Source organism: Pseudophryne corroboree, chromosome 7 (genome assembly GCF_028390025.1).
Source record: "Pseudophryne corroboree isolate aPseCor3 chromosome 7, aPseCor3.hap2, whole genome shotgun sequence".
NCBI lineage: Eukaryota > Metazoa > Chordata > Amphibia > Anura > Myobatrachidae > Pseudophryne > Pseudophryne corroboree.
In genome coordinates, this window is record NC_086450.1 from 264,309,148 (window position 1) to 264,597,505 (window position 288,358).

Below are 288,358 nucleotides of genomic sequence, written 5' to 3' on the forward strand. Positions count from 1 at the left end.
AACAATTCCCGGTTACCCACGTCATAATTAATCTCGGCAGGCGAAAATTTACGGGAAAAGTAAAGCACAGGGATGAAGGCGATTATCAGACACCCCCATCTGAGAGAGCACTGCCCCAATACCCATCTCAGAGGCATCCACCTCCACCACAAAAGGACGCTCTGGATCTGGGTGTCGCAGCACCTTGGCCGAGACAAATGCCCTTTTGAGACGGGCAAAAGCCGCTTTGGCCTCACAAGACCAGTGAGCAACATCCGCCCCTTTCTTAGTGAGTGCCACCAAGGGCGCCACTATAGACAAAAATCCAGCGATAAATCGTCTATAAAAATTTGCAAAGCCCAGAAAACGCTGAAGCGCCTTCAAACTAGTGGGCTGCACCCAATCCAGGACTGCCTGTACCTTGGAACCCTCCATTTGGAAACCTTCTGGGGAGATAATATATCCTAGAAATGCGATTTGCTGAACTTCAAATTCGCACTTCTCCAGCTTCGCCCCAAGCCGGTGGTCTCTGAGTTTCTGGAGGACTAAGCGTACATGCTTCCGATGTTCCTCCAGGGAATGGGAGAAGATTAGGATGTCATCTAAGTATACAACTAAGAATCTATCCAAATATTCCCTGAGCACATCGTTCATGAAGTCCTGGAAGACTGCCGGGGCATTACAGAGCCCAAAAGGCATCACCAAATATTCATAATGCCCTGAGTGGGTATTAAAGGCAGTCTTCCATTCATCCCCCTCTCTTATTCGGATTAGATTGTACGCACCGCGTAGGTCAATCTTAGAAAAAATGGTGGCAGTACGAAGCTGGTCAAACAAGACCGAAATGAGAGGCAGTGGGTATGAGTTTTTAATCGTGATACGGTTCAATTCCCTGAAGTCGATGCAGGGTCGCAACGAACCATCCTTTTTACCCACGAAGAAGAACCCCGACCCAACTGGAGACTGTGAAGGTCTGATAAATCCCTTAGCCAAGTTCTCCTGAATGTACTCTGCCATAGCCTGAGTCTCAGGACGTGACAGGGAGTACAACCTGCTCTTGGGAAGCTTAGCATTCGGCAACAAATCAATGGCACAGTCATAGGGGCGATGGGGAGGTAGTACCTCTGCAACTCTTTTGGAGAACACGTCCGCAAAATCTGCATAACATCCTGGCAATCCTGGCAAACTTAGCTGCGAAAGCCTGACTGGAAGGCTCAAGCAACTCCTGAAACAATCAGTACCCCAACTAAGAATCTCCCCAGAGACCCAGTCAAATTGAGGATTGTGGGCCCTTAACCAGGGTAACCCCAACACCAATGGGGCAAAAGTACAGACAGTCACATAAAAGGACAATTTTTCAGAGTGTGTGGCTCCAATAATCAAAGAAATCTGGCTAGTGCAAGAGGTAATTTTACCCTGGGATAATGGTTCCCCGTTTAACCCACAAATCTCAATTTCCGATGCCAAGGGTACTAAGGGAACAGAGTGTTTCAGGGCGAATTGGCGGTCCATAAAAACCCTGTCGGCCCCACTGTCCACAAAGGCCTCAGTCTTGACAGTTTGACCGAGGATCTTCAAGGTCACCGGAATGATAAAAGTCTTCTTGGGAAATTCTGACTTCTGGCCTGACAGGATATTTCCCATCACCCTCAGGCCCTGAAGTTTTCCGGCTTTTCTGGGCATGATACTACCACATGACCTTTATTCCCACAGTACAAACACAACCCCTGCTGTCTCCTCCGCGTCTTCTCACGCAAGGAGAGGCGGGTAGCCCCAATCTGCATAGGCTCCTCGGAAAATTCCTCAGAGTCTGAGGTTCCCTTGGGAAAGAAGGAAACCTCGGTCTCCCTTTCAAGCCTGCGCTCTCTCAGCCGTCTATCCACCCGAATGGATAACTGCATGAGCTGATCCAAGCTATCAGGCAAGGGATATTGTACCAGTTGGTCTTTTAACTGGTTAGAAAGACCTCTTCGGTACTGGTGTCTCAGGGCTGGGTCATTCCACTGGGTATCATGGGCCAACCTCCGAAACTCCGTACAATAAACCTCAACTGGCCTTCGCCCTTGCTTAAGGATCGAAATCTGAGCCTCGCTGAGGCCGTCTTGTCAGGGTCATCATACAACATGCCCAGTGCCGTAAAAAAAGCATCAACACTTTTAAGCGACGGACAGTAAGGCTGCAACCCATATGCCCAGACCTGTGGGTCTCCTTGTAGCAAGGAAATAACTATGCCCACCCGCTGAATCTCCGACCCAGAAGACTGAGGCCTAAGCTGGAAAATAAGAATTTACTTACCGATAATTCTATTTCTCGTAGTCCGTAGTGGATGCTGGGAACTCCGTAAGGACCATGGGGAATAGCGGCTCCGCAGGAGACTGGGCACAAAAGTAAAGCTTTAGGACTACCTGGTGTGCACTGGCTCCTCCCCCTATGACCCTCCTCCAAGCCTCAGTTAGGATACTGTGCCCGGACGAGCGTACACAATAAGGAAGGATTTTGAATCCCGGGTAAGACTCATACCAGCCACACCAATCACACCGTACAACCTGTGATCTGAACCCAGTTAACAGCATGATAACAGAGGAGCCTCTGAAAAGATGGCTCACAACAATAATAACCCGATTTTTGTAACAATAACTATGTACAAGTATTGCAGACAATCCGCACTTGGGATGGGCGCCCAGCATCCACTACGGACTACGAGAAATAGAATTATCGGTAAGTAAATTCTTATTTTCTCTGACGTCCTAGTGGATGCTGGGAACTCCGTAAGGACCATGGGGATTATACCAAAGCTCCCAAACGGGCGGGAGAGTGCGGATGACTCTGCAGCACCGAATGAGAGAACTCCAGGTCCTCCTCAGCCAGGGTATCAAATTTGTAGAATTTAGCAAACGTGTTTGCCCCTGACCAAGTAGCTGCTCGGCAAAGTTGTAAAGCCGAGACCCCTCGGGCAGCCGCCCAAGATGAGCCCACCTTCCTTGTGGAATAGGCTTTTACAGATTTTGGCTGTGGCAGGCCTGCCACAGAATGTGCAAGCTGAATTGTACTACAAATCCAACGAGCAATAGTCTGCTTAGAAGCAGGAGCACCCAGCTTGTTGGGTGCATACAGGATAAACAGCGAGTCAGATTTTCTGACTCCAGCCGTCCTGGAAACATATATTTTCAGGGCCCTGACTACGTCCAGCAACTTGGAGTCCTCCAAGTCCCTAGTAGCCGCAGGTACCACAATAGGCTGGTTCAAGTGAAACGCTGAAACCACCTTAGGGAGAAATTGAGGACGAGTCCTTAATTCTGCCCTGTCCGTATGAAAAATTAGGTAAGGGCTTTTATAGGATAAAGCCGCCAATTCTGAGACACGCCTGGCTGAAGCCAGGGCCAACAGCATTACCACTTTCCATGTGAGATATTTTAAGTCCACAGTGGTGAGTGGTTCAAACCAATGTGATTTTAGGAACCCCAAAACTACATTGAGATCCCAAGGTGCCACTGGAGGCACAAAAGGAGGCTGTATATGCAGTACCCCCTTGATAAACGTCTGAACTTCAGGAACTGAAGCCAGTTCTTTCTGGAAGAGAATCGACAGGGCCGAAATTTGAACCTTAATGGACCCTAATTTTAGGCCCATAGACAGTCCTGTTTGCAGGAAATGCAGGAAACGACCCAGTTGAAATTCCTCTGTAGGGGTCTTCCTGGCCTCGCACCACGCAACATATTTACGCCAAATACGGTGATAATGCTGTACGGTTACATCCTTCCTGGCTTTGATCAGGGTAGGGATGACTTCATCCGGAATGCCTTTTTCCTTCAGGATCCGGCGTTCAACCGCCATGCCGTCAAACGCAGCCGCGGTAAGTCTTGGAACAGACAGGGTCCCTGCTGGAGCAGGTCCCTTCTTAGAGGTAGAGGTCACGGGTCCTCTGTGAGCATCTCTTGAAGTTCCGGGTACCAAGTCCTTCTTGGCCAATCCGGAGCCACGAGTATAGTCCTTACTCCTCTCCTTCTTATGATTCTCAGTACCTTGGGTATGAGAGGCAGAGGAGGGAACACATACACTGACTGGTACACCCACGGTGTTACCAGAGCGTCCACAGCTATTGCCTGAGGGTCCCTTGACCTGGCGCAATACCTGTCTAGTTTTTTGTTGAGGCGGGACGCCATCATGTCCACCTTTGGTTTTTCCCAACGGTTCACAATCATGTGGAAGACTTCTGGGTGAAGTCCCCACTCTCCCGGGTGGAGGTCGTGTCTGCTGAGGAAGTCTGCTTCCCAGTTGTCCACTCCCGGAATGAACACTGCTGACAGTGCTATCACATGATTTTCTGCCCAGCGAAGAATCCTTGCAACTTCTGCCATTGCCCTCCTGCTTCTTGTGCCGCCCTGTCTGTTTACGTGGGCGACTGCCGTGATGTTGTCTGACTGGATCAGCACCGGCTGACCTTGAAGCAGAGGTCTTGCTAAGCTTAGAGCATTGTAAATGTCCCTTAGCTTCAGGATATTTATGTGAAGTGATGTCTCCAGGCTTGACCATAAGCCCTGGATATTCCTTCCCTGTGTGACTGCTCCCCAGCCTCGCAGGCTGGCATCCGTGGTCACCAGGACCCAGTCCTGAATGCCGAATCTGCGGCCCTCTAGAAGATGAGCACTCTGCAACCACCACAGGAGAGACACCCTTGTCCTTGGTGACAAGATTATCCGCTGATGCATCTGAAGATGCGACCCGGACCATTTGTCTAGCAGATCCCACTAAAAGGTTCTTGCGTGGAATCTGCCGAATGGGATTGCTTCGTAAGAAGCCACCATCTTTCCCAGGACCCTTGTGCATTGATGCACTGAGACTTGGCCTGGTTTTAGGAGGTTTCTGACTAGTTCGGATAACTCCCTGGCTTTCTCCTCCGGGAGAAACACCTTTTTCTGGACTGTGTCCAGGATCATCCCTAGGAATAGAAGTCGTGTCGTCGGGATCAGCTGCGATTTTGGAATATTGAGAATCCAACCGTGCTGGCGCAGCACTATCTGAGATAGTGCTACTCCGACTTCCAACTGTTCCCTGGATCTTGCCCTTATCAGGAGATCGTCCAAGTAAGGGATAACTAAAACTCCCTTCCTTCGAAGGAGTTAGGTAAGCATCTTTGATGTCCAGAGACACCATATAGTCCCCTTCTTCCAGGTTTGCAATCACTGCTCTGAGTGACTCCATCTTGAATTTGAACCTTTGTATGTAAGTGTTCAAGGATTTTAGGTTTAAAATTGGTCTCACCGAGACGTCCGGCTTCGGTACCACAAATAGTGTGGAATAGTACCCTTTTCCCTGTTGTAGGAGGGGTACCTTGATTATCACCTGCTGGGAATACAGCTTGTGAATGGCTTCCAATACTGCCTCCCTGTCTGAGGGAGACGTCGGTAAAGCAGACTTTAGAAAACGGCGAGGGGGAGACGTCTCGAATTCCAATTTGTACCCCTGAGATACCACCTGAAGGATCCAGGGGTCCACTTGCGAGTGGGCCCACTGCGCACTGAACTTCTTGAGACGGGCCCCCACCGTGCCGGAGTCTGCTTGTAAAGCCCCAGCGTCATGCTGAGGACTTTGCGGAGGCGGGAGAGGGCTTTTGTTCCTGGGAACTGGCTGTTTGTTGCAGCCTTTTTCCTCTCCCTCTGCCACGGGGCAGAAATGAGGCGCCTTTTGCCCGCTTGCCCTTATGGGGCCGAAAGGACTGCGCCTGATAATACGGCGTCTTCTTAGGTTGAGAAGCTACATGGGGTAAAAATGTGGATTTTCCAGCAGTTGCCGTGGCTACCAGGTCTGATAGACCTACCCCAAATAACTCCTCCCCCTTATAAGGCAATACTTCCATGTGCCTTTTAGAATCCGCATCACCTGACCACTGCCGCGTCCATAAACCTCTTCTTGCAGAAATGGACAGCGCGCTAACTCTTGATGCCAGTCGGCAAATATCCCTCTGTGCATCACGCATATATAGAAATGCATCCTTCAAATGCTCTATAGTCAGTAATATACTGTCCCTATCTAGGGTATCAATATTTTCAGTCAGGGAATCCGACCACGCCAGGCCTGCACTGCACATCCAGGCTGAGGCGATTGCTGGTCGCAGTATAACACCTGTGTGAGTGTATATACATTTTAGGATATTCTCCAGCTTTCTATCGGCAGGTTCCTTTACGGCGGCCATATCAGGAGAGGGTAGTGCTACCTGTTTAGACAAGCGTGTGAGCGCTTTATCCACCCTAGGGGGTGTTTCCCAACGTGCCCTATCCTCTGGCGGGAAAGGGTACGATGCCAATAACCTTTTAGGAATTATCAGTTTTTTATCGGGGGAAACCCACGCCTCATCACACACTTCATTTAATTCCTCGGATACAGGAAAAACTACAGGCAGTTTTTTCTCACCAAACATAATACCCTTTTTAGTGGTACTTGTATTATCAGAGATATGCAATACATTTTTCATTGCTTCAATCATGTAACGTGTGGCCCTAGTGGAAGTCACGTTTGTCTCCTCATCATCGACACTGGAGTCAGTATCCGTGTCTGTGTCTGCCATTTGAGGTAACGGGCGTTTTAAAGCCCCTGATGGCGTTTGAGACCCCTGGACAGGCACAAGCTGAGTAGCCGGCTGTCTCATGTCGTCAACTGTCTGTCGTAAAGAGCTGACACTGTCACGCAATTCCTTCCATAAGCTCATCCACTCAGGTGTCGACTCCCTAGGGGGTGACAACTCTATAATAGGCAATTGCTCCGCCTCCATCTCATTTTCCTCCTCAAACATGTCGACACAATCGTACCGACACACCGCACACACACAGGGAATACTCTGATAGAGGACAGGACCCCACTAGCCCTTTGGGGAGACAGAGGGAGAGTATGCCAGCACACACCAGAGCGCTATATATAGAGAGGAATACCACTATAAAATGTGCTTTTCCCTTTATAGCTGCTGTTAGTATCAAAACTGCGCCAAATTAGTGCCCCCCTCTCTTTTTTACCCTTTTCTGTGGTGCAGGACTGCAGGGGAGAGTCAGGGAGACGTCCTTCCAGCGGAGCTGTGATGGAAAATGGCGCCCGTGTGCTGAGGAGATAGGCTCCGCCCCCTTCTCGGCGGCCTTTTCTCCCGCTTTTTGGTGAGTTCTGGCAGGGGTTAAAATACATCCATATAGCCCTGGGGGTTATATGTGGTGTATTTATGCCAGCCAAGGTGTTTACATTGCTGCTCAGGGCGCCCCCCCCCCTAGCGCCCTGCACCCTCAGTGACCGGAGTGTGAAGTGTGCCTGAGTAACAATGGCGCACAGCTGCAGTGCTGTGCGCTACCTTGTTGAAGACTGATGTCTTCTGCCGCCGATTTTTCCGGACCTCTTCTTGCTTCTGGCTCTGTAAGGGGGCCGGCGGCGCGGCTCTGGGACCGAGCTCCGAGGCTGGGCCTGTGTTCGGTCCCTCTGGAGCTAATGGTGTCCAGTAGCCTAAGAAGCCCAAGCTACCACCACTTAGGTAGGTTCGCTTCTTCTCCCCTTAGTCCCTCGATGCAGTGAGCCTGTTGCCAGCAGGTCTCACTGAAAATAAAAAACCTAAAACTAAACTTTCACTAAGAAGCTCAGGAGAGCCCCTAGTGTGCACCCTTCTCGGCCGGGCACAAAAATCTAACTGAGGCTTGGAGGAGGGTCATAGGGGGAGGAGCCAGTGCACACCAGGTAGTCCTAAAGCTTTACTTTTGTGCCCAGTCTCCTGCGGAGCCGCTATTCCCCATGGTCCTTACGGAGTTCCCAGCATCCACTAGGACGTCAGAGAAATATAGCTTGCAGCTCTCCTTGAAACAAAAGAACTGCGAGCGATCTCCAGAAAAACGATCTGGGAGATTTACTTTCGGCTCCTTAACCCCTGAAGGTACTGCTGCTGCGGGAGCTCCGCCAGCGGCCTGTGAGGTGTGCATTTTAATGGACAAATCATTAAATTGTCGAGTCAGGACCTGCACCTGATCGACCACCTGTTGCAAAGTATTTTGAGGGGTATGCTCCATATTCCCACAAAATTTCACCAGGAGTATTGGGCTGCTGAATATGTTATGCACACCAGTGCCAGCAGGAATGTACTGGTGTCTGAACGGTGAGGGATGCAAAACAAATGAACTCACAGACAGACTGGGGATTATGACATTACATACACAGAAGGTGATAGGGTAACAAAATAAACACAAAGTGAACAGAGAAGCCCAAAGGCTAAGAAACTGGGTGTCTCCCTAGTATTAGGAATGCTCAGATGGAAAGAAGCGAGATGTAGTGATTTAATACGTAGAGAACCCGAAATGCTGTTGCTAAGGGCAACAGCAAAAACCCTAAAGGGTTACCAACGGGTGTGGCAGTAAACTCCTTGGTCAGAGATGGAATAATAGACACAAGGAGAGTCTCCACAATCCTAGTCCTCACTTGCAGTGCACTGGTTCAGCTTACTGCCACTAAACTGACACCTGAACACCTTGCACAGTGAGAAAGGATTTTGGCAGGCAAGTCTGAGAATACAGCCGCAAACTTGCTAGGTGCACAGAGTAGCAAAAGAACCCCAGCAGGTTAAACGACTGACTCCAGTCTTACTGCTAGGTCTGGATTGGCAGAGTGTAATACCAAATCCCAAGGCCTATTTGCAGTAAGCAACAAACAAATACAAAGTTTACACAGTACTATCTAGCTTTCAGGAACTGACTAACCAACAAAGATTCAGCAGCATCTGCCTAACCTGAGAAGAGGGTTTATATAGCAGGTGCTGTCCACGCCCCACTCAGACCTCACAGACTGTGAGCACAAAAACCAGCACCGGATCCCCTGCCGTGCACAGAGCCTGTAACCACTGCACAGCAAAAGACCCGAACCGGAGTATCAGCTACGCTCAGGTTACTCCACTAGCACTTGTCTCCCGGTTGCCATGACGACGTGGCAGCACAGAGCAGGAGACCCTAACAGTTACCTAGTTCTTTAATTAACCTTTGGCTTGCAACTAGATCTTTCCTAGGATCAGGGAATTCAGACATCATTGTTCTTAATTCTGTCCGGGAAAAGGGACAATGCATTGCAATGTTCCTGACGGGAGTGATTCCCGAAGTGTCAGTTTTTCCATTTGGGACTGCAATTACCCTGACAGGATTAAGTTCAATCACATCACTCTGGGTTGATTCTACAATGTGTGGTGTAATTGTTTCTGCATAATGTACAGTACCGTACTTACCTGCTGACACGACCTCACCTGTCCCTCCACTAGGGGCCTTTGCTACTCCTCTTACTGGTTGGGCCGTGCCCACTGTAGTCTCTCGTATGGTGGCTGCTAGAGAGAGTGCCGATATTGTGGTTGGCTCATCTTCCTGGTCGCAGTCCTGAGGGAAGTTTAAGACAGGATACAACTTGCACGGGTTAGCATTAGCATCAATACACTTATCTATTTTACTCTTATCATTAATACATTTATTAAGTGTACTTTTATCATATACCAGTATGCCATTCTCTGTAGCCACTTTCTCTCCTGTTATGTATGGTGGTGGTGGTGCTGTAGCTATCAGTTTTCTGATAGGATTGGAACCAGCTGCTTGAGCTAATCCTCGTTGTATCTCACCTTCCTGTTGCCATAACTGTAAATAATCATAATGTCTAATCCGTCGCTTCCCGGATTTTATCAGACATATCCTTCTCCTTAAATTTTGCAAAACCTCAGGATTAAAACTGCCTACCCTAGGGAACTTCTCCCCATCGTTCACAGTCATACGTTCCCACTCATTGCATAAAACCTCTGCGTGTGTTCCATATTTTTCACACATTATATACCTCGCCGACCCTACTGGCTGCGGAATCATATCAACCTGAACCTTGGTTGATCGTCCCTTACTTGAGCAACTGGCCCCCATTCTTTGCAGGTATTGCCTTCTCAGCGAATTCCTACAAAAACCACGTTCTCAGAGGTAAGGCAACGGTGAAAGTCCAACGAGTGCTCTCACCCATGTCGGCCAATACGCCCACACACTGTCCGCAGCGCTGGCGTACCCAACCCAGGGCCCCTGTGTAAACTCTATTTACTGGGGCGTGTGGGAGTATGCTACCCTTCCCAGTAAATATCAGTTGCTGGAGAATTCCTGAGTGAACAGCGAAACTCCCTTAAAATAAAAGAAAAACCTACACAAATCACGTCAAAGTGTACAAATAGCATTTATGATCCCGCAAAGCGTACGCAAATTGCGTAATGGGTATCAAGGTAACCAACTAATGCACACAATTACATACGGTACAGTCGCACTGCGTATAAGTAACTATTACTTATCCACTGAACGACCAGCGGAAACGATTGTTTAGGCTGCGAAACCTTCAGCAGGAGCGTCTTCTCAAAACGGGCCTATATGGGTACTGCGCCAACCCCCGGGGCTGCGCTCACTACCTCTGACCTTTCTTAAGTCAGGGTCTTCAGAGCTTCGTTACTTACCTTAAACGGATTTCTGACTCTCGCGGACCTTTTGGTCTGCTGTACTACTAATTGCTCCTTTTACCTTATACACTGGTAACGTGAGATGGCCTTCTCCCACGCCACCACTTGTTCACTTCACGGGTGTCCTTCGACGAGATCTCGATTTCCGGGGTTCACAAAACCTTTATTTGCATACACACGCTCTTTCACTTCATATATACTTTGATTTTTCTGTACAGAAAATTTCTTTCATTCAGGTAACACAGGCTAATCCCAGAGGTGTTGCAACGAGAGAAGGATCTTTTAAACTAAAATTTTGGAAACTGAACAAATCTGTGCTATTATCTCGTGGCTTCCGTATCGCCTACTAGAACAATGCTATCGTGTGATTTGTATTTAGTGGGCGTATCTGTACGCACGTTGCGTAATTTACGCCACGTGTGTAGGCCTTTGCGTTGCGTACGCTGTCTCGCACTCGGTCAGAGACACGTGTACACAGGCCGGATACTCCCGCAGTAACACAAATAACACGCTTCTATAAATGCAAACGATATTTAACTATAATCGTTTACCAAGCACCACACAGTATCTCGTGTATAACCTTTATAACTGGGTCAGGCTGCGTGCGTGTTTTACAATTACTCCCTTAAGTATTAATCTTTTAACTAAATAGCAACAAATTTTCTCAGCATGTGATCAATGCTAATGGCAAACAGGAAGGTAGATATGTGAAAATACACAAATGAAAATACAGGTGTATGCGTGTGTTGCGTGTGCAATTTGCACCAAACAGAAATTAAAACAGATTTAAAAGACAATAGCTTAACGTGCTTACCTTTCGGATCCGGATCCCACCAGCATCCCTTCAAACCAAGCGGAGCAGACGCTTATCTAATCAGCACTACTGTATCCCCGACCACCAAACGGCTAACAGGGGGATACTACCTTCCCGCCCTTTGCTGATGGATAAAGTCTGCCTTGTCCTGCTAGGTTGCGGATATGAGGAGGCCCGGACGATTGCCCCCAATTGATAATGTCAATTATTACCTTTAAACATAAGCTATATACTATTTACGGACTAAGTACGCTATTGGCGCACTAGGTACCGTAAGGGTACGCACTTAGCGTAGCAGACGCTAGGCCGTGGGCGCGACGCACGAGCGACACGTACGCTCACGGACTCACGCTTTGTATCGAGCACGCTATAGGCGTCCCGAGTACCGTAATGCTACGCTATTGGCGTAGCGGACGCTGCACCGTGAGAGTGAGACACGAGCGGCGCAGACGCTCACAGAATGATACACAGTAAACCTTATTAACAACACACAGCAAGGGTATGCTTATACTCTAAACCTTGGCAATGTAATACTACAATGATGTAACGCTTATTAACCTTGATAATGTGTAAGCTGTTTGAGCGATTGAGACGCTAAGAAAAGCCCTTTATAGAAACTAGTGAAAACACAAGACCTGGTTTGGATTTAAACCACTCCAAAAAGGGTGTGTGGCTTCGTTGGAATGGGCGTGGCTTTGCATAAAGGGGCGTGGCATTGCAGGAAAAGACTTCCTTATACCTCAGTTTTGCAACCTGCATGCCCAGACGTTAGCCACCACAGGAAAGAAAAATAATCCTGATTCATGCCCCTTACATTATTTGTCATTTTTCCTCCTTATAGTAATGCCCAGTATACATTATGCCACATACTGCAATGGCCCTTAGACATTATTCCACGCACAATAATGCACATGACACAATATGCACACACCATAATGCCCCCGACACATTATGCCACACACCGTAATGCCTGTGACACATTATGCCACACACCGTAATGCCTGTGACACATGACACAGGAATCGCAATGCCCGTTAAATATTATGCTACACACTGCAATGCCCGATACATTATAGCACATACAATGTCTGTGACACATTATGCCACACACTGGAATGACCCTGAGACATTATACCGCATACCACAATGCCCGTGATATAGTATACAACCCACCGTAATGCCTGTGACACATTATGACACACACCGCAATGTCCGTGATACATTATGCCACACTCTGCAATGACCCTGAGACATTATACCACATATCACAATGCCTGTGATATAGTATACCATACACCATAATACCTGTGACACATACCGCAATGCCCGTTATACCCTATGCCACACTGCAATGCCCCTGAGACATTATACCACATACCACAATGCCCGTGATATAGTTTGCCACACACCGTAATGCCTGTGACACATACCGCAATGCCCGTTATATATTATGCCACACTGCAATGCCCCTGAGACATTATACCACATACCACAATGCCCGTGATATAGTATGCCACACACCGTAATGCCTGTGACACATTATGACACACACCGCAATGTCCGTGATACATTATGCCACACACCGTAATGCCCATTACACATTAGTCTTACAGTAAGGCTTCTAATTACTTTTAAATTACCTGCTCGTTGCCAGGGGTTTCATGCTCTTGGTTCCATGCACAGTACCAGGGGTTTTCATGCTCAGGGTGTCATGCTCATTGCCAGGTGTTTCATGCACTGGGTGTCATGCTCGTTGCCAGGGGTTTCATGCACTTGGTGCCATGCTCGTTGCTAGGGGGTAGTGCTTGTTGCTAGGGCTGTGCTCCCAGTGCCACATATGTCCCCAGTGCCAGATATTCCCCCATGGTGCCAGGTACTCACGTGCCCCCAGTGTCAAATATAGCCCCCCCCCAGTGCCACATATGCCCCCAGTGCGAGATATTCCCCCACAGTGCCAGGTGCTCACGTGCCCCCAGTGCCAAATATAGCCCCCCCTCATGTGCCAGGTAAACATGCATTGCCATATATGCCCCCTCAGTACCCCCAGTGCCACATATGCCCCATCAGTGCCATATATGCCCCCACAGTGCCCCTTCAGTGCCATATATACCCCCTCAGTGTCCCCCAGTGCCATAAATGCCCCCTCAGTGCCCCCTCCATGCCATACATGCCCCCTCAGTGCCCCCCAGTGCCATATATGCCCCCTCAGTGTCCCCCAGTGCCATATATGCCCCCTCAGTGTCCCCCCCCCCCCGCTGCTGTGAAGGAGGGACAAGGAGGGGACAGCGCGCGCCTCTCTCATGTCCATCCTGCATCTCCGTCTGGTCTAATAAATTAAGTGCCGGTTCGTGAGCCAATCAGAGCTCACGAACGGCACTTCCATTATTAGACCAGACGGAGACGCAGGATGGACACGGGAGAGGCGCGCGCGGCGCGCTCTGCCCTTCGTGTCCCTCCTTACAGCAGGGAGGGAGAGGAGACAGCAGATTGACATGCGGACGCTCGTCCGCATGTCAATCTGCTCTAAATCAGTGGCAGCGCCCCCGCAGCCCCTCGCCCCCAAGACACCGCGAGGGCAGTAGTTACGCCACTGTCCCCTCCTCTCCCTGTCACCAGGCTAATCCCCCTCCTCTCCCTCTCACCAGGCTAATTCCCCCTCCTCCCCCTGTCACTAGGCTAGTTCCCTTCCCCTCCCTGTCACCAGGCTAATCCCCCTCCTCCCCCTGTCACCAGGCTAATCCCCCTCCTCCCCCTGTCACTAGGCTAATTCCCCCTCCTCCCCCTGTCACTAGGCTAATTCCCCTCCTCTCCCTGTCACCAGGCTAATCCCCCTCTCACCAGGCTAATTCCCCCTCCTCCCCCTGTCACTAGGCTAGTTCCCCTCCCCTCCCTGTCACCAGGCTAATCCCCCTCCTCCCCCTGTCACCAGGCTAATCCCCCTCCTCCCCCTGTCACTAGGCTAATTCCCCCTCCTCCCCCTGTCACTAGGCTAATTCCCCTCCTCTCCCTGTCACTAGGCTAACCCCCCCCCCCCAGCATAACCCCCCCTCCTCCCACTGTTCAGGCTAACCCCCCTACAGACATATCACTCTTCCTCCCCCTGTCACCAGGTTAACACCCCCCACCCCCTCCCCTCACCAGGCTAATCCCCCCCCCTCCCTCCCTCATCCGGCTAATCCCCCCTCTTCCCCTTGTCACAAGGATAATACCCCTCCTCCCCTGTCACCAGGCTGAACCCCCACTTCCTCACCAGAACACCAGACTGTTCTTCCCCCAATCTTTCTCCCATCTTCCATTGTTCCTCCCCATATCTCCTGCTGTTTTTCTCCCATTTAGCACCTGATCTTCCTTCCATCCCCCTTCTGCCTCCCATCTTCCCCTGTTCTCCCTCCCTTCTTCCTGCCACCTTACCTTCTCTCTCCAATCTCCTACTGTTCTTTCCCCTGTATCCCTCCCGTCTTCCTCCCATCTAGCCCCTATTCTTCTCCCTATCTCTCCCGTCTTCATCCCATCTAGCCCCTGTTCTTTCTCCCATCCCCCTTGTGCCTCCCATCTTCCCCCTCACCTGTCTCCCTCCCTTCTTCCTGCCATCTTACCTTCTCTCTCCGATCTGTTACTGTTCTTCCCCCTGTATCCCTCCCGTCTTCCTCCCATCTAGCCCCTATTCTTTTCCCTGTCTCTCTCCCGTCTTCCTCCCATTTTGACCCTGTTCTTCCTCCCATCTTCCACTGTTCTTCCCCCTTTTTCCTTCCCTTTTAATAAAATAACTATTGTAATATAATAAGTAAAGCGCTGAGATTTTTCTGTTTCAAACACACATACATACATACATACATACACACACACACACACACAAAAATATATACAGCGCTGTTCACACCCCCATACCAGCGGCCACCCCCCCACCATGCTGGTCACACCCCTTGCGGTGGCACACAATAGGCCCTTCATAGATTTCAGCTCCAGGACCATGAGGACCTTAATCTGGCACTAGGTGTCCCAGAGAACCCGGCCCCCGTCTGCCAGTAGGACCAACACCTGGGCATGGAAGAGGAGGCTGCACTGAGAAGATGACAGCCGGGTCCGTGGCTGGCAAAGCGAGCTGACATCTGCGTGAAGCGGCGCACAGCCGGGGGGTTACCCTCTCACCTTGTGTTAGTAAGTGGTGTCTGTTTAGTGTGTTTGTGTAAGTAAGTGGTGTTTGTGTGTGAGTAGTTGGTGTCTGCATTCTTGTCAGTGAGTGGTGTCTATGTAGGGTGTGTGTGTCACACTAAGTGGTGTCTATGTGCATTTGTGTCAGTAAGTGGTGTGTGTGTGTTTGCGTCAGAAAGTGGTGTCTGTGTGCATTTATGTCAGTAAGTAGTGTTTTTGTGTGTCAGTAAGTGGTGTCTGTGTAGTATGTGCATTTGTGTCAGTAAGTGGTGTGTGTCAGTAAGTAGTGTTTGTGTGTGTCAGTAAGCGTTTGTGTCGGTAAGTGGTGTCTGTGTAGTGTGTGTGTGTGTGTCAGTAAGTTGTATCTTTGTCAGCAAGGGGTGTCTATGTACATGCCAGTAAGTGGTGTCAGTAAGGGGTGTACTGTATATCTGTAAGTAGAGTGTGTGTGTGTGTGTGTGTGTGTGTGTGTGTGTCAGTAAAGGGTATATGTCAGTAAGTATCTGTGTCAGTAAATTTGTGTCAGTAAGGTATGTCTGGGTATGTATATGCCAATAACTGGTGTCTGTCATGGGTATTTGTCAGTAAGGGGCATCTGTGTCAGTAAGAGGTATCTGCCAGTAACTAGTGTCTATGGGGTCTATTCATGCAGCAGTGAAAAGCCCTGTTTTGCGTTAAACAGGGCTTTTCTCTGCTTACCGCAATTCACAGAGCCGGTTACCGTGGAGAAGTCTCTGACTTCTCCAGCGGTACCCCCGCTCTGTGCCTGAATCGCATCACCATACCTTTGTATGGTGAGTGCAATTCATGAAGGTGCGGAAAGCTCTGCTTTCCGCTTCTCCATGGAGCTCAGGTTCGCCATCTAAGGACGGCGTAACCTGAACTGTAGTGCGGAGACGTCAGGGAAGCTCAATGCTTCCCTGATCGCTGCTCGGCACCTCGCGCTGGCTCCACCCCCCGACCTCCCAGCAACCACTGCGTCCTGCCGGGAGGTCATCAAGCTGCGCATGCGCAAAGGGACCCGCCGCTGGACTCCGCGCATCGCAGGAGGGACCGCTGGAGAAGACCTCACCGCAGGAGCCCCAGACACCGCAGCGCATCGTCGGAAGGGTGAGTATACATGAATTGCTACTTATCACAGCTATACATCGCATCGAAGAGATGCGATGTATAGTGATAAGTAGCAATTATGTTTTCGTTTTCTACATGAATAGACCCCTATGTCAGTTAGGGGGTGTCTGTCAGTAAGTATGTATGTGCCAACAAGTGCATACCCTCCAACATTTTACACACAAAAATCGGTTCAAATTAGAAAAAGGGGCGTGGCCACGGGTAAAGGGGGCGTGGTCACGCCCCTTTTCCTATACTTTCAATGGTCCTATACTTTCAATGGAAGTTTGGAGAGCCAAAAATAGGTACAGACCATAAAAAAGGTACTGTACCTATTAAAAAGGTACAGTTGGAGGGTATGCAAGTGATGTCTGTGTCAGTAAGTAGTGGTAGTGTATCTGTGTCAGTGTGTTTGTGTCAGCGGAATTTGTGTCAGTGAGTATGCTCTTTTTGTTATTCTTTTATTTTTTACATATCAGGGACGTGCAGTCAGGGGAGGCAGTGCCTCCCCTGTCATTAATGAGTAAAATAATACAAAGAAGATACTTATGACACATAAGTATCTTCTTTATTATTTTACCTATGTGAAAATCAGTTTGGGAGGCACCGATCGTGGTGCCTCCCGTAGTGATTAGGAAAGGTATGGGGAGCGGGGGTGGGCGCGGGCGGGGCCTAGCAGTGGGCAGGAAAAGCCCATTGAAATAACATGGGAAAGCGGCACCATTAGTGGTGCCGCTTTCTTACAGGGATGTGCTTTCATCCTATGAAAGCACGTCCCTGTGAGTGAAGGCACAGTGATTGGCCAGCGGATCCGTCACTGGATCCGCTGTCAATCACTGTGTGGGCGTCGGTACCTGCGGAGGTGCGGGCGGCGGAGATGCGGGATGCGGTGGGCCGGGCGGCGGAGGTGCTGGCGGCAGAGAGGCGAGTGGCGGTAGCGGCGGCGGGACGCGGCATTCAGACCCCTTGTGCAGAGTTTGGCAGCGGAAGCGGTACCCATTTCAAAAATGGCGCCTCAGCGTCATTTTTGAAATTCAAGATGGCCGCCGCGAGCCAATCATGGCTCGCCGCGTCATCGCCCCGCCCCCTCCCGCTGACTTATATAAGTCAGCGCGAGGCAGCGGCTGTCAGTCCGACGGCGGAGGAGGAGCGGAGAAGAGCTCCTGAAGACGCCGTGGAAGTCCTGGATGGGCGGCGGCTATGCAAAAGAGCTTAGCAGCCGCCGCCCACCAGGTGAAGATGCTGGAAGTCCTGGGAAGGCGGTGGCCATGCAAAAGAGCTTAAAGGCCGCCGCCTCCCAGGTGAAGACGTCGTGGAAGTCCTGGATGTGCGGCAGCTATGCAAAAGAGCTTAGCAGCCGCCGCACACCAGGTGAAGACGCCGGAGGAAGACCCTAGAAGCCCTGGGGAGGTGGCGCCCCCCCAGGTGAAGACGCCGGAAGCCCTGGGAAGGCGGCGGCCATGCAAAAGAGCTTAAAGGCCGCCGCCCCCAGGTGAAGACCCAGTTTAATAAAGGATTTTTTAAAGAATGTGTCTTGTTTTTTTTCAAATATTTTCTTTACAGGTGGACTACAGGTGCCAGCGGGCCCTTTATGTCCGGGCATGCTGGCACTTGTGGTTCTCCAAGTGCCAGCATGCTGGGGCAGGCTTGCTGGGACCTGTAGGCCACCTGTAAAGAACAATATTACTATTCTTTGCAGGTGGACTACAGGTGCCAGCGGGCCCTTTATGTCCGGGCATGCTGGCACTTGTGGTTCTCCAAGTGCCAGCATGCTGGGGCAGGCTTGCTGGGATTTGTAGGCCACCTGTAAAGAACAGTATTAGCATACAATGAACCCCGCACCCACCGCCACCAAGGGTGCGGGGCATAGCACTGGGCTATCAGCCCAGTGCTGGTTGTTGCTCGGGAGGGGGGACCCCATTTAGATTTTTTGGGGGCCCCACTTTCCGAGGAATTCCAGCCCTGGGCTGACTGGTTTGGGGGGTGTTTAATGGCATGGCAGGGGGACCCCACACTGAGTGTCTCCCCTGCTATGGCATTATCCCCCCTGGCTGGTTCTGCCTGGTGCTGGTTTTAGTGGTGTTGGGGGACTGCACTTTTTTTTTCCCGGGGGGGGGGGGGGTGTTTAGCTGCAGTGCCTCCCCAGGCCCGGACCTCACCGCACGTCACTGTTACACATATATATATATATTTTTTTAAAGACGGTCTCATTTTGACAGCTGTGGAACTTCAAAGAAGCCACTGCCACACTTTTTCCTGAGGGGTGGGTGTGGGGGTAGGGGGGCAGCAGGCAGAGGTTTTGCCTAGGGTGACGAGAAGCCTTGCACCGGCACTGGGTATGATGTAATTGTTGTGTTTGCCATACCATAAGCAATGCCAGCGGCAGCTTCCTTTTCAGCTAAGTCCTCGTGCTCGACACTCGGCGAGAGACTCACTAGCGTGCACTGCTCAGGAGAAAGCGCGCGCTCCGAGCACAGGTTGTAAAATACAGTAACCAGGGAAGGGGAGGAGCGTGTGCTGGGCTACGGTTACACACAGTCATATAACACAGTCGTCGTCCTCCTTCGGTTGCCTCTTCGTTTCGTGTAACTGTTGGACGAGCACCCGTCGGTCGGAAAAGAACAGCGAAGATGAGCGACAGCGGGGAGCAGAATTATGGAGACCGGGTTAGTAACATGTTACGTGCGGGATTATATAGACGGATGCAAGTGGCGAGGCCGGTTACAGGGACCCGTAAAGGTAGTGGCGGCCTTTCTATCACAAACGGTCCTTCGTTACGTGCGGTGTTTGTATTTCTGCGTTAGGCATTTTAGTACATTCTTCAAGCAAAACAAGTTGTTTCTTTTTGTTTTTGTTATGTAGCAGCCTAGTGTTATCTCTTCCGAGCGGCCTAGTGACCGCGTATGCGAAGCCGCCGCCATTTTGTGCGCGTTTTCTTTCTAAAATGGCTTCGAGGTGTGGTGATGGGAATGGATTGGCCTGAGAGAGGTGCTTGAGAGTACTGTGGCTACTTGCTCTTTGCTGTGTAGCGAATGGGTGGCTGTGCATCGTGATCTTTCTATTAATGGCGGTGAGTGATTACAGCGTCGTGATCTGTCCGATAATGGTGAGGGTGATGTATTATTACATCAGGTTCCATTTGGAAGTCAATTCCGCGCTCCTCGTGACCGCGGCATAAACTGATAGCGCCACGGATGTATCACAGCTACGTCGATCTTGGCCGTTTTTCCTTTTAATGTTTGGTCTAATTGCGAAGCAGTAGTGTTTTATCTCCCACGCCCTCCTCCCCTCACCGTGTGTACTTATACGTAACCGTGCATGGATTCATACTGTACCCGTAGGAGAAAATACTTTCATACCTTTGTTCTAGAACTTTGCTAAAATGGCATAGGATAATAACAATATTGTACCTGTAATCCGAGTGGACACACTTTCACAACATTAGGACCTGAACATTTTTTAGTAATTTTGAGCAACCGCAAACTCTAAAATCTTAAGTTTTTAGGGCTCTATTCAGCAACCATTTCCCCCATATTTGTGTCCCCCCCCCCCCCAATGCTGCAGTCCCCACTCCTCTTAACTGACCATTTTTTTTCCCCCAAAAAAAATCGCTCTGAAATTGTCTGGGTTTTTTTTTTTTTAGTGAATCGGGCGTAGAACATTAATTTCTCCTTACCCAAAATGATTTTAGTAAAAAGAGTAGAGATACAGGTTGAGTCTCCCTTATCCAAAATGCTTGGGACCAGAGGTATTTTGGATATCGGATTTTTCCGTGTTTTGGAATAATTGCATACCATAATGAGAGATCCTGGTGATGGGACCTAAATCTAAGCACAGGATGCATTTATGTTACATATACACCTTATACACACAGCCTGAAGGTCATTTTAGCCAATATTTTTTTATAACTTTGTGTATTAAACAAAGTTTGTGTACATTGAGCTATCAAAAAACAAAGGTTTCACTATCTCACTCAAAGTCTGTATTTCGGAATATTCCGTATTTCGGAATATTTGGATATGGGATGCTCAACCTGTACTTTAGTTTTTAGAGCCCAGAAAGCTGCCAGGTACACTTGGGGGTGTTGGTTTATACTTGCCCAGTGGTTGCCATTGTCTGTAGCTGCTGGGGTTGGGTGATCCTGTCGTGCTGACCGATCAGCAGTGATAGTCATCACTGGGGGAGGGTGCAAGGAGGCAGAGTGACCTACCGGTCTCTACAGCAGCAGCGGAGGGACGTTTCTCTACCCTACCGCTGCTAACACAGTTTATCTGACTGGTTGCATACCGTGCGACCAGGTCAGATAAAACACTGCCTGGTGTGGTCGCATCTGATGCGACAATGCCGTCAAGTGGTTTAATGGGGACTACAGTCTAATTCCTATGTAATGAGCCCCAAAAAGTTTTTTTTTTCCTTTGTAGCTGGGTTTTACAGTTTGTGATAGCCTTTTATGCATATGGGTGCATTTTTGAAAAAGATTGATCTTGCAATCCCACTCTGAGTCTGTGTCCTCTAGTAAAGCTTTCAGAAATTGACATTGGGCCTAATTCACTAATGCCTAGTACACACTGGGAGATGTGATCAGTGTGCTGAGCGATCTAGCACAGACAGCTCAGCACACATATCTTTCCCGTTGTGTGCTTGGGGGGGGGGGGGGGCTGCCTGCTCATTTTACCCAGCAGTGAAATGAGCTCTGTGCTAGATTATGTCTGCATGCAGGCCAATCTAGCACTGGCGATATATCGCCGTGGGGCATACACACGGAGAGATCCATGCTTAACTTTTAAGCAATCTAGTCACATTGCTTAGAATTTAAGCATGGATCTCTCCACGTGTACCCCCCATTAAGAATTGCAAAGCTGTTTGCAGCAGCTTTGCTGCTTCAATTTTAGCACTGCAAATGCAGGAGGAGGTACACAGCTGATTGTACACCATGGAGTTAGTGACCGATTCACCCACTACCAGGGCCACAACTCCACTACTATTGCATACTGTGAAGTGAAACTTTACAAGTTCTACATATATACCAACTTTCATGCAACACTTCGTAAAAATCGGAGATGGTAAAGTTGGGACGATTTTCAAAATTGGTTCCCTTGACAAGCATGGTTATCTTTATAACCTGGACTGTTAGGGTGTCTTGAACAAAGTTAAGGGCCCTACAGACTGGCAACCCGGGTGGCAGGGGGGGAGGTGACGGGGTCACCTGGCACCATAGCCAATGCATGCTAATATGGACAATCATCATATTGGTCTGCATGCATAAGCAACGGGGCACCAACGATGAACGAGCGCATCGTTCATCGTTGGTGCCTACGCACTGCATGATATGACCGCGTTCTCGTTCATATCGTGCAGTGTTATCTGCCAGTATGTAGGGCCCTTTAGAGACTGCAAGGAAGTAAATATGAGGGTACAAAACCCCATGTTTTCTCTATTTACAGTTGTTAAACTAATTCTCACCTTTCTCGAGTCATTTAAGACCAAGAAATGCTACTTGGTCTATATTGAAACATTAGACTGCGCTGGGCGATTCAGTTAAATATTAATATATACTTGTTCACCAAAAACACACAATTGGCTTCTCTTTAAAAATGTACAACTTACTATAAACATGCATATCTAATAGGAATAGAACAAAATTCTCTTCCTGTTACTTAATTGAACAGGAACATAGGGGGTCATTCTGAGTTGCTCGCTAGCTACTTTTAGCAGCTGTGCAAACACATAGTTGCCGCCCACGGAGGAGTATTTTTTGCATTGCAAGTGTGCGAACGCCTTTGCAGCTGAGCGCTGCAAAATAATTTTGTGCAGTTTCAGAGTAGCTCTGGACTTACTGAGCCCTTGCGATCACTTCAGTCTTTTTGGTGCCGGGAATTGATGTCAGACACCCGCCCTGCAAACGCCTGGACACGCCTGCGTTTTCCCAAACACTCCCAGAAAACGGTCAGTTGACACCCATAAACGCCCTCTTTCTGTCAATCGCCTTGCGTTCGGCTGCGCGAATGGATTTTTTGCTAAATCCATCGCCCAGCACAGATCCTCTTTGTACCTGTATGATGCACCTGTGCATTGCGGTGCATGCGCAGTTTTGCAGTTTTTTTGCCTGATCGCTGCGATAAACTTGAAATGACCCCCCCCCCCCAATAGGCTCAGATATTTTGTATATTCTCTACAAAATATATTGTTAAAGTGATATAACTGCACATATGACCTTTAGAGAGTGTTCTTAATTAACCTCTGCAATTGATGACTGTAGTTTCAAGTCATGGATACCTCTGATCCTTTTTTCTTACGTCCTAGAGGATGCTGGGGACTCCGTAAGGACCATGGGGATAGATGGGCTCCGCAGGAGACATGGGCACTTTAAGAAAGACTTTAGGTCTGGGTGTGCACTGGCTCCTCCCTCTATGCCCCTCATCCAGACCTCAGTTTGATACTGTGCCCAGAGGAGACTGGGTGCATTACAGGGAGCTCTCCTGAGTTTCGGTCAGAAAGTATTTTGTTAGGTTTTTTTTATTTCAGGTAGCCTGCTGGCAACAGACTCCCTGCATCGAGGGACTGAGGAGAGAGAAGCACCCCGACTTCTGTGAGTTTCAAGGCACTGCTTCTTAGGCTACTGGACACCATTAGCTCAGAGGGATCGGTACGCAGGTCTCACCCTCGCCGTCCATCTCAGAGCCGCACCGCCGTCGTCCTCGCAGAGCCGGAAGATAGAAGCCGGGTGAGTATGAGAAGAAAAGAAGACTTCAGAGGCGGCAGAAGACTTCATGATCTTCACTGAGGTAACGCACAGCGGTGAAGCTGTGCGCTATTGCTCCCATACACCTCACACACTGCAGTCACTGTAAGGGTGCAGGGGGGGGGTGCCCTGGGTAGCATATGAACCTCTTTGGTAAAAGTATATATGTATACAGCTGGCCACTGTATATGTATGTGTATGTATGTATGTAATTTTTAGTGTATTCGAGCGGGACAGAAGCCCCCGCCCCGTCGAGGGGGCGCGGGGCTTCTCCCTCAGCACTCACCAGTGCCATTTTCTCCACAGCACAGCTGAGAGGAAGCTCCCCCGGACTCTTCCCTGCTTCTACCACAGTGAAAGAGGGTTTTAAAGAAGAGGGGGGGGGCACATAATTAGGCGCATATATACATATATACACAGCGCTACTGGGTAAACATATATTTATTGTGTTTTTTCCTGGGTCATATAGCGCTGGGGTGTGTTCTGGCATACTCTGTCTCTCCAAGGGGCCTTGTGGGGGAACTGTCCTTCAGATAGGAGGATTTCCTGAGTGTGTGGTGTCGGTACGCGTGTGTCGACATGTCGGAGGTAAAAGGCTGTCCTAGAGAAGATGGGGAGCAAATGAATGTGGTGTCTTCGTCGACACCTGACTGGATGGATATGTGGAATGTTTTAAGTGCTAATGTAAATTTCTCTATCGTCCTAAGTGGATGCTGGGGTTCCTGAAAGGACCATGGGGAATAGCGGCTCCGCAGGAGACAGGGCACAAAAAAGTAAAGCTTTACTAGGTCAGGTGGTGTGCACTGGCTCCTCCCCCTATGACCCTCCTCCAGACTCCAGTTAGATTTTGTGCCGAACGAGAAGGGTGCAATCTAGGTGGCTCTCCTAAAGAGCTGCTTAGAGAAAGTTTAGTTTAGGTTTTTTTTTCTTTACAGTGAGTCCTGCTGGCAACAGGATCACTGCAACGTGGGACTTAGGGGGGAAAGTAGTAAACTCACCTGCATGCAGAGTGGATTTGCTGCTTGGCTACTGGACACCATTAGCTCCAGAGGGGATCGAACACAGGGCCCAGCCGTGGAGTCCGGTCCCGGAGCCGCGCCGCCGACCCCCTTGCAGATGCTGAAGCGTGAAGAGGTCCGGAAACCGGCGGCTGAAGACTCCTCAGTCTTCATAAGGTAGCGCACAGCACTGCAGCTGTGCGCCATTTTCCTCTCAGCACACTTCACTGGGCAGTCACTGAGGGTGCAGAGCGCTGGGGGGGGGCGCTCTGAGAGGCAAATATAAACCTTATACAAGGCTAAAAATACCTCACATATAGCCCATAGGGGCTATATGGAGATATTTAACCCCTGCCTGACTGGAAAAATAGCGGGAGAAGAACCGCCGAAAAAGGGGCGGGGCCTATCTCCTCAGCACACGGCGCCATTTTCTGTCACAGCTCCGCTGGTCAGAACGGCTCCCAGGTCTCTCCCCTGCACTGCACTACAGAAACAGGGTAAAACAGAGAGGGGGGGCACATTAATGGCTATATATATATATATTAAAGCAGCTATAAGGGAGCACTTAATATAAGGATATCCCTTGTATATATAGCGCTTTGTGGTGTGTGCTGGCAGACTCTCCCTCTGTCTCCCCAAAAGGGCTAGTGGGTCCTGTCTTCATTAGAGCATTCCCTGTGAGTTTGCGGTGTGTGTCGGTACGTGGTGTCGACATGTATGAGGACGATATTGGTGTGGAGGCGGAGCAATTGCCAAATATGCAGATGTCACCCCCCAGGGGGTCGACACCAGAATGGATGCCTTTATTTGTGGAATTACGTGATGGTTTATCTTCCCTTAAACAGTCAGTTGAGGACATGAGGCGGCCGGACAATCAATTAATGCCTGTCCAGGCGCCTCAAACACCGTCAGGGGCTGTAAAACGCCCTTTGCCTCAGTCGGTCGACACAGACCCAGACACGGGCACTGATTCCAGTGACGACGGTAGAAATTCAAACGTATTTTCCAGTAGGGCCACACGTTATATGATTTTGGCAATGAAGGAGACGTTACATTTAGCTGATACTACAGATACCGTAAAAACAGGGTATTATGTATGGTGTGAAAAAACTACAAACAGTTTTTCCTGAATCAGAAGAATTAAATGACGTGTGTGATGAAGCGTGGGTTGCTCCTGATAAAAAGTTGATAATTTCAAAAAAGTTATTGGCATTATACCCTTTCCCGCCAGAGGTTAGGGCGCGCTGGGAAACACCCCCTAAGGTGGACAAGGCGCTCACACGCTTATCCAAACAAGTGGCGTTACCCTCTCCTGAGACGGCCGCACTTAAGGATCCATCAGATAGAAAGATGGAAGTTATTCAAAAGAATATATACACACATGCAGGTGTTATACTACGACCAGCTATAGCAACTGCCTGGATGTGCAGTGCTGGAGTAGTTTGGTCAGAATCCCTGATTGAAAATATTGATACCCTAGATAGGGACAATGTTTTACTGTCGTTAGAACAAATAAAGGATGCATTTATCTATATGCGTGATGCACAGAGGGGATATTTGCACACTGGCATCTCGGGTGAGTGCTATGTCCATTTCAGCCAGAAGAGCCTTATGGACACGACAGTGGACAGGCGATGCGGATTCAAAACGTCACATGGAGGTTTTGCCGTATAAAGGGAGGAGTTATTTGGAGTTGGTCTATCAGACTTGGTGGCCACGGCTACTGCCGGGAAATCCACTTTTTACCCTCAAGTCACTCCCCAACAGAGAAAGGCACCGACCTTTCAACCGCAGCCTTTTCGCTCCTACAAAAATAAGAGAGCAAAGGGCTTGTCGTACCTGCCACGAGGCAGAGAAGAGGGAAGAGACACCAACAGGCAGCTCCTTCCCAGGAACAGAAGCCCTCCCCGGCTCCTGCAAAAAACCTCAGCATGACGCTGGGGCCTCTCAGCGGACTCGGGGACAGTGGGGGGCCGTCTCAAAAATTACAGCGCGCAGTGGGCTCACTCGCAGGTAGACCCCTGGATCCTGCAGATAATATCTCAGGGGTACAGGTTGGAATTAGAGACGGATCCTCCTCATCGTTTCCTGAAGTCTGCCTTACCAACCGTCTCTTCCGAAAGGGAGAGGGTGTTGGAAGCCATTCACAAGCTGTACGCTCAGCAGGTGATAGTCAAAGTACCCCTATTACAACAAGGAAAGGGGTATTATTCCACTCTATTTGTGGTACCGAAGCCGGATGGCTCGGTAAGGCCTATTCTAAATCTGAAGTCCTTGAACCTCTACATAAAAAGTTCAAGTTCAAGATGGAGTCACTCAGAGCAGTGATAGCGAACCTGGAAGAAGGGGACTTTATGGTATCCTTGGACATCAAGGATGCGTATCTACACGTTCCGATTTACCCCGCACACCAGGGGTACCTCAGGTTCATTGTTCAAAACTGTCACTATCAGTTTCAGACGCTGCCGTTCGGATTGTCCACGGCGCCTCGGGTCTTTACCAAGGTAATGGCCGAGATGATGATTCTTCTTCGAAGAAAAGGCGTATTAGTTATCCCATACTTGGACGATCTCCTAATAAGGGCAAGGTCCAGAGAACAGCTGGAGACAGCTTTAGCACTATCTCAAGAGGTGCTAAGACAACACGGGTGGATTCTGAATATTCCAAAATCCCATTTAATCCCGACAACTCGTCTGCTGTTCCTAGGAATGATTCTGGACACGGTTCAGAAAAAGGTTTTCCTTCCAGAGGAAAAAGCCAAGGAGTTATCCGATCTGGTCAGGAACCTCCTAAAACCAGGAAAAGTGTCAGTACATCAATGCACAAGAGTCCTGGGAAAAATGGTGGCTTCTTACGAAGCAATTCCATTCGGCAGATTCCATGCAAGAATATTCCAAAGGGATCTGTTGGACAAATGGTCAGGGTCGCATCTGCAGATGCACCTGCGAATACCCCTGTCACCAAAGACAAGGGTGTCACTTCTGTGGTGGTTGCAGAAGGCTCACCTATTAGAAGGCCGCAGATTCGGCATTCAGGATTGGATCCTGGTGACCACGGACGCCAGCCTGAGAGGCTGGGGAGCAGTCACACAAGGAAGAAACTTCCAGGGAGTATGGACGAGTCTGGAAAAGTCTCTTCACATAAACATTCTGGAACTAAGAGCAATCTACAATGCTCTAAGCCAGGCGGAACTTCTCCTGCAAGGAAAGCCGGTGTTGATTCAGTCGGACAACATCACGGCGGTCGCCCATGTAAACAGGCAGGGCGGCACAAGAAGGCAGGAGTGCAATGGCAGAAGCTGCCAAGATTCTTCGCTGGCGGAGAATCACGTGATAGCACTGTCAGCAGTGTTCATCCCGGGCCGTGGACAACTGGGAAGCAGACTTCCTCAGCAGACACGATCTTCATCCGGGAGAGTGGGGTCTACATCCAGAAGTCTTCAACATGTTAATAGACCGTTGGGAAAGACCAATTGTAGACATGATGGCGTCTCGCCTCAACAAGAAACTGGACAAATATTGCGCCAGGTCAAGAGATCCACAGGCAATAGCTGTGGACGCACTGGTAACTCCTTGGGTGTACCAGTCAGTGTATGTGTTTCCTCCTCTGCCGCTCATACCAAAGGTATTGAAGATCATACGGCAAAGAAGAGTAAGAACAATACTAGTGGTTCCGGATTGGCCGAGAAGGACTTGGTATCCGAACTTCAAGAGATGCTCACGGACGAACCGTGGCCTCTACCTCTGAGAAGGGACCTGCTACAGCAGGGTCCCTGTCTTTTTCAAGACTTACCGCGGCTGCGTTTGACGGCCATGGCGGTGAACGCCAGATCCTAAAAGGGAAAGGCATTCCAGAAGAAGTCATTCCTACCTTGATTAAGGCACGGAAGGAAGTCACCGTGAAACATTATCACCGCATTTGGCGAAAATATGTAGCGTGGTGCGAGGATCGGAGGGTTCCGACGGAGGAATTCCAACTGGGTCGTTTCCTACATTTCCTGCAATCAGGATTATCTATGGGTCTCAAATTGGGATCCATTAAGGTTCAAATTTCGGCCCTGTCAATATTCTTCCAAAAAGAATTGGCCTCTGTCCCTGAGGTCCAGACTTTTGTCAAGGGAGTACTGCATATACAGCCTCCTGTGGTGCCTCCGGTGGCACCGTGGGATCTAAATGTAGTTTTAGATTTCCTCAAATCCCATTGGTTTGAACCATTGAAAAAGGTGGATTTGAAATATCTCACATTGAAAGTGACTATGTTACTAGCCCTGGCCTCTGCCAGGAGAGTATCTGAATTGGCGGCTTTATCTTATAAAAGTCCTTATCTAATCTTCCATTCGGATAGGGCAGAACTGCGGACTCGTCCGCATTTTCTCCCTAAAGTGGTATCAGCATTTCATCTGAACCAACCTATTGTGGTGCCTGCGGCCACTAGCGACTTGGAGGACTCCAAGTTGTTGGACGTTGTCAGAGCCTTAAAAATATACATTGCAAGGACGGCTGGAGTCAGAAAATCTGACTCGCTGTTTATATTGTATGCACCCAACAAGTTGGGCGCACCTGCTTCTAAGCAGTCGATTGCTCGTTGGATTTGTAACACAATTCAACTTGCACATTCTGTGGCAGGCCTGCCACAGCCTAAAACTGTAAAAGCCCACTCCACAAGGAAGGTGGGCTCATCTTGGGCGGCTGCCCGAGGGGTCTCGGCATTACAACTCTGCCGAGCAGCTACGTGGTCGGGGGAGAACACGTTTGTAAAATTTTACAAATTTGATACCCTGGCAAAGGAGGACCTGGAGTTCTCTCATTCGGTGCTGCAGAGTCATCCGCACTCTCCCGCCCGTTTGGGAGCTTTGGTATAATCCCCATGGTCCTTTCAGGAACCCCAGCATCCACTTAGGACGATAGAGAAAATAAGAATTTACTTACCGATAATTCTATTTCTCGGAGTCCGTAGTGGATGCTGGGCGCCCATCCCAAGTGCGGATTATCTGCAATACTTGTACATAGTTATTGTTAACTAATTCGGGTTATTGTTAAGGAGCCATCTTTAAGAGGCCCTTTCTGTTGTCATACTGTTAACTGGGTTTAGATCACAAGTTGTACGGTGTGATTGGTGTGGCTGGTATGAGTCTTACCCGGGATTCAAAATGCCTCCCTTATTGTGTATGCTCGTCCGGGCACAGTACCTAACTGGAGTCTGGAGGAGGGTCATAGGGGGAGGAGCCAGTGCACACCACCTGACCTAGTAAAGCTTTACTTTTTTGTGCCCTGTCTCCTGCGGAGCCGCTATTCCCCATGGTCCTTTCAGGAACCCCAGCATCCACTACGGACTCCGAGAAATAGAATTATCGGTAAGTAAATTCTTATTTTCTTTAACGTCCTAGTGGATGCTGGGGACTCCGTAAGGACCATGGGGAATAGACGGGCTCCGCAGGAGACTGGGCACTCTTAGAAATATTTAGTACTACTGATGTGCACTGGCTCCTCCCTCTATGCCCCTCCTCCAGTTAGAATCTGTGCCCGGACAGAGCTGGGTGCATTTTAGTGAGCTCTCCTGAGCTTGCTAATAAATTATTTTAGTTAGGTTTTTTATTTTCAGAGAGCTGCTGCTGGCAACAGACTCTCTGCTACGTGGGGCTGAGGGGAGAGAAGCAAACCTACTAACTGCGGCTAGGTTGCGCTTCTTAGGCTACTGGACACCATTAGCTCGAGAGGGATCGAACACAGGAACCTAACCTTGTCGTCCGTTCCCGGAGCCGCGCCGCCGTCCCCCTCGCAGAGACAGAAGCCGGCGGGTTGAAGCAAGAAGACGTCAAAATCGGAGGCAGACGACTCCTGTCTTCATATGAGGTAGCGCACAACACTGCAGCTGTGCGCCATTGCGCCCACACTAACCCACACACTCCGGTCACTGTAGGGTGCAGGGGGGGGGGGTGCCCTGGGCAGCAATTAAGTACCTCCTGGCAAAAGCAGCATATATACAGTTGGAAACTGTTATATGCATGAGCCCCCGCCATTAACTTTACACAAAATCGCGGGACAGAAGCCCGCCGCTGAGGGGGTGGGGCCTTCTTCCTCAGCACTCACCAGCGCCATTTTCTCTCCACAGCTCCGCTGAGAGGAAGCTCCCCAGGCTCTCCCCTGCAGACTCAGGGTAGAAAGGGTAAAAAGAGAGGGGGGGCAGATAAATTTAGCGCATTAATGATATATACAGCAGCTACTGGGTAAACACTAAGTTACTGTGTGATTCCTGGGTCATATAGCGCTGGGGTGTGTGCTGGCATACTCTGTCTCTCCAAAAGGCCTTGTGGGGGTCCTGTCCTCATATAGAGCATCCCCTGTGTGTGTGTGTGGTGTGTCGGTACGCGTGTGTTGACATGTTTGACGAAGAGGGCTATGTGGAGGCAGAGCAAGTGCAGATGAATGACGTGTCTCCGTCGACGGCACAGACACCTGATTGGATGGATATGTGGAAGGTGTTAAATGATAATGTAAACTCCTTGCATAAAAGGTTGGATAAAGCTGATGCCTTGGGACAGTCGGGGTCTCAGCCCATGCCTGATCCTTCAGCGCAGAGGCCGTCAGGGTCTCACAAGCGCCCACTATCCAAAATTGTTGACACAGATATCGACACGGATTCTGACTCCAGTGTCTATGACGATGATGCAAAATTGCAGCCTAAAATGGCTAAAGCCATCCGCTACATGATTATAGCAATGAAGGATGTATTACACATATCAGAGGTAAACCCTGTCCCTGACAAGAGGGTTTATATGTATGGGGAGAAAAAGCAAGAGGTGACTTTTCCCCCTTCACATGAGTTAAATGAATTATGTGAGAAAGCGTGGGATTCCCCCGATAGGAAAGTGCTGATTTCCAAAAGGTTACTTATGGCGTACCCTTTCCCGCCAACGGACAGGATGCGCTGGGAATCCTCCCCTAGGGTAGATAAAGCTGACACGCTTATCTAAGAAGGTGGCCCTGCCGTCACAGGATACGGCCGCACTAAAGGATCCTGCAGTTAGGAAGCAGGAAAGTATCCTGAAGTCTGTTTATACACATTCAGGTGCTCGACTGAGGCCGGCAATTGCGTCGGCCTGGATGTGTAGTGCTGTAGCAGCATGGACAGATAATCTGTCTGAGGAAATGGATACCTTAGACGAGGATACCATTTTACTGACCCTGGGGCGTATAAAAGACGCTGTCCTATATATGAGGGATGCCCAGAGGGACATTTGCCTACTGGGCTCTAGAATAAATGCAATGTCAATTTCTGCCAGAAGGGTCCTGTGGACTCTGCAATGGACAGGTGATTCCGACTCCAAAAAGCACATGGAGGTGTTACCTTACAAGGGTGAGGAATTGTTTGGGGACGGTCTCTCGGACCTAGTTTCCACAGCTACGGCTGGGAAGTCAAATTTTTTGCCATATATTCCCTCACAGCCTAAGAAAGCACCGTATTACCAAATGCAGTCCTTTCGATCACAAAAGGTCAGAGGTGCGTCCTTTCTTGCCAGAGGCAGGGGTAGAGGAAAGAAGCTGCACCATACAGCTATAGTTCCCAGGAACAGAAGTCCACCCCGGCTTCCACTAAATCTACCGCATGACGCTGGGTCTCCAACAGGAACCAGGAGCGGTGGGGGCGCGTCTCCGAAATTTCAGCCACCAGTGGGTTCGCTCACAGGTGGATCCCTGGGCTATACAGATTGTGTCTCAGGGATACAAGCTGGAATTCGAAGTGATGCCCCCTCACCGTTACCTCAAATCGGCCCTGCCAGCTTCCCCCATGGAACGGGAAGTAGTGTTAGCGGCAATTCACAAGTTATATCTCCAGCAGGTGGTGGTAAAGGTTCCCCTCCAACAAGGAAGAGGATACTATTCCACAATGCTTGTGGTACCGAAACCAGACGGTTCGGTCAGACCCATATTGAATTTAAAGTCCCTGAACATTTATCTGAAAAGATTCAAGTTCAAAATGGAATCGCTCAGAGCGGTCATTGCATGCCTGGAAGAGGGGAATTTTATGGTGTCTCTGGACATCAAGGATGCTTACTTGCATGTCCCCATTTATCCACCTAATCAGGAGTACCTCAGATTTGTGGTACAGGACTGTCATTACCAATTCCAGATGTTGCCATTTGGGCTTTCCACGGCACTGAGAATATTTACAAAGGTAATGGCAGAAATGATGGTGCTCCTTCGAAAGCAAGGAGTCACAATTATCCCATACTTGGGCGATCTCCTCATAAAGGCGAGGTCCAGAGAGTAGTTGCTAATCAGCGTAGAACACTCTCAGGAAGTGTTGCAACAGCACGGCTGGATTCTGAATATCCCAAAGTCGCAGCTGATTCCTACAACGCGTCTGCCTTTTCTGGGCATGATTCTGGACACAGACCAGAAGAAGGTGTTTCTCCCGGCGGAGAAGGCTCAAGAGCTTGTGACTCTAGTCAGAGACCTCTTAAGACGGAAACAGGCGTCTGTGCATCCCTGCACGAGAGTCCTGGGAAAGATGGTGGCATCATACGAAGCCATTCCCTTCGGCAGGTTCCATGCGAGGATCTTTCAGTGGGATCTGTTGGACAAGTGGTCCGGATCGAATCCCTAGATGCATCGGCTGATCACCCAGTCTCCGAGGGCTAGGGTGTCTCTTCTGTGGTGGCTACAGAGTGCTCACCTTCTCGAGGGCCGCAGGTTCGGCATACAGGACTGGGTCCTGGTGACCACGGATGCAAGCCTCCGAGGGTGGGGGGCAGTCACTCAGGGAAGAAACTTCCAAGGATTGTGGTCAAGTCAGGAGGCTTGTCTGCACATAAATATCCTGGAACTAAGGGCCATATACAACGCCCTGAGTCAAGCAGAGCCTCTGCTTCGCAACCAACCGGTGCTGATTCTGTCAGACAACATCACTGCAGTGGCTCATGTAAACCGCCAGGGTGGCACAAGAAGCAGAGTGGCGATGGCGGAAGCCACCAGGATTCTTCGATGGGCGGAGAATCCCATGCAAGCACTGTCAGCAGTGTTCATTCCGGGATTGGACAACTGGGAAGCAGACTTCCTCAGCTGGCACGACCTCCACCCGGGAGATTGGGGACTTCATCACGAAGTCTTCACTCAGATTACAAATCGATGGGAACTGCCACAGGTAGACATGATGGCGTCCCGTCTCAACAAAAAGCTACAAAGGTATTGCGCCAGGTCAAGAAACCCTCAGGCGATGGCTGTGGGACGCACTGGTAACACCGTGGGTGTTCCAGTCGGTCTATGTGTTTCCTCCTCTTCCTCTCATACCCAAGGTGCTGAGAATCGTAAGAAAAAGAGGAGTGAGGACAATACTCATTGTTCCGGATTAGCCAAGAAGGACTTGGTACCCGGAACTGCAAGAAATGCTCAGAGGACCCGTGGCCTCTGCCTCTCAGACAGGACCTGTTGCAACAGGGGCCCTGTCTGTTCCAAGACTTACCGCGGCTGCGTTTGGCGGTTGAACGTTGGATCCTAACTGAAAAGGGCATCCCGGATGAAGTGATTCCTACGCCTGACTGGGTGGATATGTGGAATGTTTTAAGTGCTAATGTAAATTTGTTGCACAAAAGGTTGGACAAAGCCGAGTCCAGGAATTATGCAGAGTCAGGCCCTGCCTGCCCCTATGTCGCAGGGAGCTTCGGGGTCTCAAAAGCGCCCACTATCCCAAATACACATGTATAAGGGAAAGAAACCTGAGATAACCTTCTCCCCCCCCCCCCCTCACATGAGTTGAACGAATTATGTGAAAAAGCTTGGGAATCTCCAGACAAAAAACGGCAGATTCCCAAAAGGATTCCTATGGCGTATCCTTTCCTACCAACGGACAGGATACGGTGATAATCCTCCCCTAGGGTGGAAAAAGCATTGACACTCTTATCCAAAAAGGTAGCGCGGCCATCTCAAGATACAGCTACCCTCAGGGATCCTGCTGACTGCAAGCAGGAGATATCCTTGAAGTCCATTTGCACACATTCTGGTACCTTTCTCAGACCGGCAATTGCGTCGGCCTGGGTTTGTAGCGCTGTAGCAGCATGGACAGATACCTTTATCAGCGGAAATTGAGACCCTAGATAAGGATACCATTTTATTGACCCTAGGGCATATAAAAGATGCTGTCTTTTATATGAGAGATGCTCAAAGACGCTATGTCGACTTCTTCTAGACTAGTCCTATGGACCCGGCAATGGACAGGTGATGCCGACTCAGAGGTATATCGAGGTTTTACCTTACAGGGGTGAGGAATTGTTTGGGGAAGGTCTCTCGGACCTGGTCTCCACAGCTACAGCTGGTAAATCTAAATTTTTGCTTTATATTACCTCACAGCCTAAGAAAGCACTGCTTTTCCAAATGCAGTCCTTTCGATCACAAAGAAACAAAGTACGAGGGGCGTCCTTTCTTGCCAGAGGTAAGGGCAGAGGAAAAAAGCTGCACAACACAACTAGTTCCCAGGAACAGAAGTCCTCCCCGGCCTCTGCAAAATCCACCGCAGGACGCTGAGGCTCCGCTAAAGGAGTCCGCCCCAGTGGAGGCACGTCTTCGAATTCTCAACCACATCTGGGTTCACTCGCAGGTGTATCCCTAGGCAATAGAAATTGTTTCTCAGGGTTACAAGCTGGAATTCGAAGAGGTGCCTCCTCGCCGGTTTTTCGAATCGGCCCTGCCAGCTTTTCCCCAGGAAGGGTAGATAGTGTTAAATGCAATTCACAAATTGTATCTTCAACAGGTGGTGGTCAAGGTTCCCCTGCTTTCTCTAACGTCCTAGTGGATGCTGGGGACTCCGAAAGGACCATGGGGAATAGCGGCTCCGCAGGAGACTGGGCACAAAGTAAAAGCTTTAGGACTAGCTGGTGTGCACTGGCTCCTCCCCCTATGACCCTCCTCCAAGCCTCCGTTAAGATTTTGTGCCCGAACGAGAAGGGTGCAATCTAGGTGGCTCTCCTGAGCTCCTTAGAGTAAAAGTTTTAAATAGGTTTTCTCTATCGTCCTAAGTGGATGCTGGGGTTCCTGAAAGGACCATGGGGAATAGCGGCTCCGCAGGAGACAGGGCACAAAAGTAAAGCTTTTACAGGTCAGGTGGTGTGTACTGGCTCCTCCCCCTATGACCCTCCTCCAGACTCCAGTTAGATTTTTGTGCCCGGCCGAGAAGGGTGCAATTCTAGGTGGCTCTCATAAAGAGCTGCTTAGAGAGTTTAGCTTAGGTTTTTTATTTTACAGTGATTCCTGCTGGCAACAGGATCACTGCAACGAGGGACAGAGGGGAGAAGAAGTGAACTCACCTGCGTGCAGGATGGATTGGCTTCTTGGCTACTGGACATGAAGCTCCAGAGGGACGATCACAGGTACAGCCTGGATGGTCACCGGAGCCACGCCGCCGGCCCCCTCACAGATGCTGAAGCAAGAAGAGGTCCAGAATCGGCGGCTGAAGACTCCTGCAGTCTTCTTAAGGTAGCGCACAGCACTGCAGCTGTGCGCCATTTTCCTCTCAGCACACTTCACACGGCAGTCACTGAGGGTGCAGGGCGCTGGGGGGGGGGCGCCCTGGGAGGCAAATGAAAACCTTTAAAAAGGCTAAAAATACCTCACATATAGCCCCAGAGGCTATATGGAGATATTTACCCCTGCCTAAATGTACTAAATAGCGGGAGACGAGCCCGCCGAAAAAGGGGCGGGGCCTATCTCCTCAGCACACGGCGCCATTTTCTGTCACAGCTCCGCTGGTCAGGAAGGCTCCCAGGTCTCTCCCCTGCACTGCACTACAGAAACAGGGTATAACAGAGAGGGGGGGCAAAATAAATGGCAATATATTAATATAAAAGCAGCTATAAGGGAGCACTTAATCATAAGGCTATCCCTGTCATATATAGCGCTTTTTGGTGTGTGCTGGCAGACTCTCCCTCTGTCTCCCCAAAGGGCTAGTGGGTCCTGTCGTCGTATAGAGCATTCCCTGTGTGTCGGTACGTGTGTGTCGACATGTATGAGGACGTTATTGGTGTGGAGGCGGAGCAATTGCCAAATATGAGGATGTCACCTCCTAGGGGGTCGACACCAGAATGGATGCCTTTATTTGTGGAATTACGGGATAGCGTCAACTCGCTTAAGCAGTCGTTTGCCGACATGAGGCGGCCGGACACTCAATTAGTGCCTGTCCAGGCGCCTCAAACACCGTCAGGGGCGGTAAAACGCCCCTTGCCTCAGTCGGTCGACACAGACCCAGACACAGGCACTGATTCCGGTGGTGAAGGTGACGAATCAACCGTATTTTCCAGTAGGGCCACACGTTATATGATTTTGGCAATAAAGGAGATGTTACATTTAGCTGATACTACAGGTACCACTAAACAGGGTATTATGTGGGGTGTGAAAAAACTACCAGTAGTTTTTACCGAATCAGAAGAATTAAATGACGTGTGTGATGAAGCGTGGGGTGCCCCGATAAAAAACTGCTAATTTCAAAGAAGTTATTGGCTTTATACCCTTTCCCGCCAGAGGTTAGGGAGCGCTGGGAAACACCTCCTAGGGTGGACAAAGCGCTAACACGCTTATCAAAACAAGTGGCGTTACCCTCTCCTGAGACGGCCGCACTTAAAGATCCATCAGATAGGAGGATGGAAAATATCCAAAAAGGTATATACACACATGCAGGTGTTATACTACGACCAGCTATTGCGACTGCCTGGATGTGCAGTGCTGGGGTAGTTTGGTCAGAGTCCCTGATCGAAAATATTGATACCCTGGACAGGGACAATATTTTACTGTCGTTAGAACAAATAAAGGATGCATTTCTTTATATGCGTGATGCACAGAGAGATATCTGCACACTGGCATCACGGGTAAGTGCTATGTCCATTTCGGCCAGAAGAGCTTTATGGACACGACAGTGGACAGGCGATGCGTAGAGGAGTTATTTGGGGTCGGTCTATCGGATTTGGTGGCCACGGCTACGGCCGGGAAATCCACCTTTCTACCTCAAGTCACTCCCCAACAGAAAAAGGCACCGACCTTTCAACCGCAGCCCTTTCGTTCCTTTAAAAATAAGAGAGCAAAGGGCTATTCATATCTGCCACGAGGCAGAGGACGAGGGAAGAGACAGCAACAGGCAGCTCCTTCCCAGGAACAGAAGCCCTCCCCGGCTTCTACAAAAGCCTCAGCATGACGCTGGGGCTTCGCAAGCGGACTCGGGGGCGGTAGGCGGTCGTCTCAAGAATTACAGCGCGCAGTGGGCTCACTCGCAGGTAAATCCCTGGATCCTGCAGATAATATCTCAGGGGTACAGGTTGAAATTAGAGACAGAGCCACCTCGCCGTTTCCTGAAGTCTGCTTTACCAACGTCCCCCTCAGAAAGGGAGACGGTTTTGGAAGCCATTCACAAGCTGTATTCTCAGCAGGTGATAGTCAAGGTACCTCTTCTACAACAAGGGAAGGGGTATTATTCCACTCTTTTTGTGGTACCGAAGCCGGATGGCTCGGTAAGGCCTATTCTAAATCTGAAGTCCTTGAACCTGTACATAAAGAAGTTCAAGTTCAAGATGGAGTCACTCAGAGCAGTGATAGCGAACCTGGAAGAAGGGGACTTTATGGTATCCTTGGACATCAAGGATGCGTATCTCCACGTTCCAATTACCCCTCACACCAGGGGTACCTCAGGTTCGTTGTACAAAACTGTCACTATCAGTTTCAGACGCTGCCGTTTGGTTTGTCCACGGCACCTCGGGTCTTTACAAAGGTAATGGCCGAGATAATATTTCTTCTTCGAAGAAAAGGCGTATTAATTATCCCATACTTGGACGATCTCCTAATAAGGGCAAGGTCCAGAGAACAGCTAGAGATGGGTTTAGCACTATCTCAAGAGGTGCTAAAGCAGCACGGATGGATTCTGAATATTCCAAAATCCCAATTAATGCCGACAACTCGTCTGCTGTTCCTGGGGATGATTCTGGACACAGTTCAGAAAAAGGTTTTTCTTCCCGAAGAAAAAGCCAAGGAGTTATCTGACCTGGTCAGGAACCTCCTAAAACCAGGAAAGGTGTCTGTACATCAATGCAAGAGTCCTGGGAAAAAATGGTAGCTTCTTACGAAGCAATCCCTTTCGGCAGATTCCATGCAAAGGGATCTGTTGGACAAATGGTCAGGGTCGCATCTTCAGATGCACCTGCGGATAACCCTGTCGCCGAGGACAAGGGTATCCCTTCTGTGGTGGTTGCAGGAGGCTCATCTATTGGAGGGCCGCAGATTCGGCATGCAGGATTGGATCCTGGTGACCACAGATGCCAGCCTGAGAGGCTGGGGAGCAGTCACACAGGGAAGAAATTTCCAGGGAGTGTGGTCGAGCCTGAAAAAGTCTCTTCACATAAGCATTCTGGAACTAAGAGCAATCTACAATGCTCTAAGCCAGGCGGAACCTCTGCTTCAAGGAAGACCGGTGTTGATCCAGTCGGACAACATCACGGCAGTCGCCCATGTAAACAGACAGGGCGGCACAAGAAGCAGGAGGGCAATGGCAGAAGCTGCCAGGATCCTTCGCTGGGCGGAGAATCACGTGATAGCACTGTCAGCAGTATTCATCCCGGGCGTGGACAACTGGGAAGCAGACTTCCTCAGCAGACACGACCTTCACCCGGGAGAGTGGGGACTTCATCCAGAAGTTTTCCACATGCTATTAAACCGTTGGGTAAAACCAATGGTGGACATGATGGCGTCTCGCCTCAACAAAACACTGGACAGGTATTGCGCCAGGTCAAGAGATCCGCAGGCAATAGCTGTGGACGCGCTGGTAACACCTTGGGTGTACCAGTCGGTATATGTGTTTCCTCCTCTGCCTCTCATACCAAAGGTATTGAGGATTATACGGCAAAGAGGAGTAAGACTAGTGGCTCCGGATTGGCCAAGAAGGACTTGGTACCCGGAACTTCAAGAGATGGTCACGGACGATCCGTGGCCTCTACTTCTGAGAAGGGACCTGCTTCAGCAGGGTCCTTGTCTTTTTCAGACTTACCGCGGCTGCGTTTGACGGCATGGCGTTTGAATGCCAGATCCTAAAAGGAAAAGGCATTCCAGAAGAAGTCATTCCTACCTTGATAAAGGCAAGGAAGGAAGTCACCGCGAAGCATTATCGCCGTATTTGGCGAAAATATGTTGCGTGGTGCGAGCAGCGGAGTGCTCCGATGGAGGAATTTCAACTGGGTCGTTTTCCTACATTTCCTGCAATCAGGATTGTCTATGGGTCTCAAATTGGGATCTATTAAGGTTCAAATTTCGGCCCTATCAATATTCTTCCAAAAAGAATTGGCCTCAGTCCCTGAGGTCCAGATTTTTATCAAAGGAGTACTGCATATACAGCCTCCTGTGGTGCCTAAGGTGGCACCGTGGGATCTAAATGTAGTTTTAGTTTTCCTCAAATCCAATTGGTTTGAACCACTAAAGAATGTGGATTTGAAATATCTCACATGGAAAGTGACTATGTTACTGGCCCTGGCTTCGGCCGGGAGAGTATCTGAACTGGCGGCTTTGTTTTATAAAAGCCCTTATTTAATTTTCCATTCGACATAGGGCAGAGCTGCGGACGCGTCCGCATTTTCTCCCTAAGGTGGTATCAGCGTTTCACCTGAACCAGCCTATTGTAGTGCCTGCGGCTACAGACGACTTGAAGGACTCCAAGTTGTTGGACGTTGTCAGAGCCTTAAAAATATACATTTAAAGGACGGCTGGAGTCGGAAAATCTGACTCGCTGTTTATACTGTATGCACCCAACAAGTTGGGTGCACCTGCTTCTAAGCAGTCGATTGCTCGTTGGATTTGTAACAAAATTCAACTTGTACATTCTGTGGCAGGCCTGCCACAGCCTAAATCTGTAAAAGCCCATTCCACGAGGAAGGTGGGCTCATCTTGGGCGGCTGCCCGAGGGGTCTCGGCTTTACAACTTTGCAGAGCTGCTACTTGGTCGGGTTCAAACACATTTGCAAAATTCTACAAGTTTGATACCCTGGCTGAGGAGGACCTTGAGTTTGCTCATTCGGTGCTGCAGAGTCATCCGCACTCTCCCGCCCGTTTGGGAGCTTTGGTATAATCCCCATGGTCCTTACGGAGTACCCAGCATCCACTAGGACGTCGGAGAAAATAAGAATTTACTCACTGGTAATTCTATTTCTCGTAGACCGTAGTGGATGCTGGGAGCCCGTCCCAAGTGCGGACTCTCTGCAATACATGTATATAGTTATTGCATAACTAAAGGGTTTTGTTATGAGCCATCGGTTAATGAGGCTCATTATTGTTTCATACTGTTAACTGGGTTTAGTTATCACAAGTTGTACGGTGTGGCTGGTATGAGTCTTACCCTGGATTCCAAATCCTTTCCTAGTAATGTCAGCTCTTCCGGGCACAGTTTCCCTAACTGAGGTCTGGAGGAGGGGCATAGAGGGAGGAGCCAGTGCACACCAGATAGTACCTAATCTTTCTTTAGAGTGCCCAGTCTCCTGCGGAGCCCGCTATTCCCCATGGTCCTTACGGAGTATCCAGCATCCACTAAGGACTACGAGAAATAGAATTACCGGTGAGTAAATTCTTATTATTGAACAATAGCGGTCCTAATACTGAGCCTTGCGGCACACCACTTAGCACTTCAGTCCAAGTTGAAAAAGATCCATTAACCACAACGCGATGCTCCCTATTATCTAACCAGTTTTTGACCCAAGTGCATATTGTGCTTCCTAGCCCTGATTCTTGTAGCTTGTAGAAAGTCTCATGTGTGGTACAGTATCGAACGCTTTGGCAAAGTCTAAAAAGATTACATCCACGTCTTAACCCTGATCTAGGTTTGCGCTTACTGTTTCATAAAAGCCAAGTAAGTTGGTTTGACAGGATCTGTCCTTCATAAACCCATGTTGATTCCTTTTAATGACCTTATTGACTTCAAGGAACTTCTGAATACTATCTCTTAGAATACCTTCCAATACTTTCCCCACTATAGATGTAAGACTAACTGGTCTATAATTACCTGTTTCAGCTTTACTTCCCTTTTTGAATATAGGCACTACTTCCGCTATACGCCAGTCTTTGGGAACCATACCTGATATAACTGAATCCTTAAAGATCAAAGATAGCGGATTTGCCAGTTCAGAGTGAAGCTCCATTAGAACCCTTGGGTGAATACCATCGGGCCCTGGTGATTTATTAATCTTTAAATGTTTTAATCGGTCACAGACTTCTTTCTCGCTTAAATAAGTACCTATCAGTGGGATATTCTCATTTTTGAGATTGTGTCAGTCCCTGAAATGGGTCCTCTCTAGTGAATACTGTTGAAATGAACTCATTTAATGTGTCCGCTATGTCATTATAATTTTTGCTTAAGACTCCCAACTTGTCTTTTAAATGGCCTATACTCTCCTTCTTTAATCTCTTGCTATTAATGTATTTAAATAATTTTTTGGGATTCGCTTTGCTACTAGTTTTTCAGTTTCTACTTTAGCCGCTCTTATTTCCTTTTTGCAAATTTTGTTACATTCCTTATAGTGCTGAAATGACTCTGCTTCCCCGTCAGATTTGTATTTTTTAAATGCTCGCCTTTTCTTGCCCATAAATTCCTTAATCTTTTTGTTAAGCCACATCGGTTTGATTTTTATTCCTTTTTTTGCTACTCATAGGAATAAATTTGAGTATTTTTAGCTAGCAGGAATTTTAGTACCTCCCATTTCTCCGTAGTATTTTTTTTCCAAAAAACAAACCTTCCCATTCAATATCCCTGAAAAATACCCTCATCTTTTCAAAATTTGTTTTGCTAAAGTTTGGAGTTCTAGTTGAGCCAGTATAGGGCTGTTTATGGAAACTGATATTGAATGTGACCATATTGTGGTCGCTGTTTCCTATGGGTTCCCCTACTATAATACCCGATACCAAATCCCCATTGTTTGTTAATACCAGGTCTAAGATTGCATTGTACCTAGTTGGTTCCTCAGTTAGTTGGACTAAGTAGTTATCATTAAGTGTTTAAAAACATATTGCCCCTAGCAGTATCACATGAATCGTTTTTCCAGTTTATCTCTGGATAGTTAAAATCCCCCATCACTAGTATGTCTCCTACTCCTGCTGCTCTTTCAATTTGCTTTAGTAACAATTCCTCATCAGATGCGTTGATACCAGGCGGCCTATAGCATTCACCCAATACTAACTTTTTTATTCCTTTTTCCCCGCATGCAATTTCTACCCATAATGTCTCGACAGTGTCTACAGTCCCCTCCTGAATATTTTCCCGTATATCAGGTTTTTAAAAACTGCTTTACGTAAAGACACACCCCTCCACCCTTTTTATTTAGTCTGTCTCTCCTAAACAGTGTATAGCCCTCTAGATTGACTGTCCAATCATGAGATTCATCCCACCAAGTTTCAGTAATGCCTATAATATCATACTGTTTGCTTGCTGCAAGTATTTCTAGTTCACCCTTTTTACCAGTAATGCTTCTGGCGTTTACATACATACAACTAAGATAAGTATTTTCCCTTGCGTTAGGGGCATCTTTCACCTTATGTAGCAATGATGACCTGTAATCATCATTGGTAAAATCTTTTAGTACCCATGTTAGTAACCTTACTGCCTGCTCTTACCCTCCCCCATTTCGTTTACTACCGCCATCCCCACTATTCTCACTGCATGACCTGTAGTTTCTAGCTAAACCCTCCCCCCAGGCTCCTAGTTTAAAATCTCCTCCAACCTTCTAACCATCCTCCCTCCCCCCCCCCCCCCCCCCCAGCACCGCTGCCCCCTCCTGAGTCAGGTGCAATCAGTCACGACAAAAGAGATGGCGCCTGACTGAGAAGTCCGCCCAGTGTTCCAGGAACACAAACCCCTCTTTACTGCACCAATCCCTAAGCCACACATTTACCTCCCTAATCTCCCTCTGCCTCCCTGGACTAGAGCGTGGCATGGGTAATTCCGAGAATATTACCTTAGATGTCCTTGCCTTCAGTTTCTTTCCTAAGTCCCTATAGTCTTTCGTAAGGACATCCCACCTTCCGCTAACTTTGTCATTGGTGCCAACGTGCACCAAGACCGCTGGGTCTTTCCCAGTCCCTCCCAAAAATCTATCTACCCGGTCCGCGATGTGCCGTACCCGAGCACCCGGGTGACAACAGACTGTACGGCTATCACGGTCCCGGTAGCAGATTGCCCTATCTGCCTTCCTGATAGAATCCCCTACCACCACCATCTGACTAGGTACCTCTCTATCTTTTATCCCAACCGCGCCAGAGGGAACAGTCTCCTCCGGCACCGTCATTTCTTCACCATCATCCTCCGATTCCTCGTCCAATCGGGCAAATTTGTTCGGGTTTGATAGTTCGGAGATGTCCAGCCTCCCCCTCTTTTTTTCTTCCTTCTAACTGTGACCCAACTGGCTACCTGATCATCGTCCTCTTCTACCAGTGACCCCTCCCGCAACTCCTCCTGAGACTGAAACTCAGGTGTTGAAGAAGTCTGACAGTTTGGTCAGGCTCTGTTCCTATTCCTGCAAAATCCCCTAGCATTTTCCCACAGATACGTGCACTTGCCCACATTATGCAAATTATGCAAGATGACACGGATACCGATTCTGATACTGCAGACAGTGATGGGAATGTGCAGAGGGGGGCGGCATCCCTTGCTAAGGGGGTGCAGCTTATGATTGAGGCCTTTAGAGATGTTAATCATTAATGACACAACACCTGAGCTGGTTGAGGAGGCTTACTTCGCTGACAATAAGAAAGCCTCGCTAACCTACCCTGCGTCTAAAGAATTAAATGCTGCATTTGAAAAATCCTCGCAAACCCCAGAGAAATTCCAGATCCCAAAAAGGGTTCTGGTTGCTTTTTCCCTTCCCTGGGGAAGATAGGGAAAACATGTGAAAACCCACCCATTGTTGACGCATCTGTCTCCAGACTGTCTGAAAAGGTGGTTTAACCTGTCCCGGAATCTACCACGTTAAAAGAACCTGCTGATCATAAGATTGACACTGCTCAAATCCATTTACCCTGCTTCATGAGTGGCGTTAAGCCCACTATTGCCTGTGCATGGATTTCTAAAGCCATAGTAAAGTGGTCAGGCACATTACTAGAGTATTTTGATAAAATGGATAGAAGTGACATTGAATTATTTTTACGTATCATACATTATTCTGGAGGGTTCATGGTGGAATCCATGAAGGACCTGGGTACGCTGACTGCACGGATATCTTCCATGTCTGTCTCGGTCCGCAGGGGGCTCTGGCTACGCCAATGGTCTGCAGACGCGGAATCCAGGATAAGCGTGGAGAACATACACTACACAGGTCAGGCTCTATTTGGGGAAGCGTTGGATGCGTGGATTTCCACGGCAACCGTGGGTAAGTCACCTTTCCTTCCCTCTGCTACACCTTCTACGAAGAAACCATTTTCTTCAGCTGTGCCGCAGTCCTTTCGGACCGCTAAGGCAAAAAAGTCCAGGCCTCCCACCACTTTCTTTAGAGGTGGTCTGGCAAAATCCAATAACCTGCACACGCAGGCTCCCAGGACCAGAGACCTGGTTCCTCAAAATCCTCACCATGATGGTGGACCTCAAAGCCTGGAGAACGGGCTGGTGGGTGCGAGACTCGGACGTTTCAGACACGTCTGTCTGTCTGTCCAACCTGGATCCCTGGGTACAGGATATTGTATCCCAGGAGTACAGTCGGGAGTTTCAAGAAGTCCCGCCTTATCAGGCTTGCCAGCTTTGCTGACAGGCAGGGCTATCCTACAGGAAGCCATTCTAAAATTGGAAAAGTCACAGGTCATTGTCCCAGTTCCACCTCCTATGCAAAACAAGGGTTATTATTCAAACCTTTTTCATGGTACCGAAACCGGATGGTTCGGTCAGACCAATTTTGAACTTGAAATCGTTGAACCATTACCTGAGGGTGTTCAAATTCAAAATGGAGTCTCTCAGAGCAGTGATTTCAGGTCTGGAGGAGGGAGAATTTGTGGAATCCCTGGATATCAAGGATGCGTACCTCCACATTCCGTTTTGGCTGCCGTACCAGGCTTATCTCAGATTTGCCCTGTTGGACAGTCATTATCAATTTCAGGCCCTGCCATTTGGCCTCTCCACAGCACCGAGGGTGTTCACCAAGGTGATGGCAGAGATGATAGTTCTCCGCAGAAAGGGGATGAACATAATCCCATATCTGGACGATCTGCTGATAAAGGCACCGTCCAGGCAGAGGTTTTTGCAGTCCATTGGGGTCGATTCAATTCGGCAACTTATGAATAGCGCCGGGATTTAGCTCCCGGCGCTATTCAATTCAGCTCCAGTTAAGTCGGCGATGGCCTGTACTCGCCGACTGAACAGGTTGAATTGTCGGGAGAACGGGCATTCTCAGACTTGACTCCCCGGCGTGAGGCTGATACCCGACAGAATCAGCCTCGCGCTGGCCGCAAGGCAGCACTTTTGTCTGGTTTCTTCTCTCATCCCCTGGGGATGAGAGAAGAATTCATGACAATTGCTGGTAACTAGCAGCTGAATTGAATAGCGTCGGGAGCTAATTCCCGGCGCTATTCATAAATTGCCGAATTGAATCGACCCCATTGTTCTCACGACTCATCTACTCAGGGAACATGGTTGGATCCTGAACCTTCCAAAATCACATTTAGAGCCGACCAGGAAGTTGTCTTTTCTGGGAATGATCCTCAACACGGAAATGCAGAGTATTTCTCCCGGAGGAGAAAGCATTGGTGCTACAAACAATGGTCCAGGATGTCCTGAAGCCAGCCCAGGTTTCGGTTCATCAATGCATTCGCCTTCTGTGGAAGATGGTGGCCTCTTACTAGGCTCTACTGTACGGAAGGTTTCATGCTCGGCCCTTCCAACTGGATCTCCTGGACAAGTGGTCAGGATGTCCTCTACACATACACCAGAGAATACGTCTGTCACCGAAAGCAAGGATTTCATTCCTGTGGTGGCCGCAACTACCTCCCTTCTGGAGGTTTGGGATTCAGGACTGGATCCTTCGAACCACGGATGTGAGTCTCCGGGGCTGGGGCGCAGTCACTCGGGAGGAAACCTTCCAAGGACGGTGGTCAAACCTGGAATACAGCCTTCCAATAAACATTCTGGAACTAAGAGCAGTCTACGACTGTCTTCTCCTAGCGGCCGATCTTCTGCGAGATCGAGCCATTGAAGTGCAGTCGGACAGTATAATGACTGGCTTACATAAACCGACAGGGTGGAATGAAGAGCAGAGCTGCAATGTCAGAGGTAACAAAAATCATCCTCTGGGCAGAAAAACAGGCGTTGGCGCTTTCTGCAATCTTCTTTCCGGGAGTAGACAACTGGGAAGCGGACTTCCTCAGCAGACACGATCTCCATCCGGGAGAGTGGGGACTCCATCTGAAGGTGTTTTGGGTGTACCTCAAACAGACATGATGGCCTCTTGTTTCAACAAGAAGCTTCGGCGGTATTGTTCCAGGTTCAGGGACCCGCAAGCCATGGCGGTGGACGCCGTAGTGACTCCGTGGGTATTCCAGTCTAAACATTATCCGTAAAGGTCCAGATTTCGGCCCTATCCATTTTCTTCCAGAAACAATTGGCTTCTCTCCCTGAAGTTTAGACTTTCTTGAAAGGGGTTCTGCACATCCAGCCTCCCTTTGTGCTGCCTACGGCGCCCTGGTATCTTAATGAGGTGTTACAGTTCCTCCAATTGGCTTGGTTTGAACCTCTACAGGAGGTTAAGTTCTCACGTGGAAGGCTCACTTTGTTGGCCTTAGCTTCTGCTAGACGTGTGCCGGAGTTGGGGGCTTTTTCTTGTAAGAGCCCCTGCTTGATCTTCCATGAAGACAGAGTTGAGCTCCGAACACGTCAGCAGTTCCTTCCGAAGGTTGTGCCGGCATGTCATATCAACCAACCTATAGTGGTGCCAGTTGCTACGGACTCCTCATTTTCATCAAAGTCCTTGGATGTTGTAAGGGCTCTGACAATCTATGTGAAGAGGACTGCTCGTCGCAGAAAATCAGACTTTGTCCTGTATGATCCCAAGAAACTTCGGTGTCCTGCTTCTAAGCAGACTATCTCTTGCTGGATCAGGTTCACTATCCAGCATGCGTATTCTACGGCAGGATTGCCGTGTCCTACGTCTATTAAGGCTCACTCTACTCGTAAGGTGTGTTCTTCTTGGGCGGCTGCCCGGGGAGTCTCTGCTTTTGCTGAGCGTCTACTTGGTCTGGGTCAAACACGTTTGCGAAGTTCTACAAGTTTGATACTTTGGCCGCTGAGGACCTGAAGTTTGGTCGTTCAGTTCTGCAGCAGCCTCCTCGCTCAGCATTGGTGATGCAAACAATGGTCTGGGATGTACTCAGGCCAGCCCGGGTATTGGTTCATCAGTGCATTCGCCTTCTGAGGAAGATGGTAGCTTCCTACGAGTCTCTACAGTACGGAAGATTCCATGCGAGGTCCTTCCAACTGGACCTCCTAAGCAAATGGTTGGGATCACATCTCCACATGCACTAGGGTATACGCCTGTCGCCGAATGCCAGAATTTTGCTCCTCTGGTGGCTGCAAACTTCTCACCTACTCGAGGGCCGTAGGTTTGGGATTCAGAATTGGATACTTCTAACCACGGATGCAAGTCTCGGAGGTTGGGGTGCGGTCACCCAAGGGGAAAACTTCAGAGGAAGGTGTTCAGGTCTTGTATCCATACTTCCGTTTAAACATTCTGTAACTACGGGCCATATACAACGGCTTTCTACAAGTGGCACGTCTTCTGCAAGATCGAGCCGTTCAGTCGCACAATGTAACGGCAGTGTCCTACATAAACCGACAGGGTGAAACGAAGAGCAGAGCTGCAATGTCAGAGTTAACAAGAATCCTCCTCTGGGCAGAAAAGCATGCAGTGGCGCGATCAGCAATCTTCACTCCGGGAGTGGACAGCTGGGAAGCGGACTTCCTCAGCAGACATGATCTCCATCCAGGAGAATGGGGCCTACACCCGGAGGTATTCGCAGAGGTGACAAGCCATTGGGGCGTACCTCAGGTAGACGTGATGGCCTCTCGCCTCAACAAGAAGCTTTGCAGGTACTATTCCAGGTCGAGAGACCCACAGGCAGTGGCGGTGGAAGCACTGGTAACTCCGTGGCTGTTCCAGTCAGTGTATGTGTTCCCTCCAACTTCCACTCAGCCCAAGGATTCTCAAACTAATAAAAAGAACAAGAGTTCCTTCCACCCAGTTACAACAATTGAATCAATCTTTGGTTAGACACAAGTCTCTCCCACGCCCCTCTAGGGCCAAGGGGTCATCTAAGCAGGCCATTTTTTCCTCACAATCCACTAATATTTCGGATAATTCTTCTGTTGGGGAATATACTGATCCGTCGGACACTGATACAGTTGCTTCTGATGAGGAATCTACAACCCAGGTTGATGATCCAGACCTAGTGGACGCTAATTCTACATATAGATGACATCGAGCCTACTACTACATCTTAGAAACCTGATAAATTCAACAGTCAGAAGGTTGCTAAAGTAGTCTTACCACATTCTGACCATTTAATTGACATACGTCCGGAATCATGGTAGTCTCCAGGAAAGTTTTCCCTGTCTAAAAACATGCTAGCTTGCGGTTCTGTCCCTGCGGAGTTTAGTAACAAGTGGGAAACCACCGCCGGTGGACTCTCATGTCGCACGTCTTGTGGTGTCATCTACTCTGCCTATCACCTCCGTGAAGGAACCGACGGATAAGCGTGTAGAGGGTTGCCTGAAGTCTATTTACTCTGTTACTGGTGCGGTCCATAGACCCACTATGGCAACCTCCTGGTCTGCTAAAGGATTTGAAGCATGAGTTCAGGCAATTGAGGATGTGCTACCTCAGGATTTTTCTGACACTGCTAGACAATATCTGTCTTATATTACCACAGCTTCCCACTATATTCAGGAGGCGTCCTCTGATGCAGGTGTAATGGCGGCCAAGGCGTCTACTACGTCTATCCTGGCTCGCCGAATTCTGTGGTTAAGGACCTGGAAAGTGGACCTGGACTCCAAAAAGACCCTGGAGTTGCCCCCTTTTAAGGGAGACATCCTATTTGGGGAGGATCTGAACAATGATTTCTCCTAAGTACTAATCCTTCTGCTCCAAAGGCTGAGTACCACTTTTGGTTCCTTTCGACCTCCAGGAAAAGAAAAAGGTCAAGCGTATCGGAGACAGGCTTGTGCTTCCAAAATCACTAAGTCCAAATCTAAACAATCCTGGGCTGCTAGTCGGCCTGCTTCCAAACCAGAAAAGCCTGCTGCATGACTTCTGCAGTTTGCCTAGGTCTGGTTAACAACTTCACACCCAGGCATCTTAAGTGGTTGTCTCTCACGGGTACGCAATCTTTCAAGAGACGTCCCCCTCGCCAGTTCTGCACGACTTATCCCTTCGGATCCATTAAAAGCGCAAGCTCTACACTTGGTTGTACAATCCCTCCTGGACACAGGAGTGCTAGTGCTGATACCTCTGTCTCAGAGAGGCATGGGATACTATTCAACCATGTTTCTAGTTCCGAAGCCAAATGGGTACTTCCGGCCTATACTCCACCTCACATCATTGAACAAATTTGTGAGTATCCAAATTCCGTATGGAAGCTCTGCGCTCCATTGTGCTGGCCATGGAACCCGAGGACTGTATGGTATCCCTGGACATACAGGATGCTTACCTGCACATACCTATTGCCATGTCGCATCAGCAATATCTGTGGTTTGTGATTAGCAACCTACATTATCAATTCCGCCTTGCCTTTTGGATTGACCACAGCCCCTTGGATATTCACCTAGGTCATGGCCGTAATGACAGCCCTTCTCCGCCGTCAGGGAATCGGGATCCTGCTGTATCTGGACGACTTGCTGATCCTGGCGAACTCCCAAGAGGTTCTCTGCAGTCATCTGGAACTTATGGTCCAATTTCTACAAGCCCACCGGGTGGCTCATCAACTGGAAAAAGTCCTCGCTGGTCCCTTCTCGGAGCATGGTGCACCTCGGGGCACTACTGGACACACACACAGCTAACCATTTTATTTTTGTCTCCAGAGAAAGTCCAGAAACTTCAGTATAGGATCAGATATTTCCTCTCTCGCCCAAAAGTGTCCATACACTCGGTGATGCACTAGGCCTTGTGTCTGCTTTCGATAAACATTCTGGAATTGCAGGCAGTGTTCAGTGCGTTGACGCCGGCCCTGCCTCTAGTGCAGAACAGGCCTGTTCAAGTACAGTCGGACAACGCCACCACGGGGGCGTACATAAATCATCAAGGCGGCACTCGAAGCTGCATGGCAATGCTGGAAGTATCAAAAATCCTACGTTGGTCGGAACGCCGTCTGCCAGCAATATCGGCAGTGTTCGTTCCCGGAGTACTCAACTGGAAAACGGACTTCCTCAGTCGTCAGGACGTTAACGGCGGAGAGTGGAGTCTTCATCCGGAGGTCTTTCAACTCCTAGTGGACAAGTGGGGCGTAGCAGATGTAGACCTGATGGCATCTCGACTCAATCACAAAGTTCAGGTCTTCTGATCAAGGACAAGTGATCCTCAAGCAGCGTTCTTGGATGCACTGGCAATTCCATGGAACTTCCGGCTGCTATACGTATTCCCTCCCGTAGTACCCTGGGCAGAAGAGACACCGAAGTTCAGCAAAAGAGGAATGCTACATCTAGACGCTCCAGCGTGGCCCAGACTGCATTGGTTCTCAGACCTACAGGGTTACTGGGTTCTTCTGCTTACTGAATGCCCAGACCACCTCGTTCAGGGCCCTTGTGTCTCTCCGAACCTGAGCAGACTGGCTTTGACGGTGTCTATTGAAGCTTCATTCCTGAGGGCTAAAGATTTCTGAGGCTGTTATTCAAGCTATGTTGAAGGCCCGCAAACCGGCTTCTGCACGAATTTATTACGTGTTCTGGAATGCTTACTTCACATGGTGTGCTGCTAAGACCTATGATGCCCATTCGTTCAGAAACTTCCAGGCTTTTGGCTATTCTGCAACAAGGCCTAGATTTTGTCCTTCATCTGGCCTCCCTCAAAGTTCATATGTCTGCCTTGTTGGTGTGGTTCCAGAGGTAAATTGAGTCTCTTCCTGACGTTCATATTTTCGTGTAGGCTGTTTTATGGATTCAGCCTCCCTATGTAGCTCCATGGGATCTGTTGGTTGTTTTAAATGCCCTACAAGAGTCTCCATTTGAACCTCTTGAGTCTGTGGATCTTAAATGTCTTATACTTAAGGTCTTGTTTTTACTGGCTATTGCCTCTGCTAGGAGGATGTCTGACTTGGGTGCTTTGTCCTGTTGTCCACCCTTTCTGATTTTTCACCGTGACAGGGCAGTTCTTCGAACTCGCCCTGGTTATCTACCTAAGGTGGTATCCTCTTTTCATCTTAACCAAGAGATTGTGGTACCGGCTTTTACCTCTTCTGGTTTGTCCCTCCAAAGAGCGGTCTTTGGATGTGGTACGGGCTCTCCGTATTTATGTAGAGGACTGTCTCCCTCGGGGGTCAGATACCCTTTTTGTACTTTTTGGTTTTCTCAAACGTGGCTGGCCTGCGAATAAGCAAACCTTGGCCAGATGGATTAGAATGGTGATTGCACAGTCTGGTCTTCCAGCTCCTTCTGCTATTAAAGCCCATTCTACTGTCTGTTGGACCTTCTTGGGCAGCCCGCCGAGGCGCGTCCGCTGAACAATTGTGCAAGGCAGCTACGTGGTCTTCGGTGAACACGTTCATCAGGGTCTATGCCTTTGATACTTCCGCATCCCAGGATGCTTCCTTTGGATGCCGGGTTTTTGTGCCCGCTACGATGCGTCCCCTCCCTTGAACTGCTTTAGGACATCCCCGATGTATTCACTGTGGAATCCCAGTGTACCCCGCTGCAGAAAAGGAGATTTTATGGTAGACTTACCATGGTTAAATCTTCTGCGAGGTACACTGGATACCTCAGGGCGCACACCCAGACGCACTTAGCTTCTTTGGGTTTGTATGGCACTAGCTGCTTGCTAGTCCCTTCCCATGTCGTGAGAATATGGTTCTATGTGACTAACATCTACAGTCTTTTACCTGCTACTGCATTGGACTGGTTAACAAAACTGAGCTCCAGTGCCTGGAGGCGGGGTTATAGAGGAGGCAGTGCAGTGCATCCTGGGAACAGTCAAAGCTTTAGCCTGTTGGTGCCTGGGATCAAGATCCAACTCTACACCCCCTGATGTATTCCCTGTGGAATCCAGTGTACCTTGCAGAAATATTTAACCATGGTAAGTCTACCATAAATCTCCTTTCTGTCAAAGCTAAAATGGTGTTCACGCTAAGTTTTTTTTTTTTTTTTTTTTTTTTTTTTTTTTTTTTGCAGCTCTGCCAGTGTATTTTTTTTATTTTATTTTTTCCCCAAGGGCAAAATGTGCCCTGCGAAAACAGCCTGCCGTGCCAGCGCATGAATAGTTGCAGTGCGCACGACATCTATTCACAAGGGAGCGCTTGAGCGAAGCCCCCATCACTGATGTTGACACCTCAGGCACACCTCTGTTAGTGATGTGAAAGTGATTTTTCCAGCTGCTTACCTATCATAGTTGAAACAGTAAAAGTGGAGAATGTCATCCTGCAAGAACTTAAATTGACTGTCAATGTTATGCTTAATACCTAAATGTTGACTATGGTAGAGTATGAGTAATAATTGGCTGTGCTTTTCCATTTGTTGGGTCGACAGTGTGTATTTGAAAAGATTCCCCTTTAGGACATACTCTGATTTGGCGCAAGGTTGAAAGTAAATCTGGTGTTCTCAACCATTATTACTGTGTAGCTAGGAGTATGCGTTTAAATGGATTCCTTTTTTTGAGGCTTTTTTTTTGGTGGTGGGGGGTTACCTCTATGCCTGTAGGGCAGTGGTTTCCAAACTTTCTTGAATCATGGTGCCCTAGAATATCAGAATTGTTTTCACGGCACCCCATGGCCAAAAAATTTCTTATTCAGAAAGAAATATTACATTAAGTAGATTGCGTTTATATGTCATCCTTAGGGTCAGTTATGTGGTGAGGGACAAGATTTGCTTCTGTTTGGCTGCATATTTTATGACTGGCAGCCACCAGCACTGGTTTTGCCTATTATATTGACCATGAATAATTTGAATTGGTCCTGGACCACCATCCCAGGGCAACCCTGCAAGTGTCCCGAGGCACCCCAGGGAGCCACGGCACACAGTTTGGGAACCTCTGCTGTAGGGTTATTAAGGTGTTTGTTTACGTTAGAGTTTATAGCGTTTTTGTATTGTGCAGTAATTTGTGGAATTGTAGTTTTGAGTCGGCATGTTGTGTTCTTGCCAACACTAAGACTGTTTTGGTGACTTCCTTCAGTAATTGGTGCCATTAGCGTTAACCCATTCTATTTGGGGCAGGGGTCTTTCTTGTGTAATTTATATCTTTCTGTGGTCCACATTTGAAAGTGTCTGCAGTAGCATTCTTTTAATTAAAAAAAAAAAAAAAAAAAAAATTTGGTGGCTCTGTACTTTGTGATGTTATGTTGTCGGATACCAACCTAAACAACCTCATTTGGGAAACTGTAGTCATGGCATTCAGAATGTGTTTTTTTTTTTTTTTTATATGTTGGCTTTGTCGCAGAGTTTTGATCCTGAAGATTTTAAACTCCATCCTGTTCTTTTTCTGTTAAGGTTAATATTGAAGAAGGAAAATACAGAAGTCGTCATATGACTCGTATATTAAATGAGAATTATTTGAAGCTAAGAAATAAGTGAAGCTGAAATTTGAAATTTGAAAAAAAAAAAAAAAAAGTATGCATGCTAATTAGCAGAACTGAAGTCCTACTTGTAGAATAATGAGAAATGTGTATGAAGTGGGGAAGATGAAAAGAAGTCAGAATTTGAAAATGAAGAATGAAGAAAGAAATGAAATAAAAATGAAGTTAAGATAAGAAGTAATCTGGAATCATAAAGCTCTACGCTAAGTAATTACTAGTCTGTTTGTGTCCCTGAATATTTTTCAAAATAAGTGCATGCATTATCTGTTTAAGAGTGCATACAGGGGAAAACTAGGTAAAAATAAATAGTTTAAATTTAAACCATTTTATCCAGATACCTTTTTTTTAAAAGAGTAAAATCAACCTTTCATCTTCAAAGGGGATTGTGCTTATTGTAATAGTTTATTTTGGTTTTTCTTGTTGCATGGTTTGAGTTTTATAGTAAAATTATGTTTGTACTCAGGAATCTCGATCTGCTTCAAGGAGTGGAAGTGCTCGACGCTCTGGCAAGTCTGCAAGCCATTCTCCCAATCGCTCTCCGGCACGATCCCGATCGAAAGAGGGATCCAGGCGTTCAAGATCCAAGTCTAGGTCAAGATCTGAATCAAGGTTGGTTTTTCTTATGCACGTATGTTTTTGAGGTCACCTACTGTGTTTGGGGGATGTTCTATTTTATTTACCTTTTTTAGATCTAGATCAAGAAGAAGTTCTCGTCGGCACTATACAAGGTCTCGTACTCGTTCAAGATCTCATAGAAGATCTAGAAGCCGTTCACACAGCAGAGATTATCGAAGGCGTCACAGCCATAGTCACTCTCCCATGTCAAATCGCAGGCGCCATGTAGGCAATAGGGTGAGTACAAACGTTCTTGTATTTTATTAATCTATGAAAATATATTTCTCCTTCATCCACTAGGGGCCACTGGAGTGTAGTTACAATGGGGAGATAGTAGGTGGTATTGGTAGCTGGCACTTTAAAAATTCTCACACTGTGGCTAGCTCCTCCCCTACTATCTCCCCTCCAAGCCAGTCTTAGTTAAGTGCCCGAGGTAGCTGGTTCACTTGGGTTTAGCTGAAGAATTTTCTTCTTTTTTCTTTATTATTTTATTTTTCTTACACACACTCACAGACTGGCAGCTCTGCCACTGCCAGTCTGCACCGTGGGAGCTGCCGGCGGGGTCCCATCGCAGCTGCGTGCGGCTAGGGATGGGCCCCGGCTGAGGGAGACACTGAGCTCTCCTGAGTTGGCGGACACCGCTGCGTGCGGCGCGTGTCGCGGCCACTCCATCCAGCAGAAGATTCCGGCAGCATGGCAGCGGTGAGTATCAAAAATGGTCGGACACCGCTGCGTGCGGCTTGTGTCGGGACCACCCCACCACAGAAGATTCCGGCTGGACGCCGCTGCGTGCGGCGTGTGTCGGGGCCGATCCACCAAGAACACAGTGGTGAGTGAAGTATACTTTATTTGTGGTGGCTATGTATGTTTTTAGAGCAATGCACTGTTTATTGTTGTACAACCCACTCCAGAAGGGCTCTCTGGGGCTGTAATGTACTTTATTGTATCCTTACCTGTCCTCCTCAGGGAGAAACAGACAGGATGATTGGGGGAGGCTGAGTATGTGTTTATACAACCCTGACTGAAAAACGTGTGTGTGTCATTCTGATAACCCTCTGCTCCCCCAGCTCCCCGCACCCCCCGCACAGATCCCCACTCAGCGCGACTCACAGAGCCGGCACAGGGATCCCGCTCGAGCGCAAAGCAATGTTTAAATTTGGCGCCTTGTACGGAGGGGGCGGAGCTAAGTCCCGCTCTGTAGAGCGAGCTCAGCGCTCCCTGCTCCCAGGCGGCGACTCGCGCTCTGTTCAGCGCAACACTCCCCGGCGGCGGCTAGCAGATACAGGGCTCTACTAGCGCTGTATAGCGGGCTCAGCGCTCCCCGGCGGTGACTCGCAGGCCCAGCGGAGGGTACAGCTCGCTTCCCGCTTAGTTTTGCAATAAGGCGCCATAGCCGGGGGGCGGAGCTAACTCCTGCTCTGTACAGCGGGCTCAGCATTCTCCGCTCCCCGGCCACTGTTATAGTGTAATAGGCATTTATGTGAGTTTAATGCACATGGTGCTGAGGAGACTGTGATATAGTCAGAGTGGCTCAGCACTAATCCAGTTATCCACTATATAGATTTTATCGCATAGCCCAGAGGAGTTTCACTCTGGCGGCCATTTCCTCCCTGCACAGACCTGGCTTCATATTTGCAGTGTCTCCTATAGCCCAGTGGGCTAATCTTGCATACTCAGAGACAAATACAAATAAAGTCCCAGGTATATTAACAGTTAACCCGCTTTACTCTGCGGGCTCCCAGGTCTCCCCGTCGCTAGGCAACAGCTCTGGGATTTGTAACTTTTCGATACTTCAGGCTGCTGAAATATAGATACATTCCTCCTGCAGTAGACTCCTCTACCCAGCATTTTCCTACTTGCAAATCAGGGAACCTGCTCTATTACAGTAGCTGGGACTCAGCTCAATAATAATTAAAAGGATCTACTGTGCAGTATTTATTTACCTACGGTGTGTGTGTGTATATATACATATATAGTTATGTTTGTGCATGTATATATATATAGATATATATATATTTAAGTGCGTGTAGGTATGTATATAGATAAATCCATAAAATACCAGATATAGGGGATAAAAGCCTACGGCCACACCACCCTGAACACGCCCGATCTCGTCTGATCTCGGAAACTAAGCAGGGTCAGGCCCGGTTAGTACTTGGATGGGAGACCGCCTGGGAATACCAGGTGCTGTAGGCTACTTCCGCAATGTTTTCTAATAACAACATCTTGCACATAACATTTTCCCCCATCTTTCTCACAGGCTGGTCACCATTTTGAAAAGCCAGCGGAACCTCAGAGAAACATCTGGTGCACCTTAATTAGCGGTACACTAAATACAGGGCGGGGTGTTGCCTTCCCTTTATTATTCCTTGTTGTCACTAGTTACTAATGCTATTTGTAATTGTGGAATGCGTGTAAGGCATCAGACAAATAGCGCTGCGGCTCAGTACGCTAGTAGCGGGTATCTGAACAGGGGTTTGAATCCAAACAAAACTTTAAGGAGAACTCCTATAGCCTAGGGCTAAGACTCCTGTCCCACAGCGCAGCGTTGCTGGTTCAGGTCTCCGCTGCTCCAGAAAGTTTATTTTAATCGTATCGGTCACTACACATTATAGTGCAGACCTTACGTAGGGCTCTGTTTATTTAACCCACCTTTTCTCCTTTCGTTTGTCTCTCCTGGGATAGTCGAAGAATTCCCTCTTAGGTGTGAAGTATGCGGCGGAGCCATCTGCTTCGCCCTCCACGCACCTGCACACCCCTGTTTGATCAATGATGCAGGTAATGTCACTATTAACCAGACAATAGCTCATCAGGTAAGCCCTTGGACTTTGGTTTCCAAGGTCACAGGATCAAATCACAGCGGGACCAAACACACCTTTCCAAAAAGAAACTTTGCTAACATTCCATGCATTACTGATGTCTGTTTTCTGTGGATCTGAACCAGTGTCTCAGAATATACAGGTACATAATACAGCAGTTCATCTGATACTGCAGGTAAAGGAGGAGGACACGTCAAGTCCATCAGGGTTCCACGCCATTGACGAAAATGACAGCGACTGGTTCAGTTTCGGATGAGCTGGGCAGGCTCCGGTAGGCGGCCGACAGACACCCGAATACACAATATCAGGTATCAAACAAGGTTTGTTTTCCTATCTTTTCCCCGCAGATGGCAGGAGATGGTATCAGAACCTCTCTAGGGTATACACCTCGGTGTATCGCCGGTCCATCAAGCCGCCGTTTTCCTGAGGCAACCTTGCTCAGGGATCCATCGACATATGCGGCAGCATAGTTCTACCGTATCCGGAGCAGGTAGGTTGGGGAACAATTGTCCTCTAGGTTACAGGATGCTTCGCATCAGGATCAATTGATACTTTGATACAGGTCAGAATCACGATTCTGCTTTATGTTCCTTGGAGGTCTCCATGTCTACAGACTCGGACCCTGCATCTTCGCTTGGGCTGTCTTAACCCGACGACCTCTGGGGCTGCGACAGTGACAAGTAAACATGAAATCCTACGGGGCAGATGGTTCTGGGGAAGGAACTTTCTGCAGGATTTCTTGAACCAATGGAGGTAGGTCCACTTTGATTTCTCCTACTACTGCCCCAGCTCCAAGACAGACCTTTACTGGTCTTCCCTTTAGATTTTTTCGTGCCCTTTCAGGTTTTTGACTCCACACGGGTGATATCTTCGTTGCCAGGGGTTCTCAGGGTAAAAAGGCTGAAGCAGAGGTTCAACATCCTCAGTCCAGTCTGATTTTATGTCATCCTATACACCCATTACACCTGCAGGGTCCCAGGGTAGGCGCAGGTCGATGGGAGAAGGCTTGGGCGGTTACAACCGTCTCAGGAGTCCCTCGGCATGGGTCGGCTGATTTACGATGACAAGAGAGTCATACTGCAGGCTGCGCTCCATAGGTTTCTAACCGCAAAGGGTGTTGATCCCTGTTTTACACATCATTTGAATTAGGACAGTTCTCAGGCCTTTGTTTTCTTTTCACGTTCCGAAGCCAAGTGGCTCGGACAGGCCTATTCTGGCCTTACAATCCTTTTAGTCTGTGATTGCTAGTTTAAACAAGAAAGGGAGTTTTACGTGTCCCTTGTCTTCAGAGATGCCTGTTTACTGATTTCCGTTGGACAGGCTTTTCTCAGATTCCCCCTTAACAGGATTCTCATTTTCACTGTAAGTCCTTTACTCTTCTCTCTTCCGCTCCCACAGAGTTTAGGAAGATAACAGAATAACTCTTTTTCAAGGGCAGTGGGTGACGTTGGTTCCCTAATGGGACAATTTACTGCTACTATCCCACTCTGTACATTAGGTGGCTTCTGAATATCCGGAGGATCCACGAGCTTCTGATTCGACACAGATCCAATTTATGCTCCGCATAGACGTTTCTCAACACGGTCCGTCAGAGGTTTTTTCATTCCTCGGCACCAGAGACTCTATTTCTTCAGTCAAGTTGCGACGTAATGAGTGGTCGCCTCCATTCCTCTCGGAACGGGGGACAACAATCTTGTTTCCAGATCAAGCCACCAGGTCAGACTCCTGGGTGAGGGAACATGCCCCGGAGTTTTGTCAGCTGGTCCGCTGTGGGCGGAGATTTCGGATCGACCTCAGGGCGTTCTGACTGACTCTTTAACCCTTTATTACTCTCGGACGGCAGTAGCCGTGGAGGCCCTCAGGGCTCCGGGGAGTTTTCTGGTTATTCTATCCTGCCTCCTTTTCTATTTCTACTTCATGTTCAGTAACACAGGAGGGGATTATGCGTGCTAGTCCTCTCGGTGGCGCTGGTTGGGCCACGCATGACTTGAAGATACAGATACGCCTGTTGTCAGTAGAGGAGCCTTGGCTCCTACCTCGACTGGACTGTCTACTTCAACAGGCTCCTTTTTTTTTTTTTTTCTCCTTGTTCAATTTTACACTGGTTTCGGTTACCCGTGTGACTGTTCACGAGACCTCAGAAGGGAGGAGTTCCCTAGTTCGGTTAGGCCTACTGGGCTCCGATTTCAGAAGTCTATTACCTCTTCTCGCTTTTGCCACTTTGGGAAAACTTTATGGAACATAATGAAGATAAAAGGGGGTTTTTCCCCCTTCTTCCAGTTACCATTCATCTTTGGTTTCTCTGGGAGGTTTTTTGCTCCGCTGCGCTTCAAACCACACTGACCGGAATTTTAGGTCTCTGCCTTTTTCGCTTTTCTTCCAAATGAGATTAGCCTAGCGGCCGTAAGTTCGGCCTCTTGTTCAGGGAGTACTCTATTGGCAACTCCCCGGGCTCGGCTTCGGCCTCAGCGGTCGTTTCTTCCAGAGGGGAGGTCCATTTTTCATATAAATCTGACACTAGTGGTTTTCAATCCTCTCTGAATGTTGTCAGGGCTCGTCAACTCTCTCTACAGAGGTCTCAGGCTATTCGATGAAGTGTTTTTTCTTCTTTGCTCTGGACGATGCTCCCGTACTAAATAGCCGGGGCCCCAGCATATGCTGGACAGTTGGATACATCTGATCATCAGACAGTCTTCTTGGCGGTTACTAGGGAACCTCCGTTTTCCAATTCAGCGCGCTTTACGCGCATTGTAAGACCTTCGTGGGCAGCCGCCCGCGGGGTCTCCATGAATATTTTGTCGGGCGGCTACTTGGTCAAACCGACATTCGTTTTGTCAAATTCTACAAGTTTGACACTTTTACGGCCTCTGCATCACTGTTTGGCCGAGCAGTTTTTACAGGACTCTCAGCGCTTTCCCACCCGTTTTTTGGGAGCTCTGGGACGTCCCCATTGTAACTACACTCCAGTGGCCCCTAGTGGATGAAGGAGAAATCAGGATTTTGGTACTTACCGATAAATCCCTTTCTCCGATTCCACAGGGGCCACTGGACGCCCGCCCAGCGCTGTTTCTCCTGATTTTTGTTTGATTAACGATTGCAGATCACCATATGACTGCTTGTTGGGTTCAGGCTAGCCTGGTTTTTTGTCAGGTTCTGTTCCAGGTTTAGTTTGTGTTCGCCTGGTTTACAGGGCGTCGTTAACCTCCTCTACCTTACGGTTTGTTTATTACAGCTCTCCTCGGGCACAGTTTAACGTAGACTGGCTTGGAGGGGAGATAGTAGGGGAGGAGCTAGCCACAGTGTGAGAATTTTTAAAGTGCCAGCTACCAATACCACCTACTATCTCCCCATTGTAACTACACTCCAGTGGCCCCTGTGGAATCGGAGAAAGGGATTTATCGGTAAGTACCAAAATCCTGATTTTAGACCAAACACACTCTGAGGTAGTTTTGAACTTTGTACTTTTTTTTTTTTTCCTCCCTCACTTTAGGCAAATCCTGATCCCAACTGCTGCTTAGGTGTGTTTGGGCTGAGTCTTTATACCACAGAACGCGATTTAAGAGAAGTATTTTCAAAGTATGGTCCTTTAGCAGACGTGTCCATTGTGTATGACCAACAGTCTCGTCGTTCAAGAGGATTCTCATTTGTGTACTTTGAGAATGTTGATGATGCAAAGGAGGTGAGAAATATTGTGGGAAGGACTTGATAAAAGTTGTGTGTGGTGTTGTTTTTTTGTTTAATGAAGAAAAACTTGTAATCTTGCTTATTATAGTAATGCTGAGAAACATTGCTATGTATTAGAAACCTTGATCAACCATGGTTTAAGGCTTTCAGACATGAAGGGGGTATCCTAGTGCCCCTATAGCTGACAGTTATCAGGGATTGGTTTCACCAGCCTCAGGCAGGTGAAGACCAATCCCCAATAAGTGCCTTTTTTTTTTTTTCCCCCTTTCTTTTTTTTGTGGACCAGAAGTATTTTCGTAAGAAAAATGTTTGTTTATCCTCACGCTGTAATTGCATACCGATGATAAAATTAAATTGGTGATTAAATAATGAATCCTTTAAAAAAAATTCTGTAACGTCCTAGTGGATGCTGGGGACTCCGTAAGGACCATGGGGAATAGACGGGCTCCGCAGGAGACGGGTCACTATAAGAAAGAATTTGGATACTGGTGTGCTCTGGCTCCTCCCTCTATGCCCCTCCTCCAGACCTCAGTTTGAATCTGTGCCCGGACGAGCTGGGTGCTACTTAGTGAGCTCTCCTGAGCTTGCTATAAGAAAGTATTTTGTTAGGTTTTTTATTTTCAGAGAGATCTGCTGGCAACAGACTCTCTGCAGTGTGGGACTGAGGGGAGAGAAGCAGCCCTACTCTCTGAAGCTAGGTCCTGCTTCTTAGGCTACTGGACACCATTAGCTCCAGAGGGATCGTACACAGGATCTCACCCTTTGTCGTCCGATCCCGGAGCCGCGCCGCCGTCCCCCTCGCAGAGCCGGAAGACAGAAGCCGGTGAATGAAGCAAGAAGACTTCGAAATCGGCGGCAGAAGAAGGGGGGGGGGGGGGGGGGCTTGGGCAGCAATTAGAGACCTCTTGGCAAAAGTTGGGCATATATACAGTTGGGCACTGTATATATGCATGAGCCCCTGCCTTAATTTTACACAAACGCGGGACAGAAGCCCGCCGCTGAGGGGGCGGGGCTTCTTCCTCGGCACTCACCAGCGCCATTTTCTCTCCACAGCTCCGCTGAGAGGAAGCTCCCCAGGCTCTCCCCTGCAGAAACACGGTAGAAGAGGGTAAGAAGAGAAGGGGGGCACATAAATTAGGCACAAAAACATTATATACAGCAGCTACTGGGTTAACACTAAGTTACTGTGTGATTCCTGGGACATATAGCGCTGGGGTGTGTGCTGGCATACTCTCTCTCTCTCTCTCCAAAAGGCCTTGTGGGGGAACGGTCTTCAAAAAGCGCATCCCCTGTGTGTGGTGTCTGTACGCTTGTGTCGACATGTTTGACGAGGAAGCCTATGTGGAAGCAGAGTGGGGAGCAAATAAATGTGGGGGCGCCGCCGACGGCGCCGACACCTGATTGGATGGATATGTGGAAGGTTTTAAATGATAATGTTAATTCCTTACATAAAAGGTTGGATAAAGCTGAAACCTTAGGACAGTCGGGGTCTCAGCCCATGCCTGATCCTATGTCGCAGAGGCCGTCAGGATCTCGGAAGCGCCCACTATCCCAAATTATTGACACAGATATCGACACGGATTCTGACTCCAGTGATGATGCAAAGTTACAGCCTAAATTGGCCAAAGCCATCCGTTATGATTATAGCAATAAAGGATGTGTTGCACATCAGAGGAAACCCCAGTCCCTGACAAGAGGGTTCAAATGTATGGGGAAAAAAGGCAGGTGGCGACCTTCCTCCCCCTCACATGAACTAAATGAGTTATGTGAAAAGGCTTGGGAATCTCCAGATAAAAAAACTGCAGATTTCCAAACAAATGCTTATGGCGTATCCTTTCCCGCCAACAGACTGGTTACGCTGGGAATCCTCCCCTAGGGTGGACAAAGCTCTCACATGCTTATCCAAAAGGGTAGCCCTGCCGTCACAGGATACGGCCACCCTAAAAGATGCTGCGGATAGAAAGCAAGAGGGTACCCTGAAGTCCATTTATATACATTCCGGTACCTTACTAAGGCCGGCAATTGCGTCGGCATGGGTGTGTAGTGCTGTAGCAGCATGGATGGATACCTTATCTGAGGAACTTGATACCTTGGAGAAGGATACTATATTAATGACCCTTGGCATATAAAAGACGCTGTCCTATATATGAGAGATGCTCAAAGAGACATTAGCCTTCTGGGCTCTAGAATAAATGCAATGTCGATTTCTGCCAGAAGGGTCCTGTGGACTCTGCAATGGACAGGCGAGGCCGACTCAAAGGCACATGGAGGTTTTACCTTTACAAGGGTGAGGAGTTGTTTGGGGAAGGTCTCTCGGACCTGGTCTCCACAGCTACTGCTGGAAAGTCAAATTTTTTGCCATATGTTCCCTTACAGCCTAAGAAAGCACCGTATTACCAAATGCAATCCTTTCGATCACAAAAAATAAGAATTTACTCACCGATAATTCTATTTCTCGGACTCCGTAAGGACCATGGGGAATAGCGGCCCCGCAGGAGACTGGGCACATCTAAGAAAGATTTAGGACTACCTGGTGTGCACTGGCTCCTCCCTCTATGCCCCTCCTCCAGACCTCAGTTAGGAAACTGTGGCCGGAAGAGCTGACACAATAAGGAAAGGATTTGGAATCCCGGGTAAGACTCAGACCAGCCACACCGTACAACTCGTGATACTATACCCAGTTAACAGTATGAATAACAACTGAGCCTCTCAAACAGATGGCTCCAAACAATAACCCTTTAGTTAGGCAATAACTATATACAAGTATTGCAGACAATCCGCACTTGGGATGGGCGCCCAGCATCCACTACGGACTACGAGAAATAGAATTACCGGTGAGTAAATTCTTATTTTCTCTGACGTCCTAGTGGATGCTGGGGACTCCGTAAGGACCATGGGGATTATACCAAAGCTCCCAAACGGGCGGGAGAGTGCGGATGACTCTGCAGCACCGAATGAGCAAACTCAAGGTCCTCCTCAGCCAGGGTATCAAACTTGTAGAATTTTGCAAATGTGTTTGAACCCGACCAAGTAGCAGCTCGGCAAAGTTGTAAAGCCGAGACCCCTCGGGCAGCCGCCCAAGAAGAGCCCACCTTCCTCGTGGAATGGGCTTTTACAGATTTAGGATGCGGCAGTCCAGCCGCAGAATGTGCAAGTTGAATCGTACTACAGATCCAGCGAGCAATAGTCTGCTTTGAAGCAGGAGCACCCAACTTGTTGGGTGCATACAGGATAAATAGCGAGTCAGTTTTCCTGACTCCAGCCGTCCTGGAAACATAGATTTTCAGGGCCCTGACTACGTCCAGCAACTTGGAATCCTCCAAGTCCTTAGTAGCCGCAGGCACCACAATAGGTTGGTTCAAATGAAAAGCTGATACCACCTTAGGAAGGAATTGGGAACGAGTCCTCAATTCCGCCCTATCCATATGAAAAATCAGATAAGGGCTTTTACATGACAAAGCCGCCAATTCTGACACACGCCTGGCCAAAGCCAATAGCATGACCACTTTCCACGTGAGATATTTTATCTCCACAGTTTTAAGTGGCTCAAACCAATGCGACTTTAGGAAATCCAACACTACGTTGAGATCCCAAGGTGCCACTGGAGGCACGAAAGGAGGCTGAATATGCAGCACTCCTTTAACAAATGTCTGAACTTCAGGCAATGAAGCCAGTTCTTTTTGGAAGAAAATTGACAGAGCCGAAATGCTGGGCGCCCGTCCCAAGTGCGGACTTCTTCTGCAATACTTGTGTATAGTTATTGCTTAAATAAGGGTTATGTTATGGTTGCATCAGGGTTATCTGATGCTCTGTTGTTCATACTGTTAACTGGGTAAGTTTATCACGAGTTATACGGTGTGACTGGTATGAGTCTTGCCCTGGATTCCAAAATCCTTTCCTTGTACTGTCAGCTCTTCCGGGCACAGTTTCTCTAACTGAGGTCTGGAGGAGGGACATAGAGGGAGGAGCCAGAGCACACAAGTATCCAAATTTTTTCTTAAAGTGCCCTGTCTCCTGCGGAGCCCATCTATTCCCCATGGTCCTTACGGAGTCTCCAGCATCCACTACGGACTACGAAAAAAAGATTTTACCGGTAAGTAAAATCTTATTTTTTCGCAACTGCAGCTAATTGGATATCCTCAAGCGTTCTGTGGGTGCCGACCAGAGCTCTTCAGTTGTTGAAAATCTTCCCCGACCCCTTCCTCTTCCCCCCCCCCCCCCCCCCCCCCCATTAGGGAACACCCTTCCTATGCGCGCACCGTGTCTACACCGGTGTTTTCCAACCACCGTGGCGTGGCACACTAGTGTACCCTGAGCAGTCTCCAGGTGTGCCGCCAGAGAAGCCCAGCCAGGCCAGTCAGTGTTTTGCCGCTACTGAAGCCCTGGAACGATCAATACTGGGGGGTTTAGTGGTTGCAGAGCCACTTCTAATTTTGGGACCTGGCAGTGTTGAGCTCTTCTGGCTTTCTCAGATGTGGATGAGGCGTTACCTATGGAGAAGCTGCGACATGACCTCTTAGGACACGCAACTGCACCATGCATGACCATAATATTTGAATGTGCCATGGCAATATTTAAGTCTTCAGTGTGCCGCGAGTTGTAAAAGATTGAAAATCTCTGGTCTACGTCATTCTAAAGTCCTGGTTATTGTACTCAAACTCCAATCTGAGCTCCCCAAACTATAGTATTTTGTGCATTAGGAGGCTCTGAGCTGAAATGTGTCCCACCGGCTGCATGCGCACAAGAATGCAGCAACAGTTGAGTTGCCCTGCTGGGCACCATCTAGTGACAGCCAGGGTGAACAATAATTTATTCTATCTCCCCTCACTACCCCTTCCCAGCAATCCAAAGTTGTTAGACTTTAAAATGTATTTATTTTACATCTTTCAATAATACCAATTTCTCTAACGTCCTAAGTGGATGCTGGGGACTCCGTAAGGACCATGGGGGATAGCGGCTCCGCAGGAGACTGGGCACATCTAAAGAAAGCTTTAGGACTATCTGGTGTGCACTGGCTCCTCCCCCTATGACCCTCCTCCAAGCCTCAGTTAGATCTTTGTGCCCGAACGAGAAGGGTGCACACTAGGGGCTCTCCTGAGCTTCTTAGTGAAAGTTTTAGTTTAGGTTTTTTATTTTCAGTGAGACCTGCTGGCAACAGGCTCACTGCATCGAGGGACTAAGGGGAGAAGAAGCGTGCAGAGTGGATTGGGCTTCTTAGGCTACTGGACATTAGCTCCAGAGGGACGATCACAGGCCCAGCCATGGATGGGTCCCAGAGCCGCGCCGCCGGCCCCCTTACAGAGCCAGAAGACAGAAGAGGTCTGGAAAATCGGCGGCAGAAGACGTCCTGTCTTCAACAAGGTAGCGCACAGCACTGCAGCTGTGCGCCATTGCTCTCAGCACACTTCACACTCCGGTCACTGATGGTGCAGGGCGCTGGGGGGGGCGCCCTGTGACGCAATAAAAAAACACCTTGGATGGCAAAAAAATGCATCACATATAGCTCCTGGGCTATATGGATAAATTTTAACCCCTGCCAAAATACATAGAAAAACGGGAGATAGGCTCCGCCCCCTTATCGGCGGCCTTATCTCCTCAGCACACTGGCGCCATTTTCCCTCACAGCTCCGTTGGAGGGAAGCTCCCTGGCTCTCCCCTGCAGTCACTACACTACAGAAAGGGTTAAAAAAGAAGGGGGGCACTAATTACGCGCAGTATTAAAGATACAGCAGCTATAAGGGGAAAAACACTTATTTAAGGTTATCCCTGTGTGTGTGTGTGTGTGTGTGTGTGTATCTCTCTATCTCTATAGCGCTCTGGTGTGTGCTGGCAAACTCTCCCTCTGTTTCCCCAAAGGGCTAGTGGGGTCCTGTCCTCTATCAGAGCATTCCCTGTGTGTGTGCTGTATGTCGGTACGTTTGTGTCGACATGTATGAGGAGAAAAATGATGTGGAGACGGAGCAGATTGCCTGTAATAGTGATGTCACCCCCTAGGGGGTCGACACCTGAGTGGATGAACTGTTGGAAGGAATTACGTAACAGTGTCAGCTCTGTATAAAAGACAGTGGTTGACATGAGACAGCCGGCTACTCGGCTTGTGCCTGTCCAGACGTCTCATAGGCCGTCAGGGGCTCTAAAGCGCCCGTTACCTCAGATGGCAGATATAGACGCCGACACGGATACTGACTCCAGTGTCGACGGTGAAGAGACAAATGTGACTTCCAGTAGGGCCACACGTTACATGATTGAGGCAATGAAAAATGTTTTACACATTTCTGATAATACGAGTACCACCAAAAAGGGGTATTATGTTCGGTGAGGAAAAACTACCTGTAGTTTTCCTGAATCTGAGAAATTAAATGAGGTGTGTGATGATGCGTGGTTTTCCCCCGATAACTGATAATTTTAAAATGTTATTGGCATTATATCCTTTCCCGCCAGAGGTTAGGGTGCGTTGGGAAACACCCCCTAGGGTGGATAAAGCGCTCACACGCTTGTAAGGGCTCTACCCTCTCCTGAGATGGCCGCCCTTAAGGATCCTGCTGATAGAAAGCAGGAGGGTATCCTAAAATGTATTTACACACATACTGGTGTTATACTGCGACCAGCAATCGCCTCAGCCTGGATGTGCAGTGCTGGGTTGGCGTGGTCGGATTCCCTGACTGAAAATATGATACCCTAGATAGGGACAGTATATTTTTGCCTATAGAGCATTTAAAAGATGCATTTCTATATATGCGTGATGCACAGCGGAATATTTGCCGACTGGCATCAAGTCTAAGTGCGTTGTCCATTTCTACCAGTAGAGGGTTATGCACACGTCAGTGGTCAGGTGATGCGTATTCCAAACGGCATTTGGAAGTATTTCCTTATTAAGGGGAGGAGTTATTTGGGGTCGGTCTTTCAGACCTGGTGGCCACGGCAACAGCTGGGAAATCCACGTTTGTACCCCAGGTCGCCTCTCAACATGAGAAGACGCCGTATTATCAGGCGCAGTCTTTTCGTGGACAAGCGGGCAAAAGGTTCCTCATTTCTGCCCTGTGACAGAGGGAGAGGAAAAAGGCTGCAGAAATCAGCCAGTTCCCAGGAACAGAAACCCTCTCCCGCCTCTGCTAAGCCCTCAGTATGACGCTGGGGCTTTACAAGCAGAATCAGGCACGGTGGGGGGCCCGTCTCAATGAATTTCAGCGCGCAGTGGGCTCACTCGCAAGTAGACCCCTGGATCCTTCAGGTGATATCTCAGGGGTACAAATTAGAATTCGAGACGTCTCCCCCTCGCCGTTTCCTAAAGTCGGCTTTACCGATGTCTCCTTCTGACAGGGAGACAGTTTTGGAAGCCATTCACAAGCTGTATTCCCAGCAGGTGATAATCAAGGTACCCCTCCTGCAACAGGGAACGGGGTATTATTCCACACTGTTGTGGTACTGAAGCCGGATGGCTCGGTGAGACCGATTCTAAATCTAAAAATCTTTGAACACTTACATACAGAGGTTCAAATTCAAGATTGAGTCACTCAGAGCAGTGATTGCGAACCTGGAAGAAGGGGACTACATGATGTCTCGGGACATCAAGGATGCTTACCTTCAAGTCAAAATTTACCCCTCTCACCAAGGGTACCTCAGGTTTATGGTACAGAACTGTCACTATCAGTTCAGACGCTGCCGTATGGATGGTCCACGGCACCCCGGGTCTTTACCAAGGTAATGGCCGAAATGATATTCCTTCGAAGGAAGGGAATTTTAGTTATCCCTTACTTGGACGATTCCCTGATAAGGGTAAGATCCAGGGAACAGTTGGAGGTCGGTGTAGCACTATCTCGGGTAGTGTTGCGGCAGCACGATTGGATTCTCAATATTCCAAAATCGCAGCTGGTTCCGACGACTTGTCTTCTGTTCCTAGGGATGATCCTGGACACAGTCCAGAAAAAGGTGTTTCTCCCGGAGGAGAAAGCCAGGGAGTTATCCGAGCTAGTCAGGAACTTCCTAAAACCAAGCCAAGTCTCAGTGCATCAATGCACAAGGGTTCTGGGTAAAATGGTGGCTTCCTACGAAGCAATCCCATTCGGCAGATTCCACGCAAAAACTTTCCAGTGGGACCTGCTGGACAAATGGTCCGGGTCGCATCTTCAGATGCATCAGCGGATAACCCTGTCACCAAGGACAAGGGTGTCCCTCCTGTGGTGGTTGCAGAGTGCTCATCTTCTAGAGGGCCGCAGATTCGGCATTCAGGACTGGGTCCTGGTGACCACGGATGCCAGCCTGCGAGGCTGGGGAGCAGTCACACAGGGAAGGAATATCCAGGGCTTATGGTCAAGCCTGGAGACATCACTTCACATAAATATCCTGAAGCTAAGGGACATTTACAATGCTCTAAGCTTTGCAAGACCTCTGCTTCAAGGTCAGCCGGTGTTGATCCAGTCGGACAACATCACGGCAGTCACCCACGTAAACAGACAGGGTGGCACAAGAAGCAGGAGGGCAATGGCAGAAGCTGCAAGGATTCTTCGCTGGGCGGAAAATCATGTGATAGCACTGTCAGCAGTATTCATTCCTGGAGTGGACAACTGGGAAGCAGACTTCCTCAGCAGTAGAGTGGGGACTTCACCCAGAAGTCTTCCACATGATGATAAACCGTTGGGAAAAACTCAACAGGTATTGCGCCAGGTCAAGGGACCCTCAGGCAATAGCTGTAGACGCTCTGGTAACACCGTGGGTGTACCAGTCAGTGTGTGTTCCCTCCTCTGCCTCTCATACCCAAGGTACTGAGATTGATAAGATGGAGAGGAGTAAGCACTATATTCGTGGCTCCGGATTGGCCAAGAAGGACTTGGTAACCGGAACTTCAAGAAATGCTCACGGAGGATCCGTGGCCTCTACCTCTAAGAAGGGACCTGCTCCAGCAAGGACCCTGTCTGTTCCAAGACTTACCGCGGCTGCGTTTGACGGCATGGCGGTTGAACGCCGGATCCTGAAGGAAAAAAGGCATTCCGGATGAAGTCATCCCTATCCTGATCAAAGCCAGGAAGGATGTAACCGCAAAAACATTATCACCGCATTTGGCGAAAATATGTTGCGTGGTGCGAGGCCAGTAAGGCCCGACGGAGGAAATTCAACTGGGTCGATTCCTACATTTCCTGCAAACAGGAGCGTCTATGGGCCTGAAATTGGGGTCCATTAAGGTTCAAATTCGGCCCTGTCAATTTTCTTCCAAAAAGAACTAGCTTCAGTCCCTGAAGTTCAGAAGTTTGTAAAAGGGGTACTGCATATACAGCCTCCTTTTGTGCCTCCAGTGGCACTTTGGGATCTCAATGTAGTTTTTGGGTTCCAAAAGTCACATTGGTTTGAACCACTTAAATCTGTGGAGTTAAAATATCTCACATGGAAAGTGGTCATGCTGTTGGCCCTGGCCTGGGCCAGGCGCGTGTCAGAATTGGCGGCTTTATCCTGTAAAAGCCCTTATCTGATTTTCCATTCGGACAGGGCGGAATTGAGGACTCGTCCTCAGTTTCTCCCTAAGGTGGTTTCAGCGTTTCACCTGAACCAACCTATTGTGGTGCCTGCGGCTACTAGGGACTTGGAGGACTCCAAGTTGCTAGACGTTGTCAGGGCCCTGAAAATATGTTTCCAGGACGGCTGGAGTCAGGAAATCTGACTCGCTGTTTATCCTGTATGCACCCAACAAGCTGGGTGCTCCTGCTTCTAAGCAGACTATTGCTCGTTGGATTTGTAGTACAATTCAGCTTGCACATTCTGTGGCAGGCCTGCCACAGCCAAAAATCTGTAAATGCCCACTCCACAAGGAAGGTGGGCTCATCTTGGGCGGCTGCCCGAGGGGTCTCTGCTTTACAACTTTGCCGAGCAGCTACTTGGTCAGGAGCAAATACGTTTGTAAAATTCTACAAAATTGATACCCTGGCTGAGGAGGACCTGGAGTTCTCTCATTTGGTGCTGCAGAGTCATCCGCACTCTCCCGCCTGTTTGGGAGCTTTGGTATAATCCCCATGGTCCTTACGGAGTCCCCAGCATCCACATAGGACGTTAGAGAAAATAAGAATTTACTTACCGATAATTCTATTTCTCGTAGTCCGTAGTGGATGCTGAGCGCCCATCCCAAGTGCGGATTGTCTGCAATACTGGTACATAGTTATTGTTACCAAAAAATCGGGTTATTGCTGTAGTGAGCCATCTTTTCTAGAGGCTCCTGTTATCATGCTGTTAACTGGGTTCAGATCACAAGTTGTACGGTGTGATTGGTGTGGCTGGTATGAGTCTTACCCGGGATTCAAAATCCTTCCTTATTGTGTACGCTCGTCCGGGCACAGTATCCTAACTGAGGCTTGGAGGAGGGTCATAGGGGGAGGAGCCAGTGCACACCAGATAGTCCTAAAGCTTTCTTTAGATGTGCCCAGTCTCCTGCGGAGCCGCTATCCCCCATGGTCCTTACGGAGTCCCCAGCATCCACTACGGACTACGAGAAATAGAATTATCGGTAAGTAAATTCTTATTTTTTCTTTTTTTTTTCTTTTACGGTTTATTCCTATTACATCTGGCTTTATGTAGATAGACTAAATATATGAATACATACAAAAGTACACTCTGACATCTTAATAGGACTGAAGTTTTGAATTGAAAGGAACATGGAGATTCAACCATGAGATGTTTGTGTAGTGCCACTTTAATGTGGTCAAGTTGTTTACCCTTTAAGATTGGGAATGTTTGTTTTGGTTTTCTCCTTTCCTATAGTAGTTTGGAGTTTTACCTGATGCTAGACCGATTTAGTACATCTCTGATCTAGTTCACCCTACCTATATCTCTGCATTTATAAAAAAATATCTAAAAAAAAAAAATCTGGTTTAAACCAGCCAACCCTGATTTTTGGACCATACCGCTTCAGTGAAAGGATCTTAATTTCTCTGACGTCCTAGTAGATGCTGGGGACTCCGTCAGGACCATGGGGATATAGCGGCTCCGCAGGAGACAGGGCACAATAATAAAAGCTTTAGGATCAGGTGGTGTGCACTGGCTCCTCCCCCTATGACCCTCCTCCAAGCCCCAGTTAGATTTTTGTGCCCGACGAGAAGGGTGCAATCTAGGTGGCTCTCCTGAGCTGCTTAGAATAAAAGTTTAAGTTAGGTTTTTTATTTTCAGTGAGTCCTGCTGGCAACAGGCACACTGCTACGAGGGACTTAGGGGAGAGAAGAAAACTCACCTGCGTGCAGGATGGATTTGCTTCTTAGGCTACTGGACACCATTAGCTCCAGAGGGAGTCGGAACACAGGTCTCACCCTGGGGTTCGTCCCGGAGCCGTGCCGCCGACCCCCCTTGCAGATGCCGAAGTTGAAGAGGTCCAGAGAAACAGGCGGCAGAAGACTTTCAGTCTTCATAAGGTAGCGCACAGCACTGCAGCTGTGCGCCATTGTTGTCAGCACACTTCACCAACAGTCACCAACTGTCACTGAGGGTGCAGGGCGCTGGGGGGGGCGCCCTGGGCAGCAATGTATAATACCTTTTTATGGCTAAAATACATCACATATAGCCCTTGAGGCTATATGGATGTATTTAACCCCTGCCAGTTCTCACAAACTCCGGGAGAAGAGCCCGCCGAAAAGGGGGCGGGGCCTATTCTCCTCAGCACACGGCGCCATTTTCCTGCTCAGCTCTGCTGTGAGGAAGGCTCCCAGGCTCTCCCCTGCACTGCACTACAGAAACAGGGTTAAAACAGAGAGGGGGGGCACTTATTTGGCGATATGATTACATATATAAAAATGCTATAAGGGAAAACACTTGTATAAGGGGTTGTCCCTGTATAATTATAGTGTTTTTGGTGTGTGCTGGCAAACTCTCCCTCTGTCTCCCCAAAGGGCTAGTGGGGTCCTGTCCTCTGTCAGAGCATTCCCTGTGTGTGTGCTGTGTCGGTACGTGTGTCGACATGTAGGAGGACGATGTTGGTGAGGAGGCGGAGCAAATTGCCTGTATTGGTGATGTCACTCTCTAGGGAGTCGACACTGGAATGGATGGCTTATTTAGGAATTACGTGATAATGTCAACACGCTGTAAGGTCGGTTGACGACATGAGACAGCCGGCAAACAAATTAGTACCTGTCCAGGCGTCTCGGACACCGTCAGGGGCTTGTAAAAACGCCCATTTACCTCAGTCGGTCGACACAGACACAGACACGGACACTGACTCCAGTGTCGACGGTGAAGAAACAAACGTATTTTCCTTTAGGGCCACACGTTTCATGTTAAGGGCAATGAAGGAGGTGTTACATATTTCTGATACTACAAGTACCACAAATAAGGGTATTATGTAGGGTGTGAATAAACTACTTATAGTTTTTCCTGAATCAGATAAATTAAATGAAGTGTGTGATGATACGTGGGTTTCCTCCGATAGAAAATTATTGGCGGTATACCCTTTCCCGCCAGAAGTTAGGGCGAGTTGGGAAACACACCTTAGGGTGAATAAGGCGCTCACACGCTTATAAAAACAAGTGGCGTTACCGTCTCCAGATACGGCAGCCCTCAAGGAGCCAGCTGATAGGAAGCTGAAAAAATATCCTAAAAGTATATACACATATACTGGTGTTATACTACGACCAGCAATCGCCTCAGCCTGGATGTGCAGCGCTGAGGGGGCTTGGTCGGATTTCCTGACTGAAAATATTGATACCCTTGACAGGGACAAGATTTTATTGACTATAGAGCATTTAAAGGATGCATTTCTATATATGCGAGATGCGCAGAGGGATATTTGCATTCTGGCATCAAGAGTAAATGTGATGTCCATATCTGCCAGACGACAGTGGTCAGGTGATGCAGATTCCAGACGGCACATGGAAGTATTGCCGTATAAAGGGGCGGTCCATCGGACCTGGTGGCCATGGCAACAGCTGAAAAATCCACCTTTTGTTACCCCAAGTCACATCTCAGCAGAAAAGGACACAGTCTTTTCAGTCTCAGTCCTTTCGTCCCCATAAGGGCAGGCGGGCAAAAGGGCCAGTCATATCTGCCCAGGGGTAGAGGAAAGGGAAGAAGACTGCGGCAGGCAGCCCATTCCCAGGAACAGAAGCCCTCCACAGCTTCTGCCAAGTCCGCAGCATGACGCTGGGGCCGTACAAGCGGACTCAGGTGCGGTAGGGGGTCATCTCAAGAGTTTCAGCACGCAGTGGGCTCACTCACAAGTGGACTCCTGGATCCTACACGTAGTATCCCAGGTGTACATTGGAAATTCGAGACATCTCCCCCTCACAAGTTCCTGAAGTCTGCTTTACCAACGTCTCCCTCCGACAGGGAGGCAGTATTGGTAACAATTCACAGGCTGTATTCCCAGCAGGTGATAATCAAAGTACCCCTTCTACAACAAGGGAAGGGGTGGTATTCCACACTATATTGTGGTACTGAAGCTAGACGGCTAGGTGAGATCTGAAATATTTGAACACTTACATACAAGCGTTCAAATCAAGATGGAGTCACTCAGAGCAGTGATAGCGAACCTGGAAGAAGGGGACGATATGGTGTCACTGGATATCAGGGACGCTTACCTACATGTCCAAATTTGCCCTTCTCACCAAGGGTACCTCAGGTTCGTGGTACAGAACTGTCACTATCAGTTCAGACGCTGCCGTTTGGATTGTCCACGGCACCCCGGGTCTTTACCAAGGTAATGGCCGAAATGATGATTCTTCTTAAAAGAAATATGGACGCTTTCCTGATAAGGGCAAGGTCCAGAGAACAGTTGGAGGTCGGAGTAGCACTATCTTAAGTAGTTCTACGACAGCACGAGTGGATTCTAAATATTCCAAAATCGCAGTTTTTTCCGACGACACGTCTACTGTTCCTAGGGATGATTCTGGACACAGTCCAGAAAAGGATGTTTTCTCCCGGAGAAGAAAGCCAGGGAGTTATCCGAGCTAGTCAGGAACCTCCTAAAACCAGGAAAAGTATCAGTGCATCATTGCACAAGGATCCTGTGAAAAATGGTGGTTTCTTACAAAGCGATCCCATTCGGTAGATTTCACGCAAGAACCTTTACGTGGGATCTGCTGGAAAAATGGTCCGGATCGCATCTTCAGATGCATCAGCGGATAACCCTGTCTCCAAGGACAAGGGTGTTTCTTCTGCGGTGGCTGCAGAGTGCTCATCTATGAAAGGGCCGCAGATTCGGCATTCAGGACTGGGTCCTGGTGACCACGGATGCCAGCCTGAGTGGCTGGGGAGCAGTCACACAAGGAAAAAATTTCCAGAGAGTGTGATCGAGTCTGGAGACTTCTCTCCACATAAATATACTGGAGCTAAGGGCAATTTACAATGCTCTAAGCTTAGCAAGACCTCTGCTTCAAGGTCAGCCGGTATTGATCCAGTGGGACAACATCACGGCAGTCGCCCACGTAAACAGACAGGGCGGCACAAGAAGCAGGAGGGAAATGGCAGAAACTGCAAGGATTCTTCGCTGGGCGAAAAATCATGTGATAACACTCTCAGCAGTGTTCATTCCGGGAGTGGAAAACTGGGAAGCAGACTTCCTCAGCAGGCATGACCTCCACCCGGGAGAGTGGGGACTTCATCGGGAAGTCTTCCACATGATTGTAAACCGTTGTGAAAAACCAAAGGTGGACATGATGGCGTCCCGCCTGAACAAAAAACTAGATATTGCGCCAGGTCAAGGGACCCTCAGGCAATAGCGGTGGACGCTCTGGTAACACTGTGGATGTACCAGTCAGAGTATGTGTTCCCTCCTATGCCTCTCATACAAAAAGTACTGAGAATCATAAGAGGGAGATGAGTAAGAATGATACTCGTGGTTCCGGATTGGCCAAGAAGGACTTGGTACCCGAAACTTCAAGAGATGTTCACGGAAGACCCGTGGCCTCTACCTTTAAGAAAGGACCTGCTCCAGCAGGGGCCTTGTCTGTTCCAAGACTTACCGCGGCCGCATTTGACGGCATGGCGGTTGAACGCCGGATCCTGAAAGGGCATTCCAGATGAAGTCATCCCTACCCTGGTCGAAGACAGGAAGGATGTAACCGCAAAACATTTTCACCGCATTTGGCGAAGATATGTTGCGTGGTGTGAGGCCAAGAAGGCCCCTACAGAGGAATTCCAACTGGGTCGTTTCCTACATTTCCTGAAAACAGGACTGTCTATGGGCCTAAAATTAGGGTCCATTAAGGTTCAAATTTCGGCCCTGTCGAATTTCTTCCAGAAAGAACTGGCTTTAGTGCCTGACGTTCATATGTTTGTAAAAGGGGTACTGCATATACAGCCTCCTTTTGTGCCCCAGTGGCACCTTGGGATCTCAATGTTGTTTTGAGTTTCCTAAAGTCACATTGGTTTGAACCACTCACCACTGTGGACTTAAAATATCTCACATGGAAGGTGACGATGCTATTAGCCCTGGCTTCAGCCAGGCGTGTGTCAGAATTGGCGGCTTTATCATATATAAAGCCCTTACTTAATTTTTCATTCTGACAGGGCAGAATTGAGGACTCGTCCTCAATTTCTCCTTAAGGTGTTTTCTGTTTTTCACATGAACCAACCTATTGTGGTACCTGCGGGTACTAGGGACTTGGAGGACTCCAAGTTACTTGAAGTTGTCAGGGCCCTGAAAAATATGTTTCCAGGAAGGCTGGAGTCAGAAAATCTGACTCGCTGTTTAGCCTGTATGCACCCAACAAGATGGGTGCTCCTGCTTCTAAGCAGACGATTGCTCGCTGGATTTGTAATACAATTCAGTTTACACATTCTGTGGCAGGCCTGCCACAGCCAAAATCGGTAAAAGCCCATTCCAAAAGGAAGGGGGCTCATCTTGGGCGACTGCCCGAGGGGTCTCGGCTTTACAACTTTGCCGAGCAGTTACTTGGTCAGGGGAAAACACGTTTGCTAAATTCTACAAATTTGATACCCTGGCTGAGGAGGACATGGAGTTCTCTCATTCGGTGCTGCAGGGTCATCTGCACTCTCCCGCCAGTTTGGGAGCTTTGGTATAATCCCCATGGTCCTGACTGAGTCCCCAGCATCCACTAGGACGTCAGAGAAAATAAGATTTTACTTACCGATAAATCTATTTCTCGTAGTCCGTAGTGGATGCTGGGCGCCCATCCCAAGTGCGGATTGTCTGCAATACTTGTACATAGTTATTGTTACAAAAATCGGGTTATTCTTGTTGTGAGCCATCTTTTCAGAGGCTCCTTCGTTATCATACTGTTAACTGGGTTCAGATCACAGGTTGTACGGTGTGATTGGTGTGGCTGGTATGAGTCTTACCCGGGATTCAATATCCTTCCTTATTATGCACGCTCGTCCGGGCACAGTATCCTAACTGAGGCTTGGAGGAGGGTCATAGGGGGAGGAGCCAGTGCACACCACCTGATCCTAAAGCTTTTATTATTGTGCCCTGTCTCCTGCGGAGCCGCTATATCCCCATGGTCCTGACGGAGTCCCCAGCATCCACTACGGACTACGAGAAATAGATTTATCGGTAAGTAAAATCTTATTATTTTAACTAATGTATCTGATGCTAAATTTTAGCTCCCATAATAGGCCATGTGAAGTATAATTTTATTTACCAAGGCATTTGGTCTTAGTTTACAAATCTAATCTGAAACTAAAAGATTTTACTATGAACATAAGCAGGTGAGTGTTTAATGCAAGGTGGTTTATTTTCTTACTGCACTTAATCGACACACTTTCGCACTCGAACCATGTATTCAAGCATCCATTATGTTCTCTTCTCTGTTTGGGGGGTGGTGTTTCCCGTCTATTCCAGCTGTGTGGCTAAGACCTATCTTCATTGCTCCCCATATCCCTGCGGTCTTTCTCCAGCTATACTAATAGTGAAAGCACAGCTGTTTGAAGTGTGAGGGTTGGACATGGTGTCTGAAGCACCAACAAAGACCACAAAAATATGCTATGCATGTTCAAAATGTGAGAAAAAGAGCACAAGTGTTGGCAGCTCCAGGGTGTGCGATACGTGTTTGGGAGTGGACGCTCAACCTGGCAGCTGTGGTCCATCAGGGTCACGGGAAAAAGCCCTGGCGGTTATCTCTAAAGAGCTGGCAGAATCCTGTAAGCAGCATTTAGAATGGGCTGCCGGTTTCTTGAAAACTATGGAAGAATTCCTCATTAGGCTTATCCGCCAGCACAGGTGGAAAAGCCTGTGCGGAAATCTATAGAGGCCTCTTCCTATCCTCCAAGAAGAAGAGGAGGGTCTCTCGGTAGAAGAGGAATCAGAGGTGAGAGATTTGGTTGAGAAGATATTGGATGGTAGTCCTCAGGAGGAGGGTTCGGAAGTTAAAGGGTTGGAGTTCCTTATTGAGGCTTTTAAACTGGTACTTCATTTCAAAGAAGAGGAAATAAAGAAACCGGAAGTGTGTGTTCTGTTTGAATCTCAGAAGCTGCCAGCGGCAGTGTTTAAGATTCCTCAGACACTTCAAGATCAGATGGGAGAAGCATGGAAGCAGTGGGATAGACTCTTCCAATTGCCCAAAAAGTTCTGTTACTTACCCCTTGCCTAAAGGAGTAATGTTCAAATGGGAAGAGAAGTACCACCGATTGTAGATGCTTCTCTAGCTAGATTGTCAAAAAGGACAATCTTACCTATTCTGAATGTGACTACACTTAAAGATGTGTCAGATCCATCTTTGTGGCTGCAAGTGCATCACAAAGGCCTACTATTATAGTTGCATGGGTCAATAAGGCTATTGTCTCTTGGGCAGGATAAATAGTTCAAGCTGTAGCAGAGGACAATAATCGGGAAGAAATAGTTTGTTTAGCGGAGCATATCCGGGAGTCAACCGCTTACATCTGTCAAGCAACAAAAGATGCTAGTAGTATAGCATCACACATTTCAGCCTCAGAAATATCGGCCAGGTGGATTCTCTGGCTCAGAGATTGGCAAGTGGATTTAGATTAAAAAAAGGCAGTGGAAGGTGGGGGAGCGTTGTTTGGGCCAGAACTGGACAAGTGGATTTCGCAAAAGCCATATCGGGAAAATCCACATTTCTGCCAACTACGTATCCTAGAACCACACAACTGGTAAAAGAACTACTCTGGCCTGGTGATTAATTCTTCTAGGTCTCAGTCCTTTCGTGGCAGAGGTTTTGGTGGACAAACATGTGGAAACGGAAACAAGTAGCACACACCCAGACGCGCTGTCACAGCTGCCAGTAGGGATTGTCAATCCCAAGAAAAACTGTAAAAAACAAATAGAAAACTGGCGCTGGATGTTTCCCCAATAATAAATACCATGGATAGAATCTGATAAAATGACATAGATTTATTAATTAATTTAGCTAGACATTAGACATAATTATCTAAAAGTAGGAATTATTCCAATAAAAACATGAAATGAAAGGCATTGATGGAGCTCAGAAATGGTTGGAAATAGCTGCTAACAAGTGTCCACAGTGGATCCCGGACTGAAAGTGTGCAAAGTTCCCTGGGAAAAATAATTAGAAACAGCTGGTGTTACCCTTTAGCGATGGAGACTTCCAGAGGAATGTAATTGCCAGCCGGCAAGCTGTGCTGTTTTGTGTGAGCACTGGGTCTCTCCAATCGGTGCGGTTTGGTTGAAAATCCCACAGGGAAAGTTCCAAAGTATTTGGTTCAAAAGTCCATATCTGGATCCGTTTGAAATGCAGGACACTGGTATGAAGGCAGCATGAATCCTTAACGCGTTTCCCTAGGCTCGGTCACCTAGCTTCATCAGAAGTTAGCAGCTATTTCCAACCATTTCTGAGCTCCATCAATGCCTTTCATTTCATGTTTTTATTGGAATAATTCCTACTTTTAGATAATTATGTCTAATGTCTAGCTAAATTAATTAATAAATCTATGTCATTTTATCAGATTCTATCCATGGTATTTATTATTGGGGAAACATCCAGCGCCAGTTTTCTATGTGGAAACAGAGTCAGAGGCCGTTCCCAGTACACAACCAGAAAGCAGGAGCCTGCCAACAAGACCTTGGCATGACTTTCTCCCAGCTCACCTTGGGTCTCCCAAGGTGGGCGCGTGGTTGATGGGGTTTTAGGAAGCCTGTGCCGAAACCTCACTAGAAGTCTGGATCAACAATATTTCCCAGGGTTACCGAATGGAATTACAGACACGACCTCACTCAGTTCTTTACTACTGGCCATCCTCTGTGCCCTCAAAGAGCGAGAGCATTAGACACGGCTGTTTATGAATTACTTCTAACAGAGGTAACTGCACCAGTTCCGTTTCCTCAGAGGGACAGTGTTTTATTCAGATCTCTTTGTAGTACTAAAACCAGACTGGTCCTTAAGACCAGTCCTCAATTTAAAGGCTTTTAATTAATTCCTGACTGTTTTACAGATTTCAAAATGGAATAGATAGTCTGTTATTGCGAGTCTCTAACAGGAGTTCATGGTGTCGATTTGACATAAAGGATGCGTACCTCCATGTTCCGATTTGGTCCCCACAACAAGCATATTTGAGGTTTGCCGTTGGCAAGAATCATTACCAATTCAAAGCTCTGTTCGGCCTGTCATCTGCCCTGAGTATCTTCCCAAAGATCATGGTAGCAAAATTGAGACTGCAAGGAGTAACGTACTTCGTCCCAGGACCTGTTGATCAGGGATGCTTGGATCACTCATCAAGTTCTACTTCAACACTGTTGAATTGAGAATTCAATTCCTGGGTCTCGTCTTGGACACAATACAACTGAGAGTGTTCCTTTCTGAGGACAAGATTCGAGACATCACGGAGATGGTTCGACTGGTCTTACAAAAATCAAATGGTAACGTTACATCTGTGTGTGGCTTCTGGGAAAGATGGTGGCATTCTTCGCAGTGCAGTACAGCAGACTACATTCCAGACTTTTTTAATTTAAATCTGATTGCTCAAGGGGCAGGCATGCATCTACTTTACAGTAGAATTTGCTTGTCACCTCAAGCCAGGACTTCGTTGGTTTGGTATCTGGGAATGAATCATTTTGACAACTGATGCCATTCTCAGAGGATGGGGTGCAGTACTAGGCAACCATCAGTTTCAGGGGAGGTGGTCACCGTACGAGAGCAAGTTAAATGTACTGGAACGACGAGCCATCTACAATTCACTCCAAGCGGAGCCTCGACGTGAGGGTGCAATCAGACAATTAACAGCAGCGGCATACCTAAACCATCAGGGAGGAACAAAGCCACATTGGCTTAAGAGAAGCTACAAAGATTCTGTTCTGGACGGAAAGACATGACCTAGTTCTGTCAGCATCCTTCATTCCAGGAGTGGACAATTGGGAGGCGGAGTATCTCAGCCGTCAAGATATGCACCCAGGAGAAAGGAGTCTACACGGCCAGGTCTTTGACGCAGTAGTAAGAAGATGGGTGTTACCGCAGGTAGATCTCATGGCCTCTTGGCAACTGATGTGGCCAGGACGCAGGATCCAGCAGCGGAAGCAGTGGATGCACTGACAGTGCACTGCAATTACGACCTGGTTTACGTATTTCCACAGTTTCCCTTATTACCAAGTGTTAAAAAAAAAAGGTGAAAAGGGAAAGAGCATGGGTAATCTTGATAGTGTCAGATTGGCCTCACATAAGTTGGTATGCGGATCTGAAGAAACTTCTGACAGATGTTCATTGGAGGCTGCCGCAGAGGGAGGATCTGCTATCACAAGGCCCTTTTCTGCATCCTGATCTGAACAGACTGCGTTCTTGAAACCAAGATTTTAAGGGAGAAGGGTGTCCTGAGAATTGGCTATTTCTACCATGTTAGCGGCATGGAGACTGGTCACTGTGGCACACTACCATAGGACCTGGAACAGATACAAGGGCTGGTGTCCGCCTATGGGTTGGAACCCTAGAGCATTCCGCTTTACTAGATTGCTGAGATTTATCCAATCCGGGTTGGATGGCAGATTACGTTTAGAATCCTTTGAAGGTCCAGGTCTCTGCACTTAATTCTTTTCCAACAAATACTGGCATCCCTGCAGGAGATTCAGACATTTTTACAGGGTGTATTGAAAATTCAACCTCCTTTTCGTCGTCAGACTGCTCCGTGGGATCTCAATTTGGTGTTGGATTTTCTTAAATCTGACCTTTTTGAACCTCTAGAGCGGGCAGATCTAAAATGTGTTGGAAAATGGTCTTACTGTTGGCTTTAGTGTCAGCCTGATGGGTCTCGGAATTAGGGGCCATGTCATGTAAAAGTCCTATTCTTGTTTTTAATGAAGACTGGGCGGAACTCCCTACAAAAGCAGCGTTTTTACCTAAGGTGGTAACTGGTTTTCACATAGACCAACCAATTGTAGTCAGCTTCAAAACAAACCTTGGCTAGATGGATAAGACTAACCATCAAGCAAGCATTTATCTCAAACTGTAAGAGTTCAATTTCGGGTGTGTGCTCATACCACCAGATCTGTGGGAGCTTCTTGGGCTGTGGCTAGAGGAGCTTCTACTGGCCAACTTTGTAGAGCAGCAACATGGTCTTCAGCACACTTGTCCACTCTTTTACAAATTTGTTACTTTAGCTTCTAGAGATTCAAATTTTGGTTGTTTAGTTCTCCAGGCTTCGGACAGCACTCTCGCCCATGGGAATATCTTTGGGATGTCCCCAGCTGTATAGTTCTCCAGTATCCCATAGTGGACACTGGAGATCTGTACAGATAGAGAAAAGAGTATTTTGGTACTTACCGATGAATCCATTTCTTTAAATCCACTCTGCGACACTGGACTCCCCGCCTCTGTGCTGTCAGCCTTCGTGTTCTTGTTAAATTAGGTCAGACAAGCTTGTATTTTCCTGTTTTGACAGTTCTCTGTTGCTATTTGACGTTGTGATATCTTTGGTTCCTTCCCACGAGGCGTGAGTCTTTCATTTTCCCTTTTCTCTCAGGCAATTTTTCAAACTGGAGGGATAGGGGTGTGTGAAGGGGGAGAAGCCAGCTGTGAATTTTTTTTCATTAATTTATTGTGCCACCTCCTGTCTGCAATCTTCACACCCCAGCTGTATATAGATCTCCAGTGTCCCTGAGTGGATTCAGAGAAATGGATTTATTGGTAAGTACCAAAATTCTCTTTATTTTGATATTTTCCAAACGCTGTCACTTCCCAGCTTATTAAGAAGCGTGGGTGCAGCAAAAGGCTTGTTGGCGCCTGGTAGAGAGGCTCCGCCTTTAGACCTTTTATCAGCTGATATTTCAGCATCTGCTGACATGAGGTCGGAGCTTGCAGAGAAGTCCCGATACACCCCTCCAGACTGTCCTTGAAAGACCTCATGGAAGAGGTAAGGCTCCATTGTGTGAGCGCCGCGCTTAGGAAGGGACAGTATTGATTAAGTGGAATGGGCATCCTGGTCGGTCCGCGGCTCAGTATACTCACAAGCAGGCAACAAAACGGCAGCTCTCACCGTGGTCCGATTACTGCCGCCGCTGGAGCCAGTCAGCCAGTGCCCAGCTACGGTCAGTTCACACTGATGGTCAATAGGTCGATGTGTACTAGGTCAAAAGGTCGACATGAGTTTTTCACTTGGGGAAGGGGGGGGGGGGGGATTTTTTCATACTTAACGATCCACATGGACTACGATTGCTACTGTAACCTGCCCGAAGCTCGCTTGCCATGCTCGGGGACATGGTGCACTAATTGACGTTCCCCGTCACTTTGTGAGAAAAACTACGCCAAAAACAGTCAAACCCATGTCGACCTATTGTCCCTGTCGACCTTCCACGGTCGACTTGATGACTGTCGACGTAAGTTGTCTCCAACGACCCATACCTGATAGAGCAGAACTTAAAACAAATTCCGTTTCTTCTACCAACGGTAGTGTCTGTTTTTCACATATAGCAACTAATAGTGGTTCCTGTTTATCAGTATATTCAGAAACTACAGCTTCTTCGCATGTGGTTTGTGCTCTTCGTAATTATGTGGCTCGAACTGTGACAGTACTCTGCTGTTCAACTTTCATTGGCCTCCTGTACGGCACAGTAAAAACACTGGTGCATGATGGGAGTGTAGAGGGTTAGACGTAAATATTTAAATGTGCCTATCCCTGCTATTGCACCATACATATCCAAGAGTACTCCAGTGCCCCGTATGGTTCAAAGAAAAGGATTTATCTGGTAAGTACCAAAATCCTCTCTCTCTCCTCTCTCTTCTCTCTCTCTCTTTTTTTTTTTTTTTTTCCTTGAAATGTGTTCAATGAAATATTGAACAAAAAATTATTTCAATTGTATCTCTAAAACAGATTTGCAACCTTTTACAACTCGCGGCACACTGCACAAGATCTAAATATTGCAAAGGTACACAAATATAATGGGAAAGGTGTTGGATTTTAGAAATGCAGACTTTGCAAAAATGGGGAGATGTTTAAGTGATTCATTGGCAGACTGGAGGAACTTGGAAGGAGTGCAGGAGAGGTGGAAAAAAAATGAAAAGTGCATTACTAAGTGCAACAGACCTTTGTATCAAAATGGTTAGGAAAAGCACCAGGAAAAGGAAAGCCAGTGTGGTTCACAAAAGTAGTATCAACTAGTGTGAAAGAATAAAAGATGGCTTTTAGGAAATACAAACAGACTCAAAATAATAACGACAGAGGTGTATCTGGACAGACGGAAGGATGCTAAGAAAGTGATCAGACGTGCAAAGGCAGAAGCTGAGGAGAAAATGGCCCAGTCAGTAGATAAAGGGGGCAAAACTTTTTTTTAAGTATATAAGTGAAAGGAGAAAATCAAATGGAGGAATAATAAGACTTAAGACAGAGAGTGGGCATTTGGTGGAGGGAGACAAGGCAATAGCAGATCACCTAAATAATTATTTTTGCTCAGTATTTACTACAGAAGAAGGGATGGGGCCACAGTTAAATTGCAAGGACATTCATAAAAATAAGGTAGATGAAAATACATTTACAGAGGAGAAGGTCCTAACAGAACTTTCAAAACTAAAAGTGGATAAATCAATGGGATACACCCAAGGATACTCAAAGAGCTAAAAGATGTGCTGGTTACACCATTAACAGAATTATTTAACCAGTCACTAAATACAGGTGCTATTCCAGAGGACTGGAAAAGAGCAAATGTAGTTCCACTGCACAAAAGTGGAAGCAAGGAAGAAGCAAGTAACTACAGACCAGTAAGCCTTACATCAGTAGTAGGGAAAGTAATGAAAAAACTATTAAAAGAAAGAGTAGTGGAATATCTTAAATCAAACCACTTACATGATCCAAAACAGCATGGATTTACTGGTGGGAGATCATGCCAAACAAATCTTATTGACTTTTTTTGACTCTGTGATGAAAATAATAGATCAAGGGGGAGCTGTAGATGTAGCATATCTAGACTTTAGTAAGGCATTTGACACTGTCCCACATCGCAGACTGCTAAATAAACTTGAAAGCCTGGGGGTGGATTATAAATCAGTTAAATGGATAAGAACCTGGTTGCAGGATAGGAAACAGACAGTCATAGTTAATGGAGTGCAATCTATGGAGGGAAATGTTACCAGTGGAGTACCCCAGGGATCTGTACTTGGTCCAGTTCTCTTTAATATCTTTGTTGGTGACATTGCAGATGGTATTGAAGGGAAGATATGCCTTTTCTCTAACGTCCTAAGTGGATGCTGGGGACTCCGTCAGGACCATGGGGTTTAGCGGCTCCGCAGGAGACAGGGCACAATAATAAAAGCTTTAGGATCAGGTGGTGTGCACTGGCTCCTCCCCCTATGACCCTCCTCCAAGCCTCAGTTAGATTTTTGTGCCCGGCCGAGAAGGGTGCAATCTAGGTGGCTCTCCTGAGCTGCTTAGAATAAAAGTTTAAGTTAGGTTTTTTATTTTCAGTGAGTCCTGCTGGCAACAGGCTCACTGCTACGAGGGACTTAGGGGAGAGAAGTAAACTCACCTGCGTGCAGGATGGATTTGCTTCTTAGGCTACTGGACACCATTCGCTCCAGAGGGAGTCGGAACACAGGTCTCACCCTGGGGTTCGTCCCGGAGCCGTGCCGCCGACCCCCCTTGCAGATGCCGAAGTTGAAGAGGTCCAGAAACAGGCGGCAGAAGACTTTCAGTCTTCATAAGGTAGCGCACAGCACTGCAGCTGTGCGCCATTATTGTCAGCACACTTCATACCAGCGGTCACTGAGGGTGCAGGGCGCTGGGGGGGGCGCCCTGGGCAGCAATGTATTATACCTTTTTTATGGCTAAAATACATCACATATAGCCCTTGAGGCTATATGGATGTATTTAACCCCTGCCAGATCTCACAAACTCCGGGAGAAGAGCCTGCCGTTTTAGGGGGCGGGGCCTATTCTCCTCAGCACACGGCGCCATTTTCCTGCTCAGCTCTGCTGTGAGGAAGGCTCCCAGGCTCTCCCCTGCACTGCACTACAGAAACAGGGTTAAAACAGAGAGGGGGGGCACTTATTTGGCGATATGATTACATATGTGAAAATGCTATAAGGGAAAACACTTATATAAGGGGTTGTCCCTGTATAATTATAGCGTTTTTGGTGTGTGCTGGCAAACTCTCCCTCTGTCTCCCCAAAGGGCTAGTGGGGTCCTGTCCTCTATCAGAGCATTCCCTGTGTGTCGGTACGTGTGTCGACATGTAGGAGGACGATGTTGGTGAGGAGGCGGAGCAAATTGCCTGTATTGGTGATGTCACTCTCTAGGGAGTCGACACCGGAATGGATGGCTTATTTAGGAATTACGTGATAATGTCAACACGATACAAGGTCGGTTGACGACATGAGACGGCCGGCAAACAAATTAGTACCTGTCCAGGCGTCTCAGACACCGTCAGGGGCTTGTAAAAACGCCCATTTACCTCAGTTGGTCGACACAGACACGGACACTGACTTCAGTGTCGACGGTGAAGAAACAAACGTATTTTCCTTTAGGGCCACACGTTACATGTTAAGGGCAATGAAGGAGGTGTTACATATTTCTGATACTACAAGTACCACAAATAAGGGTATTATGTAGGGTGGGAATAATCTACTTGTAGTTTTTCCTGAATCAGATAAATTAAAGTGTGTGATGATACGTGGGTTTCCTCCGAGAGAAAATTATTGGAGGTATACCCTTTCCCGCCAGAAGTGAGGGCGAGTTGGGAAACACACCTTAGGGTGGATAAGGCGCTCACACGCTTGTAAAAACAAGTGGCGTTACCGTCTCCAGATACGGCCGCCCTCAAAGAGCCAGCTGATAGGAAGCTGAAAAATATCCTAAAAAGTATATACACACATACTGGTGTTATACTACGACCAGCAATCGCCTCAGCCTGGATGTGCAGCGCTGGGGGGGCTTGGTCGGATTTCCTGACTGAAAATATTGATACCCTTGACAGGAACAATATTTTATTGACTATAGAGCATTTTAAGGATGCATTTCTATATATGCGAGATGCGCAGAGGGATATTTGCATTCTGGCATCAAGAGTAGATGTGATGTCCATATCTGCCAGACGATGTTTATAGACACGACAGTGGTCAGGTGATGCAGATTCCAGACGGCACATGGAAGTATTGCCGTATAAAGGGGCGGTCCATCGGACCTGGTGGCCATGGCAACAGCTGGAAAATCCACTTTTGTTACCCCAAGTCACATCTCAGCAGAAAAGGACACAGTCTTTTCAGTCTCAGTCCTTTCGTACCCATAAAGGCAGGCGGGCAAAAGGCCAGTCATATCTGCCCAGGGTTAGAGGAAAGGGAAGAAGACTGCAGCAGGCAGCCCATTCCCAGGAACAGAAGTCCTCCACAGCTTCTGCCAAGTCCGCAGCATGACGCTGGGGCCATACAAGCGGACTCGGGTGCGGTGGGGGGTCATCTCAAGAGTTTCAGCACGCAGTGGGCTCACTCGCAAGTGGACTCCTGGATCCTACACGTAGTATCCCAGGTGTACATTGGAAATTCGAGACGTCTTCCCCTCACAAGTTCCTGAAGTCTGCTTTACCAACGTCTCCCTCCGACAGGGAGGCAGTATTGGAAAAAAATTCACAGGCTGTATTCCCAGCAGGTGATAATCAAAGTACCCCTCCTACAACAAGGGAAGGGGTATGATTCCACACTATATTGTGGTACTGAAGCCAAACGGCTCGGTGAGATCTAAAAGATTTGAACAATTACATACAAGGGTTCAAATCAAGATGGAGTCACTCAGAGCAGTGATAGCGAACCAGGACGATATGGTGTCACTGGATATCAGGGACGCTTACCTACATGTCCAAATTTTGCCCTTCTCACCAAGGGTATCTCAGGTTCGTGGTACAGAACTGTCACCATCAGTTCAGACGCTGCCGTTTGGATTGTCCACGGCACCCCGGGTCTTTACCATGGTAATGGCCGAAATGATGATTCTTCCTAAAAGAAATATGGACGCTTTCCTGATAAGGGCAAGGTCCAGAGAACAGTTGGCGGTCGGAGTAGCACTATCTCAAGTAGTTCTACGACAGCACGAGTGGATTCTAAATATTCCAAAATCGCAGCTTTTTCCGACGACACGTCTAATGTTCCTAGGAATGATTCTGGACACAGTCCAGAAAAGGATGTTTTCTCCCGGAGAAGAAGACCAGGGAGTTATCCGAGCTAGTCAGGAACCTCCTAAAACCAGGAAAAGTATCAGTGCATCATTGCACAAGGGTCCTGTGAAAAATGGTGGTTTCTTACAAAACGATCCCATTCGGTAGATTTCACGCAAGAACCTTTCAGTGGAATCTGCTGGGAAAATGGTCCGGATCGCATCTTCAGATGCATCAGCGGATAACCCTGTCTCCAAGGACAAGGGTGTTTTTTTCTGCGGTGGCTGCAGAGTGCTCATCTATGAAAGGGCCGCAGATTCGACATTCAGGACTGGGTCCTGGTGACCACGGATGCCAGCCTGAGTGGCTGGGGAGCAGTCACACAAGGAAAAAATTTCCAGGGAGTGTGATCAAGTCTGGAGACTTCTCTCCACATAAATATACTGGAGCTAAGGGCAATTTACAAGGCTCTAAGCTTAGCAAGACCTCTGCTTCAAGGTCAGCCGGTATTGATCCAGTGGGACAACATCACGGCAGTCGCCCACGTAAACAGACAGGGCGGCACATGAAGCAGGAGGGAAATGGCAGAAACTGCAAGGATTCTTCGCTGGGCGAAAAATCATGTGATAACACTCTCAGCAGTGTTAATTCCGGGAGTGGAAAACTGGGAAGCAAACTTCCTCAGCAGGCATAACCTCCACCCGGGAGAGTGGGGACTTCAGCGGGAAGTCTTCCACATGATTGTAAACCGTTGGGAAAAACCAAAGGTGGACATGATGGCGTCCCGCCTGAACAAAAAACTAGACAAATATTGCGCCAGGTCAAGGGACCCTCAGGCAATAGCGGTGGACACTCTGGTAACACTGTGGGTGTACCAGTCAGGGTATGTGTTCCCTCCTATGCATCTCATACCAAAGTACTGAGAATCATAAGAAGGAGATGAGTAAGAACGATACTCGTGGTTCCGGATGGGTCAAGAAGGACTTGGTACCCGGAACTTCAAGAGATGCTCACGGAAGAACCGTGGCCTCTACCTTTAAGAAAGGACCTGCTCCAGCAAGGGCCTTGTCTGTTCCAAGACTTACCGCGGCTGCGTTTGACGGCATGGCAGTTGAACGCCGGATCCTGAAAGGGCATTCCAGATGAAGTCATCCCTACCCTGGTCGAAGCCAGGAAGGATGTAACCGCAAAACATTTTCACCGCATTTGGCGAAAATATGTTGCGTGGTGTGAGGCCAAGAAGGTCCCTACAGAGGAATTCCAACTGGGTCGTTTCCTACATTTCCTGAAAACAGGACTGTCTATGGGCCTAAAATTAGGGTCCATTAAGGTTCAAATTTCGACCCTGTCAAATTTCTTCCAGAAAGAACTGGCTTCAGTGCCTGAAGTTCAGACTTTTATAAAAGGGGTACTGCATATACAGCCTCCTTTGTGCCCCCAGTGGCACCTTGGGATCTCAATGTTGTTTTTTGAGTTTCCTAAAGTCACATTGGTTTGATCCACTCACCACTGTGGAATTAAAATATTTCACATGGAAGGTGAAGATTCTATTAGCCCTGGCTTCAGCCAGGCGTGTGTCAGAATGGGCGGCTTTATCATATAAAAGCCCTTACTTAATTTTTCATTCTGACAGGGCAGAATTGAGGACTCGTCCTCAATTTCTCCTTAAGGTGTTTTCTGTTTTTCACATGAACCAACCTATTGTGGTACCTGCGGCTACTAGGGACTTGGAGGACTCCAAGTTACTTGACGTTGTCAGGGCCCTGAAAATATGTTTCCAGGACGACTGGAGTCAGAAAATCTGACTCGCTGTTTAGCCTGTATGCACCCAACAAGATGGGTGTTCCTGCTTCTAAGCAGACGATTGCTCGCTGGATTTGTAGTACAATTCAGCTTGCACATTCTGTGGCAGGCTTGCCACAGCCAAAATCAGTAAAAGCCCATTCCACAAGGAAGTGGGCTCATCTTGGGCGGCTGCCCGAGGGGTCTCGGCTTTACAACTTTGCCGAGCTGCTACTTGGTCAGGGGCACACCCTGACTGAGGAGGACCTGGAGTTCTCTCATTCGGTGCTGCAGAGTCATCCGCACTCTCCCGCCCGTTTGGGAGCTTTGGTATAATCCCCATGGTCCTGACGGAGTCCCCAGCATCCACTTAGGACGTTAGAGAAAATAAGAATTTACTTACCGATAATTCTATTTCTCGTAGTCCGTAGTGGATGCTGGGCGCCCATCCCAAGTGCGGATTGTCTGCAATACTTGTACATAGTTATTGTTACAAAAATCGGGTTATTCTAGTTGTGAGCCATCTTTTCAGAGGCTCCTTCGTTGTTATCATACTGTTAACTGGGTTCAGATCACAGGTTGTACGGTGTGATTGGTGTGGCTGGTATGAGTCTTACCCGGGATTCAATATCCTTCCTTATTATGCACGCTCGTCCGGGCACAGTATCCTAACTGAGGCTTGGAGGAGGGTCATAGGGGGAGGAGCCAGTGCACACCACCTGATCCTAAAGCTTTTATTATTGTGCCCTGTCTCCTGCGGAGCCGCTAAACCCCATGGTCCTGACGGAGTCCCCAGCATCTACTACGGACTACGAGAAATAGAATTATCGGTAAGTAAATTCTTATTTTTGCAGATGATACAAAGATATGCAAGAGGGTAGACACACCGGGAGGGGTCAAACAAATGATTAATGACCTAGGTAGGCTTGAGAAATGGTCAAGAACGTGGCAACTACAGTTTAATGCTAAAAAATGCAAAATCATGCACTTGGGTCTCAAAAACCCAAAGGCTAAGTATAGTATCAAGGGTACTATAATGGAAACTACTGAGGAGGAAAGAGATTTAGGAGTCACTATTTCAAGTGACTTGAAGGCAGAAAGCAATGCAACAAAGCAATGAGAAAGGCAAGTCAGATGCTTGGTTGCATAGGGAGAGGAATCAGTAGCAGGAAAAAAGAAGTGATAATGCCACTGTATAGGTCATTGGTACGGCCCCATCTGGAATACTGTGTCCAGTTCTGGAGACCCTATCTCCAGAAGGATATAAATACATTAGAGAGTGTACAAAGAAGGGCAACTAAAATGGTGCATGGCCTACATCACAAAACTTACCCGGAAAGGCTAAAAGATCTTAACATGTATAGTTTGGAGGAGAGAAGGGAAAGGGGAGACATGATAGAAACTTTCAAATATATAAAGGGTCTTAACAAAGTTCAGGAGGGAAACATTCTTCAAAGGAAAAGTATTAGAACTCGAGGGCATACATTGAGACTGGAGGGGGGGGGGGGAGGTTCAGGGGAAATTTAAGGAAAAATTACTTCACAGAAAGGGTAGTGGATAAGTGGAATAGCCTCCCATCAGAGGTGGTAGAGGCTAAGACTGTAGGGCAATTTAAACATGCTTGGGACAGGCATATGAATATCCTTACAAAGAATCAAGGTTAAAAAAGGGTTGAGATTGCCTAAAGGATAAAATAAAAAAGGGGCAGACTAGATGGGCCAAGTGGTTCTTATCTGCCGTCAAATTCTATGTTTCTATGGTGCAGTTGTGTCCTAGGATGTCATGTTGCAGCTTCGCCATAGGTAATGCCTGAGCCACATCTGAGAAAGCCAGGCTCTGCAACCACTAAACCCACCAGTATTGATCATTCTAGTGCCAAAACACTGACAAGCTTGGTTCTGCTTCTATGGCGGCACACCTGGAGACTGCTCAGGGCACACTAGTGTGCCACGGCACAGTGGTTGAAAAACACTGCTCTAAAAGAATTGGTCCCTGAAGGTGTTAAACTGATATTGTTCTTTTGGTCCATCTGTCCTTGTTTTTTAGATTAATTCTTTAAAACTGTATTTGCAGGCAAAGGAGCGTGCTAATGGAATGGAACTGGATGGAAGACGGATACGAGTTGATTTCTCCATTACAAAGAGGCCTCACACACCTACCCCAGGAATATATATGGGAAGACCAACTTAGTGAGTATTTTGCAGAAGTGTTTAGGATGAAAACTAAAGAGCCTGGTTCCTAATAACAGCAGCTGCAACTTTAAAGAAAAGGCTCTTCCCCTACTAATACGATAATCTACTTCATGCTTTTAGATGTTTTATAACTCACATTATCTGGTAAATGATTACATTTAAGCTTCAAGTTATTTATTTTTCTATACCAGTGGCAGTTCTCGGCGTAGAGACTACTATGATCGAGGGTATGAAAGAGGGGGATACGATGACAGAGAATACTACAGCAGGTCCTCATACAGGTAAAGTCTACAGTAATGTGAATTTATTTTGACATTTGTTATACCGGCTTTATACACTGCTCAAAAAAATAAAGGGAACACTAAAATAACACATCCTAGATTTGAATTAATGAAATATTCTTATTAAATACTTTGTTCTTTACATAGTTGAATGTGCTGACAACAAAATCACACAAAATTATCAATGGAAATCAAATTTATTAACCCATGGATGTCTGGATTTGGAGTCACACAAAATTAAAGTGGAAAAATGCACTACAGGCTGATCCAACTTTGATCCAACTTTGATGTAATGTCCTTAAAACAAGTCAAAGTGAGGCTCAGTAGTGTATGTGGCCTCCACGTGCCTGTATGACCTCCCTACAACACCTGGGCATGCTCCTGATGAGGTGGCGGATGGTCTCCTGAGGGATCTCCTCCCAGACCTAGACTAAAGCATCCGCCAACTCCTGGACAGTCTGTGGTGCAACATGGCGTTGGTGGATGAAGCGCGACATGATGTCCCAGATGTGCTCAATTGGATTCGGGTCTGGGGAACGGGCGGGCCAGTCCATAGCATCAATGACTGTCTTGCAGGAACTGCTGACACACTCCAGCCACATGAGGTCTAGCATTGTCTTGCATTAGGAGGAACCCAGGGCCAACCAAACCAGCATATGGTCTCACAAGGGGTCTGAGGATCTCATCTCGGTACCTAATGGCAGTCAGGCTACCTCTGGCGAGCACATGGAGGGCTGTGCGGCCCCCCAAAGAAATGCCACCCCCCACCATTACTGACCCGTTGCTAAACCGGTCATGCTGTAGGATGTTGCAGGCAGCAGAACGTTCTCCTTGTCATCTCCAGACTCTGTCACGTGCTCAGTGAGAACCTGCTTTCATCTGTGAAGAGCACAGGGCACCAGTGGCGAATTTGCCAATCTTGGTGTTCTCTGGCAAATTCCAAACGTACTGCACGGTGTTGAACTGTAAGCACAACCCCCACCTGTGGACGTCTGGCCCTCATACCACCCTCGTGGAGTCTGTTTCTGATCGTTTGAGTAGACTCATGCACATTTGTGGCTTGCTGGAGGTCATTTTGCAGGGCTCTGGCAGTGCTCCTCCTGTTCCTCCTTGCACAAAGGCGGCGGTAGCGGTCCTGCTGCTGAGTTGTTGCCCTCCTACGGCCTCCTCCACGTCTCCTGATGTACTAGCCTGTCTTTTGGTAGTGCCTCCATGCTCTGGACACTACGCTGACCGACACAGCAAACTTTGCCACGGCTCACATTGATGTGCCATCCTGGATGAGCTGCACTACCTGAGCCACTTGTGTGGGTTGTAGACTCAGTCTCATGCTACCACTAGAGTGAAAGCACCGCCAGCTTTCAAAAGTGACCAAAACATCAGCCAGAAAGTATAGGAGCTCAGAAGTGGTCTGTGGTCACCACCTGCAGAACAACTCCTTTTTCTCTAACGTCCTAAGTGGATGCTGGGGACTCCGTAAGGACCATGGGGAATAGCGGCTCCGCAGGAGACTGGGCACATCTAAAGAAAGCTTTAGGACTAACTGGTGTGCACTGGCTCCTCCTCCAAGCCTCAGTTAGATTTCTGTGCCCGACGAGAAGGGTGCACACTAGGGGCTCTCCTGAGCTTCTTAGTGAAAGTTTTAGTTTAGGTTTTGTTATTTTCAGTGAGACCTGCTGGCAACAGGCTCACTGCATCGAGGGACTAAGGGGAGAAGAAGCGAACTCACCTGCGTGCAGAGTGGATTGGGCTTCTTGGCTACTGGACATTAGCTCCAGAGGGACGATCACAGGTTCAGCCTGGATGGGTCCCGGAGCCGCGCCGCCGGCCCCCTTACAGAGCCAGAAGAGCGAAGAGGTCCGGAAAAATCGGCGGCAGAAGACGTTCCTGTCTTCAATAAGGTAGCGCACAGCACTGCAGCTGTGCGCCATTGCTCTCAGCACACTTCATACTCCGGTCACTGAGGGTGCAGGGCGCTGGGGGGGGGCGCCCTGAGACGCAATAAAACACGATAAAAATACCTTACATGGCAAAAAATGCATCACATATAGCTCCTGGGCTATATGGATGCATTTAACCCCTGCCAGAATATACAGAAAAACGGGTGATAAGGCCGCCGAAAAGGGGGCGGAGCCTATCTCAGCACACTGGCGCCATTTTCCCTCACAGCTCAGTTGGAGGGAAGCTCCCTGGCTCTTCCCTGCACTACAGAAAGGGTTAAATAAAAAGAGGGGGGCACTAATTAGGCGCAGTATTAAAACATACAGCAGCTATAAGGGGAAAAACACTTATATAAGGTTATCCCTGTGTATGTGTGTATGTATATGTGTGTGTGTGTGTATATATATATATATATGTGTGTGTGTATATAATATATATATATATATATATATATATATATGCGCTCTGGTGTGTGCTGGCATACTCTCCCTCTGTCTCCCCAAAGGGCTAGTGGGGTCCTGTCCTCTATCAGAGCATTCCCTGTGTGTGTGCTGTGTCGGTACGTTTGTGTCGACATGTATGAGGAGAAAAATGATGTGGAGACGGAGCAGAGTGTCTGTAACAGTGATGTCACCACCTAGGGGGTCGACACCTGAGTGGATGTACTGTTGAAAATTACGTGACAGTGTCAGCTCTGTATAAAAAAAAAGTGGTTGACCTGAGACAGCCGGCTACTCAGCTTCTGCCTGTCCAGACGTCTCATAGGCCGTCAGGGGCTCTAAAGCGCCCGTTACCTCAGATGGCAGATACAGACGCCGACACGGATACTGACTCCTGTGTCGACGGTGAAAAGACAACCGTGATTTCCAGTAGGGCCACACGTTACATGATTGAGACAATGAAAAATGTTTTATACATTTCTGATAATACGAGTACCACCAAAAAGGGGTATTATGGTGAGGGAAAAACTACCTGTAGTTTTCCTGAATCTGAAAAATAAAATGAGGTGTGTGTGTGTGATGATATGTATACCCTTTCCTGCCAGAGGTTAGGGTGCGTTGGGAAACACCCCCTAGGGGGGATAAGGCGCTCACACGCTTGTAAGAACAAGGGCTCTACCTTCTCATGAGATGGCCGCCCTTAAGGATCCTGCTGATAGAAAGCAGGAGGGTATCCAAAAATGTATTCACACACATACTGGTGTTATACTGCGACCAGCAATCGCCTCAGCCTGGAGGTGCAGTGCTGGGTTGGCATGGTCGGATTCCCTGACTGGAAATATTGATATCCTAGATAAGGATAGTATATTATTGCCTATAGAGCATTTAAAAGATGCATTTCTATATATGCATGATGCACAGCGGAATATTTGCCGACTGGCATCAAATATAAGTGCGTTGTCCAATTCTACCAGTAAAATGGTCAGGTGATGCGGATTCCAAACGGCATTTGGAAGTATTGCCTTTAAAAAGGGACATTTGGGGTCGGTCTTTTAGACCTGGTGGCCACGGCAACAACTGGGAAATCCACGTTTGTACCCCAGGTCGCCTCTCAAAATAAGACGCCGTATTATCAGGCGCAGTCCTTTGTTGGCAAGCGGACAAAAGGTTCCTCTTTTCTGCTCGTGACAGAGGGAGAGGAAAAAGGCTGAAGAGATTACCCAGTTCCCAGGAACAGAAATCCTTTCCCGCCTCTGCAAAAGCCCTCAGTATGACGCTAGGGCCTTACAAACTCAGGCACGGTGGGGGCCCGTTCTCAATGAATTTCAGTGCGCAGTGGGCTCACTCGCAAGTAGACCCCTGGATCCTTCAGGTAATATCTCAAGGGTACATATTGAAATTCGAGACGTCTCCCCCTCGCCGTTTCCAAAAGTCGGCTTTACCGACGTCTCCCTCTGACAGGGAGGCAGTTTTGGAAGCCATTCACCCAGCAGGTGATAATCAAGGTACCCCTCCTGCAACAGGGAACGGGGTATTATTCCACACTATTGTGGTACCGAAGCCAGACGGCCCGGTGAAACCGATTCTAAATCTAAAATCTTTGAACACTTACATACAGAGGTTCAAATTCAAGATTGAGTCACTCAGAGCAGTGATTGCGAACCTGGAAGAAGGGGACTACATGATGTCTTAGGACATCAAGGATGCTTACCTTCATGTAAAAGTTTACCCTTCTCACCAAGGGTACCTCAGGTTATGGTACAGAACTGTCACTATCAGTTCAGACGCTGCCGTAGGGATGGTCCACGGCACCCCGGGTCTTTACCAAGGTAATGGCCGAAATGATATCCCTTCGAAGGAAGGGAATTTTAGTTATCCCTTACTTGGACGATTCCCTGATAAGGGTAAGATCCAGGGAACAGTTGGAAGTCGGTGTAGCACTATCTCAGGTAGTGTTGCGGCAGCACGATTGGATTCTCAATATTCCAAAATCGCAGCTGGTTCCGACGACTTGTCTTCTGTTTCCTAGGGATGTTCCTGGACACAGTCCAGAAAAAGGTGTTTCTCCTGGAAGAGAAAACCAGGGAGTTATCCGAGCTAGTCGGGAACCTCCTAAAACCGAACCAAGTCTCAGTGCATCAATGCACAAGGGTTCTGGGTAAAAATGGTGGCTTCCTACGAAGCAATCCCATTCGTTAGATTCCACGCAAGAACTTTCCAGTGGAACCTACTGGACAAATGGTCCGGGTCGCATTTTCAGATGCATCAGCGGATAACCCTGTCACCAAGGACAAGGGTATCCATCATGTGGTGGTTGCAGAGTGCTCATCTTCTAGAGGGCCGCAGATTCGGCATTCAGGACTGGGTCCTGGTGACCACGTATGCCAGCCTGCGAGGCTGGGGAGCAGTCACACAGGGAAGGAATATCCAGGGCTTAGGGTCAAGCCTGGATACATCACTTCACATAAATATCCTGAAGCTAAGGGCCATTTACAATGCTCTAAGCTTAGCAAGACCTCTGCTTCAAGGTCAGCCGGTGTTGATCCAGTCGGACAACATCATGGCAGTCACCCACGTAAACAGACAGGGTGGCACAAGAAGCAGGAGGGCAATGGCAGAAGCTGCAGGGATTCTTCGCTGGGCGGAAAATCATGTGATAGCACTGTCAACAGTATTCATTCCGGGAGTGGACAACTGGGAAGCAGACTTCCTCAGCACGACCACCCGGGAGAGTGGGGACTTCACCCAGAAGTCGTCCACATGATTAAAAAACTCGACAGGTATTGCGCCAGGTCAAGAGACCCTCAGGCAATAGTTGTAGACGCTCTGGTAACACCGTGGGTGTACCAGTCAGGGTATGTGTTCCCTCCTCTGCCTCTCATACCCAAGGTACTGAGATTGATAAGATGGAGAGGAGAAAGCACTATATTCGTGGCTCCGGATTGGCCAAGAAGGACTTGGTAACCGGAACTTCAAGAGATGCTCACGGAGGATCCGTGGCCTCTACCTCTAAGAAGGGACCTGCTCCAGCAAGGACCCTGTCTGTTCCAAGACTTACCGCGGCTGCGTTTGACGGCATGGCGGTTGAACGCCGGATCCTGAAGGAAAAAAGGCTTTCCGGATGAAGTCATCCCTATCCTGATCAAAGCCAGGAAGGTTGTAACCGCAAAAACATTATCACCGCAATTGGCGAAAATATGTTGCGTGGTGCGAGGCCAGTAAGGCCCGACGGAGGAAATTCAACTGGGTCGATTCCTACATTTCCTGCAAACAGGAGTGTCTATGGGCCTGAAATTGGGGTCCATTAAGGTTCAAATTTGCGGCCCTGTCAATTTTCTTCCAAAAAGAACTAGCTTCAGTCCCTGAAGTTCAGACGTTTGTAAAAGGGGTACTGCATATACAGCCTCCTTTTGTGCCTCCAGTGGCACTTTCGGATCTCAATGTAGTTTTGGGTTCCAAAAGTCACATTGGTTTGAACCACTTAAATCTGTGGAGTTAAAATATCTCACATGGAAAGTGGTCATGCTGTTGGCCCTGGCCTGGGCCAGGCGCGTGTCAGAATTGGCGGCTTTATCCTGAAAAAGCCCTTATCTGATATTCCATTCGGACAGGGCGGAATTGAGGACTCGTCCTCAGTTTCTCCCCAAGGTGTTTTCAGCGTCTCACCTGAACCAACCTATTGGTGGTGCCTGCGGCTACTAGGGACTTGGAGGCCTCCAAGTTGCTAGACGTTGTCAGTGCCCTGAAAATATGTTTCCAGGACGGCTGGAGTCAGGAAATCTGACTCTCTGTTTATCCTGTGTGCACCCAACAAGCTGGGTGCTCCTGCTTCTAAGCAGACTATTGCTCGTTGGATTTGTAGTACAATTCAGCTTGCACATTCTGTGGCAGGCCTGCCACAACCAAAAATCTGTAAATGCCCACTCCACAAGGAAGGTGGGCTCATCTTGGGCGGCTGCCCGAGGGGTCTCTGCTTTACAACTTTGCCGAGCAGCTACTTGGTCAGGAGCAAATACGTTTGTAAAATTCTACAAAATTAATATCCTGGCTGAGGAGGACCTGGAGTTCTCTCATTTGGTGCTGCAGAGTCATCCGCACTCTCCCGTCCGTTTGGGAGCTTTGGTATAATCCCCATGGTCCTTACGGAGTCCCCAGCATCCACTTGGGACGTTAGAGAAAATAAGAATTTACTTACCGATAATTCTATTTCTCGTAGTCCGTAGTGGATGCTGGGCGCCCATCCCAAGTGCGGATTGTCTGCAATACTTGTACATAGTTATTGTTACAAAAATCGGGTTATTATTGTTGAGCCATACTGTTAACTGGGTTCAGATCACAGGTTATACGCTGTGATTGGTGTGGCTGGTATGAGTCTTACCCGGGATTCAAAATCCTTCCTTATTGTGTACGCTCGTCCGGGCACAGTATCCTAACTGAGGCTTGGAGGGTCATAGGGGGAGGAGCCAGTGCACACCAGTTAGTCCTAAAGCTTTCTTTAGATGTGCCCTGTCTCCTGCGGAGCCGCTATTCCCCATGGTCCTTACGGAGTCCCCAGCATCCACTACGGACTATGAGAAATAGAATTATCGGTAAGTAAATTCTTATTATTGGGGGTGTCTTGCTAATTGCCTATAATTCCCATCTGTTGTCTATTCCATTTGCACAACAGCATGTGAAATTGATTGTCAATCAGTGTTGCTTCCTAAGTGGACAGTTAGATTTCACAGAAGTGTGATTGACTTCGAGTTACATTGTGTTTAAGTGTTCCCTTTATTTTTTTTGAGCAGTGTATTTTAAATACATTGGGCTGTAAAAAAAAAAACCTACATTTTTGTAACCTTCCCTCAAATTTATTTTAACAAATGTTAGACATTTGTTACTATCTAGATCAATGTTTCCCAACCGCGGTCCTCAAGGCACACTAACAGTCCTGGTTTTAGTGATATCCAGGCTTGAACACAGGTGACTTAATTAGTAGCTCAGGTATTTTGATTTAACCATCTGTGCTGAAGCCTGGATATCACTAAAACCTGCACTGTTGGTGTGCCTTGAGGACCGCGGTTGGGAATGCCTGATCTAGATAATCAAATGTTATACTTCTGTGAGGGTATGTGGTTACATTGCCTGCAGTTGGGATCCCGGCGGTAAGGATACAGACTATGGAATCCCGACCACTGACAATGCCGACAGCCGGAATCCCGGATAACTGGCTATTCCCACTCGTGTGTGTGTCCACGACACATACAGAGTGGGAATAGAACCTGTGGTGAGCCACCGAGCCTACAAGGGACTTCGTTGCTGCCAGGATCCCGGTTTCTGTATGCTGGCCTCCAGCATACTATACCCAACGCTCTGAGTGAGCTCTCTAGAATGTGTTACTGCTGTACCAGATAAATTGATCATTTTAATTAAATTTTATTGTAATACTTTCAGTGTAAGCCAGTCATTGTCAAGCACAGACCTTTTGAAGGTTCCCACTTTACTATAGTAATAGTAAATTTCGTACCCCTATCTACCTGAAAACCCAGGTCTGACAGATTGGGAACACGGTTCCAGTCCGGGACATGCCTCATTCCCACTGCATCTCTTACCTGTGTTATTACTGGGTAATGCAGTTTACACAGCACACAGGAGGAATGTGCAGAATTGGAACCCCGTGGCGTGTCCTATGTACTATTAGGCCATGCCCCCTGACTGATACCGATTTCCTGTCACGCTGGATGTGAGCCCAGCCTCTTCTGTGCACTAAATGGACACATGCAGCATCCTTTCACCTTCACTGCAAAGCAGTACAGACAGTGTGTCCCCAACCTCCCTACTGCCCGCAGAACACTGCAGTTGGTTGGTATGGGCTCTCCTCATGCTGTAAACTGACCCCTGCAGCCTTACCTGGATCCAACCGTGGTAGCAATCCTGGAAGGATTTCCAGGTTCTTTTTGGAGGGAGATGTCAAAAATCCAATATCAAAAATCATTGGTTGGTGCGTGTTCACCTGCGAAAACAGTATTTTTGTTGTGGGATACACTGGCCTCCACAGGGAATAACATTGGGGGTGTAGAGTAGGATCTTGATCCGAGGCACCAACAGGCTCAAAGATTTGACCTTCTTCCCAAGATGCATAGCGCCGCCTCCTCAACCCTGCCTCCGTGCACAGGAGCTCGGTTTTGTAGTTGGTGCCATGCAGTAAGCAGGCACTTAACAGGGGGCTGCTCCAGCAGCCCTGAGAGAAGCTTTTAAAGAACTTTTCTCCTTCATCCACTAGGGGCCACTGGAGCGTAGTTACAATGGGGAAATAGTAGGCAGTAATTGGGAGCTGGCACTTTAAAACTCTAACACTGTGGCTAGCTCCTCCCCTACTATCTCCCCTCCAAGCCAGTCTAAGTTTAGTGCCCAAGGGAGCTGGTTCACTTGGGTTTAGCTGAATTTTTTTCTTTATTTTATGTTTCTTTCACACACACAGACTGGCAGCTCTGCCACTGCCAGTCTGCACCGCGGGAGCTGCCGGCGGGGTCCCATCGCAGCTGCGTGCGGCTCGGGATGGGCCCCGGCTGAGGGAGACACTAAGCTCTTCTGAGCTGGCGGACACTGCTGCGTGCGGCGCGTGTCGGGGCCACTCCATCCAGCAGAAGATTACGGCAGCGGTGAGTATTGGCGGCCGGACACCGCGGCGTGTCGGGGCCACCCTCCACCACTGAAAGGTGAGTGTGCATTCCCCCCTCTTCCCCCCAGAGTGTTGGGATGACGGGGTGGCAGGGGGGTTTGAATAGATGTAATTTTATTAACTTAAATGGCTATGGTGGTTAGGGTCGCTACCCAGCAGCCCCCCGGCGGATTGTTATTTTATTACTTCTTTATTTAAAAAGAAAAGAAGAGACGAAGCGCAGCCCTCCTCCCTGCTTGGATCTCCGCCAGCGCGGCTCACAGAGCCGCTACGGGGATCCGGCATAAGGGCGCATAGCAGCTTTGAATTTAGCGCCTTTGAGCAGTGGGGCTTAGCCCGGAAGTAGCGCGCGCTGGGGACCATTTCCGTTTAGCAGCAGCGCGGGACGGAGGCCACGGAGCACAGTGAGCTGTTACAGTGGGGAAGGGGGGCACTGCAGCACAAATATAACTTACTTTCAGCCTGTCCCTGCACACAGTATCGTGCAGGACAGATCGGGCTGCTGTGGCTGCGTTTTTTCCCTGCTTCCCCTCCCTCCCATTCTGACTATTGCTGTTTTACCTGTGGGGAATGGGTCTCAAGTTTAGGTGCTTCCATGGCCAGTAAAGGCTCCAAGGCAACACAAAAGCAGGGTCAGGTTTTAGGTTAGGAGTCACAGCCATCGTATTGGACTCCTCTGTATGTAGATGCAAACAAATATTGGCTGTCAGGGTGCAGAGGTACCGAAAAGAAAGCGGAGCAGAGGTCAATAACAGTGAAAAATTTGGCAGTGGGAGGGATTTGCATTAGGATGACAGCTGGATTTGGCACTACGGGGAACTGACTCTCAACTATTTTGTTAATCCCCCTTAGATCCTGCACTAGTCTGTAACCCCTCCCCCCACTCTTTTTCACAGGGAAGATGGGACTATTAGCAGTGCTGGACGTTCTTACCAGAATGCCCTGTTGTAGCAAGCGCTCTATTACTGGGTAAACTCCTAACTCCACCTCTGGCTTCAGAGGGTACTGTGGGATTTTTGGAGCTATCCTACCATCTTTTACTTGTACAACTACTGGAGCTACGTTTGCCATTAATCCAGTGTCTTGTCCGTCTTTTGTCCAAAGTGACTCTGGTATCTGAGATGTCATCTCTTCTATTTGGGATGGATTCCTATTTGTCATAATGGTATGTGACATTAATTTTGATGGGGAGTCTAACATGTCTCGCACTTCCTGAGCGTGTTTCTCAGGTATGTCCAAGAATACACCTTCAGGAGTACAATAAATGACGCACCCCATTTTACACAGTAAGTCTCTTCCCAGGAGATTAGTTGGTGCCGATGCAGCCAGCAAAAAGGAATGCTTGGTATGCAAAGGCCCTATTGTAATCTCGGCTGGTTTGCTAACAGGGTAGTGCTGGACTACTCCTGTTACTCCCATGGCTGGAATTGTCCTACCAGTGGTTCTCATGCCCACTGTCGAATTTATCACTGACTTGGCCGCCCCTGTGTCTACAAGAAAGTTTAAAGTTTTACCAGCTACATTAATTGCGATCTCGGGTTCACTTCCAAGATTGGCAATTAATTTTACTGGCTGCAGATTACAGGTATGGCCACACCCCTATTGGGTATGGTGACCTCCCTGAATCCCGCTGGCAGCCACTACTTGTGAGGGAGATAGTTGGGAACTACCAGAGGCATGCCAGTCTCTGTTTGGGGGATATCTTTTTGTTTCCCCTGTATGTGGCTCATAACTCCGTTTCTGCGGACCTTGCTCCCAATGTCGTGTGTCGTGTCGTTGTCTAGGGGTTTGGTATGAGTTTCGTGGATTCTTTACTCTACAATCTCGTGCCATGTGTCCCTGTTTGTGACAAGAATAACAAGTAACCATACTTGACTTACCCACAGGATTTGGTGATACAAACAAAGGCTGCCTTGTGGTCAGAGCCTGTATACTTACTGACATTAATTTGTCACCTTGTTGTTCCCTGTGTCTGGTGATGTTTCTGTCGTGATCAATAGCAGCCTCTCTCAAAGTAGCCACAGACAGACCTCGCCAACATGGTTGCGTGGTCTGTACCCTAGTCTTCAATGACTCTTTTAAACCATCCATCAGTACCGATACTGCTACTTCCCGATGGTTTGTGTCTGTTTTAATGTCCTCTATGCCTGTGTATTTTGCCATTTCTAATAATGCTCTGTGAAAATACTCTGCAGCTGTCTGACTCCTTCTGTTTAATGGAGAATATCTTATTCCATTTAGCTACCGCTGGGAAATACTCTTTTAGCTGCAAGTTTATTCTTTTCACATTATCTTGGTTGTACACATCTGTAAGAGGTACATCATGATCTAGTCCGCAATCAGCTAAAAATTGAGTTGCGTCGACATTTGAGGGTAAACATGCTCTCAGCAATATCTGCCAGTCTTTATTGTTGGGCTCTGCAGTGTTACCTAAGTCTCTGATGTATTTTTGACTGGCAACTAAGTCTTTTCTAGGGTCAGGAAATTCAGACACTATGGTCCTTAATTCCATTCGGGAAAATGGGGTGTACATGGCAATGTTCCTAATGGGAGTGGCTCGTGATGCGTCTGTTTTCCCATTTGGCACTGCTATTACTCTAACAGGTGTAATTCTAACAACCTCATTCTGTGTAGATTCTACAGGCTGTGGTGAAATAGTTTCAGCATAATGCATGGTGCCGTACTTACCAGTTGATACGACCTCACCTATCCCTCCGCTAGGGGCCTTTACTAATCTCGTGGGTGGAGCTGTGCCTACTGTGGTCTCTGCTATGGTGGCTGCTAGAGAGAGCGCTGAAATCGTTGCCGATTCGTCCTCTTGATCACACTCCTGAGGAAAGTTCAAAACAGGGTACAACTTGCACGGGTTAATACTTGCATGGGTTAATGGGTTAACATTATCATTAACATTTACACAGTTACTAAGTGATTTTGTGTTACACCTTAGTGCGTCTTTCTCCGCAATCAACTTCTCTCCTGATATATATGTTGGCGGTGGGGCCGTGGCAATCAGTTTTCTGTTAGAGCCAGATCCCGCCGCCTGAGCCAAACCTCTCTGTATCTCACCTTCCTGTTGCCACAACTGTAAATAATCATAATGCTGGATTCGTCTCTTTGTTGATTTTATGAGACATATCCTCCTCCTTAAATTTTGTAACACTTCTGAGCTGAAGCTCCCTACTCTTGGGAATTTCTCCCTGTCATGTACAGTCATTCTCTCCCATTCATCACATAAAGTTTCTGTGTGACTTCCATATTTCTCACACATTATATACCTGGCCGACCCAATTGGTCGGACCACTGAATCAACCCGAACCGAGGTTGATCGCCCCCTACCTGAACAAGTGGCCCCCATAGTTCGAAAGTGTTGCTTTATTTAGCCAACCCTTTACGCAAAACCAAATGTCAACAATAGGCTGACGGTGGCGGTTTACCGAGTACCCCACTCACTCGCCCACGCCGACCAATACGACCTGATCACACCGATATGGTGCTGGCGTACTCGACCTAGGGCCCCTGCGACCTTAACCTCTATTTACTGGAACCTGCGAGGGTTATCCGAAGAACACTTACTCTTTCCAGTAACTATTGGTTGCTGGATAGTTCCTGAGTGAGCAGCGAACTTCCCTTAAAATAAAAAAATTACACAAATCACGTTAGAGTGTACAGATAGCGTTTGTGACCCCTTTACTCTAATGGTATTAGGTCAGATTACTAACTACTGCACACACTTACGTGCGGTCCAGTCGTTCAGTACACAAACAACTAAGCTTATGTACGGAAAGACCAATGGAATCGAAACTTACGACTGCGAATTCCTTCAGCCAGAGCGCTTATGGCCTATATGGGTGTTGCACCAACCCTTTTCGGTGTTGTGCCTGTGAACTGTATAGCGGACTTCCTTGTCGGCTGTACCTGGACCTCCTGGTCTGTTATGACCTCCTGGTCTTGTTACAGTATGACCTCCTGGTCTTGTTACAGTATGACCTCCTGGTCTTGTTACAGTATGACCTCCTGGTCTGCTATACTCTAATGCTCAAAATTGTATATTTAACCAGAGATGCCTCCCTAGCCACCGTGCACGTCACTTACACGCATGTACCTCACGAGTACTCGACTTTTCTTGTGGTTCAACCTTTAAAAATTGTAAAAACACTCACTCATCACATGTACACTTTTGTTTTCTATTTCTATTTCTGCGCAGAAATTTTTCTTCAGATCAGGTGTGTTACCAATTAGGAGCAGGATCTGTTAATTAAATTTCGGACACCCAAAAATAGACTTGCGTTATTTCTCGCCTCGCGTTATTTATCGCTTTGCGTTATTTATCGCTTTGCGTTAAAAATCAACTTATCGTGACTTGAGCTACGTGGGCGTAACCGAACGCTCCGTTGCGTAACGTACGCTGCGTGCGTCGGCCTTTGGATTGCGTACGCAAGTCTTTGTTAGAGACACGTATACGCAAAGCAAAGATCCACCGTAACACAATTTATACTTTTATCAATGTAGATGATCCTTGATCATCTACCACACAACACACTGACTTCGCCTTATCTCCCAGGCAAAACTGTGTGTTTTTGTCTATCTTTTAACTATATTACCTTTACTCTTAAACTATGAAATAACGGCAACTCTCTTTTAGCACTTCTATCAACTATAAAAACTGGCAGACAGGAGAGTGATATACGAAAAAGAAATGCAGATATATATATGTGTGCGTGCGTGTGTACGCAAGACAGAAAAATAAACAGTTTTAAAAGACGCTAGCGTTTTGTTCTTACCTCCGGTTCCCGGATTCCTTCAGCACTCTTTACTTAAGCGAAGCAGACGCTTATCCTGTCAGCACTACGAGGGATACAACCTCCCGCCCTTTGCTGAGGGATAATGTCTGCTGATCTACCTAGTGCAGATATGTGAAGGACGGCCGAGCCGCCAATTGATAAAGCTAAATATTTATCGTATATAAAACACTTTAAGAGGTCTAAGAACACTGTACGCTATCTACGTAAGAAATACCGTAAGGGTACGCAAGTTGTGTAGCGATCGCTCAACCGTAGTCGAGACGCTCAAGCGTCACGTTCGCTTACGGCCCAGTGATCACAGGCAGGCACGCTATTGGCTGCCGACTAACGTAATGATTCGCTATAGCGTAGCGTACGCTCGGGACCACGAGGAGATCACCAGCGGTGCAGACGCTTACAACGTTAAACCTTTATATCTATACTTTTAACAATGAGATACACAGTATACCTTAGTGTAGAGACAGAGTGTAAGTGCAACCTGGTGTAACCTGATTAACTACAAAGCTGCTTGAGCGTCACCGACGCTCAGAGAATACTTAACACTATAAAGAATACACAGATACCTGGGCTTAGGGTCCGAAACCTATTATATGTATTATGACTATTATACTTGCAAAAAGAATCACAGTACAAAGCATACACTACAATATAACATAAACCAACTAACCAGATAAACTACACAGTAAATACAATACAATACAATACAATTAAAGGAAAATACGAGAGAGAGTAGAGAGAGAGAGAGAGAGAGAGATGACTCACAGTAAGACAATATGATTACGGAGAAAACTTACGCACAAGGGGAACGATCGCATGCGCCTCGATATCCAGCTCCCGACTATCAGCAATGAGAACCGTTGAAGAGAGCGCACTGGATACGGTCGGCCTGCCTATTTATGCCCCACACACAATACAATTCAACGGTCCCTACAATCTCATTGTTCATTGGACATAGGAATTCGGCTTCGCATTATAACAAAAGGTCATAGGTTGATTCATACAGGTGGGCTGTGACTATTTCCAACTGCTCAGGTGGGAGGGAAACTGGGTTTCCCGCCGCATGGGTAATAAAGTGCAAATAAAGTAAATGTTCATAAACTTATGTCCATAACTATTCGCACGAGCGATTGATCTGCTTCAAACCAACACCGGAATATTTCTAATTAAATATTCTTCCGATGGATACTAAACACCACTGTATTACTCCTGTCTGACCCTTCGTATCAAACAAAGAGGGATTCCTCTGTTCATAAACATTCTATATTAACCAAACTTTCAGAATCTATCAAAGGGACCATGATCTACAAAATACATTATTACTGAAAATATGTTACGATTGAGTCGCACGCTACAACCACATAAACTCTACCGTAAATACGCATACCATGCGCCTGCGGGTGCCCGCGACTGTGAGTATGCGCACGTACGGGAGAGCGTACGCATGCGCAGCACGGACCTGTGTGAGGTGCAGATATGGTAGTGTGCATAGAGATATTTTTCTGACTTTGACAAAGGTTATTCCTACCCTGATACAGGCCAGGAAAGGAGTAGCGTCTAAACATTACCATCGTATTGGGAAAAAAATATGTATCTTGGTGCGAGTCCAAGAAGTTTCCTACGGTGGAGTTTCAACTGGGACGGTTTCTCCTCTTCCTGCAAGCAGGTGTGGATATGGGCCTGAGGTTGGGATCCGTAAAGGTCCAGATTGCGGCCCTGTCAATTTTCTTCCAGAAACAGCTGGCTTCCCTCCCGAAGGTTCAGACCTTTTTGAAAGGGGTTCTGCACATCCAGCCTCCCTTTGTGCCACCTACGGCACCATGGGATCTTAACGTGGTGCTGCAGTGTCTCCAAACGGATTGGTTCGAGCCTCTACAGGAGGTTGAGGTCAAGTTTCTCACATGGAAGGCTGTCACTGTGTTGGCCTTGGCTTTGCTAGACGTGTGTCGGAGCTGGGGGCTTTGTCTTGTAAGAGCCCCTACTTGATCTTCCATGAAGATAAAGCTGAGCTCCGGACACGTAAGCAGTTCCTTCCAAAGGTTGTGTTGGCATTTCATATCAACCAACCTATTGTGGTGCCAGTTGCTACTGACTCCTCAATTTCATCAAAGTCCTTGGATGTTGTAAGGGCTCTGAAAATCTGTGAAGAGGACTACTTGTCACAGAAAATCGGACTCTGTTATGTATGATCCCAAGAAACTTGGGTGTCCTGCTTCTAAGCAGACTATCTCTTGCTGGATCAGGTTCACTATCCAGTATGCGTATTCTACGGCAGGATTGCCGTGTCCTATGTCTGGTAAGGCCCACTCTACTTGTAAGGTGGGTGCTTCCTGGGCGGCTGCCCGGGGTATCTCGGCTGTACAGCTTTTTCGAGCGTCTACTTGGTCTTGGTCGAACACATTTGCAAAGTTCTATACCTTGGTCGCTGAGGACCTGAAGTTTGGTCAATCAGTTCTGCAAGAGCCTCTGCGCTCTCCCTCCAGTTCTGGGAGCTTTGGAACATCCCCATGGTACTAATGTGGACTCCAGCGTCCTCTAGGGCATAAGAGAAAATAGGATTGTAATTACCTACCGGTAAATCCTTTCCTCGTAGTCCATAGAGGATGCCGGGCGACCGCCCAGTGCTTCGTGATCCTGCAGTGGTTACTTAGTTCAGTACTGCTTAGTTCTTGGTTTAGTACTGTTTTTTGTTACTTGGTTACGTAATCTTGTTTCAAGCTAGTTAACTTTGTTTTGCCTTGTTAGTGGCGAGATTCACACCAGCTCTCACAATCTGTGTACAATCCTTCTCTCGAAGTTGTCATTCTCCTCGGGCACAGTTTCTACACTGAGTCTGGTAGGAGGGGCATAGAGGGAGGAGCCAGCCCACACACTCAAACTCTTAAAGTGCTAGTGGTTCCTAATGGACCCGTCTATACCCCATGGTACGAGAAAAGGATTTACCGGTAGGTAATTAAAATCCTATTTAAAAAAAAAAAAAAAAAAATTCCTGTTTTTTTTTTTTTTTTTTTTTTTTGTTAAAGGCTTAGCAATACTTTTTTTTTTTTTTTTTTAAAGACATCTGTTTGGAATGTGAATTTGTTTAGGTAATGTTTTAATAAGACAGGAGGAAAAAAAATACAATTTGAATAGTTTTTTTTATGTGTTGCACTGGTTTTTCTGCATTTCAGAGGAGGTGGAGGAGGCGGAGGATGGCGTGGTGGACAAGACCGGGATCAATTTTCTAGGTAATACTTTGCAAGATTGTTCCTGGTTCATGGGTGTGGTGGAATTTCCTTGCTTAATATAATCTTTGACTAAATTGACACTAAGAAACAGTTTAATTGCTTTTAAAAATGCATTTTACAAATTAAAATGGTTAATTGAAGAAAAACAAATTGAGTGTGAAAATGTTCTTTCACTAGGCATTTGGTAGCTAGATGCTATTAATAATAGAATAATATTTTTGCTGCTTAAAAATTTATCTGCAAACTTTGTTATAGGAGGCGGTCTCCTTCACCATATTATAGCAGAGGTGGCTATAGGTCTCGCTCAAGATCTCGTTCATACTCTCCACGTAAGTTGCTATTTGTTATCTTCAGTGTTTTGTTTGTGTGTACGGATTACTTTCTCCATTCCAAAGGTCCGTTAATCTTCCAGTAGCAAGTTTTTATTTGATCTCTCTAAACTTTGTCACAAGTATGTGCTTGAATTGTTAGTACGGTCCTCCATCCAAACACCTGCTCTCAACACAAGTGTCAGTCTGCCTTTTGCTTGATTTTTATTTCTTCTCAACATACTCCTATCATTTTGTGGCAGAGGCCTTAACCACTTAACTATGTAATTTATTTTAATATGATTTAGCAGCTCCCCTCCTGAACAACTTCCCTATAATGCTGATCATAAGGCATATTGGGGCACGCAAAGAGATTTTGATGGCTGTCACGGACGCCAACATCACAGCCTGGGCCCATCAGGAAGAGGACATTATTTCCTCTTCCAGGGTGGCAGAGAACAGCAGAACCTGTGGTTGCATAGGATGCGAACGCAGCAGGAAAAGCCTGCATGTCATTGAATCCCAAGTTAGAAAGTGGCTAAATCTTTCTGATATGATGTTTAGTGGCCAAATTGTACAAAGTGTGGAATTTTGGTTAGTTTCGAAAATATATTTTTCAGACTCCCTTATCTAGCCTTATTATTCTGTTTAAAAACCGTGCCAGGGTGCCCTGTATTTTAGTTAAGACTATTCATGATTCTTTACTCACAAGTGATAGTGGTTCCAGTTTTATGCTAGCAGCTTGTGTTGTCTGTAAAATTTAAGCTTGCATTGTGAACACCATGGCAAGTCACCACTTTAGCGACAGATTATCTTCTAGTCCAGATGAACATGTATGGGCGTTAATGAATCGAATCCCAGCAAAAAAAAGTATATGTCCTTTTATTTTATATATTTGTATGGATCTATAGTTATTTATTTTTAATATGGGCTGAACTGCTCAATTTATTTTATTTTATTTACTTAATGGGCGAGATTCAATTTATTTCCAGGCCGGCAGCCAGGCGATAGCGCATAATGGAGCTAATCAATTGTTTACCTATACCAAAGCTCCCTGAACGGGATTACCCATCCACATAAATCTGTTTCTTTTTCATCCACTAGGGGTCACTGGAGTACTCTTGGGGATATGGACGGCTTAGCAGAAACAAAGGCACTGAATATTTAAATTTAGAACTCTCCACCCCTCCATATCCCAGAGTACCTCAGTGTAGTATCTCAGTGTTTTTTCTGTGCTCACAGCACTAACAAGGCTTCTGTGGAGTTCCCACACTTGGTGGAAGATTTTATTAATTTTTCATTTTTACTTTTACTTTTTACTTTTTTTTCACTTAGCACATCCCTTCCCAGTTTCTGGAAAAACATGGGTCCGGGATTGTGCCGCTGCACGGACAGCGCATGGCGTGTCGGTCCTCACAAAGAGCACCCTCACAGCCACAGGCAGCCCACTGTCTCCTGCAACAGCTGGACGGGGCTTACAGATAGAAGCCCCGTCGCAGCCATGACCTGAAGGGCTGGACGGAGCTTACAAATAGAAGCCCCGTCGCAGCCATGACCGGAAGAGCTCGGAGCTTAGAAGCCCGTCGCAGGCCTCCCTACAAGGTATGCTGGGGAAACGGGGCGGTCAGTGCAGGCTGCCGCCCCGCTGTGTGGGGTCACTGTTGTAATGCCGCCGCCGCTCATACAGCCGCCCGCCCCAGCCGCTCCATCCGGCCGCCCCAGCACCGTCCGCCCGCCCAGACGCTCCGTCATGGTGCCAGCGCTAAGAGGGGGAGAACCGCCGCAGTTCAACTAGCGACGCCGGAAGCCGCTACGCGCCGCTCCGGCCAGCCGACCTCCGCTGCTCGGCAAGAAGTGTCCTTCGCCTCCCTGCAACTTCCCGGCGCTCCCCGCTGAGACACAGCGCTACAGTGAGTACAGGGGGAGGGGGGGGGGGGGGGAAATCTGGCTGATTACAGCGGCAAGGGAATGTAAAGGGCTGCCATATCTATATAAACAGCAGGCAGAGTTAATGTGCGATAGGCTAGTGAGCCTATATTAATACTGGATCCATGTATTGTAGATGTGATTTTCACTGTGTAATAGACTATTGAGCCTATATTAACACTACAGCATGTATTGTGGTCTGCCTGTGATTATCACTGTATAATAGGCTATTAGGCCTATATTAACACTACAGCATGTATTGTAACCTGCTTGTGATTTTCACTGTATAATAGACTATTCAGCCTATGTTAACACTGTAGCAATTGTAACTGTGATTATCAGTGTAAGCATGGCATGGGGGCCATTTTAACCACGCTTCCTGTTTCTTCCAGTTTGTAATTCCAGAACATTCCTGCCCTACATCACTACTCCACCGGAGGCGCAGGGGTGTTAGTGGGAAGTTTGGTTCAGGTTTCACATAGGCTGGCCATGTGAACTGCATTTCGGCCATAAATAGATATATATTACACACCTTAAGTAATAATTTTACTAAGTCGTGCAAGTGTCTGTACTTTGCCTATTGTGTTGTCTGTCGGCATAAGGAGTAAGGCTCCAGCACAGACTAAAAATACTTTTAAACAAAAGTCTGGACATAAATCTACCACATGTTCAGTATGTTTTGTAGGTTTCCACTCCGGAAGCCGGTTCATTCCCAGATCCTATGTTAAGCATTGGCAATTCAAATTGACTCCGCTCGACAGGAGCGGTAACATCGGAGTCTCGGAAGTTACTCCGCCAGCTTTAACGGAGGAGTCTCAGTCCAATTTAACTTTGGATACCAGGGTGTTAATTTAACTGGTCTTATAATTTAAACATTTCTTCTATGTTGCAGTCCTGACAATTCTATGTCAAACCTCACAGCGCTAAATACGAGTGAGGGCACATTAGACAGTCAGTGCGGGTTTTGACAACCATACATTGCTAATGACCAGTGAGTCAGTCTCTGTAAATTTGGATGTTAGAGCCTCCTTATTCTCTGTAAATTTCAGAGAATAAGAAGCCTCTTAACATCTAATCCGTTGTATTTACTAAACGACAGATCTTCAATGGGTTTCTTATTTAGGATATCTTACTAAGATTTAAGGCTATTTACCCGTTTCCACACACTGACATCTAAATGGAGAATCCGCCATTGGTGAATTCGTCTGTGTCAAACCTTATAAAAACCCAAGATACATTTGGGTCACTAGGGCGCTCTGTGTATGGAAACAATGACGATCATGTTATACTTATCGTTAATGAGAAGCTGCTGTGTATCTCGGTACAGCGTCTGCTGCCGCCTGTTACCTTGCTTCTCGTTTTTCATCGTCGCTAGTTTCAGCACGACAAGGCCAGAAGTTGTTTGGTCCTAAATTTGACAAAATGGCCTCCTCCGGTATCAAGCCGGAAATACTCTGGTCCGGCGTTTAAAGCCTTTAGACTTCAGTCTTTTCAAGGCTGTGGTACAAAAACAGTCACGCCTTGTAACGCCAGGGCGCTAAAGTCACAACAAGCCAGTGGCTTGATGGGCTCTCAGCCCATCTCAAATTTCCAATTGTGGGAGTGCGCCTTTACACGTTACATTTGCCGGGTTTCCAGCCATCCACTCATGGATGTATCCGCTTTTTAGGGTTAAAAGACAGGACTGCCTCTGTCGGACGAAATAAGGCGTTTTGGCAGGTTGCCATTCAGTCTCTGCTGGTTTCAGCAGTTTTTATTTCCAGGCCTGGTACACCAACAAAGTCAGGGTTATTATTCCCGTCTGTTTGTGGTACCGAAGCCGGAGGGCTCAGTCGCAGTCTCAATCAGCAAGTCACTTACTACAGATTGAAGATGGAATTTCTGCGGTTAGTATTTGCATTTTTGGAGCCACAAGATTGCATGATTGTGCTTGATCTCCAGGATGCGTACTTACACATTCCGGTTTGGTCACCTCATCACAGGTTGTTGAGTTTTGCAATACGCCACAACCATTAACCGTTTCAGGTTCTACCGTTTGGCCTCTTGTCAGCGCCTCGGGTATTCACCAAAGTGATGTTTGTGATGATAGCTCATCTCAGATCCCTGGCAGTGACAATCGTTCCATACTTAGACGATCTGCTCATAAGAGCTCCGTCTCAACAGATGCTCCTCCGACTTGCGCTGCTAACGTACACCACGGTTGCAGTGTCAAGTTCAAAAACAATCGCATCTAATTCCATCTCAACGACTTCAATTCCTAGGTATGATTCCAGATACGGTAAATCAAAGAATTTACCTACTGCACCAGAAAGAACAGATTATACGCCATCTGGTGCAATTAGTGCTCAAGCCACACACACTATCGGTACATTGGTGTATTCGCCTATTAGGAACAATGATGGGCTTTCGAAGCGCTTTAGTTCGGAGGTTTTCACTCGCGTATCCCACAGGGGGGCGAGGGTGTCTCTACTCTGGGCGAGAGTCTCAGAGGTTGGGGAGTTGTAGTTAAAATGGTCAGCGACAGGGTTTCTAAACGGATCACGACAGATTGTTGTCTATAAATGTCCTGGAACTCCGTGCAATTTACTATGCACTACATGCTTCGCTCTCAGACTGTCCAAGGCCAGTCGCACAACGCGACGGCAGTCGCATACACAACAACCAGGGAGGAACGAGAAGCCGCATGGCAATGCGGGAAGTAGCTCGAATCCTCAATTGCCCAGAATACCACAAGGTGATATTGTAGACTGGGTTCATTCCGGGAGTGGACATCTGTTAGACAGATGATCTCAGCCGTCGGGATTTTCATCCAGGAGACTGGGCATTAAATCCAGAGGTGTTTCACAGGTTGGTCCACAGGTGGGGTTACCCTCAGGTGGACATGATGGCATCTCGCCACAATTACAAACGCCCAGTATGAGTCCAGAACGACAGTTCCCAAGGGCAGTGGCGGTGGATGCTCTCACAATCGCGTGGCCGTACAGCCTCGTGTATCTGTTTCCACCGTTTTTCCGCTGTTTTCTCCGTTGCTAAAACGGATCATAAGAGAGTCCGTCAGTCATACTAGTGATATCTCATGGGTCTCAGAGTTTGGTTCTCGAATCTCCGAGGACTACTCGCAGACGATCCTTGGCCGCTCATACTACGTCCAACCCATTACAACAGGGGCCGTTCTTTTACCCCTATTTAGCGCGGCTGCGGTTGACTAGGTGGTTGTTGAGACCGCCCTCTTCAGAAGAAAGAGAGGGCATTACAGTATCGGTTATACCAACCATGTTACGAGCTAGGAAGCCGGTTACGGCAGCTCATTATTACAGAATTTGGCGTGCCTATATAGGTTGGTGTGAAGCTCGGAAGTTTCCGACATCATTTTTCAAGTTACCCGTATTCTGTTATTTTTACAGACGGGGTTGGATGGAGGACTGCGTTTATCTACACTGAAGGTGCAGGTATCTGTGTTGTCCATTTATTTTCAAAGACGATTGGCTCCATTGCCGTCGGTACACATTTTTCTGCAGGGTGTCCTCAGAGTACAGCCTCCATTTATCCCACTTACAGCGCCATGGGACTTGAATTTGGGTTCAGATTTCTTACAGTCTTCATATTTTGAACCCTTACAGCAAGTGGATATTAAGTTTCTGACTTGGAAAACGTTTTTTCGTCTAGCCTTAGCTTCGGCAAGGCGTTTTTCAAATTTGGGTGCCTTGTCTGGCAAGCCACCGTATTTGGTGTTTCCTGATGACAGAGCGTAACTTCGGACGATTTCCGAGTTCTTACCAAAGCTAGTGTCATCTTTTCACATCAATCAACCAATAGTGGTTCCTGTGTTGACAGTACATTCTAGAATTCTGAATGTGGTACGCGCATTACGCGTTTATATGTCCCGAACGTCTACAGTTCGTAATACGGATACGTTGTTTGTTCTCTATGATGCTGCCAAGTGGGGTTGGCCAGCTTCTCAGCAGACCTTATCCAGATGGATAAAACTGACTATACGTCAGGCTTACCTTAAGGCTAAGTTAGTCGCCTACATCAGTGATAGCTCATCCCACAGGTTCTGTGGGAACGTCATGGCCAGCTGGTCGTGGAGCTTCTACGACACAGCTTGACCGTGCGGCTACATGGTCTTCAGTGCACACGTTTGTGCGCTTTTACAAGTTTGATACGTTTGCGGCATCAGCATCTAGCTTTGGCCGCCTAGTGTTACAGGTGTCAAACAGCTCTCCCGCCCACGGGGGAAGCTTTGGTACGTCCCAAGAGTACTCCAGTGACCCCTAGTGGATGAAAAAGAAAATAGGATTTTGGTACTTACCAGGTAAATCCTTTTCTTTGAATCCATAGGGGGCACTGGACGCCCACCCAGAGCAGTTTTACCTGGGTTGTATTAAGCTCAGGGGATCTTATGGTAACACATTTTCTCTGACGTCCTAGTGGATGCTGGGAACTCCGTAAGGACCATGGGGAATAGCGGCTCCGCAGGAGACAGGGCACATCTAAAGAAAGCTTTAGGATCACCTGGTGTGCACTTGCTCCTCCCCCTATGACCCTCCTCCAAGCCTCAGTTAGATTTTCTGTGCCCGACGAGAAGGGTGCACACTAGGGGCTCTCCTGAGCTCTTTGTGAAAGTTTTAGTTTAGGTTTATTATTTTCAGTGAGACCTGCTGGCAACAGGCTCACTGCATCGAGGGACTAAGGGGAGAAGAAGCGAACTCACCTGCGTGCAGAGTGGATTGGGCTTCTTAGGCTACTGGACATTAGCTCCAGAGGGACGATCACAAGTTCAGCCTGGATGGGTCACCGGAGCCGCGCCGCCGGCCCCCTTACAGAGCCAGAAGAGCGAAGAGGTCCGGAAAAATCGGCGGCAGAAGACTTTCCTGTCTTCAGATAAAGGTAGGCGCACAGCACCGCAGCTGTGCGCCATTGCTCTCAGCACACTTCACACTCCGGTCACTGAGGGTGCAGGGCGCTGGGGGGGCAGCGCCCTGAGACGCAATAAATCGTTAGAAAACCTTTTATGGCTAAAATAAATGCATCACATATAACTCCTGGGCTATATGGATGCATTTAACCCCTGCCAAAACATACAAGAAAACGGATGATAAGGACGCCGAGAAAGGGGCGGAGCCTATCTCCTCAGCACACTGGCGCCATTTTCCCTCACAGCTCAGTTGGAGGGAAGCTCCCTGGCTCTCCCCTGCAGTCACTACACTACAGAAAGGGGTTAAAAAAGAGAGGGGGGCACAAATTAGGCGCAGTATAAACAATACAGCAGCTATAAAGGGAAAAACACTTATATAAGGTTATCCCTGTATATATATAACGCTCTGGTGTGTGCTGGCAAACTCTCCCTCTGTCTCCCCAAAGGGCTAGTGGGGTCCTGTCCTCTATCAGAGCATTCCCTGTGTGTGTGCTGTGTGTCGGTACGTTTGTGTCGACATGTATGAGGAGAAAAATGATGAGGAGACGGAGTAGAGTGTCTGTAATAGTGTTGTCACCCCCTGGGGGGTCGACACCTGAGTGGATGTACTGTGGAAATTGCGTGACAGTGTCAGCTTTGTATAAAAGACAGTGGTTGACATGAGACAGCCGGCTACTCAGCTTGTGCATGTCCAGACGTCTCATATAGGGGCTCTAAAGCGCCCGTTACCTCAGATACAGACGCCGACACGGATACTGACTCCTGTGTCGACGGTGAAGAGACAACCGTGATTTCCAAATAGGGCCACACATTGCATGATTGAGGCAATGAAAAAAGTTTACACTTTTCTGATAATATGAATACCACCAAAAAAAAGGGGTATTATGTTGGTGAGGAAAAACTTCCTGTAGTTTTCCTGAATCTGAGAAATAAAATGCGTGGGTTTCCCCCCGATAACAATTGATAATTTCTAAAGTTATTGGCAGTATACCTTTTCCCGCCAGAGGTTAGGGTGCGTTGGGAAACACCCCCTAGGGGGGATAAGGCGCTCACACGCTTGTAAGAACATGGGCTCTACCCTCTCTTGAGATGGCCGCCCTTAAGGATCCTGCTGATAGAAAGCAGGAGGGTATCCTAAAATGTATTTACAAACATACTGGTGTTATACTGCGACCAGCAATCGCCTCAGCCTGGATGTGCAGTGCTGGGTTGGCGTGGTCGGATTCCCTGACTGGAAATATGATATCCTAGATAAGGACAGTATATTATTGCCTATAGAGCAATTAAAAGATGCATTTCTATATATGCATGATGCACAGCGGAATATTTGCCGACTTGCATAAAGTATAAGTGCGTTGTCCAATTATACCAGTAAAGTGGTCAGGTGATGCGGATTCCAAACGGCATTTGGAAGTATTGCCTTAAAAGAGGGGATGTACCCCAGGTCGCCTCTCAAAATAAGACGCCGTATTATCAGGCGCAGGCCTGGTTGGCAAGCGGACAAAAGGGTTCCTCTTTTCTGCTCGTGACAGAGGGAGAGGAAAATGGCTGCAGAGATCAGCCAGTTCCAAGGAACAGAAACTCTTTTCCGCCTCTGCCAAGCCCTCAGTATGACGCTAGGGCTTTACAAGTTCAGGCACGGTGGGGTCCCGTTCTCAATGAATTTCAGTGCGCAGTGGGCTCACTCGCAAGTAGACCCCTGGATCCTTCAGGTAATATTTCAGGGGTACAAATTGGAATTCGAGACGTATCCCCCTCGCCGTTTCCAAAGGTCTGTTTTACCGACGTCTCCCGCTGACAGGGAGGCAGTTTTGGAAACCATTCACAAGCTGTATTCCCAGCAGGTGATAATCAAGGTACCCCTCCTGCAACAGGGAACGGGGTATTATTCCACACTATTGTGGTACCGAAGCCAGACGGCTCGGTGAGACCGATTTTAAAATCTAAAATCTTTGAACACTTGCATACAGAGGTTCAAATTCAAAATTGAGTCACTCAGAGCAGTGATTGCAAACCTGGAAGAAGGGGAATACATGATGTCTTAGGACATCAAGGATGCTTACCTTCATGTCAAAATTTACCCTTCTCACCAAGGGTATTTCAGGTTATGGTACAGAACTGTCACTGTCAGTTCGGACGCTGCCGTAGGGATGGTCCACGGCACCCCGGGTCTTTACTGAAGTAATGACCGTAATGATGATATTCCTTCGAAGGAAGGGAATTTTAGTTATCCGTTACTTGGACGATTCCCTGATAAGGGTAAGATCCAGGGAACAGTTGGAGATCGGTGTAGCACTATATCAGGTAGTGTTGCGGCAGCACGATTGGATTCTCAATATTCCAAAATCGCAGCTGGTTCCGACGACTTGTCTTCTGTTCCTAGGGATGATCCTGGACACAGTCCAGAAAGAAGGTGTTTCTCCCGGAGGAGAAAGCCAGGGAGTTATCCGACAGGAACCTCCTAAAACCGAACCAAGTCTCAGTGCATTAATGCACAAGGGTTCTGGGTAAAAATAGTGGCTTCCTACGAAGCAATCCCATTCGGCAGATTCCACGCAAGACTTTCCAGTGGAACCTACTGGACAAATGGTCCGGGTAGCATCTTCAGATGCTTCAGCGGATAACCCTGTCACCGGGGACAAGGGTATCCCTCCTGTGGTGGTTGCAGAGTGCTCATCTTCTAGAGGGCCGCAGATTCGGCATTCGGGACTGGGTCCTGGTGGCCAGGGATGCCAGCCTGCGAGGCTGGGGAGCAGTCACACAGGGAAGGAATTTCCAGGGCTTATGGTCAAGCCTGGAGACATCTCTTCATATAAACATTCTGGAACTAAGGGCCATTTACAATGCCCTAAGTCAAGCGAAACCCCTGCTTCAGGGTCAGGCGGTATTGATCCAATCGGACAACATCATGTCAGTCGCCCACGTAAACAGACAGGGCGGCACGGGAAGCAGGGGGGCAATGGCAGAAGCTGCAAGGATTCTTCGCTGGGCGGAAAATCATGTGATAGCACTGTCAGCAGTGTTCATTCCGGGAGTGGACAACTGGGAAGCAGACTTCCTCAGCAGACACGACCTTCACCCGGGAGAGTGGGGACTTCACCCAGAAGTCTTCCACCTGATTGTAAACCGTTGGGAAAAACCAAAGGTGGACATAATGGCGTCCCGTCTAAACAAAAAACTAGACAGATATTGCGCCAGGTCAGGGGACCCTCAGGCAATAACGGTGGACGCTCTGGTAACACCGTGGGTGTACCAGTCAGTGTATGTGTTCCCTCCTCTGCCTCTCATACCAAAAGTACTGAGAATCATAAGGAGAGGAGTAAGAACTATACTCGTGGTTCCGGATTGGCCAAGAAGGACTTGGTATCCGGAACTTCAAGAGATGCTCACGGACGAACCGTGGCCTCTACCTCTAAGAAAGGACCTGCTCCAGCAGGGGCCTTGTCTGTTCCAAGACTTACCGCGGCTGCGTTTGACGGCTTGGCGGTTGAACGCCGGATCCTGAAGGAAAAAGGCATTCCAGATGAAGTCATCCCTACCCTGGTCAAGGCCAGGAAGGACGTAAACGCAAAACATTATCACTGCATTTGGCGAAAATATGTTGCGTGGTGGGAGGCCAAGAAGGCCCCTACAGAGGAATTTCAACTGGGTCGTTTCCTCCATTTCCTGCAAACAGGACTGTCTATGGGCCTAAAATTAGGGTCCATTAAGGTTCAAATTTCGGCCCTGTCGATTTTCTTCCAAAAGGAACTGGCTTCAGTGCCTGAAGTTCAGACATTTGTAAAAGGGGTACTGCATATACAGCCTCCTTTTGTGCCTCCAGTGGCACCTTGGGATCTCAATGTTGTGTTGAGTTTCCTAAAGTCACATTGGTTTGAACCACTCACCACTGTGGACTTAAAATATCTCACATGGAAGGTGACGATGCTGTTAGCCCTGGCTTCAGCCAGGCGTGTGTCAGAATTGGCGGCTTTATCATATAAAAGCCCTTATTTAATATTTCATTCTGACAGGGCAGAATTGAGGACTTGTCCTCCATTTCTACCTAAGGTGGTTTCTGCATTTCACATGAAGCAACCTATTGTGGTACCTGCGGCTACTAAGGACTTGGAGGATTCCAAGTTGCTTGACGTGGTCAGGGCCCTGAAAATATATGTTTCCAGGACGGCTGGAGTCAGAAAATCTGACTCGCTGTTTATCCTGTATGCACCCAACAAACTGGGTGCTCCTGCTTCTAAGCAGACGATTGCTCGTTGGATTTGTAGTACAATTCAGCTTGCACATTCTGTGGCAGGCCTGCCACAGCCAAAAATCTTAAAATGCCCACTCCACAAGGAAGGTGGGCTCATCTTGGGCAGCTGCCCGAGGGGTCTCGGCTTTACAACTTTGCCGAGCAGTTACTTGGTCAGGAGCAAATACGTTTGTAAAATTCTACAAATTTGATACCCTGGCTGAGGAGGACCTGGAGTTCTCTCATTTGGTGCTGCAGAGTCATCCGCACTCTCCCGCCTGTTTGGGAGCTTTGGTATAATCCCCATGGTCCTTACGGAGTCCCCAGCATCCACTAGGACGTCAGAGAAAATAAGTATTTACTCACCGGTAATTCTATTTCTCGTAGTCCGTAGTGGATGCTGGGCGCCCATCCCAAGTGCGGATTGTCTGCAATACTGGTACATAATTATTGTTACCAAAAAATTCGGGTTATTGTTGTAGTGAGCCATCTTTTATAGAGGCTTCTCTATTATCATGCTGTTAACTGGGTTCAGATCACAAGTTGTACAGTGTGATTGGTGTGGCTGGTATGAGTCTTACCCGGGATTCAAAATCCTTCCTTATTGTGTACGCTCGTCCGGGCACAGTATCCTAACTGAGGCTTGGAGGAGGGTCATAGGGGGAGGAGCCAGTGCACACCAGGTGATCCTAAAGCTTTCTTTAGATGTGCCCTGTCTCCTGCGGAGCCGCTATTCCCCATGGTCCTTACGGAGTTCCCAGCATCCACTACGGACTACGAGAAATAGAATTATCGGTAAGTAAATTCTTATTTCTCTAACGTCCTAAGTGGATGCTGGGACTCCGTAAGGACCATGGGGAATAGCGGCTCCGCAGGAGACAGGGCACAAAATAAAAGCTTGAGATATCAGGTGGTGTGCACTGGCTCCTCCCCCTATGACCCTCCTCCAAGCCAGTTAGATTTTTGTGCCCGGCCGAGAAGGGTGCAAACTAGGTAGCTCTCCAGAGCTGCTTAGAATAAAAGTTTAGTTAGGTTTTTTTATTTTCAGTGAGTCCTGCTGGCAACAGGCTCACTGCATCGTGGGACTAAGGGGAGAAGAAGCGAACTCACCTGAGTGCAGAGTGGATTGGGCTTCTTAGGCTACTGGACGTTAGCTCCAGAGGGACGATCACAGGTTCAGCCTGGATGGGTCACCGGAGCCGCGCCGCCGTCCCCCTTACAGAGCCAGAAGAGACGAAGGTCCGGTGAAAGCGGCGGCAGAAGACATCCTGTCTTCAAGACTAAGGTAGCGCACAGCACCGCAGCTGTGCGCCATTGCTCTCAGCACACTTCACACTCCGGTCACTGAGGTTGCAGGGCGCTGGGGGGGAGCGCCCTGAGACGCAATATAACACACATATACCTTAGCTGGCAAAAGGAATACATCACATATAGCTCCAGGGCTATATGGATGTATTTTTTCCCCTGCCATTTTACACAAAAAAGCGGGAGTTAAGGACGTCGTGAAGGGGCGGGGCCTATCTCCTCAGCACACTGGCGCCATTATTCCCTCACAGCTCCGCTGGAAGGACGGCTCCCTGATTCTCCCCTGCAGTACTGCATCTGATTCAGGGTAAAAAAGAGAAGGGGGGGCATTTTGGCAGCAAATAACTAGATTAACAGCAGCTATAAGGGATTAACACTTATATAAGGTTATCCCTGTATATATATAGCGCAGGGTGTGTGCTGGCAGACTCTCCCTCTGTCTCTCCAAAGGGCTAAGTAGGGTCCTGTCCTCTATCAGAGCATTCCCGGTGTGTGTGCTGTGTGTCGGTACGCGTGTGTCGACATGTATGAGGAGGAAAATGAGGTGGAGGCGGAGCAGTTGCCTGTGTTAGTGATGTCACCCCCTAGGGAGTCGACACCTGACTGGATGATTGTGTTTAAGCAATTAAGTGATAATGTCAGCAATTTACAAAAAACTGTTGACGACATGAGAAAGCCGGCAAATCAATTAGTGCCTGTTCAGGCGTCTCAGACACCCTCAGGGGCCCTAAAACGGCCGCTACCTCAGTGGGTCGACACGGATCCAGATACAGATACTGAATCTAGTGTCGACGGTGACGAGACAAACGTAATGTCCAGTAGGGCCACACGTTACATGATCACGGCAATGAAAGAGGCATTGAACCTTTCTGACACTACAAATACCTCAAAGGCGGGTATTATGTGGGGTGTGAAAAAACTGCCAATAGTTTTTCCTGAGTCTGAGGAAATAAATGAGGTGTGTGATAAAGCGTGGGTTTCCCCCGATAAAAAACAGCTAATTTCTAATAAGTTATTAGCACTATACCCTTTCCCGCCAGAGGTTAGGGCACGGTGGGAAACACCCCCTAGGGTAGATAAGGCGCTCACACGTTTATCTAAACAAGTAGCGTTACCGTCCCCTGATACGGCCACCCTCAAAGAACCAGCTGATAGGAGGCTGGAAAATATCCTGAAAAGTATATACACACATACTGGTGTTATACAATCGCATCAGCCTGGATGTGCAGTGCTGGAGTCGCATGGGCGGATTCCCTGACTGAGAATATTGATACCCTGGATAGGGACAATATTCTGTTAACTATAGAACATTTAAAGGATGCATTGCTATATATGCGTGATGCGCAGAGGGATATTTGTACCCTGGCATCAAGAGTAAGCGCAATGTCCATCTCTGCCAGAAGAGCATTATGGACCAGACAGTGGTCAGGGGACGCAGATTCCAAACGGCACATGGAAGTATTGCCGTATAAGGGGGAGGAGTTATTTGGGGCTGGTCTAACAGACCTGGTGGCCACGGCAACGGCTGGAAAATCCACCTTTTTACCCCAGGTTACTTCACATCAACAGAAAAAGAGTCTTTTCAAACTCAGTCCTTTCGTTCCCATAAGTACAAGCGAGCAAAAGGTCACTCTTTTCTGCCCAAGGGCAGAGGAAGAGGAAAAGGCAGCACCATGCAGCCGCTTCCCAGGAGCAGAAGCCCTCCCCTGCTTCTGCCAAGTCTTCAGCATGACGCTGGGGCTTTACAAGCAGACTCAGACAAAACCAAAGTCTCCCTCCGACAGGGAGGCAGTTCTGGAAGCCATTCACAAGCTGTACTCCCAGCAGGTGATAATCAAGGTACCCCTCTTACAACAGGGGAAGGGGTATTATTCCACACTATTTGTGGTACCGAAGCTGGACGGCTCGGTGAGACCAATATTAAATCTAAAATCTTTGAACACTTACATAAAAAGGTTCAAATTCAAGATGGAGTCACTCAGAGCGGTGATAGCGAACCTGGAAGAGGGGGACTATATGGTGTCGCTGGACATCAAGGATGCGTATCTCCACGTCCCAATATATCCTTCTCACCAAGGGTACCTCAGGTTTGTAGTACAAAACTGTCATTATCAGTTTCAGACGCTGCCGTTTGGATTGTCCACGGCGCCTCGGGTCTTTACCAAGGTAATGGCCGAAATGATGATTCTTCTACGAAGAAAAGGCATCTTAATTATCCCTTACTTGGACGATCTCCTGATAAGGGCAAGGAACAGTTAGAAGTCGGAGTGGCACTATCTCAGGTAGTGCTAAGTCAGCACGGATGGATTCTAAATATTCCAAAATCGCAGCTGATTCCAACGACACGTCTACTGTTCTTAGGAATGATTCTGGACACTGTCCAGAAGAAGGTGTTTCTCCCGGAGGAGAAGGCCAGGGAGTTATCCGAGCTAGTCAGGAACCTCCTAAAACCAGGACAGGTCTCAGTGCATCAGTGCACAAGGGTCCTGGGAAAAATGGTGGCTTCTTACGAAGCGATTCCATTCGGAAGATTCCACGCAAGAACTTTTCAGTGGGATCTACTGGGAAAATGGTCCGGATCGCATCTTCAGATGCATCAACGGATAACCCTGTCGCCAAGGACAAGGGTGTCTCTCCTGTGGTGGCTTCAGAGGGCTCATCTACTAGAGGGCCGCAGATTTGGCATTCAGGATTGGATCCTGGTAACCACGGATGCCAGCCTGAGAGGCTGGGGAGCAGTCACACAGGGAAGGAATTTCCAGGGCTTGTGGTCAAGCATGGAAACATCTCTTCATATAAACATTCTAGAACTAAGGGCCATTTACGATGCCTTAATTCAAGCAAAACCTCTGCTTCAGGGTCAGGCGGTGTTGATCCAGTCGGACAACATCACGTCAGTCGCCCACATAAACAGACAGGGCGGCACGAGAAGCAGGAGGGCAATGGCAGAAACTGCAAGGATTCTTCGCTGGGCGGAAAATCATGTGATAGCACTGTCAGCAGTGTTCATTCCGGGAGTGGACAACTGGGAAGCAGACTTCCTCAGCAGACACGACCTTCACCCGGGAGAGTGGGGACTTCACCCAGAAGTCTTCCACCAAATTGTAAACCGTTGGGAAAGACCAAAGGTGGACATGATGGCGTCACGTCTAAACAAAAAACTGGACAGATATTGCGCCAGGTCAAGGGACCCTCAGGCAATAGCAGTGGACGCTCTGGTAACGCCGTGGGTGTACCAGTCAGTGTATGTATTCCCTCCTCTGCCCCTCATACCGAAAGTATTGAGAATCATAAGAAGGAGAGGAGTAAGAACTATACTCGTGGTTCCGGATTGGCCAAGAAGGTCTTGGTACCTGGAACTTCAAGAGATGCTCACGGACGAACCGTGGCCTCTACCTCTAAGACAGGACCTGCTACTGCAGGGGCCTTGTCTGTTCCAAGACTTACCGCGGCTGCGTTTGACGGCATGGCGGTTGAACGCCGGATCCTGAAGGACAAGGGCATTCCAGAAGAAGTCATCCCTACTCTGGTAAAAGCCAGAAAGGGAGTAACCGCAAAACATTATCAACGCATTTGGCGTAAATATGTTGCGTGGTGTGAGGCCAAGAAGGCCCCTACACAGGAATTTCAACTGGGTCGTTTCTTGCATTTCCTGCAAACAGGACTGTCTATGGGCCTAAAATTAGGGTCCATTAAGGTTCAAATTTCGGCCCTGTCGATATTCTTCCAGAAAGAACTGGCTTCAGTACCTGAAGTTCAGACATTTGTGAAAGGGGTGCTGCACATACAGCCTCCTTTTGTGCCTCCAGTGGCACCTTGGGATCTCAATGTTGTGTTGAGATTTCTAAAATCACACTGGTTTGAACCATTGTCTACGGTAGATTTAAAATATCTCACGTGGAAGGTGTCGATGCTGTTGGCCTTGGCTTCAGCTAGGCGTGTGTCAGAATTGGCGGCTTTATCATGTAAAAGCCCTTACCTAAATTTTCATTGACAGGGCGGAATTGAGGACTCGTCCTCAATTTCTACCTAAGGTGGTTTCTGCATTTCACATGAACCAACCTATTGTGGTACCTGCGGCTACTAGGGACTTAGAGGACTCTAAGTTGCTGGACGTTGTCAGGGCCTTGAAAATATATGTTTCCAGGACGGCTGGAGTCAGGAAAACTGACTCGCTGTTTATCCTGTATGCACCCAACAAGCTGGGTGCTCCTGCTTCAAAGCAGACGATTGCTCGTTGGATTTGTAGTACAATTCAGCTTGCACATTCCGTGGCAGGATTGCCACAGCCAAAATCAGTAAAAGCCCATTCCACAAGGAAAGTGGGCTCATCTTGGGCGGCTGCCCGAGGGGTCTCGGCTTTACAACTTTGCCGAGCAGCTACTTGGTCAGGGGCAAACACGTTTGCTAAATTCTACAAATTTGATACCCTGGCTGAGGAGGACCTGGAGTTCTCTCATTCGGTGCTGCAGAGTCATCCGCACTCTCCCGCCCGTTTGGGAGCTTTGGTATAATCCCCATGGTCCTTACGGAGTCCCAGCATCCACTTAGGACGTTAGAGAAAATAAGATTTTACTTACCGATAAATCTATTTCTCGTAGTCCGTAGTGGCTGCTGGGCGCCCATCCCTAGTGCGGATTGTCTGCAATACTTGTATATAGTTATTGTTACAAAAAATTCGGGTTATTATTGTTGAGCCATCTTTTCAGAGGCTCCTTTAAAATTATCATACTGTTAACTGGGTTCAGATCACGAGTTGTACGGTGTGATTGGTGTGGCTGGTATGAGTCTTACCCGGGATTCAATATCCTTCCTTATTATGTACGCTCGTCCGGGCACAGTATCCTAACTGGCTTGGAGGAGGGTCATAGGGGGAGGAGCCAGTGCACACCACCTGATATCTCAAGCTTTTATTTTGTGCCCTGTCTCCTGCGGAGCCGCTATTCCCCATGGTCCTTACGGAGTCCCAGCATCCACTACGGACTACGAGAAATAGATTTATCGGTAAGTAAAATCTTATTTTTCACCGACTGGTTCAATTATAAGGTTCTATCGGTTATGGTGTCAACTGTTTCGTTGTCAGTAACGTTATGTGTCAACTTTGTTGTTGTCCGTTATGTTATAGGAATTCTCCATTGTCAACCTCTCTATAGTTCCTGTTCGGCTCAGTAAAAAACACTGAGATACTACACTGAGGTACTCTGGGATATGGAGGGGTGGAGAGTTCTAAATTTAAATATTCAGTGCCTTTGTTTCTGCTAAGCCGTCCATATCCCCAAGAGTACTCCAGTGCCCCCTATGGATTCAAAGAAAAGGATTTACCTGGTAAGTACCAAAATCCTATTTTCATTTCACCCCAGAACCCAGTTAGACAGGTTATCAGGAGTGATTTAACCCAAGCTCCCCCCCAAGAAAATATACACTGTTTAATGTAACGTCTTACCCACATACAGTAGACCCCTTTATAAATGTAATAGGGTCTTAAGGACCATACACACTAGACTATTTGCCTCAGATATGAACGATAATGACTATTGTGAACGATATACCGTTCACATCGTTTAGTGTGTATGGCGCACCAATCAATGATGCACTCACACGCGCTCGTTGATTGTCTGTCGGCGGTGCAGACTGCTCAAGGTGAGCAATGTCACTTGTGACATCGCTCATCACGGCATGGGTGAATGGAGCCGCGATGAGCGATGTCCACAATGACATTGCTCTTCCTCCCCAGCAGTTGTATGTATGTATGTATGTATGTATGTATGTACATATCAGGAGCACTCGCCAGTCTTGATGAGCCTTATTTTATTAGTAGCATCAGGAAATCAGCATAGGGGTATCGACGTTTTGGGACACGCAGGTCCCTTTGTCAAGACCTGCGTGTCCCGAAACGTCGATACCCCTATGCTGATTTCCTGATGCTGCTCCTAAAATAAGGCTTATGAAGACTGGTGAGTGCTCCTGATATGTACTTCTATATTTGAATGGACTGGTCCTGGTGACACATGCCCATATGGATGCTACCCCAGCAATTGATATAAAAGGCTAGAGTGTGTATGTATGTGTGTATGTGTATATATATATATATATAATGTATACAGGTTGAGTATCCCTTATCCAAAATGCTTGGGACCAGAGGTATTTTGGATATGGGATTTTTCCGTATTTTGGAATAATTGCATACCATAATGAGATATCATGGTGATGGGACCTAAATCTAAGCACAGAATACATTTGTTACATATACACCTTATACACACAGCCTGAAGGTAATTTTAGCCAATATTTTTTATAACTTTGTGCATTAAACAAAGTGTTTATACATTCACACAATTCATTTATGTTTCATATACACCTTTTACACACAGCCTGAAGGTCATTTAATACAATATTATTAATAACTTTGTGTATTAAACAAAGTTTGTGTACATTGAGCCATCAAAAAACAAAGGTTTCACGGTCTCACTCTCAGTCCAAAAAGTCTGTATTTCGGAATATTTGGATATGGGATACTCAACCTGTGTGTGTGTGTGTGTGTGTGTGTATGTATGTATGTATGTCCGGCGATGTAGAATAATCTGATCAAGATTGTATAGAAAAAAGGCTGATATAGTATCTGACCTTACTTCCTCCATAGTGTATATGGACAGAAGATCGCAGGTATAGATTCCTCAACACAACAAATCATGTTTTCTCTAACGTCCTAGTGGATGCTGGGGACTCCGTCAGGACCATGGGGATTAGCGGGCTCCGCAGGAGACAGGGCACATCTAAAAAAGCTTTTAGGTCACATGGTGTGTACTGGCTCCTCCCCCTATGACCCTCCTCCAAGCCCCAGTTAGGTTTTTGTGCCCGTCCGAGAGGGTGCAATCTAGGTGGCTCTCTTAAAGAGCTGTTTAGAAAAGTTTTTTTTTTAGGTTTCTAATCAGTGATTCCTGCTGGCGACAGGATCACTGCAACGAGGGACTTAGGGGAGAGACTTGCAACTCACCTGCGTGCAGGAGGATTGAAGTCTTAGGCTACTGGACACTGAGCTCCAGAGGGAGTCGGAACACAGGTCAGCCTGGGGTTCGTCCCGGAGCCGCGCCGCCGATCCCCCTTACAGACGCTGCAGAACGGAGGTCCGGAAACAGGCGGCAGAAGACTCCTCAGTCTTCATGAAGGTAGCGCACAGCACTGCAGCTGTGCGCCATTGTTGCTACACGGCTCACTGATCTCGGTCACGGAGGGTGCAGGGCGCTGCTGGGGGCGCCCTGGGCAGCAATATAGATTACCTTAGAGGCAAATAAATACATCACATATAGCCATTAAGGCTATATGTATGTATTTAACCCAGGCCAGTTTTCCTAATAACCGGGAGAAAAACCCGCCGAGAAAGGGGCGGAGCTTATTCTCCTCAGCACTCAGCGCCATTTTCCTGACCAGCTCCGCTGGTGAGGAAGGCTCCCACTCTCCCCTGCACTACAGAAACAGGGTTAAAGAGAAGGGGGGCATAAATTGGCGATATAATTATATATTAAGAGCGCATATATATATAGAAACAACACCTTCTAGGGTTGTTATATACATTATGGCGCTTTTGGTGTGTGCTGGCAAACTCTCCCTCTGTCTCCCCAAAGGGCTAGTGGGTCCTGTCCTCTATCAGAGCATTCCCTGTGTGTGTGCAGTAGGTCGGTACGTGTGTGTCGACAGGTATGAGGAAAATGTTGGTGAGGAGACGGAGAAAATTGCCTGTAATGGTGATGTCACTCTCTAGGGAGTCGACACCGGAATGGCTTATTTAGGGAATTACGTGATAATGTCAACACGCTGCAAGCCGGTTGACGACATGAGACAGCCGGCGGACAAATTAGTATCGGTCCAGGCGTCTCAGACACCGTCAGGGGCTTGTAAAAACGCCCATTTACCTCAGTCGGTCGACAGACACTGACACGGACACTGACCCCAGTGTCGACGGTGAAGAAACAAACGTATTTTTCCTTTAGGGCCACAAGTTACATGTTAAGGGCAATGAAGGAGGTGTTACATATTTCTGATACCACAAGTACCACAAATAAGGGTATTTTGTAGGGTGGGAATAAACTACTTGTAGTTTTGCCTGAATCAGATAAATTAAATGAAGTGTGTGATGATACGTGGGGTTCCTCCGATAGAAAGTTATGGGCGGTATACCCTTTTTCCCGCCAGAAGTAAGGGCGAGTTGGAAAACACACCTTAGGGTGGATAAGGCGCTCACACGCTTATAAAAAACATGGCGTTACCGTTTCCAGATACGGCCACCCTCAAGGAGCCAGCTGATAGGAAGCTGGAAAATATCATAACAGTATATACACACATACTGGTGTTATACTACGACCAGCAATCGCCTCAGCCTGGATGTGCAGCGCTGAGGGGGCTTGGTCGGATTTCCTGACTGAAAATTTTGATACCCTTGACAGGGACAGGATTTTATTGTCTATAGAGCATTTTAAGGATGCATTTCTATATATGCGTGATGCGCAGAGGCATATTTGCATTCTGGCATCAAGAGTAAATGTGATGTACATATCTGCCAGACGAAGACACGACAGTGGTCAGGTGAGGCAGATTCCAGACGGCATATGGAAGTATTGCCGTATAAAGGGGCGGTCCATTGGACCTGGTGGCCATGGCAACAGCTGAAAAATCCACCTTTTGTTACCCCGAGTCACATATTGGCAGAAAAGGACACAGTCTCAGTCCTTTCGTCCTCATACGGGCAGGCGGGCAAAGGCCAGTCATATCTGCCCAGGGGTAGAGGAAAGGGAAGAAGACTGCAGCAAGCAGCTCATTCCCAGGAACAGAAGCTCCTCACGGCTTCTGCCAAGTCCGCAGCATAACGCTGGGGCCGTACAAGCGGACTCAGGTGCGGTAGGGGGTCATCTCAAGAGTTTCAGCAACACTCGCAAGGGAACTCCGGGATCCTACATGTAATATCCCAGGTGTACATTGGAAATTCGAGACGTCTCCCCCTCACACAATTCACAGGCTGTATTCCCAGCAGGTGATAATCAAAGTACCCTTCTTACAACAAGGAAAGGGGGTAGTATTCCACACTATATTGTGGTACTGAAGCCAACCGGCTCGGTGAGATCTGAAATATTTGAACACTTACATACAAGCGTTCAAATCAAGATGGAGTCACTCGGAGCAGTGATAGCGAACCAGGAAGTAGGGGACGATATGGTGTCACTGGATATCAGGGACGCTTACCTACAGGTCCAAATTTGCCCTTCTCACCAAGGGTACTTCAGGTTCCTGGTACAGAACTGTCACTATCAGTTCAGACGCGGCCGTTTGGATTGTCCACGGCGCCCCGGGTCTTTACCAAGGTAATGACCGGAATGATGATTTTTCTTAAAAGAAACATGGACGCTTTCCTGATAAGGGCAAGGTCCAGAGAACAGTTGGAGGTCGGAGTAGCACTATCTTAAGTAGTTCTACGACAGCACGAGGGGATTCTAAATATTCCAAAATCGCAGCTTTTTCCGACGACACGTCTACTGTTCCTAGGGATGATTCTGGACACAGCCCAGAAAAACGTGTTTCTCCCAGTGGAGAAAGCCAGGGAGTTATCCGAGCTAATCGGGATCCTCCTAAAACCAGGAAAAGTGTCAGTGCATCATTGCACAAGAGTCCTGGTAAAAATGGTGGCTTATTACGAAGCAATTCCATTCGGCAGATTTCCCGCAAGAACTCTTCAGTGGGATCTGCTGGACAAATGGTCCGGATCGCATCCTCAGATGCATCAGCGGATAACCCTATATCCAAGGACAAGGGTGTCTCTCCTGTGGTGATTACAGAGTGCTCATCTTCTAGAGGGCCGCAAATTCGGCATTCAGGATTGGATGCCGGTGACCACGGAGGCCAGCCTGAGAGGCTGGGGAACAGTCACACAGGGAAAAAATTTCCAGGGAAGTGTGATTAAGTCTGGAGAATTCTCTCCGCATAAATAAGCTTAGAGCAAATTTATAATGTTCTAAACTTAGCTAGACCTCTGCTTCAAGGTCAGCCGGTATTGATCCAGTGGGATAACATCACGGCAGTCGCCCACGTAAACAGAAAGGGCGGCACAAGAAGCAGGAGGGCAGTGACAAAACTGCAAGGATTTTTCGCTAGGCGGAAAATCATGTGATAGCACTGTCAGCAGTGTTCTTTCCGGGAGTGGACGACTGGGAAGCAGACTTCCTCAGCAGGCATGACCTCCACCCGGGAGAGTGGAAACTTCATAGGGAAGTTTTTCAACATGATTGTGGACCGTTGGCAAAGACCAAAGGTGGACATGATGGCGTCCCGCCCGAACAAAAAACGGGACAGGTATTCCGCCAGGTCATGAGACCTTCAGGCGATAGCTGTGGATGTTCTGGTAACACCGTGGGTGTACCAGTCAGTGTATGTGTTCCCTCCTCTGTTTCTCATAACCAAGGTATTGAGAATTATAAGACATAGAGGAGTATGAACTATACTAGTGGCTCCGGATTGGCCAAGAGGGACTTGGTACCTGGAACTTTAAGAAATGCTCACAGAGGACTAAGGGCCTGGGGAGCTAAGAAGGGACTTGCTTCAGCAAGTACCATGTCTATTCCAAGACTTACCGCGGCTGCGTTTGACGGCATGGCGGTTGAATGCCGGATCCTGAAGGGAAAAGGCATTCCATAAGAGGTCATACCTACCCTGGTCAAAGCCAGGAAGGAGGTGACCGCACAACGTCATCACCACATGTGGTGAAAATATGTTGCGTGGGTGAGGCCAGGAAGGCTCCACGACGGAAATTCAACTAGGTCGATTTCTACACTTCCTGAAAACAGGAGTGTTTTGGGCCTCAAATTGGGGTTCATTAACATTTAAATTTCGGCCCTGTAAATTTTCTTCCAGAAAGAACTGACTTCAGTTCCTGAAGTCCAGATTGTAAAGGGTGTATTGCATATACAGCTTTTTTGTGCCTCTAGGGGCACCGTGAGATTTCAACATAGTGTTGGGATTTCTTAAAATCATATTGGTTTGAACAGCTCAAATCTGTGGATTTGAAATATCTCACATGGAAAGTGACCATGCTGTTGACCAATATCTCACATGGGAAGTGACCATGTGTTAGCCCTGGCCTCGGCCAGGCGATTGTCGGAATGGGCGGCTTTGTCTTACAAAAGCCCATATTAAAATTTTCCATTTGAACAGGGCAGAACTGGGACTCGTCTCCAGTTTCTTCCTAAAGGTGTGTCAGCGTTTTCACCTGAAACAACCTGTTGTGGTGCCTGCGGCTACTAGGGACTTGGAGGACTCCAAGTTACTAGACGTTGTCAGGGCCCTAAAAATATATATATATATATATATATATATATATATATATATATATATATATATATATAATATATATATATATATATATATATATATATATATATATATATATATATATATATATATATAGTTAGGACGGCTGGAGTCAGAAAGTCTGACTTGCTGTTTATATTGTATGCACCCAACAAGCTGGGTGCTCCTGCTTCTAAGCAGTCTATTGCACGCTGGATTTGTGGTACAATTCAGCTTGCACATTCTGTGGCAGGCCTGCCACAGCCGAAATATGTAGATGCCCATTCCACAAGGAAGGTGGGCTCATCCTGGGCGGCTGCCCGAGGAGTCTCGGCATTACAACTTTGCCGAGCAGCTACGTGGTCAGGGGAGAACACGTTTGTAAAATTTTACAAATTTGATACTCTGGCTAAAGAGGACCTGGAGTTCTCTCATTCGGTGCTGCAGAGTCATCCGCACTCTCCCGCCCGTTTGGGAGCTTTGGTATAATCCCCATGGTCCTGACGGAGTCCCCAGCATCCACTAGGACGTTAGAGAAAATAAGAATTTACTTACCGATAATTCTATTTCTCGTAGTCCGTAGTGGATGCTGGGCGCCCATCCCAAGTGCGGATTGTCTGCAATGCTTGTACATAGTTATTGTTACAAAAATCGGGTTATTATTATTGTTGTGAGCCATCTTTTCAGAGGCTACTTCATTTTGTTATCATACTGTTAACTGGGTTCAGATCACAAGTTGTACGGTGTGATTGGTGTGGCTGGTATGAGTCTTACCCGGGATTCAAGATCCTTCCTTATTGTGTACGCTCGTCCGGGCACAGTACCTAACTGAGGCTTGGAGGAGGGTCATAGGGGGAGGAGCCAGTACACACCATGTGACCTAAAAGCTTTTTTAGATGTGCCCTGTCTCCTGCGGAGCCCGCTAATCCCCATGGTCCTGACGGAGTCCCCAGCATCCACTACGGACTACGAGAAATAGAATTATCGGTAAGTAAATTCTTATTTTCAGAGGACATACAAATCTGGTATATCAGCTGCTGTAACTTAGATGCAGCTGCAGGGGCTCAGGGGCACCAATGTGTGGTGTCCTGAGATCCTAGTCGTCCCTGAGCTGCATGACTATCTTCTGTCCATATACACTATGTCTGATAGGCCCTACACACTGGGTGATATTACTGAAAGATATGAACGATCTCGTTCATTAACGAGATGCTGTTCATATCTTTCAGTGTGGAGGCAGCAACAATGAACGATCTTGAAACTTCAATGCCCCCCCACCTGCCGCCGGGTCACCTGTCGGCAGTATCTGCCGTCGGGCAGCTCGGCGGCGGGTCGCATAGTGTGTAGGGCCCTTGAGTCTCTCCATACGTAGGATTACTCAATTTTGACAGGATATTGAACTGTTCTTTTCTCTAACGTCCTAGTGGATGCTGGGGACTCCGTCAGGACCATGGGGATTAGCGGCTCCGCAGGAGACAGGGCACAAAAGTAAGCTTTTAGGATCACATGGTGTGTACTGGCTCCTCCCCCCATGACCCTCCTCCAAGCCTCAGTTAGGTTTTTGTGCCCGTCCGAGCAGGGTGCAATCTAGGTGGCTCTCTTAAAGAGTTGCTTAGAAAAAGTTTTTAGGTTCTTTATTTCTCTATCGTCCTAGTGGATGCTGGGGTTCCTGAAAGGACCATGGGGAATAGCGGCTCCGCAGGAGACAGGGCACAAAAAGTAAAGCTTTAGGATCAGGTGGTGTGCACTGGCTCCTCCCCCTATGACCCTCCTCCAAGCCTCAGTTAGATTTTTGTGCCCGGCCGAGAAGGGTGCAATCTAGGTGGCTCTCCTAAAGAGCTGCTTAGAAAAGTTTAGCTTAGGTTTTTTATTTTACAGTGAGTCCTGCTGGCAACAGGATCACTGCAACGAGGGACTTAGGGGAGAAGAAGTGAACTCACCTGCGTGCAGGATGGATTGGCTTCTTTGGCTACTGGACATTAGCTCCAGAGGGACGATCACAGGTACAGCCTGGATGGTCACCGGAGCCTCGCCGCCGGCCCCCTTGCAGATGCTGAAAAGAGAAGAAGGTCCAGAATCGGCGGCAGAAGACTCCTCAGTCTTCTTAAGGTAGCGCACAGCACTGCAGCTGTGCGCCATTGCTCTCAGCACACTTCACACGGCAGTCACTGAGGGTGCAGGGCGCTGGGAGGGGGGCGCCCTGGGAGGCAATGTAAACCTATTTTTTGGCAAAAAATACCTCACATATAGCCTCCGGGGGCTATATGGAGATATTTAACCCCTGCCAGAATCCGTTGAAGAGCGGGAGACGAGCCCGCCGAAAAAGGGGCGGGGCCTATCTCCTCAGCACACAGCGCCATTTTCCCTCACAGAAAGGCTGGAGGGAAGGCTCCCAGGCTCTCCCCTGCACTGCACTACAGAAACAGGGTTAAAACAGAGAGGGGGGGCACTAATTTCGCGTTAGAAATATATAAAAAGATGCTATAAGGGAAAACACTTATATAAGGTTGTCCCTATATAATTATAGCGTTTTTTGGTGTGTGCTGGCAAACTCTCCCTCTGTCTCTCCAAAGGGCTAGTGGGTCCTGTCCTCTATCAGAGCATTCCCTGTGTGTGTGCTGTGTGTCGGTACGTGTGTGTCGACATGTATGAGGACGATGTTGGTGAGGAGGCGGAGCAATTGCCTGTAATGGTGATGTCACTCTCTAGGGAGTCGACACCGGAATGGATGGCTTATTTAGGGAATTACGTGATAATGTCAACACGCTGCAAGGTCGGTTGACGACATGAGACGGCCGACAAACAATTAGTACCGGTCCAGACGTCTCAAAAACACAGTCAGGGGTTTTAAAACGCCCGTTTACCTCAGTCGGTCGACACAGACAAGGACACTGAATCTAGTGTCGACGGTGAAGAAACAAACGTATTCCTTATTAGGGCCACACGTTAAGGGCAATGAAGGAGGTGTTACATATTTCTGATACTACAAGTACCACAAAAGAGGGTATTATGTGGGATGTGAAAAAACTACCTGTAGTTTTTCCTGAATCAGATAAATTAAATGAAGTGTGTGATGATGCGTGGGTTCCCCCCGATAGAAAATTATTGGCGGTATACCCTTTCCCGCCAGAAGTTAGGGCGCGTTGGGAAACACCCCTTAGGGTGGATAAGGCGCTCACACGCTTATCAAAAAAAAATATCATATAAAAGTATATACACACATACTGGTGTTATACTGCGACCAGCGATCGCCTCAGCCTGGATGTGCAGAGCTGGGATGGCTTGGTCGGATTCCCTGACTAAAAATATTGATACCCTTGACAGGGACAGTATTTTATTGACTATAGAGCATTTAAAGGATGCATTTCTATATATGCGAGATGCACAGAGGGATATTTGCACTCTGGCATCAAGAGTAAGTGCGATGTCCATATCTGCCAGAAGATGTTTATGGACACGACAGTGGTCAGGTGATGCAGATTCCAGACGGCACAAAGGTGTATTGCCGTATAAAGGAAGAGGAGTTATTTGGGGTCGGTCCATCGGACCTGGTGGCCACGGCAACTGCTGGAAAATCCACCGTTTTTACCCTAAGTCACATCTCTGCAGAAAAAGACACCGTCTTTTCAGCCTCAGTCCTTTCGTCCCTATAAGAGTCATATTTGCCCAGGGATAGAGGAAAGGGAAGAAGACTGCAGCAGGCAGCCCATTCCCAGGAACAGAAGCTTTCCACCGCTTCTGCCAAGCTCTCAGCATGACGCTGGGAACGTACAGGACCACTGGATCCTACAAGTAGTATCCCAGGGGTACAGATTGGAATGTCGAAACGTTTCCCCCTCGCAGGCTCCTGAAGTCTGCTTTACCAAGGTATCCCTCCGACAAGGAGGCAGTATGGGAAAAAATTCACAAGCTGTATTCCCAGCAGGTGATAATCAAATTACCCCTCCTACAACAAGGAAAGGGGTATTATTCCACACTATATTGTGGTACTGAAGCCAGAAGGCTAGGTGAGACCTATTCTAAATCTAAAAAAAAAATTTGAACACTTACAAAGGTTCAAATCAAGATGGAGTCACTCAGAGCAGTGATAACGAACCAGGAAGAAGGGGACTATATAGTGTCCCGGGACATCAGGGATGCTTACCTCCTATCCCAAATTTGCCCTTCTCACTAAGGGTACCTCAGGTTCGTGGTATAGAACTGTCACTGTCAGTTTCAGACGCTGCCGTTTGGATTGTCCAAGGCACCCCGGGTCTTTACCAAGGTAATGGCCGAAATGATGATTATTCTTCGAAGAAAAGGCGTCTTAATTACCCCTTACTTGGACGATCTCCTGATAAGGGCAAAGTCCAGGGAACAGTTGGAGGTCGGAGTAGCACTATCTCGGATACTGCTACAACAGCACGGATGGATTCTAAATATTCCAAAATCGCAGCTGATCCTGACGACACGTCTGCTGTGCCTAGGGATGATTCTGGACACAGTCCAGAAAAAGGTGTTTCTCCCGGAAGAGAAAGCCAGGGAGTTATCCGAGCTAGTCAAGAACCTCCTAAAACCAGGAAAAGTGTCAGTGCATCATTGCACAAGGGTCCTGGTAAAAATGGTGGCTTCCTACGAAGCAATTCCATTCGGCAGATTTCACGCAAGAACTTTTCAGTGGGATCTGCTGGACAAATGGTCCGGATCGCATCTTCAGATGCATCAGCGGATAACCCTATATCCAAGGACAAGGGTGTCTCTCCTGTGGTGGTTACAGAGTGCTCATCTTCTAGAGGGCCGCAGATTCGGCATTCAGGATTGGATGCTGGTGACCACGGAGGCCAGCCCGAGAGGCTGGGGAGCAGTCACACAAGGAAAAAATTTCCAGGGAGTGTGATCAAGTCTGGAGACTTTTCTCCACATAAATATACTGGAGCTAAGGGTAAATTTATAATGCTCTAAGCTTAGCAAGACCTCTGCTTCAAGGTCAGCCGGTATTGATCCAGTGGGAAAAACATCACGGCAGTCGCCCACGTAAACAGACAGGGCGGCACAAGAAGCAGGAGGGCAATGGCAAAAAAACTGCAAGGACTTTTCGCTGGGCGGAAAATCATGTGATAGCACTGTCAGCAGTGTTTCATTCCGGGAGTGGAAACTGGGAAGCAGACTTCCTCAGCAGGCACGACCTCCACCCGGGAGAGTGGAAACTTCATCGGGAAGTTTTTCCACATGATTGTGAACCGTTTGGAAATACCAAAGGTGGACATGATGGCGTCCCGTCTGAACAAAAAACGGGACAGGTATTGCGCCAGGTCAAGAGACCCTCAGGCAATAGCTGTGGACGTTCTGGTAACACCGTGGGTGTACCAGTCGGTGTATGTGTTCCCTCCTCTGCTTCTCATACCTAAGGTACTGAGAATTATAAGACGTAGAGGAGTAAGAACTATACTCATGGCTCCGGATTGGCCAAGAAGGACTTGGTACCCGGAACTTCAAGAGATGCTCACAGAGGACTTATGGCCTCTGCCGCTAAGAAGGGACTTGTTTCAGCAAGTACCATGTCTGTTCCAAGACTTACCGCAGCTGCGTTTGACGGCATGGCGGTGGAACGCCGGATCCTAAGGGAAAATGCATTCCGGAAGAGGTCATTCCTACCCTGGTCAAAGCCAGGAAGGAGGTGACCGCACAACATTATCACCACATGTGGCGAAAATATGTTGCGTGGTGTGAGGCCAGGAAGGCCCCACGAAGAAATTTCAACTCGGTCGATTCCTGCATTTCCTGCAAACAGGAGTGTCTATGGGCCTCAAATTGGGGCCCATTAAGGTTCAAATTTCGGCCCTGTCGATTTTCTTCCAGAAAGAATTGGCTTCAGTTCCTGAAGTCCAGAAGGTTGTCAAGGGAGTATTGCATATACAACCCCCTTTTGTGCCTCCAGTGGCACTGTGGGATCTCAACGTAGTTTTGGGATTCCTCAAATCACATTGGTTTAAAACCAGTCAAATCTGTGGATTTGAAGCATCTCACATGAAAAGTGACCATGCTCTTGGCCCTGGCCTGGGCCAGGCGAGTGTCAAATTGGTGGGTTTTTTCTCAAAAAAGCCCATATCTGTTTGTCCATTCGGACAGGGCAGAGCTGCGGACTCGTCCCCAGTTCTCTCCCTAAGGTGGTGTCAGTGTTTCACCTGAACCAGCTTATTGTGGTGCCTTGCGCCTACTAGGGACTTGGAGGACTCCAAGTTGCTGGATGTTGTCAGGGCCCTGAAAGTATAGGTTCCAGGACGGCTGGAGTCAGGAAAACTGACTTGCTGTTATCCTGTATGCACCCAACAAACTGGGTGCTCTTGCTTCTAAGCAGACTATTGCTAGTTGGATGTGTAATACAATTCAGCTTGCACATTCTGTGGCAGGCCTGCCACAGCCAAAATATGTAAATGCCCATTCCACAAGGAAGGTGGGCTCATCTTGGGCGGCTGCCCGAGGGGTCTCGGCTTTACAACTTTGCCGAGCGGCTATTTAGTCAGGGGCAAACACGTTTGTAAAATCCTACAAATTTGATACCCTGGCTAAGGAGGACCTGGAGTTCTCTCATTCGGTGCTGCAGAGTCATCCGCACTCTCCCGCCCGTTTGGGAGCTTTGGTATAATCCCCATGGTCCTTTCAGGAACCCCAGCATCCACTAGGACGATAGAGAAAATAAGAATTTACTTACCGATAATTCTATTTCTCGGAGTCCGTAGTGGATGCTGGGCGCCCATCCCAAGTGCGGATTATCTGCATTACTTGTACATAGTTACAAAAATCGGGTTATTGTTGTGAGCCATCTTTTCAGAGGCTCCGCTGTTATCATACTGTTAACTGGGTTCAGATCACAGGTTGTACAGTGTGATTGGTGTGGCTGGTATGAGTCTTACCCGGGATTCAAAATCCTTCCTTATTGTGTACGCTCGTCCGGGCACAGTATCCTAACTGAGGCTTGGAGGAGGGTCATAGGGGGAGGAGCCAGTGCACACCACCTGATCCTAAAGCTTTACTTTTTGTGCCCTGTCTCCTGCGGAGCCGCTATTCCCCATGGTCCTTTCAGGAACCCCAGCATCCACTACGGACTCCGAGAAATAGAATTATCGGTAAGTAAATTCTTATTTTTCAGTGAGTCCTGCTGGCAACAGGCTCACTGCATCGAGGGACTTAGGGGAGAGAAGTGAACTCACCTGCGTGCAGGATGGATTGGCTTCTTAGGCTACTGGACACCATTAGCTCCAGAGGGAGTCGGAACACAGGTCTCGCCCTGGGGTTCGTCCCGGAGCCGCGCCGCCGACCACCCTTGCAGATGCTGAAGATTGAAGAGGTCCGGAACCAGGCGGCAGAAGACTTTCAGTCTTCATCAGGTAGCGCACAGCACTGCAGCTGTGCGCCATTGTTGTCAGCACACTTCACACAGCGGTCACGGAGGGTGCAGGGCGCGGGGGGGGGGGGGCGCGCCCTGGGCAGCAATGTATAATACCTGTATGGCGAAAAATACATCACATATAGCCCTTGAGGCTATATGGATGTATTTAACCCCTGCCAGATATCACAGACTCCGGAGAAGAAGCCCGCCGAAAAGGGGGCGGGGCCTATTCTCCTCAGCACACAGCGCCATTTTCCCTCACAGAAATGCTGGTGGGAAGGCTCCCATGCTCTCCCCTGCACTGCACTACAGAAACAGGGTTAAAACAGAGAGGGGGGGCACTGATTTGGCGATATGAATATATATTAAAATGCTATAAGGGAGGAACACTTATATAAAGGTTGTCCCTGTATAATTATAGCGTTTTGGTGTGTGCTGGCAAACTCTCCCTCTGTCTCCCCAAAGGGCTAGTGGGTCCTGTCCTCTATCAGAGCATTCCCTATGTGTGTGCTGTATGTCGGTACGTGTGTGTCGACATGTATGAGGAAAATGTTGGTGAGGAGGCGGAGCAAATTGCCTGTAATGGGGATGTCACTCTCTAGGGAGTCGACACCGGAATGGATGGCTTATTTATGGAATTACGTGATAATGTCAACACGCTGCAAGCCGGTTGACGACATGAGACGGCCGGCGAACAAATTAGTACCTGTCCAGGCGTCTAAAACACCGTCAGGGGCTGTAAAACGCCCATTTACCTCAGTCGGTCGACACAGACCCAGACACGGACACTGATTTCAGTGTCGACGGTGAAGAAACAAACGTATTTTCCTTTAGGGCCACACGTTAAGGGCAATGAAGGAGGTGTTACATATTTCTGATACTACAAGTACCACAAAAAAGGGTATTATGTGGGATGTGAAAAAACTACCTGTAGTTTTTCCTGAATCAGATAAATTAAATGAAGTATGTGATGATGCGTGGGTTTCCCCCGATAGAAAATTATTGGCGGTATACCCTTTCCCGCCAGAAGTTAGGGCGCGTTGGGAAACACCCCTTAGGGTGGATAAGGCGCTCACATGCTTATCAGAACAAGTGGCGGTACCATCTACAGATAGGGCCGTACTTAAGGAGCCAGCTGATAGGAGGCTGGAAAATATCCTAAAAAGTATACACACACATGCGGGTGTTATACTGCGACCAGCGATCGCCTCAGCCTGGATGTGCAGAGCTGAGGTGGCTTGGTCGGATTCCCTGACTAAAAATATTGATACCCTTGACAGGGACAGTATTTTATTGACTATAAGAGCATTTAAAGGATGCATTTCTATATATGCGAGATGCGCAGAGGGATATTTGCACTCTGGCATCAAGAGTAAATGCGATGTCCATATCTGCAAGAAGATGTTTATGGACACGACAGTGGTCAGGTGATGCAGATTCCAAACGGCACAAAGATGTATTGCCGTATAAAGGGGAGGAATTATTTGGGGTCGGTCCATGGGACCTGGTGGCCACGGCAACTGCTGGAAAATCCACCGTTTTTTACCCTAAATCACATCTCTGCAGAAAAAGACACCGTCTTTTCAGCCTCAGTCCTTTCGTCCCTATAAGAGTCATATCTGCCCAGGGATAGAGGAAAGGGAAGAAGACTGCAGCAGGCAGCCCATTCCCAGGAACAGAAGCCCTCCACCGCTTCTACCAAGTTCTCAGCATGACGCTGGGACCGTACAGGACCCCTGGATCCTACAAGTAGTATCCAAGGGGTACAGATTGGAATGTCGAGACGTTTCCCCCTCGCAGGTTCCTGTAGTCTGCTGTACCAATGTCTCCCTCCGACAGGGAGGCAGTATTGAAAACAATTCACAAGCTGTATTCCCAGCAGGTGATAATAAAATTACCCCTCCTACAACAAGGAAAGGGGTATTATTCCACACTATATGGTGGTACTGAAGCCAGAAGGCTAGGTGAGACCTATTCTAAATCTGAAATATTTGAACACTTACAAAGGTTCAAATCCAGATGCAGTCACTCAGAGCAGTGATAGCGAACCGGGAAGAAGGGGACTATATGGTGTCCCGGGACATAAGGGATGCTTACCTCCATGTCCCAAAATTTGCCTTTCTCACCAAGGGTACCTCAGGTTCGTGGTACAAAACTGTCACTATCAGTTTCAGACGATGCCGTTGGATTGTCCAAGGCACCCAGGGTCCTTACCAAGGTAATGATCGAAATGAGGATTCGTCTTCAAAGAAAATGGACGACCTCCTGATAAGAACAAGGTCCAGAGAACAGTTGGAGGTCGGAGTAGCACTATCTCAAGTAGTTCTACGACAGCACGGGTGGATTCTAAATATTCCAAAACCGCAGTTGTTCCGACGACACGTCTGCTGGTCCTAGGGATGATTCTGGACACAGTCCAGAAAAAGGTGTTTCTCCCAGAGGAGAAAGCCAGGGAGTTATCCGAGCTAATCGGGATCCTCCTAAAACCAGGAAAAGTCAGTGCATCATTGCACAAGAGTCCTGGTAAAAATGGTGGCTTATTACGAAGCGATTCCATTCGGCAGATTTCACGCAAGAACTCTTCAGTGGGATCTGCTGGACAAATGGTCCGGATCGCATCTTCAGATGCATCAGCGGATAACCCTATATCCAAGGACAAGGGTGTCTCTCCTGTGGTGATTACAGAGTGCTCATCTTCTAGAGGGCCGTAGATTCGGCATTCAGGATTGGATGCTGGTGACCACGGAGGCCAGCCTGAGAGGCTGGGGAGCAGTGTCACAGGGAAAAAATTTCCAGGGAGTGTGATCAAGTCTGGAGAATTCTCTCCACATAAATATACTGGAGCTAAGAGCAAATTTATAATGCTCTAAGCTTAGCAAGACCTCTGCTTCAAGGTCAGCCGGTATTGATCCAGTGGGATAACATCACGGCAGTCGCCCACGTAAACAGAAAGGGCGGCACAAGAAGCAGGAGGGCAGTGGCAAAACTGCAAGGATTTTTCGCTAGGCGGAAAATCATGTGATAGCACTGTCAGCAGTGTTCATTCCGGGAGTGGACGACTGGGAAGCAGACTTCCTCAGCAGGCACGACCTCCACCCGGGAGAGTGGGAACTTCATCGGGAAGTTTTCCGCATGATTGTGAACCGTTGGGAAAGACCAAAGGTGGACATGATGGCGTCCCGCCCGAACAAAAAACGGGACAGGTATTGCGCCAGGTCACGAGACCTTCAGGCGATAGCTGTGGACGTCCTGGTAACACCGTGGGTGTAACAGTCGGTGTATGTGTTCCCTCCTCTGCTTCTCATAACCAAGGTATTGAGAATTATAAGACGTAGAGGAGTAAGAACTATACTCGTGGCTCCGGATTGGCCAAGAGGGACTTGGTACCCGGAACTTCAAGAGATGCTCACAGAGGACTTATGGCCTCGGGAGCTAAGAAGGGACTTGCTTCAGCAAGTACCATGTCTGTTCCAAGACTTACCGCGGCTGCGTTTGACGGCATGGCGGTTGAACGCCGGATCCTAAGGGAAAAGGCATTTCGGAAGAGGTCATACCTACCCTGGTCAAAGCCAGGAAGGAGGTGACCGCACAACGTTATCACCACATGTGGTGAAAATATGTTGCGTGGGTGAGGCCAGGAAGGCCCCACGAAGAAATTTCAACTAGGTCGATTTCTGCACTTCCTGCAAACAGGAGTGTCTATGAGCCTCAAATTGGGGTCCATTAAGGTTCAAGTTTCGGCCCTGTAGATTTCTTCCAGAAAGAATTGGCTTCGGTTCCTGAAGTCCAGACGTTTGTCAAGGGAGTATTGCATATACAGCCCCTTTTGTGCCTCCAGTGGCACCGTGGGATCTCAACGTAGTGTTGGGATTCCTCAAATCATATTGGTTTGAACCGCTCAAATCTGTGGATTTGAAATATCTCACATGGAAAGTGACCATGCTGTTGGCCCTGGCCTCGGCCAGGCGATTGTCAGAATTGGCGGCTTTGTCTTACAAAAGCCCATATTTAATTTTCCATTCGGACAGGGCAGAACTGCGGACTTGTCCCCAATTTCTTCCTAAGGTGGTGTCAGCGTTTCACCTGAAACAACCTATTGTGGTGCCTGCGGCTACTAGGGACTTGGAGGACTCCAAGTTGCTAGACGTTGTCAGGGCCCTGAAAATATATATATATATATATATATATATATATATATATATATATATATATATATATATATATATATATATATATATATATATATAATTCCAGGACGGCTGGAGTCAGAAAGTCTGACTTGCTGTTTATATTGTATGCACCCAAAAAGCTGGGTGCTCCTGCTTCTAAGCAGACTATTGCTCGTTGGATTTGTAGTACAATTCAGCTTGCACATTCTGTGGCAGGCCTGCCACAGCCAAAATCTGTAAATGCCCATTCCACAAGGAAGGTGGGCTCATCTTGGGCGGCTGCCCGAGGGGTCTCGGCTTTACAACTTTGCCGAGCAGCTACGTGGTCAGGGGGGAACACGTTTGTAAAATTCTACAAATTTGATACCCTGGCTGAGGAGGACCTGGAGTTTCTCTCATTCGGTGCTGCAGAGTCATCCGCACTCTCCCGCCCGTTTGGGAGCTTTGGTATAATCCCCATGGTCCTGACGGAGTCCCCAGCATCCACTAGGACGTTAGAGAAAATAAGATTTTACTTACCGATAAATCTATTTCTCGTAGTCCCAAGTGCGGATTGTCTGCATTACTTGTACATAATTATTGTTACAAAAATCGGGTTGTTATTGTTGTGGGCCATCTTTTCAGAGGCTCCTTCGTTATCATACTGTTAACTGGGTTCAAATCACAGGTTGTACGGTGTGATTGGTGTGGCTGGTATGAGTCTTACCCGGGATTCAAGATCCTTCCTTATTGTGTACGCTCGTCCGGGCACAGTACCTAACTGAGGCTTGGAGGAGGGTCATGGGGGGAGGAGCCAGTACACACCATGTGATCCTAAAAGCTTACTTTTGTGCCCTGTCTCCTGCGGAGCCGCTAATCCCCATGGTCCTGACGGAGTCCCCAGCATCCACTACGGACTACGAGAAATAGATTTATCGGTAAGTAAAATCTTATTTTATTGCAGTTTGTGAAATACTCAAAACTAGCCTAGATTGCTTATAGTATTAAGTGTCAGTTTTCTTGTATGTAAACTTAATACTAAAGTATTCTGTTGCTTACAATTACTTTGTTTTACTTACAGGTCGTTATTGAAACATGAATTCCTTCAAGTCCTTTTAAAACCACAGCAAATTTTGTTCGTATATACAGTAAAGCTTGGATATACACGATGAGCTCCTTTTTGTGACAATGTTTTGGTAGATTTGTAAAAAATAAAAATACAAAAAACTGTTTTCTGCTTGTATAGGCATAATCATGATTCATTCTGCAGATGTTTGCATGTCTGTTTTTTTTGACTAACAAGTTCATTATATTTTGTTTTTTTCTATTTGAAGCTATTGTCTTATTTTCTGGAAACTGTTTTAAAAATAAATGTTCTTTCCTTTTTTTTACCCCCTCCCCATAATATTTAAGTTTTTAATTTTATTTCATTATAAACTTTTGTGTAGTAGTGACTAAATGGAGTGCATGGGTCTGTTTCTGGAACCACCACCACTGTAGAATGAGCAGTTATAACTAGGTATGGACTAACACATAATACAGGGTGATTCAAAAGTTGCAGTACACACTTTTGTTTCAAAAACAGCAGGATATGGAAAACTGAATACTCCAGTATGGGCTATCTTTCTCTTATGTCCTAGAAGATGCTGGGGTCCATATTAGTACCATGGGGTATAGACAGGTCCACCAGGAGCCATTGGCACTTCAAGAGTTTAATAGTGTGGGCTGGCTCCTCCCTCTATGCCCCTCCTACCAGACTCGGTTTAGAAAATGTTCCCGGAGGAGCCGGTCACAGCTAGGGGAGCTCTACAGTGCTTTTCTAGTAAAGTTATTTTTTTAGAGTTTATTTTTTTTACAGGAGGCTGTTGGCAACAGCTTGCCTGCAACGAAGGACTAAGGGGGGAGAGCAGTGTCCGCCTTGCGGGGTCTGAGCCACTGTCTCCGCTGACTGCACATTGAGCTCCAGTGGGGATAGATCGCTCCCCGCCACAGGGGAACGCTCACCCCAGCAGAAGGCTGCCACCCCCTTGCAGAGCTGAAGTGTGGCGAGTGATTTCCCCCCCCAACCCAAAAACAAGCGGGGGGGGGGTCTGTGTGAAGATGGCAGCTTCAGGGTAGGAGTGTAGTATTAACTGCGCTCCCGGACAGCACAGAGGTACTTCAGTGCGGCGCCGTGAGGGGGGTCTGTGGATTTCAGCCAGCACTCAAAATCCTCAGGCCAGTATAATTTTGAAGAGTGGGAAGACTGTGCCATTAAGGGGGCGAATCTTCTCAGTGCAGACCCAGCAGCGTTTCAGCGCCATTTTCCTGCAGTCGGATGCAAGTGGAAGATCAGTCCCTCCAGTGGAACGCCAGCTATCTGTACAATACTAGGGGGTTGTAGAAGGGAGGAGAGGCGTAAAGGCTGTCACCTATTAAAGGACACAGTCAATGCTGGTTTAGGGTCTCCCTATACCTGTAATAGTGCTGTGTGTGGGTTGGCTCCAATCTGTGTCTTTGCCATTCTTGGGGGGGAAACTCTGTCCAGTACCCTGTGTGTATGTGGGGTGATTGGTGTGTATTAAGAAACATGTCTAGAGACTGTTTCATATGCTGCTGAGGATTTATCTTCTCAGGAAGATCCTATCCCATGTAATCAGTATTGCACTGTTGTAGCACAGATCCCAGAAGAGAACCGGTGTAGTTAGCCTCTTAGGGGGACTATATCTCTGGTTTCTGTAAAGGTTGCTAGAACTGAGCATGCAACTCAGGTACTGCAATCCTCTATGGTTGTATGGTCTGATACTGCTCCCTCAGGGTCCCCTGCGGTACATTCTCACAAACGTGCACTTGCCAAGATTATTCAGGATGACATGGTGACGGTGATGTGTTGAGGGGGGATGGCATCACTTGCAAAGGGGGTGCAGTTGATGATTGAAGCCATACGGGATGTGTTGCACATTTCTGACAACTCAGGTTGAGGAGGCCTTTTTACGGTCCGTGAAAAGGCCTCTCACCTTCCCAGCATCTAAGGAATTAAATGCTATCTTTGAAAAAGCCTGGGAAAATCCAGAGAATAAAAATTCCAGATCGCTAAGAGGGTCTTGGTTTGCCTTTCCCTTCCCAGAGGAAGATGGAAAGAAGTGGGAGTCTCTGCCGATAGTTGATGCCTGTCTCCAGGCTGTCAAAACAGGTGGTTTTACCAGTCCCGGGATCTACCTTGTTGAAGGACCCGGCAGATCACAAGGTGGATGTTACACTCAAATCCATATACACGGCCTCAGGGGCTATACTGCGGCCTACTATTTCCTGTGCATGGATTTCTGAAGCAATAGCCAGGTGGTTGATCACTCTACTACGATGAATAAAGGTGATGTTGATTTATTTTTACGTAACATTCAGGATTCCACAAGGTTCCTGGTAGATTCCATGACTGACCTGGGTTCAATGGCTGCGGGATCTCCATGTCCATCTTGGCTCGCAGGGGTCTCTGACTGCGCCAATGGTCTGTGTACGCGGAATCCAGGAAAAGTGTGGGGGCCTACACTATACAGGACAGGCTCTCTTTGGGGAGGCGCTGGATGCGTGGATTGCCATGGCTACCGTGGGTAAGTCTCCTTTTCTCACCACAGCTGCACCAGCTACGAAGAAGCCTTTTACACCAGCCACGTCACAGTCCTTTCGGCCTGCGAGGGCTAGAAAAAACAAGCTGCCGCACACCTTCAGAGATGGTCGTGCTAAAGGAAAAAAGCCTGCTCCCGTAGGTTCCCAAGACCAGAAGCCTGCTTCTGTTACCTCAAAGTCCTCCGCATGACTGTGGACAGCACAGCCTGGAAGAAGGTCAGGTGGGAGCAAGACTCTGGCTTTTCAGCCACATCTGGAGGTCGTCTGGTGGATATAGGCCCTCATTCCGAGTTGTTCGCTAGCTGCTTTTAGCAGCAGTGCAAATGCTAAGCCGCCACCCTCTGGGAGTGTATCTTAGCAGATGTGCGAACGAAAGGATCGCATCGCTGCTACAAAAAAAATTGTGCAGTTTCAGAGTAGCTGCAGACCTACTACCTTGTGATCACTTCAGACTATTTAGTTCCTGTTTTGACGTCACAAATGCCCTCCGTTCGGCCATTCACTCCCCGTTTCTTCACTCCTGCATTTTTATCTGACATGCCTGGGTTTTTTCACACACACCCCGAAAACTAAGTTACCACCCAGAAACACCCATTTCCTGTCAATCACTCAACGATCAGCAGTGTGACTGAAAAGCGTCGCTAGACCTTGTGTAAAACTACGGCGGCTTTTGTGAAAGTACGTCGCGTGTGCGCAATGCGCATGCGCAGAAATGCTGATTTTATTTTTTTAGCCTGATCGCTAGCTGCCATTTTTTTTTGCAGTGATCAACTCTGAATGACCCCCATGGTGTCCAGGGGTGGTACAGGCTGGAGTTTCAAACTTTCCCACCTCACAGTTTATTCAAATCAGGCTTGCCAGCTCTGCTGTCAGACAGAACAATTCTTATGGAAGCTATCCGAAAATTGGTAGTGTCCGAGGTCATTGTTCCAGTTCCGCCCCATCAGTGAAACAAAGGTTACTAATCGAACCTTGTATGGTACCGAAGCCGGGTGGTTCGGTACATCCAATTCTGAACTTAAGTTCCTGGTGTCCCTGGACATCAAGGATGCGTACTTCCACATTCCCATTTGGTTGCCGCATCAGGCATATCTCAGGTTTGTACTGTTGGACTATCAGTTTCAGGTGCTGCCTTTCGGTTTCTCCACGGCACCGAGGGTCTTCACCAAGGTGATGGCAGAGATGATGGTTCTCCGCCGCAATGGGTGGACATAATTCTGTATCTGATCAAGGCGTCATCCAGGGAGAAGTTGTTACGATCTATTGCTCTCTCGACACAACTGCTCAAGGAGCACGGTTGGATCCTGAACCTTCCAGTCTTATCTGGAGCCGACAAGGAGGCTCTTTCCTGGGGATGATTCTAGACCCGGAAGTGCAGAGGGTGTTTTCTACTGGTGGGGAAAGCATTGGTGATTCAAACAATGTTCCGGGATGTCTTGAAGCCTACCAGAGTATCTGTTCATCAGTGCATCTGCCTTCTGGGGAAGATGGTTGCCTCCTACGAGGTTCTGTAGTATGGAAGGTTTCATGCTTGATCATTTCAGCTGGATCTCTTGGCTCAGTGGTCGGGATCTCACCTACATATGCACCAGAGGATACGTCTGTCAATGAAAGCCAGGATTTTGCTCCTCTGGTGGCTACAACTACCAAATCTTCTGAAAGTCCGAAGATTTGGAGTTCAGGACCGGATCCTTCTAACCACAGATGCAAGTCTAAGAGGTTGGGGGGGGGGGGGGGCAGTTGCTCAGGGGCACACCTTTCAAGGAAGTTGGTTGAATCTAGAATCCCCTCTCCCAATAAACATCCTGGAGCTAAGCCGTGTACAACGGCCTTCTGCAAGCAGCACACCACTTACAGGATCAAGCTGTTCAGGTGCAGTCGGACAATGTGACTACAGTGGCCCACATAAACCGACAAAGCGTAACGAAGAGCAGGGCTGCAATGTCAGGTGTCAAGAATCCTCTGGGCAGAAAGTCACGCGGTGGTGATGTCAGCAATCTTTATTTTGGGAGTAAACAACTGGGAAACATTCTTTCTCTAACATCCTAGTGGATGCTGGGGACTCCGTAAGGACCATGGGAATAGACGGGCTCCGCAGGAGACTGGGCACTCTAAGAAAGATTTAGTACTACTGGTGTGCACTGGCTCCTCCCCTCTATGCCCCTCCTCCAGTTAGAATCTGTGCCCGGCCAGAGCTGGGTGCTTTTAGTGGGATCTCCTGAGCTTGCTAATAAGAAAGTATTTTAGTTAGGTTTTTTATTTTCAGAGAGCTTCTGCTGGCAACAGACTCTCTGCTACGAGGGACTGAGGAGAGAGAAGCAAACCTACTAACTGCGGCTAGGTTGCGATTCTTAGGTTACTGGACACCATTAGCTCCAGAGGGTTCGAACACAGGATCTTAACCTTGGTCGTCCGGAGCCGCGCCGCCGTCCCCCTCGCAGAGCCAGAAGACAGAAGCCGGCAGAAGCAAGAAGACATCGAAATCGGCGGCAGAAGACTCCTGTCTTCACATGATGTAGCGCACAGCACTGCAGCTGTGCGCCATTGCTCCCACGCTAACTCACACACTCTGGTCACTGTAGGGCGCAGGGGAGGGGGGGGGGCGGCGACCTGGGCAGCAATTAAGTACCTCCTGGCAAAAGCAGCATATATACAGTTGGACACTGTTATATGCATGATCCTCCGCCATTAATTTTACACAAAATCGCGGGAGAAGCCCGCCGCTGAGGGGGTGGGGCCTTCTTCCTCAGCACTCACCAGCGCTATTTTCTCTCCACATCTCCGCTGAGAGGAAGCTCCCCAGGCTCTCCCCTGCACGATAGAGAGGGTGAAAAAGAGAGGGGGGGCACATAAGTTTGGCGTAAAAACAATATATACAGCAGCTACTGGGTTAACACTAAGTTACTGTGTGATTCCTGGGTCATATAGCGCTGGGGTGTGTGCTGGCATACTCTCTCTGTCTTTCCAAAGGGCCTTGTGGGGGAACTGTCTTCAAATAGAGCATCCCCTGTGTGTGTGGTGTGTCGGTACGTGTGTCGACATGTCTGAGGTAAAAGGCTCCCCTAAGAAGGAGATGGAGCAAATATATCCAACGCCGACACCTGTTTGGATATGTGTAAGTGCTGAGGTGAATTTATTGCACAAAAGATTAGAGAACAGACAGGAAATCTACCCATGTCTGTCCCTATGTCACAGAGACCTTCAGAGTCTCACAACGCTCACTATCCAAAATAATAAACACTGATATCAACACGGAGTTTGACTCCAGTGTCGACTACGATAATGCAAAGTTACAGCCAAAATGGCTGAAAGGTATTCAATATATGATTATTGTAATAAAAGATGATTTGCATATCACTGATGACTCATTTGTCCCTGACACAAGGGTACACATGTTAAGGGGAAGAAAGCCGAGGTAAATTTCCCTCCTCTCATGAGGAAAAAGAGCGGGAATCTCCAGACAAGAGACTGCAGCTTCCCACAAAAAATTCTCAGGCAGTATCCTTTCCCCACTAGGGCCAGGATGTGTTGGGAATCTTCCCCTAGGGTGTCCTGTTTGCACAGAAGGTAGCACTAGCTATTCTCAGGGATCCTGCAGATAGCGTGCACATTCTAGTATACTACTCAGACCGGCGATTGTGTCGGCATGGGTTTATAGCGCTGTGGCAGCGTGGACAGGTACCTTATCTGCAGAGATTGAGACCCTAGTATGCATATAGACATATATATGTATATATAGAATATACACATGCCCTTTTATCAAGACCCACAGCCCTGAAACGTTGACTTAAGCTACTGCATTCTTGTCTTGTTTAAAAGTCTCCATGAGTGCCAGCCTTCTTGTGTGTATATTCTTCAGCTGTGACTGACGCAGGGCACCGGAGCAAGCTTTACTTCTTAATATTTGGGAGTGCCATTCCGTGCTGTTTATTATGTATGTATATATAGATATATATATATATTAAAGATGCTGTCTTAAGTGATAGAGATATATATATGTGTATATATATATATATATATATATATATATATATATAAAACATGCCCAAAGAGACATGAGTATACTGGGTCCTAGAGTCAAAGCTATGTCCATTTCTGCTTGATGTGTCCTGTAGAATATGCAATGGACAGATGATGCCGACTTAAGAGGCATGTGGAAGGCTGAGGATTGTGTGGAGAAGGGTTCCTCGGACCTGGTCTACACAGCTATAGCTGGTAATTCTGATATTTTGCCTTATATTCCTGCACAGCCTAGGAAAGCACGACATTAACAAATGCAGCCTTTCGGATAAAGAAACAAGAAAGTCCGAGGTGCGTCCTTTCTTGCCAGAGGCGGGGGCAGAGGAAAGAAGCTGCACAACACAGCTAGTTCCCAGGAACAGAAGTCCTCCCCGGCCTCTACAAAAATCCACCGCATGTCGCTGGGGCTCCACAGGCGGAGCTAGGCCCGGTTGGGGCACGCCTTCGTCAGTTCAGCCACAAGTGGGTTTACTCCCTGTTAGATCCCTGGGCAATAGATATTGTGTCTCAGGGATACAAGCTGAACTTTGAGAAGATGCCCCCTCACCGACGGCCCTGCCGGCTTCCCCCCACGAGAGGGAAACAGTGTTAACTGCAATTCATAAATTGTATCTTCAACAGGTGGTGGTCAAGGTTACCCTCCTTCAACAAGGAGGGGGTTATTATTCGACCATGTTGTAGTCCCGAAACCAGACAGTTCGGTCGGACCCATATTGAATTTAAAATCCCTGAACATATACCTGAAAGGGTTCAAGTTCAAGATGGAATCGCTAAGAGCGGTTATTGCAAGCCTGAAAGGGGGATATTTTATGGTGACTCGGGACATAAAGGATGCATACCTTCATGTCCCCATTTATCCACCTCATCAGGCGTACCTCAGAATTGCGGTACGGGATGGTCATTACCAATTTCAGACGTTGCCTTTTGGTCTCTCCACGGCCTTGAGAATTTTCACCAAGGTAATGGCGGAAATGATGGTGCTCCTGCGGAAGCAAGGTGTCACTATTATCACGTACTTGGACGATCTCATAGAAGCGAGATCAAGAAAGCAGGTGCTGAACAGCGTATCACTTTCTCTGGAAGTGTAACGGCAACATGGCTGGAATCTATATATTCCAAAATCGCAGTTGGTTCTTACAGCTCATCTGCCTCTCCTATGCATGATCCTAGACACAGTCCAGAAAAGGGTTTATCTCCCGATAGAGAGAGCTCAGAAGCTCGTGACACTGGCCAGCAATCTATTAAAACCAAAACAGGTGTCAGTGCATCACTGCACTCGAGTCCTGGGAAGGAGAGTGGCATCATTCGAGGCCATTCCCTTCTGCAGGTTCCATAGGAGGACCTTCCAATGGGACTTATTGGACAAGTGGTCCGGATCACATCTTCCGATGCATCGGTTAATCACCCTATCCCCCAGAGCCAGGGTGTCTCTCCTGTGGTGACTGCAGAGTGCTCACCTTCTCGAAGGTCGCAGATTCGGCATTCAGGACTGGGTCCTGGTAACCACGGATGCAAGCCTCCGAGGGTGGGGGGCAGTCACACAGGGAAGAAATTTCCAAGGGCTGTGGTCAAGCCAGGAGACTTGCCTTCACATCAATATCCTGGAACTAAGGGCCATATACAACGCCCTAAGTCAAGTGGAGACCCTGCTTCGCGACCAAGCGGTTCTGATCCAGTCAGACCGCAGTGGCTCATGTAAACCGCCAAGGCGGCACAAGGAGCAGGGTGGCGATGGTAGAAGCCACCAGAACTCTTTGCTGGGCGGAGAATCACGTAAGCGCACTGTCAGCAGTGTTATTCCGGGAGTGGACAACTGGGAAGCAGACTTCCTCAGCAGGCACGACCTCCACCCGGGAGAGTGGGGACTTCATCACGAAGTCTTCACGCAGATTGCAAATCGATGGGAACTGCCACAGGTGGACATGATGGCGTCCCGCCTCAACAAAAAGCTAAAAAGGTATTGCTCCAGGTCAAGGGCCCCTCAGGCGATAGCTGTGGACGCACTAGTAACACCGTGGGTGTTCCAGTTGGTCTATGTGTTTCCTCTTCCTCTCATACCAAAGGTGCTAAGAATTGTAAGAAAAAGGAGAACAATACTCATTGTTCCGGATTGGCCAAGAAGGACTTGGTACCCGGAACTGCAAGAAATGCTCACAGAGGACCCATGGCCTCTGCCTCTTAGACAGGACCTGTTGCAACAAGGGCCCTGTCTGTTTCTAGACTTGCTGCGTTTGACGGTATGGCGGTTGAACGCCGGATCCTAGCGGAAAAAGGCATTCCGGATGAAGTTATTCCTACGCTGATAAAGGCTAGGAAGGACGTGACAGCAAAGCATTATCACCGTATATGGCGAAAATATGTTGCTTGGTGTGAGGCCAGGAAGGCCCCTACAGAGGAATTCCAGCTGGGTCGATTCCTGAACTTCCTACAGTCAGGAGTGACTATGGGCCTAAAATTAGGGTCCATAAAGGTCCAGATTTTGGCCCTATCCATTTTCTTTCAAAAAGAACTGGCTTCACTGCCTGAGGTTCAGACGTTTAAGGGAGTGCTGCATATTCAGCCCCCCTTTTGTGCCACCGGTGGCACCTTGGGAACTTAACGTGGTGTTGGGTTTCCTGAAATCCCACTGGTTTGAGCCACTTAAGACTGTGGAGCTAAAGTATCTCACGTGGAAAGTGGTCATGCTGTTGGCCTTAGCTTCGGCTAGGCGTGTGTCAGAATTGGCGGCTTTGTCATGTAAAAGCCCCTATCTTGTTTTCCATATGGATATGGCAGAATTGCTGTCTCGTCCGCAATTTCTGCCAAAAGTGGTGTCATCTTTTCATTTGAACCAACCTATTGTGGTGCCTGCGGCTACTTGGGACTTGGAGGATTCCAAACTGTTTGACGTAGTCCGGGCTTTGAAGATTTATTTAACCAGAACGGCTGGAGTCAGGAAGACTGACTCGCTGTTTATCCTGTATGCATCCAACAAGCTGGGTGCTCCTGCTTCAAAGCAAACTATTGCTCGCTGGATCTGTAACACGATTCAGCAGGCTCAGTCGCCGCATCCAAAACCAGTGAAAGCCCATTCCACAAGGATGGTGGGCTTTTCTTGGGCGGCTGCCCGAGGGGTCTCGGCATTACAGCTTTGTCGAGCTGCTACTCGGTCGGGTTCAAACACATTTGCAAAATTCTACAAGTTTGATACCCTGGCTGAGGAGGACCTTGTGTTTGCCCATTCGGTGCTGCAGAGTCATCCGCACTCTCCCGCCCATTTGGGAGCTTTGGTATAATCCCCATGGTCCTTACGGAGTCCCCAGCATCCACTAGGACGTTAGAGAAAATAAGATTTTACTCACCGGTAAATCTATTTCTCGTAGTCTGTAGTGGATGCTGGGCGCCCGTACCAAGTGCGGACTTTCTGCACTACGTGTATATAGTTATTGCTTAATAAAGGGTTATGTTATGTTGGCATCCATTGGTTGATGCTCTGTTGTTTGTTCATACTGTTACCTGGGTAAGTTTATCACACGTTATACGGTGTGATTGGTGTGGCTGGTATGAGTCTTACCCTGGGTTCCAAAATCCTTTCCTTGTAATGTCAGCTCTTCTGGGCACAGTTTCCTTAACTGAGGTCTGGAGGACGGGCATAGAGGGAGGAGCCAGTGCACACCAGTAGTACTAAATCTTTCTTAGAGTGCCCAGTCTCCTGCGGAGCCCGTCTATTCCCCATGGTCCTTACGGAGTGCCCAGCATCCATTACGGACTACGAGAAATAGATTTACCGGTGAGTAAAATCTTATTTCTCTGACGTCCTAGTGGATGCTGGGAACTCCGTAAGGACCATGGGGAATAGCGGCTCCGCAGGAGACTGGGCACAAAAGTAAAGCTTTAGGACTACCTGGTGTGCACTGGCTCCTCCCCCTATGACCCTCCTCCAAGCCTCAGTTAGATTTTTGTGCCCGGCCGAGAAGGGTGCACACTAGGGGCTCTCCTGAGCTTCTTAGTGAAAAGTTTAGTTTTAGGTTTTTTATTTTCAGTGAGACCAGCTGGCAGCAGGCTCACTGCATCGAGGGACTAAGGGGAGAAGAAGCGAACTCACCTGCGTGCAGAGTGGATTGGGCTTCTTAGGCTACTGGACACCATTAGCTCCAGAGGGACCGAACACAGGCCCAGCCTCGGAGCTCGGTCCCGGAGCCGCGCCGCCGGCCCCCTTACAGAGCCAGAAGCAAGAAAAGGTCCGGAAAAATCGGCGGCAGAAGACATCAGTCTTCAACAAGGTAGCGCACAGCACTGCAGCTGTGCGCCATTGTTACTCAGGCACACTTCACACTCCGGTCACTGAGGGTGCAGGGCGCTAGGGGGGGGGCGCCCTGAGCAGCAATGTAAAACACCTTGGCTGGCATAAATACACTACATATAACCCCCAGGGCTATATGGGTGTATTTTAACCCCTGCCAGAACTCACCTGAAAAGCGGGAGAAAAGGCCGCCGAGAAGGGGGGCGGAGCCTATCTCCTCAGCACACGGGCGCCATTTTCCATCACAGCTCCGCTGGAAGGACGTCTCCCTGACTCTCCCCTGCAGTCCTGCACTACAGAAAAGGGTAAAAAAGAGAGGGGGGGGGGCACTAATTTGGCGCAGTTTTATACTAACAGCAGCTATAAAGGGAAAAGCACATTTTATAGTGGTATTCCTGTATATATATAGCGCTCTGGTGTGTGCTGGCATACTCTCCCTCTGTCTCCCCAAAGGGCTAGTGGGGTCCTGTCCTCTATCAGAGCATTCCCTGTGTGTGTGCTGTATGTCGGTACGATTGTGTCGACATGTTTGAGGAGGAAAATGTGATGGAGGCGGAGCAATTGCCTATTATACAGTTGTCACCCCCCTAGGGAGTCGACACCTGAGTGGATGAGCTTGTGGAAGGAATTGCGTGACAGTGTCAGCTCCTTACGACAGACAGTTGACGACATGAGACAGCCGGCTACTCAGCTTGTGCCTGTCCAGGGGTCTCAAACGCCATCAGGGGCTTTAAAACGCCCGTTACCTCAAATGGCAGACACGGATACTGACTCCAGTGTCGATGATGAGGAGACAAACGTGACTTCCACTAGGGCCACACGTTACATGATTGAAGCAATGAAAAATGTATTGCATATCTCTGATAATACAAGTACCACTAAAAAGGGTATTATGTTTGGTGAGAAAAAACTGCCTGTAGTTTTTCCTGTATCCGAGGAATTAAATGAAGTGTGTGATGAGGCGTGGGTTTCCCCCGATAAAAAACTGATAATTCCTAAAAGGTTATTGGCATCGTACCCTTTCCCGCCAGAGGATAGGGCACGTTGGGAAACACCCCATAGGGTGGATAAAGCGCTCACACGCTTGTCTAAACAGGTAGCACTACCCTCTCCTGATACGGCCGCCCTAAAGGAACCTACCGATAGAAAGCTGGAGAATATCCTAAAATGTATATACACTCACACGGGTGTTATACTGCGACCAGCAATCGCCTCAGCCTGGAGTGCGGGCCTGGCGTGGTCGGATTCCCTGACTGAAAATATTGATACTCTAGATAGGGACAGTATATTACTGACTATAGAGCATTTGAAGGATGCATTTCTATATATGCGTGATGCACAGAGGGATATTTGCAGACTGGCATCAAGAGTTAGCGCGCTGTCCATTTCTGCTAGAAGAGGTTTATGGACGCGGCAGTGGTCAGGTGATGCGGATTCTAAAAGGCACATGGAAGTATTGCCTTATAAGGGGGAGGAGTTATTTGGGGTAGGTCTATCAGACCTGGTAGCCACGGCAACTGCTGGAAAATCCACATTTTTACCCCAGGTAGCTTCTCAACCTAAGAAGACGCCGTATTATCAGGCGCAGTCCTTTCGGCCCCATAAGGGCAAGCGGGCAAAAGGCGCCTCATTTCTGCCCCGTGGCAGAGGGAGAGGAAAAAGGCTGCAGCAAACAGCCAGTTCCCAGGAACAAAAGCCCTCTCCCGCCTCCGCAAAGTCCTCAGCATGACGCTGGGGCTTTACAAGCGGACTCAGGCACGGTGGGGGCCCGTCTCAAGAAATTCGAGACGTCTCCCCCTCGCCGTTTCATAAAGTCTGCTTTACCGACGTCTTCCTCAGACAGGGAGGCAGTATTGCAAGCCATTCACAGGCTGTATTCCCAGCAGGTGATAATCAAGGTACCCCTCCTGCAACAGGGAAATGGGTACTATTCCACACTATTGTGGTACCGAAGCCGGACGGCTCGGTGAGACCAATTTTAAATCTAAAATCCTTGAACACTTACATACAAAGGTTCAAATTCAAGATGGAGTCACTCAGAGCAGTGATTGCAAACCTGGAAGAAGGGGACTATATGGTCTCTCTGGACATCAAAGATGCTTACCTACATGTCCCAATTTACCCTTCTCCAAGGGTACCTCAGGTTTGTGGTACAGAACTGTCACTATCAGTTTCAGACGCTGCCGTTTGGATTGTCCACGGCACCCCGGGTCTTTACCAAGGTAATGGCCGAAATGATGATACTCCTTCGAAAGAAGGGAGTTTTAGTTATCCCTTACTTGGACGATCTCCTGATAAGGGCAAGATCCAGGGAACAGTTGGAAGTCGGGGTAGCACTATCTCAGATAGTGCTGCGGCAGCACGGTTGGATTCTCAATATTACAAAATCGCACCTAATCCCGACGACACGCCTTCTATTCCTAGAGATGATCCTGGACACAGTCCAGAAAAAGGTGTTTTCTCCCGGAGGAGAAAGCCAGGGAGTTATCCGAACTAGTCAGAAACCTCCTAAAACCAGGCCAAGTGTCAGTGCACAAGGGTCCTGGGAAAAATGGGGGCTTCCTACGAAGCAATTCCATTCGGCAGATTCCACGCAAGAACTTTCCAGTGGGACCTGCTGGACAAATGGTCCGGATCGCATCTTCAGATGCATCAGCGGATAACCCTGTCACCAAAGACAAGGGTGTCTCTCCTGTGGTGGTTGCAGAGTGCTCATCTTCTAGAGGGCCGCAGATTCGGCATTCAGGACTGGGTCCTGGTAACCACGGATGCCAGCCTGCGAGGCTGGGGAGCAGTCACACAGGGAAGAAATTTCCAGGGCTTGTGGTCAAGCCTGGAGACATCACTTCACATAAATATTTTGGAGCTAAGGGCCATTTACAATGCCCTAAGCCAAGCAAGACCTCTGCTTCAAGGTCAGCCGGTGCTGATCCAGTCGGACAACATCACGGCAGTCGCCCACGTAAACAAGACAGGGCGGCACAAGAAGCAGGAGGGCAATGGCAGAAGCTGCAAGGATTTTTCGCTGGGCGGAAAATCATGTGATAGCATTGTCAGCAGTGTTCATCCCGGGAGTGGACACGACCTCCTCCCGGGAGAGTGGGGACTTCACCCAGAAGTCTTACACATGATTGTAAACCATTGGGAAAAACCAAAGGTGGACATGATGGCGTCCCGCCTAAACAAAAAATTGGACAGGTATTGCGCCAGGTCAAGGGACCCTCAGGCAATAGCTATGGACGCTCTGGTAACACCGTGGGTGTACCAGTCAGTGTATGTGTTCCCTCCTCTTCCTCTCATACCAAAAGTACTGAGAATTATAAGACGGAAGGGAGTAAGAACTATACTCGTGGCTCCGGATTGGCCAAGAAGGACTTGGCACCCGGAACTTCAAGAGATGCTCACGGAGGACCCGTGGCCTCTACCTCTAAGAAGGGACCTGCTCCAGCAAGGACCCTGTCTATTCCAAGACTTACCGCGGCTGCGTTTGACGGCAGGGCGGTTGAACGCCGGATCCTGAAGGAAAAAGGCATTCCGGATGAAGTCATCCCTACCCTGATCAAGCCAGGAAGGATGTAACCGCAAAGCATTATCACCGCATTTGGCGAAAATATGTTGCGTGGTGCGAGGCCAGTAAGGCCCCGATGGAGGAATTTCAACTAGGTCGATTCCTGCATTTCCTGTAAACAGGAGTGTCTATGGGCCTAAAATTGGGGTCCATTAAGGTTCAAATTTCGGCCCTGTCAATTTTCTTCCAGAAAGAACTAGCTTCAGTTCCTGAAGTTCAGACGTTTGTAAAAGGGGTACTGCATATACAGCCTCCTTTTGTGCCTCCAGTGGCACCTTGGGATCTCAATGTAGTTTTGGGGTTCCTAAAGTCACATGGTTTGAACCACTTGAATCTGTGGAGTTAAAATATCTCACATGGAAAGTGGTCATGTTGTTGGCCCTGGCCTCGGCCAGGCGCGTGTCAGAATTGGCGGGCTTTATCCTGTAAAAGCCCTTATCTGATCTTCCATTCAGACAGGGCGGAATTGAGGACTCGTCCTCATTTTCTCCCTAAGGTGGTTTCAGTGTTTCATCTGAACCAACCTATTGTGGTACCTGCGGCTACTAGTGACTTGGAGGACTCCAAGTTGTTGGACGTAGTCAGGGCCTTGAAAATATGTTTCCAGGACGGCTGGAGTCAGGAAATCTGACTCGCTGTTTATCCTGTATGCACCCAACAAGCTGGGTGCTCCTGCTTCTAAGCAGACTATTGCTCGTTGGATTTGTAGTACAATTCAGCTTGCACATTCTGTGGCAGGCCTGCCACAGCCAAAATCTGTAAAAGCCCATTCCACAAGGAAGGTGGGCTCATCTTGGGCGGCTGCCCGAGGGGTCTCGGCGTTACAACTTTGCCGAGCAGCTACTTGGTCAGGGGCAAACACGTTTGCTAAATTCTACAAATTTGATGCCCTGGCTGAGGAGGACCTGGAGTTCTCTCATTCGGTGCTGCAGAGTCATCCGCACTCTCCCGCCCGTTTGGGAGCTTTGGTATAATCCCCATGGTCCTGACGGAGTCCCCAGCATCCACTAGGACGTTAGAGAAAATAAGATTTTACTTACCGATAAATCTATTTCTCGTAGTCCGTAGTGGATGCTGGGCGCCCATCCCAAGTGCGGATTGTCTGCAATACTTGTACATAGTTATTGTTACAAAAATCGGGTTATTATTGTTGTGAGCCATCTTTTCAGAGGCTCCTCTGTTATCATGCTGTTAACTGGGTTCAGATCACAGGTTGTACGGTGTGATTGGTGTGGCTGGTATGAGTCTTACCCGGGATTCAAAATCCTTCCTTATTGTGTACGCTCGTCCGGGCACAGTATCCTAACTAAGGCTTGGAGGAGGGTCATAGGGGGAGGAGCCAGTGCACACCAGGTAGTCCTAAAGCTTTACTTTTGTGCCCAGTCTCCTGCGGAGACGCTATTCCCCATGGTCCTTACGGAGTTCCCAGCATCCACTACGGACTACGAGAAATAGAATTATCGGTAAGTAAATTCTTATTTTTCTCAGCAGACACGATCTCCATCAAGGAGAGTGGGGCCTCCACCTGGAGGTATTCGAGGAGGTAACAGGTTGGGGGGGGGTTCCTCACATACACAAGATGGCCTCCTGCCTCAACAAGAAGCTGCGGAGGACCAGGTCGAGAGACCTGCAGGCAGTGGCGGTGGATGCACTGGTAACACCGTGGGTGTTCACGTCAGTGTATGTGTTCCTTCCATTTACTCTGATACCAAAAGTTCTTCAACTGGTAAGAACAAAGGTTCTGGCAATCCTCATTGCTCCGCACTGGTCAAGGAGGGCTTGGTATGCTGATCTGCTGGATCTTCTGCTTGAAGATCCAAGGCCCTTACCTCTTCAGGAGAATCTGCTACTGTAGGCGCTGTTCGCTTTTCAAGGCTTACCATGGCTACGTTTGACGACATGCCGGTTGAACACCAGATCTTAGCATGGCAGGGTATCCCGAGCGAGCCTCCCTTTGTGGTGCCAACGGCACCCTGGGGTCTTGATGTGGTGTTGCAGTTCTTATAATCAGCTTGGTGTGGGCCTCTGCAACAGGCTATCGAGTTTCTCACGTGGAAGGCGGTCACGTTGTTGTCCTTGGCTTCTGCTCGACACGTGTCGGAGTTGGGGGCTTTGTCTTGCAAAAGTCCCTATCTGATCTTCCATGAAAATAGGGCGGAACTTAGGCAGTAACTGTGGACGAGTCCAAAGGTTGTATCGGCTTTCCATATCAACCAACCTATTGTGGTGCCAGTGGCTACTGACTCCTCAATTGCTTCAAAGGCCTTGTATTTCGTGAGGTCTTTGAAGATTTATGTGAAGAAGACGGCTCGTCATAGAAAATCTGACTGTCTGTCCTCTGATCCCAAGAAAATTGGGTGTCCTACTTCTAAGCAGTCGATTTCACGCTGGATCAGATTCACCATCCAGCATGTGTATTCTACGGCAGGATTGCAGTGTCCAAAATATGTAAAGGCCCACTCTACTAGTAAGGTGGGCTCTTCCGGGGTGTCTCTGCTGTACAGCTTTGCTGTGCGGCTACTTGGTCGGGGTCGAACACGTTTGCTAAGTTTTACAAGTTCGATACTTTGGCCTCTGATGACCTCAAGTTTGGTTAAGCAGTCTTGCAGGAGCCTCCGCGCTCTCTTTCCTGTTCTGGGAGCTTTGGTACATCCCCATGGTACTAATATGGACCCCAGCATCCTCTAGGACGTAAGAGAATATAGGATTTTAATTACCTACCGGTAAATCCTTCTTTCGTAGTCTGTAGAGGATGATGGGCTGCCCGCCCAGCGCTTCGTTTTCCTGCATTGGTTTCATAGTTCAGTATTGGCCTGGTTCCTAGGTAAGTTCTGCGTTATTTACAGTTTCAGCTGTTGCTGTGTTTTCTGGCATATTAGCTGGATTTTTCCTGTTGTGTGGTATGAATCTTGCCACTATCTGTGTATTTCCTTCTTTCGAAGTATGTTGTTTCCTCGGGCACATTTTCTAGACTGAGTCTGGCAGGAGTGGCATAGAGGGAGGAGCCAGCCCACACTATTAAACGCTTAAAGTGCCAATGATTCCTGGTGGACCATATACCTCATGGTACTAATATGGACTCCAGCATCCTCTACGGACTACGAGAAAAGGATTTTCCGGTAGGTAATTAAAATCCTATTTTTAGGGTATGTACCGAACATGAGCCATATCTTGAATCTGTCAGTTTTCTCTGACGTCCTAGTGGATGCTGGGGACTCCGTAAGGACCATGGGGAATAGACGGCTCCGCAGGAGACTGGGCACATCTAAAGAAAGATTTAGGACTATCTGGTGTGCACTGGCTCCTCCCCCTATGACCCTCCTCCAAGCCTCAGTTAGATTTCTGTGCCCGGCTGAGCTGGATGCACACTAGGGGCTCTCCTGAGCTCCTAGAAGAAAGTATAGTTTAGGTTTTTTATTTTCAGTGAGACCTGCTGGCAACAGGCTCACTGCAACGAGGGGCTAAGGGGAGAAGAAGCGAACCTACCAAAGTGGTGGTAGCTTGGGCTTCTTAGGCTACTGGACACCATTAGCTCCAGAGGGATCGAACACAGGACCCGACCTCGTCGTCCGGAGCCGCGCCGCCGTCCCCCTTACAGAGCCAGAAACAAGAAGGTGGTCCGGAAAATCGGCGGCTGAAGACTTCTGTCTTCTCCAAGGTAGCGCACAGCACTGCAGCTGTGCGCCATTGCTCCTCATGCACACCACACACTGCGGTCACTGATGGGTGCAGGGCGCTGGGGGGGGGCGCCCTGAGCAGCAATAATAACACCTTGGCTGGCAAAACTAACACCATATATAGCCCCAGAGGCTATATAGGTGTATATTAACCCCTGCCAGAAACGATAAAATAGCGGGAGAAAGCCCGCCGAAAAAGGGGCGGAGCCAACTCCCTCAGCACACTGGCGCCATTATTCCCTCACAGCTTCGCTGGAAGGAAGCTCCCTGGCTCTCCCCTGCAGTCCTGCACTACAGAAAGGGTAAAAAAGAGAGGGGGGGGCACAATTTAGGCGCAGTATATATAATATTATAGGCAGCTATAGGGGAAAACACTCTGTATAGTGATATCCCTGTGTTATATAGCGCCCTGGTGTGTGCTGGCATACTCTCCCTCTGTCTCCCCAAAGGGCTTTGTGGGGTCCTGTCCTCTGTAAGAGCATTCCCTGTGTGTCTGCTGTGTGTCGGTACTGCTGTGTCGACATGTATGATGAGGATAATGATGTGGAGGCGGAGCAAATGCCTGTGAATGTGATGTCACCCCCTGCGGGGTCGACACCAGTGTGGATGGACTTATGGAAGGAATTACGTGACAGTGTCAGCTCCTTACATAAAAGGTTTGACGACATAGGACAGCCGGCTACTCAGCTTGTGCCTGTCCAAGCGTCTCAAATGTCATCAGGGGCTATAAAACGCCCGCTACCTCAGATGACAGATACAGATGTCGACACGGATACCGACTCCAGTGTCGACGATGATGAGACGAGTGTACCCTCCAATAGATCCACCCGTTATATGATTGAGGCTATGAAAAATGTATTACACATTTCTGATGATACCCCAGGTACCACAAAAAAGGGTATTATGTTTGGTGAGAAAAAACTACCAGTAGTTTTTCCTGCATCTGACAAATTAAATGAGGTGTGTGAGGAAGCGTGGACTTCCCCAGATAAGAAATTGATCATTTCTAAACGGTTAATGGCTGCGTACCCTTTCCCGCCAGAGGATAGGTCACGCTGGGAAACACCCCCTAGGGTAGATAAAGCGCTGACACGCTTATCAAAGAAGGTGGCACTACCGTCTCCGGATACGGCCGCCCTAAAAGAACCTGCTGATAGAAAGCTGGAAAGTACCCTAAAAGCTATATACACACACTGGCATTATATTGACACCCGCTATTGCATCAGCTTGGATGTGCAGTGCTGCTGCGTGGTCAGACTCCCTGTCGGAAAACATTGATAGGGACAATATTTTGCTAACGATTGACCATATAAAAGACGCGGTCTTATACATGCGTGATGCACATAGGGATATTTGCCGGCTGGCATCAAAAATAAGCGCTATGTCCATTGCCGCCAGACGGGGGTTATGGACTAGGCAATGGTCAGGTGATGCCGACTCCAAGCGACACATGGAAGTTTTACCTTATTAAGGGGTGGAACTTTTTGGGGAAGGTCTTTCAGACCTCGTTTCCACAGCTACTGCTGGGAAATCGACTTTTTTGCCACAGGCTACCCCACAGCAAAAGAAAGCACCGTATTATCAGGTACAGTCCTTTCGGCCCCAGAAAAATAAGCGGGCTAGAGGCTCATCCTTTCTGCCGAGGGGCAGAGGAAGGGGGAAAAAGCTGCAGCACACAGCTAGTTCCCAGGAGCAGAAGTCCTCCCCTGCGTCCGGTAAGTCCACAGCATGACGCTGGGGCTGCTCAGGCGGAATCGGGAACGGTGGGGGCACGTCTCAGGTTTTTCAGCACACAGTGGGCTCTCTCACAAGTGGATCCCTGGGTCCTTCAAGTAGTATCTCAGGGGTACAGGCTGGAATTCGAGACGTCTCCCCCCCGCCGTTTCCTAAAATCTGCCTTGCCGGCAACTCCCTCTGCCAGGGAGGCAGTGTTGGTGGCTATTCAAAAACTGTATTCACAGAAAGTGATCGTCAAGGTACCCCTCCTTCAGCATGGAAAGGGTTACTACTCCACAATGTTTGTGGTACCGAAACCGGACGGTTCGGTGAGACCCATCTTACATTTAAAAGCCTTGAACACTTATATCAAAAGGTTCAAGTTCAAGATGGAATCGCTCAGGGCGGTTATTGCGAGCCTGGAGGAGGGGGATTACATGGTATCCCTGGACATCAAGGATGCGTACCTGCATGTCCCCATTTACCCTCCGCACCAGGAGTACCTCAGATTTGTGGTACAGGACTGTCACTATCAGTTCCAGACGCTGCCGTTTGGGTTATCCACGGCACAGAGGGTCTTTACCAAGGTAATGGCCGAAATGATGATACTCCTTCGCAAGAAGGGAGTTTTAATTATCCCGTACTTGGACGATCTCCTGATAAAGGCGAGGTCCAAAGAACAGTTGATAGTGGGGGTGGCACTTTCTAAGGAAGTGCTACAACAGCACGGCTGGATTCTAAACATTCCAAAGTCACAGCTGGTCCCGACGACACGTCTTCTGTTCCTGGGAATGATTCTGGACACAGACCAGAAAAGAGTGTTTCTTCCACTGGAAAAAGCCGAGGAATTGTCATCACTGGTCAGAGACATCCTAAAACCAGGAAAAGTGTCGGTACATCAATGCACACGAGTCCTGGGAAAAATGGTAGCTTCGTACGAAGCAATTCCATTCGGAAGGTTCCACGCATAACCCTATCGGCCAGAACCAGGCGGTCGCTGCTGTGGTGGCTGCAGAGGGCTCATCTACTAGAGGGCCGCAGATTCGGAATACAGGACTGGGTCCTGGTGACCACGGATGCCAGCCTTCGGGGCTGGGGGGCAGTCACAAAGGGAAGTAATTTCCAGGGACTGTGGTCAAATCAGGAGATTTCTCTTCACATAAATATCCTGGAGCTAAGGGCCATTTACAATGCCCTAAGCCAGGCAAGACCCCTGCTTCAAAACCAGCCGGTACTGATCCAGTCAGACAACATCACGGCGGTCGCCCATGTAAACAGACAGGGCGGCACGAGAAGCAGGATGGCGATGGCAGAAGCCACAAGGATTCTCAGATGGGCAGAGAATCATGTGTTAGCACTGACGGCAGTGTTCATTCCGGGAGTGGACAACTGGGAAGCAGACTTCCTCAGCAGGCACGACCTCCACCCGGGAGAATGGGGACTTCATCCAGAAGTCTTCCAAATGCTGGTCAACCGGTGGGAAAAACCACAGGTAGACATGATGGCGTCCCGCCTCAACAAGAAGTTGAAAATAAGATTTTACTTACCGATAAATCTATTTCTCGTAGTCCGTAGTGGATGCTGGGGACTCCGTCAGGACCATGGGGAATAGCGGCTCCGCAGGAGACAGGGCACAAAAGCAAGCTTTTAGGATCACATGGTGTGTACTGGCTCCTCCCCCTATGACCCTCCTCCAAGCCTCAGTTAGGTACTGTGCCCGGACGAGCGTACACAATAAGGAAGGATCTTGAATCCCGGGTAAGACTCATACCAGCCACACCAATCACACCGTACAACCTGTGATTTGAATCCAGTTAACAGTATGATAACAACGAAGGAGCCTCTGAAAAGATGGCCCACAACAATAACAACCCGATTTTTGTAACAATAATTATGTACAAGTAATGTAGACAATCCGCACTTGGGATGGGCGCCCAGCATCCACTACGGACTACGAGAAATAGATTTATCGGTAAGTAAAATCTTATTTTCTCTAACGTCCTAGTGGATGCTGGGGACTCCGTCAGGACCATGGGGATTATACCAAAGCTCCCAAACGGGCGGGAGAGTGCGGATGACTCTGCAGCACCGAATGAGAGAAACTCCAGGTCCTCCTCAGCCAGGGTATCAAATTTGTAGAATTTTACAAACGTGTTCCCCCCTGACCACGTAGCTGCTCGGCAAAGTTGTAAAGCCGAGACCCCTCGGGCAGCCGCCCAAGATGAGCCCACCTTCCTTGTGGAATGGGCATTTACAGATTTTGGCTGTGGCAGGCCTGCCACAGAATGTGCAAGCTGAATTGTACTACAAATCCAACGAGCAATAGTCTGCTTAGAAGCAGGAGCACCCAGCTTTTTGGGTGCATACAATATAAACAGCAAGTCAGACTTTCTGACTCCAGCCGTCCTGGAATTATATATATATATATATATATATATATATATATTTTCAGGGCCCTGACAACGTCTAGCAACTTGGAGTCCTCCAAGTCCCTAGTAGCCGCAGGCACCACAATAGGTTGTTTCAGGTGAAACGCTGACACCACCTTAGGAAGAAACTGGGGACAAGTCCGCAGTTCTGCCCTGTCCGAATGGAAAATTAAATATGGGCTTTTGTAAGACAAAGCCGCCAATTCTGACAATCGCCTGGCCAGGGCCAACAGCATGGTCACTTTCCATGTGAGATATTTCAAATCCACAGATTTGAGCGGTTCAAACCAATATGATTTGAGGAATCCCAACACTACGTTGAGATCCCACGGTGCCACTGGAGGCACAAAAGGGGCTGTATATGCAATACTCCCTTGACAAACTTCTGGACTTCAGGAACCGAAGCCAATTCTTTCTGGAAGAAAATCTACAGGGCCGAAACTTGAACCTTAATGGACCCCAATTTGAGGCTCATAGACACTCCTGTTTGCAGGAAGTGCAGAAATCGACCTAGTTGAAATTTCTTCGTGGGGCCTTCCTGGCCTCACCCACGCAACATATTTTCACCACATGTGGTGATAACGTTGTGCGGTCACCTCCTTCCTGGCTTTGACCAGGGTAGGTATGACCTCTTCCGAAATGCCTTTTCCCTTAGGATCCGGCGTTCAACCGCCATGCCGTCAAACGCAGCCGCGGTAAGTCTTGGAACAGACATGGTACTTGCTGAAGCAAGTCCCTTCTTAGCTCCCGAGGCCATTAGTCCTCTGTGAGCATCTCTTGAAGTTCCGGGTACCAAGTCCCTCTTGGCCAATCCGGAGCCACGAGTATAGTTCTTACTCCTCTACGTCTTATAATTCTCAATACCTTGGTTATGAGAAGCAGAGGAGGGAACACATACACCGACTGTTACACCCACGGTGTTACCAGGACGTCCACAGCTATCGCCTGAAGGTCTCGTGACCTGGCGCAATACCTGTCCCGTTTTTTGTTCGGGCGGGACGCCATCATGTCCACCTTTGGTCTTTCCCAACGGTTCACAATCATGCGGAAACTTCCCGATGAAGTTCCCACTCTCCCGGGTGGAGGTCGTGCCTGCTGAGGAAGTCTGCTTCCCAGTCGTCCACTCCCGGAATGAACACTGCTGACAGTGCTATCACATGATTTTCCGCCTAGCGAAAAATCCTTGCAGTTTTGCCACTGCCCTCCTGCTTCTTGTGCCGCCCTTTCTGTTTACGTGGGCGACTGCCGTGATGTTATCCCACTGGATCAATACCGGCTGACCTTGAAGCAGAGGTCTTGCTAAGCTTAGAGCATTATAAATTTGCTCTTAGCTCCAGTATATTTATGTGGAGAGAATTCTCCAGACTTGATCACACTCCCTGGAAATTTTTTCCCTGTGTGACTGCTCCCCAGCCTCTCAGGCTGGCCTCCGTGGTCACCAGCATCCAATCCTGAATGCCGAATCTGCGGCCCTCTAGAAGATGAGCACTCTGTAATCACCACAGGAGAGACACCCTTGTCCTTCGATATAGGGTTATCCGCTGATGCATCTGAAGATGCGATCCGGACCATTTGTCCAGCAGATCCCACTGAAGAGTTCTTGCGTGAAATCTGCCGAATGGAATCGCTTCATAATAAGCCACCATTTTTACCAGGACTCTTGTGCAATGATGCACTGACACTTTTCCTGGTTTTAGGAGGATCCCGATTAGCTCGGATAACTCCCTGGCTTTCTCCTCTGGGAGAAACACCTTTTTCTGGACTGTGTCCAGAATCATCCCTAGGACCAGCAGACGTGTCGTCGGAACAACTGCGGTTTTGGAATATTTAGAATCCACCCGTGCTGTCGTAGAACTACTTGAGATAGTGCTACTCCGACCTCCAACTGTTCTCTGGACCTTGTTCTTATCAGGAGGTCGTCCATTTTCTTTGAAGACGAATCCTCATTTCGGTCATTACCTTGGTAAGGACCCTGGGTGCCTTGGACAATCCAACGGCATCGTCTGAAACTGATAGTGACAGTTCTGTACCACGAACCTGAGGTACCCTTGGTGAGAAAAGCAAATTTTGGGACATGGAGGTAAGCATCCCTGATGTCCCGGGACACCATATAGTCCCCTTCTTCCCGGTTCGCTATCACTGCTCTGAGTGACTGCATCTGGATTTGAACCTTTGTAAGTGTTCAAATATTTCAGATTTAGAATAGGTCTCACCTAGCCTTCTGGTTTCAGTACCACCATATAGTGTGGAATAATACCCCTTTCCTTGTTGTAGGAGGGGTAATTTTATTATCACCTGCTGGGAATACAGCTTGTGAATTGTTTTCAATACTGCCTCCCTGTCGGAGGGAGACATTGGTACAGCAGACTACAGGAACCTGCGAGGGGGAAACGTCTCGACATTCCAATCTGTACCCCTTGGATACTACTTGTAGGATCCAGGGGTCCTGTACGGTCCCAGCGTCATGCTGAGAACTTGGTAGAAGCGGTGGAGGGCTTCTGTTCCTGGGAATGGGCTGCCTGCTGCAGTCTTCTTCCCTTTCCTCTATCCCTGGGCAGATATGACTCTTATAGGGACGAAAGGACTGAGGCTGAAAAGACGGTGTCTTTTTCTGCAGAGATGTGACTTAGGGTAAAAAACGGTGGATTTTCCAGCAGTTGCCGTGGCCACCAGGTCCCATGGACCGACCCCAAATAATTCCTCCCCTTTATACGGCAATACATCTTTGTGCCGTTTGGAATCTGCATCACCTGACCACTGTCGTGTCCATAAACATCTTCTTGCAGATATGGACATCGCATTTACTCTTGATGCCAGAGTGCAAATATCCCTCTGCGCATCTCGCATATATAGAAATGCATCCTTTAAATGCTCTTATAGTCAATAAAATACTGTCCCTGTCAAGGGTATCAATATTTTTAGTCAGGGAATCCGACCAAGCCACCTCAGCTCTGCACATCCAGGCTGAGGCGATCGCTGGTCGCAGTATAACACCAGCATGTGTGTGTATACTTTTTAGGATATTTTCCAGCCTCCTATCAGCTGGCTCCTTAAGTACGGCCCTATCTGTAGATGGTACCGCCACTTGTTCTGATAAGCATGTGAGCGCCTTATCCACCCTAAGGGGTGTTTCCCAACGCGCCCTAACTTCTGGCGGGAAAGGGTATACCGCCAATAATTTTCTATCGGGGGAAACCCACGCATCTCACACACTTCATTTAATTTATCTGATTCAGGAAAAACTACAGGTAGTTTTTTCACATCCCACATAATACCCTTTTTTGTGGTACTTGTAGTATCAGAAATATGTAACACCTCCTTCATTGCCCTTAACATGTGGCCCTAAAGGAAAATACGTTTGTTTCTTCACCGTCGACACTAAAATCAGTGTCCGTGTCTGGGTCTGTGTCGACCGACTGAGGTAAATGGGCGTTTTACAGCCCCTGACGGTGTTTGAGACGCCTGGACAGGTACTAATTTGTTCGCCGGCCGTCTCATGTCGTCAACCGGCTTGCAGCGTGTTGACATTATCACGTAATTCCATAATTAAGCCATCCATTCCAGTGTCGACTCCCTAGAGAGTGACATCACCATTACAGGCAATTTGCTCCGCCTCCTCACCAACATTTTCCTCATACATGTCGACACACACGTACCGACATACAGCACACACATAGGGAATGCTCTGATAGAGGACAGGACCCACTAGCACTTTGGGGAGACAGAGGGAGAGTTTGCCAGCACACACCAAAACGCTATAATTATACAGGGACAACCTTTATATAAGTGTTCCTCCCTTATAGCATTTTAATATATATTCATATCGCCAAATCAGTGCCCCCCCTCTCTGTTTTAACCCTGTTTCTGTAGTGCAGTGCAGGGGAGAGCATGGGAGCCTTCCCACCAGCATTTCTGTGAGGGAAAATGGCGCTGTGTGCTGAGGAGAATAGGCCCCGCCCCCTTTTCGTCGGGCTTCTTCTCCGGAGTCTGTGATATCTGGCAGGGGTTAAATACATCCATATAGCCTCAAGGGCTATATGTGATGTATTTTTCGCCATACAGGTATTATACATTGCTGCCCAGGGCGCCCCCCCCCCGCGCCCTGCACCCTCCGTGACCGCTGTGTGAAGTGTGCTGACAACAATGGCGCACAGCTGCAGTGCTGTGCGCTACCTGATGAAGACTGAAAGTCTTCTGCCGCCTGGTTCCGGACCTCTTCAATCTTCAGCATCTGCAAGGGGGGTCGGCGGCGCGGCTCCGGGACGAACCCCAGGGCGAGACCTGTGTTCCGACTCCCTCTGGAGCTAATGGTGTCCAGTAGCCTAAGAAGCCAATCCATCCTGCACGCAGGTGAGTTCACTTCTCTCCCCTAAGTCCCTCGATGCAGTGAGCCTGTTGCCAGCAGGACTCACTGAAAATAAAGAACCTAAAAACTTTTTCTAAGCAACTCTTTAAGAGAGCCACCTAGATTGCACCCTGCTCGGACGGGCACAAAAACCTAACTGAGGCTTGGAGGAGGGTCATAGGGGGAGGAGCCAGTACACACCATGTGATCCTAAAAGCTTGCTTTTGTGCCCTGTCTCCTGCGGAGCCGCTATTCCCCATGGTCCTGACGGAGTCCCCAGCATCCACTAGGACGTTAGAGAAAAGATATTGCGCCCGGTCAAGAGACCCTCAGGCGATAGCGGTGGACGCTCTAGTGACACCATGGGTGTACCAGTCGGTTTATGTGTTTCCTCCTCTACCTCTCATACCCAAGGTACTGAGAATAATAAGAAGGCGAGGAGTGAAAACCATACTCGTGGTTCCGGATTGGCCAAGAAGAGCTTGGTGCCCGGAACTTCAAGAGATGCTTACAGAGGACCCTTGGCCTCTGCCGCTCAGACAAGACCTGCTGCAGCAGGGACCCTGTCTGTTCCAAGACTTACCGCGGCTGCGTTTGACGGCATGGCGGTTGAACACCGGATCCTGAAGGAAAAGGGTATTCCGGAGGAAGTCATCCCTACCCTGATCAAAGCCAGGAAGGATGTCACCGCAAGACATTATCACCGCATTTGGCAAAAATATGTTGCTTGGTGTGAGGCCATGAAGGCCCCGACGGAGGAATTTCAACTGGGTCGATTCCTGCACTTCCTGCAAGCAGGGGTGACGTTGGGCCTCAAATTGGGGTCCATAAAGGTCCAGATTTCGGCTCTGTCGATTTTCTTCCAAAAAGAACTGGCTTCACTGCCCGAAGTTCAGACTTTTGTCAAAGGAGTTCTGCATATTCAGCCTCCTTTTGTGCCCCCAGTGGCACCTTGGGATCTCAATGTGGTTTTGGCATTCCTGAAATCACATTGGTTCGAACCACTTAAGACTGTGGATTTAAAATATCTCACGTGGAAAGTGGTCATGCTGTTGGCCTTGGTGTCGGCCAGGCGGGTTTCAGAATTGGCGGCTTTGTCTTGTAAAAGCCCTTATCTGATTTTCCATATGGATAGGGCAGAATTGAGGACTCGTCCTCAGTTTCTCCCAAAGGTGGTCTCAGCTTTTCACTTGAACCAACCTATTGTGGTGCCTGCGGCTACTAGGGACTTGGAGGATTCCAAGTTGCTGGACGTAGTCAGGGCCCTAAAAATTTATATTTCCTGGACGGCTGGAGTCAGAAAGACTGACTTCCTGTTTATCCTGTATGCACCCACCAAGCTGGGTGCTCCTGCTTCTAAGCAGTCTATTGCGCGCTGGATTTGTAGCACTATTCAGCTGGCGCATTCTGCGGTAGGCTTACCGCAGCCTAAATCTGTAAAAGTCCATTCCACACGGAAGGTGGGCTCATCTTGGGCGGCTGCCCGAGGGGTCTCGGCTTTACAACTTTGCCGAGCAGCTACTTGGTCGGGGGCAAACACGTTTGCAAAATTCTACAAATTTGATACCCTGGCTGAGGAGGACCTGGAATTCTCTCATTCGGTGCTGCAGAGTCATCCGCACTCTCCCGCCCGTTTTGGAGCTTTGGTATAATCCCCATGGTCCTTACGGAGTCCCCAGCATCCACTAGGACGTCAGAGAAAATAAGTATTTACTCACCGGTAATTCTATTTCTCGTAGTCCGTAGTGGATGCTGGGCGCCCATCCCAAGTGCGGATTGTCTGCAATACCTGTACATAGTTATTGTTACAAAAATCGGGTTTTGTTGTGAGCCATCTCTTCAGAGGCTCCAGTTGTTATCATACTGTTAACCGGGGTTCCTATCACGTGTTATATGGTGTGATTGGTGTGGCTGGTATGAGTCTTACCCGGGATTCAAAAATCCTTCCTTATTGTGTCAGCTCTTCCGGGCACAGTTCCTAACTGAGGCTTGGAGGAGGGTCATAGGGGGAGGAGCCAGTGCACACCAGATAGTCCTAAATCTTTCTTTAGATGTGCCCAGTCTCCTGCGGAGCTGTCTATTCCCCATGGTCCTTACGGAGTCCCCAGCATCCACTACGGACTACGAGAAATAGAATTACCGGTGAGTAAATTCTTATTTTTTCAAATGGAAAGGGTGTCATTTAACATGTCAAACATCAGAATTTGCTGAAGTGTATTGCTGTAAACAGATTTGAAATAGCAGTTCTGGTTGTGAGTCACAACCTAGACAGCATGATTCCAAAGCTCTAGGTAATTGTGGAATTATTGTTATAAACAGATTTAATCCTGTTTTTTGTTTAAATATTTTGGGAATTTGTGATAGTATCCTCCTTATTCGTCATTTCTTTGTTTTAGGTTTTATTGCCTCTAATGAGTGATGTGCAAGGGGTGGGGTCAATCAATGTGCTTACAAACGCATGTATGTATATCTTTTATACTAGCGGTTAGTAAAACCATTTTCTCCATGTCCTAGAGGTTGCTAGGGTTCCATTTTGTACCATAGGGTTATAGATGGACCCACTAGGAGCTGCTGGCACTTTAAGAGATTGAGCAGGGGTTCTGGATCTCCCAAGTGGGTCCTTCTGACGACGGATGCATGAGGGGTTGGGGCGCGGTGTTGGAGCAACAATTTCTTCATGTTCGGTGGACCAGGGAGGAGTCTCTCCTCCTGATAAACATTCTGGAATTGCGGGCAGTGTTCAATGCTCTGAAACTGGCCCGGCATCTGGTACTGAACAAGCCTGTTCAAGCACAGTCGGACAACGCCACCACGGTGGCGTACATAAATCATCAAGGTGGCACTCGAAGCCGCATGGCAATGTTGAAAAGTGTCAAAGATTCTTCAATAGCCATATCGGCAGTGGTCATTCCAGGGGTACTCAACTGGGAAACTGACTTCCTCAGTCGTCGGGATGTACACACGGAGAGACGAGCCTTCATCCAGAAGTATTTCAACTCCTAGTGGAGAAGTGGGGCCTACCAGAAATAGACCTGATGGCGTCTCAACACAATCACAAGGTTCCGGTCTTCAGAGCAAGAACAAGGGATCCTCAAGCGGCGTTCGTGGACGCACTGGCAATTCCATGGAACGTTTGGCTGCCGTACGTGTTCCCTCCGGTGTCACTCCTGCCCAGAGTAGTGAGGAAGTTCAAGCAAAAAGGATGAATCCTTCTAATAACTCCTGTGTGGCCCAGATGGCATTGGTTCTCAGTCCTACAGGGTCTCTTGCTAGAGTGTACTCTTCTGCTTCCGCAACGACCAGACCTCTTCGTTCAGGGCCCTTACGTTTACCAGGATTTGGCCTAACTGGCTTTGACGGCGTGGCTCTTGAAGCTTCCGTACTGAGGGCCAAAAGATTTTCTGAAGCGGTCATTCAAACTATGTTGAAGGCCCGTAAGCCAACTGCTCGGATTTACCATAGGGTCTGGAATTCTTACTTTGCTTGGTGCGCATCTAACAATCATGACAGTTTACAAGTATAACACTGCCAAACTTTTGGCCTTCCTACAACAGGGCCTGGATTTGGGCCTTCGGCTGGCCTCCTTTAAGGTTCATATTTCTGCCTTGTCGGTATGGTTTCAGAGAAAAATTGCGACTCTGCCTGATGTTCATACCTTCACTCAGGGTGTTTTACGGATTCAACCTCCCTATGTCCCACCTGTGGCTCCTTGGGATTTGTCGGTGGTTCTGGAGGCTTTGCAAGAGTCTCCCTTTGAACCTCTTGAATCTGCGGACCTTAAGTGGCTTTCCCTCAAGGTCTTGTTTCTGCTGGCTATTGCCTCTGCTAGACAGGTATCAGATTTGGGTACCTTGTCTTGTAGGTCCCCCTATCTGATTTTTCACCGTGACTGGGCGGTTCTTCGAACGCGCCCTGGTGTCTTCTTTCCACCTTAACCAGGAGATTGTGGTTTGTGCCTTTGTCTCTCCGGATTTATCCTCCAAAGAGCGGTATTTGGATGTGGTACGGTTTCTCTGTATCCATGTGAAGAGGACAGCCTTCTTTAGGAAGTCTGATTCTCTCTTTGTACTGTTTGGTTTTCACAAATGTGGCTGGCCTGCTAACAAGAAGGCCTTGCCAAGATGGATTAAAATGGTGATTGCACATGCTTATGTACAGGCTGGTCTTCCAGCTCCTGCTACCATCAATGCCCATTCTACTCGATCTGTTGGACCTTCTTGGGCGGTCCGCCGTGGTGCGACCCTTGAACAATTGTGCAAGGCGGCTACGTGGTCCACAGTGAACACGTTCATAAGGTTTTATGCCTTCGATTCTTCCACATCCCAGGATGCTTCCTTTGGACGCTGGCTTCTTGTGCCCGCTACTGTGTGTCCCCTCCCATAAGGAACTGCTATAGGACATCCCTGATGTTATTTCCTATGGAATACCAGTGTACCTCGCTGCAAAAAATTAGATTTCTCCTTCATCCACTAGGGGCCACTGGAGCGTAGTTACAATGGGGAAATAGTAGGCAGTAATTGGGAGCTGGCACTTTAAAATTCTCACACTGTGGCTAGCTCCTCCCCTACTATCTTCCCTCCAAGCCAGTCTTAGTTTAGTGCCCAAGGGAGCTGGTTCACTTGGGTTTAGCTGAAGAAATTTTTCTTTTTTCTTTATTATTTTATTTTTCTCTCTTACACACACAGACTGGCAGCTCTGCCACTGCCAGTCTGCACCGCGGGAGCTGCCGGCGGGGTCCCATCGCAGCTGCGTGCGGCTCGGGATGGGCCCCGGCTGAGGGAGACATTGAGCTCTCCTGAGTTGGCCGGACACCGCTGCGTGCGGCGCGTGTCGGGGCCGCTCCACCAGCAGAAGATTACGGCAGCGGTATCAGCGGCCGGACACCTCTGCGTGTCGGGGCCGCTCCACCAGCAGAAGATTCCGGCAGTGAGTATCAGTGGCCGGACACCGCTGCGTGCGGCGCGTGTCGGGGCCACTCCATCAGGAAATTCTGCTACAACGGTGAGTACAGACATGAAACTGATTATGTGTGCTGTGTCTTTTATATTCACTCCCCGCTCCCATACATGTGGGCCACACTCAGGGTCCCTGGTCTAACCCCCCTCCACTCATATAGGGGCTGTGTATAGGATTGCATGAAAAAAAAAAAAAAAGATTTTTATTTTGCAGTGCGTTACTGGTGCTGCGTGTAGAAATACCAGCTGAGCCTCTGCTCGGCCTGCCTCTCACTCTGTCCTCTTTACAGGGGCACCTTTATATTTAGGCGCCATTACCAGGGGGGGCAGAGCTTAATCCTGCTCGACCCGGCGGGCAAATCGCCCCCGCTCCCCGGCCGCGGCTCACAGGAGACGCGCTCCCCGCTAAGTTTGCGCGGGAGCTTCACACAGAGCACAGTTATAGAAAAGGGGGCGGAGCTTTCTCCCGCTCTGCTCGGCGGGCTCAGCTCCCCGGCAGCGGCGTGTGTGATCAGCGGGGGAGGCAGAACGCTCCCCGTTGTCTTAAGAAGGATGGCTACAGTTTGTAGATTGCTAGGCACATGTGTATCACCAGTGCACCCGGGTTGCAGTGCACATAACGGGGGGCGGGGCTTCCTCCCGCCTTGGATCTCGGCTCACGGAGGCCACCTGCGGCTTGGTCAGTGCTGGCGGCCATTTCCTCTCTGAGGGGGAAACCTATACCCGGACTCCACTGCTGGTGGTGAGTGTCTGGATCTTCTTGTCACTGCAGGAGTAGTTTTTTCTTAATGTGTTCCTCCTGTGGCACACATATCTCTCTCTCTCTCTCTCTCTATATATATATATATATGATCAATGTATATAGTTGTGCTGGGTATGTATATATGTGTATATATACATATCTTGTATGTATATTATATTATGTTTTATATATAGTGTTATATCGGATTATATCCATATATGTATATATAATCAACTAGCACCGTTGATTTTAAAGTTAGGCGCCATAGCAGTGCCCCTTTGTCAGGGGGGCTAGTGCTGTTAATTCAACACTGAGTCCCCTGCTTATGGAATATGTAGTCAGCTCACTACTGCTCTGTATCAGGGCACAGTTAGGCTCACTGAATATTTACAATAAGATAGAACTACAAGCTCCACCGACATTTATTATAATAACACAGACCTGGGTTCCCGTACCACATATCTTCACCCTGCCATATTGATTTTTCACCCGGCTTTACTCACAGGCTGTCCGCCATTTTGCTCAACCAGCGGAGGTGGGTGTTGTCACCCCTTTATTACTCCTTTATTTCACTTGGTAATAATACTGTGTAATTTGGGGGAATTTGTGTGGTATCGGACAAATAGCCGCTGGGACTCGGTACGCTTATAGCGGGGACATCTGAACACAGATTGAATTCCACCAAGCACAGCTTTAGTGGATATGCGCCTGTCAATGCACGTTATAGTGCAGAGTTTATAGAGGGTTACACTTCTTTAACCTGTCTTTTCTCTTTTCGTTTAACTAAACGTAACACCCAGGACAGAGAATTCCCTGTTATGTGTAGATTGTGCGGTGGAGTCATCTAATTATCCCTCAATGCAGCGGCAGGACGTTCCTGTTTGAACAGCTCAGCTTATGCAGGTAAGGTCACCGTTACCAGAGACCCCGTCCGTCATTTCTTCCCAGGTTGCTAAACGACGCTGCGGATGACAGACCTCTCTGGAAGGAGGCAATGAATGTCCGAGATACTAAGGATGTCTGTTTTCGATGGAGTCCGACCAGTGTCTCTGGGTCCTGGAGACATCCGACTGCACGTTTTCAGGTTTCTAAAAGGATCTTGCTAACCTCCATGTTACACGAGATACTGATTATGTTTCGGTGCAGTCTGAACCAGTATCTTAGGATATTGAGGCGTATTGTACAGCAGTTCGTCTGGTGCTGCAGGTAAAGAGGTTGGACACTTCAGATCCCTCAGGGTTTGACGCCAAGGAAGAAATGACAGCAACTTGTTCAGTTTCGGATGAGCTGGGCATGCTCCGGTAGGCGGCCGGGAGACATTCGAATTCACAATTTCAGGTATCGAACAATGTTTGTTTGCCTATCCTTTTCCCGTAGATAGCAGGAAACGATATCAGACCTCTCCAGGTATACGTCTCAATGTATCGCCGGTCCAACAAGCTGCCGTTTTCCTGGGCCAGCCTTGCTGAGGGATCCATCTGAGAGACAGATGCGACAGCAGGGGTTCGACCTTATCCGGAGCAGGTAGGTTGCGGAACAATGGTCTTCTAGGTTACTGGATAATTCGCATCAGGATCAACGGATGCTTTGGGACACATCAGAATCACGATTCTGCTTTATATTCTTTTGAGGTCTCCACGTCTGTATACTCGGAACCTGCATTTTCGCTTGGGCTGTCTTAACCCGACGACCTCTGGCGCTGCACCAGTGACAGGTGAACATGAAATCCTAAGGGGCAGCGGGAAGGGGAAGGAACTTCCGGCATGATTTCTCGAACCATTGGGGGTAAGTCCATTTTTCTTTCCCCTACTGCTGCCCCAGCTCCAAGACTGACCTTTACTGGTCTTTCCTTTAGATCTTTATGTGCCTTTTCAGGCTTTCGACTCCACACGGGCGGTATGTCCGTCGCCAAGGGATCTCATGGTAACAAGCTGAAGCAGAGGTTCAGCAACCTCGGTCCAGTCTGATTTAAGGTCATCCTACACATCCACTACAGGTCAGACCTTCCTACCACCTGGAGGGTCCCAGGGTAGGGGCAGGTCGGTGGTCCTACTGGGAGGACTGAGAAGGCTTGGGCGGTTACAGACTAGATTTTGGAGTACAACCGTCTCAGGGGTCCCTCGGCATGGGTCGGCCGATTTACGATGACAAGAGGGTCATACTGCAAGCGGTGCTCCATATGCTTCTAACCGCAAAAAGGGTGTTGATCCCTGCTTTCACATATCATTTGAATCGGGACAGTTCTCAGGCCTTTGTTTTCTTTTCACGTGCCAAAGCCAGATGGCTCGGCCACGCCTATTCTGGCCTTACAATCTTTTCAGTCTGTGATTGCTAGTTTTGAACAAGAAAGGGGGTTTTACGCGTCCCTTGTCTTCAGGGATGCCTGTTTACTCATTTCCGTTGGGGTTTTTTTTTCCTCATCGGGCTTTTCTCAGATTCGCATTACAGTCCATTCGGTCTCTCTTCCGCTCCCACAGTGTTCAGGAAGATCTCAGAATATCTCTTTTTCAAGGGCAGGAAGTGACGTTTGTTCCCTAATTGGACAATCTACTGCTAATATCTCACTCTGCAGATTAGGTGGCTTCTGAATATCCGGAGGATCCAGGAGTTTCTGGGTCGACACGGATCCAATTTATGCTCCTCATAGACGTTTCTCAACACGGTCCGTCAGAGGATTTTTCCTTCCTCGGCACCGAGTACTCTCTTTCTTCAGTCAAGTTGCGACGCAATGAGGGGTCGCCTACATTCCCCTCTGTGCAGAGGACAACAATCTTCTTTCCAGGTCAAGCCGCCAGTCCAGACTCCCGGGTGAGAGGACATTCCTCGGTGTTTTGTCAGCTGGTCCGCTGTTGGCGGAGATTTCGGATCAACCTCCGGGGAGTTCTGACTGACTCTTTAACCCTTTACTACTCTCGGGCGTGAGCTCTGGCTGCAGTAGCCGAGGATGACCTCAGGGCTCCTTGGAGTTTCGGGTTAGTCTATCCTGCCTCCTTTTCTATTTCTACCTCACTTTCGGTAACACAGGAGGGGAGAATGCGCGCTAGTCCTCTCAGTGGCTCCGGTTGGGCCACGCATGACTTAAAGATCCAGCCTACACCGGTTGTCAGTAGAGGAGCCTTGGCTCCTACCTCGACTGGACTGTCTACTTCAACAGGGTCCTTTTCTTTGTTCAATCTTACACTGGTTTCATTTAACCGCGTGACTGTTCACGAGACCTCGGAAGGGAGGAGTTCCCTAGTTCGGTTATGCCTACTGGGCCCCGATTTCAGAAGTCGGGTACCTCTTCTCGCTTTTGCCACTTTTGGAAAACTTTATGGGGCATAGTGAGGATAACAGGGGTTTTCTCCTTCTTTCAGTTACATTCAACCGTCATCTCTGGTTTCTCTGGGAGGTTTCGCTCGGCTGCACTTCAACCTACATTGACCTGAATTTTAGGTCTCTGCCCTTTAGGTTTTCTTCCAAAAGAGTTTAGCCTGGCAGCCGTAAGTTCGAGCTCTCTTTCAGGGAGTACTCTATTGCCAACTCCCCCGATGGAGCTTCAGACTCAGCGGTCTTTTCTTCTGGGGGGGGATGTCCATTTTTCATATATGTCTGACACTAGTGTTTTTCGGCCCTCTTTGAATGTTGTCAGGGCTCGCCGACTCTCTCTACAGAGGTCTTAGGCTATTCGACGAAGTGTTTTCTTCTTTGTTTCTGTACGATGCTCCCGTACTAAATAACTGGGGTCCCAGCATACACTGGGCCGTTGGATACATCTGACCATCAGAGAGTCTTCTTGGCGGTGGCTCGGGAGCCTCCGTTTTCCATTTCAGCGCACTCTACGCGCGTTGTGGGACCTTCGTGGGCAGCTGCCCGTGGGCTCTCCATGAATACTTTGTCGGGCGGCTACTAGGTCGGACCTACATTCGTTTTGTCAAATTCTACAAGTTTGACACTTTTGCGGCCTCGGCATCACAGATTGGCCGAGCGGTTTTACAGGACTCTCAGCGCTCTCCCACCCGTTTTGGGAGCTCTGGGACGTCCCCATTGTAACTACGCTCCAGTGGCCCCTAGTGGATGAAGGAGAAATCAGTATTTTGGTACTTACCGATAAATCCCTTTCTCCGATTCCACAGGGGCCACTGGACGCCCGCCCAGCGCTGTTCCTCCTTGTTTTTTGCTTAACGGTTTGCAGATCACCATGTGACTGCTTGTTGTGTTCGGGCTAGCCTGTTGTTTGTTAGGTTCTGCTCCAGGTTTGGTTTGTGTTATCCTGGTTTACAGGGCGTCATTAACCTCCTCTACCTTATAAGGTTTGTTTATTCCAGCTCTCCTCTGGCACAGTTTTACGTAGACTGGCTTGGAGGGAAGATAGTAGGGGAGGAGCTAGCCACAGTGTGAGAATTTTAAAGTGCCAGCTCCCAATTACTGCCTACTATTTCCCCATTGTAACTACGCTCCAGTGGCCCCTGTGGAATCGGAGAAAGGGATTTATCGGTAAGTACCAAAATCCTGATTTATGGTAAAAACTTACCCTTGTTAAATCTCCTTCTGCGAGGTACACTGGATTCCACAGGGCGCCCACCCTGACGCATTTAGCTTCTTTGGTTGGTATGGCATTAGCAGCTGATACATAAGAAATAAGAAATCCTCGCTTACCTTCCCTGCTTCTAAGGAGTTGAACTCCCTATTTGAAAAAACCTGGGAGAACCCAGGGGAAAAAAATTCCAAATCCCTAAAAGAATACTAATTTCTTTCCCTCAAGAAAATAGGAAGATTTGGTAAAGCCACATATAGTGGACGTTTCTGTATCTAGATTGTCAAAAAAGGTTGTCTTACCTGTCCCTGGCTCAGCCTCCCTTAAGGATCTGGCTGACCACAAGATTGAGACTACGCTCAAATAGCTATACACTGCTACGGGAGTGGCTCAGACCCACTAATGTTTGTGCCTGGATTTCTAGGGCCTTAGTAAAATGGCCTTACTTGATGAATTAGATTCCATGTATAGAAGTGACATTGACTTATATTTACGTTACATACAGGATTCCGCAGGCTTCATGGTGGAAGCCATGAAGGACCTTTGCCTGCTTAATGCAATGGCCACAACCATGGCAGTCTCTGCACACAGAGGTTTGTGGCTGCGCCAATGGACTGTGGACGCAGAATTCAAGAAAAATGTGGAGAGCCTACCCTTCACAGGTGAGGCACTGTTTGGGGATGCACTGGATACGTGGAAATCCAAGGCAACTGGGGGTAAGCCTACCTTTCTAACTTCCGCAGCTGCACCGGCTAGGAAATCATATCCTACAATGCAGTCCTTTCGGACCGCAAAATTTAAAAAATCTAAGGGTGCCCCCACCTTCTTTAGGGGAGGTCCCCGGAAAATCCAAAAAACCTGCACCAACAGGTTCCCAGGAACAGAAACCAATTTCTGCTTCCTCAAAATCTTCAGCATGACGGTGGACCTCCCAGCCTGGAGATCGGGCAGGTGGGAGCGAGACTAAAAAATTTCAGTCACATCTGGGCGTCGTCATGCCTAGACCCCTGGGTAAAATATATTTTTGCCCAAGGGTACAGACTGGAGTTTCAGGAACTCCCACGTCACAGATTCTTCAAATCAGGCTTACCAGCTTAGCTAACAAAGTACAACCTGCAGGAAGCCATTCAAAAATTGGTACAAATGTCATTTGTTCCAGTTCCACCTCCAAAAAAACAAGGGTTACTACTCAAACCTGTTTGTGGTACCGAAACCGGACAGTTCGGTGAGACCAATATTGAACCTGAAGTCATTGAACCCCTACTTAAAGGTATTCAAATTCTTGATGGAGTCTGAGAGCGGTGATCTCAGGGCTGGAGGAGGGGAATTTCTTGTATCCCTGGATATCAAGGATGCGAACCTTCACATTCTGAAATGGCCACCTCACCAGGCCTATCTAAGGTTTGCACTACAGGACTGTCACTATCCGTTCCAGACCTTGCCATTTGGCCTCTCCACAGCACCGAGGGTGTTCACCAAAGTAATGGCAGAGATTATGCTCCTCTTCCACATGCACCAGCGGATGCGCCTGTCGCCGAAAGCCAGAATTTCACTCCTCTGGTGGCTGCCTTCTCACCTACTCGGGGGACGCAGGTTTGGGATTCAGAATTGGATCCTTCTAACCACGGATGAAAGTCTCAGAGGTTGGGGAGCAGTCACCCAGATGGTAAACTTCCAAGGAAAGTGGTCCGTCTGGAAACCATCCTTCCAATAAACATTCTGTAACAAAGGGCCATATACAACGTTCTTCTATAAGCAGCACATCTTCTGCAAGAGTTGGCCATTCAGGTTCAGTCGGACAATGTAACGGCAGTGTCCTACGTAAACTGACGGCGGAACGAAGAGCAGAGCTTCCATGTCAGAGGTAACAAGAATCCACCTCTGGGCAGAAAAGCATGCGGTGGCGCTGTCGGCGATCTTCATTCCAGTAGTGGAGAACTGGGAAGTGGACTTCCTCAGCAGAAACGATCTCTATCCAGGAGAATGGGGCCTCCACCCAGAGGTATTTGCCGAGGTAACAAGCCGATGGGGGTGTACCTCAGATAGACATGATGGCCTCTCGCCTCACCAAGAAGCTTCGAAGGTACTGTTCCAGATCAAGAGACCTACAAGCAGAGGCGGTGGATGCCCTGGTAACTCCGTGGTTGTTCTAGTCAGAGTATGTGTTCCCTCCACTTCCGCTTATCCCAAGGATTCTCAAACGAATAAAAAGAACAAGAGGTCAGGTGATCCTCATTGCTCTGGACTGGCCAAGAAGGGCTTGGTATGCGGATCTTCTCGAATTACTGCTGGAGGATCCAAGGCCTCTTCCTCTTTGCGAGGACCTTCTACAACAGGGGCCGTTCGCCTATCAAAACTTACCACGGCTACGTTTGACGGCATGGAGGTTGAACGCAAGATCTTGGCTCCGAAGGGCATTCCAAACAAAGTCATTCCTACTCCAAGCTAGGAAGGGAGTAACGTCTAAACATTACCATCGAATTTGGAAAAAGTATGTGTCTTGGTGTGAATCCAAGAAGTTCCCTGCAATGGAGTTTCAACTAGGACGTTTTCTCCTCTTTCTGCAAGCTGGTGTGGATGTGGGCCTACGCTTAGGCTCCATAAAGGTCCAGATTTCGGCCTTGTCCATTTTTTTTCCAGAAACAATTGGCTGCTCTCCCTGAGATTCAGACATTCTTGAAAGGGGTTCTGCACATCCAACCACCCTTTGTGCCTCCTACGGCACCTTGGGATCTTAATGTGGTGCTGCAGTTCCTGCAGTCGGATAGTTTTGAACCTTTACAGGAGGTGGACGTAGCTGGGACTACAATATCTTTGTTAAGGTGAAACCTCAAGACCACCTAAGGAAGATAACCAGACTTAGTTCTGAGAACTGCTTTATCTGGATAAAAAAAAAATCAGAAAAGGAGACTTACATGACAGCGCTCCTAAATCTGATACTCTTCTAGCTGATGTCATAGTCAGTAGAAAGAGTAGTTTAGCTGTCAACCATTTAAGATCCACTTTATTAAGTGGTTCAAACGGAGCCCCTTGAAGGGCTTTGAGGACCAGACTTAAATCCCCAGGTACTGCAGGAGGAACAAAGGGTGGTTGAATGCGCAGCATTCCCTGGAAAAAAGTATGTACATCCTGTAAAGTGGCAATTTTCTTTTGGAACCATACAGTCAATGCTGATACTTGTACTCTCAAGGAAGCCACCCCTTATCCATTCCTGTCTGAAGGAAATCTAAGATTCTGGATACTCTGAAAGATTTTGGATCCATACTTCTTTCACTGCACCAAAGAATATAGGCATGCCATATTGGGTGATGCGAGCTGAGGAGGGTTTCCTTGCTCTGAGCATAGTTTGAATTACCTGTTGTGAAAAACCTCTTGTCTTCAGGATTGAGGTTTCAACAGCCACGCCGTCAAAGACAGCCAATCCAGATGCCTGTGATAACAAGGACCCTGCAGCAGTAGATCTGGACATTGAGGGAGCTAAATTGGAGCATCCATCGACATTCATTGCAGATCTATGTACCAATGCCTTCTGGGCCAAGCCGGAGCTATTATAATCACGGCACCCTTTGTTAGCATTTTCTCTTACGTCCTAGAGGATGCTGGGTACTCCGTAAGGACCATGGGGATAGACGGGCTCCGCAGGAGTCATGGGCACTAAAAAAGAACTTTAGGTATGGGTGTGCACTGGCTCCTCCCTCTATGCCCCTCCTCTAGACCTCAGTTTATTACTGTGCCCAGAGGAGACTGGGTGCATTACAGGGAGCTCTCCTGAGTTTCCTGAAAATAAAGTATTTTGTTAGGTTTTTTATTTTCAGGGAGCCTGCTGGCAACAGACTCCCTGCAGCGAGGGACTGAGGGGAGAGAAACAAACCTACTTTAATGTTAGGCTCTGTTTCTTAGGCTACTGGACACCATTAGCTCCAGAGGGAACGGAAAGCAGGTCTCACTCCGCAGTTCGTCCCAGAGCCGCGCCGCCGTCCTCCTTGCAGAGCCGGAAGACAGAAGCCGGGTGAGTATGTGAAGAAAGAAGACTTCAAAGGCGACAGAAGACTTCAGATCTTCACTGAGGTAACGCACAGCGGTAGTGCTGTGCGCCATTGTTCCCACACAGCACACACAAACGGCAGTCACTGTAAGGGTGCAGGGCGCAGGGTGGGGGGGCGCCCTGGGCAGCAATATGGATTTGGGCACTTTATATAAGCGAGATCCCACGCCATATTTTTAATTTTTAAGCGGGACCGAAGCCCGTTGATGAGGGGGCGTAGCTCTCACCAGCACCATTTTCTCCACAGCACACCGCTGAGAGGAAGCTCCCCGGACTCTCCCCTGCTTACACGGTGAAAGAGGGTTTTAAAGAAGGGGGGGCACATAATTTAGCGCAAATAGATAATTACATCGCTACCTGGGTAAACATATAGTGTTTTTTTTCCTGGGTCATTAGCGCTGGGTGTGTGCTGGCATACTCTCTCTCTCTGTCTCTCCAAAGGGCCTTTGTTGGGGAACTGTCTTCAGATAAGAGGTTTCCCTGTGTGCGTCGGCATGTCTGAGGTAGAAGGCTTTCCTAGTGAGGTGGAGCAAATGAATGTGGTGTCTCCGTCGGCAACACCGACGCCTGACTGGGTGGATATGTGGAATGTTTTAAGTGTTAATGTAAATTTGTTGCACAAAAGGTTGGACAAAGCTGAGTCCAGGAATTATGCAGAGTCAGGCCCTGCCTGCCCCTATGTCGCAGGGAGCTTCGGGGTCTCAAAAGCGCCCACTATCCCAAATAGTAGACACTAATACCAACACGGATTCTGACTCGTGTCGACTACGATGATGCAAAGTTACAGCCAAAATTGGCTAAAAGTATTCAATATATGATTATTGCAATAAAGGATGTTTTGCATATCACAGAGGATACACATGTATAAGGAAAAGAAACCTGAGGTAACCTTTACCCCTTCTCATGAGCTGAACGAGTTATTTGAAAAGGCTTGGGATTCTCCAGACAAGAAACTGCAGATTCCCAAAAGGATTCTTATGGCGTATCCTTTCCCGACTAAGGACAGGATACGGTGGGAATCCTCCCCGAGGGTAGACAAAGCGTTGACACGCTTATCCAAAAAGGTAGCACTGCCATTCCAAGATACGGCTGCCCTCAGGGATCCTGCTGATCGCAAGCAGGAGGCTACATTAAAGTCCATTTACACACACACACACACACACTGGTACCTTACTCAGACCGGCGATAGCGTCGGCTTGGGTTTGTAGCGCTGTTGCAGCGTGGACAGATACCTTATCTGTGGAATTGGATACCCTGGATAAGGATACCATTTTATTAACCCTGGGTCATATTATAGATGCTGCCTTATATATAAGGGATGCTCAAAGAGACATTGGCCTACTGGGTTCTAGAGTCAACGCTATGTCGATTTCTGCTAGACGAGTCCTAAGGACCCGGCAATGGACAGGTGATGCCGACTCAAAGAGGCATATAGAGGTTTTACCTTACAGGGGTGAGGAATTGTTTGGGGAAGGTCTCTCGGACCTGGTCTCCGCTGATACAGCAGGTAAATCAAATTTCTCTGACGTCCTAGTGGATGCTGGGTACTCCGTAAGGACCATGGGGAATAGACGGGCACCGCAGGAGACTGGGCACTCTTAAAAGAAAGATTAGGTACTACATCTGGTGTGCACTGGCTCCTCCCTCTATGCCCCTCCAGACCTCAGTTAGAATCTGTGCCCGGCCAGAGCTGGATGCACCCTAGGGGCTCTCCTGAGCTTCCTAGAAAAGAAAGTATTTGTTAGGTTTTTTATTTTCAGTGAGATCTGCTGGCAACAGACTCACTGCTACGTGGGACTGAGGGGAGAGAAGCAAACCTACCTGCTTGCAGCTAGCTTGTGCTTCTAAGGCTACTAGACACCATTAGCTCCAGAGGGATCGAACACAGGGCCCGACCTCAATCGTCCGTTCCCAGAGCCACGCCGCCGTCCCCCTCGCAGAGCCATAAGACTGAAGAGAAAGTTGAAAACCGGCGGCTGAAGACTCCTGTCTTCATTAAGGTAGCGCACAGCACTGCAGCTGTGTGCGCCATTGCTCCCTTAGCACACCACACACTCCGGTCACTGATGGGTGCAGGGCGCTGGGGGGGAGGGGGGGGCGCCCTGGGCAGCAATTAGATTACCTTATTGGCAAAAAGGCACATAATACAGTCTAATAAACTGTACATGTGCAATAACCCCCGCCATTAACTATTTAGAAATGCGGGAGAAGCCCGCCGTGGAGGGGGCGGGGCTATCTTCCTCAGCACACCAGCGCCATTTTCTCTTCACAGCTCCGCTGGAAGGACGCTCCCCAGATTCTCCCCTGCAGTTTCCAGACTTCAAGGGTAAAAAAAAGAGAGGGGGGGGCACATAAATTTAGGCGCAAACTGTGTATAATAAGCAGCTATAGGGGAAAAAAGTATAGTGTACATCCCTGTATTATATAGCGCTGTGGTGTGTGCTGGCATACTCTCTGTCTCCCCAAAGGACTTTGTGGGGTCCTGTCCTCTGTCAGAGCATTCCCTGTGTGTGTGTGGTGTGTCGGTACGGCTGTGTCGACATGTTTGATGAAGAGGCTTACGTGGAGGCGGAGCAGGAGCCGATAAGTGTGATGTCGCCCCCTGCGGGGCCGACACCAGAGTGGGTGGATATGTGGAAGGTATTAACCGACAGTGTCAACTCCTTGCATAAAAGGTTCGATGACGTAACAGCTTTGGGACAGCCGGCTTCTCAGCCCGCGCCTGCCCAAGCGTCTCAGAGGCCATCAGGGGCTCAAAAACGCCCGCTACCTCAGATGGCAGACACAGATGTCGACACGGAGTCTGACTCCAGTGTAGACGAGGATGAGACAAATATACAGTCCACAAGGGCCATCCGATACATGATTACGGCAATGAAAAATGTGTTGCACATTTCTGATATTAACCCGGTTACCACTAAAAAGGGTATTATGTTTGGGGAGAAAAAGCAGCCAGTGACTTTTCCCCCATCTGATGAGTTAAATGAATTGTGTGAAGAAAAGTGGTGTTCCCCAGATAAGAAATTAGTGATTTCTAAGAGGTTACTGATAGCGTACCCTTTCCCGCCAACGGACAGGTTACGTTGGGTGGACAAAGCGCTCACACGCTTATCAAAAAAGGTGGCACTGCCGTCTCAGGATACGGCCGCCTTAAAGGAGCCTGCAGATAGAAAGCAGGAGGCTATCCTGAAGTCTGTGTATACACACTCAGGTACTATACTGAGACCTGCAATTGCTTCAGCATGGATGTGTAGTGCTGCAGCAGCTTGGTCCGATACCCTGTCAGATAACATTGATTCCCTCGACAGGGATACCATTTTGCTAACCATAGAGCATATAAAAGACGTCTTATATATGAGGGATGCACAGAGGGACATTTGCCGGCTGGCATCTAGAATTAATGCAATGTCCATTTCTGCCAGGAGGGTGTTATGGACTCGGCAGTGGACAGGTGATGCTGATTCTAAAAGGCACATGGAGGTTTTGCCTTATAAGGGTGAGGAATTGTTTGGGGATGGTCTCTCGGACCTCGTATCCACAGCAACAGCTGGGAAGTCGACTTTTTTACCTCAGATTCCCTCACAGCCGAAGAAAGCACCGTATTATCAGGTACAGTCCTTTTTCGGCCTCAGAAAGGCAAGCGGGCCAGAGGAGCATCCTTTCTGCCCAGAGGCAGGGGTAGATGGAAAAAGCTGCACCAGACAGCCAGTTCCCAGGAACAAAAATCTTCCCCTGCTTCCACTAAGTCCACCGCATGACGCTGGGGCTCCACAGGTGGAGCCAGGTGCGGTGGGGGCGCGTCTCCGGAACTTCAGCGACCGGTGGGTTCGCTCACAGGTGGATCTCTGGGTTCTACAAGTGGTTTCTCAGGGATACAAGCTGGAGTTCGAGGCGACTCCTCCTCGCCGTTACCTCAAATCAGCCTTGCCAGCTGCTCCCAGGGAAAGGGAGGTAGTACTGGCGGCAATTCACAAGCTGTACCTTCAGCAGGTGATAATCAAAGTTCCCCTCCTTCAACAGGGACGGGGTTACTATTCCACAATGTTTGTGGTACCGAAACCAGACGGTTCGGTGAGACCCATTCTAAATTTGAAATCCTTGAACACTTATATAAGGAAGTTCAAGTTCAAAATGGAATCGCTCAGGGCGGTTATTGCAAGCCTGGAAGAGGGGGATTTTATGGTGTTGCTGGACATCAAGGATGCTTACCTACATGTCCCCATTTACCCACCTCACCAGGAGTACCTCAGGTTTGTGGTACAAGACTGTCATTACCAATTCCAGACGTTGCCATTTGGTCTGTCCACGGCACTGAGGGTATTTACCAAGGTAATGGCCGAAATGATGATACTCCTTCGAAAGAAGGGAGTTATAATTATCCCGTACTTGGACAATCTCCTTATAAAGGCGAGGTCCAAGGAGCAGTTGTTAGTCAGCGTAGCACTATCTCGGGAAGTGCTACAACAGCACGGCTGGATTCTGAATATCCCAAAGTCGCAGCTAATTCCTACGACGCGTCTGCTGTTCCTGGGCATGATTCTGGACACAGAACAGAAGAAGGCGTTTCTCCGGGAGGAGAAGGCTCAGGAATTATCATCTCTTGTCAGGGACCTCCTGAAACCAAAACAGGTGTCGGTACATCACTGCACGCGAGTCCTCGGAAAGATGGTAGCTTCTTACGAAGCAATTCCCTTCGGCAGGTTCCATGCAAGGATCTTCCAGTGGGATCTGTTAGACAAGTGGTCCGGATCGCATCTTCAGATGCATCGGTTGATCACCCTGTCCCCGAGGGCCAGGGTGTCTCTGCTGTGGTGGCTGCAGAGTGCTCATCTTCTCGAGGGCCGCTGATTCGGCATACAGGACTGGGTCTTGGTGACCACGGATGCGAGCCTCCGAGGTTGGGGGGCAGTCATTCAGGGAAGAAACTTCCAAGGCCAGTGGTCGAGTCAGGAGTCTTCCCTACACATAAATATTCTGGAACTAAGGGCCATTTACAATGCCCTGAGTCAAGCAGAACCCCTGCTTCAAAACCAACCGGTGCTGATTCCGTCAGACAACATCACGGCGGTCGCCCATGTAAACCGACAGGGCGGCACAAGAAGCAGGATGGCAATGGCAGAAGCCAAAAGGATTCTTCGATGGGCGGAGAATCACGTGCTAGCACTGTCAGCAGTGTTCATTCCGGGAGTGGACAACTGGGAAGCAGACTTCCTCAGCAGGCACGACCTCCACCCGGGAGAGTGGGGACTTCATCCAGAAGTCTTCAAGCTGATTGTAAATCATTGGGAAAGGCCACAGGTGGACATGATGGCGTGCCGCCTCAACAGAAAGCTAAAAAGATATTGCGCCAGGTCAAGGGACCCTCAGGCGATAGCTGTGGACGCTCTAGTGACACCGTGGGTGTACCAGTCGGTTTATGTGTTCCCTCCTCTTCCTCTCATTCCCAAGGTACTGAGGATAATAAGAAATAGAGGAGTTAGAACTATACTCATCGTTCCGGACTGGCCAAGAAGAACTTGGTACCCGGAACTTCAAGAAATGATCTCAGAGGACCCATGGCCTCTGCCGCTCCGACAGGACCTGCTACAGCAGGGGCCCTGTCTGTTCCAAGACTTACCGCGGCTGCGTTTGACGGCATGGCGGTTGAACGCCGGATCCTAATGGAGAAGGGCATTCCAGATGAAGTCATTCCTACGCTGATAAAAGCTAGGAAGGATGTGACTACAGTCAGGAGTGACTATGGGCCTAAAATTGGGATCCATTAAAGTATAGATTTCGTCCCTGTCTATTTTCTTTAAAAAAGAACTGGCTTCACTGCCTGAAGTTCAGACGTTTGTTAAGGGAGTGCTGCATATTCAGCCCCCATTGTGCCTCCAGTGGCACCTTGGGATCTCAACGTTGTGTTGGATTTCCTAAAATCACATTGGTTTGAGCCACTTAAGACCGTGGAGCTAAAATATCTCACGTGGAAGGTGGTCATGCTGTTGGCCTTAGCTTCGGCCAGGCGTGTGTCAGAATTGGCGGCTTTGTCGTGTAAAAGCCCATATCTGATTTTCCATATGGACAGGGCAGAATTGAGGACTCGTCCCCAATTTCTTCCTAAGGTGGTATCAGCGTTTCATTTGAACCAACCTATTGTGCCTGCGGCTACTCAGGACTTGGAGGATTCCAAGTTGCTGGATGTAGTCCGGGCCCTGAAAATCTTTGTTTCCAGGACGGCTAGAGTCAGAAAAACTGACTCGCTATTTATCCTGCATGCACCCAACAAGTTGGGTGCTCCTGCTTCAAAGCAGACTATTGCTCGCTGGATCTGTAGCACGATTCAGCTTGCACATTCTGCGGCTGGACTGCCGCATCCTAAATCAGTAAATGCCCATTCCACGAGGAAGGTGGGCTCTTCTTGGGCGGCTGCCCGAGGGGTCTCAGCTTTACAACTTTGCCGAGCTGCTACTTGGTCGGGTTCAAACACTTTTGCAAAATTCTACAAGTTTGATACCCTGGCTGAGGAGGACCTTGAGTTTGCTCATTCGGTGCTGCAGAGTCATCCGCACTCTCCCGCCCGTTTGGGAGCTTTGGTATAATCCCCATGGTCCTTACGGAGTACCCAGCATTCACTAGGACGTCAGAGAAAATAAGAATTTACTCACCGGTAATTCTATTTCTCGTCCGTAGTGGATGCTGGGAGCCCGTCCCAAGTGCGGACTCTCTGCAATACATGTATATAGTTATTGCTTAACTAAAGGGTTATTGTTATGAGCCATCTGTTAAATGAGGCTCAGTTATTGTTCATACTGTTAACTGGGTATAGTTATCACAAGTTGTACGGTGTGATTGGTGTGGCTGGTATGAGTCTTACCCTGGATTCCAAATCCTTTCCTAGTAATGTCAGCTCTTCCGGGCACAGTTTCTCTAACTGAGGTCTGGAGGAGGGGCATAGAGGGAGGAGCCAGTGCACACCAGATGTAGTACCTAATCTTTCTTTTAAGAGTGCCCAGTCTCCTGCGGAGCCAGTCTATTCCCCATGGTCCTTACGGAGTACCCAGCATCCACTACGGACTACGAGAAATAGAATTACCGGTGAGTAAATTTTTATTTTCTCTGACGTCCTAGTGGATGCTGGGAACTCCGTAAGGACCATGGGGAATAGACGGGCTCCGAAGAAAGATTAGGTACTATCTGGTGTGCACTGGCTCCTACCTCTATGCCCCTCCTCCAGACCTCAGTTAGAATCTGTGCCCGGCCAGAGCTGGGTGCTCCTAGTGGGCTCTCCTGAGCTTGCTAGAAAAGAAAGTATTTGTTAGGTTTTTTATTTTCAGTGAGATCTGCTGGCAACAGACTCACTGCTACGAGGGACTGAGGGGAGAGAAGCAAACCTACCTGCTTGCAGCTAGCTTGTGCTTCTAAGGCTACTGGACACCATTAGCTCCAGAGGGTTCGAACACAGGGCCCGACCTCGATCATCCGTTCCCGGAGCCGCGCCGCCGTCCCCCTTGCAGAGCCAGAAGACAGAAGAAACGACGAAAACGGCGGCTGAAGACTCCTGTCTTCATTAAGGTAGCGCACAGCACTGCAGCTGTGCGCCATTGCTCCCACAGCACACCACACACTCCGGTCACTGTTGGGTGCAGGGCGCTGGGGGGGGGGGGTGTTTTGGGCCTGGGCAGCAATTAGATTACCTTTTGGCAATAAAAACACACATAATACAGTCTAGCACTGTATATGTGTAAAAACCCCCGCCATTAAGTTACACAAGGACAGAAGCCCGCCGCTGAGGGGGCCGGGCCTTCTTCCTCAGCACACCGGCGCTATTTTCTCTTCACAGCTCCACTGGAAGGAAGCTCCCCAGGCTCTCCCCTGCAGTATCCTGGTACACAAAGGGTGAAAAGAGAGGGGGGGCACATAAATTTAGGCGCAAAATTTGTATATACAGCAGCTACTGGGTAAACACTGAGTTGTAGTGTAATCCCTGGGTTATATAGCGCTGGGGTGTGTGCTGGCATACTCTCTCTCTCTGTCTCTCCAAAGGGCCTTGTGGGCGAACTGTCTTCAAATAGAGCATCCCCTGTGTGTGTGGTGTGTCGGTACGTGTGTGTCGACATGTCTGAGGTAAAAGGCTCCTCTAAGGAGGTGATAGAGCGGATATGTGTGTGGGAGGGTGTCTCCGTCGACAACGCCGACACCTGTTTGGATATGTGTAAGTGCTAAGGTGAAATTATTGCACAAAAGGTTAGGGAACAGAAAGGAAATCTACCCTGGTCTGGCCCTATGTCACAGAGACCTTCAGAGTCTCTCTATGCTCACTATCCAAAATAACAAACACTGGTATCGACACGGAGTTTAACTCCACTGTCGACTACGATAATGCAAAGTTACAGCCAAGAGGGCTAAAAGATATTCAATATATGATTATTGGAATAAAAGATGATTTGCATATCACTGATGACTCATCTGTCCCTGACACGAGAGTACACATGTTAAGGGGAAGAATGCTGAGATAAAGTTCCGTCCTCTCATGAGGGAAAAGAGCGGGAATCTCCAGACAAGAGACGGCAGCTTCCCACAAGAGAATTCTTAGGCTGTATCCTTTCCCCACTAGGGCCAGGATGTGTTGAGAATCTTCCCCTAGGGTGTCCTGTTTGCACAGACGGTAGCACTAGCTATTCTCAGGGATCCTGCAGATAGTGTGCACATTCTAGTATACTACCCAGACCGGCGATTGTGTCGGCATGGGTTTATAGCGCTGTGACAGCGTGGACAGGTACCTTATCAGCAGAGATTGAGACCCTAGTATGCATATAAATATATTAAGATGCTGTCTTAAGTGATAGATATATAATTATAAAGCATGCCCAAAGGGACATGAGTATACTGGGTCCTAGAGTCAAAGCTATGTCGATTTCTGCTTGACGTGTCCTGTAGAATATACATTGGACAGATGATGCTGACTTAAGAGGCTTATGGAAGGCTGAGGATTGTGTGGAGAAAGGTTCTCGGGCCTGGTCTCCACAGCTATAGCTGGTAATTCTGCTAGTTTGCCTTATATTCCTGCACAGCCTAGGAAAGCACGACATTATTAAATGCAGCTTTTCGAATAAAGAAACAAGAAAGTCTGAGGTGCGTCCTTTCTTGTCAGAGCCGGGGGCAGAGGAAAGAAGCTGCACAACACAGCTAATCCCCAGGAACAGAAGTCCTCCCCGGCCTCTACAAAAATCCACCGTATGTCGCTGGGGATCCACAGGCGGAGCTAGGCCCGGTGGGGACATGCCTTCGTAAGTTCAGCCACAAGTGGGTTCACTCCCTGTTAGATCCCTGGGCAATAGAAATTGTGTCGCAGGGATACAGGCTGGACTGTGAGAAGATGCCCCCTCACCGACGGCCCGGCGGGCTTCCCACCAAGAGAGGGAGCCAGTGTTAACTGCAATTCACAAATTGTATCTTCAACAGGTGGTGGTCAAGGGTCCCCTCCTTCAACAAGAGGGTGTTATTATTCGACCATGTTGTAATCCCGAAACCAGACGGTTCGGTCAGGCCCATATTGAATTCAAATCCCTGAACATATACCTGAAAAGGTTCAAGTTCAAGATGGAATCGCTAAGAGTGGTCATTGCAAGCCTGAAAAGGGGGAGACTTTATCGTGAATCGGGACATAAGAGATGCATACCTTCATGTCCCCATTTATCCACCTCATCAGGCGTACCTCAGAATTGCAGTACGGGATTGTCATTACCAATTTCAGACAAGGTAATGGCGGATATGATGGTGCTGCTGCGGAAGCAAGGTGTCACTATTATCACGTACTTGGATAATCTCATAAAAGCGAGATCAAGAGAGCAGTTGCTGGACAGCGTATCACTTTCTCTGGAAGTGTAACGGCAACACGGCTGGATTCTATATATTCCGAAGTCGCAGTTGGTTCCTACAGCTCATCTGCCTCTCCTAGGCATGATCCTAGACACAGACCAGAAAAGGGTTTATCTCCCGATAGAGAGAGCTCAGGAGCTCATGACACTGGTCAGGAATCTATTGAAAACCAAAACAGGTGTCAGTGCATCACTGCACTCGAGTCCTGGGAAGGATGGTGGCATCATACGAGGCCATCCCCTTCGGCTGGTTCCGTGCAAGGACAATGGAACTTACTGGACAAGTGGTCCGGATCACATCTTCAGATGCAGCGGTTAATCACCCTATCCCCCAGGGCCAGGGTGTCTCTCCTGTGGTGGCTGCGGAGTGCTCACCTTCTCGAGGGCCGCAGATTCGGCATTCAGGACTGGGTCCTGGTGACCACGGATGCAAGCCTCCGAGGGTGGGGGGCAGTTACACAAGGAAGAAATTTCCAAGGTTTGTGGTCAAGTCAACAGACTTGCCTTCACATCAATATCCTGGAACTAAGGGCCATATACAATGCCCTAAGTCAAGCGGAGTTCTTGCTTCGCGACCAACCTGTTCTGATCTAGTCAGACCGCAGGGGCTCATGTAAACCGCCAAGGCGGCACAAGGAGCAGGGTGGCGAGAGTAGAAGCCACCAGAATTCTTCGCTGGGCGGAGAATCAAGTAAGCACACTGTCAGCAGTATTCATTCCGGGAGTGGACAACTGGGAAGCAGATTTCCTCAGCAGGCACGACCTCCACCCGGGAAAGTGGTGACTTCATCAGGAAGTCTTCACGCAGTTTTGCAAATTGATGGGAACTGCCTCAGGTGGACTAGATGGCGTCCCACCTCAATAAAAAGATAAAAAAGGTTTTACGCCGGGTCAAGGGACCCTCAGGCGATAGCTGTGGTCGCACTAGTAACACCGTGGGTGTTCCAGTCGGTCTATGTATTCCCTCCTCTTCCTCTCAGACCCAAGGGCTGAGAATTGTAATAAAAGGAGGAGTGTGAACAATATTCTTTGCTCCGGATTGGCCAAGAAGGACTCGGTACCCGGAACTGCAAGAAATGCTCTCAGAGGACCCATGGCCTCTGCCTCTCAGACAGGACATGTTGCAACAGGGGCCCTGTCTGTTCCAAGACTTACCGCGGCTGCGTTTGACGGCATGGCGGTTGAACGCCGGATCCTAGCGGAAAAGGGCATTCCGGATGCAGTTATTCCTACGCTGATAAAGGCTAGGAAAGACGTGACAGCAAGACTTTTTCACTGTATATGGCGAAAATAGGTTACTTGGTGTGTGGCTGGGAAGGCCCTACAGAGGAATTCCAGCGGGGTCGATTCCTGCCCTTCCTACAGTCAGGAGTGACTATGGGCCTAAAATTAGGATCCATAAAGGTCAAGATTTCGGCCCTATCCTTTTTTCTCTCAAAAAGAACTGGCTTCACTGCCTGAAGTTCAGACGTTGTTACGGGGGTGCTGCATATTCAGCCTCCTTTTGTGCCACCAGTGGCACCTTGGGATCTTAACGTTGTGTTGGATTCCTAAAATACCACTGGTTTGGGCCACTTAAGACCGTGGAGCTAAAATATCTCACATGGAAAGTGGTCATGCTTTTGGCCTTAGCTTGGGCTAGGCGTGTGTCAGAATTGGCGGCTTTGTCATGTAAAAGCCCCTATCTGATCTTCCATATGGAAAGGGCAGAATTGAGGACTCGTCCCCAATTTCTCCCTAAGGCCAGTGGCAAACGCAGGATTTGCATGGGGGGGTTTCCAGAACTGGGCGGAGTCAATCACGGGGGTGGGGACTGAGGTGACCCAGTATATGCTGGGTCCGTAAAACTAGTGTGTTTGTGTGTATATATATATATATATATATATATATATCTACACATATATATATATATATCTACACACACACATATATATATATATACATATATATCTACACACACACACACATATATATATATATATATATATACACACACATACGACCGTGAGACTTATAAACTTATAAACAAGTTGAGTCTAATCCTGTACCAGGTATTAAACGCACCATCGACGAGTGTCTTAGAAGAGGGAAAAATAATGGATGGTTTGACGATGAATTATTTTCTTATTTAACGGTTGAGCATCCCCGGTGCCCGATCTTATATACTTTACCGAAGGTTCATAAAACTTTGGTGCAACCGCCTGGACGACCTATTATAGCGGCAGAAGGCTCTCTGTTACAACCGTTGGCCAAATTTGTTGACAGTATTCTTCAGCCAATTGTGGTCGAAAGCATGAGCTATATAAAAGACACAGGTGACTTTCTTCAACAATTAAAAAATATTGATTGCAAGTCCACACCGTGTCTTCTGGCTACAATGGATGTGAATTCATTCTATACAGTCATTCCACACGATGGTGGACTTGAAACAGTGCGAGCTGCGTTGGTGTCTCATCCCACATGTACAGTACCTACAGAATGTATTATTGAATTAACTGAATTGGTTTTACGATCTAATCATTTTATGTATAAAGACATGTACTTTATACAACTAGCGGGCACGGCGATGGGGTCGAATTTGGCCCCTTCGTATGCCAATTTATATATGACGGACTACGAAACAACTCAGATTTTCCCAAAGTATGGTCTTCAAATTCTATTTTATCGTCGATTTATCGATGATGTTTTTTTACTTTGGCTCGGCACTGAGTCAGCGTTTCACACCATGGTTAATAACCTCAATCAGTTGGATTGTCCCATAAAGTTCACTTCGAGCATTTCTGGCTCTGAAATTAATTTTTTAGATGTACACATCAGTAAGGTTGGGGATGTTTTTGTCACCTCTGTCTATAGAAAGCCTACTGATAGAAATTTGACGCTTCATGCTACTAGCCATCATCCTCCTGCATTAAAGGAGAATCTGCCAGTATCCCAATTCTTAAGAGTATTAAGAATCAATTCGGATAGAATTAATACTGAAATTCAACTTGAAGAGGTTAAAGCACGTTTCTTGGAACGTGGGTATACTCACAAGACACTTTTCCACTGTTTATCCAAAGCTCGTGATATATTTACAGGGACACAGCCTAGGAATAAGGATAGACTAGACAACCGTTTAGTCTTTGCGACACGTTATGATAACCACTCAGGACATCTTAACAAGGTACTTAAGAAACATTGGCCAATTGTGAGCACCGATCCAGCATTACCATTTAGACGTATGGACCCCCCAATGTTGGCTTACCGCAGAGGTCCCAACCTTAAGCAAATGCTCATGAGACCTGTACTATATCCCAATGCACCTATGTCCACCACTCAGGTGTTGCAGCAAAAACCAGGCTGTTTCTCCTGTGGGAGCTGCACAACGTGTCGCTCGATGATGGTGGGGCCAACATTTTCCCACCCGCATACGGGTTCCACCATTAAACTTAAATATCATTTACACTGTAGATTAGATTTTGTCATCTACATTCTAAAATGCCGTGTGGATTGTTTTATGTAGGGTTAACTACCCGTAACTTCAGGGATCGAATGGCGAATCACCGCTCATCTATACATATTGCATTGAATAGTGGTAAATCTGATAAGCCGGTGGCTCGCCATTTCATCGAAGCCCGTCATCAGGTTGCGAGCCTAAAATGTAAAATCATCGATTGGGTGCCCCCGATGGTTACTGGTGGAGACCGAACCAAGAGGTTGAAACAAAGGGAGTGCTTTTGGATCAACCACCTGGATACGGTATCCCCAAGAGGACTTAATGAATGTAACCCCTATGGGGTGTTTTTGTAGAGAATTACGAATATTCTCTCTGTGTTGTCTATGTGTGTATTGTTTCTATGTATTTTGATTGCGTTTATTAGCCCATCCTCTCAGGTCCCTGATGGCAAGAATTTAAATAATTTAAATAATTAAAACTATACAAAAGGTAATTATTTTATTTCATCAGAGTACCCACTAGAGACATTAAGCCCCCTTTAGGTCATTTGGGTCGATTATGTTGTTTATTTTAGATCATTCTAATGAAGTGTGAAAGCGTTGTTCACATTTTTTTCTGGTGTCCCTATGGAAATGAGCAGGTGGGGCTAGTATAAGGTCCTCAGGTGATGCAGATTAGCCTGAACAGAAAACGACCCTCAGCTGAGTGGACCAGTGCGTGTCCGCTGCTGCAGCCTAACTATGTGAGATGAGCCGCGTCTACTTCCGGTGTTTGGAACGCATCGCGTCCCATTTCCGGTTTGTGGAACGCAAGACGCGGCGGAGAATGAGCTTACAAAGGCTCTAGCGCCCCATTGATTGTGGCGTTTGCATTTCTGGGTTGTGGATGAACGGTTAGCACTGGGAGCCAGTGTATACAGTGAGTATATATATATTTGATTGAGGCGTTTTTGCTTTAGGGACACACTTCCGGTCCTAGGGTGTATATATACTTCCGGGGCATGGTTGTTTTCAACATGTCTCCTGGGAACACATGGCTGGCTCTGATATATGGTAAGCGCTTTTTCTGCGTAATTTGTGTTTAGTTGTGAGATTTGTACATTTTGAATTGTAAAATATTGTTCCAATAGGTTGGGTTGATCAGCCATATGGAACATCAGTGAGCTCAGGACACCTTAAACTAAGATTGCGATCCCTATAGGTAAAAGCCAGTTTGAACTGCATGTCTCTTTTGTGAAAATATAGAGTCTTTTGGTTGTCTAACAGTCTCACATTATGCATTTAGTTGCTATGGGACCACATATGTTGCTGGTAGTCCTCTGGATCCGGATACTGCCGCCTTTAAGCTTATGAGTAAGTGATTTTTTTGCTATCTAGACTCTTTAACTACACCTTCCACATGAGTGGGTTAATTGGTCTAATCAGGCACGCATTAGTGGATTGGTATACTTCGCTAAAGGGACTGAGGTGGTTTCTCTGATATCTTTGGTGATAAGTGTCACTTTGGTGTTCAATAATTCAAAATTTTACAAATTACTAATTTCATATCACAGTTACTATGTGAATGGGGTATTGAAGCCCTGTTTATATAGATTTTCTGCCATTGTTATGGGGCCTGGGAGGCTGAGTCTTTTCTTATTTTTGTATTCGTTTTAGGCATTGTTTAATGATTGTGTATACCGAAATAAATGATATCGTACTGCCTTTCTTGAAAAAGATCCTGTGGAAGGATCGAAACGTCGATTACATGAGGCTACAATAAAGAACAGTTGACATTCACTGAAGAATTTGTGTATTTGTGAGAGTGCGCCCGCCACCTTCGTGGACACCAATATATTCAGCGGACTTCGTTCTGTTGGGATAGCACCCACCCTGGAATAATTGATGCGAGTACAGGACTTTTGTCGTATACACACACATATATATATATACATATATATCTACACACACACACACATACATATACATGGGTGGTCTTCAGTATGCCGGCGGTCGGGCTCCCGGCTACCAGCATACCGGCGCCGGGAGCCTGACCGCTGGCATACCGACACTTATTCTCCCTCGAGGGGGTCCACGACCCCCCTGGAGGGAGAATAGAATAGTGTGGCGCGCGTAGCGAGCCCGCAAGGGGCTCATTTGCGCTCGCCACACTGTTGGTAAGCCGGCGCCGGTATGCTGGTCGCCGGGAGGCCGGCCGTCGGGAGATCGTAGTGAACCCATATACACATATACATAGCATATTAAAAATGCATATATATATATATATATATACACACACACACACACACATACAGTACACATATATATATACACATGTGTATATATATATATATATCATATGTGTGTGTGTGTTTATATGTATGTATGTATGTATGTATATACATGTGTATATATGTAGGCACATGGATATATATGTACTATAATTAAAATAAAGTAAACTTTTATTGCACTTGCAAGTGCCACCAGGAAGACAGCAGGCTGCAGAGGACGCTAGACAGCCATTCATAATACTCATGCAGCTAAAAAAAAAAAAAAAAATTTTTTTTTTTTTTTTTTTAGTGGAGGGGGGTTTCTGGGTACTCGGAAACCCCCCCTGGGTGCGCCACTGAAGGTGGTATCATCTTTTCATTTGAACCAACCTATTGTGGTGCCTGCGGCTACTAGGAACTTGGAGGATTCCAAGTTGCTGGACGTAGTCCGGGCTTTGACAATTTATGTTTCCAGAACGGCGGGAGTCAGAAAGTTTGACTCGCTGTTTATTCTGCATGCAGCCAACAAGGTTGGCGCTCCTGCTTCGAAGCAGACTATTGCTCGCTGGATCTGTAGCACGATTCAGCTGGCTCACTCTGCGGCTGGATTGCCGCATCCAAAATCAGTAAAAGCCCATTTCACAAGGAAGGTGGGCTCTTCTTGGGCGGCTGCCCGAGGGGTCTCGGCTTTACAACTTTGCCGAGCTGCTACTTGGTCGGGTTCAAAACACGTTGGCTAAGTTCTACAAGTTTGATACCCTGGCTGAGGAGGACCTTGAGTTTGCTCACGCGGTGCTGCAGAGTCATCCGCACTCTCCCGCCCGTTTGGGAGCTTTGGTATAATCCCCATGGTCCTTACGGAGTTCCCAGCATCCACTAGGACGTCAGAGAAAATAAGAATTTACTCACCGGTAATTCTATTTCTCGTAGTCCGTAGTGGATGCTGGGCGCCCGTCCCAAGTGCGGACTCTCTGCAATAAATGTATATAGTTATTGCTTAACTTAAGGGTTATTGGTATGAGCCATCCGTTGAATGAGGCTCAGTTGTTGTTCATACTGTTAACTGGGTATAGTTATCACGAGTTGTACGGTGTGATTGGTGTGGCTGGTATGAGTCTTACCCTGGATTCCAAATCCTTTCCTTGTTGTGTCAGCTCTTCCGGGCACAGTTTCCCTAACTGAGGTCTGGAGGAGGGGCATAGAGGGAGGAGCCAGTGCACACCAGATAGTACCTAATCTTTCTTTTAGAGTGCCCAGTCTCCTTCGGAGCCCGTCTATTCCCCATGGTCCTTACGGAGTTCCCAGCATCCACTACGGACTACGAGAAATAGAATTACCGGTGAGTAAATTCTTATTTTCTTTTTCATCCACTAGGGGTCACTGGAGTACTCTTGGGATATGGACGGCTTCCGCAGGAAACAGGGCACTGAATATTTAAATTTAGAACACTCCACCCCTCCATATCCCAGAGTACCTCAGTGTTTTTTCTGTGCTCGACGTAGCAACAGGTTCTGTGGCTTGGTTCACAATTCTTTTGAATATTTGTATTTTTTTAGTTAATATTTTTCTTGTTCATACACATCCCTTTCCCCCTTTCAAAAGGCAGGGTCAGGGATAGTGCAAGCTGCTACTAGCAGCTGTGGCGTGTCGGTCCTCAATAAATGAGCACCCTCACAGCCAGACAGACCTCCTGCAGACAGGCTGCCCGGCGCTTGCAGAGAAGCCCCGTCAGAGCCTCACCACAGCAGCAGGAGTCAAGGTATGTGGTCGGGGCGGTCAGCTGCCGCCCCGCTGTGTGGGGACAAAGTTCTCTTTAAAGCTGATGGCGCTGGGATCTCTACAGTCCGCCCACCACCGCTGCTCAGAGCGCTTCAGGACGCGCTCCCCGCTGTCTGTTCCAGCGCGTCCCGCTGGCGGCCCCACACGCTACCCGCCCCGCATACTGCATCCGCAACGGAGCATACAGGGGGGGGGCATTACAGACTGCAAGGGGTACAATCAGCGGCACGAGGGGGGATAAACTGCAGCAACAGCAGTATGCTAGGCTGCAGCCATGATTACACAGGACATAGAGAGTTATAATAAGATTTTACTCACCGGTAAATCTATTTCTCGTAGTCCGTAGTGGATGCTGGGACTCCGTATGGACCATGGGGAATAGCGGCTCCGCAGGAGACTGGGCACAACTAAAGAAAGCTTTAGGACTACCTGGTGTGCACTGGCTCCTCCCACTATGACCCTCCTCCAGACCTCAGTTAGGATACTGTGCCCGGAAGAGCTGACACAATAAGGAAGGATTTTGAATCCCGGGTAAGACTCATACCAGCCACACCAATCACACCGTATAACTCGTGATACTATACCCAGTTAACAGTATGAAATATAACTGAGCCTCTCAATAGATGGCTCAACAATAACCCTTTAGTTAGGCAATAACTATATACAAGTATTGCAGACAATCCGCACTTGGGATGGGCGCCCAGCATCCACTACGGACTACGAGAAATAGATTTACCGGTGAGTAAAATCTTATTTTCTCTGACGTCCTAAGTGGATGCTGGGACTCCGTAAGGACCATGGGGAATAGCGGCTCCGCAGGAGACTGGGCACAACTAAAAGAAAGCTTTAGACTACTGGTGTGCACTGGCTCCTCCCACTATGACCCTCCTCCTGACTTCAGTTAGAATCTTGTGCCCGGCAAGGCTGGATGCACACTAGGGGCTCTCCTGAGCTCCTAGAAAGAAAGTATATTTTAGGTTTTTTATTTTACAGTGAGATCTGCTGGCAACAGACTCACTGCAGCGAGGGACTAAGGGGAGAAGAAGCGAACCTACCTAACTGGTGGTAGCTTGGGCTTCTTAGGCTACTGGACACCATTAGCTCCAGAGGGATCGACCGCAGGACCCGACCTTGATGTTCGGTCCCGGAGCCGCGCCGCCGGCCCCCTTACAGAGCCAGAAGCAAGAAGTGTTCCGGAAAATCGGCGGCAGAAGACTTCTGTCTTCAACAAGGTAGCGCACAGCACTGCAGCTGTGCGCCATTGCTCTTCATGCACACCTCACACTCCGGTCACTGATGGGTGCAGGGCGCTGGGGGGGGGGGCGCCCTGAGGGCAATATAAGACACCTTGGCTGGCAAATCTACACCATATATAGTCAGGAAGGCTATATAGGTGTAAAAATACCCCTGCCAGAATTCCAGAAAAAGCGGGAGAAGTCCGCCGGAAAAGGGGCGGGGCCATCTCCCTCAGCACACTGGCGCCATTTTTCCCTCACAGCTTTGCTGGAAGGACGCTCCCTGGCTCTCCCCTGCAGTGTCAAGCTACATAAGGGTAAAAAAGAGAGGGGGGGGGGCACTAAATTTAGGCGCAGTATATATATTATAAGCAGCTATAAGGGAAAAACTCATTTATAGTGGGATCCCTGTGTTATATAGCGCTCTGGTGTGTGCTGGCATACTCTCTCTCTGTCTCCCCAAAGGGCTTTGTGGGGTCCTGTCCTCTGTCAGAGCATTCCCTGTGTGTATGTGGTGTGTCGGTACGGCTGTGTCGACATGTTTGATGAGGAGGCTTATGTGGAGGCGGAGCAGATGCCTACAAATGTGATGTCACCCCCTGCGGGGTCGACACCTGAGTGGATGATGCTGTGGAAGGAATTACGCAACAGTGTCGACTCCTTGCATAAAAGGTTTGACGACATACCAAATGTGGGACAGCCGGCTTCTCAGCCTGTGCCTGCCCAGGTGTCTCAAAAGCCATCAAAGGCTCTAAAACGCCCGCTACCTCAGATGGCAGACACAGATGTCGACACGGATACTGACTCCAGTGTCGACGACGATGAGACTAACGTAACTTCCAATAGGGCCACACGTTACATGATTGAGGCAATGAAAAATGTGTTACACATTTCTGATGTTACCCCGGGTACCACAAAAAAGGGTATTATGTTTGGAGAGAAAAATTACCAGTGGTTTTTCCTCCATCTGAGGAATTAAATGAGGTGTGTGAAGAAGCGTGGGCTTCCCCTGATAAGAAACTGGTAATTTCTAAAAGGTTGCTAATGGCGTACCCTTTCCCGCCAGAGGATAGGTCACGTTGGGAAACATCCCCTAGGGTGGATAAAGCGCTCACACGCTTGTCAAAGAAGGTGGCACTACCGTCTCCGGATACGGCCACCCTGAAGGAATCTGCTGATAGAAAGCAGGAGGCTATCCTGAAGTCTATATATACACACACAGGTGTTATACGGAGACCTGCTATTGCTTCAGCATGGATGTGCAGTGCTGCAGCTGGGTGGTCAGATTCCCTGTCGGAAAATATTGATACCCTAGACAGGGACACTATATTGCTAACCGTAGAGCATATTAAAGACGCACTCTTCTACATGAGGGATGCACAGAGGGATATTTGCCGGCTGGCATCTAAAATAAGTGCAATGTCCATTTCTGCCAGGAGAGGGTTATGGACTCGGCAGTGGACAGGAGATGCAGATTCTAAAAGGCACATGGAAGTTTTTCCTTATAAGGGTGAGGAGTTGTTCGGGGATGGTCTCTCGGACCTCGTTTCCACAGCAACGGCTGGGAAGTCTACATTTTTACCCCATGTTCCCTCACAGCCAAAGAAAGCACCGTATTATCAGGTACAGTCCTTTCGGCCCAATAAGGGCAAGCGGGTTAGGGGCGCGTCCTTTCTGCCCAGAGGCAGAGGTAGAGGGAAAAAGCTGCAGCATACAGCCAGTTCCCAGGAGCAAAAGTCCTCCCCCTCTTCCTCTAAGTCCACAGCATGACGCTGGGGCTCCACAGGCGGAGCCAGGTACGGTGGGGGCCCGTCTCAAAAATTTCAGCGATCAGTGGGCTCGCTCACGGGTGGATCCCTGGATCTTTCAAGTAGTATCTCAGGGGTACAAGCTGGAATTCGAGACGTCTCCCCCCACCCCCGCCGTTTCCTCAAATCTGCCTTACCAACAACTCCCTCAGACAGGGAGGCTGTGTTACAGGCAATTCACAAGCTGTATTCACAACAGGTGATAGTAAAGGTGCCCCTACTTCAACAAGGACGGGGTTACTATTCCACAATGTTTGTGGTACCGAAACCGGACGGTTCGGTGAGACCCATTTTAAATTTGAAATCCTTGAACACATATATAAAAAAATTCAAGTTCAAGATGGAATCGCTCAGGGCGGTTATTGCAAGCCTGGACGAGGGGGATTACATGGTATCACTGGACATCAAGGATGCTTACCTGCATGTCCCCATTTACCATCCTCACCAGGAGTACCTCAGATTTGTGGTACAGGATTGTCATTACCAATTCCAGACGTTGCCGTTTGGTCTATCCACGGCTCCGAGGGTCTTTACCAAGGTAATGGCCGAAATGATGATACTCCTTCGAAAGAAGGGAGTTTTAATTATCCCGTACTTGGACGATTTCCTGATAAAGGCGAGGTCCAGGGAGCAGTTGTTGGTCGGGTAGCACTATCTCGGGAGGTGCTACAACAGCACGGCTGGATTCTAAATATTCCAAAGTCACAGCTGATCCCTACGACACGTCTACTGTTCCTGGGGATGGTTCTGGACACAGAACAGAGAAAAGTGTTTCTCCCGGAGGAGAAGGCCAAGGAGCTGTCATCTCTAGTCAGAGGCCTCCTAAAATCAAAACAGGTGTCGGTGCATCACTGCACGCGGATCCTGGGAAAGATGGTAGCTTCCTACGAAGCAATTCCATTCGGCAGGTTCCATGCAAGAACCTTTCAGTGGGACCTATTGGACAAGTGGTCCGGATCGCATCTTCAGATGCATCGGCTGATAACCCTGTCTCCAAGGACCAGGGTGTCTCTGCTGTGGTGGCTGCAGAGTGCTCATCTTCAAGAGGGCCGCAGATTCGGCATACAGGACTGGGTCCTGGTGACCACGGATGCCAGCCTTCGAGGCTGGGGGGCAGTCACACAGGGAAGAAACTTCCAAGGACTATGGTCAAGTCAGGAGACTTCCCTGCACATAAATATTCTGGAACTGAGGGCCATTTACAATGCCCTAAGTCAGGCAAAACCCCTGCTTCAAAACCAGCCGGTACTGATCCAGTCAGACAACATCACGGCGGTCGCCCATGTAAACCGACAGGGCGGCACGAGAAGCAGGACGGCGATGGCAGAAGCCACAAGGATTCTCCGATGGGCGGAAAATCACGTGTTAGCACTGTCAGCAGTGTACATTCCGGGAGTGGACAACTGGGAAGCAGACTTCCTCAGCAGGCACGACCTCCACCCGGGAGAGTGGGGACTTCATCCAGAAGTCTTCCAACTGATTGTAAACCGTTGGGAAAGGCCACAGGTGGACATGATGGCGTCCCGCCTAAACAAAAAGCTAGAAAGATATTGCGCCAGGTCGAGAGACCCTCAGGCGATAGCTGTGGACGCTCTAGTGACACCGTGGGTGTACCGGTCGGTTTATGTGTTCCCTCCTCTTCCTCTCATACCAAAGGTACTGAGGATAATAAGGAGAAGAGGAGTAAAAACTATACTCATTGTTCCGGATTGGCCAAGAAGAGCTTGGTACCCGGAACTTCAAGAAATGATGTCAGAGGACCCTTGGCCTCTGCCGCTCAGACAGGACCTGCTGCAGCAGGGGCCCTGTCTGTTCCAAGACTTACCGCGGCTGCGTTTGACGGCATGGCGGTTGAACACCGGATCCTGAAGGAAGCGCCTTTGACCCGCTTGCTTTTCTGAAGCCGAAAGGACTGTTCCTGAAAATACGGTGCTTTCTTAGGCTGTGAGGACACCTGAGGTAAATTTTTTTCTTCCCAGCTGTTGCTGTGGATACGTGGTCCCAGAGACCATCCCCAAACAATTCCTCACCCTTATAAGGCAGAATCTCCATGTGCCTTTTAAAGTCAGCATCACCTGTCCACTGCCGGGTCTCTAATACCCTCCTGGCAGAATGGACATTGCATTAATTCTGGATGCCAGCCGGCAAATATCCCTCTGTGCATCCCTCATATATAAGACGACGTCTTTAAAATGTGTTAGCAAAATATTATCCTTGTCTAGGGTATTAATATTATCTGACAGGGTATTCATGCTGAGGCAATTGCAGGTCTCAGTATAGTACCTGAGTGTATATATACAGACTTCAGGATAGCCTCCTGCTTTTTATCAGCAGGCTCCTTCAAAGTGGCCGTATCCTAAGACGGCAGTGCCACCTTTTTTGACAAACGTGTGAGCGCCTTATCCACCCTAGGGGATATCTCCCAACGTTACCTATCCTCTGGCGGGAAAGGGTACGCCAGCAGTAACTTTTTAGAAATTACCAGTTTCTTATCGGGGGAACCCACGCTTCTTTACACACTTCATTCACTCATCTGATGGGGGAACAAAACACTGGCTGCTTATTCTCCCCAAACATAAAACCCCTTTTATGTGGTACTTGGGTTAATGTCAGAAATGTGTAACACATTTTTCATTGCCGAGATCATGCAACGGATGTTCCTAGTGGATTGTGTATATGTCTCAACCTCGTCGACACTGGAGTCAGACTCTGTGTCGACATCTGTGTCTGCCATCTGAGGTAACGGGCGTTTTTTGAGCCCCTGACGGCCTTTGAGACGCCTGGGCAGGCGCGGGCTGAGAAGCCGGCTGTCCCACAGCTGTTACGTCATCCAGCCTTTTATGTAAGGAGTTGACATTGTCGGTTAATACCTTCCACCTATCCATCCACTCTGGTGTCGGCCCCACAGGGGGCGACATCCCATTTATCGGCCTCTGCTCCGCCTCCACGTAACCTTCCTCATCCAACATGTCGACACAGCCGTACCGACACACCGCACACACACAGGGAATGCTCTGACTGAGGACAGAACCCCACAAAGTCCTTTGGGGAGACAGAGAGAGAGTATGCCAGCACACACCAGAGCGCTATATAATGCAGGGATTAACACTATAACTGAGTGATTTTTCCCCCAATAGCTGCTTGTATACACATATTGCGCCTAAATTTGGTGCCCCCCCTCTCTTTTTAACCCTTTGAGCCTGAAAACTACAGGGGAGAGCCTGGGGAGCTGTCTTCCAGCTGCACTGTGAAGAAAAAAATGGCGCCAGTGTGCTGAGGGAGATAGCCTCGCCCCTTTTTCGGCTGACTTTTCTCCCGCTTTTTTCATGGATTCTGGCAGGGGTAATTTATCACATATATAGCCCTGGGACTATATATTGTGATGATTTGCCAGCCAAGGTGTTTATATTGCCCTCAGGGCGCCCCCCCCCCCCAGCGCCCTGCACCCATCAGTGACCGGAGTGTGAGGTGTGCATGAGGAGCAATGGCGCACAGCTGCAGTGCTGTGCGCTACCTTGTTGAAGACAGAAGTCTTCTGCCGCCGATTTTCCGGAACACTTCTTGCTTCTGGCTCTGTATATATATAGCAAGCGTTGGGTCCACACTCACGTTTTAGGATTTTCTGCTGGGGTGCCGTCCAAAACTGGAGACATATTGGGAGTCACCAGTACAATACACAGGCAAAGAATGGGAGCACTCACCAGTCTTCATTTAAGCAGAATTTTAATTTACAATCTCATACCAGACAGAGTAGTATCGACGTTTCGGTTCTCACTTGGACCTTTGTCAGGATTAATACATATTGAAAAGGACAGACATATATACCCAGTATGTGCCCACCCACCAATTAACATCAACCAATCACAATAAAATCCATTTTAACCGTTTAAGTATCACACTAGTGAGTAGTCAAATGTTTACATCTGACACATACCATAACAAAAAAATGTAAGCTCACCTATAGATGTGTATCTGCTATTGGCATCCCTGTGTCCATGAGGTTATGCAACTCCACATGCTGGGCGGCGTGCGTTCCATTGCTGCCATCTATCTCCCTGATGGAGCCCGAACGGCTGGGAGTATGTACAGCCCAGCTCACGGATGTACTCTCCATCGCCGTCATCACTTCCTGTGAATGGAACGCACTTCCGCTCCCGATACCGGAAGCGAGTGCGTTCCACCACATAGCGATGTGTATACGAAGCGGGGCATGTGTATAGAGTAGCTCACAGTGATGCGTTCCACCACCGCTGTCATATCCTGTAAATGGAACGCACTTCCATCACTCAAACCCGGATGTAAGTGCGTTCCAGCCCCTATTTCTATCTTCCTGTATGGCCCATAGTATCCGTATCAAAGTATTAACTTATAGGAGGCTGTTTGTATGAAGTGGTGGAAATGGACACAGGGTGCACGTGCAGTCCCATCATCTAGGTGGCTCTAAAAACAACCCCATGCTGTGTAGTGGAATACACAGCCTGGGATCCAATATAAATAGAGAATTATTTTATTTCTATTTTGTTTTTATATATATTCTCTATATATATTTAGTGATAAGATAACCTCAATTGTGCTAAAAACAGTCCCAATAATATCCTAAAAAATGCTACAAACCACTCATGGAAGCGGACCTTATTGCACAGAGCCCAAAAACAAAAATAAAAATAGAAAAAAACGTGTTTAATTCAAAAAAACACTATATTGAATACCATCATTTAAGCCTCTTGGCCGTGTTGTATCCAGTCGGTAAATCCAGCTTGCTTCCCGTTTCAGAAGCATTTTACCACGGTCACCACCCCTTCTCGGTTGGTCCACTCGATCAATGATCATGCTCCTTAGCGATGCTAATGAGTGACGAGCTTCCACAAAGTGTCTGGCAACTGGTTTATCGGAGCCCCCACTCTCCAGTGCAGATCTAATCGATAGGCGGTGATTCGCCATCCTCTCCCGGAATGGGCGAATAGTCTTACCCACATATATCAAAGAACAGGGGCGAGTGAGGATATATATCACAAAGTCAGAAGTACAGGTGACCCTGTGTCGTATATATATCTTTTTTCCGGTATGAGGGTGATGGAAGAATTCACCAGTCATCATGCTCCTGCATGTAGTGCAGTTAATGCATCTATAGCATCCCATCTTCTTAGGTTGTAGCCACATGACTGGGGATTTTGGGGGTACTCTGTCTGGTTGCATCAGAATATCTTTCAAGTTTCGTGCTCGTCTAAAACTCATCAATGGTTTCTCCGGTAATTTTTTAGTGAGCATCGGGTCGGTCTTAATTACGGGCCAGACCTCCCTAAGGGCCTTCCGTATACTTGGACCAGCAGTGTCAAATGTGGCGGTGACCACAAAGGGATTTTTAACTTTGTGTTTGTTGATATTTCCTTTGTTAAAGATTGTCTTTGCTTTTCTCAAACATCTGTTTACCATCCGTAGATTGTAACCACGAGCCAAAAAGCGATCCTTCATTTCTCTCAGTTGGGTTTGAGCCATATCTTCATCAGAGTTATTGCGTAAAACCCTCAAAAATTGAGAGATTGGTAAATTTTGTTTTAAAGGGCCAGGATGATGGCTCTCAAAGTGCAATAAAGTATTTTGGTCCGTGATCTTCCTGAATAGTTTATAGCCATATCCCAGTTCAGTGGCATAGACACTTACATCTAAAAAAAATCAATAGTCTCCTTATGGTATTGCATCGTTAGGCGAATAGGAGAATCTAAATCATTCAGATATTGTATCATTGTTAGTAAGGACTCCTCAGAGGAGGTCCAAATTAGAAATATATTGTCGATAAATCTACGATAGAAAGCGATACTATCCCCAAACGGCGGGATGATGATGATGTTTTCATTTTCATAAGCATCCATAAATACATTTGCATAAGATGGCCATCTTATGCAAATTTATTTATGGATGCTTATGAAACATACTTTATTGCACTTTGAGAGCCATCATCCTGGCCCTTTAAAACAAAATTTACCAATCTTAATTTTTGAGGGTTTTACGCAATAACTCTGATGAAGATATGGCTCAAACCCAACTGAGAGAAATGAAGGATCGCTTTTTGGCTCGTGGTTACAATCTACGGACGGTAAACAGATGTTTGAGAAAAGCAAAGACAATCTTTAACAAAGGAAATATCAACAAACACAAAGTTAAAAATCCCTTTGTGGTCACCGCCACATTTGACACTGCTGGTCCAAGTATACGGAAGGCCCTTATGGAGGTCTGGCCCGTAATTAAGACCGACCCGATGCTCACTAAAAAATTACCGGAGAAACCATTGATGAGTTTTAGACGAGCACGAAACTTGAAAGATATTCTGATGCAACCAGACAGAGTACCCCCAAAATCCCCAGTCATGTGGCTACAACCTAAGAAGATGGGATGCTATAGATGCATTAACTGCACTACATGCAGGAGCATGATGACTGGTGAATTCTTCATCACCCTCATACCGGAAAAAAGATATATATACGACACAGGGTCACCTGTACTTCTGACTTTGTGATATATATCCTCACTTGCCCCTGTTCTTTGATATATGTGGGTAAGACTATTCGCCCATTCCGGGAGAGGATGGCGAATCACCGCCTATCGATTAGATCTGCACTGGAGAGTGGGGGCTCCGATAAACCAGTTGCCAGACACTTTGTGGAAGCTCGTCACTCATTAGTATCGCTAAGGAGCATGATCATTGATCGAGTGGACCAACCGAGAAGGGGTGGTGACCGTGGTAAAATGCTTCTGAAACGGGAAGCAAGCTGGATTTACCGACTGGATACAACACGGACAAGAGGCTTAAATGACGGTATTCAATATAGTGTTTTTTTGAATTAAACACGTTTTTTTCTATTTTTATTTTTGTTTTTGGGCTCTGTGCAATAAGGTCCGCTTCCATGAGTGGTTTGTAGCATTTTTTAGGATATTATTGGGACTGTTTTTAGCACAATTGAGGTTATCTTATCACTAAATATATATAGAGAATATATATATATAAAAACAAAATAGAAATAAAATAATTCTCTATGTATATTGGATCCCAGGCTGTGTATTCCACTACACAGCATGGGGTTGTTTTTAGAGCCACCTAGATGATGGGACTGCATGTGCACCCTGTGTCCATTTCCACCACTTCATACAAACAGCCTCCTATAAGTTAATACTTTGATACGGATACTATGGGCCATACAGGAAGATAGAAATAGGGGCTGGAACGCACTTACATCCGGGTTTGAGTGATGGAAGTGCGTTCCATTTACAGGATATGACAGCGGTGGTGGAACGCATCACTGTGAGCCACTCTATACACATGCCCCGCTTCGTATACACATCGCTATGTGGTGGAACGCACTCGCTTCCGGTATCGGGAGCGGAAGTGCGTTCCATTCACAGGAAGTGATGACGGCGATGGAGAGTACAGCCGTGAGCTGGGCTGTACATACTCCCAGCCGTTCGGGCTCCATCAGGGAGATAGATGGCGGCAATGGAACGCACGCCGCCCAGCATGTGGAGTTGCATGACCTCATGGACACAGGGATGCCAATAGCAGATACACATCTATAGGTGAGCTTACATTTTTTTGTTATGGTATGTGTCAGATGTAAACATTTGACTACTCACTAGTGTGATACTTAAACGGTTAAAATGGATTTTATTGTGATTGGTTGATGTTAATTGGTGGGTGGGCACATACTGGGTATATATGTCTGTCCTTTTCAATATGTATTAATCCTGACAAAGGTCCAAGTGAGGACCGAAACGTCGATACTACTCTGTCTGGTATGAGATTGTAAATTAAAATTCTGCTTAAATGAAGACTGGTGAGTGCTCCCATTCTTTGCCTGTATATATATATATATATATATATATATATAGATATATAGATAGATATAGATAGATAGATAGAGAGAGAGAGAGACAGAGACACCTTCGTACTATTTTACTGAGTCGTGCAAGTGTCTGTTTTTTGTGTATTGTATTGTCTGTCTCCATAATGAGTAAGGCACCAGCAAAAATGAAAAAGCATCACTGCAAAGTCTGTAGCAGTGTGTTACCGGATGGATCTACCACATGTCCAGTATGTTTTGTGGATTCAGTTACGAATACAATTTCTGCTCCGGTTTTAAAGCCAGTTTCATCCACGGACCCTCCATGGGAAATGCTAGCCAATGTACTGGCTGGGTTACAATCAGAATTGACCGCCGCTCGACAAGAGCGGGAAGCGGCAAGATCTGAGTCTAGGGTGAGACCGCCAGAATTACCGGAGGCGTCTCAGCCTTGCGAAAGTTCCAAATCCATTTTGGGTAGAAGGGATAAATTTCATATGTCTTATGATTTACCAGTTTCTGCTATGTTGCATTCTGACGATTCCATGCCAGACCTCACGGCACAAGATGAGGGTGAGGAGGGCGAAGTGGAGTCAGATAGTGAGGATTTTAACAGCTCAGGTATTGATAATCTCATCAGAGCGGTGCGTCAGTCTCTGAAGTTTACAGAAACTGAGGAGCCTCTGACAAATGATCAGGTCGTATTTACTAAACGACAGAGAACTCCAATGTGTTTTCCTGTTTCGTAGTCTCTTAATAAGATGTTAGTAGAAACACGACAGATTCCAGATAAACGGTTTTCTATACCTCGCAGATTTAAGTCTAGTTACCCGTTTCCAGACTCTGTGACATGTACATGGGAGAATCCACCAATAGTTGATGTCACAACTGAGGGCCTGAGCTGACGGAAGGCAGCCTCAGTTGTAGGGGCTGAGATGTACCGGAACCTGGGAGGTTGTATCAGACCCCTGGACATGTAAGTAACATGAAGAGAAACCGCCCGAAGGCGTGACCACGACAACTTGAGTAAAAGTCAATGATATTTATTTATGACAAACTCCGTGCATCACAGTAGCAGTAAAAAGTAACATAAAAATCAGCAGAGAAATAATAATACAGTTCCTGGGTACTACAGGGTGGCAGGGGCCACAGAGCTCTGGTGGTATGAGACAGTTCTTATTATCTGCAAGTTGGAAAGTCCTTACCAGGCTCAACTGTAGCAATGAGGAAAGCCCAGGGTCGTACCAGCTGGTGTTCCAGGGAAAGCTGGACTGCTGTAGATAAAATGCTGCTGTGGGTACTGGTTAGAACCAGACAGGTGTTGGCACGGAGTGGATACTGGCTGGAACCAGTTAAATAATAAATAAAGCTTGAGAGCGATGCAATGTAGATGAAATGTAGAATTTGAGAGCGGAGAAATAATAATACCGGTGGAGAGTGGTAAACTGCAGAAAGGACACCGGCCCTTTAAGAGAAGCTGTACACTGCTGGAAGCTGAGCTGGAAGCAGGTGATGTTGTAGCTAGAAACAGGTGAGTCCAGAACGGATCGGAGAGTCAGGCTACACCGCAGATGGAATGCTGGTGCGGGTCTCTATAGCAGAAGTCTGGAGACAGGAGCTGGAACCTGGAAGACATTCACAGAAGAGAGACAAACTGGAACTAGGTTTGACAACCAAAGCACTGACGCCTTCCTTGCTCAGGCACAACCTATTTATACCTGCAGCAAGGAAGGCATTGGCTAGGCAATTATGCAAATTAATAATACTGACAACGGATTGGTAGGAAAGATCAGCTGACAGAATCCAAGATGGCTGCGCCCATGCAGACACTTGGAGGGAAGTTTGGATTGTAATCCATGTGGTCTGGAAAACAGTAATGGCGGCGCCGGCCACCGGAGACAGGAGACGTCAGGCTGACAGATGCACATCCGACCACGCGGACACAGCGGAGGCCGCGGCTGACGTAATCGCCACTCTGAATGCAGAAGCTCAGGGACGGCGGCGGAGGCCGCGGGAGACGCCATGCCAGATGTATAAGGCGTTACTGTGACTGCGTCCAGAGAGACAGGAGAGGATGCGGGAATGTGCACATCAGGATAACAGATGGGATCCGGTCCTGGAGCGCTGAGCCAGCCTTAGGAGGCATCTGATAGGTAAGAAATGGCGTCCAGATACCCGGATCGTGACAGTTGATTTGTCAGTGTCGAAAGAAATTAACCATACCAGTGCCAGCTGCTACTACGCGTAAAGACCCTTCAGATAGCAAAATAGAAACTATGCTAAAGTCCATGTATGTAGCAGCAGGAGTGCTGCTGAGACCTGGCTTGGTTGGTATCTGGGTCACTAAGGCGCTCATAGTATGGATAACAGAACTCAAGTCAGCCCTAAATGACGAACACCTTATACTTCTTGCTGATCAAATGTGTGAGGCTGCGGAGTATTTCTGTACAGCTTCTACTGACGTCTGTCAGCTCACTTCTCGTATTCCATCGTCCCTAGTTACGGCACGACGAGCACTCTGGCTGCGTTCTTGGCAAGCGGAGGCAGAGGTCAAACGAGGTATAGAGGCGTTACCTTACGGTGGCAAGAAGTTGTTTGGTCCTGAATTGGACACATGGATTTCTGAGGCTACGGGAGGAAAGTCGGTTTTCTTACCATTGCCTCCACCGGTACCAAGACGGAGGTACTCTGGACCTGCGTTCAAATCCTTTAGACCTCAGTCCTTTCGCGGATGTGGCAGAGGAACAGCCACGCCTGGTGGACGTGGTTTCCAATAAACCAACACAAGTCGTCAGGACGCTAAGGTCACCGACAAGCCAGTGGCATGACGGGCTACCAGCCCATCTCGGTTCTCCGATTGTGGGAGCACGCCTTCAGACGTTCCATTTGGCGTGGTTCCAGACATCCGCGGATGGGTGGATCCGCAATTTAGTGTTAAGAGGTTACAAAATAGAGTTCGACTGTCTTCCGCCACTGCGGTTTTTCAAGACAGGACTGCCTCTGTCGGACGACAAGAGGGCGGTTCTGCAAATTGCCATTCAGTCCCTACTGGATTCAGCAGTTTAGATTCCGGCCCCTGTACACCAACAGGGTCAGGGTTATTATTCCAGTCTGTTTGTGGTACCGAAGCCGGATGGCTCAGTCAGGCCAATATTGAACTTAAAGGGTCTCAATCGGTACGTAACTTGCTACAGATTCAAGATGGAATCTCGGCGCTCAGTGATTGCAAGTTTAGAGCCAAAGGAATTCATGATTGCGCTAGATCTCAAGGATGCGTACTTACACATTCCGATTTGGCAGCCTCATCAGAGGTTCTTGCGATTTGCAATACGCCATAACCATTACCAGTTTCAGGCTCTACCGTATGGCCTATCGTCAGCGCCTCGGGTATTCACCAAAGTGATGTCTGTGATGATAGCTCCTCTCAGATCCCTGGGAGTGACAATAGTTCCGTATTTAGACAATCTGTTCATCAAAGCCCCGTCTCAACAGATGCTTCTCCAACATGCGCTACTAACGTACAATGTACTAGTTCACCACGGTTGGATTGTCAACTTCAAGAAATCACATCTCATTCCGTCTCAATGCCTTCAATTCCTAGGTATGATTTTCGATACGGTAAATCAAAGAATTTACCTACCACAACAGAAAGTACAGATTATTCGCCATCTAGTACAATTAGTGCTCAAGCCACGCACAGTCTCTGTACATTTGTGCATTCGCCTCTTAGGAACAATGGTGGCGGCTTTCAAAGCGCTTCAGTTCGGAAGATTTCACTCACGTCCTTTTCAACTGGATGTGCTCGCACAGTGGTCGGGCTCGCATCTGCAAATTCACCACAGGGTGAGGTTGTCGCCAAGGGCGAGGGTGTCTCTACTCTGGTGGCTCAATGTACACAATTTAACCGCAGGGAAACTGTTCGGCGGCTGGAATTGGATAATTCGAACGACGGACGCGAGTCTCAGAGGTTGGGGAGCTGTAGTTCAAAATTGTCAGCTCCAGGGTCTCTGGGCGGATCACGAAAGATTGCTGTCTATAATGTCCTGGAACTCCGCGCAATTTACAATGCACTACGACAAGCAGTACACATGCTTCGCTCTCAGACTGTCCAAGTGCAGTCAGACAACGCAACGGCAGTCGCATACATCAACAAACAAGGAGGAACGAGAATCCGCATGGCAATGCGGGAAGTAGCTCGAATCCTCAATTGGGCAGAATACCACCAGGTGATATTGTCGGCAGTGTTCATTCCGGGAGTGGACAACTGAGAGGCAGATTATCTCAGCCGTCTGGATTTTCATCCAGGAGAATGGGCATTAAATCCAGAAGTGTTTCACAGGTTGGTTCAGCGGTGGGGTTACCCTCAGGTGGACCTAATGGCGTCTCGCCACAATCACCAAACGCTTCACTATGTGTCCAGAACAAAAGATCCAAAGGCAGTGGCGGTGGACGCTCTCACAATCACTTGGCCGTACAGCCTAGTGTATCTGTTTCCACCGTTTCCGCTTCTCCCTCTGGTGCTAAAACGGATCAAAAGAGAGTCTGTCACAGTCATACTAGTGGCACCTCATTGGCCTCGGAGAGCTTGGTTCTCGGATCTCCACGGTCTACTCGCAGACGATCCTTGGCCGCTCCCACTACGTCCGGACTTGTTACAACAGGGTCCGTTCCTTTACCCCAATTTAGCGCGGCTGCGTTTGACGGGGTGGCTGTTGAGATCGTCCTCTTAAGAAGAGAGGGCATTCCAGAATCGGTTATGCCAACCATGTTACGAGCTAGGAAGCCAGTTACGGCAGCTCATTATTACAGAATTTGGCGTGCCTATATAGGTTGGTGTGAAACTCGTTAGTTTTTGACATCATCTTTCAAGTTATCCCGTCTTTTGTTATTTCTACAAACAGGGTTAGATGGAGGACTGCGTTTATCTACACTAAAGGTGCAAGTATCTGCTTTGTCAATTTACTTTCAAAGAAGATTGGCTCTATTGCCGTCTATACACACCTTTCTGCAAGGTGTCCTCAGAGTACAGCCTCCATTCATTCCACCTACAGCGCCATGGGACTTGAATCTGGTTTTAGATTTCTTACAGTCTTCACATTTTGAACCCTTCCAGCAAGTGGATATAAAGTTTCTCACTTGGAAAACAATTTTTCTTCTAGCCTTAGCTTCGGCAAGGCGTGTTTCAGATTTGGGTGCCTTGTCATGCAAGCCACCGTATTTGGTGTTTCATGATGACAGATCGGAACTTTGGATGAATCCCGCTTTCTTACCAAAGGTAGTGTCATCTTTTCACATCAATCAACCAATAGTAGTTCCTGTGTTAACAGCACATTCTGGAACTCTGGATGTGGTACTCGCTTTACGCGTGTATGTATCCCGAACGTCTATAGTTCGTGAGACGGATACGTTGTTTGTTCTCTATGATGCTGCCAAGATCGGTTGGCCAGCGTCTAAGCAGACCTTATCCTGATAGATAAAACTGACCATACGTCAGGCTTACCTTCATGCTAGGTTACAGCCGCCTACATCAGTAACAGCTCATTCCACACGTTCTGTGGGAACTTCATGGGCAGCTGGTCGTGGAGCTTCTACGATGCAGCTTTGCCGTGCGGCTACATGGTCTTCCGTGCACACGTTTGTGCGCTTTTACAAGTTTGATACCTTTGCGGCATCAGCATCTAGCTTTGGCCGCCTAGTGTTACAGGTACCAAACAGCTCTTCCGCCCACGGGGGAAGCTTTGGTACGTCCCAAGAGTACTCCAGTGACCCCTAGTGGATGAAAAAGAAAATAGGATTTTGGTACTTACCAGGTAAATCTTTTTCTTTGAATCCATAGGGGGCACTGGACGCCCACCCAGAGCAGTTTTACCTGGTTTGTGGTAAGTTCAGGGGATCTTATGGTAACACACTCTCACCGACTGGTTCAAATTATCAAGTGCTGGTTATGGTGTCAACTGTTTAGTTGTCAGTAACGTTATGTGTCAACTTCATTGTTGTCCGTTATGTTATATGTAATACTCCATTGTCAACCTCTCTATAGCTCCTGTTCGGCTCAGTAAAAAACACTGAGGTACTCTGGGATATGGAGGGGTGGAGTGTTCTAAATTTAAATATTCAGTGCCCTGTTTCCTGCGGAAGCCGTCCATATCCCAAGAGTACTCCAGTGGCCCCTATGGATTCAAAGAAAAGGATTTACTTGGTAAGTACCAAAATCCTATTTTCTCTAACGTCCTAGTGGATGCTGGGAACTCCGTAAGGGCCATGGGGAATAGACGGGCTCCGCAGGAGACAGGGCACTTTAAGAAAGAATTAAGAATACTGGTGTGCACTGGCTCCTCCCTCTATGTCCCTCCTCCAGACCTCAGTTTGAGTCTGTGCCCGGACGAGCTAGGTGCACCTTAGTGAGCTCTCCTGAGCTTGCTAAAGAAAGTATTTTTATTTTCAGAGATCTGCTGGCAACAGACTCTGCTACTGTCATGACTGAGGTTTTGTGAACCCGGTGTTAGTGAAGTCTGTGCGGGCGACTGGAGAATTATATGAATACTACCACTGACCTGGTTTGGGAGTGCTGTGGACTCGGGGCCTCCTCCGGTGACCGGGAAGAGGAACCGCAGCAGAGATGGCTGAATCTAGGTTCTCCCCATGCAGGATTAGGTCGGCAGACAGGGGGCACGTGTGAACGCTGAAGGTCTCCTGAAAGACAGAACTGGAAAGGCGCTGATGAATCAGTGAAGAATACCAGGTACAACTGCGCTAAAGTTCACTGGATGCTTGGAGACACTGAGGTGCTAGGAGGCACGGAAGTGCGTAGAGACACTGGGGTGCGTAGAGACACTGGGGTGCGTAGAGACACTGGGGTGCCTGGAGGCACTGAGGTGCTTGGAGGCACCGAGATGCCGGAAGCACGGAGATGCTGAAGCACGGAGACGCTGGAGGCACGAGGTGCTGAGGCACGGGGGTGCTGAGGCACGATGTGCTGGAAGTACAGAGGCGCTGAGGCACGAAGGTACTGGAGGCACGAGGTGCTGAAACACGGAGATGCTGGAAGCACGGAGGTGCTGAGGCACGGAGGTGCTGAGGCACGGAGGTGCTGAGGCACGGAGGTGCTGGGAGGCACGGAGGCACTGAGGTACTGATGTGCTGAGGCACGGAGACGCTGAGGCCCGGAGACGCTGAGGCCCGGAGACGCTGAGGCACGGAGATGCTGAGGCACGGAGATGCTGCAGGGATACGGGAGCTCTGGAGATCACAACCACAACAGCAGTAAAGATGAACCACGGCAGCTGTGGTTTTCAGTTGAGACTATGGAATATAATACTGTGCCTTTAAGATGAACCACTGCAGCTGTGCCTTTACTTTGAGACTCGTGGAAATAGTGATCATCAGTGGCAACACAAAAGTAAACCAAACAGGGTAACAAGGAACAGAGTTTTCACAGGAACTAGAGTATAAAGGTTACCTTTAGGGAGCTCAGCTTGAAGACTCACACATAGCTGTGAGTGTGACACAAGGAACTGGCCCAGTTTCTAACTCAGTCTCCCAACTTATACTTCCTGGTCCTTGGTGATTGGAGAGCAGGATTAGGTGATGCAGAGAGTCTCAGACTGGCAGAGGATTGGACAACTTTGGTTCAGGTGAACAGTCACTGTCATGTGACTACTCTAGACTAGGCTGTGATGTAGAATGAGGCCTAGTAGGCCGAGAGAACACTGAAGCCTGAACTTCAGATTACTGAATTCAGCCTCACACAGGAGATCACCACAGGTGGAGCTAATTAACGATTACCTTTCAGGGAACTCAGGAAAACTCATAGTGCTGACAAGCTGTTTAACTCAGTGAGTAAAAGACACAGGATCCGGGACAGATGGCAGGGGTAAGTCACCAAATATGAAACCTACAGTCAGGATTGTGACAGTATCCCCCTCTTCAAGGGTGGACTCCGGACACCCATCTTGAATCTTAGAGGAACTTGAGAAATTCATACAGAAGAATTTAGGACCTTCGTTGATGCCTCTTCTTCTTACGGGAACATTTGGTTTTGACCAAGGACAGCGGAATCTCCTGTAAAGAAAAACCTTCCTTAGAAGACATGGGGCCTCCCATGAAAGGAGTAGCATCATGAACTGGATCAAATTCAGAGTCTGAGTCCAAGTCTAATGGAAGATATGAATCTCCCTTAGATACACAGTTTGCAGATGAAAAGGAGGTGCACTGGAGTTTAAAATTCTCTGGGCTAGGAGAGACTCCTACATGAGCAATTTTAATGGTCGGATTCTTACCGAAGGAGATTCTGAGATTATCCCTGGGAGGACAGCACAAACTTCCTTCTGCATTCCCTTTAGAGCGTGATTCTTTTACCAAGTCAGATTCCAAAGGTTTAGGACTAAATTCTTTAACTACAGCGTTACTAAAAGTCTGTAAGTCATGGAACACAGGATCATTACTCTCAAAGAGCATGTTGGCCCACTCCAAAGCTCTTCCTCTGAATGCCAGGAACAGATATCGAGTAACGTTGGAAGGAGTTACTGCACCTGAAGGATCAGACTCCATCAGAGAGAGAAATTGTTCAACCAGAGCGGCATATTGCAATAAATCTACATCAAAGTAAATAGGTGGTAAACCATCAGACGAAAACTTAGAGGCTGGAACTGGAGAAATCTTTGGCTGGACGAGTAGTACTGGATTGGATCCGAGGATACTTGAATTGGCTGGAGCCAAAGGAGACTGACCAGGCTGGTCCTGGAGTATCGCTGGACCAGATGGAACCGGGACGGACTGACCAGGCTGGGCCTGGAGTATTGCTGGACCGGCTGGAACCGGGACGGACTGACCAGGCAGAGCCTGGAGTATTGCTGGACCGGCTGGAACCGGGACGGACTGACCAGGCTGGACCTGGAGTATTGCTGGACCGGCTGGAACCGGGACGGACTGACCAGGCAGATCCTGGAGTATTGCTGGACCGGCTGGAACCGGGACGGACTGACCAGGCTGGGCCTTGAGTATTGCTGGACCGGCTGGAACCGGGACGGACTGACCAGGCTGGACCTGGAGTATTGCTGGACCGGCTGGAACCGGGACGGACTGACCAGGCAGAGCCTGGAGTATTGCTGGACCGGCTGGAACCGGGACGGACTGACCAGGCTGGACCTGGAGTTTGCTGGACCGGCTGGAACCGGGACGGACTGACCAGGCAGAGCCTGGAGTATTGCTGGACCGGCTGGAACCGGGACGGACTGACCAGGCTGGGTCTGGAGTATTGCTGGACCGGTTGGAACCGGGACGGACTGACCAGGCTGGGCCTGGAGTATTGCTGGACAGGCAGGAGCCCCCTCTTCACGGGGCTGGGCTGAGGCAGGAGCCCCCTCTTCACGGGGCTGGGCTGAGGCAAGAGCCCCCACTTCACGGGGCTGGGCTGAGGCAAGAGCCCCCACTTCACGGGGCTGGGCTGAGGCACTCTGTAGACTCTCTGGCTGGGCAGCACTCTGTAGACTCTCTGGAGCTGGACCCTCTGAACCCCTCTCTGGGGCTAAAGACACGGACGCCCCTCCTTGGGCTGAAGACACGGACGCCCCTCCTTGGGCTGAAGACACGGACGCCCCTCCTTGGGCTGAAGACACGGACGCCCCTCCTTGGGCTGAAGACACGGACGCCCCTCCTTGGGCTAAAGACACGGAAGCCCCTCCTTGGGCTAAAGACACGGACTCCTCTGTGACTCTAAATGGCTTGAATATTCTTCTCTGGACACCCAACTTGGGATAAGGTCTTTTAATCACCGGACCCCAGTCATAAATTTGAGTCTCTTTCAGAGTAGCCATCTTGATACCCCTGTCAGCAGTAGCAGGATCGGCTACTGTGGATAACTTGTAGACATGAGCACTGTGATACTGAGATTTGTCACCATTCCCTGGCTTACGAAGAATGCAGTCTTTAACAAAATGACTGGAATTTCCACAGTATAGACAGAGGTGTAGCTCCCTACGCCTCTGACGTTCAGCTTCAGAGAGTTTTGGCCGTGGATAGCTCTGATGAACAACTTTTCCTTGCACAGAGGAAGAGACTCTATTAACTGGATGGGACAAAACAGGATCAACAACGTTGGTAGTATTCCTGAAGAGATCAGGCATCACAGAAAGAATACTAGACAAAAGTTCTTGTAACTGTAATAACATCTGGAAGAAAATCTGCAGTTGGTCAGGAGTCTTAGTGCAGAACGTCAGAGAATCTCTGGAGAAAGAATTCCGCTGCAGACACTGTGCTAATTGATGCTGAGTCGACGCCAGACCTTCCAAGCGTCCTGCAATATTGCTTAGGAGGTCCTGCGTCAGACAAACACTTTCGGCCGGGTCCATGTGGCCAGTTCCTACTGTCATGACTGAGGTTTTGTGAACCCGGTGTTAGTGAAGTCTGTGCGGGCGACTGGAGAATTATATGAATACTACCACTGACCTGGTTTGGGAGTGCTGTGGACTCGGGGCCTCCTCCGGTGACCGGGAAGAGGAACCGCAGCAGAGATGGCCGAATCTAGGTTCTCCCCATGCAGGATTAGGTCGGCAGACAGGGGGCACGTGCGAACGCTGAAGGTCTCCTGAAAGACAGAACTGGAAAGGCGCTGATGAATCAGTGAAGAATACCAGGTACAACTGCGCTAAAGTTCACTGGATGCTTGGAGACACTGAGGTGCTAGGAGGCACGGAAGTGCTTGGAGACACTGGGGTGCGTAGAGACACTGGGGTGCGTAGAGACACTGGGGTGCGTAGAGACACTGGGGTGCGTAGAGGCACTGAGGTGCTTGGAGGCACCGAGATGCCGGAAGCACGGAGATGCTGTAGCACGGAGACGCTGGAGGCACGAGGTGCTAAGGCACGGGGGTGCTGAGGCACGAGGTGCTGGAAGCACGGAGGTGCTGAGGCATGGAGGTACTGGAGGCACGAGGTGCTGAGACACGGAGGTGCTGAGGCACGGAGGTGCTGGGAGGCACAGAGGTACTGCGGCACGGAGGTACTGAGGCACGGAGATACTGAGGCACGGAGGTGCCAAGGCACTGAGGTGTTGGGAGGCACGGAGGTACCGAGGCACGGAGGTACTGAGGCACGGAGGTGCCGAGGCACTGAGGTACAGAGATGCTGTGGCCCGGAGACGCTGAGGCACGGAGATGCTGCAGGGATACGGGAGCTCTGGAGATCACAACCACAACAGCAGTAAAGATGAACCACGGCAGCTGTGGTTTTCAGTTGAGACTATGGAATATAATACTGTGCCTTTAAGATGAACCACTGCAGCTGTGCCTTTACTTTGAGACTCGTGGAAATAGTGATCATCAGTGGCAACACAAAAGTAAACCAAACAGGGTAACAAGGAACAGAGTTTTCACAGGAACTAGAGTATAAAGGTTACCTTTAGGGAGCTCAGCTTGAAGACTCACACATAGCTGTGAGTGTGACACAAGGAACTGGCCCAGTTTCTAACTCAGTCTCCCAACTTATACTTCCTGGTCCTTGGTGATTGGAGAGCAGGATTAGGTGATGCAGAGAGTCTCAGACTGGCAGAGGATTGGACAACTCTGGTTCAGGTGAACAGTCACTGTCATGTGACTACTCTAGACTAGGCTGTGATGTAGAATGAGGCCTAGTAGGCCGAGAGAACACTGAAGCCTGAACTTCAGATTACTGAATTCAGCCTCACACAGGAGATCACCACAGGTGGAGCTAATTAACTATTACCTTTCAGGGAACTCAGGAAAACTCATAGTGCTGACAAGCTGTTTAACTCAGTGAGTAAAAGACACAGGATCCGGGACAGATGGCAGGGGTAAGTCACCAAATATGAAACCTACAGTCAGGATTGTGACAGCTACGTGGGACTGAGGGGAGAGAAGCAGCCCTACTCACTAGAAGTGAAAATCAGATAAAAAATTGAGGCATATATGGAGCTGAGAAATGTTTAAAGGTGGCTGCTCTCAGTGTCCACAAAAGGATCCCGGACTAAAGTGCCTTGTGCAAAGTTCTCTGGTGAGAGGGAATATGTACAGCTGGTATTACCCGTGTTGATGGAGACTTCCAGAGGCCTGGAGATTTTTCAGCAAGCAAGCTGCGGCAATGGAACAAACTGGGTCTCTCCCATCAATGCTGCACAGATAAAATTCCTCAAAGTTCCAAAAGGCAGGTTTAAAAGTCCATATCTGGATCCGTCTTGAAAGTGGAACACTTGTGATGGTCGTCGCAGCTTCAACACTTAACGCGTTTCCCTAGGTTAGGTCACCTAGCTTCATCAGAAGTATGGCTCCATCTGATTTTTGGGATCTATTTATACCCCATTTAATGACCTGATGCCCCACAGATGTGATGTAAAAATAATCAATCATCCACAGTCATGATAAAAATACAGAAATTCTATATATAGTGTACTCATGATATACATAGAAAAGATTGGGAGGCAAACCCACATGAAAAAGGAATTTAAAAAACAGCAAATCAATAAAATAAATCTCTATGATCAAGAGGGTCAAAGGTCAGTGTGGTCACATGACTCACCCCCTGTTTATTATGGACAACCACTTTTAATCAGATGCATTGATTCCAGAAACTTCCCTCCCCCGATTACTGGGATGATAGTGTCCCCATAATAAATATAAGACTTACATGAATGTACCCAAACTGATATGTGGAAATAGGGAGGTTTGTCTCCGGGACTCCGTATAGCGCTGTGCGCTCCTTCCGGGTCACGTGACAGACGGTATCACGTGCAAAAAGATTTAATGGGGCGTCCTGGTTGCTAAGCAACTCATGCGTGTACCCGCGTGGTGTGCAATGACGTGATCCCGCTGTCACGTGATCGGAACTCCGGAGAAAGGGTATGATATAATGAAAGCACATTTGTGAAGGCTGGTTGCTAAGCAACCTAAACGTGCACCAGCGTGGTGTACGTAACCATCATCCCGCTGTCGTGACCAAAGGCTTCCAATTATGTGGCTACAGACATATATTCCCACTAATGGGCTAATCAGAAACAAATTATAAATGGACATATATATTCAATATGATAAAGTCATTATACCAACATTGGCTAATAACCATTTTCTAATTACTATGTCCCTCAGCAGTATACTATTATACAGCCCACATGACCAGATGAAATCATATATTAGCATCTCACTGTACACACCAAGCATTACATAATAAGTAATAACAAATATTAAATATTAAATATTATAGCACTCATATCACTTAGATGGGAAACAACTGAATTATATTATATTATTTTTTGTTGTTTGTTTTTTATATATATTTTTTATTATTTTTTATATATTTTAACCCTCAAGAACACTGAAAGAGGTAACATAATTATAATTAATAGAGTAATGGCATTCATTATGGTTATAGGGAAGCTTGTCCCGATCATAGATATCTAATTATGTATGGTAAATAGAAAAAACTGACTCATATTGAGTCTAGGAGGTAATTGTAAATACATTTAGTGCTGAAAGTATTCATTGGACATATTAGACCCAAGTAATCACAGCCCTGTCGAAAACATAGGGTGGCTGTACAGCCGTGGAGTGACTCCGGTTGACAGGAGTTCCTAAACACTCGTCATTAACTTCGAATGACCGCTAATCCTGAACGTGCTGACAGGTGTGAACACTGTCCCGTCAAGGGTTACGTGGAATTCTCCAAGGCCATACAGACCACACACAGGTGACACAGGTTTGTCACCTGTACCTATTGGTTTCGAGAGTGGTTGGTGGCATGGGATCAACATGAAGAAGTTGTCAAAGATGATTAATAAATTCTAAACCACTACATTTAGTTCCATTGTCTCATTCAGACCTGAAGGGTGTACTGAATTAAACTGAAGCATCCAGTAGATTTCTCTCTTGCATAATAACGAAAATCTATCACCCCCTCTCCCCGTAGGGGCTATATGTTCCAATGCTAAAATAGAGAGACAACTGGGATCTTTCTGATGTGTGGAATAAAAATGTCGAGACACACTGTGTTTGAAAAAACCCTTGGCAATATTTCTTTTATGCTCCATGAACCTGGTACGCAGTTTCCTAGTGGTGCGGCCCACATAGTATAAGTGGCAACTGCACCAAAGGAGGTAAACTACATAGGAGGAATCACAGTTTATAAATGATTTGATAAAGTGAGTATCTATTTTATTTGGTAATTCGATTGACACTGTTTTCCTTAATGTATGGAGACAGACTTGGCATTTACTTTTGCCACAATGAAAAAAACCCGAAGGTTTTTTTGTCAACCATTCAGAACCTGATTCTTGTTTTCCAGTACAGTCTTTGTTCTCTACTTTTTTCAAAAAGCTTGGAGCTAAAAGAGTTTTTAGAGACCTATTTTTTCGATAGATAATTTGTGGAGCTTGAGGAAGTGTCTCCACCAAGATACGATCCTGTTTCAAAATTTTATAGTTTCTGTTTATTATACTACGGATCTGTCCTGCACAACTGTTGAATTTACATATAAATGCAGAACTCCTATCTTTTTTAGTTGGGTCTTCTTCTCTTTTAGGATGATGTTGTAGAAGGCTATTTCTATCCAAATCAGAAACCTCCATGAGGGCTTTTTTTAGAATATTATCTGGATACCCACACTCTCTAAAAGAAGTGAGTAGGGTATCAGCTTGTTCAGTGAAAGTGGTAAAATTGGAGCAATTTCTTCTAAGGCGGATAAGTTGTCCCTTAGGAATATTTTGCTTCCAGGGTTTGTAATGTGCACTACTGAAGTGCAAAAAGGAGTTGGTATTGGTCTTTTTGTTAAATGTGGACGTGACTATTTTATTATTGATAATCTCTATATCAATATCTAAAAAATTAATTTTAGTGGTGTGAAACATGGAGGTGAAGGTGAGGTTGTATTTATTAAGTGATAGTGACTGAATAAACTGTGAAGCAGAGTGAGAATCCCCATCCCAAATAATAAAAAGATCATCTATGTAGCGGCCATAGAGGACCAGGTTCGCCTCCCAGCCGCCCCCCCACACATGGGTTTGTTCAAACTCCCCCATGTAGAGGTTGGCATAGCTGGGTGCGAACCTGGTCCCCATGGCCGTGCCCATTACCTGAAGATAGAAATCACCAAGAAATAGAAAATAATTATGTGATAAAATGAAAGATATGGAAGAAATCTGATTTTCATGTCTAGGATGTTTTCAGTTTGTGATGTATAGGTAATACATTTTATGTTATTTTTATTGAAATTGATCCACAGTCATTAATCATTATTGGAGAAACACACAAGCGCCAGTTTTCACTTTCTCATTCTAAAATATTTTCAGGGACTGACAATCCCTTCTGGCAGCTGTGACAGCGCGTCTGGGCCATTCTCTTTGTTCTACTCACTAGAAGATAGGTCCTGCTTCTTAGGCTACTGGACACCATTAGCTCCAGAGGGATCGTACACAGGAACGCACCCTTGGTCGTCCGATCCCGGAGCCGCGCCGCCGTCCCACTCGCAGAGCCAGAAGACAGAAGCCGGCGTGAGAAGCAAGAAGACTTCAAAATTGGCGGCAGAAGACTCCAGTCTTCATATGAGGTAGCGCACAGCACTGCAGCTGTGCGCCATTGCTCCCACACTAAACCCACACACTCCGGTCACTGTAGGGTGCAGAGCGCAGGGGGGGGCGCCCTGGGCAGCAATTAGGTATCTCTTGGCAAAAGCAGCATATATACAGTTGGGCACTGTATATATGCATGAGCCCCCGCCATTATTTTTACACAAAACGCGAAACAAGCCCGCCGCTGAGGGGGCGGGGCTTCTTCCTCAGTACTCACCAGCCCCATTTTCTCTCCACAGCTCCGCTGAGAGGAAGCTCCCCAGGCTCTCCCCTGCAGAATCACGGTAGAAAGAGAGTAAAAAGAGAGGGGGGGCCACATAAATTTGGCGCAATACAGCAGCTACTGGGTTAACACTAAGTTACTGTGTGACTCCTGGGTGATATAGCGCTGGGGTGTGTGCTGGCATACTCTTTCTCTGTCTCCAAAAGGCCTTGTGGGGGAACTGTCTTCAAATAGATCATCCCCTGTGTGTGTGGTGTGTCGGTTCACTTGTGTCGGCATGTTTGACGAGGAAGGCTATGTGGAAACAGAGCGGGAGCAAATGAATGTAGGGTCGCCGCCGACACCCGATTGGATGGATATGTGGAAGATTTTAAATGATAATGTTAATTCCTTGCATGAAAGGTTGGATAAAGCTAAAGCCTTGGGACAGTCAGGGTCTCAACCCATGCCTGTTCCTACAGCGCAGAGGCTGTCGGGGTCTCAGAAGCGACCACTATCCCAAGTTGTTGACACAGATATCGACACGGATTCCGACTCCAGTGTCGATGGCGTTGATGCAAAGTTGCAGCCTAAAATGGCTAAAGCCATCCGCTACATGATTATAGCAATGAAAGATGTGTTACACATCACAGAGGAAACCCCAGTCCCTGACAAGAGGGTTTATATGTATGGGTAAAAAAGGCAGGTGGTGACCTTTCCCCCCTCACATGAACTAAATGAGTTATGTGAAAAGGCTTGGGAATCTCCAGATAGAAAACTGCAGATTTCCAAATGGATTCTTATGGCGTATCCTTTCCCGCCAACGGACAGGTTGCGCTGGGAATCCTCCCCTAGGGTAGACAAAGCTTTAACACGCTTATCCAAGAGGGTAGCCCTGCCATCACAGGATACGGCCACCCTAAAAGATGCTACGGATATAAAGCAGGAGGGTATCCTGAAGTCCATTTATACACATTCAGGTACCCTACTAAGGCCGGCGATTGCGTTGGCCTGGATGTGTAGTGCTGTAGCAGCATGGACAGATACCTTATCTGAGGAACTTGATACCTTGGACAAGGATACTATAGTACTGACCCTGGGGCATATAAAGACGCTGTCCTATATATGAGAGATGCCCAAAGAGACATTAGCCTACTGGGCTCTAGAATAAATGCAATGTCGATTTCCGCCAGAAGGGTCCTGTGGACTCGGCAATGGACAGGCGATGCCGACTCAAAAAAGCACATGGAGGTTTTACCTTACAGGGGTGAGGAGTTGTTTGGGGACGGTCTCTCGGACCTGGTCTCCACAGCTACGGCTGGAAAGTCAAATTTTTTGCCATATATTCCCTCACAACCTAAGAAAGCACCGTATTACCAAATGCAGTCCTTTCGATCACATAGAGGCAAGAAAGTCCGAGGTGCGTCCTTTCTGGCTAGAGGCAGGGGTAGAGGAAAGAAGCTGCACAATACAGCTAGTTCCCAGGAACAGAAGTCCTCCCCGGCTTCCTCTAAATCCGCCGCATGACGCTGGGGCTCCACAGGCGGAGCCAGGCTCGGTGGGGACGCGTCTCCGAAATTTCAGCCACAAGTGGGTGCACTCACAGGTGGATCCCTGGGCTATAGAGATTGTGTCTCAGGGATACAGGCTGGAATTCGAAGTGATGCCCCCTCACCGTTACCTCAAATCGGCCCTGCCAGCTTCCCCCATAGTGTTAGCAGCAATTCACAAATTGTATCTCCAGCAGGTGGTGGCAAAGGTTCCCCTCCTTCAACAGGGAAGGGGTTACTATTCGACAATGTTTGTGGTACCGAAACCGGACGGTTCGGTCAGACCCATATTGAATTTAAGATCCCTAAACATATACCTGAAAAGGTTCAAGTTCAAGATGGAATCGCTCAGAGCAGTCATCGCGAGTCTGGAGGAAGGGGATTTTATGGTGTCTCTGGACATAAAGGATGCTTACCTTCATGTCCCCATTTATCCACCTCATCAGGAGTACCTCAGATTTGTGGTACAGGATTGTCATTACCAATTCCAGATGTTGCCATTTGGTCTGTCCACGGCACCGAGAATATTTACCAAGGTAATGGCAGAAATGATGGTGCTCCTGCGAAAGCAGGGAGTCACAATTATCCCATACTTGGACGATCTCCTCATAAAGGCGAGGTCCAGAGAGCAGTTGCTGATCAGCGTAGCACGCTCTCGGGAAGTGTTACAACAGCACGGCTGGATTCTGAATATTCCAAAGTCGCAGCTGATTCCTACGACGCGTCTGCCCTTCCTGGGCATGATTCTGGACACAGACCAGAAGAAGGTTTTTCTCCCGATGGAGAAGGCTCAGGAACTCATGACACTGGTCAGAAACCTATTAAAACCAAAACAGGTGTCGGTGCATCACTGCACGCGAGTCCTGGGGAAGATGGTGGCGTCATACGAGGCCATTCCCTTCGGCAGGTTCCATGCGAGGACCTTTCAATGGGATCTGTTGGACAAGTGGTCCGGATCGCATCTACAGATGCATCGGCTGATCACCCTATCCCCCAGGGCCAGGGTGTCTCTTCTGTGGTGGCTGCAGAGTGCTCACCTTCTCGAGGGCCGCAGATTCGGCATTCAGGACTGGGTCCTGGTGACCACGGATGCAAGCCTCCGAGGGTGGGGGGCAGTCACACATGGAAGAAATTTCCTGGGTCTGTGGTCAAGTCAGGAGACTTGCCTTCACATCAATATCCTGGAACTAAGGGCCATATACAACGCCCTAAGTCAAGCGGAGACCCTGCTTCGCAACCAATCGGTGCTGATTCAATCAGAAAACATCACCGCAGTGGCTCATGTAAACCGCCAAGGCGGCACAAGGAGCAGGGTGGCGATGGCGGAAGCCACCAGAATTCTTCGATGGGCGGAGAATCACGTAAGCGCACTGTCAGCAGTGTTCATTCCGGGAGTGGACAACTGGGAAGCAGACTTCCTCAGCAGACACGGCCTCCACCTGGGAGAGTGGGGACTTCATCAAGAAGTCTTCACGCAGATTGCAAGGCGATGGGAACTGCCACAGGTGGACATGATGGCATCCCGCCTCAACAAAAAGCTACAGAGTTATTGCGCCAGGTCAAGAGACCCTCAGGCGATAGCTGTAGATGCACTAGTAACACCGTGGGTGTTCCAGTCGGTTTATGTGTTTCCTCCTCTTCCTCTCATACCCAAGGTGCTGAGAATCATAAGAAAAAGAGGAGTGAGAACAATACTCATTGTTCCGGATTGGCCAAGAAGCACTTGGTATCCAGAGCTACAAGAACTGCTCACACAGGACCCATGGCTTCTACCTCTAAGACAGGATCTGTTACAACAGGGGCCCTGTCTGTTCCAAGACTTACCGCGGCTGCGTTTGACGGCATGGCGGTTGAACGCCGGATCCTAGCAGACAAAGGCATTCCGGGTGAGGTTATTCCTACGCTGATAAAGGCTAGGAAGGACGTGACGGCTAAACATTATCACCGTATATGGCGAAAATATGTTGCTTGGTGTGAGGCCAGGAATGCCCCTACAGAGGGATTCCAGCTGGGCCGTTTTCTTCACTTCCTACAGTCGGGAGTGACTTTGGGCCTAAAATTGGGGTCCATTAAGGTCCAGATTTCGGCCCTATCCATTTTCTTTCAAAAAGAACTGGCTTCTCTTCCTGAAGTTCAGACGTTTGTAAAGGGAGTGCTGCATATTCAATCCCCGTTTGTGCCTCCAGTGGCACCTTGGGATCTTAACGTGGTGTTGAGTTTCCTGAAATCAGACTGGTTTGAGCCACTTAAAACCATGGAGTTAAAATATCTCACGTGGAAGGTGGTCATGATATTAGCCTTGGCTTCGGCTAGGCGTTTGTCAGAATTGGCGGCTTTGTCACATAAAAGCCCCTATCTGGTTTTCCATATGGACAGGGCAGAATTGCGGACTCGTCCGCAATTTCTGCCAAAAGTGGTGTCATCTTTTCATATGAACCAACCTATTGTGGTGCCTGTGGCTACTCGTGACTTGGAGGATTCCGAGTTACTGGATGTAGTCAGGGCTTTGAAGATTTATGTAGCCAGAACGGCTAGAGTCAGGAAAACTGAGTCGCTGTTTATCCTGTATGCATCCAACAAGCTGGGTGCTCCTGCTGCGAAGCAGACTATTGCTCAGTGGATCTGTAGGCTCATTCTGCGGCTGGATTGCCGCTTCCAAAATCAGTAAAAGCCCACTCCACAAGGAAGGTGGGCTCTTCTTGGGCGGCTGCCCGAGGGCTCTCGGCATTACAGCTTTGCCGAGTGGCTACTTGGTCAGGTTCAAACACTTTTGCAAAGTTCTACAAGTTTGATACCCTGGCTGAGGAGGACCTTGTGTTTGCTCATTCGGTGCTGCAGAGTCATCCGCACTCTCCCGCCGTCCGTTTGGGAGCTTTGGTATAATCCCCATGGTCCTTACGGAGTTCCCGGCATCCACTAGGACGTTAGAGAAAATAAGATTTTACTTACCGGTAAATCTATTTCTCGTAGTCCGTAGTGGATGCTGGGCGCCCGTCCCAAGTGCGGACTTCTACTGCAATACGTGTATATAGTTATTGCTTAAATAAGGGTTATGTTATGGTTGCATCAGGGTTATCTGATGCTCTGTTGTTGTTCATACTGTTAACTGGGTAAGTTTATCACGAGTTATATGGTGTGATTGGTGTGGCTGGTATGAGTCTTACCCTGGATTCCAAAATCCTTTCCTTGTACTGTCAGCTAGGGGCACCGTTTCCTTAACTGAGGTCTGGAGGAGGGACATAGAGGGAGGAGCCAGTGCACACCAGTATTCCTAATTCTTTCTTAAAGTGCCCTGTCTCCTGCAGAGCCCGTCTATTCCCCATGGTCCTTACGGAGTTCCCAGCATCCACTACGGACTACGAGAAATAGATTTACCGGTAAGTAAAATCTTATTTTTTTGCCTTATATTCCCTCACAGCCTAAGAAAGCGCCACATTATCAAATGCAGTCCTTTCGGTCAAATAAAAACGAGAGCACGAGGATCGTCCTTTCTTGCCAGAGGTAAGGGTAGGGGGAAAAAGCTGCCATCCACAGCTAGTTCCCAGGAGCAGAAGTCCTCCCTGGCCTCTACAAAATCCACCACATGATGCTGGGGCTCCGCTGAGGGAGTCCGCCCCAGTGGGGGCACGTCTTCGACTTTTCAGCCACATCTGGGTTCACTCACAGGTGGATCCCTGGGCAATAGAGATTGTTTCCCAGGGTTACAAGCTGGAATTCGAAGAGGTGCCTCCTCGCCGGTTTTTCAAATCGGCCTTACCAGCTTCTCCCCCAGAAAGGGAGATAGACTTAAATGCAATTCAAAAATTGTGTCTTCAACAGGTGGTTATCAAAGTTCCCCTGCTTCAACAATGGAGGGGGTATTACTCAACCCTATTTGTAGTCCCGAAACCGGACGGTTCGGTCAGACCCATTTTAAATTTAAAATCTTTGAATTATACTTGAAAAGTTTCAAGTTCAAGATGGAATCGCTCAGAGCGGTCATCGCCAGCCTAGAAGGGGGGGATTTTATGGTGTCCCTGGACATAAAGGATACATACCTTCATGTTCCCATATATCCACCTCATCAGGCGTACCTGAGATTTGCGGTACAGGATTGTCATTACCAATTTCAGACATTGCCGTTTGGGCTTTCCACGGCCCAAGGATTTTCACCAAGGTAATGGCGGAAATGATGGCGCTCCTGCGCAAGCAGGGGGTCACAATTATCCCATACCGGACGATCTAATAAAAGCGAGATAACGAGAGCAGTTGTTGAACAGCGTTTCACTTTCACTGGAGGTGTTACAGCAACACGGCTATACTCTCAATATCCCGAAGTCACAGTTAGTTCCTACGACCCGTTTGACCTTCTTAGGCATGATTCTGGATACGGACCAGAAAGGGTTTATCTTCCGATAGAAAAGGCCCAGGAACTCATGACTCTGGTCAGGGAACTATTGAAGCCAAAACAGGTGTCGGTGCATCACTGCACTCGAGTCCTGGAAAAGATGGTGGCATCTTACGATGCCATTCCTTTCGGCAGGTTCCATGCGAGGACCTTCCAATGAGACATACTGGACAAGTGGTCCGGGTCACATCTACAGATTCATCAGTTGATCACCCTGTCCTCCAGGGCCAGGGTATCTCTCCTGTGGTGGCTGCAGAGTGCTCACCTTCTGGAGGGTCGCAGATTCGGCATTCAGGACTGGGTTCTGGTGACCACGGACGTGAGCCTCCGAGGTTGGGGAGCAGTCACACAGGGAAGAAACTTCCAAGGTCTTTGGTCAAGTCAAGAGACTTGTCTCCACATCAACGTCCTGGAACTGAGGGCCATATACAACGCCCTTCGTCAAGTGGAGACTTTGCTGCATGACCTACCGGTTTTGATCGTCAGACAACATCACCGCAGTAGCTCATGTAAACCGCCAAGGCGGCACAAGGAGCAGAGTGGCTATGGCGGAAGCCACCAGGATTCTTCGCTGGGTGGAAAATCATGTAGGCGCACTGTCAGCAGTGTTAATTCTGGGAGTGGACAACTGGGAACCAGACTTCCTCAGCAGGCACAATCTACATCCAGGAGAGTGGGGACTTCATTAGGAAGTCTTCGCACAGATTGCAAGTCAGTGGGGCCTGCCCTAGATAGACATGATGGCGTCCCGCCTAAACAAAAAACTACAGAGGTATTGCGCCAGGTCAAGAGACCCTCAGGCGGTGGCAGTGGACGCCCTAGTGACACCTTTGGTGTTTCAGTCGGTCTATGTGTTTCCTCCTCTTCCTCTCATCCCCAAGGTGTTGAGAATAATAAGAAAAAGAGGAGTACAGACAATTCTCATTGTTCCAGATTGGCCACGAAGCGCCTGGTATCCGGATCTGCAGGAAATGCTCACGGAAGATCCATGGCCTCTTCCTCTAAGATAGGACCTGCTACAACAGGGGCCCTGTCTGTTCCAAGACTTACCACGGCTGCGTTTGACGGCATGGCGGTTGAACGCCGGATCCTAGCGGATAAAGGCATTCCGGATGCGGTCATTCCTACTCTGATAAAGGCTAGGAAGGACGTGACAACTAAACATCACCGTATATGGTGAAAGTATGTTTCTTGGTGTGAGGCCAGGAATTTTCCTATGGAGGAATTCCATCTGTGCCGTTTTCTTCACTTCCTACAAACTGGAGTGAATTTGGGCCTAAAATTAGGCTCCATTAAGATTCAGATTTCGGCCCTATCCATTTTCTTTCAGAAGGAATTAGCTTCTCTCCCAGAAGTACAGACTTTTGTGAAGGGAGTGCTGCATATTCAACCTCCTTTTGTACCTCCGGTGGCGCCTTGGGACCTTAACGTGGTGTTGCGGTTCCTTAAGTCTCACTGGTTTGAACCACTTCAGACAGTGGAATTAAAATATCTCACTTGGAAGGTGGTCATGTTGTTAGCCTTGGCTTCGGCTAGGCGAGTGTCGGAATTGGCGGTTTTGTCTCATAAAAGCCCATATCTGGTTTTCCATATGGTTAGAGTGGAATTGCGGACCCGTCCTCAATTCTTGCCTAAGGTGGTTTCATCTTTTCATATGAACCAACCTATTGTGGTGCCTGTGGCTACGCGAGACTTGGAGGATTCCGGGTCCCTTGATGTGGTCAGGGCTTTGAAAATGTACGCAGCCAGAACGGCTAGGGTCAGGAAAACAGAGGCGCTGTTTGTCCTGTATGCTGCCAACAAGGTTGGCGCTCTTGCTTCAAAGCAGACTATTGCTCGCTGGATCTGTAACACGATTCAGCATGCTCATTCAACGGCTGGATTGTCGTTACCAAGATCGATTAAGGCCCATTCCACTAGGAAGGTGGGCTCTTCTTGTGCGGCTGCCCGAAGGGTCTCGGCGTTGCAATTGTGCCGAGCTGCTACTTGGTCGGGTTCAAATACCTTTGCAAATTTCTACAAGTTTGATACCCTGGCTGAGGAGGATCTCCTGTTTGCTCAGTCAGTGCTGCAGAGTCACCCGCACTCTCCCGCCCGTTTGGGAGCTTTGGTATAATCCCTGTGGTCCTTACGGAGTCCCCAGCATCCTCTAGGACATAAGAGAAAATAAGATTTTAAACCTACCGGTGAATCTTTTTCTCCTAGTCCGTAGAGGATGCTGGCTGCCCGTCCCAAGTGCGGACTACTTCTGCAAGACTTGTATATAGTTTTTGCTTACATAAGGGTTATGTTACAGTTTTCATCAGTGTAGGTCTGATGCTGTGTTGTTTCATACTGTTAACTGGTTCGTATATACCCTAGTTATACGGTGTGAATGGTGTGGGCTGGTATGAATCTTGCCCTTGGATTAACAAAATCCTTTCCTCGTACTGTCCGTCTCCTCTGGCACAGTTTCTCTAACTGAGGTCTGGAGGAGGGGCATAGAGGGAGGAGCCAGTGCACACCCATACCTAAAGTTCTTTCTTAGTGCCCATGTCTCCTGTGGAGCACATCTATCCCCATGGTCCTTACAGAGTCCCCAGCATCCTCTACGGACTAGGAGAAAAAGATTTACCGGTAGGTTTAAAATCTTATTATTTTCCTCACCACCCTGGGTAGCAGGGAGATTGGAGGAAACAGATATGCCATATGAAACTCCCATTTCACTGACCGTGCATCCACAAGGATCGCTCCGGGGTCCTTTGTTCTTGACCCATATGCTGGAACTTTATTGTTCAGATGGGATGTCATGAGATCTATCTCTGGCAACCCCCACTTGTCTACTAGAGTCTGAAATACTTCCAGGTGTAGAGCCCATTCGTTTGCTCGACTGGTGAGTCGACTGAGAAAATCCGCTTCCCAGTTTAGGACTCCTGGAACGAACACTGCGGATAATGCTGGAAGATGGCGTTCTGCCCACTCTAGTATGTGACTTACCTCCTTCATTGCTTTTTGGCTGCGAGTTCCTCCCTGATGGTTGAGGTACGCTACTGCCGTTGTATTGTCCGAGCGGATCTGGACTGGTTTTCCTTGCAGAATGTCCTTTGCCTGAATCAGTGCCATGTATATGGCCCAAAGTTCTAACAGGTTTATTGGCAGGCAACTTTCTTCTGTGGTCCATTGTCCCTGGAACCATAATTTTCCGGACACTGCTCGTCAGCCTTGTAGACTGGTATCCATTGTCAGGATCTCCCAATCTGATATCCAAAAGGGTCTTCCCTTGTCTAAATGGGATGTCTGTATCTACCAGGCTAATGACCTTTTTACCTTTACTGGAAGTATCATCATTAGTTTCTTTATTGTCTGATGTACTCCATTCCATCTGGCCAGAATCAGATGCTGCAGAGGTCTTGAGTGGAATTGTGCATATTCCACCATGTTGAATGTTGACACCAACAACCCCATCACTCGCATTGCTGCGTGAATTGATATTGTCTGGCTGTGCAACAATTCCTGAGTCAGTAACAGCACCTTGGATATCTTCCCGAGTTAAAAAATATTTTCTGCAGACTTGAGTCCAATACAGCCCCCAAGTGAATCATCCGTTGTGACGGAATCAGAGACTATTTTGCCCAATTTATGATCCAGCCGTGTTTCTGTAGACAAGTTATTGTCTGTTGGAGATGAGTCAAGAGCAATTCCTGGGATTGTGCCAGGATTAAAAGATCGTCGAGGTATGGAAAAATCCTTATCCCCTGCTTGCGGAGATACGCTGCCATAACCACCATGATCTTGGTAAATACTCTGGGGGCTGTGGCTAACCCAAAGGGTAAGGCCTGGAATTGAAAATGTTGCTGGAGGATAGCGAACCTGAGGTAACACTGATGGGACAATGCTATAGGCACATGCAGGTAAGCATCCTGTATATCCAGAGATACCATGTAATCCCCTGATTCCATGGGCAAAACTATGGAGCGTAACGTCTCCATCAGTGGCGGAACAAGCAAGCGGTGGGCCCAGGTGCGACAAAATGCTTTGGGCCCCCCCCCCCCCCATCCAAGTCCACCCCGGGGGCAGTGCGCGCCGTAGGCGCGCGCAAAAATACATAGTGGCGTGGCTTCGTGGGGAAGGGGTGTGGCCACAAAATAATACCAACACAGTAGTCTCCATTATTCAAATTACGCCGCACAGTAGCACCACTACACCAGGTAGAGACCCTTTTACACCTTACAGCGAACAGATTCCTCTTTTTACACATTACAGCAGACAGCGTGCCCTTTTTACACATAACGGCAGACAGCGTGCCCTTTTTACACATAACGGCAGACCGCGTGCCCTTGTTACACATTACGGCAGACAGCGTGCCCTTTTTACACATTACGGTAGACAGCATGCCCTTGTTACACATTACGGCAGACAGCGTGCCCTTGTTACACATTACGGCAGACAGCGTCCCCATTTTTACACATTACGGCAGGCAGATTCCTCCTTTTTACACATAGCAGCAGGCAGATTCCCCATTTTTACACATAGCGTCAGGCAGCCCCCCTTTTTTACACATTACGGCAGGCAGATTCCCCATTTTTACACATAGCGTCGGGCAGATTACCCCTTTTTACACATAACGGCAGACCGCGTGCCCTTGTTACACATTACGGCAGACAGCGTGCCCTTTTTACACATTACGGCAGACAGCGTGCCCTTGTTAAACATTACGGCAGACAGCGTCCCCATTTTTACACATTACGGCAGGCAGATTCCCCTTTTTACACATAGTGGCAGGCAGTTCCCCATTTTTACACATTGCGTCGGGCAGATTACCCCTTTTTACACATAGCGGCAGGCAGTCCCCCATTTTTACACATTGCGGCAGGTAGTCCCCCCTTTTTACACATTGCGGCAGGCAGTCCCCCCTTTTTACACATTGCGGCAGGCAGTCCCCCCTTTTTACACATTGCGGCAGGCAGTCCCCCCTTTTTACACATTGCGGCAGGTAGTCCCCCCTTTTTACACAGTGCGGCAGGCAGTCCCCCCTTTTTACACATTGCGGCAGGTAGTCCCCCCTTTTTACACATTGCGGCAGGCAGTCCCCCCTTTTTACACAGTGCGGCAGGCAGTCCCCCCTTTTTACACATTGCGGCAGGTAGTCCCCCCTTTTTACACATTGCGGCAGGCAGGCACAAGAAAGAAAGAAGGAAAGAAAAAGAAAGAAAGAAAGAAAGAAAGAAAGAAAGAAAGAAAGAAAGAAAGAAAGAAAGAAAGAAAGAAAGAAAGAAGAATTATACTTACCCTCAGGCTCCTCGGTGCAGCTGCGTCAGACGACGATTCCCGGGCAGTAGAGAATGAGGAGGAGGGAGCCGGAGGACGGAGCCGCAGCAGCGCTTTGTTACTGGTGGAGGCGCTGCTGCTGCTGCCCCTCTGCTTCCCTATAGGCTGTTCTCGGAAGACAGCCTATAGGGAAGCAGATGAGCAGCAGCAGCAGCGCCTCCACCAGTAACAAAGCGCTGCTGCGGCTCCGTCCTCCGGCTCCCTCCTCCTTCCCCCGTCTGTACCGCTGCTCAGCTCCTATCTCCGGGCGGCTGTGCGCTGCGGGCAGCGGTTGCCTGCAGCGCACAGCGGCATGTAATGAGTCAGTTTGACTCATTACATGCTTGGGCCCCTGGACAGAGGCGGGCCCCAGTGCAGTGCACTGCCGGTAGTTCCGCCTCTGGTCTCCATGTGGAACCTTGGGACTCAAATGTATTTGTTTAACATTTTGAGATTGAGAATTGGCCGGAATGATCCATTTGGCTTCTGAACCAAAAATAGGTTGGAGTAAAAACCCTGCCCCCGCTGTGCAGGGGTTACTGTAATAATTAACCCCGGACTGAAGCGATTTCTGAACTGCTACTTGCAGGGCTCTGGCCTTCGGCTCTATATAAGACGGGCTGGTGCAAAAAAGCCTTTGAGGAGGCTGCTTCTTGAAAGGGAAAACATAACCCAGAGATACCACTTCTTGCCCCCAAGCATCTGTTGTCGACTGCTGCCATATGTGTGCAAACTGAAGAAGTTGGCCCCCTACTTTGGGGTCCCCCAGGTGGAGGCCCGCACCATCAGGCTGATGGTTTCTATTCTGGTTTGGAAGCTGTACCTCTGGTGGCCCATTGCTTCTTTGCTTTACCAGACTTATACTGGGTCTGCTTACATTAATTTTTACCTTTTGTTTTACCTTGCCACCTAAATGGCCGAAACCCCGAACCCCTAGGCTTAGGGTTATAACTGGCAGGAAACCAGACCTTCTTGGATTATTATTGTTCCAGAAAATCTGTCAATTCCTTACCAAAAAGAATGTTCCCAACAAAAGGCAAAGCTTCCAGAACCTTCTTGGATTCTGAATCGGCTTTCCATGTACGTAGCCAAATTGCTCTTCGAGCAGCTACTGTTAATGCTGACACTTTGGAAGCAATCGTACCCATATCCATTGCTGCTGCTTCTTCTAAGAATAGCGCAGCCTGCTTCATGTGAGCTATAAGGGATTCCTGATCCATAGTAGGTGCCGAAAGCCTGTTTTCTAGTACGTCAGCCCATTCAGCTACCAACTTTGCCATCCAGGCTGAGGCCATAGCTGGCCTTATGACTGCACCTGACAGAGAAAATATGTTTTTCAAAAAACCATCCACTCTTCTGTCTGTGACATCATTTAATGATGTTGATGGTAAACACAATATAGATTTTTGCACTAATCGAATGACGTGCGTATCTACCTTAGGAGGCACTTCTCTTTTTAAACAGTCCTCAGTTGGAAAAGGGTAATAAGAATACCATTATTTTTTTATTTATTCTATATTTCCTATTGGGTGTAGCCCAAGCTTCCTCCATAATTTCTGTCAGTTCCTCTGACCCTGGAAACTCAACCCTAACTGTTTTGGGACGTTTAAACACAGGTGCCTTAGTTTTTATTATTGGCTCTGCTGAATCCTCTAGACACAGAATAGCCTTCATTGCTCTAATTAACTCAGCTATATGAGCTGAAACCTTCCACTTGTTCTTCATATAGTGAAGTAGAATATATGGAGCTATCCTTATCTGATGTATCATCCTGTGTAGCCTGTGAATTTGATGATATATTTACCCTTGGTTTATCAGCTTGTTGATTTGTAGAAGCTGGTGGGGCTATGGTGGTCATTCCGAGTTGTTCGCTCGCTAGCAGTATTTAGCAGCCGTGCAAATGCTATGCCGCCTCCCACTGGGAGTGTATTTTAACTTCGCAGAAGTGCGAACGGAAGGATCGCAGTGCGGCTACAAAATATTTTTGTGCGGTTTCAGAGTAGCTTCAGACCTACTCAGTGCTTGCGATCACTTCAGACTATTCAGTTCCTGTTTTGACGTCACAAACATGCCCTGCGTTCGCCCAGCCACGCCTGCGTTTTTTTGAACACTTCCTGAAAACGGTCAGTTGACACCCAGAAACGCCCTCTTCCTGTCAATCACTCTGCGGCCAGCAGTGCGACTGAAAAGCTTCGCTAGACCTTGTGTGAAACTACATCGTTCGTTGTAATAGTACGACGCACGTACGCATGCGCAGAAGTGCCATTTTTTTTGCCTGATCGCTGTGCAGCGAGCGAAAGCAGCTAGCGATCAACTCGGAATGATTCCCTATACCATAAGCTGGGAGCTGCATGTAACCTGTCAGCTATACTGGATATGGTTTGTGCAAACATAGCCCAAGGTGGATCTATTTGTCATTGACCAGGGATCTGCCTTGCAATCTGCTGAAACGCAAAACAATTTGCACATAACCCATCATGTGCCAGATGTTGAATTGATAACCCCACCTTGCAGGATAAACATGTTATGAGTGTTGGTGTTTCTGTTAATGTAACCTCGTCACTTTTGCCGCTCTTAGACATGATAAATAATCAGCTTTTCACAGTATACTGCACAATCTGTGACTGTAATCACTTTACTTGTATTAAAGTGAAATCAATCTGACTCCAACCCAAGCACCAGCATTGAGGCTCACAAGAAACCACTGACAAACATATATAAAGTCAGCAATCACACTAGCAGCCAGTAACGTGTTATATATGAGCCATATATTAGTCATATGAGCATATTATCAACTACAAACATATTTCAAGTATGTAGGAGTACATTTTCGGAATTCTGTTCTATATAGTTTATTTAACGTATTCAGACGCATTGTGAAGAAAACCACAGTAATGTACACAAATGCATATGAAATATGCACTAAAGTTAATTTCATACTAACAAAAGTAGATAGAATTTTAGTTCTATATAACCCGTACTCCGTAGAGTGGAATACAGGGAGAGTCACGTTCAATACGTTAGCGAACGCTGAGTGGATCCAGACGCTGGAGCGGTTCTTGGTGCGGGCAAGCAGTGCCTTTGCCCGGGGCGCTGCGGCCTGGGGGTGCGGCCGCAGTCACCCCGCAGGCACCGCCGCCTGCCCGCACCCCGCTCCACGGCTGCAGCAGACGCCGTGGGCTGTGTGGGCGTCCGCTGCAGCCGGCTCCAGGCACAGACACTAGAGGTCGTTATTGACCTCTAGTGTCTGTGCGGCGCTATGGGAGAGACGTCATTGACGTCTCTCCCATAGAGAGGAGCGAGCGGACGGCCAGACTGACGGAGCAGCAGCAGAAGAAGCAGCAGGAGTGGGGCAGTGGTAAGTATTGTTTTTATTATTTTGTGTGTGTGTGTGTGTCTGTAAGCGGGGGGCACAGCGACGGGGCAAATAAAGAGGGGGAACAGCTACTGGGGGCAAATAAAGAGGGGCCACAGCTACTAGGAGCAAATAAAGAGGGGGCACAGCTACTGGGGGCAAATAAAGAGGGGGCACAGCTACTGGGGGCAAATAAAGAGGGGGCACAGCTACTGGGGACAAATAAAGAGGGCACAGCTACTGGGGGAAAATCAACTGGGGGACACAGCTACTGGGAGCATAACTGGCCATGCCCCTCCCCTATGAGGCCCCCCCGCACACTAACTGTTTTGCCACAGGGGGGGGGGGGCGCCACAAGGGGTAGAACCGACCCTGTCCAGACGCTACTAGTGTACACTGCTGCTCCGGTAACTGTTAATGGACACAGACGCTCAGTGAACGCACCTGTCTGCGACCCGGTCTCTTAGCGGTAACCTTAGTGTACACAGACGCAGCAGCCTATGCTGCGACCAAGACCCCTCATGGTAGCGTCTGAGGCGGAAGTGAAGCAATTAGTTCATGGTGGGAGACGCGCGGAAACTGGTTTTGAACTTTGGGGAGGGGCGACCAGGAGCGCGTCTGACTCCCCACTGCTGACATCAACCCTAGGGATCGCAGCCTCAAACTAATCCTGGTGCTTTATGATCCCTAAGGCCAAGTGCTGGAGCACCCGTGGTGGCGGTGCGCCAGCTACTGTTTGGTAGTCTCCCAAAACAGTGCGACTGTGTCCATATTCCCTTTCTAAGCAGAACAGATGCCTTACCTTCTCCCCGTGCTCCGGCCACAGCCTGATAACGTCTGCTGGACCTGCTAGTATATCCGACACAGATGCCTATCGAGACAGCACTTGTACCGTGGGTAAGCATTGTTGCGACCCGTCAGAGAGTTGTTGGAGCGACTCCGATATGCGTGTAAGATGCTGTTAGGAAAGATCACTCAAAACAATGTAGTAAGACTAAAAATAAAATAATAAAGCTTAGGGCTGTTAAATACAGCAGCCCTGTGACCAAGGTCCGGCTCCTGCTGCACCAAACAAAAACCTGATTTGCCTGAGCCAGTGGACGGGAAAATATGGACAAGCCCGTTTCATCCTGGGAGGCCAGAAAGCTTGTGATCGTTTGGTGCCAATCTGCTGTTGCTCCATCGTATCCCAATGTTATCCTGTGGACCCTGCCGGAGAAAACAGAATTTTATAAACCTACCGGTAAATCCTTTCTCGTAGTCCGTAGAGGATGCTGGGCACCCACCCAGTGCTTCATATTACTGCTTGTTACTTAGTTAAGTATTATTAGTTCACACTTCCCGGCTCCCAGCAGCGGTCAGCTCGTGCTGTCGCTGGGCGCCCGTCACGCTCCCCGCTGAATCACGGCCGTGGCTGTCAGATCACTGCTACTGGTGGGCGACCGTCACCCTCCAGGCTCCGTACTGCGCTACCGCTGACTGCCAGTCACAGCGGCTTCCGGTGGCGCGTCTCCGATCAGCGCTACCGCTGGCCACCTCACTCCCCGGCTCCCTGCACCACTCCCATCTGCTATACGGAGCTCAAGGGGGGAGCAGTATATCAGGCAGCGCAGCTGCAGGGGGGGGAGTAAATGCCATAGCAGCATTATAGGCAGGTCTGCATGCGGGTAATAGGAAGATAGGCTGTTAAGCCTATATTAACAGGGGAGTTCCAGGTTATAATGTGTATAGGAACGTATTGATAACCTGCAAGGTGATTATGACTGTAAGCATGGCATGGGGGCCATTTTAACCATGCTTCCTGTTTCTCCTTCCAGAACGTTCCTGTCCTACAACACTACTCCACCGAATGGCGCAGGAGTGTTAGTGGGAATACTGGATCAGGTTTCTTATAGTACTGGCCACGTGTACTGCATTTCGGCCGTAGACACACCTTAGTAATTTTACTGAGTCGTGCGGTTTGTCTGTCTTTGTCTATTTGTGTTGTCTGGTTACATAATGAGTAAGGCACCAGCAAAAACAAAAAAGCAGTTTACCTGCAATGTCTGTAAGAGTGTGTTACTGGATGGTTCTACCACATGCACAGTATGTTTTGTAAATTCAGCTACAAATACAATTTGTACTCCGGTTTCATCCCCGGATCCTCAGTGGGCAATATTAGCAGAAGTAATGGCTGGGTTGCAATCAGAATTGGCCGCCGCTCGCCACAAGTGGGAGGCGGCAAGATCTGAGTCTCGGGTGAGACTGCCAGAGATACCAGAAGGATCTCAGCCTTTACAAAGGTCTAAGTCCACTTCGGGTAAGGGATAATTTTCATTTGTCTTATAATTTACCAGTTTCTGCTATTTGTGTTCTGACGATTCTATGCCAGACCTCATTGCACACGATGAGCATGAGGAAGATGAATGGGACCAGCAGTCAGATAGTGAGGATATTGATAGCCCGGGCATTGATAATCTCATCAGGGCGGTGCGTCAGTCTCTGAAGTTTCCAGAGACTGAAGAACCTCTGACAAATGATGAGCTGGTATTTACTAAACGACAGAGATCTCCAGTGTGTTTTCCTTTTTCGGAATCTCTTAATAAGATGTTAATAGAGGTGGATTCGTCTGTGTCAAAACTTTCTAAAAAGTTAACCATTCCAGTATCAACTGCTACTACGCTTCAAGATCCGTCAGAGCGTAAACTAGAAGCTATGCTCAAGTCGATGTATACAGCAGCAGGGGTGCTGCTTAGACCTGGTTTGGTTGGAATTTGGGTAACTAAGGCGCTGATTGTTTGGATAACAGAACTCAGGTCCGCCCTACAAGATGACCACCTTAAAATCTGTGAAGCTGCTGATTATCTATGTACAGCTTCTACGGATGTCTGTCAGGACAGTTCTCGCCTTTCAGCGCCACTAGTTACGGCACGACGGGCACTCTGGCTGCGTTCTTGGCAGGCGGAGGTCAAGAGAGGAATAGAAGCGCTGCCTTACGCTGGCGAGAAGTTGTTTGGTCCTGCATTGGACAAATTAATTTCTGAGGCCATGGGGGGGGGGGTGGGGGGGGGAGTCTGTTTTCCTACCATTGCCTCCAACGTTACCTAGAAGGAAATACTCTGGACCCGCGTTCAAATCCTTTAGACCTCAGCCCTTTCAAGGCCGTGGTAGAGGAACAACCCACCTGGTAGACGTGGTAGAGGACGTGGTTTTCAACAAACCACCACCCGTCGTCAGGTCGCTAAGGTCACCGACAAGCCAGTGGCTTGTCGGGCTCCCAGCCCATCTTGGATCTTCAGTTGTGTGGGTCATGCCTTCAGATGTTCCATTTGGCGTGGTTCCAGACATCCACAGATGGGTGGATCCGCAATTTAGTGTTAAAAGGTTACAAAATAGAGTTCGAATGTCAACCACCAGTGCTGTTTCTAAAACAGAACTGCCTGTGTCAGAAGACAAGAAGGCGGTTCTGCAAATTGCGATTCATGCTCTTCTAGATTCAGCAGTTTTGATTCCGGTCCCTGTTCACCAACAAGTTCAGGGTTATTATTCCAGTCTTTTTGTAGGACCAAAGCCGGATGGCTCGGTCAGACCAATATTGAACCTAAAGGGTCTCAATCAGTACGTTACTTACTACAGATTCAAGATGGAATCCCTGCGGTCAGTAATTGCCGGTTTAGAGCCACAGGAATTCTTGATAGCGCTGGATCTCAAGGATGCGTACTTACACATTCCAATTTGGCCACCGCATCAGAGGTACTTACAGTTTGCTGTACAGCAAAACCATTACCAATTTCAGGCTCTACCTTTTGGCCTCTCGTCAGCGCCTCGGGTATTCACCAAAGTAATGTCTGTGATGATAGCTTATCTGAGATCCCTGGGAGTGATAATAGTACCATACTTGTACGATCTGCTCATCAAAGCTCCGTCTCAACAGATACTCCTCCAACATGCTTTGCTGACATACAATGTGCTAGTTCAGCACGGTTGGATTGTCAATTTCAAGAAATCAAATCTGATTCTGTCTCAACGACTTCAATTCCTAGGAATGATTCTCGATACAGTGAATCAAAGAATTTACCTGCCAGAACAGAAGGTACAGAGTATTCGTCATCTGGTACAGTTAGTGCTCAAGCCACGCTCAGTCTCGGTGCATTTGTGCATTCGACTGTTAGGAAAAATGGTGGCGGCTTTCAAAGCGCTCCAGTTCGGAAGATTTCACTCACGTTCTTTTCAACTGGATGTGCTCGCACAGTGGTCAGGCTCGCATCTGCAGATTCACCAGATGGTGCGGTTGTCTCCACAGGCCAGAGTATCTCTGCCCTGGTGGCTCAAAGTACATAATCTCACCACAGGGAAACGGTTCGGCATCTGGAATTGGATAATTCTAACTAAGGACGCGAGTCTCAGAGGTTGGAGAGCTGTGGTCCAAAATTGTCAGCTCCAGTGTTTCTGGGCGGATCACGAAAGATTGCTGTCTATAAATGTGCTGTAACTCTGGGCAATTTGTATTGGAAAGAAAGAGTCCCGCACCAGACCTATTTTCAAAAATATAGATTTATGGGATATAGTCTCTTAATTTTGTATGTAAATACACACATCTATTTTTATAGACTGGTGCTACCCACTGATCCTAATATATATGCAACGAAGAACAGAGAAGAAACAGGGATCAGTTTGTAGGGTGCACTCGCTCCCATAACCACCAGTTATTATTACTGTAATGTCATTAAACTTTTCTTTATATATATAAGTTGACACTCATTGTAGTACATTGCCAATACCTATATGGAATGAATCATCAACTTTATTAGTATCCCATATGAAGTATTCTGGCCCCTAGATAGGGCCTCAATAGTGAACTATAAAAGAGCAATAAAAAGATAGTTAGACGTGATGTAGAAAAAATGGACTAACAAAGAAAGGATTTTGTTTAGTCCTGGTGAAAAATAATAAAGAGATATTAAAAACAAAGCCGTGTGCCGTCTGTAATTTTTTGATTGTATATGTTGAACCCATGAATTATGTTTCACTCATGTATTTCAGAAAGCAATATGATCATAACTTATATTGTCTGTATCAAATAAACTGTTACCTCATTCTAATTCTATATCTTAATGAGCCTAATGGCAACCTTACTCAATTGATATTAATTCAGGATTTGAATATTATTATATATATGTTGCTACGCAAGGACAAGGACTTCCAATCTATATGCTACATGTGTGCTTCTTTTTCTATTGAATATTGCAGTCACTGTTGAATAGTGCACACAATTTCATTCTGTATTGAATAGAATGTTGGAAACAATTGTTGCTTTTATACACAGGGTATCTTTTTCATGTTGTAACTATGTCACAGTATTATTGGAGACCTGCAGCTGCTCCTGTATAAATTCCTCTAAGAGAATAGTGGTTTGTTACTCTGTACCCATATATTGAGATTGATAAGCAGAAATAATAATGGGTAGCAAATCAGTTCTCAGTGACCAACACTTATATGAAAACCCTTTATTTTAAACACAAGAGCACAGAAATAGCACCTATTTCACGAAGTCCTCAGTCCATATGCTCAACATATACTGTTTTAAGCAAATCCATGTGACATTACTAAAATGTTTGGTGTCCCCTTTTAACTATTGGTATTTATCTACATTGTAATATATTAACCATAAATAGGAGATCACTGTGTTTTTAGGGATGGATATCCTTCATTGACTAGTTATACACTTTTTGTCCAGTCAGTATAGTGATACATACAAACTAGAATTGTATATTATTTAAGTGTGTTTTTACTGAATATCTGGACAAGAGAAATCTTTTGATGATAAATTATATATATAATATTTAGACACAGTGGCTATATTTTTATATGGCACGTGTAGATCAACATCTGTATCCCTGGTATTAATTAAGATCTCATATATATTTTGCTGGATATCAGGTATGAATGCCATTTTTAGATCTCACAAATATTTAAAATGCCAGCTCTAATATATATTGTAAATGCCTGCACATCTTATTACCAAATCCCATAAATGTGTCCTGTACATCGCACAACACTGCATCCCTTAAGAGAAGACAATACACCCACACATTATCTGAGTTCCAAAGCTCATTGATATATATATTTGTTATTAAAAAGGATATGGATTCAATATATATTACAAAGTATAGTATACCTATAGTTACAACTCATACAGTAAGCAGTTAATACATAGTTGCATACAATTACATACAATTTCAGTTACATGCCAGCGATACAATTACCATTCCCTCCAATGTTGCTTATGTCTCCCTCTCTCTGTAAATAAATACAGGAACTGATCTGCCAGCAAGTCCTCCATCTCCCTCTCAGACCAAAAGCAACTAACTCTCTCTCACACTAGACAGGAACTACTTTCCTGTGTGACTAGTTCCTGGAGAAGGGGTCTCTCTCTCTCCTTCATGATTGAGTCACTATTCTCTTTGTATATGCTGATCAGGTTCAGCCCTGAAAACTGCCAAAAGGGTTGGCTTGAGTTCCCTGTTCACTGTATCATTCATTGTTCTAACAAAGTGATTTTAGCTTTTATACATATAATCATAACTATCCGCTGCAATGTCCCACAACTTCACAACAAGTATCAAATTAATCTACACACCAATCTGCTTGTTTTAATAGTAAACATAACAGGTGTATCTGGTTCCGTTCAAATAATACACATTCATGACATTAATTCATTAGGTAATTTTAAATCACCATGATGTCTGGCGCTTGATATTAATATAATTATGTACTGTATGAAATAAGTGTTGAATCTATCTCTGTGGCATGTCCGTGTAAATGCGTGTGTTACCATATATTGCTGTGCTTGCTGCACATATTTGCAAGTATAGCGACTTAAATGTGTGTAGTTTGTATGTTCTTTTTATGTAATATGTTTTACTTTGACAGTCCACCCTTTGGCAGTAAACAATAACTGCCATCAATTATTAACATAAGAAAAAAAAATATTTCATACCATTATCGGTGACCTAGACACATGTATGCATTTCGCAAATCAGACGCTTGACTATATTTGGGGAAGACAGGGAGGAGGACGAGACATTCTCTATATGCACTCGGCGGTCACTGGACCACTGGTTCGGTGTGGGACAACATTCAACCTATAGAGTATGCTGGGACAGTGCTTTGGCCTATAATGTCTGATTTGCGACGAACATTTCACACATACATGTACCTACGTCTTTGTATACTGATGTTTGATTCGATTGAGGTTCTGCTGGGTAGGTGAAGAAGACACAAACAAATCGTGACAGTGACATATAAAATTTTCGTGATCTACATATTCCTATCATTTTCTGAACATTGTTTCCATTTCTGGAACGTATGCTAGGTCTGTTTAATCATTTAACAAGGGATATAAGTAGTGTCCTTCCTAAATAACGTAACCCTTCCGAGTTCGGGGAGAGCCACTCATAAACCTTTCTTCCACATATATTAATGAGCTCTTTATCTGCAATGTGTGAATAGCCATTGTCTGACTGTTCCTGATTACCTCTGAACTCCATAACTACTAGACCTTTGATTTTTCTCTGATTTTAACAAACTGATCGGCTAATCCTGGGATCCTATAAGGAGATCACTCCTTCCTACAGACCCAGTTCCAGTACCACACTCGACTCCTCATAAAAAAAGAAACCTCACAAAAATAGAATATCCTGAAAGAAAATGTTTGTCAGCGGGGAAAAGAGAAATAGAACAAAACAACTCTTGTTCATAACAAATCAATTACAATGACTGGTCTTTCTGCAGTCCATTAGTACGCTCAGGTAGTGTCCAACAGTGCCAGCTCTCAGTCTTCACGGAACAGAGTCTCTGGTGACACTTTTACGATCTCTTTGCCTTGCTCTTTGAAAACACAGTTCACTTGGAACACACAGTTCACTTCAAACACACAGTTCACAAACTCGAATGTGAGCAATAAACTACTTTGTCACGAGTTCTCTCCGGATCAGCGACCTTCTTGCAGTGGGACGAGTGGACCCAAGTCTTTCTTTTGGCGACCTTTAGTGCTGTCAACAAATCTTGGTATGGTCCTTCCCACCTGTCTATTAGGCAACCTGAGCGTAAGAGCAATCACACAGTCTCTTGGTTCATAATCAAGACAGTTAGCATTTGGCATACCAGCAATCAACAGTTCTTTTGTCAAGTTCTCAAATGCTGGCTCATCTCAATAAGGTACTGTACTGTCACCTCATTGGTGTATTTCTGATCATTGTGCGGCTCAATCATGACATGAGGTTGTCTTCCAAAAACAACCCAAAAAGACACAAATACCAAAACAAAAACAAATTTCGAAGAGGGTGATTCGTCGAGTGAAGATCTGGGAGTGGTTCTGAAGCTACATAATACTAGTGGCAGTATCTATTATGACAATAGTACAATTTCAGGCTGTGCTCCTACTTCCAAGGGTATCCTTATCTACACACAAATTTCTGCGCAATTTTTCTTTGCGGTAAACACAGCAGCATCCGTGGCGGCAGGAAATGCCTCTACCCAGTTTGAGAAAACATCAGTGCACACCAATACATAAAAATAATTCCTAAAGGGTGTTGACTGTACGAAGTCGATTTGTATTTCCTGAAAAGATCCATCTGCAGGAGGGATATGGGATGGCTCTGTTGGTATTGCTTTACCAATATTCTTCCTCAAGCAAGTAAGACAGGTCATTGCTCTCTTACCTGCATGAGAATAGAATCCTGGCGCACACCAGTAGGCTCTCATCAGCCTGTACCTACCCTCTTTGCCTAGATGAGTCAGACCATGTGCCACCTCAGCTAGACTTGGAAGGTATGCTCTGAGGACTACTGGCGTACCGTGTCCACCTGCCCACAGTCCTGAGGACTCCTGGCCATACCCCTTTGTCCTCCAGACTGCCTCTTCCTGCAGGGAACACAAATTTTTGTATCTTAATTTAACTATCGTATATTTGCAATGTAGAGTACCATGAGCATAACTCAAAAAAAAAAAAAAAAAAGAAACATCTCTAGAGGAGAGAAGGAAGAAGAAAATGGAAAAAGAAAATGAAAAAAGAAAATGTCAGGTTTGCCATTCACCAACAGGCATATCAGTGTCTATACAATATTTCCCTTCACCAGTATTCCCTTTCTCCACCCTTTGTGCATGACAAGGCACACTGCAGTAATACTGGTGTCATCGTGCTGTTGAGATATACTGGGTTCGGACAGAACTCTGAAGGTCCTAGGCATGTGGAGTTTGAACTGTACTTGGGTCCATGTATTGTACCACCCTGTGTGAATGCAAAAGATGAAGAGGAAAACTGTAGAGAAACAGAATAGAGGTTGGTGACAGATGAGTTTGTAGAGGTGGAGAAGATTTTATAAAAATTTGACAACTGGATTGGGCACTACGGGGAAGTGATTCTCTACTTGGTCTATTCCCCTTTTTAAAATTTTTTTTTTTTTTGTTTCTTATCTCTACTGGGACTATCCCAGCCATCAATCCAGTGTCCTGTCCATCCTAAGTTCATAGGGAACCTGGTATCTGTGAGTTAATTTCCTCTACCTGTGATGGACATGCATCTAGAACAGCGAAATGTAACATTAGTAAGTTGCATTTATTTTGTTCTTCCCATGAGCCGAATCTGTGTTTTCTATATGGCTTATGATTCTTTACTATATGTCCCTTGGTCCCGTCTATGTGTTTAATAATGTGGCTTGTGTTTTCTGTCTAGGGGATCTATATTGACTATGTGTCCTACTACTCCTACAATCTCTGGCAAAATGCCCTTCCTTCCTACAAGTGTAACATATTATTGACCATTAGGGAACTGGGGTTTGGACTGATGGGTCTTTCCTGTATGTGCCAGTATACTTACCATCCTCAACCTCTCCACCTGTTGTTCTCTGCGCCTAACACTATTCTGGTGATGTTCAATAGCACACTATCTAAGATTAGCTACTGTGACCCCTTTCCAATTTTGCAAAGAAGTCTGCACCCTGACACTCAATGCCTTATTGAGCCCGTCCATTTGCACAGACAGCCATCTCCCATTTGCCGAATTAGTGTTTACCAGTGGTCTTATCCAGATGGAGAGTTTTCTATTTCTGCAAGAGGCAAAAACAACAAATTTTTTTTTTTAACAAGCTTCTAGGTCATGCGAAGTATTCATTCAATCCTTCTCATCCCGTATTAAGGGTCTGTACATGGTCCATCAAACATTTCCGAGCTCATTTTTACTAGCGGCATTACTAAGAATGCATACTTCTTATGTGGTAACTGAAAGAAATACCCTGGGGTTATCTTGTCTCTGTCCGCTTTCCTGCTGGCAAATACTAATGTGCGGACAGTTTTTTTTTTCTCCATTTCTGATGTTACTTTCTCGATTTTTTGTTTTATTTATTTATTTGTTTTACTATATATGTACACGAATGATACCATACTTACCTGTTCCACCGGTCTCAGCCACTTCCCCCACAGGCTACTGCTCTTCTTTTACCGGTTGGATACTTCTCTGGGTGCATGAGAAATGGCTGAAAACAATCAGGTCACCTTCTCCTCCTAAATAAAACTTCAACATTCATTAGTACATATATAGGCTACAGTCATATTTTTCATATTTTTATTATTTTCTATAGTTTGTACGCTGGCCGTAACTGCTTCCATATCTACATAAGGCGGTGTACTTGCATTCTCTTCTTTTTTTTTTCTTCCTACTCATTTATCGTTGCTACAAGTTCAAACAGCTCTTATATTTCCATTCTTGTCTTATATGATTTTGGTTAAACATACCACCTGCAATACCTTAGGATCAAACTCACCAACCCCTCTTGCTGTCACAAGTTTAAACAATTTGTATGTCTGACCCTTTGTTTTCGGGATTTTATTAGACATATCCTACTCCTTAAATTCTGCAATACCTCTGGTTCAAGACTACCTATCCCAGGAAATGGTGCTTTATCCCCCACAGTCATTCATGTCCATTCATCACAAAAGGTCTCAGTGTGGGGACCATACTTCCCCCTCATTACTAACCGAGCTGACCCCCTGGGTCTGAAATCTGCAGTCTGAACCCTGACTGCTGAACGTCCCTGTGTTGAGCACTTGGCTTCCATTGTGGACCTTTTAACACGGGAAAACTTCCTAAAATGCACCAAACACAGTAGTCTACCGGTGGAAGTCCTCAAAGTTCTTCCACTAACTTCTTCTGCTCCGAGTATCACGGATCCGCCTTATTTAGCAGACACGTGTAGCCGTTGCAGGCCCTACTTCAGCCTATATCCCCTGGGCCTTTTAGGAGTAACTTACCATACCCAGTGAATATCTGCCTCTGGAGATTTTCCTGAGAGACCAGCGAAAACTCCCTAAACCTTTATTTTACACAAATCACGCTTGCATGTGCTTCCTATAACGCGTATGATGACGAGATTTACGCACAAATATGCAAAACTTCGTATCACGTTGCGCCGTGTTGCCCATACAGTCGTGCAGTCCAATCGTACTGCTCATAGACACTTGCTATCTATAAGTGGTAGGATCACTGGAGTCTCCACACTGTGCTCCAAAACAGCCGGAGCGTAATACCACAAAAACTTTATCACACTCAGTTGCACGTATTCACCTAGACCATGCTTCACCAAGCTTCACCAAGATTCACCAAGATCACCAAGTTCACCAAGCGGGGTTCAATATATTCACAGCCTATTCAACCCACACTAACATTCTATAGTTTTCTGATCAGAAAAATCCTTTCCTGTTAACTGATAGCTTTCCCCAGAGGTAATACAGAAAAAAAAAGTTTTTTTAAACAAAATATTTTAAACTGAACAAATTTGTGTTATTATTGCGTGACTACCGTCTCGCGCCTAAACTAAAACAATGCTATTGTGTGATTTGTATTTTAGCGGTCGTACTGTTACACACGTTGTGTACGCAGTCACGCACACTGTCCGAGACACGTGTACAAAGGCCGTACATCCGCAGTACTACAAATCCCACACTTTTATAAATGTAAGCGATATTTAACTATAATTGCTTACTTAACACTACACACAGTTTCTACTGTATAAACCTTACTAGGCCAGGCTGCGTGTGCGTCTTACACTTATTTCCTTTGTTTATTTACTCTATATTTTAACTAAATAGCAACAAATTTCTCAGCACGGGTCAAAATGAGTCTAGTATTAATCAATAATTCAAATGGTATGATTCAGATTGGATAGCTATCTTGCAGAACATACATTGATATAAACACACACATAATTATAATAATATCATTCACTGGTCTCCTATGAAACTCATTTACCCATTTAGCGCTTCTAATTTGCATATCAATGCTGTGCTTTTGGCTGTCTGTAAAGGTGGTTTTTCACTGCTAGGAAAAAGCAGTTACACAGGTTAATTTGCATTTCAATGGCTATCTTATAGCAAGCAGAGTTAACTGAATCCTAGAGGTAAAGAAAAAAAACTTTTTTTTTCTGTGTGTAATTCTTACATCAAGTATTCATCTTATTATTAACTTTCATTAAGCCCCATCTGAAACTATTTGTAATTGACTATGGCATGGGTTACATAAATGCATTGGTAACTCATAAATGGTGATTTATTTTTGACCAGGGAGGGCTGATCATTCTTGAGCAGACTGAAAATCAGCGATTTAGAAAAAATGACCTTCCAAAATGGCCGCTGCTCCTCCCCCTTCCACATTCATGAGGGTTACACAAAATGGTGGACAGGCCATGTGGTTAGTCCAAAATGGAGTACAAACCATGCGGCTTCCTTTGTCACAAAGAAATCACACACCATGCAAGCCCCTGAAGTTATTTTAGGCCTGAGTTAAAAATAAAACTATATCAAAGCTATATCAAACTTTTAAACCTACTTAAACAGATAAACAATCCAATCTGAATCAAACACAATATGACCTTTGAACCTTGTTTTGCAGCAATAAAAATAAATTTTAGCATCTTAAATATTATGAGAAACATATTGTCCCTTAAATTTAATATCAGCATCCTACTAATAACACAACACAATACACACGGATATGATTTTTTCATCAGCTTCTCAATGCGTCCATTGGAGCCGGTCAATTTCAGCAGCGTTTGTAATGTACAGTGCATTATTAAGAACGTGATATCCCGGACGAGCCCCCCATCTATGAATGCCATTTTTAGATCTCACAAATATTTAAAATGCCCGCTCTAATATATATTGTAAATGCCTGCACATCTTATTACCAAATCCCATAAATGTGTGCTGTACATCGCACAACACTGCATCCCTTAAGAGAAAACAATACACCCACACATTATCTGAGTTCCAAAGCTCATTGATATATATATATTTGTTATTAAAAAGGATATGGATTGAGTCGGGGCGTGGCTTGGCTACTGAAGGAGCAAGACACGCAGCTTGGGAGCTCCTGCATAAAGCCTCAGCTAAATCATATTATCCCGACTTGGACTCACTCATTTCACCTGGGACACCTCTCCCATTGCCCTCCAGCCGAGTGGGACTGCCCTGGGGAGACGCCGCGGAATCGGGGAGTGCTTATAAGCGCTCCCGCGGGTTGCGGCCTTCTCCCCGGACTGAAGCCGGGGCCTCGAGTAGCTGCGGGTCCCGACCTGTGCCCCTGGAGCCGTGCCGGCGGCTGGTGGATCCCCATCGGAGGTCGCGGATCCCTGTGTGAGGCCCGCTGGTCCCCCCCCTCCATCTGCTTACCCCCGTGGAACCTCTGCAACGGCGTCCTCTGGAGATCCGGGCGCCGAGACGGGGGCGGCCGCCATCTTGCTGAGACTCGGCCGGGGCCTGTGACGGGAGACGCGACGGGAGGTGACGGACCCGGCACACACTCTATTAGCGCCGCAGCCTCTGGCAACTGAAGTGCCCGAGCTGGATCCACTATCGGGGCCGGCAGCCAAAGGGTAAGAGGTGCTATCCCTGCTCCCCTAGAACACCTAGGGATCCGGCCGGTGCAGCCGCTATTAACCCTCCCTCGCCCTCCCCAGGGCCCCCCCTTGCATACATACTCTGCCTCCCCTATCCCGACGCTCGGGCACTGCCGCAGCCTTTAGAAGCGGGGCATCTGAGACCCCCGGACGGGGTTACTCTAATAAGCAGCCGCCCTGCTGTGAGGGGTCCCCTGTTCTTTGCCACAATACCCCTCATATCTCAATAACAGTGGGGCTGATAGTTATACTCCCCGCAGCCTGCACCTACTTCAAACAGGGGCAGGAGGAGGCGACCCAGCTCTAGTGGGCAACGAACACCAAGCCCCACATCCTCCCCAAGACTCATCCCTGATCCTAAAAGTACCGGGCCTAAAAGTACACCTTACACTTCTGCCGTCTCATCCCCAGGACGGATCGAGTTTTCACCCTACCTAGGTCTGATAGCCACGTTTGGCTTTTCTCCCAGCTCAGTTCTGCTCCTGCAATTACTCCCTCCATCACAAGGTTCACAGTGACCTCCATAATGTAACCGTTCTCTAACCGGTTGCCGCCACTCATACATGTCTGAGTAACACGAAACCCTCATAAATGTGACCGAGTACCCCTGCCTCATCACCTTAAGTTGACCGACCTCCCCCCTGAAACCCGTCTCTTTGTGATCCACGGTACGCTGCTGCTGACGAGAAATGGCTCCCACGAAGAAAAAGGAGACACTACCTCCGAAAGTCTCCAATCCCCCACGTAAATCCCTTCAAATATCCCCTCTACAAAGCGTATCATCTCCCTCTGCCATAATGGACCCCTTGGGCCCCTCCGTTCTGTCCACGGCTCTCTCAGTATCGGGAGTGGACTGCGAGTCGGATGCCCCCCTAACAGTTAAATCCCTCTGCCAGATCTTGTCCGCCTTCAAATCAGAACTCTCTAAAGATCTGACCTCTGCTATCCGCGAGGTCAAAACTGAGCTGGTCGTTTTGGGAGACAGGACGGATCATTTAGAACGCAAGATGGAGGAATTGGTCTCCTCTCACAATGACCTACTCTCATCCCATGATCGCCAACAGCAAGATCTGGACCAATTCAAATCCAAATTGGCAGATATGGAGGACAGATCAAGGCGGAACAACATTAAAATCCGAGGCATCCCGGACTCAGTCCCTAACTCTGATCTGGAAGCCTACGCCACTGCCCTATTTAAGAAACTCCTCCCCAAAGCGGACGACTCGGAGCTCCTGATTGATCGTATTCACCGCCTCCCTAGACCCCGATCCGTCTCGTCCGACCTCCCTAAAGACACCCTCCTACGAGTCCATTTCTTCCCAGTTAAGGAGCGCATTATGAGGGCCGCTAGAGAATCCCAAAACACGGATATCCTAGGCGGACTCCAAATATTCCAAGATTTCTCAGCCGCTACCATTGCAAAGAGACGTGCTTTTACCCCCATTACCCTCGCTTTGAGATCCCACGACATCCGCTACCGTTGGGGATTCCCGGTCAAACTGATAATCTCGTATGAAGACTCGACATACACAATCTCCTCTTTGGATGCAGGCGTGAAGTTGTTGCTGGACTGGGACATTTCCATCTCGAAATCGTCTACATCTGCTCGTGCCGCCACCGTCAGCCATGACTGGTCGAATTCCTGAGTCTGTGGATAGTCGAGCTGGTTCTTTCCAAAATCCACCCACCAACACCTCGGGTCCACGGTGGCCGCAGACCTTCTCCCTCCTGAACGAGGGAACTGAAAATATCCCTTTTATGTCTCTTCCTATAATTGACATGATTTGTTTTATTATAAGTTTGTCTAACAGTCCCACAAGTTACGGATCTACTCCCTCACATGTTGTTTAAATGTTGATCTTTTCTTTTTTCCATTGGGCGACTTAACGCCCGGTACGGTTTCAGTTACAGACACCTACCATATACCTGATTATCTCCTAGGGTGCAAATATTTCCTAACTCCAGGTGCCCACATAAGATATTAGCGCCCTAGGGTAACTCCTTTAGAAGTGTTTACTGAGTGGCGGCGCAGGTTTACCCAGCCCGCCCCCACCTTTTTCCGTACTACTGCAAACCCCCGAATGTTTTCCCCTTCCCCTGCAGTAGTCATGCAGGTCCAATATACCGGACCTTTTCTTTTCTTTTTTGTTATTTATCTCCTCCTCATTCGCTTTAACCCTGATTTACGTCTTCCCCACACCCCTCCCCCCATCCCGAGCTCCAGACTCGAACCACGCTCCTCCCTTCCATTGCTCATCAGTACTCGGTACAGATACGCCTCAATAGATCGTCAGAGACCTCCCTTCATCATACCTAAACTAGGTTACCAATGGTGAACCTTATCTCTCTTAATGTTAAAGGGCTAAACTCTCCCAATAAGCGTAGGCTAGCCCTCTCCTCCTTTCACCAACAAAAAGCAGATGTGGTAGCACTACAAGAAACCCACTTCTCTTCCAACAACCCCCCCCTCTTTAAGAACAGCCACTTCCCCGTAGGTTTCTTTGCCAATGGTCCCTCCAAAAGGAATGGTGTGGCCATCCTCTTCAACAAAAATGTCTCCTTTTCCCTCCATTCTCAAATCTCAGACAAAAATGGCCGATACATTATCCTCACAGGCCTCCTCGATGACAAGCCAGTTACCCTAGTATCTTTATACGCGCCTAACTCTAACCAGGTCCCCTTTCTGAGAAAACTATTCCTCACTATACGAAATGCATTAAAAGGCTCTCTGGTAGTTTTGGGTGACTATAATCTTGTCCTAGACCCTAAATTGGATAAGTCCCGCCACTTCCCCCACCCTGCCCCATCCACCATCTCTGGCCCATCCCTTGCCTTCCGCAACTTGCTTGCGGAATTCGACCTATACGACGTCTGGAGGACACAAAACCCCTCAGGACGAGACTACACATTCCATTCCCTTGTCCATAACTCTTACTCCAGAATCGACCTGATTCTATGCGATAAATGGTCTCTCCAGAGAACTAAAAATATAGATATCCTACCAATCACATGGTCGGACCACGCCCCAGTTCTCTGGCAGTGGAATCTCCAGGATACCCATAACCCTTCCCGGCATTGGCGCCTATACCCCTATCTTCTAAACAACCCCTTGTCAAAAAAAATAATCTCTGACTCCATTGACTCCTACTTAGCCACGAACTCACCCCAAGATACCTCCCCTATCATCCATTGGTGTGCCTTTAAAGCCGTTACACGAGGAGCCGCTATTCAAGCCGGCGCCACTCTCAAAAAACAAGCCCAACAAAAGCAAAAGACACTGGAGGACGACCTGCTGGACCTCGAGACCAAGAATAGAGCCCTTCCCTCCAAAACACTTAAAATCGAGATCTCCAAAGTCCGAGGCCAGCTACAAAAGTTGTTCCTCGCTCGCACCCAAGCAGCCTTGAATAGAATGCGCCACAAATTTTATCTGCTAGGTAACAAAGCTGGCAAAATGCTAGCACGCAAACTACGTGTCCAACAAGCTAGGAATAAAATTAAAAGTATTTTCTCTCCCACCAAACAAAAAATCTTGAACCCTAAAGATATTACGAACCAATTTGCAAACTATTATGCCAAATTATATAACCTAGCAACTGACCCTTCCACTCCCCAACCCACCCCTCCGTCTATTTCCTCTTTTCTTGACGGTCTTTCACTTCCATCCCTCACACAGGACCAGCTGGCCTCTTTAAATTCCAGGTGGTCCGAAGATGAAATTTCGGTAGCAATTAAGTCCACACCTAAGAATAAAGCACCTGGCCCAGACGGCTTTGTCTCTGACTTTTATTCTACTTTCCATGTCGCCCTCTCTCCCCTTCTGACTACACTATTTAACACTTTCTCAGACCATGGCTCCCTCCCCTCTGAACTCTTAGAAGCGCGTATTGTCACAATTCCCAAACCCGGAAAAGACCCCGCCTTTGTACATAACTACCGACCAATAGCGCTCCTAAACTGCGATATCAAATTATATGCCAAAATGATTGCCACACGCATCAACAAGTTTCTCCCCTCCCTGATACACCAGGACCAGACCGGATTCGTCCCTGGGAGACAACCGTCTGACAATACACGCCGGGTCTTTAACTTAATAGATTCCTTAGCTGGAGACCAGGGCCTTCTTTTACTATCATTAGACGCTGAGAAGGCCTTTGATAGATTAAATTGGATGTACATGCGCCAAACCCTTCTAAGATTCGGATTCAAAGACCGTATCCTCTCCTCTATCCTAGCACTGTACAGCTCTCCTACGGCCCGGGTATACAACGGGGGCTTCTTGTCCGACCCTTTCCCTATTACGAATGGCACCAGACAAGGCTGCCCCCTATCCCCTCTAATCTTTGTTTTATCAATCGAACCCCTGGCAACTAAAATAAGAGACAACCCCCACATACCCCCGATTCGATTTGGCACATCCCTACACAAACTGAGTCTTTTCGCAGATGATGTCCTCCTCTTTATTTCTAACCCTATTACAACTCTCCCAGTCCTACATTCTGTCCTAGATGCCTATAGCCTTGCATCTTACTATAAATTGAATACAACTAAAACAGACGCCCTTCCCCTCAACCTATCTCATTCCATCCCAACACTCCAAGCCTCCTTCCCATACAACTGGCGATCTAACACGATAAAATACCTGGGTATCAATATCCCTATCTCCACTGCGGATACCTTCTCTGTCAACTTAACCCCCCTGATTGAGTCATTAGAAGCACTTACGAAAGCCTGGTCTTCTTATGAGGTCTCTTGGCTGGGACGGATGGCGGCATTTAAAATGTCCTTATTGCCTAAACTCATGTATCTCTTTCGCACAATACCATATCCCTTCCCAAAGAAAGCCATTCAAACCTGCTCTTCTATTATGACTAAATACATTTGGTCCTCAAAACCACCTTTAATGGCTCTCTCAAGAATGACCCTGCCCAGAGCACTTGGAGGTCTCAACATACCTAATATCCCACTTTACCAGGAAGCTTCCCTCTTAGCCCCCATTAAACACTATTTCTCACCCAGATCCCACACTGGTTGGAGGGAGCTAGAACAAATAAGGTCAAATCCAATCCCTCTAGCTGACCTTTTCCGCATCCCAAAATCGCTCCGGCCCACCCAAACGTCCCTCCTCCCCTCCACGCAAGCCGCCCTGCAAGCCTGGGACTCCCTTTCAACCTCTTTAGCATCCACCATCTCTCTTCTCCCCCAGATATCCATCTCTACATTAGCACAGATGATTCCCAACCTCAACCTATCCAAATGGAAACGTGCAGGAATATTACTCCTAGGCGACGTACTCGATGGTCTCTACCTAAAACCCTTCTCAACTCTCCAGTCACAATACTCACTACCGGCTACAGAACTTTTCCATTATATGCAAGTAGCACATTGGTGGAAGACGATTCCTCCTACCACCTCATCGCCCCTCACAAGCCCACACATCATATTTTCTCGCCTTTCCCTACCAGAATCCAAAGGTGACATCACATACTGGTATAAGCTCCGGCTAACTCCTACTTCCCCCCCAAAATCAAATGCCCAAAAGAAATGGGAACAGGACTTGGGCAAAACTCTATCCCCCAATGAATGGCGCCAAGTTTTCTCAATCTCGTACTCTATGTCCCAATGCTTAAATCACACTGAAATGCATATAAAACTGGTGAACAGAATTTATCAAACCCCAGAGCGAATCCATAAATTCTGGCCCTCCCACACCAATAAGTGCTGGAGACTCTGTGGTTCAGTGGGCCACCTCTTTCACATATTCTGGGCATGCCCTAAGATCACTAAATACTGGCTAGATGTTTTTGAGCTAATAAATAAAGTTCTATCCACCCGTCTGACACCAGACCCAACTCTAGCACTGCTCCAAGTTGTCCCTTCATCAATACCCCCTGATGCCAGATATGTCCTGGGTCACATACTGATAGCCGCGCGAGCAAATCTAGCCCAAATGTGGAAACAACCCACTCCCCCTATCCTGGTGAAAGCTATCCATAAGATAAATCATCATTTCCTTATGGAAACGGAATCAGCCTCCTCCTCTCCCAACTACTCCTCCCTCAAAGCGAGATGGTCAAGGTGGCAAAGCTATGTCTCTTCGACGGAAGGGTCCCAACATTTACATAACCCCACCACTCCCCCACCAAGCCTGTCCGCGCAAACGGTTGTAGCCTGACTTAAACCATCCCTCCCCCCTACTATACCCTCCCAACACCAGGAAACTACCCCCCCGCCCCTCCGTCAAAGGGAGCTACCAACCAGACCTCCCTCCTGACCCCTCCCCCTACCGAGCACCAATGAATACTGCCCACTAAGATCAGGTCATCCCTACCATTCCGCAATATATATAGATTTTGTATGTGTCTTTCCGCTCTCTGATGTAATATGCCCATTAGACCCCGATGTACTTCTCCACTGTCTCAAGTCTGGACTCATACCCTCCCCCCCCCCCCCCCTCCCCTGTAGGTATAACTTATGTTCGTATAACTTTTGTTCATATCCTTGCAATGCATTGTAATGTTGTACCACCATCCCTGGTTTTTTCTTCTTCTCCCTCTCTTCATTTTGTACCCCATAAAAAAATTGTCTATCTCTTTCAATAAAAACTATTGATTTAAAAAAAAAAAAAAAAGGATATGGATTCAATATATATTACAAAGTACAGTATACCTATAGTTACAACTCATACAGTAAGCAGTTAATACATAGTTACATACAATTACATACAATTTCAGTTACATGCCAGCGATACAATTACCATTCCCTCCAATGTAGCTTATGTCTCCCTCTCTCTGTAAATAAATACAGGAACTGATCTGCCAGCAAGTCCTCCATCTCCCTCTCAGACCAAAAGCAACTAACTCTCTCTCACACTAGACAGGAACTACTTTCCTGTGTGACTAGTTCCTGGGGGTGGGGACTCTCTCTCTCCTTCATGATTGAGTTACTATTCTCTTTGTATATGCTGAACAGGTTCAGCCCTGAAAACTGCCAAAAGGGTTGGCTTGAGTTCCCTGTTCACTGTATCATTCATTGTTCTAACAAAGTGATTTTAGCTTTTATATATATAATCATAACTACCCGCTGCAATGTCCCACAACTTCACAACAAGTATCAAATTAATCTACACACCAATCTGCTTGTTTTAATAGTAAACATGACAGGTGTATCTGGTTCCGTTCAAATAATACACATTCATGACATTAATTCATTAGGTAATTTTAAATCACCATGATGTCTGGCGCTTGATATTATTATAATTATGTACTGTATGAAATAAGTGTCGAATCCATCTTTGTGGCATGTCCGTGTAAATGCATGTGTTACCATATATTGCTGTGCTCGCTGCGCATATTTGCAAGTATAGCAACTTAAATGTGTGTAGTTTGTATGTTCTCTTTATGTAATATTTTTGACTTTGACACAGGACAGAAGGAACCTTATGGTAATATACTATATATACACCAAATTGTTCCCACCACAGTGCTTCACATAAATTGTGGTTTGTGCAAACATAGCCCAAGGTGGATCTATTTGTCATTGACCAGGGATCTGCCTTGCAATCTGCTGAAACGCAAAACAATTTGCACATAACCCATCATGTGCCAGATGTTGAATTGATAACCCCACCTTGCAGGATAAGCATGTTATGAGTGTTGGTGTTTCTGTTAATGTAACCTCGTCACTTTTGCCGCTCTTAGACATGATAAATAATCAGCTTTTCACAGTATACTGCACAATCTGTGACTGTAATCACTTTACTTGTATTAAAGTGATATCAATCTGACTCCAACCCAAGCACCAGCATTGAGGCTCACAAGAAACCACTGACAAACATATATAAAGTCAGCAATCACACTAGCAGCCAGTAACGTGTTATATATGAGCCATATATTAGTCATATGAGCATATTATCAACTACAAACATATTTCAAGTATGTAGGAGTACATTTTCGGAATTCTGTTCTATATAGTTTATTTAACGTATTCAGACGCATTGTGAAGAAAACCACAGTAATGTACACAAATGCATATGAAATACGCACTAACGTTAATTTCATACTAACAAAAGTAGATAGAATTTTAGTTCTATATAACCCGTACTCCGTAGAGTGGAATACAGGGAGAGTCACCCCACTTCCCGGATTGATCAATACATTAGCGAACGCTGAGTGGATCCAGACGCAGGAGCGGTTCTTGGTGCGGGCAAGCAGTGCCTTTGCCCGGGGCGCTGCGGCCTGGAGGCGCGGCCGCAGTCACCCCGCAGGCACCGCCGCCTGCCCGCACCCCGCTCCACGGCTGCAGCAGACGCCGTGGGCTGTGTGGGCGTCCGCTGCAGCCGGCTCCAGGCACAGACACTAGAGGTCGTTATTGACCTCTAGTGTCTGTGCGGCGCTATGGGAGAGACGTCATTGACATCTTTCCCATAGAGAGGAGCGAGCGGACGGCCAGACTGACGGAGCAGCAGCAGAAGAAACAGCAGGAGCGGGGCAGTGGTAAGTATTGTTTTTATTATTTTGTGTGTGTGTGTTTGTAAGCGGGGGGCACAGCGACAGGGGGCAAATAAAGAGGGGGCACAGCTACTGGGGACAAATAAAGAGGGGGCACAGCTACTAGGGGCAAATAAAGAGGGGGCACAGCTACTGGGGGCAAATAAAGAGGGGGCACAGCTACTGGGGGCAAATAAAGAGGGGGCACAGCTACTGGGGGCAAATAAAGAGGGCACAGCTACTGGGGGCAAATCAACTGGGGGGCACAGCTACTGGGGGAAAATCAACTGGGAGACACAGCTACTGGGAGCATAACTGGCCATGCCCCTCCCCTATGAAGCCCCCCTGCACACTAACTGTTTTGCCACGGGGGGGGGGGGGGGCACAAGCGGTAGAACCGGCCCTGTCCAGACGCTACTAGTGTACACTGCTGCTCCGGTAAGTGTTAATGGACACAGACGCTCAGTGAACGCACCTGTCTGCGACCCGATCTCTTAGCGGTAACCTTAGTGTACACAGACGCAGCAGCCTACGCTGCGACCAAGACCCCTCATGGTAGCGTCTGAGGCGGAAGTGAAGCAATTAGTTCATGGTGGGAGACGCGCGGAAACTGCTTATGAACTTTGGGGAGGGGCGACCAGGAGCGCGTCTGACTCCCCACTGCTGACATCAACCCTAGGGATCGCAGCCTCAAACTAATCCTGGTTCCTTATGATCCCTAAGGCCAAGTGCTGGAGCACCCGTGGTGGCGGTGCGCCAGCTACTGTTTGGTAGTCTCCCAAAACAGTGCGGCTGTGTCCATATTTCCTTTCTAAGCAGAACAGATGCCTTACCTTCTCCCCGTGCTCCGGCCACAGCCTGATAACGTCTGCTGGACCTGCTAGTATATCCGACACAGATGCCTGTCGAGACAGCACTTGTACCGTGGGTAAGCATTGTTGCGTCCCGGCAGAGAGTTGTTGGAGCGACTCCGATATGCGTGTAAGATGCTGTTAGAAAAGATCACTCAAAACAATGTAGTAAGACTAAAAATAAAATAATAAAGCTTAGGGCTGTTAAATACAGCAGCCCTGTGACCATGGTCCGGCTCCTGCTGCACCAAACAAAAACCTGATTTGCCTGAGCCAGTGGACGGGAAAATATGGACAAGCCTGTTTCATCCTGGGAGGCCAGAAAGCTTGTGATCGTTTGGTGCCAATCTGCTGTTGCTCCATCGTATCCCAATGTTATCCTGTGGACCCTGCCGGAGAAAACAGAATTTTATAAACCTACCGGTAAATCCTTTCTCGTAGTCCGTAGAGGATGCTGGGCACCCACCCAGTGCTTCATATTACTGCTTGTTACTTAGTTAAGTATTATTAGTTCATTTGTTGCTGAATTGTTTCAAGTTGGTTATCTTGGTTTTCCTTTTATTATATGTGAGCTGGGGTGAATCTTACCACTGTATTTCCTTCTCTCGAAGTATGTCCGTCTCCTTGGGCACAGTTTCTAGACTGAACCTGGTAGGAGGGGCATCGAGGAAGGGGCCAGCCCATACTATTAAACTCTTAAAGTGCCCATGGCTCCTAGTGGACCCTTCTATACCACTATGGTACTAAATGGAACCACAGCATCCTCTACGGACTACGAGAAAAGGATTTACCGGTAGGTATATAAAATCCTGTTTTCTTTTTCATCCACTAGGGGTTACTGGAGTACTCTTGGATATGGACGGTGTTAGCAGGACAGGCACTGAATATTTAAATTTCGTAACTTCTCCCCTCCATACTCCCATAGTACCTTAGTGTTTTTACGGTGCTCACAGGAGTGACAGCACGAGTGGATTCCTCCACACATACTTCAATTTTTTATGATTTTTTTTTTTTACTACTTGAGCACATCCCTTCCCAGCTTAGCAAGAAGCTCGGTCTGGGATAGTACACGCTGCAAGAAGCAGCTAATGGTGTGTCTGTCCTCACTCAAGGAGCACCCTCACAGCCAACAGCAGCACAGTCTCTGAGCTGCAGGAAAGGCTGTACGGAGCTTACAGCAGAAGCCCCGTCATAGCCCCTCACTACAGGAGATCAGGTATGTTGGGGTACAGGGCGGTCAGCTCACGCTGCCGCCCCGCTGTGTGGGGAACGTGCTTTGCAGAACATTCCCCCCCACACACTTCCCGGCTCCCAGCAGCGGTCAGCTCGTGCTGTCGCTGGGCGCCCGTCACGCTCCCCGCTGAATCACGGCCGTGGCTGTCAGATCACTGCTACCGGTGGGCGACCGTCACCCTCCAGGCTCCGTACTGCGCTACCGCTGACTGCCAGTCACAGCGGCTTCCGGTGGCGCATCTCCGATCAGCGCTACCGCTGGCCACCTCACTCCCCGGCTCCCTGCACCACTCCCATCTGCTGCACGGAGCTCAAAGGGGGAGCAGTATATCAGGCAGCGCAGCTGCAGGGGGGGGGGAGTAAATGCCATAGCAGCATTATAGGCAGGGCTGCATGCGGGTAATAGGAAGATAGGCTGTTAAGCCTATATTAACAGGGGAGTTCCAGGTTATAATGTGTATAGGAACGTATTGATAACCTGCAAGGTGATTATGACTGTAAGCATGGCATAGGGGCCATTTTAACCATGCTTCCTGTTTCTTCTTCCAGAACGTTCCTGTCCTACAACACTACTCCACCGAATGGCGCAGGAGTGTTAGTGGGAATACTGGATCAGGTTTCTTATAGTACTGGCCACGTGTACTGCATTTCGGCCGTAGACACACCTTAGTAATTTTACTGAGTCGTGCGGTTTGTCTGTCTTTGTCTATTTGTGTTGTCTGGTTACATAATGAGTAAGGCACCAGCAAAAACAAAAAAGCAGTTTACCTGCAATGTCTGTAAGAGTGTGTTACTGGATGGTTCTACCACATGCACAGTATGTTTTGTAAATTCAGCTACAAATACGATTTGTACTCCGGTTTCATCCCCGGATCCTCAGTGGGCAATATTAGCAGAAGTAATGGCTGGGTTGGAATCAGAATTGGCCGCCGCTCGCCACAAGCGGGAGGCGGCAAGATCTGAGTCTTGGGTGAGACTGCCAGAGATACCAGAAGGATCTCAGCCTTTACAAAGGTCTAAGTCCACTTCGGGTAAGGGATAGTTTTCATTTGTCTTATAATTTACCAGTTTCTGCTATGTTGTGTTCTGACGATTCTATGCCAGACCTCATTGCACACGATGAGCATGAGGAAGATGAATGGGACCAGCAGTCAGATAGTGAGGATATTGATAGCCCGGGCATTGATAATCTCATCAGGGCGGTGCGTCAGTCTCTGAAGTTTCCAGAGACTGAAGAACCTCTGACAAATGATGAGCTGGTATTTACTAAACGACAGAGATCTCCAGTGTGTTTTCCTTTTTCGGAATCTCTTAATAAGATGTTAATAGAGGTGGATTCGTCTGTGTCAAAACTTTCTAAAAAGTTAACCATTCCAGTATCAACTGCTACTACGCTTCAAGAACCGTCAGAGCGTAAACTAGAAGCTATGCTCAAGTCGATGTATACAGCAGCAGGGGTGTTGCTTAGACCTGGTTTGGTTGGAATTTGGGTAACTAAGGCGCTGATTGTTTGGATAACAGAACTCAGGTCCGCCCTACAAGATGACCACCTTATACTTCTCGCTGATCAAATCTGTGAAGCTGCTGATTATCTATGTACAGCTTCTACGGATGTCTGTCAGGACAGTTCTCGCCTTTCAGCGCCACTAGTTACGGCACGACGGGCACTCTGGCTGCGTTCTTGGCAGGCGGAGGTCAAGAGAGGAATAGAAGCGTTGCCTTATGCTGGCGAGAAGTTGTTTGGTCCTGAATTGGACTAATGAATTTCTGAGGCCACGGGGGCGGGGGGGAGTCTGTTTTCCTACCATTGCCTCCAACGTTACCTAGACGGAAATACTCTGGACCCGCGTTCAAATCCTTTAGACCTCAGCCCTTTCAAGGCCGTGGTAGAGGAACAACCCACCTGGTAGACGTGGTAGAGGACGTGGTTTTCAACAAACCACCACCCGTCGTCAGGACGCTAAGGTCACCGACAAGCCAGTGGCTTGACGGGCTTCCAGCCCATCTTGGATCTTCAGTTGTGTGGGTCATGCCTTCAGATGTTCCATTTGGCGTGGTTCCAGACATCCACAGATGGGTGGATCCGCAATTTAGTGTTAAAAGGTTACAAAATAGAGTTTGAATGTCAACCACCAGTGCTGTTTCTAAAACAGGCATGCCTGTGTCAGAAGACAAGAAGGCGGTTCTGCAAATTGCGATTCATGCTCTTCTAGATTCAGCAGTTTTGATTCCGGTCCCTGTTCACCAACAAGGTCAGGGTTATTATTCCAGTCTTTTTGTAGGACCAAAGCCGGATGGCTCAGTCAGACCAATATTGAACCTAAAGGGTCTCAATCAGTACGTTACTTACTACAGATTCAAGATGGAATCCCTGCGGTCAGTAATTGCAGGTTTAGAGCCACAGGAATTCTTGAAAGCGCTGGATCTCAAGGATGCGTACTTACACATTCCAATTTGCCCACCGCATCAGAGGTACTTATGGTTTGCGGTACAGCAAACCCATTACCAATTTCAGGCTCTACCTTTTGGCCTCTCGTCACCGCCTCGGGTATTCACCAAAGTAATGTCTGTGATGATAGCTCATCTGAGATCCCTGGGAGTGATAATAGTACCATACTTGTACGATCTGCTCATCAAAGCTCCGTCTCAACAGATACTCCTCCAACATGCTTTGCTGACATACAATGTGCTAGTTCAGCACGGTTGGATTGTCAATTTCAAGAAATCAAATCTGATTCTGTCTCAACGACTTAAATTCCTAGGAATGATTCTCGATACGGTGAATCAAAGAATTTACCTGCCAGAACAGAAGGTACAGAGTATTCGTCATCTGGTACAGTTAGTGCTCAAGCCACGCACAGTCTCGGTGCATTTGTGCATTCGACTGTTAGGAAAAATGGTGGCGGCTTTCAAAGCGCTCCAGTTCGGAAGATTTCACTCACGTTCTTTTCAACTGGATGTGCTCGCACAGTGGTCAGGCTCGCATCTGCAGATTCACCAGATGGTGCGGTTGTCTCCACAGGCCAGAGTATCTCTGCCCTGGTGGCTCAAAGTACATAATCTCACCACAGGGAAACGGTTCGGCATCTGGAATTGGATAATTCTAACTAAGGACGCGAGTCTCAGAGGTTGGAGAGCTGTGGTCCAAAATTGTCAGCTCCAGTGTTTCTGGGCGGATCACGAAAGATTGCTGTCTATAAATGTGCTGTAACTCTGGGCAATTTGTATTGGAAAGAAAGAGTCCCGCACCAGACCTATTTTCAAAAATATAGATTTATGGGATATAGTCTCTTAATTTTGTGTGTAAATACACACATCTATTTTTATAGACTGGTGCTACCCACTGATCCTAATATATATGCAACGAAGAACAGAGAAGAAACAGGGATCAGTTTGTAGGGTGCACTCGCTACCATAACCACCAGTTATTATTACTGTAATGTCATTAAACTTTTCTTTATATATATAAGTTGACACTCATTGTAGTACATTGCCAATACCTATATGGAATGAATCATCAACTTTATTAGTATCCCATATGAAGTATTCTGGCCCCTAGATAGGGCCTCAATAGTGAACTATAAAAGAGCAATAAAAAGATAGTTAGACGTGATGTAGAAAAAATGGACTAACAAAGAAAGGATTTTGTTTAGTCCTGGTAAAAAATAATAAAGAGATATTAAAAACAAAGCCGTGTGCCGTCTGTCATTTTTTGATTGTATATGTTGAATCCGTGAATTATGTTTCACTCATGTATTTCAGAAAGCAATATGATCATAACTTATATTGTCTGTATCAAATAAACTGTTACCTCATTCTAATTCTATATCTCAATGAGCCTAATGGCAACCTTACTCAATTGATATTAATTCAGGATTTGAATATTATTATATATATGTTGCTACACAAGGACTTCCAATCTATATGCTACATGTGTGCTTCTTTTTCTATTGAATATTGCAGTCACTGTTGAATAGTGCACACAATTTCATTCTGTATTGAATAGAATGTTGGAAACAACTGTTGCTTTTATACACAGGGGGGTATATTTACTAAGGCCCCGATTTTGACCGAGATGCCGTTTTTTCATCAAAGTGTCATCTCGGTAATTTACTAAGCAAAAATACGGCAGTGATGAGGGCATTCGTAATATTTTGGAAGTCCTAGGAAAAAATCACGAATCAATACACCATCGGTCAAATACGCCTGCAATTTGCTAGAAATCGGGAATTTACTAAAAAGTGCAAAACACAAACACTGCCGACAATAGCCAAACACTGCCGTGATAAAATACAAATCGTGAAAAAGTGCTAAAGAAAAACAGACCTGCTTTTTTATCCCGTGTTTGTATAGGCATGCACGGATCCATGAGATCCGTGCATGTTTTTCAGTGGGAAGGGGGGGGAAATGTTATAAATTTTCAGAAAAAAAATTGCGTGGGGTCCCCCCTCCTAAGGCAAACCAGCCTCGAGCTCTTTGAGCCGATCCTGGTTGCAGAAATATGGGGAAAAAATGGACAGGGGTTCCCCCATATTTAAGCAACCAGCATCGGACTCTGCGCCTGGTCCTGTTTCCAAAAATACGGGGGACAAAAAGAGTAGGGGTCCCCCGTATTTTTGAAACCAGCACCGGGCTCCACTAGCTGGACAGATAATGCCACAGCCGGGGGTCACTTTTATACAGTGCCTTGCGGCCGTGGCATCAAATATCCAACTAGTCACCCCTGGCCGGGGTACCCAGGGGGAGTGGGGACCCCTTCAATCAAGGGGTCCCCCCCTCCCAGCCACCCAAGGGCCAGGGGTGAAGCCCGAGGCTGTCCCCCCCATCCAATGGGCTGCGGATGGGTGGCTGATAGCCTTTGTGATAAGTGTTTGATATTGTTTTTAGTAGCAGTACTACAAAGCCCAGCAAGCCTCCCCCGCAAGCTGGTACTTGGAGAACCACAAGTACCAGCATGCGGCGGAAAAATGGGCCCGCTGGTACCTGTAGTACTACTACTAAAAAAATACCCCAATAAAGACAATACACACACACCTTGAAAGTATAACTTTAATACATCCATCCACACCTCCATATACACATACTTACCTTATGTTCCCACGCAGGTCGGTCCTCTTCTCCAGTAGAATCCATGGTGTACCTGTAGAAAAAATTATACTCACATAATCCAGTGTTTTCGGCTCCTCGGTAAATCCTTTTGTAATCCACGTACTTGAAAAAATAAAAAAACGGATACCCGACCACGAACTGAAAGGGGACCCATGGTTTCACATGGGCCCCCTTTCCCCGAATGCCAGAAACCCACTCTGACTGATGTCTAAGTGGGTTTCTTCAGCCAATCAGGGAGCGCCACGTTGTGGCACCCTCCTGATCGGCTGTGTGCTCCTGTACTGTCTGACAGGCGGCACACGGCAGTGTTACAATGTAGCGCCTATGCGCTCCATTGTAACCAATGGTGGGAACTTTCAGGTCAGCGGTTGACCGAAAGTGACCTCACCGCTGACCTGAAAGTTCCCACCATTGGTTACAATGGAGCGCATAGGCGCTACATTGTAACACTGCCGTGTGCCGCCTGTCAGACAGTACAGGAGCACACAGCCGATCAGGAGGGTGCCACAACGTGGCGCTCCCTGATTGGCTGAAGAAACCCACTTAGACATCAGTCAGAGTGGGTTTCTGGCATTCGGGGAAAGGGGGCCCATGTGAATACATGGGTCCCCTTTCAGTTCGTGGTCGGGTATCCGTTTTTTTATTTTTTCAAGTACGTGGATTACAAAAGGATTTACAGAGGAGCCGAAAACACTGGATTATGTGAGTATAATTTTTTCTACAGGTACACCATGGATTCTACTGGAGAAGAGGACCGACCTGCGTGGGAACATAAGGTAAGTATGTGTATATGGAGGTGTGGATGGATGTATTAAAGTTATACTTTCAAGGTGTGTGTGTATTGTCTTTATTGGGGTATTTTTTTAGTAGTAGTACTACAGGTACCAGCGGGCCCATTTTTCCGCCGCATGCTGGTACTTGTGGTTCTCCAAGTACCAGCTTGCGGGGGAGGCTTGCTGGGCCTTGTAGTACTGCTACTAAAAACAATATCAAACACTTATCACAAAGGCTATCAGCCCCCCATCCGCAGCCCATTGGATGGGGGGGACAGCCTCGGGCTTCACCCATGGCCCTTGGGTGGCTGGGGGGGACCCCTTGATTGAAGGGGTCCCCACTCCCCCAGGGTACCCCGGCCAGGGGTGACTAGTTGGATATTTGATGCCACGGCCGCAAGGCACTGTATAAAAGTGACCCCCGGCTGTGGCATTATCTGTCCAGCTAGTGGAGCCCGGTGCTGGTTTAAAAAATACGGGGGACCCCTAATCTTTTTGTCCCCCATATTTTTGGAACCAGGACCAGGCGCAGAGCCCGATGCTGGTTGCTTAAATATGGGGGAACCCCTGTCCATTTTTTCCCCCATATTTCTGCAACCAGGATCGGCTCAAAGAGCCCGAGGCTGGTTTGCCTTAGGAGGGGGGACCCCACGCAATTTTTTTTTTTACATTTAAACTTTATTTATTTTTTTAACAAAGTGCACAATGAAGCCCAGCACGGATCTTTCAGATCCGGCCGAGATTCATTGTATTAAAGTCGGCAGTGTTTTACAAGTCACTCACGTAAAACACTGCCAAAAAAACCGAATGACATCGACATCGGAAAACCCGAAAATGCAGAATACGGCAGCTTAGTAAATTAGTCGTAATCAATTCAAAAAGTTGCATATTTACACTTTCGATGTCATTCGTGATTGAACTTTGACCTCAAACGGGAAAACACGAATCTTAGTAAATTTACCCCAGGGTATCTTTTTCATGTTGTAACTATGTCACAGTATTATTGGAGACCTGCAGCTGCTCCTGTATAAATTCCTCTAAGAGAATAGTGGTTTGTTACTCTGTACCCATATATTGAGATTGATAAGCAGAAATAATAATGGGTAGCAAATCAGTTCTCAGTGACCAACACTTATATAAAAACCGTTTATTTTAAACACAAGAGCACAGAAATAGCACCTATTTCACGAAGTCCTCAGTCCATATGCTCAACATATACTGTTTTAAGCAAATCCATGTGACATTACTAAAACGTTTGGTGTCCCCTTTTAACTATTGGTATTTATCTACATTGTAATATATTAACCATAAATAGGAGATCACTGTGTTTTTAGGGATGGATATCCTTCATTGACTAGTTATACACTTTTTGTCCAGTCAGTATAGTGATACATACAAACTAGAATTGTATATTGTTTAAGTGTGTTTTTACTGAATATCTGGACAAGAGAAATCTTTTGATGATAAATTATATATATAATATTTAGACACAGTGGCTATATTTTTATATGGCACGTGTAGATCAACATCTGTATCCCTGGTATTAATTAAGATCTCATATATATTTTGCTGGATATCAGGTATGAATGCCATTTTTAGATCTCACAAATATTTAAAAATGCCAGCTCTAATATATATTGTAAATGCCTGCACATCTTATTACCAAATCCCATAAATGTGTGCTGTACATCGCACAACACTGCATCCCTTAAGAGAAAACAATACACCCACACATTATCTGAGTTCCAAAGCTCATTGATATATATATATATATTTGTTATTAAAAAGGATATGGATTCAATATATATTACAAAGTACAGTATACCTATAGTTACAACTCATACAGTAAGCAGTTAATACATAGTTGCATACAATTACATACAATTTCAGTTACATGCCAGCGATACAATTACCATTCTCTCCAATGTAGCTTATGTCTCCCTCTCTCTGTAAATAAATACAGGAACTGATCTGCCAGCAAGTCCTCCATCTCCCTCTCAGACCAAAAGCAACTAACTCTCTCTCACACTAGACAGGAACTACTTTCCTGTGTGACTAGTTCCTGGAGAAGGGGTCTCTCTCTCTCCTTCATGATTGAGTCACTATTCTCTTTGTATATGCTGATCAGGTTCAGCCCTGAAAACTGCCAAAAGGGTTGGCTTGAGTTCCCTGTTCACTGTATCATTCATTGTTCTAACAAAGTGATTTTAGCTTTTATACATATAATCATAACTATCCGCTGCAATGTCCCACAACTTCACAACAAGTATCAAATTAATCTACACACCAATCTGCTTGTTTTAATAGTAAACATAACAGGTGTATCTGGTTCCGTTCAAATAATACACATTCATGACATTAATTCATTAGGTAATTTTAAATCACCATGATGTCTGGCGCTTGATATTAATATAATTATGTACTGTATGAAATAAGTGTTGAATCTATCTCTGTGGCATGTCCGTGTAAATGCGTGTGTTACCATATATTGCTGTGCTCGCTGCGCATATTTGCAAGTATTGCGACTTAAATGTGTGTAGTTTGTATGTTCTTTTTATGTAATATTTTTTACTTTGACAGTCCACCCTTTGGCAGTAAACAATAACTGCCATCAATTATTAACATAAGAAAAAAAAATATTTCATACCATTATCGGTGACCTAGACACATGTATGCATTTCGCAAATCAGACGCTTGACTATATTTGGGGAAGACAGGGAGGAGGACGAGACATCCTCTATATGCACTCGGCGGTCATGGGACCACTGGTTCGGTGTGGGACAACATTCAACCTATAGAGTATGCTGGGACAGTGCTTTGGCCTATAATGTCTGATTTGTGACGAACATTTCACACATACATGTACCTACGTCTTTGTATTCTGATGTTTTTATTCGATTGAGGTTCTGCTGGGTAGGTGAAGAAGACACAAACAAATCGTGACAGTGACATATAAAATTTTCGTGATCTACATATTCCTATCATTTTCTGAACATTGTTTCCATTTCTGGAACGTATGCTAGGTCTGTTTAATCATTTAACTAGGGTTATAAGTAGTGTCCTTCCTAAATAACGTAACCCTTCGGAGTTCGGGGAGAGCCACTCATAAACCTTTCTTCCACATATATTAATGAGCTCTTTATCTGCAATGTGTGAATAGCCATTGTCTGACTGTTCCTGATTACCTCTGAACTCCATAACTACTAGACCTTTGATTTTTCTCTGATTTTAACAAACTGATCAGCTAATCCTGGGATCCTATAAGGAGATCACTCCTTCCTACAGAACCAGTTCCAGTACCACACTCGACTCCTCATAAAAAAAGAAACCTCACAAAAATAGAATATCCTGAAAGAAAATGTTTGTCAGCGGGGAAGAGAGAAAAGAGAAATAGAACAAAACAACTCTTGTTCATAACAAATCAATTACAATGACTGGTCTTTCTGCAGTCCATTAGTACGCTCAGGTAGTGTCCAACAGTGCCGCCTCTCAGTCTTCACGGAACAGAGTCTCTGGTGACACTTTTCCGATCTCTTTGCCTTGCTCTTTGAAAACACAGTTCACTTGGAACACACAGTTCACTTCAAACACACAGTTCACAAACTCGAATGTGAGCAATAAACTACTTTGTCACGAATTCTCTCCGGATCAGCGACCTTCTTGCAGTGGGACGAGTGGACCCAAGTCTTTCTTTCGGCGACCTTTAGTGCTGTCAACAAATCTTGGTATGGTCCTTCCCACCTGTCTATTAGGCAACCTGAGCATAAGAGCAATCACACAGTCTCTTGGTTCATAATCAAGACAGTTAGCATTTGGCATACCAGCAATCAACAGTTCTTTTGTCAAGTTCTCAAATGCTGGCTCATCTCAATAAGGTACTGTACTGTCACCTCATTGGTGTATTTCTGATCATTGTGCGGATCAATCATGACATGAGGTTGTCTTCCAAAAACAACCCAAAAAGACACAAATACCAAAACAAAAACAAATTTCGAAGAGGGTGATTCGTCGAGTGAAGATCTGGGAGTGGTTCTGAAGCTACATAATACTAGTGGCAGTATCTATTATGACAATAGTACAATTTCAGGCTGTGCTCCTACTTCCAAGGGTATCCTTATCTACACACAAATTTCTGCGCAATTTTTCTTTGCGGTAAACACAGCAGCATCCGTGGCGGCAGGAAATGCCTCTACCCAGTTTGAGAAAACATCAGTGGACACCAATACATAACAATAATTCCTAAAGGGTGTTGACTGTACGAAGTCGATTTGTATTTCCTGAAAAGATCCATCTGCAGGAGGGATATGGGATGGCTCTGTTGGTATTGCTTTACCAATATTCTTCCTCAAGCAAGTAAGACAGGTCATTGCTCTCTTACCTGCATGAGAATAGAATCCTGACACACCAGTAGGCTCTCATCAGCCTGTACCTACCCTCTTTGCCTAGATGAGTCAGACCATGTGCCACCTCAGCTAGACTTGGAAGGTATGCTCTGAGGGCTACTGGCATACCGTGTCCACCTGCCCACAGTCCTGAGGACTCCTGGCCATACCCCTTTGTCCTCCAGACTGCCTCTTCCTGCAGGGAACACAAATTTTTGTATCTTAATTTAACTATCGTATATTTGCAATGTAGAGTACCATGAGCATAACTCAAAAAAAAAAGAAAAAAAAAAAAAAAAAGAAACATCTCTAGAGGAGAGAAGGAATAAGAAAATGGAAAAAGAAAATGAAAAAAGAAAATGTCAGGTTTGCCATTCACCAACAGGCATATCAGTGTCTATACAATATTTCCCTTCACCAGTATTCCCTTTCTCCATCCTTTGTGCATGACAAGGCACACTGCAGTAATACTGGTGTCATCGTGCTGTTGAGATATACTGGGTTCGGACAGAACTCTGAAGGTCCTAGGCATGTGGAGTTTGAACTGTACTTGGGTCCATGTATTGTACCACCCTGTGTGAATGCAAAAGATGAAGAGGAAAACTGTAGAGAAACAGAATAGAGGTTGGTGACAGATGAGTTTGTAGAGGTGGAGAAGATTTTATAAAAATTTGACAACTGGATTGGGCACTACGGGGAAGTGATTCTCTACTTGGTCTATTCCCCTTTTTAAAATTTTTTTTGTTTTTTTGTTTCTTATCTCTACTGGGACTATCCCAGCCATCAATCCAGTGTCCTGTCCATCCTAAGTTCATAGGGAACCCGGTATCTGTGAGTTAATTTCCTCTACCTGTGATGGACATGCATCTAGAACAGCGAAATGTAACATTAGTAAGTTGCATTTATTTTGTTCTTCCCATGAGCCGAATCTGTGTTTTCTATATGGCTTATGATTCTTTAGTATATGTCCCTTGGTCCCGTCTATGTGTTTAATAATGTGGCTTGTGTTTTCTGTCTAGGGGATCTATATTGACTATGTGTCCTACTACTCCTACAATCTCTGTCAAAATGCCCTTCCTTCCTACAAGTGTAACATATTATTGACCATTAGGGAACTGGGGTTTGGACTGATGGGTCTTTCCTGTATGTGCCAGTATACTTACCATCCTCAACCTCTCCACCTGTTGTTCTCTGCGCCTAACACTATTCTGGTGATGTTCAATAGCACACTATCTAAGATTAGCTACTGTGACCCCTTTCCAATTTTGCAAAGAAGTCTGCACCCTGACACTCAATGCCTTATTGAGCCCGTCCATTTGCACAGACAGCCATCTCCCATTTGCCGAATTAGTGTTTACCAGTGGTCTTATCCAGATGGAGAGTTTTCTATTTCTGCAAGAGACAAAAACAAAAAAAAAAATAATTTAACAAGCTTCTAGGTCATGCGAAGTATTCATTCAATCCTTCTCATCCCGTATTAAGGGTCTGTACATGGTCCATCAAACATTTCCGAGCTCATTTTTACTAGCGGCATTACTAAGAATGCATACTTCTTATGTGGTAACTGACAGAAATACCCTGGGGTTACCTTGTCTCTGTCCGCTTTCCTGCTGGCAAATACTAATGTGCGGACAGTTTTTTTTTCTCCATTTCTGACGTTACTTTCTCGATTTTTTGTTTTATTTATTTATTTGTTTTACTATATATGTACACGAATGATACCATACTTACCTGTTCCACCGGTCTCAGTCACTTCCCCCACAGGCTACTGCTCTTCTTTTACCAGTTGGATACTTCTCTGGGTGCATGAGAAATGGCTGAAAACAATCAGGTCACCTTCTCCTCCTAAATAAAACTTCAACATTCATTAGTACATATATATAGGCTACAGTCATATTTTTCATATTTTTATTATTTTCTATAGTTTGTATGCTGGCCGTAACTGCTTCCACATCTACATAAGGTGGTGTACTTGCATTCTCTTCTTTTTTTTTTTCTTCCTACTTATTTATTGTTGCTACAAGTTCAAACAGTTCTTATATTTCCATTCTTGTCTTATATGACTTTGGTTAAACATACCACCTGCAATACCTTAGGATCAAACTCACCAACCCCTCTTGCTGTCGCAGGTTTAAACAATTTGTATGTCTGACCCTTTGTTTTCGGGATTTTATTAGACATATCCTACTCCTTAAATTCTGCAATACCTCTGGTTCAAGACTACCTATCCCAGGAAATGGTGCTTTATCCCCCACAGTCATTCGTGTCCATTCATCACAAAAGGTCTCAGTGTGGGGACCATACTTCCCCCTCATTACTAACCGAGCTGACCCCCTGGGTCTGAAATCTTCCACTAACTTCTTCTGCTCCGAGTATCACGGATCCGCCTTATTTAGCAGACACGTGTAGCCGTTGCAGGCCCTACTTCAGCCTATATCCCCTGGGCCTTTTAGGAGTAACTTACCGTACCCAGTGAATATCTGCCTCTGGAGATTTTCCTGAGAGACCAGCGAAAACTCCCTAAACCTTTATTTTACACAAATCACGCTTGCATGTGCTTCCTATAACGCGTATGATGACGAGATTTACGCACAAATATGCAAAACTTCGTATCACGTTGCGCCGTGTTGCCCATACAATCGTGCGGTCCAATCGTACTGCTCATAGACACTTGCTATCTATAAGTGGTAGGATCACTGGAGTCTCCACAGTGTGCTCCAAAACAGCCGGAGCGTAATACCACAAAAACTTTATCACACTCAGTTGCACGTATTCACCTAGACCGTGCTTCACCAAGCTTCACCAAGATTCACCAAGATCACCAAGTTCACCAAGCGGGGTTCAATATATTCACAGTCTATTCAACCCACACTAACATTCTATAGTTTTCTGATCAGAAAAATCCTTTCCTGTTAACTGATAGCTTTCCCCAGAGGTAATACAGAAAAAAAAAAGTTTTTTTAAACAAAATATTTTAAACTGAACAAATTTGTGTTATTATCGCGTGACTACCGTCTCGCGCCTAAACTAAAACAATGCTATTGTGTGATTTGTATTTTAGCGGTCGTACTGTTACGCATGTTGCGTAAACACGCCACGTGCGTATGCCTTTACGTTGTGTACGCAGTCGTACTTGTAACCCCTCCCCTAACACTCTAATAGGAGATTCTTAATTACCCTTCTAGGGGATGGTTATTAAGTATCTGTGCCTCCACCCAAGCTAATTATTTAGGGCTTGCCTGGGTAAGCCTTTCTTCAGCAATGAATATTAACTACAAATCTATCCTATCTGTATCATAAGTGTATGTATGTTCACAGTCATTGCAGTATAATATTATACCTATTCTTCTGTTTGCATTTCAGGATCCCCGGATGGAATTCCAAATCACATCAACATATATGGTACGTATAAGTACATGCATTTATTTGTCACAAAAGAGTATTTAAAGCTAAACATTTCTTACTTACATAGTAAAACAAATTACATTTCAATCATGTCCCACTATACCCTTTCCATAGCCTATACAAGTTATTTTGCATGCAATATACAAAAATTACCGTAAAATTTGTGTAAGAGTGACCCGGGTACTCAAAAAATGAAGTGCAGTGTCTGGGCCCTTAAATTAGTGTACACTAGCGAATACCTTGCGTGACATCCAAAAATAAATGGGCAGAAAGCCCTCCACTTTCGGCTATGTTAAATTCTCCTTTACCTATTATGGCAGAAATGCTTTATACAGTATAGCATACTAATATTAATCCACAACGAGACTCAGTCATAGGATGAGTTGTATAAGTAGTAGAAGGTCCACCTCCTTAATTGTGTTAGTTTCTCCACATTAAAGATAGCAGATAATGTCTATGAAACAGCCTGCATGAAATATCCTGCACTCTGCTACAATTGTATCTCTTCTTCCTGAAGTTTTATGTAGTCTGACAACTAGTATTTAATAACTGTATCCGTCTCAACTGTGGCTGTCGTGATGTTTCAATTATTTGCCACACTGTAAGTGGATGTCCTGTAGCTGCACATTTCCTGGCTGTTCTTTTTACTGCTAGGTTCCCTTTAGTGACACAATGCAATTTATGAGGTTGTTACCTCTACCTTTGTGGCATTAATACTGTATATATAGTAAGCAATGCATTTTTTCCTCAGTTTAGATAAATTAGTCTTTCCACTTCACTCTTCCTCTTAATTGCTTAAGCTATTAACACTGTCCAATAGCATACGTATAAATTATATATATATTTATATTCATATACAGTTTATACTCTCTGATCTATAAATGTCACTTAGGAGTGATAGCTGTCCAACTTCCGTACTCAAAGGGTAATATAATATATTTCCTGGCCAACCTTTAAACTTATTGAGGCTGTACCATAAATTAGTATATGAGACGGGTGACTTAGGGCTCCATTTTTACTTTAGCCACTCTATAATGCAGACCCTTAATGGATTCAAGCTGCTTCCAGTTACAGTGTACTTGTGCCCTCTCCTCCTCAGTCTTTCCTAAATCTCCGTCTTTCCTCAGGGTTTGATATACATATATATATATATATATATATATATATATATATAATCAATAGAGTGCAGCTGTACTGATGGATGGAAAATGACAACCAAGGAGGTCTATTTTTATTCAGCCCTGCACTGAATTTACTTTTACAAGGCAATTTCTTCACTAATGTGTTCTCAGTATCTGCCTTCTCTGCATACAGCCACTGCCTCAATTTCCTCTCTGGTTCAAGGGGCATTAATTTAATATCTCAGTCCCGATTGCATTACATGACATCACAGTCTATGGAACATCTATAACTAGCAATGCAATGCTAGATGCTTGAGTCTATAGTTATTGCTTGCTACATCTAGTGACCAATATGACATAAATATGTGTGTTGCCTCCTAATACTTTAACGGGGTTACTGAGTCGGGTAGGCTAAACTTCCTTGGGTCAGTTTAGGCTAATTATTCCTTGTAAATGAGTAAAGTTTACAGTCAATGCCTCTCAATTACGACTCCTTCTATACTCATACTTATGCAGGCACTCCTATCTCTTGTAATTTACACTACAGCTACTTAGAAATTGAGCCCTTGTAGTGAAATGGTCTCCTTACTGAGATACCCTATGTAATTTTCTGCTAGGAAGTCTATTATGGGTACTCTGTATCTCAGTGGGTTTATAATGCAGTATTTCAATATGCACTTACATGCTTCAGAAGTGCAGACCGCTGGCATTCACTCCCCCGACTCCTCCCTGCAGTTTACTGACAGGCTAGACCAGGTTGATGAGTGCTGTTACAGGTGGCGTTTCAAGTTGGTGCTGCCTCTCTTCAGCTTATTGGAGGCGGTCCCGCTCTGGCTTCACCGCCGTTGTTATGGAGCTGTCAACCGCCTCCTACTGGCTGTTCAGGCTCTGCGTCACCATGGATGGCCGGAACGGGCGTCCTCAACACCGCCTCCCGCCGCCCTCAACCTCAGCGCAGATCACAGCACGGCTTCTCCGGCAATCAGCGGCACGGCTTCTCCGGCAATCAGCGGCCCCTTCCTGCTCTCAAAACCAGGTATGCCCGGTGCCGGTACGATACACCAGCTCAGCAGCGCCACCGCAGCTTAGTAGCGCTCTGGAGACAGTGCACGTACTCTCCCCGGGGGAACAGCAGCCAGCCCTCACGCCAGCGGGAGCGCTTTTTATCCTCTCCTTAGCCAGCGCGAGGGCTCCATTTCTCTGCACACGGCTCTCTATTACCTGAGCGCGGGGCCCCCTCTCTGCACACGGACCTAATCTACTGCCGCGCGGGTCCCCTTCTTTGCACACAGCTCGCTTTTATCAGCGCGTGGGCCCCCTTCTATGCTGTGCTAACCCTGTGTAATATGTATTTTTAATCCCTTCAGTGTCACCAAAGGCGTCCATCCCTTTTCCCCATGCATAAAAGTCCCCACTTCTCTATATTAATACATCTTTTAATTCATATACACATATAGGTATATTACATCAATATATATCATTTAATACATACATCATTATATTATATACACATCATTAACACTTTATATATGGTTACACTCTCCCCCTGGTGATCTAAACAAAGGCATTTGGGTTAGGTCACCACAAATATACACAATATTAGTTCATTTAGTAACTATTTGTATAACTCCCAAAGTAGGGCCAGGTAAGTATAGCATTATTATGTATTATCCTGGGTATAATGCTAGGGATTCCTAATTCATCATAAGTGAGCATAGATGGGGGTTGACACGTTCTTCTTGGTCTATTTATAGTTTCTTGCTCTATGCTTAGATCACTACAGGGGGAATAATGATCAAATCCTTCTACTGGACCACTACTCTCTTTATCTTGAACAGCACTGTCATACTCTACAGGATCTATACAGGTAATTGTGTGGTCAAGCTCTGAAATAGACTCAAGGGGCCCCCTGATGTCTCCTATATCAGTTACTTCCCTACTTTCAACATATGGATCCTTATAATAACAACCCTGACCTTCATCTTCTCCCTCATGACCACCATCATTGTTAGATCCTAGTGAGTCAGTTAGCTTTTTTGATGTTTCCTTCCCAAACGGTACTACCTCATCTTTACTTTCAAAGTCTTCTAGGCGTACTTCTCTACCTATAGGAAGTAGATTTTGCCTGTGATGGGTCAAGACTGCACCCTGTCCATTTTCAAGCTGTATTCTATACACAGGTAGATCTTTAAACTTCTCTACCACTACATAGGGGTCCTCTCTCCATCGATTGGAGATTTTAAATTTCTTTGGCATCCCTAGCTGTCTTAACAACACTCGGTCCCCAGGAAACAGAACCTGATCCCGCACCCTCCTATCATAGCGAACCTTGTTCCTTTCTCCCAACTTACTAGCAGTTCGTTCAGCTAAAGCATAGGCATTCCCCAATTCTCTTCTAAGTCTTACTTTAAATGAGAAACACAAGGGTCATTGCCTGCATTAGTTCCCATACATACATACATCTATTGGGAGCTTAGCCTCCCTCCCAAACATTAAATAGTAAGGTGAGAACCCAGTGGCCTCATTTCGGGTGCAATTGTACGCGTGTATTAGACGGTCGATATGCCTCTTCCAATACTGCTTGTTTAAGGGATTCAAGGTCCCTAACATGTCTAACAAGGTTCTGTTGAACCTTTCGGGTTGCAGATCACCTTGAGGGTGATATGGAGTAGTCCTAGATTTGGTAATCCCACAGCTCAAACACATTTCTTTTATTAGTCGACTTTCAAAATCTCTCCCTTGATCCGTATGCAACCTGTTCGGCAAACCATAGTGGATAAAAAACTTATCCCACAAGGTATTTGCTACAGTGGTGGCCTTTTGATTTGGCGTCACATATGCCTGAGCATAACGAGTGAAGTGGTCTGTTACAATTAATATATTACACTTATTTCCTTCTTCTACTTCAAGGGAAAGGAAATCCATACAGATCAAGTCCATGGGCCCTTTGCTTTTAAATGTCACTAAAGGAGCTACTTTGGATGGTAAGGTTTTCCGTAATACACAGTTTCCGCAGTTTTGGCAGTATTCTTTTACTTCCTTCCCCATGCGCGGCCAGTAAAATCTATCAGTTATAAGGTTTAACGTTTTCTCGAACCCTAAATGACCATGCTTGTCGTGTAATGCGTGCATTATTAGAGCACGGTGTTTCTTAGGTAACACTAG

The 288,358-nt window shown here is 47.5% G+C and overlaps 1 protein-coding gene and 1 non-coding gene across 3 annotated transcripts; both read left to right on the forward strand.

Annotated features, from left to right (window-relative positions):
- Positions 1-18,995: 18,995 nt before the first annotated feature.
- TRA2B (transformer 2 beta homolog) lies at positions 18,996-146,858 on the forward strand. Of its 2 annotated transcripts, none has more exons than XM_063934125.1 (9): positions 18,996-19,195; positions 54,480-54,625; positions 54,706-54,868; positions 60,941-61,129; positions 92,450-92,565; positions 92,760-92,849; positions 109,861-109,917; positions 110,173-110,246; positions 146,535-146,858. In XM_063934125.1, exons 1-9 carry the CDS (start codon positions 19,160-19,162, stop codon positions 146,543-146,545), a joined length of 882 nt encoding a protein of 293 aa, XP_063790195.1. In that variant the 5' UTR covers positions 18,996-19,159; the 3' UTR covers positions 146,546-146,858. The 2 variants fall into 2 exon arrangements, with proteins under 2 accessions (XP_063790195.1, XP_063790196.1); XM_063934126.1 differs by lacking the exon at positions 18,996-19,195 and adding an exon at positions 19,497-19,599.
- Positions 56,709-56,827, forward strand: LOC134946371 (5S ribosomal RNA). Its single transcript, XR_010182163.1, has one exon. It is a non-coding gene; the product is annotated as a 5S ribosomal RNA (ribosomal RNA).
- Positions 146,859-288,358: the final 141,500 nt, after the last annotated feature.

Coding starts and splice junctions, on each gene's coding strand:
- TRA2B (XM_063934125.1), top strand. CDS start 19,160: ATGAGCGACAGCGGGGAGCAGAATTATGGAGACCGG. Junction 19,196..54,479: donor AGCAGAATTATGGAGACCGG/GTTAGTAACATG, acceptor GTTTGTACTCAG/GAATCTCGATCTGCTTCAAG. Junction 54,626..54,705: donor AGGTCAAGATCTGAATCAAG/GTTGGTTTTTCT, acceptor TACCTTTTTTAG/ATCTAGATCAAGAAGAAGTT.